Genomic DNA, 275,827 nt, shown 5'->3' on the forward strand with positions numbered 1-275,827 from the left:
AGGGATCACCTACCATGGTGAAGGATGCATCACAATGCTTTAGGCAAAGCCATTTATTTAAATTATTGCTTCATTTCCTCAGAATGTTGAGGCTTTTTTCTTGAAGTTTCATTGACATTCCCTTTATCTGGAGTTTGATGCACACATAGCTCAACTGCAATTTTTAAATCAGGCTTTTCTAAACTCCTGAAAGGGTGCTATGTTATATTAAATTGACATCCCTAGATAGCAGAGAAGACAAGAGTATTAAAAGTTAAAACAAGCCCCAGCGTATATATACTTCCTGAGGTAGCAGGGTCGGAAACAGTCCATAGTCACAAAGTTACACTCCGGTATTTGTCTACTGCTGCACATAGAGAGCGCTTTCACATTATTATTCCACCCACACAGCTAGCCTTGTGGTGCACAGGGAAGAGATTTTATACCCATTTTATAGATGAGAAAACTGAGACCAGAAATGTGAGCTCCGAAAGGCATCAGAGGCAGTTTCATTGTCTAAGGCAAGTAGGTTTCCAGATTCCAATGTGGAGTGTTTTTTTTTTAACTGTGATAAAAAAGCAAAACTTACCACCTTAACCATTTTTAAGTATATGGTGCAGTAGTGCTAACTGTGTTCACATTGTTGTCCAAGAGATCCTTAGAACTATTACATACTGAAAAACTGGAATTCTATACCCAATTAAACAACCCCCTGTTTCCCCTCCCCCAGCTCCTGGCACCCACCATTCTTTCTTGTCTCTATGAACCTGACTACTCTAGGGACCTCACATCAGTGGAGTCAAACAGCATTTATATTTTTGTGAGTGGCTTATTTTGCTCAACATAATGTCCACAGGTTCTTCCGTGTCGGAGCATGTTAGAATTTCCTCCCTTTTATGGCATTTGTATACATGCACCGCATTCTGTTTACCCATGCGTCCGTCAGTGGACATTTGGGTTGTTTCCAGTATCTTGGCTACTGTGAGTAGTGTTGTGATGAATGTGAGAGTGCAGGTATCTCTTTGAGATTCTAATTTCAATTCTTTTGGATAAATATCCAGAAGTGGGATTGCTGGATCATATGCTAACTCAACTTTTAATTTTTTGAGGAAACATAACATTGTTTTCCATAGCAGCTTCATTTTTACCTCTTACCAACAGTGCACAGGGGTTCCAGTTTCTCCACATCCTATCAATGCCTGCTATTCTCTGGTTTTTCATAGCAGCCATCCTAATGAGGTGGTATCTCTTGGGCAGATATACATGGAGATATAAAAAGCCTCAATTTATGGTATTGAAACCTGCAGCCCATGTTTTTAGATGACATTAGGAAGTTATTGCTAATTTTCTTAAGTGTGATGATGTCCTTGTGGCTATGAGGGAGAATGATCTTACGGAGATGCATGCTGAATACTCTGCGGTGAAATGTCAGGGTGTCTGAAAGCCACTATCAAATGGTTCAGAACATCCAGGTAGATAGAAAGGTATCAATAGATAGGTAGGTAGGTAGGTATGATAGATGATGATGATGATGATGATGAAGATGATAGATAGATAGATAGATAGATAGATAGATAGATAGATAGATAGATAGATAAAGATAGATGATGATGATGATAATGATGATAGATAGATAGATGATAGATGATAGATAGATAGATAGATAGATAGATAGATAGATAGATAGATAGATAGATAGATATAGATAGATGATAGATAGATATAGATAGATAGATGATAGATATCAATAAATAGATGATAGGTAGATGATAGATATCAATAAATAGATAGATAGATAGATAGATAGATAGATAGATAGATAGATAGATAGATAGATAGATATAGATAGATGATAGATAGATATAGATAGATAGATGATAGATATCAATAAATAGATGATAGGTAGATGATAGACAGATATCAATAAATAGATAGATAGATAGATAGATAGATAGATAGATAGATAGATAGATGATAGATGATGATATAGATAGATAGATAGATAGATAGATGATAGATAGATAGATAGATAGATAGATAGATAGATAGATAGATAGATAGAAGATAGATGATGATGATGATGATAATGATGATAGATGATAGATAGATAGATAGATGATAGATAGATAGATGATAGATAGATAGATAGATAGATAGATAGATAGATAGATAGATAGATAGATAGATAGATAGATAGATGATAGATAGATAGATATCACTAAATAGGTAGGTAGGTAGGTTGAAAGATACAGGATAGGGAGATGGAGAGATAAATATATAGAGAGTGAGCAGAGAGAAAACAAGTGTGGCGAAGGTTGCCGTTGAATCGAGGTGAAGGGTGTTCAGGTGTCCCCTGCTTATGTTGGAGGAGAAAGCAAGCAAGGGCAGCGCCCACGCCCACGCGCCCTCACAGCCCGTCCGCCCGCCACCCGGTGCCAGCCTGACCAGCTTGTGCAGAAGTGGCGCCTGCTCTCCCTCCCTCCTTTGCCCCTGCTGTCTCCCTGCTGGCTGGGCTCTGTTGGGCCTAGAGAGGTGGCGGGGCGAGAGGGGACCCAGGCTCAGGGGCATGTGCCACCTGCCGCCCCCAGATCTCTGTGCCACGACTCACTGCGCTCCCAGGGATCACAGGAGCTCCCTGGAGGTGAATGTGGGCACGCACCTGCCTTGCGGGTCCCACAGGGAGCTTCACGCTCCTTTCTTTCTGTTACATTTCCCCTCACTTCCTTCCTCCTGATGCCCCAGATCCTCTAACGATGGTGTGAAATGCACCCATGTCCCCTCCATCCCTCCTCTGTGCCATCAGCACAGCAGATAGGCTGGCATCTAAGTACCTGGGCACAGGTGTCACCAGCCTCTCCCAGGAGTCCGCGGCATTGCCGAAGCCCTTGTCATTTTTTACAGTGACTGGTAATCACATGCTCATTAATCTTCAGATGTAGTCTCAACCTTATCTTATTTGTGTTCAGAGGTGTTTGCACAGTCCTCTCTAAAACAGCAAGAAAAAAATTTTAGAAGTCCTTTTGTACCTCAGAAACACATATTCTTAACTGGGTGACAATTAATTGTCCCAACTCCCTTCATGTCCGCTGTGAGGTAAAGGGCACAAGGTGGGACACTGCGATGAGCTTTGTCACTTAGCTTTGCCTGGCCAGGCGGCGGAAGTCTGGGGATAGAGACGTGCCCTGTGGCTTTCTGCGCCAGGCTCGGGGCTGCCTTCCAGCGTCTCATCGCTAGATGGCAGCGACCCTCACAAATTCCTGGTCAATGAGCCACCTCGGCACCATGCGAACAGGCTGGCTGTCGTTTCCAGCAGTTTTCCTTACAAAAAACAAAACAAAAAGCCGCACAGCACCTAGTGGTTCATTGTGTCCTGGCTGCTAGAACCTCTTCATGAAGAAACTGAGGGTAAGACCCTGAATTCCGAGCAGGAAACGCAGAGAACAGGACGTCCGAGTCTCCTGGGCACTGTGGTAGGGGTTGCCGTACTGTGCCTAACAAAAGAAATGTATCATTTCAAACCATTTTCTAGCAGGACACAGTTAAGAAAGCCAAATCTACTACCGCAGAAGCCCCCTCCCTCCTACCCCCCTCGCTTTGAGAGGTACTAGGCCCTAGGAGCCAGGAAGATCCCAGGCTAATTTTACAATAGGTGTGGCCAGTGTGGAAGACAGCTACTTTTCCTCTACAATACAGAACTTAATCTCATATGTTAACCCACGATCAGTCATTAATATTTCTCCTCTTTTCTCCCTCTCTCTCTTTCACACACGCACACACACACACACACACACACACACACACCCCTCCTCCTTTCCTTCTGAAGCATCCATGAGTTATTTCACAAGGAACACAAGGAGAAAACCGAACACGGGGTGCTTTTCCTTTTATTGTTCTCTATAACTTTCTGACAGTTGCTTGTTATGTGAACTTAAGCATCTTTTTCAATAGAATTCACAAAATTTGAAAACTTTATTTGTTTGTGCCACTGTCTGTGGACAAGATAAGTAAATCTGGATTATAAAATAGCAATGATTTTTATATTCTAAGTTTATAATATTCTGTAAATAATGTTAATCCTAGAAAATAATCTATATGCCACCTCTTTTTCAATCCTCAGTGAGTCCATGGTTGTCTGGTTTGGGGTGGCTTTACAGAAGCCAGGGTGGTCAGCATGTCCTTTTTGTTCCTATCAGCTCTCTTTCCCACCCCAAATCCTCATGCAATCTACTGACTGTTAGGGGTATTTACTTGGGAGACTAAGAAAGGGTCTGCTCACTTCTGCTTTACCCACTAAGACAAACGGCGAGCCAGAGAACCGAGTGAACTGACAGTATGAAATGGAGGGAAACCCAAGCAGATCTTGTGAGCAGTTAGGTTAAGAATAGCAGTTGCTATGGATCCAGGGCATTCCCTGTAAAAGGACAGCACTCGACCTAACCAGTACTCAGTGCTCGGAATTTTATGTGCTGGATGTTCAAGATGCAGTGGTGATTTAAGTCACTACTTAGGAGCCATTAACCCAAGAAATAACAGTGTAATTAACATCAGATATTATTAATATTGGGAGAGTACTTGTGACTTTACTCAGAGTTAGTTTTTGTCTTTACTACAATACATATAAATAATCCCAAAGATATGAATCCAGTGTCTCCGCAGGGTATGCACATGTTGCTTCAAAGGAAATCATTAGAGGAAGCGTAACACATACTTTTATGGAATTGTGACCTCCGTCTTGCAAACTTCCACTGAAGAGTTATGAGCTCCCTGGGGGCACATACGACTGTGGAATTTACCAGACATTAGTGGAGAACTTTCCAGATACAGTTAACTGACTGATTTATCACATACCTCTTCGGTAAAGGGTGTGTTTCAAGGTGCACAGTGAGCAATTACAAGCTTCCTGGGAGGTTATTGGCTGTATTTTCTGGGAAGAGAAATGAAAGAGTCCTTTCCACCCAGGTTAGTTGAGGGTAGACAGATAATTTCACATAATTATGGTTGGTGGCTAAAATTCTGGCTGCAAGAGTATGATTCAAAATCATTTTAATCACAAGGATGATCATCCAAAATTAAGATCAAATTCATTAGGAATAAACATAAAATACTGATGTTATGTTTAAAAACCTACTCTATAAAGTCAGCATGGATAACATCTTACTTGATAGTAGTTCTTGTCAAAGAGATCTAGTAAGGCTAGCTGACCAAAACTCAAACATAAGTCAAGAACATGGAAAATAAATGATGTTGCGGGTTACATTAATAGAAGCATCGACGCTAAATCATGGTGATGAATAAGCCCTCTCTCCTTTACCACACCTGGAACAGTGCGTCCAGCCAAGCCCCGTATTTTAGGGGAAACGGGAGCAAGAGGGGGACATCTGAAAGCGGGTTACTGTTGAAACAATCTCGATGAATTATGTAAACAAGACTGGAAGGAGCTCCACGTGTTTAACATGGAAAGAGGGGGTTCAGGACATTTGGGGGTGGCCGCAGATATGTGTGTTCATACTGCCAGAGCGGACTGGATCTGTGAAAATCAGACAGCAACAGAAAAGCCAATGGGTGAGAGGTATAGAAAAAGAAACCTCTAGAAACACCAAAGCAGCCTCACAAAACAGTGAAGCCCCATGCAGGGGCTTCCCCATGGGCGTTATGGGAGGACGGCCTTGCTCAATGAGAAATGTACTGAGTGTCTCCTAAGCAACTTCCTGGCTCTGAGAGTCCATGGCATGAGCTCAGCAGGTAGAAGAAATATAGTTATCTGGCTTTTCTGATATTACTGGTCTTCAAGGATTTACATCAGAGTCCATAGTCATCTTAATATAAACCTTATACTCTCTGTTCCACAAACAACTTTCCCTAATCCATTAGCTCTTCCACAACAGCAAATGTGATTCGCCAAAATGATAACACAGTGATATTCTGAATTTGTTTTTTAAAACTAAAGTTAAGGACATTGTTTTCCTCATTGGAGGCTTCTTAAGGGATAGTAAGCTGAGAGTTGATGCAGCAAGAATGAGGTCTCAGAGGACCAAGAATAGGGGTGGGACCTACATACACTGAGCGCCAGCCACATGCCAGCCAAGTGCCAGCAGCGTGACCTCTTGGGAAGCAGGCTTCACCCACATCTGCCTCCTGAGCAAACAGCTGCCCGTCATGTAAACCACTAGGACTCACACAGCTGTTGGGCAGCAGAGCCCAAATTCAAATCCACGCCTGAACCCATCACCAGGGCCTCTGTCCCCGTACCTGCTTGCCCTGGGCATAAAGGAAGCCTTTGATAAAGGCTGTATAAGAGGCCCAGCATGGCAGAGAAAGGCACACAAGCTCGGATATGTGGTCCCAGGGGTAGAAATGTTCCAGTTCACCTCTGGATTCCCAGGGCCCCATACAGGGTGTGGTACAAATAGTTCCTTAACAGTCATCTGTTCGTTATGTGTGCAAGAGCGTTTGTTCAGCACACTACTGAGAACCAATATTGCCCAATGCACTATGGGGAATGCAAGACAAGACAAGACCCTTTTCCTCTGGGAATTTATAATTAGGAGGTTGAAAAGCAGAGAAAGGCCTCTATGACACTAGAAGGAAAGATAAAGGCCTTCATACAAACATCTCTGTTTGAAATGTTCATAAGAAATCTCTGAAATATTTTTTGTGGACTAATTTTGACAATATTACATACTGAGCTTCGCTGTGGTCTGGACACAACGCACTCTACATGTGTTGCTGTACTTCTCTCTCCTGACTTTGACTTGATAAAATAACCGCACAGTATCAGTGTGAGACCTAGAAGCCGGCTGGTTCAACCTCCCATCAAAGGAAGGCTTTTCCTTGTCTGGCCTGGCGTGGCTCAGTGGCTGAGCATCGACCTAGGATCCAGGAGATCACGGTTCAATTCCTGGTAAGGGCACCTGCCCAGGGTTGCGGGCTCGATCCCCAACTGGGGACGTGCAGGAGGCAGCAATCAATGACGATTCTCTCATCATTGATATTTCAATTCTCTCTCTCCCTCTCCCTTCCTTTCTCTGAAATCAACAAAGATATATTTAGAATTAATTAATTAATAAAGGAAGGCTGTCCTCTTTATAAAACACCTGGCAAACAGTTGTCCAGCCTCTACTAAAAACATCCCCAGGACTCGGCAATGGACCAGTGATAGACATCTTGCAAAATCTTACCACAGTCTTCATGCTGAGAAAGGAGCAGCAGTCTGCTGTAAAAGCCTGATTAGGTCACAGGACCAAGAACAGTGCCCCGAAATAAGAAGGGAAGAGAGAGCAGCTGTGAGGCTGGACACACTTGCTTTAACCACAGGCCTCACTGTTCTCCTGCAGGCTCTTAGGTCCCAAATCCAGCACCATGTCTAGCTCATATCAGCTCCAAAAAGATCTGCTCATTGAAACCCAGGCTGTGGTGTCTGGGGGAGGACCCATGGCTGAAGATGAGAGATTGCTTCTTTCAGAATCTGTCCTAGAACATTTCCCTGGGAAAATCCAGTCCCAGGTTCTCAGGGTCAAAATCCTACAGTTCTCAGCTACTGCACAAGGCAACTGATGTCAGGTATTGGCCTTTGGAGAAACTACTGCACATTCTAAAGATCAAAGAGGGAGTAACAGATCAGCAAAATGGCTCCTCGGCTATTGAATGCACAATTATTGCTGAGACATAAAACATTCTGGAACTGAAGCCCAGAGAAAACAAAGCCCGAGTGTGCGATGTTGGTTTTTATGCCAGAAAATACAGACTCCAAGCGACTTCTGGATCTATTGCCGGGTGTCTGCTGGCAGAAACCTTCGTTGTTTCTGATACAACAATAGGAAGAGTCCTTTCTGTTTGCACACGGCTAAGTTCATGTCTGGGATGGAGGCAGAATGCACAAAGGAAGTCTTCCGTCATTTCGAGACAAATGACTCGGATATTACCCGTGCCTGTATACTAGACACACAGAGAAATTAAATTAGTTCTTCTGGGCCTTAGAGAGCCATCCAACTATTTCAGATCCAATTCCCAGATTAACACAGAATAAAAGGGCTGGGCAGAATTCTGTGAATACACTCACACCTTCGCTAACAAAGGGGCTCCTGCTCAAAACCATTAAGGGTGCCAGCTCCTGGGCCCACCTCCCACCAACTCGGTGCATTCACCTGACCCGGCTCTCAGGGCGGCCACACAACAGGCCCAGTCTACTCACCCACTCTGAATCACCCCCTTCCTTTACCTGGATTCTGGCTCCAGCTGAACTGAAGGAATTATAGCAAAAATAACAAAGGGGACATTTTTTGAGTACTTCTTCTCAGGCACTATATGTGTGAGTGTGTGAGTGTGTGAGTGTGTGTGTGTGTGTGTGTGTGTGAGAGAGAGAGAGAGAGAGAGAGAGAGAGAGAGAGAGAGAGAGAGAGAGAGAGAACATCTGGAGATTGTGAAGAGCAGTTTTCGGTTGGAGAATGGGGATTTACTGGAGGAATGAAGACATCCTCAGGGGAGACATCCTATACAGAGGGTGAAGGCCTGAGACTCAAAGCCACATTTTCCACATGGGCAACAATGGACCTGGTTGAATCCATCCACTGCTCATTACATCTCTCCTCGAAATCTCTTCTCCGAAAGTAATGTCATTTCCAAGTTAACATGTGATGTAACAGATATGTGTCTACAATACACGGTCCAAAATTATGCAAATACATCACAAGTATCCAGGCAGTCAGGCCAGGTTCCCTCAAAGATTCCCAAATATTTTCTTAGGCTATCCAAAACATCCTCTAACTTAAAAGCCAGACACCAAACGTATGCCGTGAGCCAAGCCTGAGAGCAAGAACACCTTCCCATGTCTATGTAGTCCCAACATGGTGTTCGAGAAGTCAAGTAGAAGTAGAAGTTTGGGTTATTTTTTTTAAATTTTGACCTCAAAGCTTCTATGAGGCTGGACCACTTGAGTCATGTCTTTATAGGGCTATCAGTTGACAACAATAATCTCAGCCTCAAACCACAGATTATGTAATTAAAGGAAATATGATGAGATAAGTCAGGGAAGAGGGGCATCTGATTTAGGCAGACTCAAGATATAACATTTATTCTTTTATCAAGAAAAACTGAAATGTAAAATTAACTGCAGATATATACATGCTAAATAACAGAAGATAAAATAAATAAAGGATTTTTTCAAAGTAATAGTAAGAAAGCATAAAAGAAAACTTGTACAACAAAACAGGCCTTAGAAAGCCTTCCATCTTGCTTTATGCTCTGCAATACTTTACAGACTATCACAACTGAATGTTCCTTAAATAAAATACCTCCCTGGCAAACTCCACCCTTCCCCCCACTGTTTATGTGCCCCGGAAATCCACTCTTCTACCCAATGCAATGATACTTAAAACAGAAATAAGAATTATCCATGTTAAAAAGTGAAAATCGTATTATGATTAATATAATTATATGCTTTAAAAATTCAAGAAAATCAACATGAACAGCAACCACCACAACAAAGCCACCTTAACTAATGAGGAATTAATAAAGTACCCAGACTCAAAATAAACCAAAATTATAAGCATCCTAAAGCCACTTTGTGTCATACTTTTAATTGTCCAATGTTTCTGTGTTCTCTTGTTACCTCTTTTGAATTTCCTAATCAGCTCTATGGTGTAATGATTATGATAAATAACAGTGATAACTATCATTTATCAAGTGCTTACTATGTTCTAGGAACTGAGCCACATGACTTATTCATCACATAAACATTAATAACTTTCAATATGGCATTATCTTCAGTTTGTAGATGGGAATACTAACGTTCAGCAAAGCTGAGTGTTTCCCACCCCATTGCATTTGTCGTGAGTGGAAAACCTGGATTTTCAGCCCATCTTTCTCTGGGTACAAAGTCCGTTCCCCTTACTGCACACACCTCTCCTAGGTATGTGTACATGTGAATGTCGCATTGATGGCGACCTGGGGCTTCTGCCCAGCCTTCTCAACTTATATCAGTAATTATTAGCAGAAAGTATATTTGTGGGAAAGGGGACTTTACAAAAAGGATGCCACCTACACAAAAGATTAAATACTTACCACCTATACAGGACCCTGGGCATCTGCGGCTGCAGATGCAGGAAGCTCAGCTCCAAGTAGGGATGATGTCTTCCTCTCCCAGAATAAATTTCTCCCGCACCTGTTCTATACTTTCAAAAGCCTGAAATGCATGCTGCTGCTTCAGTGAGCTCTAATTCAATGTCTTTCTGACGATGATCAGCAGTATTTACTCAGAATGTTTTTTCCAGGCCTTTTATTTTTGTCCTAACCCAGCTGACATCCTATTTTTCACTCATTTTATTTAGTTTCTTTCACATTTTGTATTGTTCTTCTCTGAGTTCTTATTTTTATTCTAATTTTTATACTCATTTTAGCAGGGTGGAGATGTTCTTCCCTTTGCTCCTTTTAGACTCAGCTCCCTGTCCTCACGGGGTTTGGTTTAAGATTAGGTTTAATATCTACCATCACTACTGACTATGGGAATGTCAGCAGGGAGCTGTCAGTTTCCAGGCCCGAGTCCCTCATGGGCTCATGACATAAGGTCACGCAGAGAGCGGAGCTCACAGGCACAGCAGAAGATATAGGGGTGGGAAGCTCAGTAAGCAGTGCTTGGGGACCAGGGCCTTCATTTTCTCTAAATTTAAAAAAGAGAGTAGATAATCAGGGGGGAAAGTGAAGAGAAAAATCTCTAAATTTCCTCCAGGAGGTCACCTATACAGACAGCTGCACATTTTCAAGTTACTTTTAAAATAGTGATTGTGTACACCTAGAAAGTTCTGTCTACCCCCATTCATCAAAAAAGGTAAATTTATATTCTTTAAAAAGGTGTGCACATAAAAAATCTCAACACCACTAATCATTAAGGAAATGCAAATTAAAATTGCATTCACGCTCATTAGGATGGCCATGTCAAAAAAAAAACAACACACAGAAAATTACAAGTGTTGGTGATGACGTGGAGAAGCATGAACACACACATTGCAAGTGCAGCCGCTGTGAAAAACTGTATGGTGGTTCCTCAAACACTTAAACGGGATTCCCACAGGATCCAGCAAGCCCAGTTCTGAGTATATATACAAAGGAATTGAAAGCAAGGTTTCAAATAGGTATCTGCACACCCATATTCACAGCTGCATGTGCACACTAATCAAAGGTGGAAATCATCCACTTCCACTGGCAAATGAATGGGTAAACAAAATGTGGCACATTCCTACAACTGGACCTGGGACTTGCAGCCTCCACAACTGTGAGAAGTAAATGTCTGTTGTTTGTAAGCCATCCAGCCTTTGGTACTTTGTTTAAGGAGCCTGCGCTGGCTGAGACAGTGACCATTTTAAGGGTGCGGTTTCTGCTCTAAATGCAAACAGGAGGGGGGCTCTGGTGAATTTTAGGTATAGGGGAGCCGTGATCTGAGCAACATTTAAATGGATCTCTCTAGCTTTGTTGGTAATAAAAATTGCAGGAGGAAGAGGCAAGGAAGAAAGCAGAAAGAACAGTGGCTTAGGGCAGGGTGGTGGCGCTGGTGTGGAGGTGAAAAGCAGGGAGGTTCTAAATATTTCTGCAGGTGTAGCCGACAAGAATTCTTGATGGATTAGCAAGGGGTCTGAGAAGAAGCTGTCTGAGCGACTGGGAGAATGGAGTTGCCTTCAGCATAGTCAGGGAGATCTGCAGGGGGCAGTTTGGGGGAGGAAATCGGGTGTTTTGTTTGTTCAAATGGAGCTGAGATATTAAACATCCAAGCAAAGCTGACATCCAGGCAACTGGTTGTACTTGCCTTGGTTCAGGAAAGGGCAGGGCTGGAGATCCAGGTTTGTGAGCCATAGCAGGGAGGTGGTCTCTAACACTGCAGAGAGCATCCCCAAGGGAGCAAGGGCAGGTGGAGAAGCCCCAGGGCACCCAGCTGTAGGAACACCCAGTGAAGGGCAGTGCACAGGTCAGGGCGCGCAGGATGTCATAACAAACAGTGCCCAATGTTCACGGCTTAACACAGCAGCTTACGTCCCACTTACATGACCTGAGTTGTGAGATTTCTCAGCCCTCCTGGCCAGGGGGCTCCCTGGCTACAGGAATTGCTCCCTGCATCACATCTTGACATCCTTTGGCTCAGCTCTCCCACGCTGACTGTGTGCCTCAGGGCAGTCTGCAGACACCAACCTCAGGTACAGGCTGGGGCTTTGAAGACCATTCCCTGTTCCTCAACTCTCTTGTCACCTTAATGCCGTCCCCTTCCCTTCAGCCCTACTCAAGAGAGACACAGGTACCTCTCAGAGGGATCCCACCAGCCTCAATGTGTGCTACTGTCCACGGTAGGGTTCTGAAGGAAGAGAGAAGGAAGGAAACTGCCATCAATCCCCTCTGATCTCCCCAAACAAAAGGTGCCTGTCTGACTTGGGGATCTGCCTTTGTGTATGTGACTGGCGCCTCCTACAGAAGCTGGGGGGGAAAGAGGTTGCCCAGTAGATTAACTAAATTCATATATATTCTCTCCTTCAACACACTCACTGTACTGGACCCATAAGCCAAGTCAGAATGAAGGGAGGCAGCCGGGCCTCCCACCCCCGGGGCAGATGGTAGGCGAGGAAAAGTGCCTCAGAAAACCCATTCCTCACAAAACCCAGCGCCGTGCATAGTGGGCCCCAGAAAATGCCTTTTTCATAACATAAGCCAGAGCTAAGTCATGCATCTCCCCCAGGGTCCTCTTGTGAAATGTCAAATCTTCAGAAACACAGAATTGCATAATCTCTAAGCACAGGGGAAAAGAGTCAGAAATCCAGCAAAGTACCCTCCCCCAGGTGGGAAGTAGATTGAATATCAGAGGAAAGAGGAAAACAGAAATATGTGTAAAGAGAACAGTTTTCCTGAGAATAACCTCTCATGGACAGGGGAAGTACAATTTAGAGAAATATGAACAAATGGAGGATTTGTTTATAATTGGCAATTAACACAGGCTCATTATGCTAATCCAAGAGTTAGGAGAAGGCCAGGATTGCCTTTAATGACTTTTAATTTGAGGCTGCTAGCTCATTTCCCACAGAGCGCACTGCTGTTGGGGGCATATATTGCACAAATCACTCTGGGGTGGGAAAGCACTGTCCCTGTGACTTCAGCCAATGCCCCAGGCCCTCCAGAGCCTATGCTCGCCCAGGGCACAGGGGTCCATGACTCTGCTTATGGCCACAGCCCCACGGACCCCAACACAACAACACTGCATGATAGAGACAGGGAATCAAGGAGTCGGTACAGCCCGGCCGGGCGTGGCTCAGCAGTTAAGCGTCGACCTAGGATCCAGGCGATCAGGGTTCGATTCCCGGTCAGGGCACATGCCCGGGTTGCTGGCTGCAGCCGATCAATGACTCTCTCATCATTGATGTTTCTGTCTCTCTCTCTCCCTCTCCTTTCTTCTCTCTGAAATCAATTTAAAAAAAAAAGGAGTCGGTACAAACAAGACCCTGCCCAGGCTTCCTTCCACGGGGTCATGAAGCAAAAGGCACTTGAGTTTGCATGTGAACTTTGTCATTCTCTGGAAACTGCCCCTCACAGTGTCGGGTTTATTAAAATCACTTATTCAATTGACTAAAATTTGCAGGTCTCCCTAGCATGCCATTTTATCAGTATCTGCACAGGCCCATCCGCACTGAGTGGAGCGTTGCTGAAGTCAGACTCTGGGCCATCGTCTCCGCTACCACCTTACATATCCATTTTACCATCCCCACCACAGCCACATGCCAATTACCATTTGAAAGGTGAGAGAAATGCGGTTCAGCCAGTTTCAAAGCTGGTCAGTGTCTGAGCCAGGATGGTCGGCCCCCTTGGCCACTAAGCCTAGAGAGTGACCACCTTACTCCTGAGCCCTGAGAGGTTCCTGTCACCTTGTTTCCTTGACCCAGGCACTTCCTGCTTGGCCCTGATCTGTCCCCTAAATCAAGGAACTGGGAGTATGGGATGAGGCTCCAGCTGCACCCCAGAGCCATCCTGTTCCCAGAGACAGACTGGTTGCAGCAATGATAACAGGTTTTCCTTCCATGGGAAACAGGAGTGCACGGGCTTGGTGACTGGAGATACTGGGAGGAGAGAGAAGGCTGAGCAGGATTGAGGAGGGTGCATCCCAGCACCTTCTATTCATGTCTTGAGAACCGGCTTGGGAGGAACTGGAGCATCAAAGAAATGAAGGCCAGTTTGGACATGCTTAGTTTGGACTGCCCAAGTTTCAGAACCTTCAGCTGAATGCATCCAGTAGACAGCAGAAATATAGAGCTGAAGCTTAGCGAAGAGGTGAGTCTAATACTAAAGATTCAGGGTGAACTTAGGTGCAAATCATAGTTGAAGGCAGGGGAATGTAAAGCAAAAAATAAAGGCCAAGGATGGAAACTGGGGAAGGAGCCATTCAAATGTTTGCCAAACACCTGCCTTGGAAGCCAACTAGTCCCTAAATAACCTAAATAACCTAACCTTGGCCTTTGCTCTTCATTGCTAATATAGATTCTTACATTTACAGTAATAATAAGTAACATTTTTCCTACTCAAATCCCAGATTTTGAAAAGAATATTCATAGGAGCAAGGAAAATTGTCATCTTTAAAATGAGAACATTTAAAATCTGGGATTTCATTAAATAAGAAGACAATGGTATGTAATGATCATACTATCCTCTCTCAAATCCTTAGAAAAGATAAAATAAAGACTTCCAAGCAAACAGAAAGAAGGCACCAACGCCACCACCACTCTCATCTCCCACTGGAGCAGAAGCGACACCAACCTACATGCCATCTCCACATGGTAATCAGTAGTTAACATGTGCTGGGAGTTAGGGAAACAGTCTGAGTTTGAAAATGAAGTAACAGCTCCTCAGTAATAAATTTAAAAAAAGAGGAAGAACTCTAGCTTGTTAATTCCCATGCCACAAATACTAGACATTTCATAAAAGTCATGGCTAGGGTCACCAATAATCACTTTGCTTCTACATCCAGTGTCCTCTTTGCATACCCTGACCTGATTCCCAACATTTCACACAACAGACAGTCCCTCCTGCTCTCTGGGTGTCTCTTCTTTGTGACTTTGGTCAGTTTCTTCCTACCACCTACTGCCTTCATGTTGGTGTCCTCAGAGCTTTTCCCAGGTCTGCTTTTGTTTTCATACTTCCTGCTCTCCCTGGCTAAGGAAGTAATTCTTGACTCCCCCTCAATCACTCAATCTCTCCCTACACTCAATCAATCACCAGGCCCTGTCAATTATAGTTCCTAAACATTCCTCAAATTTGATCACTTCTCACCATCAAAGCTGTTGCCTTACATTAGATCACAAACACCTCATCTGTTTCTGCGGCAGACTTTTCATTCATCTTTGTCTCCAGCCTGACAGCTCCATTTCACAGCTCCTTTTCCATCCATTCATGTATGCATGTATGCATCTCTCCATTCATTCTCCTACCTAACCACCCACCTATGTACTCATTCATCCATCTACCCATTTATTTACCACCCATCCACCCATCCATTCACCCACCCATCTACCCATCCACCCATTCACTCACCCATCCACCCACTCATCACCCATCCACTCACTCATCACCCGTCCACCCACCCAACCATCCATCCACCCACCTGTCCCCACCCACCCATCCACCCACACATTCACCAATCCATTCCCCCGTCTATTCACCCATCCATCATACATACATATACCCATCTATCCACCCATCCATCTACCCACCCACCCATCTGCAAGCCAAGGGAAAACCACTGGATTAGTAATATAACTGGTTCACCTTGGGCAGTGTGGCTCAGTAGGTTGGAGCGTCATACTGTAGAAGAAAAGGTCACGGGTTTAAGGTCAAGGATTTGAACCCTGGTTAGACTGGGCACATGCAGAAGGCAACTGGTTGATGTTTTTCTCTCAAATCAATAAACATATAAAAATAATAGTAATATAACTGGGTCAATGTTAAATCTCCCAATCTTTATAACTAAACTGTACATATGTGAAAGAATGTCTTGCTTTTAGTAAACATATACTGGGGTAGAAGGACTTGACTTAATCTCAAATTAATTTTGCATGGTTTGAAACACTGTGTGCTTGTGTGTGTGTGTGTGTGTGTGTGTGAAGAGAAAAAACGATAAACAGATGGTGCAAAATGTAAATAATTGATAACTACATGGAATTTAATTAAACTATTCTCGCAGCTTTTCTTTTTTTTAATCCTCACCAGAGGATATTTTTTCCATTGCTTTTTAGAAAGAGTGGAAGGGAGGGGGAGGGAGAGAGGGAGAGAGAAAATCAGTGTGAGAGAGACACACTGATTGGTTGCCTCCTGCCCAGGGGCAGAGCCTGTAACGGAGATACGGAGATACGTGCCCTAGGCCGGAATTGAACCGGGGGCGCTTCAGTCTGCGGGTCAACACTCTAACCACTGAGCCAAACTGGCTAGGGTGCAGCTTTTCTTTAAGATTGAAATAACATCAAAATTAAAATTTGCCAAAAATATTTTTAAATAAAACATCATCCCTTCTGCAGTTCTTAGCAGTGCTGAAGCTGATTGCCATCCCACTCCACTAACATGGAATCAGATGCCTGCAAGGGAGGTAACAATTTTTTGTCTATCCCAGCACTGCAGATAAAGTGCTCCGTGAAACGTGAGAACTTCAGCAAGTCTATAAACCCTTCCATTTGTAAGCAAAATTGGGTGTGTAAATACGTTTTCCTGGAGAGAGGGACATTAGCTTTTGAATTAAGAATATACACTACAGTATATTTTTTAAAATAATAATAATTACTGAGCTACAGAAAATATATAAAGTCTTAACAAAAATAAAGCCTTCTTGCCCCCTTAACTCAGGAAGACCTGGCTGGAAAGGCTCACAATGATCTGAGAAGCTGGGGGTCCCATGCTCATTGCGGTCACCCTTTCTGGCTAGTGGGTGCCCAGGCCCTACTGGTTGCTAAATATTTAGAATACCACCCTGGCATGTAGGGTGCCAATTGTCCACCCAAGGGAAAAAGCAAAGGACTTCCTTTCCATACATAAAAGTCCAAATAGGCAAGCAAAGCTTTAGTTAATGACAAGTGTGCAAGACACGGTGAGTCTGCGGCCCGAAGTGGAGTCAGATAGCTCACAGGGTCTGAACGCAACAATGTTTGCCAAAGTCCTCTGCAGCTATCTCGGTCATTCCTTAAAAGGTACAGGAAGGGATAAACCTGTCATTAGTGCCTCTGCATTCATGTATCTTTAGGTTGATGCACAGGCCAGACTGCTCTGTAATTACCTGGGAAAGAAAGGGAATTCGACTGCCTAAAAGATTCCATTTCTCCAACAACTCCTCTAACACTCCCAGCACAGAACATTACAAAGGTGCTCGCAAAACACAAAGCATTTCTATAACCATTTAATAAAGCATATTACATATCACAATAGCCGCCTTTCCTGACGTGGTACCTGCGGGCGCCAGGCAGGCAGAGCCAGCTTGGAGAGCTCCGCTTCCATAATCAGAGGCTGCTTTGTGCCCTGAGAGCCTGGCTGTTTTAAAACAGTTGGAGGGGACACTTGGGAGTACAACTTCTTAGTCTAGAGTCAATTTCTATTTCACCTCCCTCCCCCCCAAATAATTATGTAACACCATTAATTACCCGCCCTGTTATTTTGCTGGCAATAAGTGAAAAGCAAAATCCTGCTATTTTTATATGAACAAACTACCTGGTCCCCATTCCCTGCGGTGGCGTAAATTCCACCACCTTCTCTCCACTACTGATATTACAGAGGGGCTGAGCGGCTGAGATGGCTTTTTTATTAAACGGTGGCATATTAAAAAGTTGATGTTAGCATTGGGTGGATTAAAGGATGTCGGAGAGAGTCCATGGCTGCAAGCCTGGGCCCAGATATTCAAATGCTTATCTTGTAGGGTCACTTAGCTTCCCAGGAGAGGCGTGTGTAGGGTTCCAGACATCATATCTTACTTGGCCTTCTCCATCACGAGCAACTTTGCCCTTCAACAATTTAAAGACATCGTTCAACATGTTATTTAAGCCCCATTTTTTATAACCATCCCTCACACAGCTTATATCAACTTTCAAGGTTTGGGATGAGTTAGTGGAATCCACGACACACACTAATCACAGAACACTCGCTAAGGACCAGACCTGAGAGGTCTGCACTGTCCAATATGGTAGCTGCCAGCCACATTGGGCCGATTAAATTTGAATTAATTAAAATTAAGGACTCAGTTCCTCAGACACACCAGCCACATTTTAAAGTGCTCCAGAGCCACATGTCGCTGGTGGCTGTTGCAGTGGACAGCAATGTGAGAGCATTTCCATCATCACAGAGAGTTCTATTATTGCACAGCACTGATACTGATCCACAAAATTACACAAAATAACATTTGAAACATTGCCCAGCTGGAGTGATGGGGGCCGGTAACGGATGAAGCACAGAGCTATGACAAGCAGAATAAGGGTTTATTTAGACTTTTTCTTTCTTCTTCTCCCAGTTCTTCCCTCAGTATTTAATTAGACTTTGTGCACAATTTATTTCCCAGAAAAATAAAGGACTATAAAGGAATCTTTTGAGGGTCTACTACAGATCAGATGCTTTTGTTTACAGGTGATTCTTGTTACTTGTGGTAGTTGTGTTGTATGAAGCTGCCTTGAAAACCGAATTAGTGAAGACCATTACCCCGACCCTGGGGGTCCCGGTGTTTGAACTGTGCGGCCGAAGGCCCTCACACTCCTCAAACCTTCAGCAGTGTCCACAGCCTGAGTGCAGTGTTAGCACTTTGTTTCACAGCCTTTATGGAAGTGAGCTGGTTCTCCTGCTGGGCCCACGAGCACCGGGTCTGGGACAAGGCATGAGAGGCCCTGAGAGTAACTAGACAGACCTCTGCAGGCTGGGAACCCACAGTGGAGACCTGGCAGTGGGTGGGATGGGATAACTTTGTAGTTCTGAAGGGGCAGAGACCATGCTGGCTTCTGAGTCTTAACAAAAATAAAGCCTTCTTGCCCTCTTAACTCAGGAAGACCTGGGTGGAAAGGCTCACAATGATCTGAGAAGCTGCTGGTCCCGTGCTCATTGCAGTCACCCTTTCTGGGCAGTGGGTGCCCAGGCCCTACTGGTTGCTAAATGTTTAGAATATCACCCTGGCATGTAGGGTGCCAATTGTATACCCAAGGGAAAAAGCAAAGGACTTCCTTTCCATACGTAAAAGTCCAAATAGGCATTTGAATGTGTTCAGCAGAGTTCCTAGAACAAATTAGGTAGACAACCTGTTTTATTTGGATTGACTTGAGCAAAGCAAACTCCTAGAAGATCCTCACTGCCTCCAGCTACACATGTGCCACCACAATCCAGGTCTATACTGATCCCCACTGAACTAGCTCCCTCACCAAGTAGTGCAGACCCCATCTCCAGCCCTATGCCCCCAGTCCTATTCAGGCTGTGGATACATGAAATACTGGGAGAGCACCTTTGCCAAAAGGATATGTGACAAAGTTTAATTAGTTATAAGAAAGGCCTTTGACGCACGAACCCAACAATGAGGAGTCACAGGCGTCCCTGAGAAGCAGCGCTATCTCTGGCAGTCCATACCTGCTCCCCTCCACATCCCAGGGTTTCTCTCCTTTGCCTGGGCACCTGACAACTCGGCGTGTCCAGCCTCCTGAACTTCCAAGCACTCCACCCTTGCCAGGCATCGTGGAATGCTGCCAGTGGGGCCCCCGGCTCTGCCTCAGTCTCCCCTCCTCACTGCCCGAGCAGCCACACTTGGGCACAAGGACCACAGTCCCCCCTTCCCTTGCAATTTTCCTCTTGTCTTTGTTCTTTGCCCTTGGCTTTCAGAGTCCTTTCCCCAGCACATCCCCTCCTTAATCCCTCCCTGCATCACAGAAGTATTACTCAAGGCTAAGGCCAAGTCCGGAGTCCCGAAGGGAAAGGAAGAAGGGCTAGAACTTGTCCGAAGTTCTAGAGCACCTCCCTCCGGGTGCTGCCACCCGACCCCATGCCTCACCCTCACCCTGCTTTCTCCCAGTCAGGCTGGGTCTCATGAGAAAGAATGAGGAATTCTTTACTCCACTGGCCATTGCAGAGCTCCCATTATGAAAGCTGAGTCAGAAATACAAACTACATTATACGCACCTCGAGTGAATCTCATGATGAGCCTTTGCCAAGTGGAGCTCACGGAGGTGTTTGGGCCAGGGCTGGTGGTAACTGCTGTGTGTTGTTCCCTTCGGCGTAGAGGCACACAGGAGAGTGACCACACTCACCCAGGGTCAGGCCATCACCTGGCACCACTCAGGTGCAAGGACACAGAACCCCGGGCAAGGAGTCCCTGTCCCTCCTTCCTAGTGACACTTCAGAGCAAAGGGACCGGCCCTCGGAGAAACTCACCCCCACGGAGTGCAGGGAGATGATACAACTGATCCCAGCTATTGTTTTGCAAGTACTAACGTGTAACTACACAAAAGTAACAGTACAATGGAGACAGGAAATGAAGAATCTCAGTCCCATTCACATTCCTCAGAGGACCTGAATAGGAACAGAAGCAAACTGTGACACAGACCAGGCCGCTGTTCGGACTGGCTCCAGGGGCACCGCCTAGAACACAAGCCAGCCCGCTGGTGACGTCCAGGCTCACGGAGGCCCATGCTCTCCTGTGCCTCCCTCCTCCGTCAGCGCTGGATGGCAAACCGGCCCCCATGCAAGGAGGGCAACAGGAGCCAGAAGAGGCAGGTCACTCCAGATGGGTAGGTGGCAGGTTTAATAAGCAGGGGACTCTACCTACGAGGCCTGTCAAGGGCAGCCACGAAACAAGGAGATTTCCACATCAGAATCTTAAAAGATGACAGAGAGACCTTAACTGGCTTCAGCCGTGGTGCCTTCCCGGTGGTCTCAGCAACACAATTACTCTCTCAAGGCTGAATCCTTGAACTGGCGCCCCCTGCAGGCACGGTGGGCAGAACGCACATTCCTAGGACAGAAGGGGGTGAGGAAACCGAGTGCCCAGGTCCAGCTCACGGGATGGTGGCGTCCTCTTGATGATTTCCAAAAGTCATTCGCAACATCTCTTACTTTTTCCATCCATTCACTGTGACTTCACTCTCCCCTTAGGCAGAAGCAGCTCTTCTTGCAAAGGTGTGGCATACTCGTGGCACACATGTGCAAGGGGCTGGCAAGGCTGATGCCAAGTGGCAGTGTGCCAGAGCAGTAAAGCTCAAAGGGTGGAATTTCAGTTCTCACAGAAAGGTGAGAGGGATGCTCTCCTCCTGGCTGGGGTGAGGAGGGCTTCTCCCATTCTTAAACCTGGCCACACAGGGAAGCAGTCTCTGACCCAAAAGCACACATCGGGGACAGTCAGCAGGCACGGGGCAGCTCTTTGCACTCACACACCAGGAGTTCAAAAATTCCTGGCCAAAGGTGAGCCAGGATCTGCTTATTGATATTCTGATAGATTTGGGGATTTTTCTTATTTTTCTCATGTGAAAGCAAGAAGACTTCAAGTCGAAAATTCCTTCTAGACCTGATAGGCTATATGCAGAAAGAAAAAAGACTAGAAGAGTCACTCCAGAGATTAAGAACAGTTGCCTTTGGGTAATTTTTATTATTTTGCTATTATTTTTTCATTTGCTCGAGTTTATCTTACTTTAAAAAAATAAACTTCTGAAATTTAATGATTACAGGGTGGATTTCATATGGGCTTCAAAAGAATTGTAATGGCAATTTCAAAGCATATAGAAACTGTAAGGAAATGTCTTGACTTAAAATAAAAAAGACAATAAAAGTGTGCAGATTTTATTTTTGTCTCTCGGGTTCCAACCTACATTGTTTCTTGTGCTATGTTACTAATCCCACTTGAGCAAATAAACAAATACCCTATGCTGTAGGGATAAATTAATTATATATTTGAAAAGATATGACAGGGCCTTTTCAAAATGCCATCAGCTCCACGTAACGGACTATGTCTACATTTGATTTTGGATAGAGTAGCCAGGTTTGGGGAGGGGTCTCAGAACCTTCCAAGCCCCCCCACATGTACCCCATTCTCTCTATATATCCCCCGAGTGCCCCGAGGTACAGAGAGAGAATCAGGGGCCTGGCCCTTTCTCTGCTTCCTAGGCTGACATCACGCGTGGGTTTATAGAGCCCTGAGCCTACTCTATTTGAATTCATTTCATTTCATCTTTCTTTAACTATCACGTTTGAAGGCTTTTTCCTAACGAATCCGTGCTGGGTATTCTCGGCCTGTGCCTCCCCCTGCACTCCCATCCTCTCCATCTGCCTGGGACTCGGAGCCATCACCCAGTTCTCTTGCTTCTGATTGATTATTGCCAATGGGAGACATTTGTAGAAAATAAGAGTATTCCGGCAAAGAGAGCCTGGGCTGTATTTATTAAGCTGGGCTGAGGTTTAGCAGTGTCTGCCCTCCTCCCTCTAAGATCACAGGGTCAGGAGGGCAGCACAGCTGCAGGCCTGGGGAGCAGAAGAGGCGGGGGCTTCCCCATTGCTCCAGACCCCTCATCTCTGCCTACTTCTTTTCAGAAAATTCTTTTCCTCAATCTCTCTCATTTGCCCCCCCCTTTTTTCAATCTTCTCCAGAGGACATTTTCATTGATTTTTAGAGAGTGGGGAAAGAAGAGAGAGAAACATCTATGTGAGAGAGAAACATTGATTGGTTGCCTCCCGCATGCGCCCCGACCTGGAATCAAACCTGCAGCCTGGGTATGTGCCCTGATGGGGAATTAAACCCGTGACCTTTCATTGTACAAGGACAATGCTCCTACCAACTGAGCCACACTGGCCAAGGTTCTCATTTACCCCTTTTGAAGGTGCCATGAGTTTCCTGGTGCAAACCTGTCCTGTAAATGGGCATAATCTGTTAGAACAGCAATACCGAAGCTATTTATAAGAATAAATAGACATATGTTGGGAGAGTATACAAAGCTTTTTGCATACAGAGACCACAGCTCTAGATTGCCCCTTCTCAATCGGTACTAATGTAAGTGCTCCTCTAAGGACTCCTTTCCTATCCAGGTGACCATGAAAGTGTCTAAATATTTACAGGTGAGAATTTAGAAAGGGAGCCAGATGGAGAACCTGGCACACAGGAAAGAGTTGGAGGAGATCTGGCTTCCCCGTGCCCTCCAGGTGACCTTCCCAGCATCTGAGAGACCTGGGCCTCTTCAACCTCCACCCTTCGCATCCAGCACCACCCCAGTGAGGACAAGCCCCTGCAGTCTGTCCAGCATCTCAGGCCACCCACAGAGTCTTGCTCAAAATTAATAAAGCGGAGCCATCCTCTCCTCGGGTACTGGTCACAGAGCCCCTGTTCTCGTTTTCTGCAGAAAGCATTTTTTGAAGCCCCCTCAGTCACAGAGCCTGGCGCTTCGGGGAGATGGAACCAGGTTCTCTGACGGTGCCAGGGCAGCAGGAGCAGGACCTGGGCAAGCTTTGCAAAGTGTGACCGCCCGGTGGGAAGAGTGCACAGGTCCTGAGGGCGCTGCTTTGAAGGGGTTTAGCACGTGGGTGAGTGCAGTCAGTAACACTCCAGAGCACTGTACCCTAAAATAAGACGAGGTGGACACGAGGAGCCACCCTGAGGTCTGGCTTGAGCTGTCTGTGTTTTTGGAAGTGACACAGGCCCTTTACAAAACTAAGGGGAAAGATGGTGGTTGGGAGAGAACTTGTTTTGTATGAATGCTACACCCTGAAAATCGTTGATCTCCAAGGGAAGGGCGAGAGATTTCAAGTCAGTTGCTTTCGGTTTATAAAGTCTATTCGTGCCCAGGATAAAAGACAAAATGTTCTGTCCCTTTCAAAACAGAGCAGTGTGTGTCTTCTTAAACATGAAGTGCTCCGGTGTGATTGTGCGCCTCACTGCTTCAAGATGCTATTTGTTCTCTTCTCAGTTTTAATGATTTGACCATCGTAAAGCTAAGCAGTCGCTCTATGGTTTCTCTTTTACCTTAGATTACAGGGAAATGGGTTTTGGAAGACAAATTTTCAACAATAATCAATTCAGATACCTTTCCCTTCTCAGAAATCTAACAAATTCTCAGATTAAGGAATCCATTCATTGTTGAAGAGTTAATCTGATTGATTACCGTATTTCAGCAAATCCAAGCTATTACAATAGAAACAGTCTGATTTCAAAAATATTAAAATATTAAAAAGTTCATGTTAGAATCGACGAGATACAGCAATAACAATAGTCAACATTAATTGAGAGCTTATCATGTGCTAACTGTAATTCTAAGCACTTTGGCTGTATTAGCTCATTTAAACCTCAGTACAAGCCTATGAGTTAGATCTTATGACCTTCCCCATTTCATAGATGTGTAAAGCCAGGCTCAGAGAGGGAAGATGGCAGAGCCAGGACGTACCCAGACAGTTGGACTCCAGGGTCTCGGGCCTACTGTTCCCCTGTCAATTATTCCTGGTACCAACTGAAGGGATGTCCACTCTCTATGAGCAGTGTTATGCTTAAATTCCAGCATCTAGTTAATGTTCAACAAAGTTCAATTGTTTGCTAAATGAAACAAATACCATTTCAAAGATGAATAGCCTTTAATGAGAACAGTTACTTACCAAGAGTTGCGTAAATAACCGTAATATTAAGACTTCATAGACCAAGAGAGACACAGCCAATAATTCTATAATCTGACCCATTTTCCACAGAATTGCACAGCCAGGGAGCTCACTGACTACTCTCTCCTTAGACCAAGAACAGAGGGCAGTTCCTGCTCTGGCCATCCCCTGTCAACCTGACTGCCCACCGGACAGTGGGTGACCAAGGGAACATGCTCACTCAGATTGCACCCTCATACCACACTAGGGCTGCCAGGTCCTCAGCATTCCCTGTGCAAATGCACACAAGCCCCCTTCCTAGGCCTGCATGGGCCATTTCCTCGACTCATTTTACGAAAGAGAGATTAAGACAAAGCTGCTTGTGGGGTAGACAGGGCTGAGATTTGCAGGGCAGGAATGAGGCGGTTGGCTATGGCACTGCAGCCAATTTGCCTGAACCTACTAGGTTTCTGTGTCAAGTCCACAAAGGTGTGAATTCTGCTTTCAAATGAGACCTTAGGGTTATCACAAAGGCTATTTTGCCAAGGTAGGAGGCAGAACCTACATTTGTTAGCTTTATTTGTAATTGAAACATCAAGACATGTAATATGTGGGCCTCCATTTGTACTCTAGCCCACAAGTATTAGGGCTGAGAATGCAACTCTGCATGCTTTGAAGTGTGGCTGCTTGAGTGCTGGGTATGTGTTTCCAGAAAAGTGGAATTGTGAGAATTTAAATGACCCCAGGGACCAGTACAAGTAACTCCTTTATTTTCAGCTAAAGGACTTAAGGCCCAGAAAAGTAGCTAATGTCAGGAATGGAAAAGATGGGCGGTTTCAAATAATAAACAAATCCAAAAGAAGGAAAATTATATATTTATATGCAAAGGTAATGAACTATTTTTATCTGTTTTTTAATTGATTTTAGAAAGAGAGAGAAGAAAGGAGAGGGAGAGAGTGAAACAGAGAAACATCCATTGCTGCCTCCTACATGACCCCTGTGGGGATAAAGCCTGAAGCCTGGGCATATGCCCCCACAAGGAATTGAACCATCGACCTCTCAGTGCATGGGACAACACTCACCCAACTGAGCCATCCCAGCCAAGGCAAATAAACTATTTATAAAGAATTAAAATGGCCCAGGCTGAAGGGACAATCATACTTCCAGGTTTCATACTAAATACTTAGTGTTGTTCATTGAGGGCACTGTTAGAGTTTCCTTAACTAATTATTTTTCTTTTAAAGTTATGTTTTCAAATCTTTACTTAAAATGTAGATTCCTAGCAAAAATGTTTTGTAGCAGAACTCAACTACAATTATTTAAATAAAACCAATAAATCCAATTGTATAGATGATTGATGCATGTTAAAAAATGTACTCTTATACACGTCCTTTAAAATCAAAGATGCCTGCAAGATAATACTGAGAAAAGAATAAAAATTAACTCTAATAATAACAAACATTGTCTCCAGAAATAAGCACTCTTGTAAGTGCTTAAACATCAATTGTAAAGACACCAAAACCATGATGTAGGAAATAAATGTTCATGTTGGAAATACACACTAGATATTTTTAGAGTGATTTTTTTAAGAAAAATTCTCTAACTGAATGTTTCACACCCAGCGTCAGAAATTTTGATATAACAATCACATCCTAAAACATTATTTTAGCTTTTAAAAAAAGAATATAATATTTGGAGAATTTAATCCAGTACCTACCAAAGAATCATTTATCCAATGCCTACCAAAGAGTCAATTTTTTTCACTTTTGAGATAAAACATCCCAGATATCTGTTGGATGCCACTTCTAGTGGCATCCATCAATAGATGATTATATATTTTTAGGTTTGTCTCAGTAACCTGTAATTTTTCAGAAATAGCTGGACAAAGATTCAGCCATTAGGTTCATGAAATGTGTGCTGGGGGTGAGAACACAACCTAAAGTGAGATTTGTAAATCTTATGTGTTTGCTGTGCACAGGAAGCAATCATCTGTAAATAAGCTCTTATTTTTCAATAGCACAAGGAAATCTTCCAAGTCGTGACAGGCTTTGTACCAGATCTTTGACCTTTGAAGACATGATTTGCATAAAGCAGTAGAAAAGCATTTAACCTAAGACCTCAAAGTTTTAGGAGGGGGAGGTCAAGTAGTGCAGATGAAAACATTAAAAAAAAAAATAGAAACACCGCAATGCAACTTTGACAGATAATTATCTGCAAAATGTCCTTTGAAATTGTTGACATTGACTGTTAACGTTTTGAAAGCTGCCTATTTTGTAACCAGTTTTTATATCTAACCTTTTCCTAATGATCAAAAGTCATCATTAATTTTAATCTACATTTGGATTCCTTAAAAAAATTTTTTTAATGCATTCAAACATCCCTCTTACATACTTACTACACTTCTTTGCCTTGTAGAAAAGCTAGTCCGGCCAAGGTAACCAAAAATCAGTGATAATCAAGGATTAAAAGATTTAAATGACGTTAATGGGAGAATAAAGGCCCATAATAATAAATAATGAAACGCCTTTAGAATTCATTGACATTCACCTTAATGCAAATTCACATCATTTGCCTTCACATTTACAGGCTCAGTCCACCTTATATTAGGCAACATCACTGAGATGAGATAAGTCACAGTGGAACATTTCAGTGTTTTCCTCTGTGGATTTTTACCCCTTTTTCTTTATTCCTCGCTCCTGCACCTTGATTGTCAATTCTATGTTTAAAAAAAGATCATTAGAGAAAACTAAGTCAGTCAATCTCACATCTGTCAGAAACTGTCATGATCTGATCCACTAAGTATGGTTTCACATGCCAGGGGAAGCACTTACTCAGATCCCTGGGTGCTGATCTAGGTCATCTGTGTGAGAGGTGAGTGACTGCCTGTGTTCCGTGGAGTAAGCTCACTATGGGGGGGTGGGAGTGGGGGGGTCAGCCTCCCTCTCTTCATGGAAACCAAAGAAGCTGCTGCCACCCATACTGGTCTCAACAGCAGGTGGCCCCAGAGTGTGAGACAGGAGCCTTGAGGTGGCGGTGGACACTCAGCCCTGATGGGCCTCCAGGTTGGAGACCAAAGACCTGGTGTCACCACACACGGCGAGATGAACGTGCTGTTGCTGTGATGCATGAGCTGGGGCAGTTCTAGAGGAGTTGGCAGAATCTAGAGCAGGGACCCCAACCAGCACTTGGAGGGTTTATCAAGACAGGTTCCTGTGCCTCACCTGAGAAATCTCTAGATTAGAACCCTGCCTTGTTGGTGTGTCTGTCCTCCCAAGTCCTTGAGTCACTCATTTTCCTTACCCCATCTACCCTGGGAGACCCAAATCCTCAGGGGGGAAAAAGAAGAGCTCCTCTTCCAACAGTGATGGACACTCATCTCTTGGGCGTGGGACAGCATGGGGGCCTGAGTAGGAAGGACAAGAGGTTCCTTGTCACCAGGCTGAGGCTGAAACCAGAGCAAGGATAGGACTGTGAGTGCAGCACACAGCTGGGGAGGGAAGAACTGCCCTCGGCGGTCTGTGGAGAGGGGAGAGGACGCCTTTACATTCTGCCCTCTGCTGTTACAAATTTCATAGAGAACACTATGCACCCAACTTGTCCAGTAGAAGACTCGCCCTCCATGGCGACCCCTAGTCTTTGATTCCAGTCTGAAGGCTGTGGGTGGAATGGTCACCATGCTCCTCAATGCAGCCTGTCCCTCGCGCCTGGGGCAGATGTAAGGGGCTGTGTTAGGACCAGTAGCGCATGTGGACACTATTGCCTGTAACAGCTTATGTCATGACATCATTCACTACTGAGAGGGGAAGGCAGAAAAAATGCACTCGGCCATCCAAAATAGGGGTCAATAAGTATAACCCCCTTTTCTCTTTTTTAAATAACTGGAGAGAAAATTCAGGCACAAGACCAGAGTCTCAAGCACCAACGTTCTCCTTTCCAAACACCTGCCCACTGACTGGGCTCCCCTCCTGGGATCACTGGATCTCCATAACCACCCAACAGAAGCCCTTTACCCTTCCCCTCTCTTTACCACACGTGTTGGGTGTGAAAGAGCAAAGCCACTGCATGTTACAGCAGGATTTCATTGTTAAAAGGAGAACTTTCCATCAAGACCACCAAATAGTTAAAATGAAGAAAATTATAATTTTCAGGTTGAAAACGGGCTATGATACTTGATCAGTCATTTCCATAATGAATAAACTCTATTTCTTTATCATTTCTCCCACAGTGAAAATACTCTGTGAACTTTTCTTTGTCGTTTCCTTTACTTGAAGTTGAAAGCTAATTCTTTGACAATTAGCAATCTTTTCTTTCACACCAATTCAACTTTAGCGTAACAATAAAGCCGCCAAGCAAAGCAGCTCCGTCAGTGGGAGAAAGTAAGGAACTTGTCAGGGCATTTCTGATGTATAATGAAAGCTAAAAGAATCCTGGCTTTTTTCCCCCCAAAAAGAATGAGAAATAGATCTAAAAATCAAAATTTATTAAGGTGCTCAAGATACTGAAAAGCACAGAAGACTAACTGCCGCTGAGTATAATATATACAATTAGAATCCTCATCTTGAAAGGCTTCAATGAAAGTCATATTTGTTAGAGTTGAAAACACACTGAGGTATGTTAAGTAAAGCACAAAAACATAGTCATGTAAACTAATTGGATAATGGCATATATTACCACAACTGTCAGCTTCCACTGTGCCTTTAAAAGTTCCTTTTGTTAAGCACACGATTTCATTGTTAAAACCAAAACAACACAAAAAATACCTGTTAGCCAGCATTCAACCTAGCACGCATTCTGGACACATCTGAGAGCAAATAAACACTCTGCTGTTCTCTCATTTTCTGTTTTCTGATTGTTTCCGTGGGGTAGGCTCACGGTTTATTGATTCAGCTCCTCTGAAACTGTCAAAGTTTCATAGTTTAAAACTGCACACTGTGGTATTCCTTTCAATTTCTCCATTCTCCAGGTCTGAGCCAAGAATGGACTTTGCAGAGCCCTGAGGCTAAACCAGAAAAACACCCATAATTTCGTAGGATCATCACCCAAAAAAAGATAACCCAGAGTGAAACTATCCGTGGACATAAAAGGACCATTGTCTGACAAACAATCAAAATTCAGCGAGAATGACATTATTCTGACCTGTGTTAACCTTCCCACACGACCCAGTATAATTCTCAGCATTCAAAAGGCTTTTTCCTCTCTTTCCTTTTCTGTTAGTCCATTGAACTATTTGCAGATCCAAGAAATTGGAATTTAAAAGGTGACCAAAAATGATTCCCAAACGAATAGCTAAAGCAGTCTACCAGAAGGAACCTCAATGGTCCAGTTAACGCTTCATTATTCTTACAGCTCTGTGCTAAATAAATAGTAACAGCAGATGACCTCCAAGGAACGTCCCCTTTATCTGGCTGGCCCAGTCCTCTGGACCTGGGTCCAGGAACACCATGGCTATTTTCATAGTCTAACATACACATGGGGCTGGCACTCATTTTTGCAATCCTCAGAACATAACTTTTCACCAACTTGAGAGAGAGAACAAAAGTCACTGTTGCCCAAGTAGCAACAGTCAGCGATGAATCTGTATGTGGCAGTTCCAGCCCCACCTAAATCCCAATAGCGGGTTCCTCCCGCACAGGGGCTTCCAAACTGAGTTCAGCAAACACACATCTCACCAGGAGAAACAGTGGTTCTGCCCGCGGGCCACACAGTGCCCTGCACCCAGGTTCCACCAGGTCCTCAGGGACTCCGATCCCGATGACGGTCCCAGTGGCAGCACACATGCCCCCAGGCTCCCTCAGAATGTCCTGCACCATCTCAGAAACAGAGCCTCCCTGGCTCCACCTGTGACCCAGTTGGAAGTCACCACGGTTCAGACAACCAGACACCCTCTCCCTCCACACCCCCCAACACTCAGTGAAAAGGCACAGCAAATTGTCCCCCCAACATTCACCCCTCTTCCCATGGAGCCCGAGGATGCCCTCCTCCGGCAGCCTACCTCCCGTGCCCACGTCCAGCCGCCTGCCCGGTCCCGGGCTGGGGACTCCAGTCGTCCTGCGAGCTGCGAGCGTCCGGTGGCAGCAGCCTGGGGCTCCAGCCGCCGCAGCGTGGCCGCGATGAGCACAGCTGGGGACCAATTAACCAGACATTGTATGGCAGTAACAAATCAACAACGAAAAACCTGCACGCAAATCAAGCAAAGGGCCATTTCAGAGGGATGCTGAAAGCTGAAGTCACCAAGCGCTACATCTCTTCTTCAAGATCATTCCAGCCAGCTCCTTCTGCTATTTTTACTGTACCATAATGCACTAGGTCTGGCTTTTACCCTATTGAAAGAACATGAATATATTATTATCCACACAAAAGAGCAGGTTATTGTTTATGAATTACCAGCCTTCCCAGCAACAAAGGCTATTTTCATAAGAAAACTCAATTTCATTTTAGCTCCAATTTGATTACCAGCTGAAGAAAAGAAGCTCTGCTCCTAACCCTCAAAGGATTTTTATTCATACCATTGAATGGGCTTTATTGCTTCCTTTTCAAAACTGACGTAGAAAGCTTTTAGAGTAAAACATTGACAAAAAATTATTGCGCTGCTATTTTGTGCAATAACAGAGCTGAAGAGGGCAATGATTTCTCAGCCATCCTTCACTGTACTTCAGAATAGCAAAGGCTGGAATTAATGACAGACCAGAGAGAGGAGGCAAGCTCAGGTCTCACAATGCACGTCAAATCTAAATGATCACTATACATTGAAAAGCCCCCCAAAAAGCCCACAGCTGATTGATTCATGGCTTTCACGAGAAAGACAGGCTTGAAGAGTTTATTGCACCACAATTTACTCGGAATTATCATAAAAATAAATGTAGAGGCTGAATGTCACCCTGGCACACTCCAAAAACACACACCCAGGGACAAAGTTCACGCAGGCATTATCTCGTGCACACTCTCGCAGCCAGAGCTAAGGCTGTCAGGGTGTCTGTGATCGGGGCTTAACTCGCTGTTCACATGTTGGGCCAGGCTTGACTTGGGCTCCATGGAGGAGAATTCCCCCCACACTGGAATATTTTTCCATCTTCACAATTTAAATAGAAAAAATCTGCAGCTGAGAATAATAGCCTAGTGTCCCAGAGGCCAGATCTTGCTTCACACCTGGACTGTCCTGGGGCTGCCCTGGAGGGTGTCTGTCGGCTTGTTTGTTTTCATTCCCCAAGGAAACTGTAAGTTTGCAAGGACTCAACTGCCCACAAGAACAGTTTGGGGTAAATGTTTAAATGATACAGGTAGTTGTTGATAAAATGGCTCTCTCCATATGCTCGGCACTTCCATTTTCATTAATATTTGACCAATAATGGCTAAGCTAGTGGGGGTGCCAAAGAAACCTGCACTTGAGATTATGCAAATAGAGTTTACTGTGTATTAAGCTGTGTTCCAGGTGCCCCAGCCAATCACGTAGATGCTTCAGGGAAGAAAGAACCAACCAAAACTGAAAGGATGTTCTTAAAATCTATTTATTGGCCAGGAAGGCAATCTTCCTACTTGATTATATATACGGCACAATGGGATGTAGAACTGAAGAATGTGCAGTTCGATGCTATGTTGGCAAAGCAACATTTATATTTAAAAATAAACCAACCAATGAAGGCAAACTACCCCAGGTGGCCATGACTTTCTTTTAAAGGGTGTTGAATTCAAAAGTCACATGCTGGTGTTTTGCCCTTCCCTGTCAGTCGGGTGATCTGAGCTTCACGGTTTAGTAGGAAACAGGAAGATTTCCAGTTGTCATAAGTCGTTTTCAGTGACTCCCACCACCCCACCCCTTTCATTGCTCCCTGTGGCCACTAGGTTGTAACCACTAGCACTGTATGTCCACAATGTCAAAGATGATATTTTAAAAGCCAAACTTCCATCAAGAGTTCATGTGCTTACAGATAGTTAAATGCTCAGCATTGGGTTAACAACAAATAACTAATGCACATTGCACCTTTCTTTGGGTTCCTAGGCATTCTGCATACAGAGCCTGTTCAATTAATAAAATATAATCAATTCTACAGTCAAATATTCACGGCAGTTATGTTCTTTAAAGCCAGTGTAATCACTGAATTAGCAAATACTGACCATGGCCCCTGGGGAAACAGGGTTAGGTTCCTGTGAACCTCTGGTCACAACTTATTCGTCAACCAATCACATTCTAACCTTGTTTTACATGTTTCTATTTAAAGACATTTTAATATACTGTGTTGATTCATTAACATCGAACTCACAGCCAACAGCGCTAGAACTCATGCCTGAAGGAAGCTCATCTAACACAACACATTTTCTCCAGGAGACACACCACAGCTTCTTGACTTGGGAACACCGGACAGCACTTTAGCACTGTGCTTGGGGGCCAGTTTAAACTGCAAAATCACCCATTAAAAAGCACAAACATTTGAACATGGCACTAAGACTGTGAAAATGACACATGTTTATAGTACTAGAACTGAAACAAAAAGGGAAGGTATCATCTTGCTCCACCTCAGCCGGGGACTTTCAAGGTGGTCGACTCAGCCCAGCCAGCATGGCCCAGTGGTTGAGCATCAACCTATGAACCAGGAGGCCAAGTTTTGATTCCCGGCCAAGGCACATGCCCAGGTTGCTGGATCCATCCCCTAGTAGGGGACACACAGGAGGCAGCTAATCAATGACTCTCATCGTTGATGTTTCTATCTCTCTCTCCCTCTCCCTTCCTCTCTCTGAAATCAATAAAAACTTTTTTTTTTTAAAAAAAAGATGGTCAACTCAGGTTTTTTGCCGCACACACTGTACACGTCCATGAGTGACCTCGAGGGCTCAGCAACTCTCGACACGGGTTGCAAATCAACTTTAGTAAGTAGGTGAACTTGCAGACACAGAAACCATGGATAATGAGGGTAAACTTTATTCTTTTCTTTTTCTTAAGGCCATTTGCTATTGTGTCCAGAAAGCTGCTATAAATTGAACTGTGTCCCCCAAAATGCATACGTTGAAGCCCTAACCCGCAATGTGGCTGCACTTGAAGATGGGTCCTTCAGGAGCTATTTAAGGTAAAATGAGGTCATAAGGGAAAGGCCCTGATTGGATAGAATTGGTGTTTCTATAAGAGGACGAAAAGAAAGCTCTCGTTCTCTTTGTGTGAATGTGCTGAGAAAAGGCAGTGTGAGGACACAGCAAGACAGCCATCTACAAGCAAGGAGAGAGCCCTCACTAGACACCAACCCTGCCAGCACCTTGATCTTGGAAGTCCAGCCTCCAGAATTATGATAAATAAATGTCTGTTGTTTAAGCCTCCCAGTCCATGGTATTTTGTTATGGCAGCCCTAGCTAACTAGGACAAAAGCAAAAGTGGAGAGAGATGTGGCACTATCAATCAATCAATAATCACTAGTTGAACTACTGGTTATTGTCCACAATGAGCAGGACAGGAGCTGGCTGATTGAAGGGATATAGAGACATGTAAAGTGTACCTTAGGGAACCCCGAGCCTGCATTTGGAGGAAAGGTGACACTTGAGGCTGGCATGAAGGAGTGACAGCTCTGAGAAAAGAGCATCAGTTCCCCAGGTCAGGGGGTAGGTCTGGCTAGAGCAGGGAGCTAGGAAACAAAGCTGCAGATAAGGAGCCACTGGGAGCTAGCCAGTGGCTCCTGGGTACCCACCCAACAGAGGGGCAATTTTTCCAAATATGGGCCTTTGACCCCTGACATCACAATCACCTGGGAGTTTAAGAGAAATAGAAGTTTCTGGATCTCCCTTGTTGTAGGGCCCTGGGAATCTGCTCTTCTAACTCACCATCCAGGTGATCCCTAATCCTCCTTAAATTAGAAAAGTGCCACCACCAGCTGAACAGATAAGAAGAGTCAACCTACCTGGAGAAGGTGAGTGCTATTGAACGAACCCGCACAACCTGTAAATTACAGGGTCTTGAAGTGAGCCCCATCTCAGCGTCAGCAGCTCATCCCTCACCTGACCCAGCCCCACTAACAATCTGCAAACCCTCAGCCAGGTACCCATCCTCACCTCAGGAACGTGTCCTCACATGTGCTTACTGAGGCTGAACCGAGAAGCCAGGATGTTCTTAGTCTTTCACAGGGTTAACTTCTGAGAGGCAAAGGAATACACTAAACAGATGGGCAAAACACTCCCCAATCAGTGACTTAATGCTTAAAAGAAACACTAAGGAAACACTGAAAATGGAAGGAAACTGTTTTCCAAGTTGTGGTTTCCAGAGAGCCAAAAAAAATCCGATTTTATCATCAGACAGACCTGCTTTTGCTTGTGGGCCAATTTGCTCAGCCTCTTCTTCTTAAACTATGAATTCTTCAAACATCAGGAGCCCCTCTCATTTGTCTTTGATTTGCAGAACCTGGCTCACAATTGGTGTCCAATGAAAGTATTAAAACGAAATGCCTTTAGGCAATGTGGCTCAGCTGGAGATATAATAAAGACAAAACCCTGAGCATCCCATCTTACATTGACTAAGGCCAAATGCCAAAAATTAATATAATTAGAGATGACCATGAGTAAAAATATTTTTAGTTTACCTTAAAAAAGAGAGAGATTTAAAATTATGAGGTCCCACTTACATTTTCACACAACTTAGAACTCCTTTCAGTCCCTTTGAGTTGGTTTCTTTCCTCCCTTCTCGTCATCTATACATATGTAAGTCCCATTCAACTGGAAACTTTGGTCTGACTTCTAGAATTTAGAAGCAAAGAGATAGAACCACTGATCAACAAGAAAAAGCCCTATCCTGTAAGCAGTTCAACTCTTTGAAATCAATAACCACATAATTTGGCTTCCAGAAGGGAGAGGTTCAGAATGTCCTGCTGCTCTCTATCCTAACGTTTCACCCCTTTAAGCAGTTGACTCCCCTAAGAAGGCAACCTCTGCCACAGGTTATAAGTAAGGAAGTTAAAGCAATGAAAACCATATTATCGCAAGCGATAAAGTCCCTGTGAACCGATCCCCTGAGGGGCCCCCTTCATCCTAGCTGACAGTGACATGCATTAATGGCATTATTGGGACACAGCAAATCTCACCATTTCCTCCAACCTCCAAGCTTCCTTGGGAAGACATTTCCTATCAGTCTGATGACATCATAGGAGACATTCAATAGTCAAGACGTTGAAGAAGCAGGTGACACTGTTGTAAAACTTGTTACTTACTCACTGCTTAAAAAAAAATCTAAAAATTACACCAGGATAAAATCACTTTCAATTCCTTTATTGATTGTCCAGGTTTTATGTTATTACACTTTATGTTTCAAAATTACGTTCTAGATGTTGAAGCCTGTGATGTGATTGTATACTTACCCTTATCTGCTCCTCTCTTTCTCTCTCCTCCTACTATCCAAAGATAGAGAACATGGCCTCGTGTAGTTGGCTCACGAGCTCTTACCATAAACACACCTGCAAATTAGAATCTAGATGGATATGAGCCACTTTGGCCTCTGTGTACATATATAAAACAGTAAGAAAATAAGCCAGACTCAACCCCGAATATAAATTTAGAAAATATCAATTCAAAATCCTTCTGAGTTTGGACAAGAATCTTTTGAACATAGTCCAGTGCTGTTGTTCCATTGATGGGCTAAGTAATAGGCTCCAAGGCTCCTCAGTTGGTCCTTGGGAACAGGTAAGGCCATCTTGAGATGCTCTTCCGATAAAGTACACATACTGGCTGTACATAGCTGCAACCTGAGGGGAGCACCATGCCCACAGCGTGCACTGGCTCTTTCTCAGGGGAGAGGTCTACTCAAGGTGCCCCGTGGGCCCTGCTGGGGTGGCCACCCAGGTCAGGGGGTGAGCTCGCCAACCTAGGAGGAAAAGGGTGCTTGGTCAGGAGAGAGGAAAGGAGGCCGTGATGCTGAGAGGCAAGAGAGCAGCCTAGGTCAGGTCAAGGTGTTCAGAGATGCCCATGGGCTTTGGGGGGATGAGACACAGGCCAGTAGCTGTGATTGTGGCATCTGGTTTGTGCTTCAATCCAGGGTCATCTGCTTCACCTGTGTAAACAGGCCCAGGGCTGGCCAGTCGGGGGCACTCTTCCCAGAGTGTGGTGGGTGGGGGCAGAGGCATTGGGCACGGACACAAGTGGCCTTGAATCTGGCTCAGTGGCCTTTGCATATCCGCAAGCCAGGTGTCCTCAACAATGAAATGATCTGCTGGGTCCCCTCGTGGCTCACCAGGTTTCCCTGTCCCAGGGATGGAGTCCCATGAATATTACTCAGCATGTTATCTATTTTCCTCACCTATTTCAAGAAGAGTGATTTGAGTGCAGAATCTACTCATCCTCAAGCCTTCCACATGGAAGAAGCAGTGTGTGGTCCATATTATCAGCAGAACACCCCCATCCTCCAGAAATTCAGAACGCAATAGAGGTACAAATGTGACCTCATCTTGGATACCCTGGTCACATCTGAGTTCAGATTCTCCTTATATCTGAACACAAGTTCAGTGTGAAAATAATCAGCCAGTACATCAAGAACAGCTATGGATCATTTTATTTTACTAAGAAAAATAGATAAATAAAGATCGAAAAATCTAAAGAAGGTATAAAAACCAGGGAAACAGAAGACTAAGGATTTGGAAAGAAGAGACAAAGGGTCAGATAGAATAAAACACTGGTGTGGGACAAGAACACAGGGGAAATATGTGAGGGGTGAAGGACCAGAGAAAGATTAGGGAGCTCGTGAAGACTGAGCCAAGGAGAAGGTCAGACAGAAGAGAACGCAGTATGGTGATCACTTAACGGAGATAGTATATGTATATTCCACTAAGCATAGGAGAAGGCAGCCCTTGAAAATAAAACCATCTATTTTCTTAGAGAAATAAAAATATTACTGCAGCCCTGGCCGGTGTTGCTCAGTGGTAGAGTGTCAGCCCACACACCAAAGGGTTGCAGGTTTGATTCACAGTCAAGGGCACGTACCTGGGTTGCAGGTTCAATCTTTGGCCCGGTCAGGGAGCTTTCAGGAGGTAACCAATTGATGTGTCTCTCTCACATCAATGTCTCTCTCTCTCTCCCCCCCTTCCCTCCTTTCCACTCTCTAAAAATCAATGGAAAAAATATCCTCAGGTGTAGATTAAAAAACAAAAAGCAAAATAGTAATACAAAAGTCAAAACCACCCTTGTAAGCCTGGCTTACAATAAGAAAAAAACATGATTTGGTGGTTAGCTAGTATAGAAATAACTGAACAATATGTCGATGCCAAGTTCATTTACATCACACACACACACACAGCTTAGAAAGAAAGTACTGGAATTGCTCCTGTGTATCCAAATCAAAGAAAGGAAATAAATATTGCTGAGGGTTTTTAAATGGGGTGGCAAAGCTGTTAGTGAGAGAAATGGCAGAAGCACAAAGCCTCTTCACAATGTAGAAAAAGAGTAGCTGTCAATGGGAGGAATATTCTAGAGAAAGAAAGGGGGGGAAGGCAAAGGGGCGGTTGGTTCAAAAAAGGGCCATAGTAAGTGATGGTCTGAAACAGATGTGCATTGTGGAAAGTGTCTTCAAGAATAACAGAAAAGATCTGGCTCCTACAGAGGCCTGAAGCAGAGTTAGAGAGACACATAGCTGAGCCCCACCTGCAGAGCTGTTCCAAGATAATTTGGACAAAATTGGTCATAGTGACTGGGAACCCAGTGAAAGCTGAATGAACAACAATCGAGCAACTTAAATTTCACCTGATAACCCATTGCCAAATGAACCAGCCACCTTGCCTCATTGCCTGTCCATCAACTGAGACGTTAAAGCCTGACCCCACATTCAAGGTCAGGCTTCCCTCTGTACCATTTGTTCAGTCAGCAGCAATCGAGCAGCTACTACGGGAGACTGTCACCCAATCTACAAGGCACTGAAGCGTCGGCCCTGCTTACAGGTGAGGAATCCAAGGGCTCCTACCCCAATCCAATAGCGTGATTCCAACTTGGATCTCCAAAGTGCAGGCCCTCCACATGAGACCTCCCAAAGGAGTCCTGCCCCCCACCTTCTTCTGGCCTCACTGGATTTGAGGGGCTTTCTCTAGAGCTATGGTGACCGTGTCCTTTGTCTCCCAAGTGGGACAACTTTAGAGAATATACAGGGGATACTAACGATCACACCAGGTGATAGGCTAGCGCTAGGACTGGCCTGGGAGACAGAAGGTGCAGTGACCTCACCCACAGGCCAGCTGCCTCAGCCTAAACAGAAATGAGCATTTCCCTTGCTGGCCTCTGCAAGTTCTCAGCACATGTGCCATTTTGCTTGTGGGTCAGAGTGACCAGAAACGGAAGAGATGGAGGCTTGGGAAAGAGCAGAGCTGAGGGCCAGCCCAAGCCTGGACACAGCCAGCTGCCTTGCTGACACCATCTCAGCCCAACAGTTGCTAATGGGAGGGGTGACAATCAAAATACTTAACAACCGTTGGTATGGGCACTGACCAATCAAATAAAGGAGACATTGTACAAAGACAGAGGACTGAGAGCCCTGATTTGCTAGCTATCACTCCTGCCCGGGGAGGTCCCAAGTGGTGCGGTGGCTGAGGAGTGGGTGGGGGGTGGGGGAGGCTCAGGAGGCCTGAGGGAATATCTGTCACCACCATTGTAGGGGCATTTCAATTTCTAACAACCAGTATAGCTGTACCTCAGTCACTGAACTGAAATAAACCAGAAAAACACAGAGAACAACTTGTAATGGACAGTTTTTGCTGCATAAGAAACCACCCCAAACTTAGTGGCTAACACAACACCTGTTGATTTAGATTAGATTATGGTTCAGGGAGTCAGCAACTTGGGCAAGGCTAAGCCAGGTGGCACACCTTGTCCACCTGGACTCTGTCACACAGCTGTGGTCAGCAGTCAGCAGCTAGTACTCCTGCAGGTTGGCCAGCTCGTGGCTGGGTGAGGGGTGGCTGAGCTCCACGTCCTTAGTCTCCATCAGGAGAGCCTGGGGGTGTTCACAGGGTGGGAGCTGCCTTCCTGGAGGGGAGGGAGACTCAAGACTCTGGAGGACTGGGCTCAGGACAGGGGACAGGACAATCCGAACACATTCTGTTAGCCACAGTAAACCACAGGGTCAGCTCAGATGCAAGGGATGAAGAAACAGACCCTGCTTCTGTAGCAGTAGCGTTGGCGAGGGAGGACAAGAACCATCTTTTCAATCTACCACAAAGTTCTAGAAACAAATGATGTCCCTAGACTTAGCGAGGCCACAGAGAGGGTAGCAGGCAGGGTCCGATCTAGAGAGCAATTCAATTTTCAATGTAAAACGTTAGATGGAGCTGGGAAGAGGTGGTTCTTCTGGATATTTTTGCCTGGAGACTAAGGATAAAACCTTAAGCCAGTGAAGTCAATTTTTGTTTAATGTATTTTCTTTTACTTATTTATGAAATCAACTGAGTCCAGGAGTAATTTTCCTCTGTGATTTCAAATAAGGCTTAAAAGGTTGTGTCCCAGGCTTTGCATTTCCTTGGCAGAGACGCTGAACACAGCTTTGCAGACAATTGAGGGAGGACATATTTATATTTAATGCAGTCGCATTTGATGAGTATTTGGGCGAGGGTTTTTGAAATAGGAAAAAGGACTGGGTGTACAAAAGATCAGAAAGGACACGCGTAGCAAAGGCTGAGAGAGGCCCAGAGGCGGCCTGGGACTCCGAGCTTGTTCTTCAAGTGCATTAAGTCCATTATGACAAAAGCCAGTTTTATTGCTCTCTGTCCGACCTAATGAAACCAGAAACTCTCGACAGTGGACAAAGCAATTTTTTCATAGATAAAACAAAATTCTTCTATTGATTTGTTTTGCATTTAATCTGAATAAATCAGATTTTTTAAAATGGATTCAGTATGATGAAAGATTCACCATTTCGTGTAGAAAATAGTTGCAAGCAGCTGGGATCTGGTTGGCATACCTGGGAAGCAGTTTTGTATTAGTGTTTTAATGACACTCTCCCCGCCACCACCACCCCCATCCAGTTAAAAGACCACGGCACCTCCAGATTGCAGACCAGGATGCCAAAGACCAGAGATGTCCCAAAGTCCCAGAAAATGCACCTGCTGCTGGTGGGTGCAGGCAGGGTGTGTGTGTGTGTGTGTGTGTGTGTGTGTGTGTGTGTGTGCTTTCTTCCCATCACTGCTCTGCCTGCTTCCCTAAAATGACCTCAGACTTAGGATCCATGACCACCAGCCCATGACAGTTCAGCAAAATGTCCCCAACCAGCATTTGTTTTTTCTTTCAGTTTGGTTCCGTGAAGTGATCATCAAACAACTTTTCTCCATGATGTCATCCGTTTATTCTTCAGGACTTATCACACCCTATTCAGTTTCTGCTGCACCCAGGGGACTGTGGATGACACATTGTCCACCCAGATTCTGGACACCCCGTTTCCAATTTCAGTTCTGCCACAGGGATAGGCAGAATTCATCCTCACTTCTTTATGTCCCAGATTTTCCATCTGTGAAAGAAACGTCATTCCTGCCAAATACCTGTCCTCCCAGAGATGAGGCCAGAATGAAACGTGTCTGCTCAACAGCTTGACATTTGGGAACAAAAGGAGCCACAGAAGCAGAAAGTATTGTTTGTATGTGCGATGGGTTTGGGCTTTTTGTTTTTAGCAGGATGGATGTACCCTGCAGAAGCAATGAGGACGGCAGTCTTTTCACTACCATCTCACCCCCACGGGAGCGCCCTGGTCCAATTCTAGCCTCTCTCCTCATGAACCCTCCGTGACTTGGGCTGAGGCAGGCCTTCTGTGCCACAGGCTGGACGCCGACCCTGCCAGCTACTCTCATCAGTCTTGGCCACGAGACGACACTGATGATACAAAGAATGCGGTTGAAAGTGCCTGTGCTACTGTCAGCAGTAGCTGGTGTCACCTTCACCCGTCCTTCTACAGTATGGCGACATTTCAAGACCTTACATTGTGACATCTCACACAGCGTGGGTTCCACCTGGACATTCCGAAGCTCTAACACTACTAATCTTTTCTGTTACAAGTTCAGTGCTAAGCATATTGCGTATTTCTATTCCTGACCTGGGAAAATTCGGGGTGGGTAAGTAACCTTGGCTCTGCAGAGGAGAGGAGCGGGGGCCTGACCTCACGAGCCCTGGGTCACATTCTCCACGGTCTAAAATCTACCCGCCAATCTCTCCTCTGATTGGCTGGAGGTCAGGGAAGAAACATTCAAAACCTACCTGGTTTTTTTAAGCAGTCGGCCAAAGTCATTGACTGTCACCCTGACCTCTGCCCCTGAAGAGCTCTCACACACCTATGCCTCTTCCTGTCACTTCACACTGTGAATCTAATTTTAAAAAAACAACACAGGACCCCGAAGTCTTTATTTTTCAAAAACACATTTCTGTTCCTTGGAGGGGCAGGTCTAGTTCACATAAGCAATCCCCGCTTCTGTCCGGAAAGCGTCGCGTTCTTTTAGGCCCCTGCGGGGCTCCCCGCCACACGGCTGAGTAACGGTGGGTGCCAGCCCGGGTTAATCCAGCGCCGGAAAGGGCACAGCCGCCTTCGCCCAGCGGGTGTCTGGGCTGCCGCACTTCTGCTTCTAGGACGTGAGGTGAGGTTCGGCCGACTTCAGGAGCAGAGTGAGGGGGAGGTTTGCAGTTGACGATTGTTCTAGAAATCACTTAAGAAGATAAAGCAGCACTTATGGAAAAAGCAGAGGTTTGCTCCAGCCACACCGCTCACATCGCGCAGGCATCCTCCAGTGTGTATCCGGAGTTTACACGGCTGATCTGGTTTCCCACAGACGCGTGCCCACTGGTGACCACAGAGCTGGACTGAACGGACGAGAGAAAATAATAAATGAAATGAGGAACAAAGGGGGACAAAGGAAAGGAGATACCCAGTGGGTGAAGAGTAGGAAATGGGAAGGAATGAGATGTGTATCCTCCTTTTGCTATAGCCTATAAAATGTATTCCGTCTAAGAACTTAAATCTGGGGCCCGCACTGAAATTTGAGGAGGGCCCCCGGCTCTGTGCTCGCAGCGGACAGCAGCTCTCCTGGAAGCGGCTGGGGTTCCTCGCCCCACAGTGCTTTCATGCCTACCTTTCCAGTTTCCTGTCACCCTTTTTATGCCTCTTAGTCACAAAAGCAGGCAGTTGGGTAATGGTGGAAAATAAATCTATCAATGGATTAGGAATTGAGAGGGTATTTAGTTCCAACCCTCTAAAAATCAATACAGGGAATTTAGCAATATTTATTAATGTAATCCATGGTGTATTAAGAGTAGCCAATTTTCTTTTTTTTCCCTTTTTTGGGAGGTCAGAAGCCCTGTGTTTTATGAGACCTCATTTGGGTTCCCTTACCTGCAAATTAGAGATTTATTAATTTTTTATTTTCACTTAACAGCATTCTACACGATGCTAGGGGCTGGGGGTGAGAACAAGCCGCAGTTCCTGATCCCAACCAGCTTGGAGATTAGGTGCTTGGAAGTTTAGGTCCAGGGCATATTTTTCACACATAATATTGCCCGAGAATATAGATAAACAAGAAAGAGTATGAAAGTGGAGCTGCTGTGCTGAAGCAGGGAACCCTCAACCTCCGACTCTGGCAGTGAGAGTCTCTCTTCTCTCCCTCCCCCGATCTAAGAACCCTTAGGCTTCCTAGGAGCACAATTTGCAAAACCTCCAGTCAGCTCACTACAGCGCTTCGTTAGGAAACTCAGCCCTGCCCTCACCAGGCCTGTGCTGTCAGAAACGCATTCATCCTCACTGCCCCGGTGTGTAGAATAGCGTTGGATTAAGCATTCTCCAAGATCATGTATCTTTCATTTGCAAGTGACTGAAATTCCCTGAACCCCAATACTTACACCAAGAGACCCTCACTCACCACCTTGGCCCCAATCTCAATATTAACCCTCCAGGGCAGGTCCCCAGAGGCCATCTGGGGTGAGCATATTCATGTCCAGGCACTCAGCACAGGAGTTTTTGCATAGACAACTGCCAGGCAGTACAGGACAGAAGGAAAAGCCTCACTCTGGCTGCCCACAGCCTGGCCATTGTCACCCACCCATGAGGTCAGACCCTGCTCCAGCGCTGGGGACACAGAAACAGGGAGGTCAGACCTGAGTGGCTAACCCACCCTCCTGCTAATGTGCTGTGCTCTCGGGAATTCAATCCTTTGTTAATGTGAGTCATGAATTCTTCCTTAGACAGTTGTCCTAAGGATGCGGAAGAGTGTGTGTAGTGTGTTTGGCACACATCACACTCAACACTTGATGGTACATGGGGTAAAGGAGCCCTTTCCTGCTACTTCCAGGAACATGTCTGCTGTTTTGAAACCTATCTCTACAGTGGATCTCGGCTCAGCCCAAAGTACTTCCCTAATCCAGTGGGTGCCTGGATCAGCAGCATCAGGACTACCTGGGATCCTGTTAGAAATGCAGATTCTGAGGGCCCTCCCCTGACCTGCTGAGTGGGTGGGGGCCCAGCCATCAGGTTTTAACAAGGTCAAGGCAATCTCAAGTTTGAGAACCTCTTCCCTAACCCAAGCACCCTCTTATAATTCATACAAATTTTACAATCAAAGACACCTTTCCAAAGACACCTGCTCTGCTTGTCTTTGGGCACCTGTCGTTTCTTTCTCCATCTTCCTGCAGAAACCACAGAAGGCAGCTGTTGTCACCAGGACACAAACAGGATGTACAAGGCTCCAAAAGCAAGGTTTCTTCACTTTTCATCAGCATGGACCACCCTGGGCAGGGCCTTGTATCCAAGGAAAGTTTAAACCATTCATTTACATTTATAAAGCATTCATCCCAGCAACACAATCATACTTGAACGAAAATCTATTTGTCAATGTTTTAAGCCTCCCTAGGAGCTGGGTTGGCATTATTTTATAAATACAAGATTAAAATGCTTTCCAGACACCCTCCCAAGAATAGTCACAGAGCTGAAATAAGTATACCTAGGTTTCTGGATCCACAGCGTCGGCCCTGCTGGGTGCTACATGAGGTCAGAAGTCTGCCAGGAACCTTGTCCTTCCATTAGCTTGTGCAATGCTGTCTACCAGCAAGGAACCAGTCATCTGCACTCCTGTAGGGAATGTTAAACTGCATCCCTGAACGTAATATGACAAGGGAGGGAGCAGACAGGAGAAGGCTTCTCCCTGTACCTGCAGCCGGAGGTTCTTAATCTGAGCACTGACATGTTCCCATCTCACTGCAAAGCAGCTGCTCTGTCCCCAGGAAGCTACCTGGGCTCCAACACCACCACTGAGCATTTCTGCCTGGCAGTCACAGTCCCTCAGAAGAGAGGGGCCCTCCCTGCCTTGCGAGGCCCCAGCCTGACCCCCTGGTGTGGCCACCTCAGGGAGCTCACCGCAGGGGGGCCATGATAACTGTTTCCATAGCTGTTCTGTCTGCTCATCTCCACGGGGCTGACGCCCACCCCCTTTACTGTACTAGAATTGCACCCTAACAAGGTGGCAGCATTGAGCACAGCGGCCCTCGATCAGATCCACTTCCTCTGAGAAACCGGGGGTGCTGGAGCAGCCCCCCAGAATCCCAAAGTGGCCATCTATCCTTTTTGCAGGTGCTGAGCCCCCCACCCTGTATAGACTGCTCCCACAGAGAGAACACTGCTGCTCAGGGCCCGAGGACCCCCACTCCGGGCCCCGTGACGGCCTGTCAGCCTCAGCCCGCACACCTCCGGCTCTTCAAGGAACACGTCACAGAAGATGACCCTTGCTCCCCTCCAGACAGGATGTCCCAACAGTGCCAGGACCGAGGCAGAAGACGAGAGACCAACGCCCCATGGGTTCTGGTGGCCACGATGTGCTGCAGGCCTATGACAATGCCACCTGAATGGCCCCTTGAGCACTGGGTCCCTGGTTCTCCTCATCGCTCTCCCCACGCCTCCCCTGGAAATGAGGACCGAGCACCATCGTCACCACAGATCCTTCCTCTGCTTTCCTCCAGGTTGGGAACCCGGTGCCCGGTGAGGCTGCCCGGGGTCTGGGCTGAGGCTCCCCCCAGGGCCTGGCATTAGGGTCAGCAGCACAGCAGCAGCAGACACCAGGCCTGGTCCCGCTTGCTTCGCTTCCTGAAAGTAAGTCCAGTTTTTTCATCTGGGAAAATCTTTTGAAAACAGAATAGCTCCTCTTAGCTACAGCACGCAGTGAACCGTGCCAGGGTCACTAGGTCATCCAGCTAACAGCAGGTCTCCCAACCATGCTCCCCACAACTGAACTGTAGAATCATAATGTTTGAGACATGGAACACCATCCAGCAGTGGTTTTCCACCCAATTGACCAAATGCCCCGTTTTTCATGACAATATTTGGTAACAGCCTCTTTATTGTCTTGAAATGAAAGTTAAAAATATAGTATCTTCTTACAGCTATAGTTTCAGAAATACATAATACTGTAACTATAACATAAATAAGAAATAAAAGTAATTCACAGTAATATAACATGTGTACCAGACCCGGTGTGTCACTGTGCACGCACTGACATGGCCTGGAAGCAGCTCTGCTCGAGGGGACATTCTGCGGTGCTGAGTGACTCCCAGTCAATCCCGAACAAAGTATATCTCCATTTCACTGTAGCAGCATTCTTAGGAAAGAAAATAGTGTACGCTAAAAGTGTACAAAAATGCTTTGTGTGCATGTGTAAGATGGGGCTAAGTTTTAAGTTCAGCAAACGAGCACCTGTTTCTTACCTACATGAATGCCTGGCATGATATTCAAAAGTCACGTGGGACATAGGACAAATATGTTCTTCCACACTGCTTCACGGGTTACCTGACGTCTGGCACCGCTGAACTCAACCCACTATATGCCATTACAGCTCACCCCACATCATTAGAACCCCCAAAGGGCTCCCTCCAGTAAGAACTACTAGTGTAGCCCAAGCCTGTCACTGACATGTGAGGACGTGAATGCCCAGAGAGTGATTTGTCCAGTGTCGTGCAGCTGTTCAGTGGCAGCGCTGAGACTACAACACAGATCTGCCCTCCCTCCCAGCACCTCCCGTGGACCTTCCAGTTCCTCCGTGCTGAGGTCTCCAGCGGACACATTGGGCAGCGGAGGAGCTCCCCGATGGCGGAGAGACAAATGTCAAGCACTCAAATGTATCACTGTCGAACACGATCCTGCAAATACCAAGAGTCAGGTAGATTTCACCCAGGAGAATTCGGACTCAAGATTTTTTAAAAATATGTGTTTTATTGAAGTGTTTCTCATTACAAAATAAAATGTGTTCATTGCAAAAACAATTAGAAAATGCAAATGGACAAAAAAAATATCACACGAGGTAAGCACTCTGATGTATTTTCATATGCATATTATTGTGATGGTTAATTTTATGTGTCGACTTGGCTAGGCCATGCTGCCCATGTGTTAGGTCAAAACAGTCAGATTTAGACATTTCTATGAAGGTATTTCTTAACTGTGATTAAAATTTAAATCAGTAGACTTTGAGTAAAGCAGATCACCTTCCATAATGCCAATGGCCCTCATGCAATCCGCTGAAGGTCTTCAGAGAAAAAGACTGAGGTTGGCAAGGAAAAGGGAATTCTGCCCCCAGACAGACAGGGGGACTGCAATCATGTGAGCCACTTCTGTAAAAGAAATCTGTCCCTCTGTCTAATATATGTAATATATATAATATAAAAACTGAATCTTATTGTTCCTATTGAAGTAAGACTTGTTTTATTCATTTGAGAGTAATGCAGATACATTTGTTCATCACGAAATCTTATCCTCACCTCGCTCATTTCCAACAGTTGCGTAGAATTCATTGCCCGGAGAGGCCAGAGTTCCTTAACCAAGGTTCTACTGATTTTCCCGGTGACTCCGCTTGCCTGCTTTTCTCCAGTGCTCCTTACAAACTCCCTTACAAAGGTGACAAAGGGAAAGCCATCCAGGGCCCAGTGGGAATCAGCCTCCGCCCAGGCTCCTCCCTGCCTAGTGTGGAGAGGTCTCCGAGTTTGTGGCTCTCCTGCCCTTCATTGGCTTTGGGGGTTCAGGACAGGGAGGAGTCTGAGGAGACCAGTCTCTTCCATTGGGACCCAACCTACCCTTCATGAAGCACCTGGACCTGCTGCTTGACAGGCCTTCCCAGGTAAGTGGTGAGCACCCCGACGACAGCCTACACCCAGGCTGCACCCTCATTGATAATGTAATTATCAGGAGAGTCATATTGCTGCACACACAGCATTTTCAACCATTTATCACAATGTTGATCTTTATTTTAAATATAAATCAGGCAATCATTTATGTCTTTTATGTTCTTTGTATTTATTCAAGAATATTTAACTCTAGACAAAAGGTGACTTATTCATTATTCATCCTGAACAAGGCAAGTATGGCAATTTGAAAAGGCTGACATTTGAGCTTTTTGCCAACACTAGCAAAATTATATCCTTCCCATTGTAAATCAATGAAGTAGAATCATTGTGCACAAAGGAATTAAATTGCCTTGTCACTTTAATAAGGCCACCTTGCATACAGCCTTCAACCAATGCCACTGTGCAGAGAAAGGGTGCGCCCTTGTCCTCGGCTGCCTCCCATCTCAGCTGGCTTTCCAGTTGCACAGGCCCCCTCTGAGGCCTTCTCTTTCCTAAGAGACCATGTCAGGACGTCACAGGCACAACTTGCTATCAGTGACATGCACGCACGGGAGCAAATTAGCATCCCAGCCATAGCCTTGCTTGGCATTTTGTAAACTTGTTCGTTAGGCCTCCCGCGACTTGGACCCCTGTTCTATCATTGTGTCTCTCGCTTCTCCCACCCGTGAGCACATCTCTCTCCCTCTCTCTCTCTCTTTTTTTCTCTCTCTCTCTCTCACACACATACACCTTGAAAAATAATTCTATTAACTCATTTTTGCTTTCATTGAGAAAGGTCCAAATTTTCCAGGCAGGAAGCATTTTGGTAACAAAATGGCAACCCCCCCCCCAAATTTAAACATCTTAGGTAGACAGTCCAAAAACGGGGGGTTGGTTTGAGGAGCAAGGCAAAACTATAGAAAAGAAAATTTGACAGCAGCCCAGAAAGCAGCTTCCCCTTTAAGACAGCAGCTGAACATCCTTCCTCTCCTCCACCTTAAATTCATCACAACAGAAGGGAAAGGTGGGCACAGCAAGGACAGACGGCACAGAAAAGGCCCTGATAGCAGATACACAGGGTCTATGCGTTTTTGGAAAATGGAAATCAGGTAGACAGTGGCAGCTGACACTGAAAAATAGATAACGGTGAAATCTGAGAGCCTACAGAGTGCAAAACAAAAGCTAGCTGAGTCACCCTACAGGACCCCAAAAGGCTCAGGAAATTACAAACAACTGTAACATTTAATAATATAATAGAGTTGAGATAAAAAACCCAGCCCTATATATATATATGAGACATGTCTACACAAATAGAGGAAAAGAAAGGTAAAAAGTCCGATAGAAAAATGGACAAAACACATAAACAGTTCAGAGGAAACAACATACGAAAGGTTGTTAGCAGTATGAAAAAATGCTTGACTTCATCCAGAAATACAGATTAAAACTACACTGGGATACTATGTCTCGCTTATCATGTTGGCAAGAATTCAGGAGTGTGACCATGCACCCTGTTGGCAAGACTGTGGGAGAAGCAGGTACTTGGACACATTGCTGGTGAGAATGCAAAATGGTACCTCACCCATGGAGGGGAGTTTGGCAACAACTGAGAAAACTATGCATTGACCCTTTGAAATCTCACTTGTTAGAACTAGTCCTGAAAAACACATCTTCACAAATGCATGCCCAGGCATTATTTGTAATGGCAATATTGAACAGGCTAAGTGCCTATCTATAAGCAACGAGTTACATAAAGTAAAGTATAGCCACATAATGTATAATGCAGCTCTAAACTGAAAAATATTATAAACTAATGCAGAGTGATTTCCAGGATATATTTTAAGTTAAAAAATACAAGAGCGTATATAGTATACTGCCTTTCGTGTACAAAAGAAAGTTAAATAAGAAATCTACAGGCTGGAGCAAATGTAGGCTTACAGTAGTGAGTACGCAAAACATAGTGTTTATTCTTGTATTATTATTTATTAATTAGGGTATTATTTTCTATATCAACAACTGTAAACCTACTTTTGCCCCACCCTGTATATAATACATACATATAATATGCACATATGTACATATACATACATATACACATATTTACACAGAAGGATTAACCAGAAACTAATAAAAACTATTACCCTAGAGGCTGGTGGATGGGAAATAAATGGAAGGGATCTAGATGGGAATTAGAGTTCTCTGACTACACTCTTTTATATAGTTTTGTATTTTGAGCATGTAAGAGCTTAACATGTTCAAAAAGTCAGTCAAATATGATGATAAGTGGCATACTTTAAAACTGTAAACCCATAGAAACAAATGATCTTAATGGCATATCAAACTGACAACACAAACCACACCAAAAGAAGAATTAATGCAAGTAGGTTTTCAACACAGTTCACACCTTGTGTTATATACTCCAAGGACAAAAATTATTTCAAAGAAATGTGGAATTTTTCTTTACAAGTTTGTTGTTAGTATGGTGTTGGTGTAGTAATTCTGAAATGAATTTGTGCATGCTAGAGCAAATAGGTGAAATATATTAAGCTTTCAGAAACCCAGGGTCTTAAGAGAAGGGAAATATAGATATGGAACAAGAGGCAGCCTGTGGTATTGGTCTTGAATTGGGGTGTCAGTGTAGATATAGAACTTCTAGCTCTGTCCATCTAAAGGGCCAAAAGCAATGGCATCCCAGTCCCAATTAGCATACCTAGTACTGAGGCCTTTATTTATAAAGCCACTCCCCACACAAAATAACCAAGGGTCCTTAGAAAATTAACTCATTCCAGGTCTTATGCAGAGAAAGCAAAGTGAGTTTGAATCATCTTTTATGTCAGAAAGCAAAAAAGCATTTAAAGATGAATGGGGCATGTCAAAAAGATACAAGAACCTGATTGAAGAGGCTCCTGCTGGCCAAACTTGGAACAATTTGATAAAAGAGAATAATGACTGTAATCGATTATAATACAGTGAATTTAAACAGAATAATTGAGTCTATCGTGAATTATTTTTTAAAAAAGACTAGAGAGATAAAGTTATTCTTTATAGAAGAAAGCCAGTTAATAAATGTGGGAGGAATGATAGAATTAGAATATCACCATTCTGCAACCATAATTGATATAAGCAAAAATCATTGAGTAAAAGGTTATTGGGGAACAGAATATTCATACAGCTTCAATTTATCATCCCACAAATTTCTTACCAATTACAAATAGAAATAGGTTTTTACACTAGAGCAATCTAGTAGTCATCTTAAATAAATGATTAAATTTAACAAATTGTTAGCCCCTAATGCAATGAAACAGGAAGCACACAGTATCACCTATGTAGCAGTCTTGCCACAATATTTGAACTCAATCAAATTATGAGGATACAGCCTGGCAGGCGTGGCTCAGCGGTTGAGCATCGACCTAGGACCCAGGAGATCGAAGTTCTATTCCAGGTCAGGGCACATGCCTGGGTTGCAGGCTCGATACCCAGTCAGGGGTGTACAGGAGGCAGCCGATCAATGACTTGCTTATTATTGATGTTTCTATCTCTCTCTCTCTCCCTTCCTCTCTCTGAAATCAATAAAAACATATTTTTTAAAAAACTATAAGGATACAGCCCGGCCGGGCATGGCTCAGCGGTTGAGTGTCGACCTAGTTTCCAGGCGATCAGGGTTCGATTCCCGGTCAGGGCACATGCCCGGGTTGTGGGCTGCAGCCGATCAATGACTCATCATTGATGTTTGTATCTCTCTCTCTCCCTCTCCTTTCCTCTCTCTGAAATCAATAAAGATATATTTAAAAAAAACTATAAGGATACAACCAAATAATCCATTTTGTGAATATTAATCAAGACAACTCACCTGGACTCCATGGCCTTGATGTCTTGAAAGGGAAGGGGCGTGGGTATTATTCTAGATTAAAGGAATTATAGAGACATTCATTATAAACAACTGTTATGTGTGATCTTAAATTTTACCTAGATTGAAAAAATATGTAGAAGACATTTGGGGACCAACTGGGTAAACTGGAATATGGACTGTCTATGATTTGTTGGGGATGACAATAGCACTGTCAGGTTGGAAAATATCATCGTTCCTAGGAGACATGTGCTGAAGGACTTTCAAATGATTCAAGAATTGTGTGTGTGCACCCGTGCACATGTGTGAGACACAGAGACAGAGAGAGATAGAAATACCGAGAAGGTACACGAAAATGCACCCATTGGTGTTCTCGATAGGATGGAGTGAAGGAAAAAGTATGAGCATGGAGGATATGAGAGTGATCTAGACCTCCCATGATAGTAAGTCTATTAGGATACACAACACTGATAAATCAAAAACCCTGGCACCAGAATGTCAGAGTTCAAAGCCCCACCTTCCCCTCTTACTGTGTGTTTGTGCCACCTACTTAACCTCTCTGTGCCTCAATTTTATCATGAAGCCAATGATAGTACCTGCCTAATTGGGCTATTGAGAAAATTAAGTTAGAACATGGAAAGCACTTTAGAGAGCACCTGGCACAAAGTAAGCACTGGTGAAACAGCTACTTAAGTAGATCTAAGCAGCTCTTCAAGGAGATGGCTTGGACATATGGAGACAAATACTAGAAGTCACCATTGAAACAATGAGCAGTGGCTGCCCCTGGGGAGCAGGCCCTGGGGGGAAGGAAAGAGTCAGGGGACTGCCATTTCTCATTATGAACCACATAGGAGTATTTGCCTGTTAAATTGTGCTCATGTATCAATCTGATGGAGAATAATTCTTAAGAAAGTAGCAACACAAGAGTAGAGGTGCAGCTTTCAATACCATCTGGGTAGAAATTAGGTCTGAGGCTGAGGGACCTCTGTACTTCCATTTCTTCCCCTGGGAAATAAAAGGGTGAAAGATCTGAGCACCCAGAACACAGCCTAAATGATTTTTATTCTGAGAAATAAAAACCCCACAGCCAATGAAATATTATATAAAATCTTGAGGTTAAAGGGAAAAACTACAACAAAAATATATTCTATTGTCTGACCCGCTGTGGGCTCTATTATAACGCTGAAAGTTCACTGGTCTGCCTCAGCCTCACCTATGGGTGCAGCTCTGTGGAAGTTGGCACCTCTGGAAGCCACTCTGCCTGCAGGGTCATCTTTCCCATTAATTGGCTCCAGGCACCTTTCAGGTCTGACAAGAGCAGGGAGCCTCTCTCAATCTCAACCCACACTGGGATCAAGGAAACTGCAAATGTCATTATCAAGAGCCAATAAAGCTTCCCTGCCACCACAAGACACAAAATAAGTATAGTTTTCCAAATTTAGAAACACACATACACATATGTTGTAGCATTAGAGCTCTTTCTACTCTCAATATTTAGTCCTGTTTTGAGAGTTTCCTGAAATTACATGACTCAAAACATAGTCCCACAGAAGAACAGCGTGTGGTGACAATGTTCTTAGCACTACTTACACTGCCAGTTTCAGCTGGAAAATGTTAATACCGAATGACCTTTTTCTGAAGGGTATTTTCAGGAGACAAAGCAATTTTTTGTAATACGGTTACCATAGTGATTGGCCCTTTAAAAAGGCTGGGAGAGAAATGACGTACGTCTGTAATCAACAGCCACTGAAACAACAAATGGTTTGATAAAGCAACATTTGGGGATTAATTTGAAGCAGAATAGATAAGTGGGGTTTTTAAAAGTCAACAACAACAACAAACAACAACAACAACGGACTCTGCCGTGCTGCACAAGCGGGGCTTTTGGTAGCCCGCAATGACCTCTGCTCCCGCAGAAAGGGTAACCAACTGCTCAGGGGCCCAGGAAGGGCTCACTGATGCACAGAGGCCCGTGGGTTCCCAGCGGTGACAAGTCAGCAGCTCCTCCCTGGGGAGTGAGGAAAGACCCTCCTGCCCCTCTCATAGTTGAGTTTGGCTGGAGCTGGCATCTCATGTTTTAGAATAAAGGAGGCACCACTAAAAGGAACCAGGGCTTCTTGGAGAAATAACTGACCCCAGGGCTGGGGAAGGGAAGGTATAAGAGGAGTCTGAAATATTGTGTTGTGTCAGAAAGCAGGAAAATTCTCAAGGAATGATGCCAAAGAGGCACAGGAGCCAGCTCACAGGGGCTTCCTTTGGCCAAACTTGAGAGGATTTAAGCATCAAAATAAGTAATGATAGTAACAGATTATAGTCCATTAAACCATTGCACCATGAGTCAATACAGATATGGGTGAGTGGATGAATGAATGAATGAATGAATGAATGAATATGCAAATAGGAAGTTAAATGAGGATACTTACACAATTTCAAGGTACCTGCACACAAAATACTAATTAAGAAGGAGATATGAGTAACATATAATGGATAAGCCTTGCAGATGCCATCTTGATCTAGTGATTTAAATGACAAATACCATATGATTTCACTTATATGTGGAATCTAAAGAATGATATAAATGAACAAACTAAACAGAAACTGACTCATAGATACAGAGAACAGTGATGGTTGCCAGAGGGGAGGGCTTTTGGGGGCTGGGTGAAAAAGGTAAAGGGATTGAGAAATATAGATTTGTAGATACCAAATAGTCACAGGGATATAAAGTACATCATAGGGAATATAGTAAATAATATTGTAATAATTATACATGGTGCCAGGTAGGTACTGAAAATAGCAGGGGGAAATATTGTAAAGTATATGATTGTCTAACCACTATGCTGTATACCTGAAACTAATACAAAATAATATTGAATGTAAACTGTTATTAAAAATAAAATAAAATAAAATGACCATTACCAGCAATGGAGCTATTTAAAAGTGGTACTTTATAGATGCAATGATTAGACACAGCATCTCTTCTGTGATATTCACTATGAAGATGCATCGCCTAAATGTATTCATGAGGGAAAGATCAGACAAGTCCAAAGCAAGGAGTCCTACTAAGTAATTCATCTATAATTTTCAAAAGTGACTTTTCCACAATAGTTCACAAGCCTGAGGAATGCTCCAGACTGAAGAAGACTAAAGGGTAAATGTAAGCTGTACTGAACCCAACCCTTTTGATGTAAAGGGCATTTTGATTGGGAGAATCAGCAATATTTGAATGGGGTCCAAGAATTAAATGGTAGTAAATATCAGTGTTAATTTCCTGATATTGATAGCTGAATTGTTGTTATATAAAAGAATTTCTTTGTTTGTTAGAAATACATATTAGAATATTTGGGAGAAGGATATTATTCCAGCAATTCTGAAATGGTTCAGTGGAAAAAAAGTTTTGTACTGTAACTTGCAATTTTTCTGTAAGTTTGAGAGTGTTTCAAAAAATAGATTTAAGAAAGAAGGCAAAATGCTAATATCAAAAATGAAAGGACATCATTACAGACCTCATGGACTTTGAAAGGATAATAAAGGAATAGTATTAAAAACTTTATGCCCACAAATTTAATAACTCAGATGAAATACACCAATTCCCTGAAAGAAAATCTAAAAGAATTTTCACGACCACTCTTGGAACTAATAAGCAATTATTCCAAGATTGCAGGGTACAAAGTCAATATACAAAATCCATATCTTACATATCAACAATGAACAAATGGAATTTGAAATTAAAAACATAATACCATTTCATTAGTACCTCCCAAATGAAATACTTAGGTATAAATCTAACAAAATATGTACAAAACTATATGAGGAAAACTATAAAACTCTGATGAACAAAATCAAACTAAATAAATGGAAAGCTATTCCATGTTCATGGATGAGAAGTCTCAATATTGTCAAGATGTCAGTTCTTCCCAAATTGACTTACAGATTCAGTGTAATCACAGTCCAAATCCCATTGAGTTATTTTGTGAAGATTGACAAAATGATTGTAAAGTTTATATAGAGGCAAAAGACCCAGCCTAGCCAACACAATGTTGAAGGAGAAGAGCAAAGCTGGAGGACTGACACTACCTGACTTCCGGACTTAACTATAAAACTACAGTAATCGAGACAGTGTTTTATAATGAGGGTGATCACTTTATAAGTTACATAAATGTCTAATCACTATGTTGTATACCTGAAACCAATATAATACTTATTGTATATCAACTGTAATATTTTTTTAAATTTAAAAATAGTAATTAAAAAATTTAAAAGACAGTATGGTATTGCCAAATGACTAGATAAATAGATCAATGGAACAGAATAGAAAGCCCAGAAATAGACCCACATAATGATTTGACACAGATTTTACACCCCTCACAATTAACTCAAAATGGATTACAGACCTAAATGTAAAATGCAAAACTATAAAATTATTATTTTCCAAGGTCATTTATTAGAATTTCCTTTATGCATCCTTAACCCTCCACCCCTTCCCTCCTATCACCATACTTGATTGGCTACACTACAACCCTACTTAATCTGGTTGTCCATCACATCCACACTCACATCTACAAGGCTGATTTGATACAACCTGCAACTGTTCTAATGGGTCTCACCTTAAATTCACAACCACTTGGGTGCTCAGAGGTGCTTGTAGATCCTACCTGTCTCTATCTACCCAGTCCCTACTTCCCTGGCCCAAACAGGCAGCTGCTGGGAACACTTTTAAATGCATGTTCTGACCTCATCTGTCTGGTATGGGCATGGAGGCCTGCATTTCTAACAAGCTCCCAGATGATGTTGATGCAGCTGGGCCCAGGAGCACGCTTGGTACCCAAGGTTCTAGGTGGAGACTTTGTAGTGGCCCCTCTCTCCTCAAACCTCCAACATCACTGTCTTAGTTTTCTATTGTTGCCATAACCAATTACCAAAGATTTAGTGGAACAATACAAACGTGTTATCTTACAGTTCTGCAGGTCAGGAGTCCAGTGCAGTCTCACTGAACCAAAGTCAAGGTGTGGGCATAGCTACTTTCCTTCCAAAGACTCTGGGGAGCATGCTTCTTGCCTTTCTCCAGCTTCTAGAGGTACCTGCATTCCTTGGCTCCTGGCTCTTCCTCCATACTCAAAGTCTGCAAGAAGGCATCCCTCTGCCACCCTTCCTTGGTCACTTCTCCCTCTGATCCCTGCCAGGAGAACCCTCCACTTTTCAGAACACTTGTCATTAGTTGGGTTCTACTTGGATGATCCCAGATTATCTCCCCACCTCAAGGTCACTAACCACCCTCATATCTGTGAAGTGATTCACATATTCACTGGTTCCAGGGATTAGGACGGTGTCATCTGGGGGACGGGGGGCAGTTGTTCTGCCTCTTTCCTGTCCTCTCTCCCAGCTGAGGACAATGTTTTATCCTCGGGATGTAGGCAGCTTCACTCTCACCCTTGCGTACCTGGGCATGCTCTGTGTTTTCCATGGATCTCCCCCAGAACCTGGCTCATGCAGACACTTCATCAAAGCTGGTCCCCTCATTCATTCGAAAGTGTTGATGGCAGGCTGCTCTCAGTCAAGATGGAACCCTCTACTATCAGCGACTCGGCCAGAGAAAAGGCTCCACTCCACCTTGCCCCACATCCCCCATGGCCTTGTTCACTCCCTCCTATGATGCCACAAACACCGTCCCAGACCAGGAGGTTCCACACTGAGCATCCTGACGACCCACCCTTGTCCTACAACCTCGGCCATAGGGTCTCTGTTTCTATTTAAAGATATATCCACAGACATGACACAAAATGTGCTCATCCCACATTCCAGCCACTCTCCAGAAAGAAAAAAGCGTCCAGGAGGAGGGAAGACAAAACCTGCGGAGCAGAGGGACTTCTGGTGACCTTTATTCTAAGCATCCGCGTTTAATTTGTAAACTCTATGAAGGCAAGAGACTGAGATTCATATTTTTCAATCCAAAAATTTTGCTTGTTTTGCAAGCCGAAAACAAGCAAAAAGAAAGGCTCTGGAAATCATCATGGGAGGGAAAAGAGGGTTTGGAGCCAAAGAAAATGCTCCTACTTTATTTTTCTTCTTTGTGAAGAATCAATAGTAGCCTGTGTGTGGATTAGACCCGGAAAGGGCCCTGTCCCCACAGGGTGACATGTCAATACACATGTACACACAGAGAATGGGGGAACTCGCTGAACCGCCTCAGGCAGTTAAATGCACTGGGTCCAAATTAAGACTTATCAGCAAGTTCATTATCTAAAAATAAATCAGCTTTTCTTTGCTTCATCAAAAGATCAGATTATAGTGTATGCAGCCTTACTTTCAGAATAAAATGTTTTTATTCTTAGACAAGTGAGGACAATGAAAATTATTACATAATGTGTCAGGTACTGTACAGGCCGATCCTAAAAGGGTATTGTTCCTCTGAGATGAAGGTTAGCTGGTGGTTTCTCCCATTGTAAAAGCACAACAGATTTCAACAGTTAAGAACAAAAACAATCCTCAAATTCAGCATGTAAAGCAGAAAACGTCCATTGCAACCATTTCATATGGGATGCTCTCAGCTAGGATCTCAGGTTTCCTCCAGGCACAGAGGGCCCTGGCACCCAAAGGTCAGAGTTTGGTTCTCTCCCACGTTCTGCATGATCTTGGCTAAATCTCTTTTTGTGTACATTTACAAACCTGAGATGAGTACTGAACCTGCCCCTTATAGTGTGATGAGAGTAAAGAAGAAGGTGGGTCTAATGTCCCCCACTCTGAGCACCAGAGCCCATCTTTGCAAAAACCTGTAAGTCCACCTCTCGCCCCAACCAGTGGGTGGGGCCAGGCAGCAAAATTTCTGCAGTGACAGGGGGTACAAGGGACTTTTGTCCAACTGCACAATCTGAGGTACTAATTTCCACAAGACTGCTCTTACTTCAGGTGCCAGTCACAAAGTCAGGGGGTCCTCAGACCACCTGCACACTTCAGACCAGCTGGTTGCAAATTCGGGGGCTTCATCATCACACTCAAGTTCCATAATTTGCTAGAACAACTCACAAAACTCAGGAAAGTGCTATAATTATTATTTCAGTTTTATCATAGCAAAAGGATGCAAATTGCAACCAGCAAAAGGAAGAATTAGGTGGGAGGATCCCACAGGTAAAGCTTTCATGCTCAGGACACATCTCCGGGCACATCGATGTAGGTCAGCAACCAGGGATGCTCAGTCTCAGTGTCCAGAGTGTTTACTGGGGCTTCATTCTGAGACATGATTGAGTGGATTGATGCCCATGTGGCTGAACTCAATCACCAGCCCTCTTCCTTCCCAGAGATGGGATTGATATCACCTAGTTGGTCTTTCTGGTGTGACCAGTCCCCATCCTGTGTCATCTCATTAGCATAAACTATCTAGGGACCCACTATGAGTCACAAAGATACTCCTCTCACATGGGAAAATCCAAGGGCTTACCGCCCAGACATGGGGGACAAAAGCCAAACCTCTTTTTGTGCTGAGGCCAACTTTTCTATTACACAGGGAATGTATTGGCCAGGGTTCTCCAGATCAAGAGAACCAACAGGAGACTTACTTATCTATTTACTTATTTAGTATAACAAATGGGCTCACACAACTGTGGAGGCTGCCAAGTCCCAGGGCCTGTAGTCAGCACCCTGGAGACCTAAGTAGCTGATGGTATAAGGTTCCAATCTGTAGGTTGGCAGGCTCGAGACCTAAAAAAGCCCATGTTTCAGTTCAAATCCAAAGGCAAGAAAATATTGATCACCCAGTTCAAAGGCCATCAGGCAGGAGAATTGCCCTCTTATTTGTAAGAGGGTCAGCTTTTTTGTTCTATTCAGGCCTTCAGCAGATTGACTAAGGCCCACCCACACTGAGTAGGACAATCTGCTTTACTCAGTTTACCAATTTAAATGTTAAGCTCAACCCAAAATGTCTTCATAGAAATGCCCAGAATTATGTTCAGCTAAGTTTCTGGGCACCCCCTGGACCAGTCAAGTTGACAGGTAAAACTAACTATCACAGGGGACAAAGACAAGTGCCTATTATTGTCCCAGAGGGCAGGATGGACTCAAAATACTGTGCAGTTAGGAAAAGAATGAGAAAGAAATACCTATAATCAAATATCAATTATTACAATTTGGGATCATGGGAAAAATTTATTTTTTATCTTCTTTTCTGGATTTTTCATATTACTTTTCTTCTTGAGGGCATCATGCTAAGTGAAATAAGTCAGACAGAAAAAGATAAATACCATATGGTCTCATTTATTTGTGGAATCTAAAACCAAAAAAAACAACAAGAGCTCATGAATATAGAGAACAAATTGGTGGTTGCCTGAGGCAAAAAGGGGGGGTGCAGAGGAGGTCAAAAGGTACAAATTTCCAGTTACAAAATGAATAAGTCATGGAAATGTAAAAAATATTCTTTTGTTCTCTTCCCTAGGTTATAAGTTCAAAAGGGAAAGACCTTTGTCTTCATTTTATCCTGTCCATAACGGCATTTTCCATTCACTCCATCCCACCTCCTACTGCCAACTTGAATATAAGCTTATTCAATTTTATGTAGCCTTACTAATAATTTAAACTTAATTTAAAAATTAAATTTGACTTTCAAATCATGGAAAATATTCCAAATCAAAAGACATTGCTATTTTTCTATATCAGAAACATCTTTTCCACTGAGAATATACTGGCCACACAATATTGTATAAAGTGTGAAATTGCTTTACAGACTTTGAGTTTTTTAAGGCCAACAATGTAATCCAATCCTGACACCACTCAGATCTCTGGTATTCATGCTATGGAAAGGGTATATTAAGTTCCTGGAGGTGGCCTGTAAGAGCTCACATCACATTCTAGAATTAAACCAACCTTTTTTCCATCCCTTGCATCAGAGGAAGATAAGAGGGCTAGGCTACTGTTTTCCAAAAGACTCACCCTCTTCAACAAGCCACTCCATTCTTCAGGTAGCTGTCATCTCTGTCAAGTTTATTTGAGTGCATTCCAAGCAAAGCAGTGTCACAATAAAACATTGCAAGATATTGCCCACCTTTGAGAGGAATCACTGTGGTTCCTAATCCTAGAGGAAATCGGAAACAACCCTTGGGGCTCCTGCCAACATTCAATGCTCCAGAATCCAATGTGATTATGGCCCTGGTCAATCTGGAGACCTATGAGTTCAGCTTCATAGCCATGTCGCCATCAAGAAAACATTATCTTGCCAACTTCCCTCTTCTGTTCTGAATATTTGCAAATTTTTCAGAGTCTCGCTCCCCAAACACCCAGAAACTCTGTCATGCACAGTATTTCTCTGTGGTAACTTCCTCCAATCACGGATATCTCTTAAGCATGATGAAGTTCCAATTATTTGTGACTCCTTGGAAGTGTCTTCCACTTTCTCAGGTTTTTGGGGGTAATAAGTGTGCAGGCTGCTTGCACATTTCCTTGTTAATGATTTTTTTTATCCTTACTGCATAAGTTTCCACATTGCCAGCATCTATATCAGTGTGTCCACCTGATCAAATGTAATTGCAAAATCTCTGACCTCCACATTTATCAATATTTTCTTCCCTTAAGATGACATTTTACAGACTACTTTTTTGGATAAGCAAATATGTTTTGTTTTTTTTACCATCACTTAGTTTACAAAGTTAAAATATGTAAAGCAATTTCTTCACAAAGCATTTACCATAAAAGTCTATTTATTCTGAGGAGTTTGAGAATAATTTTGGAAACTGGGAAATGTAAACCACCTGTGTGGGGTTAGAGTGAATATTGCTCTAGATGTATTAAAGAGAGAGGGTCAGTCCAGAGAGTAACCTGTTGTGATGAACTCACAGTTCACAGTCTAAGAAAAAAGAAAGAAGCAGTGTTCAATGCACAAGGCCAAATTTCATATTTTAATCAGAAACTGAGTAACAAAACAGAGTCAAGGTAAGGACACAGAGGTACATTATCACAGAGGTGACAGAGAATGAAACAGAGAAAGTATAGGCAAGATTTTTCTGTATTTGAGAGAAAATGTATGTACAGTCTGGGTTAATGGGCACATAAAAAAGAAAGACCCTGGGACAAAAGAATTTTTTACACAGGAGGTCTGAAATCTTTTATAAAATAATATTTTAAAACTTTCTCTTCTTAATCAGCCTTGTCAATATGAAAAGATGCTCTAGTATAACGTACAATAGCAGTCTAAATAGGAAAGACTTTTTACTATTTTTTCCCTTTTTTTGTGAAAAATTATATCATACTGAAAAGAAAACACAGAAGAAAAGATGCAGGATAATTAAGGAACCGTGAACTATTATTGCAGGGAGCTCAGTGTCAAAGATTCATTGTTGACTTAAAAAAATAGTAAAGGATTGCCCTAGCTGAGAAGCTCAGTTAGTGAGAGCATCATCCCAAAACACCTAGGTTGCAGGTTTAATCCTTGATAAGAGCACAATCAAGAAACAACCAATGAATGCATAAATAAGTGTTACAACAAATTGATCTCTCTCTCTCTCTCTCTCTCTCTCTCAAATTAATAAAAAACTTTTAAAAAATAAAAAATAAATCTTTAAAAAACTAAATATAAATAAATTAAGGAATTTGCAAGTAGGTAAAAATCAGAACTTGGCTCCAGGGAACACAAAAGACATATGGCAACTATCACATGTGTGTTGTGTGACTTATTAGAATTATAGTGCAGGCCTGTGTTTCATAATAGTTTAATTCTCCTCTGATTTGGATCTCTCAAACTGCACAGTAATCAGAGCTCTCTTTTGCTATTAAGATGAACATCACACCCATGTTTGCAATCTCTACAGACTAGGTTCATGCTGATTGACTTTTTAGAGCACCATGGCAATTTCACTGGCCTGTTTTCTATGTCAGAAAGACTTCTTTGAACATTTTATAACTTTTTATTTTGAAATAATCATAGCTCACAGGAAGTTTCATAAGTAGTACAGAAGGGTTCTGTGCATCCTTCACTCATATTCTCCTAATGCTTACATCTTATATGGCTACGGTACAAAGTCAGGAAAGTAATTCTGGTCCAGTGTGTGTGTGTGGAATGGAATGCCACGTTATCACATGTGCAGATTCATGGGACCACCACTAAAATCAAGACACAGGTCATTTGAGCACACAAAGACCTCCTTTGTACAGCCTCTGTACAGCACACCCACACCTTTCCGCCACCAACCCACAACATTCCTAACCATCTCTACAGTTTTGTCATTTCAATAATGTTATCATCTGAATGAAATCATACAGTATGTGACTTTTTGAGATTGGTTTCTCAACATACTGTCTTTGAGATCCATCCAAATTATTGCATGTATCATTAATTTTTCCTTTTTATTGCTGCATAGTATTCCCTGATATCGATATACTAGTTTTTTTAACTGTTCACTTGCTATAGAGCCATGTTTCTAAATTTGGGGCAGTTACAAATAAAGTTGCCAGGAACATTCATGTACAGATTTTTGTATAAACGTTACATGAAGTTTTTATTTCTCTGCAATAAATGCCCAGGAGCACACTTGCTAATTGTATGATATATGTATGTTTCAATTTTTAAGAAACTGACAAACTATTTTCCAGAGTAGCTATACTAGTTTGAGTGAGGAATAGAAACTGTATTCCCTTTTCATCACTTTGCTTTCACCCATTTATAATATGCTGGTCTTAGATCACCTACATTGAAAACCACATTATAACAGTTATAATTATTACTTCAACTATCAAACATAATTGAGAAAATTCAAGAGAAGAAAAATCTCTCTCATTTCCCTTTGTTTTACATTGTTCTTTCTTTCTCCCTGTTGTTTTAAGATTCCTTCTTTTACAACTTCCTTTCTGTTTCCAGAACTTCCTTCATCCATTCTTTTAGGGTAGGTCTGCTACAAACAAATTCTCTTTGTTTTCTTCCTCTGAGAATGTCTTACCCTTTCATTCCTGAAGGATATTCTCACTGGGTATAAAACTCTGGGATGGTTCCTTTTCTTTCGGCACTTGGAAAATGCTGTGTCCCTTCCTTATGACCACCATGGTCAGATGAATAATCTGCTGTAATTAGAATCTTCTTTCCTCTATAGGTAAGGTGGCATTTCTCACTGCTTTCAAGATGTGTTGGGTTTTTTAATCTTTCGTTTTCAGAAATATGAGGTTCACTAGGCTTCTTAAATCTCTAGGTTTATATCTTCTGCTGAACTTAGGAAATTTTAAAGCATTATTTTTTCAATTGCTTTTCAATCTCACTCTCTTTCTCCTCTCTTTGTGGGACATCAATGGCATGGGTGTTAGATCTTTTGTTATGTCTTACAGGTTGCTGATTTTTTTTACTCTATTTTCTCACTCTTGTTCATGTTGGATCATTTCTATCTTCAAGTTCACTGATTCTTTTCTCTGTCCTTTCCATTCAGATGCTGAGCGTATCCATTGAATGTTTCATTTTGGTTATTATATTTTTCAGTTCTAAACTCTTTACTGAGATTTTCTATCTTTCATGTGTTTTGACACATAATTTCTTATTAAAGGGTTTTGCATGATGGATGCTTTTAATCCTTGACCGACAGTTCCAGTATCTGTATCATGTCCACAATGGTATCCATTGATTGTCTTTTCTCATTCAAGGGGAGATTTTCCTGGTTCTTGGTATGATGAGTGATTTTCAATTGAACCTTGAATGTCTTGGCTATTATGTTATGAGACTCTGGATTTTATTTAAGTCATATGTTTTAGCACCTTCCTCTGACACTGTGCTGGTGGGAGTTGGGGGGCATCACCTTGTCATTGCCAGATGGGGGTAGAAATCCAGCTTCCTGTCTCAATTTCCATGACACCGTGAAATGGGAGATCTTGGGGGCTTGTTATTATTGGCCTAGAGTAGAAATCCAGTTTCCCTTCTTAATCTCTGTTGATACTACACTGGCTGGGAGGGAGAGAGGTGCCTTGTCACTGCTCCTCATGTGGCCTCCACTGACTCTGTGTGTGTGGGGTGTGTGTGTGTGTGTGTGTGTGGTGGGAAGCACTGTGTGGCAGTGAAAGTCCAGCCAAATGGGGTAGAAATGGGGCTTTCCATGTGATCTCCATTGACACCACAGTGGTAGGAGAGGAGCTCATGACTTCCCAAGGGGCTGAAAGTCCTGATTCCCCACTTGGCCTTCTCCAAACCATCCCCCAGCCCCCAGCCCCCAGCCCCCAGCAAGGGCACCTTGTTAAGGCCTGGTGGGGTGGAAGTCAACTTTGTTCATCATTATTGCTCATGGTGAAATAGTAGATAAAAGAGAAATAGTTGAAATAAAAAGCTAAAATGCTCTGTGGAAATCTCTGAGAGTATTAATTATATATACTAATGGTTTTCAGGAGTTAGAGTGGGAAGTGACTTTGATATGTACCTAGTGGGCGGTCTGGTATACTCCTCAACTGTTGTACAAATACAGACAGAAGCTACATCCAGCCTACGTTACCACGGCAAAATAATAATATGCAGTATTAATTAGCTTTTGGTACTTAAGAGAATTTTTGTGCCTGTATAGTAAAAATAAGTAATATTTAAAGTACTACTTCTGAATTCTGATAGTTTTTCCTCAAGAATCTTAAATCATTCTCTAAGCATTATCGCTGCACTTCAGCTCACAATGACATGAAACATGACGTAAGGATCAAATATTTGGTTGAAAATAGAAAACATGAGTGAAGAAAGTAAAAGACTTGGACAATACAGCAGTGGGTTGTACTGAGCCGTATGCCTGGGAACTAGAAGTGGTCATCATTCTCTTCTTCCCTGATGGTCCCAAACAACACCAGGCCCATGACTAACCATCCTCCGAGATGAGCCCCATCCCAGGAATCAGCTCAGCTCCTCTCCAGTGAAAACTGAGTTCACTTAAGGCATTTTGTTTACAGTTCCTCCATTGAAGAGGAGAGCTGAAACCACAGGCTGGATCAGAATGGTGTGAGAAATGATGCTTGAGGTTACCATTCATCTGAAATCCTACTCCTATCCCTTTCTCAACTATGGGCAGTCCAGAATATTTCCCCCCTCTTCTTCTCTGTATGTACCCTAGGTGACGTGCCTGGCTAGAAATAATAACTGATTCAAACATTAAAAACATGTGTTTAGATATTTTGACTTTTTAAAAGTGTAACTACTCTTTATAAAAATATTGCTTTTGTTACCTAAATACCTGTCAGATCACTATACAACATTAAAACAGCTGGATAATTCTCTGTTGTGGGCTGTCTTGTGCACTGTAGGGTGTTTAGCACCTACTAGATGCCAGCAGTACCTTCCCCCAGTTTTGACAACCAAAAATGACACCAGACATTGCCAAATATCCACTTGGAGCAAAATTGCTCAGGGTCGAGATCCACTGGTATAGAGGAAGGTGAACAAAAATGGGGATGCTGATGGATCTTTTATGAGCCACCGGTTCAACCATACCTCTGGAGGAGAGCCAAGGGCACACTCCATTCACACCAGCATGAAAAATGCATCCTTGTAAAGCCATCTGAAGGCTGCCCTGTGCAGGATGTAGATGAATTAATGACACCTGATCTTAGAATAATGGGATTCGAGCATGGGAAAGCAGGTATTGGCTGTTAACAGAGTCAGTTTGGGCACAATTACAATAAGCTATAGGAATAAATTGAGCATCAGAGGTTCTTGATCTATAGGGGTCACAGAAATGGCCAATTGTGGAATCCCTAGAAAAAGATGGGCAAAAAAATAGGGGTTCACTAACCACAGCTTGCAGGCCAAATCCAGCCCATCACTTGATTTTATACAGTGGTACCTCGGTTTTCTAAGGTAATGTGTTCCGGAAGACCATTCAAATTCTGAAACGTTCCAAAACTGAGGGATCAACAGCCAACAGCTAGGCCTCAGGATCTTGCCCTCAGTGGAAGCCATGTGGCATGTTCAACTTCCGAGGCATGTTCGAAAACCAAAGCATTTACTTCCATGTTTATGGCGTTTGTAAACCAAAATATTCGTCAACAGAGACGTTCGAAAACAGAGGTACCACTGTATAAAGTTTTATTGGAACCTGCCACATCCATGCATTTCCATTGTCTGTGGCCACCTTAGTGCTACACCAGCAGAGTTGAAGAACTGTCAGAGCTTATGGTCCATGGAGCCTAAAATAGTTGTTGCCTGGTCCCTTACAAAAGTGTGCTGGTGCCTGATCCAGACCAACATAAGGGCCAATGACCAAGGTCAGCAGGACTATGAGAAGAAAAGGGCTGGCCTCTGTCCTTCTTCCTCCTTCATCTTCCCTTCTCCAAGAAGCCTGGGCAGTGAGACCTTGACCAAACCTCTGTTGCTCACATGCATAGAATTTACCAGCTAGAAAGTAAATGAGGGCTTCTGGGGCTCCTACATATATATATACACACACACGTACACATATACACATATACACATTACACATGTACACACATACACATACACATATACATAATGCCTGCAATGTATGGATACATAAATCACAGCTGCTCTGGAGAATGCACGTTTCCAAGGTGAAAGCCAGATTCTCCCTGGGCTGGCTTGCGTCACCCACGGTCAGCACTGTCAGTCTCTCTGGAACATACGTGCATCCTGCCCTGGATGAGGCTTTGAGGAAGCTGCACTGAATGGCTCTGGGCCTCTCAGAAACTGATGCTGCTCTTCTCGTTAGCACAGCTTACTGCTGGGCAAGTCCAGAATGTCGTGCAAGTCCAAGTGACAATTCCACCCTGCGGAAGTGTAGCCTGTCTTCTGAAAAGGGGGCCTCAGTGGCATCGCCTTGTATCAATGCGATAAGCTGCCTTGATTTTGGTATCAGTAACAAATAGCGTCACTTAAAAAATCAAAGTTTCTGGTAATGTTCTCAGCTTCCAAAGGCTTTCTCTCTCCTAAGAGAAAACTACAGCACTGACTAAGATAACATGGAGCAAAAGCATTTAAAATACCTTTATTTTCTTTCCAAAATGGGTGGTCATTCCATCACGTGTTTTAACAGTGGTTCACCAGCAGTACCATTTCATTTGTACATTTCTGCCAATCTTCACATAAGCTTCATCATGATATCAATCCTCAGTTTCTTCATTATTCATTATCGTCACTGTTGCTGAATTTAAAACAAAAATAAGTGGTTTTTGTTTTTTTAAGAATGATTTTTAAATTGATTTGAAAGAGAGAGAAGAAGGGAGAGGGAGGGGGTGAAACATCTGTGTGAAAGTAAAACATGGATCTGCTGACTCCTGCATGCACCCTACTGGGGATCGAGCCAGCAACCTGGGCATGTGCCCTGACCGGGAATTGAACCTGCAGTGTCTTAGTCTATGCGACTATGCTCAACCACCCAAGCCACACCAGCCAGGGCTAAGTGTTTTTTTAAAAATGGGGTAGTCAGCAATGCCAAGGAAATTTCATCAAGGTCTGTGAACACATCTATATGGCCCACAGTTGGCCGTGGTGTACTCAGTTATGTTTGGTTGGTGGGTTTCTGTTGCCCTGTCTCTCCACTTATTCCTGGTCTCCAGATTATAGCCTCCACCTCTCGCGGCCTCACTCTGCAGAAAGCACCGAGGAGGCGACGTCACACCCTGTGCACAGACACAGCCGTGGTTAGGGGCGAGCATCGGGATCCTCGGAGACGTTTGGGCAGGCTACTTCTTCCTTTTCCCATTTGCTCCAGTAAAAACAAGACTTTGTGACTAATGGATAAAAAGACACCCAGACAGTGTTCCCATACAAACATCACCTAAGATTGAGCTGATCATTTGTGATGTTTCTTTATCTACCTGGAAAGTTGCTGACTGTGAAAAGCATCCAGCAACTGCCAAGGCCTCCTAAGAGCTAATAGCATACAAGCAACTTTGCTTCCTGAAAGACTTAGCTGTTGGTAGACTTAGCTGTTGGTAGACTTAGCTGTTGGTAGACTTAGCTGTTGGTAGACTTAGCTGTTGGTAGACTTAGCTGTTGCTCACATCTCTTCAGCCAGGACCACCAAGCTGCTGGGAGCCACAGAAGAAGCAGTGCTGTCAGGCACTACTGCCAGGAAGCACCCTGATTAAATCTGCCAGGGTCACAGGTACACCCCAACACCACCCCTGCCCCTGACCCACTGCCCACCCAAGCAGCTGGCCCAGCTAAAGGGGATAGGGTGGCAGAGAGAGAGAGGAAAGAAAAGGTCAGAGGCAATATTGAGGGAAGGAGACGCGCCTTTACAGCAGGAAACCCATGCTCAGGGCAGACTCCACCTTACAAACTAGACCCTCCTCATTAGAAAAGGTAGATTACAATTAGTCCAAACTAAAAAACAAGCACAACTTTTGTTGAAGGGCCAATATAGCTACTGTCTTTCACAGATAAGATCCCTTGAGGGAATAAAGCTATGCCCTGTGCCTGACACCTTACCACCTACCATCCTTCGCTGTACATCCATCACACTGCGATGCTTTGCCAGCCTGAGCCTTCAGTGGTGCCCACTTAACGGAGGGGGCTGCCTCCGCTTTATCTCGGAACTCCAGTGACAAAGGTAATTCTATAGAGACTTCCTTTTCTCTCTTCTCTTGAATAACTCTGAAGGGAAGAGAGTTTTTATCACAATCAGAGAAATTAAAGACGGAAAACTATGGGCTGCCATCCAGTCCTCCACCAGGATATCCCCCTAAAAATATAGGGTTCATGATTATGCATGTAGAACATGTGTCAAGGTAAATGCTTTGCTTTAATAGTTCTGGTTTTAGTTTCTTATACCTGCCTCAAACAGATGGTCTGTAAATGGCATCCAGACTCCCAAAGACAAAAGCAGGAGTGGGGAAGGTGTGTGTTGTGTGCAATTTACAGCCAGGTCAGTTACTCAAGACACCACCTAGCACCACTCAGGGTGGGAAAACAGTTCTCCTTGTTACTGGACAAAGTGACTCAACTAATCTCCAGGGCTTTTGCTCAGTCACAGGGAGAGACTTGTGGTGGAAGTCCCCGGAGTGAGAAAGTCCTGCCTGGGGCAGCATCCAGCTTGACCACCCTCACCACTGAAACGAGAGGGGGTGAGTCTTGTTTGAGAGCATGGCCACGACATGTCTCTGTCACAGGATGAAGGGACATGGTCAGCCTGGGCTGGGAACAGCAGCCAGCCAGGGCTCTGCAGACACAGCCGGGGCAGGAGCCCCCACCTGCTGGTTGTAGGAGGCTGTGGGATGACATGTGAGGTGCTCATTAAATGCTGGCTGGTATTATTATCAAGTTCTGGAAAGAAAGGTGGATCTTTAGGCTTCACATCCATGGCAAGCTGTTCACGTGGCTCCAACAGCACTGAGCCAAGAAGGGGAGTCCCCCCTTAACCAGCCCCTCTCCCACCAAAGTTCTACGTGTGAGTCTGAAAGAACAAAGTGACTGACCTGTAAACAGTGGTGATGATAAAGGCCCCGGCAATGATCAAGATCAAGGCAAAAAACACTTGCACATAAACTGAAAAACAATTTCCGTCGATCATCATTTGGGTTAATTGCAAAAAGGCATCTTCCTCCCCCGAGTTGGGCCGCGGCCTCCACCCTGCCGCCCTTCTCAGCCCAGCTCAGCCCTGACCACTGGCCTCTCCACTATCACTCCCCTCCTGAAACACCACCAAAGGGTCAAGGTCACCCACTGACATATGAAGGCTCCACATGAGAGGTACTCAGGGTGGCGGCCGGTGGCTCCCCCGACAACAACGGAGGGCAGTCCACCGAGGGAGCAATGCCTAGATGGCTCCCTTGTCTGTTCCCTAGGAAACAGTGGCATTGGGCCCCCTGCGATCTAGCACCTCTACCCTGCCCCCAACTCCCTAAAAAAGATTCCTCTGTACTCAGGTAGTTATCCTCAAAGTGAATGTAAGGAAAATAAACACTTTTTGGATGATAAATTCCACTGGTCTGATTTCAAATTTTATTAACTGAGTTTTTCTGTATTAACAAGGGGCAATTGCTCACAGCTTCTCTAATGCCACCCTCAAGAGAAGAACCAGAGCCTTCAAAGTGACTCTTAGGGGGTGGCCTCTATTCCCATGTTCCCCTGTGTAGGAGCATTATTTGGTCTAAATTATCTGCCCCTCTCCACTCCCAGGGAAGGAGAACTGGGCATGGCCCATCCACCTGAGCTTTCTCTAGGGGTGTAGCATAGGGCACAGAGAAAGTGCACTTTAAACAATGTTGAATGAAATAAACTGAAATGAACTAATAAAGTTCATTTTATTTGAAAGAATGAAATGAGAGGCTTTTACAGGACAACAAGGTAAACCTCAAATTCTTGAATTCCAGGGAATGTGTATGCCTTAGTGTGATCTCATGTCTTGGTTCATGCAATAAATTCAGAATTAATATGTGAGTGAAGTCCTGTTAGAAGAGACACATATTAAGACGATGTTTCAGCATTCGATCGTCGGCATATCTTCTATATCTTTATATGCGCAAGTATTTGTGGTCCTTGAGGTCAAGCTCCTGGAGGCAGAGACTGAGCCTCTGTGACTGCATCTGAACAGTGTCTGGCCAGCACACTATTTGTTATAGACAATATGTATGGTTTTTAATAAACTATATACAATAATTGATCATTCAGAAATAGCAGCCATTGAAGAAAGCATTATTTTCTTTAAGAAATATCTTGGGAAGTTCTGCCCCATATACAGTTAGTTAAACAAAAGTTTTTAAATCATCTCGGCAAGTGTCATGAAGAAACTGAAGTCAGACACTTCGGAGAAACGACACGTTACATAATGTGCCCTAAGTCGAGACTGAAGCGTGAAGGCAAGTCACTCTCTTTGAATCCCTGATTCTTTCTCAAAGATCTAATGCTAATTCCCCAAGTTCATATTCTTAATAATACAGATTATGCCATAACACAATGTGCACTTCAAACCAGCCAATTTAAGAAGTGGGTGAAGCTTTTCATAACATGGAATTATGTGCACAAAGAACTCCTAATAGCGTCACCGAATACTACAACTTACACAGCACAAAGGTTCACCGCCGTCCCGAAGGAGGAGACGTCAAAGAAATGAAAAGGAATTTGGGGGCACAGTGAGAACCCACATGTAGGGCTCACTGCCCGGACCCTTCTCACAGATGGCCCAACCCCTCAAACTTGAAAGAAGTCAGAAGGTAAGAAAGAGCCTAGCCCACACAACTCAGTTATTAAAATTGAAAGGATGCAAAAGGATTAATACAGGGCTCCGTGCAAAAACGACAGGCCCACTTGCAAAACAGTGGGCTCTCTTCAAGTAGAAAAAAGTTATTGAGAGTTTGTGGGAGTCAGGAGGGGGAGGCAGTCCTTAGAGACACTGATAATTAAGGTGCTGTAAGGAATAAGTCTCCTATGTCAAATGAATGACAGGCCCAAGGTGGTTATACTGATTTAAACAGTGTTTGCAATACATACTAACATTTAGGAAAGGGCCAACTCCCACAGGAAATTCGGATGGGAAGATGCTCAGGGGGTGGGCAGCTGGGGAACGAATGCAGCAGCAGCTTGGATTTTGCTCCCGGCTAGCTGCAGCCCTCCTTGAATGACCGCTTACACCACTTCAAGCTGTTGAGGCTCTGTTTCACTGGGGTATGAGAAAACTGGGATAATTAATGGCCAAAGACGATGACCAGTTCTGTGGCTTGACTGGGACTTGAATGTCTTCTACACCTTTATAAGTTAAAGAGTGAAAGAACAAACTCAAATACCCTTTGGCTGGGAATGCTTCCTGCTTTTAGGAGCCCAATGGTAAAAGTCTCTGAAAAACTAAGTTGCATAAGCGCCTAGGACATGGGAGTCCTCTACGAAGCAAAACCCTGTGATGGAAATTAAGTGAGCTGTGTCCTCAACTCCAGCCTTTTATATCCCCCAGCTCTTCCAAGGAGGCGGGATCTCAATCATTCTTCTTCCATAGCAAGTCTACCCATCTGGGAGTGGACTTTCTCTGGTGGCCTAAGTCCCAGTCGCAGACCCTCAAAGCCTTCTGTTCTCACTACTGCAGAGAGATGCGACCAGGGAACAAGACAAGAGGCTTGTCCAGCACTGGAGACCTGGGGAAGGAAAGCAGCCCCCTCCTGGGCCTCCGGGGCTTTGTCCATGTGGAGTGGGCCTGGCCCGGATACTTACTGGAAACTGATTTTTCATAGCAGACGCCTTTATGAAAGCAGCACCCGAGGCCCTTACACCAATCTCTGCTGACATTGTAGTCATTTATGTGGTCCAGAGGAATGTCACACACTGCAGAGCACAGACACACAGACCGGTTATCGCCCAGAACATGGCCACCACTCGCAATTCTAAACACCACGGGGCTTGGAGGGGAAACTTAGGGGTTTGTACAGTGGGTTTTGTTATGTTTTTAATTATGCATCATACAAATCTCACTTTGAAACTAAGATCTGGAATAAATTGGATTGCTGAACAAAATAATGTCAAAGTTAATTACACAGAATAATGCAGGGTCCTCTAATGATGGAGATAATACATCTCCGCGGAGCACTCGCCAGGCTCTGCGCGCCACAAAGAAAACGGGAAACAAAGATCTAATACAAAGGATATTTCGGAGCTCGGGTTATAATGTGTAATTACTTCGCTTGTAAGCAGACGGTGAATTAAAATTATTACTATGGGCTGAGGATTATTTCAGAATTTAAAAGTTGAATCAAAAGGACAGAAAGTTTAATGCCAGTTTTGACAAAAAAGAAAAAAAAGATAATGACTGTGGCCAGTTTCAGCCCAACTCAGCTCCCCAACACCTAACACACTTCCAGCTTTGAGGACACGTGGTTCCTCTAACTGGCAGCAAGTAACGTCTGTCCCAACCCTGCCGGGGGTGTGTGTCACAAGGGGAAGGGGAGGCGGGGAGCCCAGCCACCTCTTGGCTTTCTGGTGAACTAGAAGCATTTTCCTAGGGTTCATTTAGACTTTCAGGCTAAGGGATTCCAGAGAAACCGCCGGCCCTCCGGCCCTTCCCTCCCTTTCCCATGACAACCCCCACTCCAGGTTTACTAAAGACTGTCACCGTGGCCGCCCACGCCTGGCAGAGATGGGATGGGATGGTGATGGCCCTCTGAATGCCACTGCAGCCACAGGGGCACACAGCTGGACGCTCCCGCATGGTCGGAGGATGCGAGAAATCCAGCTGCTAACCTCCCGCAGCGCCCTCTCCTAAAGCTGGGTCCCGGTGGCCAGTGCACAGCTTGCTGACCAGGATGGGTAGAGGGAGCCCGGGCAGCCAGAAGGGCCTGTCCTTGGTACAGCTGGACTAGAGCGGCTAAGAGGCTGTCCCAGGAGGGCCATGGTCTGCTGGCCTCCCCTGGTGCCCTGTGGTCACTGAGCTCTCAGTCGCTCTGCAGAGTGGCCATCAGTTTAAGGGAATGAGAGCTGTGCTGGGTTTCGCTTCCAGGGTGGTCCGGGCTGCAGGGAGCCCCACCTAAGGCCCTCGGGGCAGTGATGACCCGGGGACACAGCACAGGGAGCACCACCGCGCCTGCCTGAGGCTCCCACAGGGTTTAGCTGGAGCTGTTGACAGTCTGGTGGCAGCAATCACTGGCTCCTGTGTGCTTAGGGTCCTCGACCTCATCCAGAAATATCCTGGAGGCCCAAGACCACACAGCTGGTGGGAAAGCTGGGTTCCCTGTCACCTCCACTCCCCCCCCATGGGGCGGAAACACCTCATACAGTCCCTCCACTCATAGCCAAAGGGACAAGGGTTCCAGGCTTGCTCCAGGTGACAGCGGATGTTTATTCCAGTGAACACCACCGGCAGGAGAAAATCACTGACTGAAGCATAATTTGTGTTCATACTGATTGTTCTCCTGTCATCACCACACAGGTGAGAGTGGCCTGGTACCTATTCCCCATTTTGGTGCCTTAATGGACTATTTTGGAATAGCAGCTGTTCCCTAGGCCCCAGCTTGATGAAAGCTCAGCCTCCCCATCACATCTGAGACCCCTGGGGCCTCCCTTGCCTTCCCCCTTCCCCTCCTCCTCCCGGCAGTGTTTTATCTGCCTGGACCCCCCATGATGTCTCAATGCATTTCTTTAAAGTCCCCACACAGGAGCCTCTCGCATCGCCATCCCTGGCCATCCCAGAACCTCCCTAGTCAATCCCTTTTCCAAGCCAAACAAGCCAAAAAGGAAAACCAAACTTCTTCTCCTTCTGTTTCTTTCTCTCTTATTACTATAGACATGCATGAAGAAAAGCTCAGCTGAGAAAAAAATTCAAAAAACACATGCACAGTGGAGGTGACACTTCCCTCTTCTCACCCATGCCCCAGTGGTCTCACTTCCAGAATTTTCCTCCGGTAATTTTAAGTGACCCGATCACTGTATATACACACCAACCATGTGCCTTGGAGAAAGTCACATTTACATAAAGTTTCCTTCAACACCCAGGCACAAGTGTCCAACTTCACATCCTAGGCACCCAGGATGGGGGTGGGGAAGGTGAACTGTACTGTTAAGAAACATTGATTCTTTAAAAAATCACTCTTGCCATAAAAATTATGAAGTAGCTTTAGTACGTTTGGCACAGCATACAAAAACATCTTTAACCCTTTAGACCCCGGGGGAATAGTTAAATATATTTCTTATGCTGAAAACCTCAGGTTCAGGGGTTTTTGCAATGAAATTTTAAGAAAATGAAAACTTGACAGTATTTTCCTACATTACTTTAAAAAGCAAGTTTCTTTGCCTTCCCTTCTCAACCTGGTGACTAACCATCAACACCTTGGGTTGAAACCGGCCCCAGAGTGGTCTTTTCTCATTACCTGCAAAATTCTTCAGGAGATGCGAGGGGGGCTTGTTGAATTCTGACACGTATCTCATTGTAACAGCTGAAGGATGGGTGAGGGTTCAAGGGGACCTGGGGGAGAGAGAAGTCAGCACAGGCCAGACAGCAACGCAGCCAGGCTGGCGTGGGTCCGGGTCTCACCTGCCCATCATGTCCCAGTTGAGCCCCCAAGCCACGCGTCTCCCAGTTACACTCCAAGGGGACTTGTGAATCCAACAGGAAACTGGCCACCTCCTCCCTCCCGCTGCTACTGCTGAGTCAAGTGTGGAGTGAGTGGCTGGCCCGCCGCTTGCTGTGATGTCACACAGCCCCATGACATCACAGAGAGGGCAGGACTATGACGCTGGCCACTATAGGGCAGACAGGACACTGAGGAGGGCGGGCGAGCCTTAAGGGCAGGCATGGCATCAGAAACCCTGCCCTCCTCCAGACCCTGCACCTGGCTCTTTTCTGTGGGACACCCGCCCCCATTGCCCAACTAGACCTGGCTTTGGAACCAGTGTTTGAGTCCTGCCATGTCCACCCTCACTTCACTGTTCTCCTTCCCTGCTGGGACACAACAGTGAGCAAAACAGACAAAAGTCCCCACCCTTAGGGACGTGTATTCCCGTGGAAGGAGACAGACAGACATGTCAGGTCAGACACATGCTGTGGAGAACAGGAAAGCAGAGCACACAGATTAGGCAGCTCCCGGAGCGGGGAGTGGCTGTTTTACAGGGGTGAGCAGGCAGCTCTGAACTAAATGGCACCTGAGCAGGTTTGGAAGGCAGTGAGGAAAGGCACTATGTGGGCAGCCTAGCACGTGCAAGGCTGAAAGGAGCAAGTGCAAAGGCCCTGGGGTGAGGCAGGCCTGGTGAACCTGAGAAGCAGGGAGGCCAGTCCGGCTTGAATGAAGTCAGAGACAGCAGAGGGACTGAATCATAAGGTGGGGGTTACTATTCAAACTTCGGCCTTCACACTAAGTGAAATAGGGCGCTAAGACAGGATTTTGTGCAGAGGAGAAAGTGGGTTGTATTTTAACAGCATCACTCTGGCTGTGCTGAAAATAGTAAGGAGGCCAGAGTGGGGAATGACAGAATCATCCGGGAGAAAAATAAGGGTGGGACCGGGGTAGCAACTGCTTGAATTTTTTTGTGTGTTGTTTTAGAGTCAACGAGATTGGCTGACAGATTTGTGAGAGGGAACAGATCCTGATGAACCCAAGGATTTTGCCTGAGAGGCTGGAGCGGCAGGCCTGCCACGTGTAAGATGGACATGAGAATCCAAGAGGGGGGGCCAAGCAGATACTGTGCCCGCGTCTGGTCAGGGCTGCAGTCCCGGGGGGCCTGCGCGGTGGGCAGCTGGCATGGAGAGCCATCTGCACCGGGAGAGCACCCTGGGCTGGTGGGGCAGAGAACCTGCAAACTGGAAGAAGTGGCAGGGAGCCTAGGTGGTGGGAGGCACAGCGTGGCATGGTGTTGAGACGAGAGAAGAAAGTGTTAATCTGCAGAAGAGGAGGGAAGAGCACCCCCGGACCAGATGAGAGCGAGGCAGCTAGGCGAAGAGGCGCCATCCCCACCCAGGGGACCAGCCTGGCCGCTGGACCGTGTGTCCCCCTCGCCAGGTGGCGCGGTGAGGAGCGGGGGACACTGCACTCCGCCAGGGTTGAGGTTTCTGCAGGACGGGGTGGCTGTACTGGCAGGAATGATGCAGGGAAGGAGACGTGAGGGCGAAACCAGAGGGGAAGGTGTCTGGGAAGGGCCGCAGGGGGAGGAGAAACTACCCAGCCCCCCTCACCATCCAACCATCCGAAGGGGCTGCACCCTCTCCGGTTCCCAAACTGAGGCAGGCAGGCTCTCCCTCCTGGGACAAACCCTGGCACGTTGGTTCAGGTTCATTTCTTGACAAGCTTCCAGGGAATTCATGGAGATACTGAGTGTGGTCATTTAAGGCTGAGGTTCACACTGGGAGCTGAGGAAGCTCTTGGCTGCAAGGAGGATGCTCACAGGATTCCAGAAAGAGGCGAAAGAGGGCCTGAATCCCAGAGGATTTATTCAACTGCAGACAGACAAGACATGGCAGCTCGTGGACAGGGTGCAGCCTGCACTGGGCACGGGCAGGCAGCCTTCCAGCGCAGGACACAGCTCCAGCGGTGTGGGTAGGACCGAGAGAAGAAACAGGATCCACTTGGGGGGCACAGGACAAGGAGATGCCACTTCATCCCCACCTGGGCGGCCAGGATCTGCAGAGTGCCACTGTTCGGGAAGACCCACCCCCTACCCCAGGCATGTCAGAGGGATGGCCGGCACCGCCAGAAGCCGCTGTCCACTTTGCTGACTGGCCAGGCCAGGCCTACGGAGGACAGGAAGGGGAGCCAGAGCGGCCAAGGTTCGTCTCCGCCTTTATTAGCCCTGAGTCCTGTTCCCCTGTCACAACCAGCGACTGCACTTGACTTAATTTCAGCTGAGAGCAGACCATTGCTGTCCCTGGCTGTGCCATCTTCCCAGGGGCGAGTGCAGGCACTGTTGTGGGTTTCCTGAAATAGGAAAAGTACCCTTGGGATCCTTTACAACCTCTGCAGACTCCCAACTACTAACCCTTTATTAACACTGTAATAGGGTTTAAATAACAACTGTAGCAACACTCGGCCTAACTTCTGGAAGGGCAGGTACTGGGTTCAAGTCAGGGGTTCAGGCCAATGCCTAGATATGAGTCCACTTTCCCTATTGTTACGGGTTGAATTATGTGTGTCCCCCCCCCCATAAAGGCATGTTGAAGTCCCAATCCCCAATACCTGTGCACATGACCTTAACTGGAAATAGGGCCTTTGCAGATACAATCAAGTCAAGATGAGATCATACTCAGGGTGGACCCTAATCCAATGACTGGTGTCCTACTGGGAAGAAAAAATGGACACATACAGGAGATGGCCTTGTGAAGACACACACAGACGGAAGATGACCATTTGTGACAGAGGCAGAAACTGGAGCCATGAGGCCACAGGTAGGGACCACCAGGGACCGCTGTAACCACCAGAAGTCCTCCCCTGGAGCCTTCAGAGGGAGCGCGGCCCTGCCAAGGCCTTGGTCTCAGACTTCGGGCCTCGGAACTGTGAAAGAATGAAGGTGGGCTGTTAGAGCCCACCCAGTTCGTGGTACTCCTCACAGCAGCCTTGGGACACTCATACACCCCCGCTAATGGCAATAACCAGAGAAGAAAGTCTCTTGAAAATCGTAAGAAGCACCTGTGTAATATGGCTCTTAGAAAAGACAAGCAGCCCAACCCATGTGGATTCAAGGTGGGCCTGGGCCCAGGTCAGACCTGGGTCTTTCATTCCTGGGCTCCCTTGGCACTATGGGCACCTCAGACCAGCTCCCACAGGCCAGGGTGGTCTTAGGCCCAGTTACCCCCACTCTCCGCCCCCCACCCCAGTGCCTCTGTCAACTACACAGTCCAATCCATCAGCTGTACAGTGACAGCTGGTCACCACGCACCATCACAGAGCAGACTCCCTGAATAATTAATTCCCTCATGTTATGCAGCCGCCAGCTTTTAGTTTTGCAGTTGCAATATTCAGAAGAGCTGCCACTTGCCTACCTCCTTTCAGTTATTAAATATCAACCCCTCTTGTTTACAAATAAAATCTTTAAATATTGCATCTAAGGAAGAAATTAAAACAGCATCCATTTCATCCAGGCAGAACCCAGATGATCAGCATCTGGCACTGTTACGGAAAAGGCGTCCCTACGTAATCATGTAGAAGGTAACATTTTAGAGGGGCAACATGTTTTGTTCCGTGCCACCATCAGAGCAGTGTTCAGAGACGGTGTAGTGGGGCAGCATTTGGCTCCTCAGACAGCTGTAAGGCTGACAAGCTGGGCCTGGCTTAGGAGCTGCCATCCCACAGATTTGCTAACCCCCCTCCCTGATGTGGACAGAGCCACGTGGGCTTCCTGGCCAGCCTGCCATCTGCCAGTTGGAGCCCCTGCCCTCACGGGAAGGACAACAGCCCTGCTCATTCTATGTGTGCACATTCCAGCATCACAGAGATGACAATTGTAAAGACAAAAAAAGCTCAAACGAGAAGAATGAACCCTATGGCAACAGAGAATGTGCGCGTTTGCAGGTACGTAGATTCTCCCGGGGACCTGCCTTTAGCTCACTCAGTCATCAGGCAGCTGCAAAGCAACCACCGAGGCATGGCAAGCAGGGGATGGGGCTACAATGGGGAGAGAAGCAGATGCCACCCGCACTTCAGGGGTAAGGGGAATCCTTGGAGTCACAGGCAGGTGTATGTAACCACATGGAAGGAGGGAGAGGAGGACTGAGCTGGGATATAAAGGAACTCGAGTCCACCAGGCATCGGGGACTTCCAGACTGTCCCAAGGGCAGGGAGGAGCCAGGCAGGCTCAGGGACCGCACTAGGAGCAGCTGGAGCAGTTGGGCGGCAGAGCCAACCAGGAAGAGGGAGGAGTGGCTGCGTACACAAATCTGTGCCTTTCCTAAGCACAAGCAAGGCCACCTGGTGAGCACCAGACATCAGCATGTCTTCTCAGGCAGGTGGGGGGGGCAGGAGCTGGAAAGTGTACACAACTCTTCTGAGAGGTCTAGCTATAGAGGGGAAAGAAGTAATTTGGTGGCCAAGGGAAAAATGTGAAATTTAAGCAGCTTTGTAAAAACATGTTTAAAAGCCAGTAGATGCAACTTGTTTACAAAAAGACCACCAGCCTGCAGTAACAGGGCCAGGACTGCAACGTAAACCACTTCTTCTAGGACAGACCTGGAGGCGGCCTGGATGTTGACTCTTGCAGAGTAATGACCATTATTACATTTTTATATATGCTTAGTATTAATCATACAGCTACACTCAATGGCTGCACAGTCATAGACTAGCATATGCAGTGGAGCATTTCTGCAATAGGAATGGCCCTTCTGCCAAATACCTAAGTGACCAAAATAAACTGTCATCCATTCAATCAACAAGTATCTATGTAGCTGTCAAAACAATGGGTCAACCTACATGTGCTTATATGGAAAGAAAGCTAAGACATATTAAAAACAAAAAGCAATCTTAGCAAAAGGTCATAAAAATTCTGTATCTTCTAAGATTTTCAAGTTTTGTTTTTCATATGTAGGTCTTTGATATACCTGGAATTTTTGTTTTTTGATGTAGTATAGGGATCTACTATTTTTCCCACATGGGTTTTTTAAAAAGGCAAGTTTGAGAAGTAGACCTCATTTGTGGGGAATGATATTGTAGACACAAATACATATATTTGCATTTGCCCAAATGAACAAAGAATAGATAAGACACATCACACTGGTTACTTTTGTGGAAGGAGAGGATATTGGGAGGGAAATACCGCTTTTCACTTCATATCCTTGTGTAACTTGTATCTTCCCTATGAGCAGGTTATCTTATAACTAAAGGCTAGCAAAAAAAAATGAATGCCTAAACTGCTCCCCATAAGACAAACAATTCAAATTAGAGGTGTCCAATGTACCATGAATTCTATTCACAATGCAATTCAACACAAGTGATTTTTTTAATGCCTACTCATTTTAGCTGGAAATGGGAATCCTCTAAACTCTGGATACCAGCTGCATTTGGGTTCTCGGCAGCCAGGCACGCCCCTCGGCCTACAGTCACTCTACCCTGTATGGCTGAGAGCAGAGCCAGGTGCATGGACATACTGGGCAGAGGCTGCTTCATCTTGAACTCAGAAAGCCCTTCCAGAGACACCCCATCACCCCACACCCAGCGGGGACCCAGGCTTCCAGCCTCAGGCTCCCTTGTCCCAGGCAGAGCTCTCAACTGGGAAGCACTGTCCTTCACAGCTGCAGGGTGGCCTGGCTATCCGTCCTCACCACCTTGGCAGGCCTGCCTTCTGGAGGGTTAGAGGGAATATTAGAGGGCTGTGAAAAATGTGAACCACCACACAGATGCAAGTTATACCAGCATGAGGACAGACCGGCTTTTCTGCAAGATACACAAACCATTTACCTCCTGAAAACCTGGTACAAAGAGGACAGACAGTGGTTACTAAGTTATCTGACGGAAACCACAGTGGCTGAGATGGCAGTGCTACAGCTCCACTCCCGAGGCTGAAGGGCAGAAACTCTGAGAGGGAAGGAGAACTTTCTACGCACTCCCAGCTTGGCAGTTTAACTCGTGGCTGTTTCCTTCCCTGACCACTGTTTTCCAGTCCTCCTAGCTGGCCAGGGAGGCCCTGCCTGGAGGGTGTCGGAAAAGGCTGGTAACAGACAAGCAACTTTCTGTTGTCACGACATTCCTGTAAGGGCCTCCGAAATCTTGAAAAATGCTGTCACTCGTTCAACCCCACAACATGGTTTACTGAGCATCTCCCCAGACGAAAGTCATTATTCTACTACAAAGTGGAGGCCACACCTAACAGTGTCAGTTCAATTTCCTAATCTTGTATCTTCAAATACTCCCAAACTCTAGATTTTAAAGGCAAACGTCATATTTTCCAATGTCAAAAATTCACCCCAGAATTTAAAAATATAAAAAACTGTCAAAAAAGTGTAAAGGCCACACGTGCGCGCACACACCCACACACAAAACACCTCACAGAAAATAAAGTGACATATTTGTAACATAAGAAAAATAATCAGTTTAATAATTACAACAATGTAGCGTGAGTAGTCAGCGCCAGGACAGTCTGCGGCATTTGTGTGAAGTGTCCCCACTGCTGTAAACGGGGACCCCATGTGTCCTGGAGAAATGAAGTGAGGGACAGCAGGAAGTCCACACAAAGCCGGGAGGTTTTCGACGCTCGGATGCCCTGGCACACTTCGACAGGCACACTCCACAAGCACAGTGGACAGAGCTTCCGATGCCACATCTCAGTATCGTGGGGAAATAAAAGTGCTTCACATGTCAGGACAGGAATGGCTTCGTCTCCTTGACCATGAAAGGTGAGAGTGGAGAAGTAACCCTTCGGGTAAACAGTGCCACTTTCTACCGTTCCCATCAACTCCCAGCCCCTCAGAAGGTCACATGGAGAAACGTATCAGTCTGTTTATAAAATAGGGCAGGTTTGTAGAAAGAATTGCTCTCAGATGCATTTTCTCTGCTCCCTAAAATGTTTGGTAAAATATTGGATCCTAGGGAAGAAAGGTAATGCATCACACGGGCATTTCAACCATCACCCCATCAGGGGAAAAGACAGGGAAAACACAAGTGGTCGCAACACAAGTGGTCGCACTTGTCGCTTTAATCAACAGTTAAGGCAGGTTCTGTAAGAGACCCATCCGGGATGCTGACAGCAATGTTGCTCATCGCGAAGTGGTAGAGAGATCAGGTGATGAATGTTGTTCCTGAGTTAAAATTTGCTTAAAGACAGCAAACTCCGGTACACTCAAATTTAATTATTTTTCACTGCAATGTCTTATGCATCACCAAAAAAATACTACTGTAAAAATAGGGCTTGCAAAAAAAAAAAAAAAGACAATCTTTTCTAGTCCTAGCACTAATGAACAAATGCTAAGTACAGAAAATTGGCAATTCTAGTTGAAAGGTCAAGTGTGGGCAGGTCAATGCTGGGCCCAGGACACACCTGCTGAGCTTGCAGCCCGGAGGGGGCCGGCTCAAGTAACTGCCCTCCAGGGGAAGACGGGCGGGCATAGGGACTGATTAGCAAGGGCATGGAACAAGAACCATGGACAACCAGAAAACCAACTAGTTCCAAAGTTGCCCGGTTCACAGGCATCAAAGATTCTGATGCAATTACAGGGTCGCTTGACCAATAAATAGATAGAAAATCACAAAAGGTCACAGCTGATGCCCAATGGGTATTTCTGAGAAGTCTCAATGCACAGTGCTGTGATTTTGCTTTTTAAAGATTAACACTTGTTCCATGAAGAAGTCATCTCACTTTAAAACAACCTCTTTAGAAGAAGGAAACGGAAAGCACGGTCCCTGTGACACTGTGATCCTATCTCCAAGGCTGGGGCTTCCTGCCCAGGGGCTGCTGAGGCTCCGAGAGGCCCTGGCCCAGATGTCAGTGGAGCCAGGCGAGGACCGGCTTCCCCCTCCATCTGCTCTGCAGTCTGGAGACGGAAGGAATGGGCCCACACCAAAACTGTCATTCCTCAGGTGGAATTTAAGGTGGATATTGCTTATTCCTCTCCCAGTGAGCACTGCCGTAATGCTTGCTGCACCCTGATGGTAGCACAGAGCTCAGGGCGCACGCTGGCCTGACACAGAAATCCTGCCCATCCACGGCAGCCCCCAGCACCACCTCGACTCGCCCTCACGGCTGCAGATACATAACAAGACATTTTATTTACAGGTTCTAGGGAAGCTGTCTCTTGAGGGAGAATGAAACAGTGCACTTTGTCAAGTTATTAAACTAGCCCACATATAAGTCTGAATGATGTCGCCAGGTCAGTGAAGACTGATGATCACAGGATTCACACGAAGCAGAAAAGAGGGTGCGCCTGCAGCTGGACGTGGTGGTGCGTGTGGGATTTCCTTGGAGTCCTGGCTGAGGCCAGACCCTCAATCAGCCAGAGTGTGGCATCGGAGCCACCCATGTTGGTGACATCAATACTGCTTTAACAGAAGACTTTCAAATGGCATTCAAGTGTCTTTGCAGCTATAAATAAGGTTAAATTATTAGGCAACCAAAGTGGGAAGTACTTTCAGAGCACTGTGGAGACTACGGTGGTGGAGAAACAGGCATCTACCAAAAGCCGCCCTGGCCCCTCTGGGTCTCTGTTTTCCTGCGAGCCGAAACACGACTTCTAGGTCAGGGGACCAGAAAGGTTAGTGGGAAGAAGTCCTAGCACAGGTGTCAGCCCAGAAACAACAATCATGGGTATGCATTCAAAATGGGGTATTTACAAGGAACACGTATATATACTTATATAGATTCAACAAGGGCCTAAAAGACCAGGATTTGTAGTGAGTCACTGCACTTATTGCAAAATGAGGTAATTGAGATGTTACCAGAGTAAGATTAATGCAGTATGCCCTCAGTGTCTATACCTCATGTTTGGATTCTTCAGAAACAATGTGACTGTTGCTATTCTCGTAAACTCCAGCTTTTGTATGCACAGGAAGCAAGAGGATCTCCATCAGCCCTCCCCCTGGTCCTGAATGTCACATCGGCTGGGTCATGGGGTTCCTAGCTTGGTCTCGTAACTGGTCTTCAAGATAGAGCCAAGGACATTCCTTAGAGGTTGGTCTCATCCCAGGCAGGGTCGTTCATGTTCTTTAGAACTCTTCTCACCAGCTTTTCCAGGTCTTTGCGGGCTCTCTGCTCTTCCTCCAGAGATTTCTTCATCTTCTTGTTATCCTGTAAATGAAGCAGACAGGATACTAACTGTGCAGAGCTCTGGAGAGGACTTTATTCTACCCAGGAGACTTGCGGGCCTCGCCAACTGAAATCCTGGGCTAGCCCTGGCAGGCGTGGCTCAATTAGTTGAGTGTAGTCCCATGAACCAAAAGGCTGCCAGTTGAATTCCCGGTCAGGGCACATATCCGGGTTGTGGGCACGATCCCCAGCAGGAGGTGTGCAGGAGGCAGCTGATCGATGTTCTGCTCTTACATTGATGTTTCTCTTTCTCTCTCCCTATCCCTTTCTCTCTCTCTAAAAATCAATCAAAATATTTTTTTTTAAAAGAAAAATCCCAGGCCGAAATCTGCCCTGTGCTGTGGTCATGGGAGTATTCAAGAGGACTGCCCAAATGTGCAAATAGACACTTGGGGCTCCTTACCACACAGGTGCTCCTGGGGGCCAAGACAAATCACAAATGAAGATAACAGTCCCATTGTCTCCTACAATTTAAGTTCCTACTATTGGAGAGAATCTCTATGATATAACTCTAAGAAAAAGGCTGGAAATAGCAAAAGCAACAACTCGCATCCCCCCTACTTTTCACATCTTGTAAAGATCTTAGAGAGTTATGTAGGGATGGAAGTAACAGCAACCAAATGAATATAAGCACCTACTTCCATCCAGTTTGCACCCAGTCACACCTCTGCACAGGGAAGGTGCACACACAAAGATACATCCCACTGCCAAGGGTGAGGCACAAATCCAAAGCCCTCAGAGGAAGAAAAGGACTTGGAAGCTGCCTGAGACACTGCTGATGGTGGCTGAGAGGCAGCTCTGAGCACGTGCCCAACCCCAGACCACACTGCGCTCCCACTTCTCCTCGGCCTCCCCTCTAACCTCCTGGCTTGTGAGGCAACACTTACTACTCCCTCCTTGGAGACCGAAGCCATTTATATAAATAATATACATACACAAAATATGCTTCGTCTAACTGACTTGTTTTGGTTTCTCAAGAACAAGATCCATGTGTTACACTAAAAAGAGAATAGTCACAGTAGTTAATAAAACTTTTAATTAGATGGTATTTTAGATATTTGAAACGATGAGGATACCCTTACGGAGAGGAATGGCGGGGGGGGGAGCACATCGATGTGAGAGAGAAATATTTATCAGTTGCCTTCTGTATGTGCCCCAAACAAGGGATTGAACCAACAACCTTTAGGTGCATGGGATGACACTCAACCATTCAGGCCAGGATCTTTTCTGTATTATTTTGCTTAAGGACAACTGGCTTCATTTTCGATATAGTGTTTTCCTCTTTTCCCCCATTAAAAAAAAAAAAGATTAAAAAACTGATTATGCCTGGGTTGGCTCGACCCCCAGCAGGGGGCGCACAGGAGGCAGCTGGTGGACGATTCTCTCATCATTGATGTTTCTCTCTCTCTCTCCCCCCCTCAAGTTCCTTTATCTGAAATCAATAAAAACATATTTAAAAGAAACAGAAACTGATGATGACTCACCTGTCTTAATTCTTGGACTTCGTCCTTCAATGCATAGACAGTGTCAACAAGACTCCTAGAAGAGAGAAAGGAATGAAGCACTCCGCCCGGAGACAGGGCGGCGGCAGGCGAAATACACGGCTGCTCGGCCGCCCTCTCGAGCACCTAAACTCACAGACCTCAGAGCACGCAACTCCTTCCGACGGGAAGTCGGAGCCTAGTCAATGTTAACTCCGGTCCATGAGGACACAAAGCAGTAGCTTCTGAAGTCATACCCAGCCCTCCTGGCATTTCCTGAGGCCAAGACTCCACTCTTCCCCTCCCCACCGACCCTCACCCTCTGCTCCACACAACCATCCACGCCCCTCCACACCCCCCCTCCTGCGCACACCCGCATGCCTGCTTTAAGATACTGGAATACGTCTTACTTTTCTTCTATCACTGTCTGACCATTGCTTTTAGTTTCTTCAACTATAATTTTTTCTTCTTCTGGAAGCAAAACTTGTGGTGCAGATTCTTTACGTGAACCTATCATCGTTAAAAAAACACAAAAAAATCCCACAGGTTAATACCACAGCAAAACTAAAAAGAATCTCACTATACAACACTATTTAAATATTAACATTAAATTCCAGAGATTATACATTAAAAAAATTAGTTTCTGGATAAAAGAGGGAAAGGCAACTTTTGCCAGTTTTCTTTACCTCAGTCTACTGAACCCAGTCTTCTTCATGCCTAAAGCATTATAGACGAAAGGAAACAGCCTTTTTCTAATTTATTCAGCTTCAGTTTCTAAATCTGCATTATGGATCAATTAAACCCGGTAGTAAGTTAAAGGTTTTGCCCATAGTGTCCTGGGTATTTTGGAATAAATATCCCAATCAACAAAACCTTGAGACATATTCCAGGAATCTCAGAAAGATGTGTCAGTCTATATAGTACATAATGCTGAGTGTTTATGAATGTTTAAAAAACTGGCAATTAAAACACTTAACTCTACAGTGGCAGTTAAAGATAAAAGATATTATGGCACATAACTTAGAAAAAGTGAAATTTATCACTTGGTTCTTTTATGAAAACTTTATTCTACATTCCCTGGAATATACACATTTTTTCCAAATGGAGTTAAACGGTTCATAATGTCAGAGAAGTTTATGCCATTTAACCAACTCCCAAGCACAACAGGGTGCCTAGGACAGTATCTCAATGAATGTTTGCCACAAAATAGGTACTTTAAAAATTAAATGAGAAACCCAAATATTTATTTTAAAAGATGAGAAAGGAAAATCAAATCTTACTTAAGGATACAAGGGGAAAAAATCTTAAAGAAAATATTAAAGGCTATCTAACACTATAACACATATCGTTTATATTTTTGAAAAATTACATGAGATGCAAATTTGAGGAAGGATATAGTCTACAAGAGAACAAATACCTGCAAGTGGTACTGTGATAAAGTAAACATTTCTCCATTAAAAAACACACTTGATGTTGATATATGCTAATTACACAGATGGTGGTTTAACTTGCTTGATTTTGTTTTTTCTGGTTTATCTTTAACTTGCCTTCCTAAAAGTTCAACAAATTATAAGATGGCACTTATTGTACATCCTTGTATCCTGGGAACGTTCAGAACAAGACCAATGCTTTAACAGCTTGATTTTAAAGAACAGTTTCACCAGCATTGTGCTGTAAGCTTTTACTCCTCTGAATGGAACATGATTAACAATCGCTATCAAGGCTGGATGAGAGGGGGGCTCATAAAACGTTACTGACATCCAGAGAGTATCTCTATCATTCCCACGGCGGCACACCACGGGTAAAAGGACTCAGGGCTTTGGCCAAGTCTCTCCCTGCTGCCATCTGTACATCTGCAAAGCTTTCTCTGTCCCAGTCTCACAGATTGGGAGGGGTATCAAATACAAGCACGCTGGGAAACTGTAACGTTCAGAACAGAACAAAATCGAGATGCTGGCCTCCTCCTTTGTTATCTCAAGTATAAGAAAACTAAGCTCTGGGTAAGCAAATACAATTTTATGTTACACAGCACAAGCTTCTATGCATGTATTTTTTTACACCAATAAAGGGAAGGGTCTTTATGTGTACTAAGAATATCTTTACTATTACAATCAAATGCAGTACTTAGAATTTTGTCACAAGCCTTAAAAAGCTGGTATATGGGAGTATGTCTGTACATAGGTTGTCAAATACTATTTCAAAGGCATTCCCACCACGCTGCAAATCCTGGACCAGCAGATCTTGTCGCTGTCAGGCAGTGGGAGGCGTGGCTTCGCTCATACCCCTCAAGGCCACACTCTACCCTTCACACAGTGACCTGCACAGCCAGGAAATTACTTTTTAGACAGAGTGTAATGTCCTTCAAGACATGGTCTCAGAAAGGAACACATCTCTAAAGACATTATGATGCTGGCAATAACCCGCCTCCCGGGGTACTGACTGCTGCAGGTGCCATGACGCCATGAAAGGCTGTGGCCTCTCTTCTCCTTCGCCTTCTGGATTAATGGGGAATGCTGTTGGGACATCTGGGCTACTTGGGGAAATACTGCTTAAGAAGGAAACCGGTATGTGAGACAAATTACTGAGAAAATACAGGAATACCAGCCAGCTTAAAAATTCTGAAGGCTGAGGAAAATCCTGCGCTTCTGATACAAATGTAAATGTTACCCGCGTTTTTATAAGGAAGTTAATTCATGTGCTATTTTCCTAGAAAAAGAGAAAAGGATTCATAGATTCAGATATGTAGAAAATAAATTTAATTTGCACTGTGGAGAGAAGCAAACTGATGACATCAGACAATTTAAATGGCTCATAAATTTTTCAACTGGTACCTGCTTTGAGTCCAAACAGTTGTTGACTGTGTTACAGTCAAATCAAAAAAGTTATCAATTATGTATCTGTCACATTCAGTTTGTAATACAACATTTCTTCAAATGGATTAAGGAGACAAGAGGTTGAAAATGTTCTGTATAACAGCACTTGAGGGAATATTAAATTCTACACATTTCAATTATTTTTGCACCTTCTAGCTTCCTAGGCAACCTATTTACACTATATTTGCAGTATTAAAATGTTCAAATAACATAAAATAGAATCACAAGGGGTATCCACTTTGTAAAGAGGGTCAGACAGCAGTCATCTGTCCTGCAGAGGGGTCGGGATTACCTGAACTCACACTCACACCCCATCTGTGGGAGTCGTCAATAAACTCAGGCCCCTCAACCACTGAGCTGCAATTCCATTATTGGTAAAATACAAGAACAAAACTAACCACCTCTATACAGCTGTTCTGAGGATTAATTTAAAAATTACATTTTATAAATATTTTGCCAGATGAATCTATAAAGATAAAAGCCTTAAATTCTGTTATGTAACATAACTAAATCAGAGAAACTAAAATCTGTAAGAACTGGTATAACAGTTGTATACATGCGTGACATGGTTCTTATTTTAAATACACTTAAAAGCACACAAGAAGAATTCAACTATTACAAAAATGTTAAGTCTGAGCCCTGACCAGCGTACTTCAGTTGGTTGGCATCATCCTGTGCATCAAAAGGTTGCCAGTTCGATTCCCCGCTGGGGCACATGCCTGGTTTATGGGCTTGATTCCCGGTGTGGGGTGTGCAGGAGGCAGCCAATCAATGTTCCCCTCTCACTCACATCAATGTTTTTCTCTCTCCCTCTCCTTTCCTCTCTCTCTAAAAGGCAATAAAAAATATCTAAGAAAGACAAAAGAAAGTTAAGTTGAAAATACTATAGACAGATGTACTAAACTGCTTGATTCCTGAGATGTGCCAATATAAAAAAATGTCATTTATGGATTTGATGGTGAGCTAGAAGGCTTGTTAATGAAGATTATTTATTTCCGGCATAGAAACCCATAGGAGCCTAATAACCTGCCTAGTTACAATATAACATATTTTTTAAAAATGACTGAAAAAATGTTAGGTCTTTCAACAAAACCACTAAGCGATAGATATTCTCCAGCCAGGTTTATAAGGTGACTATTTCTTTAAGAACAAAGTTTTAGAAAGTAAACAGATTTAACACGTTACCTCAAAGATTACTGAAGTATTTTCAGAGGTATCATCGCAGCATGTTTTGCCTGAATTACTTAGGTTGGAAAAACAATTTAACAGCAAAACTACCAAAAATGTTCTATCGCTTTATTTAAAAATCCTCTAAAAGGTCTGAGACACAGATGAACAAGTTCATGATGGTTCTAGTACACTCAAGATCTGTGTTTCCCAAAATCTGTGTTTTACAGGAGATAATGGGTTTCTGCAACACATCATTTTGGAAAATGCTGAATGCTATACAGCCACTTCTTAGAGATTCACAGGGCACATGTAACATTGTTAAGGTTTTCAGGAGGTTTGCAGTAGAAATACCTGTTGAAGTTTAATTCAGCAATTCCTAAATCTGTCTGAGTGCTGAACTCTTTTTCTTCAGCATTAACGTTTTGCGGTTTTCTGGGTAACAATCTGACGAGTCCTCGACTAACCTCAAATCCTGTCTATAAACACACACACACACAAATGCTGGTTGGTTTTGTTGTTCAATATGGGAGTAAATGTAAAGAAACAATAATTTATACTTAGCACCAATCCAGCTTTTCCCAAACTTGAGGACTGCAAGAACAGGTCTGTACATGCTTGGGATCCAGCCGCCAATGGCTGCAAACAGGTAATGACAGTTCCCCACAGTCACCAGCAGGGGTCACTCTGCACCACACAGCTGGAGAGACAGTAGGCACTGGGGCCCCTGGGGGGAACTCAGAGGTGTGATCCAGAAGCTGGAGACACACTTAGAACCCTGCTCTCTAAAGTTGTCACAGAACCCTAGAGCTTAAAAACCTGCCCCCTAAAACATTCAGAGAACCCCAGAGAACTATGGGTTTTTATTTGAGAAACACAGATTGATTGAATACTTCCATTTTATAGGCAGATGACTTGCCCCAGGCACGCTTGTCTTGGTTGTCAGAACACTACTTTGGTGCCTGATCTGACTTAGTTGTTAGAACACAATTTCTGTGTCTAATCTAACAACACACGACTGTGAAATCCAAGGCATGAGCACGGTGTGTGTGTGTGTACAAATGAGAGTTGGCCTCCACCAAAAGCCTAGAAATAGTTTATCAGAAAAGACCATCTGCCTATCTGGCCAGCAATCTAGTATATTTGTAGCAAAACTCACTTCTTAAACTCTTAGTATTTCTAATATCTGCATCTATTTACACTCAATTGAAATTGAGATAAATTTCAGAATGAAGCAAAATATTACACTTTAAAAAATCTACTTAATAAAATCTCTCCAAAAGGCTGCTTTGCTATTTATGGCTATAAGTCTAATTTATTTTTCTTAGGAAATGGAAATACGAGGATTCTCTTTAGAGAATGATTTGCGTTTGTTCATAGTTTGCGCCTTGTCCTAGCGCCACGCTGGCACAGGTATTTCTTTTCCTTTTCTCTTATTCTGCTTTTCCTAGTAAACTGGGCATGCACTTTAAAAAAACAAAAATAAAAACTGACCTTAGTCTAAATAAGAAAACATTAAAGTTGGGTTTTTTATCTATTTATGTGCGCGCGCACACACCCCCCCCAAAAAACAAAAACGAGATGCTTCATTCTGAAGACATACCTTCTAGTGATTGAAAGCTTGTTAAAAAAAATTAAAGGAAAATAGATGAAATAAAAATGTACAAGGAGTAACCTTGTATTGTTTAGAACATATTTAACCTAAGAAAGTGCAAGCTTCTCTATCAAGGCAGATAGAAAGTGTTCTATTGCCTGGCCTGCCTTCAGGAGAACAGCCAAATCATATTAAACTGCAAACTATGCTACTCCCCCTCCCCCCGTAACAAATATTAAAAGCCACAGGCTAGCAAATGCAAAATTTATTTCAACTGTACATAACAGATGTCTTTTTTTATAAAACAAACACTTCATTGCCATATGCAACCACAAACAATAATATGATACTGTACAATACAATGCAACATTCAGGTATACATCCAACTGAGTCTTCAAAGGGCAGTCACCCACTAAAAATGGCTTTCCCATTCACAGATAAAAAGCACAATATATAAATTTTTCCAGTTCTTATACCACTATATACACATTACTGTGTTTTGGCAATTTTATGCAAAACACAATTAATATAGCTTATATATTTGTGGCAAGTGTTAATTCAATGGGAACACCATTTAGGCCATTTGCAAAGGGCCTGATAATGGCTTAAACCTACCTTCTAGTTCAGATTCTTCATCCTTTCATTATAATACTAACTGTACACATAGATATTACAGAATTGTATAAACATAAAATACTATTTCAGCATGACTAAAGTTCCACAGAAGTAGAAACACGGCCCTTTGGACGCCTTATCACCACTGCCACACAAGAACTGTTTTCAGGTCTGTGGCACTAATACTTCCAACCAGATCACAAGAGCTAATGGTGCCAGACATTCCAAACAAATCCAAACAAACAAAAAGCCAGGTTGTTATTGTGCAATGATCTTAGCATCAACAAAAATCATCGTCAAAATGGCTTTAAACTAGTACAAAAGGAATGATGGGAAAGTGTCAAAACTTCGGTGTATAGAAAATGAAAATGTCTCATTAAGACAACCCAAATGATACTTAGTGTTGCAGAAAAATCCAAGTGCAGCAACTGTACTTCAATGCTGTGGTATATTCAGCACATGACATAGGCAACCCAAGTTTACTAAGGCATGGCAAAGGCATTGAGGCCAATGCACCAATTATTATAGTCTCAAAGCAAACAAAGAGATGTTCTATTAATATCAGAAAAGGTGACTACTCTATGTAATATAAAACAAAATTGCTTCTAAACTCCTTGCATGATATTGAGTGAGCATATGAACTTTGTAGTATAGCTTTCCAAAAATTCCATTTGCTATTTGGCCTAACATATATAAACCCCATCTCTATTGTGGGTTAATACTGGGCTTTAATTTTAAAAGATTGCTCCTCAAATTTCTCATTTATATTAATTGATATAAAAATATGAACTCTCCAGATGTCATAAGCTTGAAAACAGACAGATATGTGGAATTATCAGTTTTCCCAATGACCCCATTGCATGCAGTACTGAAGCTGTCCGACTTTCTAAGCAATATGCTACTGCCGGGAGTTCACTAGCACCTCTGGGCTTGTGAGCAACAGGACCCAGCTCCCAGGAAACAATGACATAGTGCATCAGAGTTGTCTCTGTGCAAACAAGATCAGAACACTGAATACATGGGTTGGGGAAGGAGGTATGGTGAGGGAAGAGAGAATTCACAGCCACCTGGAATTACAGCCACCCTGAAGAAAGGAAAACATGTTATTCCCAGTTTGTTATGGCATCTTGTTTTCTGAAGCTGGTTTCAATGAGTACTTAAAACACAACCTTAAGGTTCCATTTTAACATCAGATATAGCGTGCATGCATAGGAAAGAACACAGTTCTTCCCCTCTAGCCATGACCAGATGTGGATTTGGATGCTACAACTGAATGCAACATGTCACATTCAGTTCTTTTTGAAGCAGAAATTAGTCTTGAGTGAGGCCAGTGAAATCTCCTTACAACAAATCCCAGGAAAGTGGGGGAGTCCTCCCCAAACTGAGATTTCCTAGTAAGTGAGTTACATGGCAACTCGTAAGTCTTCAACAGACTCAGATACCCCATTACAATCAAGGATGAGGGTTACATAGGACAGGGTTGCTGTAAATGGAGTTTCACTGAAGCTAAGTGCTGAAAACAAACAATGTGTCCATCACAGGCAGTATAAGTATGGATGTCAGGGTGAAGCCAGGCTGTGACTGAAGCCAAAGCACTAGCCTTTTTAAGTATACAAAATGCCTCTCTGAAAGCAGTCTAATCTACACTTTCAGAGGCTCAATGCTTCAGAGTTTGGACTTTAAACCTTCGGTAGAGTGGTACAGGCTTGCTAAGTGCCATTTAAGAGAAATTACTCCAATTAAGGAAAGTTTGGTGTGATAATGACAGTGTCTGAACTCTGGCAATAATTTGGCCTTTGGAGAGGAAAACTCCCACCCACGGGCAAATGAGGAGCACAGAGAAGAGCATATGTGGCACACTGACAAGCACAGAGCTGGGTGTGCGGACAAGCTCTTCTGTGCTTCCAAGGCCCAAAGACCACACCAACACATGGCTCTTCATGGTTACCAAGTGCCCTGAGGAGTCCTCAGAACACACTGTCTGAGCTGCACTCAGAGTAATTGTGTTGCATGCTTTTTTCTTCTTCCCTCTCCACAATGACTTGATCAGTGTGTCTATTGTACATAAAAAATTTAGATCACTATATATAAGGCCAGAGTCTCCTCCATGTTACTGGCACTTAGATCACAAACCTGTATGGTTTCAGTATAAAATATAAAAGTGTTCATATAGCTGTATCCAAAAAGAAATGAGACAGTTGCTACACTGAGAATTAAAAAAAACAAACCGTTTAGGGCTATAAAACCACCACTACCCACTGAGAAAGGAACCTTAGGTATATTGGCTGTGTGAATTCACCATCTCCTTCAACAGTGAGTAACTTCAAATGGATACTCGAATTGGCAATTAAGCCTCCACAAAGTACAATGGGAAATATCAGAAATGCTCTCAAAAGTTGTTAAAATATCACATAAAAGAGACAAGGAACAGCAAGAAAACATCTAAGAAAAGCAGGCTGCGATACAACAAGCATTTGTTAAGAAAGCTCAGAAGTGCATTAGTTCTGGTGAGAGATATATGAGCAACAGCTCTTACGAGATGTAGAACCCATTCTGTAACTATGGGCTGTCCATATACTGTCATAGTCAGAGTCTTCCGAGAGGTCTGAAGGCTCCAAACGAGAAAGGCTACTGCGACGACCCAAGGAGTCTAGACTTGATTGGTCATCATCAGCCAAGACGTGATTATGCATCAGGTCAGTGCCTTGCCATGCTAAGACGGGGGTGGGATGGAGTGACAGGTGTGACAGGCAAAGGTGGGATGAGGAGGACGGACAGGAAGAGCCACAACCAAAAACATGAGAACAAAAGCAAAAGGTGATGGGAAAGAAGGAAGAGAGAAAATATTGTTAAAAAATGGCAACAATGTTCATTTCTCCTTATTTATGGCTGGATTTTAATAACAAAGTTAGCACAGCCTTTAGAATAAAACAGATCAATTATTATTTAAATAAACCTAAAGCACAATATTGTTTCCAAATTGTTCCTTTATAAAAATACTGCTATTAAGTCCTCAGTTAAATCTTTTTCAAATTAAGCCCAGGTCCACAAATGCTTCCATAGGCATTTAACAAGTAACCAATTCTATTCCACATTCTTTTAACAAATAATCTCATTTAGGACATTATTTGTAAAAGGAACCATTTATGTAGTTAAAAACTGTTTCCTGTTCATTAAGTGGATATTGATGCAAAATAGTTTCAAAGGATTTTTGACTTACTTCTTCAGCTATCTCTTTCCCAGACTATAAATCACCAGAAGTCATCTTAATGATGGGGGTCTAAAACTTACCTTATCAACTATAACCTCTGTAAAAATTTCAGAATGGAGAAAGGAATTAAATAGGGTCCAGTTCCCACTCAAGGCCCCTTCCCATCGCCCCACATCTCTACCCAAGAGCACGCAGCCAGTGGATATGGGAAGCCATGTTGGCTCAAATGTTTCAACCCCAATGCAGACCCTTTTGCTGGCAGGAAGAGCAATGTGAACTGGTAGTGCCATTATATTAAAAGGAGGACAACAGAAGAGGGAACAAAATGGGAAGATAGAAATAAGCCCATGAGTGGTTGGCATCCATGAGTGATGATACTGGGCAGGCGGCTGTGCGTGAGACATGCAGGCTGGAATGGGCCAGGGACCAAGGGTGCTGGAAGGACACACTCAGTGGGAACTAGAGGCCCCTCCGTTACAGGAAATGTCACAGACAGCCACTACTGGCCCCATCCAGTTCCTGCTTCTGATCAAAGTAATTCCATTACCAAATCCATAACAAACAAGCAGTGGCCTAGTTTGGATTTCTTCAACTAAATCTCTACAGGCTATGAAGGTCATTAACTCCTTGAGACAGAAAATCAATACTAAAGATGTTTGGTTTGTAAAGTCTTATTGGCATCTAAATGTATACTGAACTGAGCTGAATTTTAGGTAAGATATATTATCCTGTCTTCACTAAACATTTTATGAGAAGAGCTGCTTTCACTCTGATCCCATTTCCAAATGTATTAAGGATATCATCTTTCCAGCATAAAGGATCAATTTCCCCTATCCGACCTGTTCTTAAGAATGTTCAGGTTAAGGACATATATGATTGTATATATGAGACCACAGAGTGATTAGCTCATAATATTAAAAATAAAAATCAATGTATTGTCCAATGCTTTTCTTGCAGAGGAGAAATAGAAACACATAATAAAGGCAATGACATAAGAAAAGATCTGCACAAACTACGGGCCATTCCTTTCAGGCAGCCAGAAGCAGCAAGGCCATAGGCACATCACAGGGCACTGTCTCTTGGATGAAGAAATGCAGCTCACACAAAAACATACATGAAGCTCTTTTATTTCAAATAACTGAAGTTGAGATGAGTAATTCTTTAGCATCTCAAATTCAAAATCCAAAAAACTATGGCCACATTTTATAGCCTATTAACTTAAAACACAATCTCATCAAATGTATGAAACTGTATGTAATATCTTAAATGACAGTAATCTGTAATTATAAATGATTGCTTGATTTTATGCACACGCAGTCCATTCAGGCCTTTCCATTTCTCTCCTTCTCTGGTGACTGGTCACTATGAAAGGCATGTTCACCAGTGAGAATATGGGTAAAAAGTCTTAATGTCATAGGTGGGATATGTAATGTCCTGGGCACAAGGAAGTTTCTAGATTATCTGTAGATGCCGCTTGAGGTTTAGACCTATTAGCCCTATCTTCACCTTCAACAAACCTAAAGCAGTTGAAATTTCTTTTCCCACTTTTTCTTTTTCTCATCATTAGTTTAAAAACAGGACAGGACACTGATTCCAATCACCATACTGCGGGTAGTGAAAATGAAGGTGAGATAAGTGATTTGCCAAATGTCAGGGCGGAAAGGTAACCAAAAATACAAATAATAGACATCAATTTTTATGCCAGAGTAATATATAAACCACCCAGTTCTAAAAAAAAAAAAAAAAGTCCACCTAAGAAACAACAGTTCAAAAGGATACCCCTGTGATGCCTGTGGCCCCAGCATCAGCAAAGTGTAAACTTGGCCCCTTTCTTCTGAACAAACCACATGTACTATCCCATCTGCCCCACTGTGCTGCACTCCACTCTCAAGTACTAGGGAAGTTTAAAAAAAAAAAAAAAGGAGGCCCCTTTTAATCGTTCTCACAGTAGATTCATTTTTTTCACTTTAGACATCAAGCATAAAATGCAGGTAACTTCAGTGGCACTGAAATCCAATAAACTGATTGGTGTCTACTTCCAAAAATTTTTAAATATAATCATTTTCAAAAGGGCATAGACTAAAAGAAGCCTTGCTCTTTTATAAACAAGAAGGCTTGCTTATATTTTTAACAACAATTTTAAGAAGCTAATAAATAAATAAAATAAATAAAATCCCACTACCACACCAACAGTTTAAATAGCTTAAATAACTGAACTGAATGAATCTTCTGCTGATGTCTGAATACATCTTTTCTAAGCAAAAGAAAGCTTTATAAATTCTGGCAGTACCTTATACTTAAAGGTTTTCCAGTAGAATCTTCTCTAGAAATCAGTTATCTTACTGACAGTTCAGACCCTTTCACTGATCTGGGGATGTCAGGCTAGACCACAGAAGCATCACTCACTAAGGACCGTTGAGGCAGCACACTGAGGAGCCGTGCACAGGCCCCCGGAGCTCAGTTTCCTTCTAATTGTGATTTTAAACAAAATGAACCACCACAATTCCTAGTACACTGCTGTAAAACTTACTTGAGTTGAGTGTTTGCCGTGTTTTGGCGCTTGTGCAGTAAGCTTCGATGACTTTCAGAATCTGCGCGTCTTCTTCCAAAGCAGCTGTGCCTGTCAAGAGATACACAACATATCACAATCGAATTAAAAAAGACAAGTACAACATGCCACAATCTAAAAATAACTAGTACAATTAAGTGGAGGAATTCGAAATCAACTCAACCCAAATGATGACAATCAAGACAATCTCTCCTCTTATTTTCTTGTCAAACTGTTTTCCAATATTTACAAAATAATAACATCAAAAAAATTTTTAGTTTTCTGAAGTATTTTTTGTCTGCAACATATCTGACAAAGGGTTAATATACCCAAAATACATAAAAGTTATCTTAGTAATCCATAAGAAAAACAGTACCGCATATCCTGAAATTTAAAAAAGGGCAAGAGCTAGAAACAAGCAGTTCACAAAAATAGTCGGTAACAAAAAATATTCAACTCACTAAGAAAAGAAGTGAAAATTAAAACAAAGCATCAGTTTTCCACATGCCAGGCAAAAAACGAAAAAACCTGACAATTCTCAATGTTGATGTGGATAGCGGAAAGAAAAAGTCTTCCCTCCACCCACAGCTAGTAGGAATGGAGACAAGCAAAACTCTCCAGAGAGGCGTTCTGACCACATTTATCAGAGGCTTTAAAAAGAACATTTCCTGACGAATTCCTACTAGAGATTTGATCTAAGAAATTTATAAGCACAATCTAAAGCTTGAAGGTGTCATCCCAGAGCTCTTCCTTAAACTTTGGATTATTCCAGACACTGGCTTCACACTCAGAAATCAGACACAGAGAATAAAATCTTCCACACTTAACAGCATCTAATAGTATTAGTACTGCGCACAGAGCCTCACACCCAGCATACTTCACATGATACTATGGTTAAATTGTTTCTCTAGTTTGTTTTCCTAGATTTTCTAAAATATTACTTGGGTGTATTTTTTAAAAGGTTCACCTACTGTAATAAAAATGTGTAAAGAACAGAATGCTGAAATATTTATAAGTTGCACAATAAAGCCTCGACATCGCTTTATGATAGTAAGATAGATATACAGGGGTACCTCGGTTTTTTAATGTCTCCATTGAAGGACATTTCGGTTTACAAATGCCATAATCCCGGAAGTAAATGCTTTGGTTTTCGAACATGCCTCATAAGTTGAACATGCCACACGGCTTCCGCTGAGGGCAAGATCTGGAGGCCTAGCTGTCAGCTGTTGATCCCTTGGTTTTCGAACATTTCAGAACTCGAACAGTCTTCCGGAACTCCAGATTATATTTGAAAACCGAGGTACCACTGTATACAGAGCAAGTCAAACATTCCCTACTAAAAGATAAACCCCAGTACCAAGAGTTTAAGACCAACTGAGAAACTGACTTAAATTCACTAACTGGGACCAATCATTTAATAGGTTTCCCATAATAAGCTCCTCTCTTAGGAGTAAGAAAGATAATGTTTAACTAGTTTAATTTCAGGAGATGTTGCAAGGTAACTTCCAGGGGCAAGCCGTTCCCTCTGTGCAGCTGGTGTAACTGGATTATTGTCTTCAGACACAGAGAAGGACAGACAGTAGCCACCTCCTCAGTGCCAAGAAAGCATTATGAAGTCAGAGGGGGCACCGGCTTCCCGGGAAGGTTAAAGGAGGAAAACGAATGAGAGGACAGCACATTTTCTATGTGGCACAGACTATTCTACAAACTAGAAAAATTTCTACGATTCTGAATGTAACAAATTATTAAAATAAGTTACAAAACTAAGATTTGACTTTAAAGGAGCCAGGTTTACTAAGCACAGGCACTAGTTAACACAGTGTTCCACACAGATGAAGTTTTCTCCACACAAAAACCCTTGGTTTTCTTATGACCTCCTGGTCCTTCTTCTGCTAGCTCCTTACCTCCCCCACCTCCTAAGATTCAGGTCCTTTCTCTTTTCTGATGATTCAATTTCATAGCTTGAGAAACAATCTAAGCACAGGGAACAACTCTGAAATTCTCACCACCAGCTCAGACCTTCCCCCGGACCTCAGAGTCCTGTTAACTCTGCTGTATCACAGTGCCTACAGACGAAAGCCTCACTTTCACACTCCCTGAGTCCAATCCAACAGCATCCCATGGGCCTGTTTCTCAACTATAGATGGCACTACTGATGTTTGGGGTCAGATACTGTAAGTCTTCTCATCAATAGGTTCTGCAACTTTAAGCGAAATGACATATAATGAAACCAACTTCACCACACGCTAGTTGATATAAACAAGAGTTAAGTTCCTATGACATCTCATCAATGCTATAACAAAACATTATTCAAGGCCCTGCTGTAATTCTTTGCTGTGGAGCTGTCTTGTGTACTGTAGGGTGTTTAGTAGCATCCCTGACTTTCACCTGCCAGATGCCAGCAGCACCCTCACCCACTAGTGACACCAAAAATGTCTCCAGGCATTACTAAATGTCCCTTGGGGGGCAAAGTCATCCCCAGTAGAGAACCACTGCTGGAGGTTCCATCTTCAAAAAAATCTGAACTCTGCCCACAACTCACTTGTACGTTGTAATCACCTTGCCCAGGCTGTCATGTCATCCTCCCTGGACTACTGCACAGTCTCCTACCTGGTCTCCCTGTTCCCAACTCTGCCCATGTGTTCAACACAGAGGTCAGTAGTCCTATTAAAACCCAAGTCCCATCAAGACCTCTGTTCATAACTGGACTGTTGCTGCAAGTTTGCCCTTTAGCATCTTTGGGAACCATCTCTCACTATCTCCCTGTCACTGCCCACCACCCGAATCCCAGGCCAGGGGCTCCTTACTGTCCCCTGAATACACCACAGAGGTTCCTGGCTTAGGGATGTGGAGCCAGTGTCTAGAAAGCTCTTCCCCAGAGAGCTGCTTGGCTGGTTTCCTCAACCCCTTCACGCTGCTTATTCAGAAATTCCCCCTCACCCAGGCCTCCCAACAACCATTTAAAATGGCCCAACCACATCACCCTCCCCTGCACTTCACATCAACACCCTATCATTCATTTGCCTATTTGGTCTCCCATCTGTACCCTTCTACTAAAACAGAGCTCCATGGGGACAGGGGCTTTCATTTCTTTACTGCTGTGCACCTAGCACACAGAGGCACTGAATTAATCTGCCAAGGGAATGGCATCTCATCTGCAGCCTGTCCCAATGCCTAGCACAGAGCCTTCACACTAAAGGGGTCCAGCAAATGCCTGTTAACAAAGGGATCCACCAAACACTCCCCAGTCACCGCTGGTAAGTGCAGAGCAGGTGTTCAGTTCCAGGTCTGGCCCTCCTCACTCCATTTCATTAGCTGCCCTGGAGTGCCCACTGATCTACACTGTCAAAATCTGAGGAAAACGACCATCACGATGGCAGGCAAACATGTGGTGCCCACTGCAGTGTCCATCACCTGTCAGGGGCAGTGAGAGAGCTCATGTTCACGGAGCAGCCTCTAGGCTGTTACTGCATTTACTTCTCCCAACTTATTATCACCCCCGTTCTAAGAACAAGGAGGTCTCACAGTGACTAGTGGCAGAGCAGGCTCAAACTCAGGCTACCAAGCCTCCGGGACCACCTATAGCTACTGCACCCTTCCTCCAGGTGATGTTGGCCAAACGTTCTGACCAGAAACACCTCTCCCAGGAGCCTTCTTTTGGAAATGAATCCCTGAAGGGTCCCAAATGGTTATGGCGAAAATGAGGAGCAATGCTCCAAAAAGTCAGGAAGACCTGTGACAAACCATGATGCAGGCAGGCTGAGCAGGGACAGAGGAGCAGGGAGACAGAGTCCTTTCAGATAGATCCCACAACTTCCCTGAGGTTCCCACCAGGCAGGGCTACCTCCCACCAAGGTTCTCCTGCAGTGCCAGATAGCTCCACCACCATCTATTCACATGGAACCCTTCCTGCCTGTCACACTGGGAAATGGGCTCAATATGGGGAGGGAGTGGGCAGTGTATGCTGGAACTCTCCAATTGCTTGCTTCTAAACAGCTCTACTTATTCACACGCTGTCCACTGAGCATCTCCTGTGTGTGAAATACTCCCTGTGAAAGGCTGAGAAATCCAGAGCTGAATTCGATACTATACTGGGCATGTCGTAAGTTTACACTTGAGCAGTGAAGGGTGTACAAGCACATAGGTCTGGGGAAAATGAGCCCTACAGTGATAGACCAGTGTGGGGTTGCAACCCTGACACGTAGAAACCACAGGACATAGGGGGACAGAAAGAGCAGGTGGTCCCAGGTCACCCTGCACCCCTGGCCTGGGTTCCCAGACAAAGTGATCAACACAGGTTAAGAGACAGCCAACAGTTCCAGCAAGGGGACAACCACACGCATGCTTCATCACTAGTGTCTCTCTCCTGCTTGCAAGTGTCTACACTGCAGTGGTTTGCTGCTATCGCTGCTCCAACAATTTCCTTTAGAAGTGACAATAAAGCTCAGACCCTGACTTATGTCTGAAGTCCTTGAAAAGTCACCGCTATATCCCATGAACACTGTGCTGTGCCTGTGTGAGGCAGACCCATGTCTTCATGCACACATACTCACTTTTCCTCAGCGCAAACTCTTCATCAGAAGGCTTCCGCTCAGGTTTACGCTTAGGTAGCAGCTTTTTCATGGTCTTAGGACTCTTACTAAGATCCTAGGGAAAGAAAAAAAGAAAAAAATGCTGACAATTTCCAAAGGCAGTAATTTTTACTGGTGTATCACTAAGGGTCACTGTGAAGGTGTAAAATATTAAATCACTACAGCCATTCACTCTTAAGAGTTTCCTACTTTTCTCATATTTTGATTTTTTGCCAGCTGCTGAGAATTTAAAATCAACAATACAGCGATGACTCTGATAAAAACCCTCATGTTACTTGGATCCATCAGCCCTGTCACAACACACAGCAGAGGTGTTGCAGGCTTGCAGGGAGGCTGGCAGCTTCTGGAGAGGAAAGAGAGGACAGCTGGCTGGCGCGGGCACAGAGATCCACGCATGCTGCTAATTCTGGAGCAGACCCATCTGCTGATGATGACTAGAAAGAAATGAGGAAACTAAAGCTATTTTTAAAAAATTTTTATTTATTGATTTGGGGGGGGGGGGGGACATCAATTTGTTGTTCCACCTATTTATGCATTCATTGGCTGATTCCTGTATGTGCCCTGGCCAGGAATAGAGCCTGAAACCCTAGCGTATGGGGACAATGCTCTAATCGACTGAGCTACCCCAGCCAGGGCCCAAGGCTATTTTTAAAGGAAAAGTAAGTAAAGAACTAGTCCCTTAGGAAAATATTTGAGGCCTTGAAGGAGAAGAAAAGGGAGTATAGATCAGCCTATTGGCTCTGAGTGCAGACGCACAGAGAAGACGAGGCGCTGTCTCTACGATGCACTCATGCCAATTCAGAGCTGCTGACAGCGTAACGGTCTGCCTCTTATCCTATAACACAGATGCTAAAAACTGTGCAGGAGATGAAGGTGAGAAACTGAGCGCAGGACAAAGTCCAATAGAGTGGGTGATGTTTCAACTGTCAAGCATGTATTAAATATCAATATCAAAAGGGATTAATTTCTGCATCACTTCAATTACATAAACCATTTCTGAATCTTACAATGAGAAACCAAGGCTCAGAAGGTGACATGTGCTATGGGATGAATCAGACTGAAGGCACAGAAGGAACAAAGCTTGATGTTTAAAGGTATCCCTTCAAAATATTTTCCGTAAAAATAAATATTTAAAAAGCTCTTAAGAGATGCAGCAGAAATCAGTTCACAAAGAAATAAACACAGTGTGTGTTCTGTGGCTTCCCTAATTCAAAGCACACAGGGAGAGGCTCCTGCCAAAGCACCAGACAAGGCTCACACATGCAGAAGGCACAAATCCACGCACATCCCGACTGACTCCTTGACCCAGGCAAGGCTGGCCACTTCATTTTTTGCCATACTCTGTAAGGTTACTTTTCACTAAGTGTTTTGCGGTGCTCAGTAATACTGTACAATAACTATGGCATGAAGCTTTTTCTCTAGCGTGGGGTCCAGCAAAGCAACTGGAGCCAGACTTACCAAAACGAGATGCTCATGTTCACTGCCACACATCTTCCCTTGCCTTTCTGTTCCTCTGCTTAACACTTTTACCCCAATTTTCCTCCCCAGTAATGACATCTCCACTAGTGCTTGCCTGTGCTATCTGTAAACACTAAACTAGGTAAGAAAAAATATCTACATTCTTTAAGGAACTTCCCACAATAAAGAAATTCTGACTTGGGCATATAACCATCAGCAACACATATATCAAAAAATTAAAATTCATTAAGAACAAAAAAATGTAAAGAATTGATAATAATGTATGTAGTACTTTTTTAGGTGTTTAAGACTCTTAGAACTGCTAGCAAGGATTAAGGGAGAGTCTGCTCCAGATTCTTTGACAAATTTGGCCCTTGACTGGATGTGGAGACTCACTCCAGGCAATAGTGCTTCACCACGGTCACACTCACACTCAGAATAATCACAATCATAACCACATTCACGCACAATAAGCAGTTACATGCTCACACAACATACACTCACGAGAACCACATGCATTCTCACACTCATAACTACATTCATACTCATGCTAATATAGTGACCACACTCACACAATAAACATACTCACTCCCCTGCTCACCATCCTCACCCATACTCACTCATTATAACCACAGTAACCACACTCTCACCCACACTCATGCTCAATCACATCCACAGTAACAATATTCATTTCATAATGACCACACTCCCAACTTATACTCAGGCTCATACTCATGATTTCAATTATCAAGCTTCCTCAAGTGCTAAGTTTGACTCTTGCAGAAGTGTTCATTTTCATCAAATGACTGCACATGTCAACTTTCCCCTCTCAAATGGGCATTTTTAAAAATACAAGATCAAAATAGATTTTAAAAAATATATCATTTCTGATGCCTGTGTTAGTAACTATATTTTGACTCACTAATTATAACCATATAACGTAGTTCCCAAGACACTTCCTTTCTAAATCAAAGTAGGTTTGGTATATAAAACCTGGTGTGAGAGTGTAGGAAACTGTTAACACTTATTTATGGATGAGAATTATATTTTACCTACATATAATACACATAAAAACTCTGGATTAGAATGGAAAAGAGCAAAGTGCACAAAGAGAAGAGCTGTCATAATTTTCTTTCATTTTTTATTTGTAAATGTAGAGTTCCTGGGCAAGATCTCAAACTTGAAAAAGGGTAATAAGGCACAGCAGAATAGCATGCAAAAGTAAAGTGAGACCCATCATGACTGGAAGCTGAAAATAATTTCAGACTCAGCAAGAGGCCCAGATGAAGCCCATGTGAAGCTTCTGATTCCTCAAGGCAGGGCCATGGTGAACACAAAAAAGACCCTTCCATAAAAGGCACATAGAAGGTCCAATGCTGCACTAGCTGCCCCCATGAAGGTCTCCATAGCCCTCTCAGGCCCCCAAACAGCAGAAGGAAATGACACACAAAAAAGGGCAGGAAGACCTTTCATAGTTCAAAGAAGCTGATCTGTATTTTTTATGCCATGGATAGAAATTCGTGATTTTCCATTACTTCTGAATTTACTGGAATGAAGCACAGAACGACCAACCTAATAAGTCCAGATGTCAAGTCACACTTTGCTCAAATCTCACCTCCTTGTAGCAGAGAGCAGCTGACGGCCGAAGGGGAGGTGCGGGTCGCAGACAGCTCAGACTCCATGGCTTCGGGGTCTTTGGAGGCTCCAGGGGCCCCCAGTTGATGGTCGTATGTGGGGTGCCATGGTGGGAGGGGTGGGGCAGCGTGTGGTAGGCAGGCGTCAGTGGCACCGGCTTGCTGTCTGCATGCTTGCTAGATGGGGTGATCGAATGGGAGGGGAGCTGCCCATGGAAAAGAACAAGGAAGAACAGAAAGAGAACATTCACCATCAAAAATACCTCAATCAAGTACATTTAGTGCCACTAAGTTTTAAAAAAAGCATCCAGTGAAAAGCACCCGGTTATCATTTCTCTTGCATCTCTGACTCCAAGCAGTCGGATTCTCGGATGCCCCTAAGGTTCTGCTCAGGCCACGGCCAAGCCTAGGTTAGGAGGCAGCAGGATGCAATATCTTAAGCAAAAAACACCAATAAAGAGAAGTTTTAAATGACACTTTGGTACTGATCTTTTTTGAAATGTTTAAGTATCTAAAAAGCCAATGAGCTGAGCTGTTGAGCTTTTCTAATAGAAATGGATTTCTTAAAATCAAAATACTGAGTCGAAAATTAAATTGTAATGCCTTTAACACGAATCTGGTCCTTTTCATCATCATAAGTACTTGTTTTTGTTTTGTTTTTTGATGAAACATAATACAGTTAAACTTCTCAGAAGAAGCATGCTCTTGAAGTTTCTGTTGAAAACCCCCAGTACGTTAGTCTCTGAGGCCCTCTGAGCACAGAAGCAAACTCCTGCCCAAGTGCCACTGAACTGCATGTGACAAAGCACAACTTAGTGCTGTTTCACAAGAGTGCTCACTGTGAAGCTATCCACTATTCAATGGAGATAAATAAATATTTGCAGAGAAATACAAGGCAAGTATTGTGCGTTATTGATCCAGATATCGATAATGCTTTAAATTACTTGGTCACTTGCTGACAACTCAAGCAAAAGCTGACCCTGGAGTTTGGAGGCAAGAGAAGTACAGGGTCCTTACAGTATGAGACGGCACAGAATGAGGCTTAATGGGGGGGTTGCTGACAGATGTGACTTTCGTTTGCTTCTGTAGATGGTCCACCCATTCATGGAGATCCTGCTGGTTGTTGCATGACACTAATATCCGCTCAATCATGCTCCCTAGAAGAGATGAGAAAAACAGGCTGAAATGGAAAAATAGGTAGAAAGCACACACATGCACATACACACACCCAGAGTATAATTCAACAACGTTAAACATCAGCCCTCTGAAATAGTCAAGCAAGATCTACACACAAATGGTAAGCTGCCTCTCATCATCACGACAGATAGCATCCACAAAGTTTTTGCCTATCACCTGATATTTCAAATGCATTTCTATGATTTTCACTGTCCTCAAGCTTTGTGATTGTCATTCCTGTCGTTGGTAGCTTTCCCTAAAAAAGACCCCCCCCAAAAAAAAAAACAATTAGTGCTTTTCTAGTAAAGAAGGTACCGTTATTAAAGTAAATACTAAATAGTTTTAGAAATGGCAGAGGAACTGCATTTGTAAACCACGAAAGCTGTTGTTTGTACCAGGATGCACGTACAGTACAAAAAAACCTCTATCTCAAATAATCATACTACTATAATCAACAAATTGAGCCATCAAAAAGATACAGAGCAGCAAACTAGAATACAAATAAATCCCAACTGGTGAGTTACTCTAAATATAAACATGAGGACACAAAAACATTACACATTATAAATAAGTAAATAAACTAGAGTCTATGGTAGCTATTTTAAATGACATGTTTATGAAAAGCACAGATTTGCTTCATAAAGAAATGCAGAGAAAGTTCCATGTCTGAAGGCAAAATAAGGAGGAAATTGGAGCAAGAGGAATTGTACAAGTTATACTTGGTTGCCTACCAGACAGGAAGTCAGTAGTTGTGCTGGGCACTGCACAAAATGCAGAACATAGCAGCCAACCTGTCCATTCTGAAAACAGAAGACTTGGGAACTGAAACAGGAAATGTCACTGGAGAGATACCAGAAAATGATTGCCAACAGCCTTGCAGGACATTTGGTCCTATCCAAAACACCCACTGAGACATTTGGTTGACACCAAAAGGTCCGTGAAATTTTGTTCTGTCAAAAACGTCCACCCTTACAAAGACATCCCTGAGTTCAAACAGCCCATAACATTTATTTTTCCTTTTGGTTTACAGGATTAATACATAAAAAGTTATAATGTTTTATTGGTCCAGTGATTGTGTTGTGGCTATATGGCGGATAACCTTTCCTGCCTCGGTAGCCTAGCTGGTTCATGGCACAAGGGAGTTAGGTAGATGGGTCGGTGTGGACCAACTGTCTCCATGGTACCTGGTGACCACCCAAGTATTTAGGAAAAGTCTATCAGTGTTTAGGGCCAAGCTGTCTGCGAAGAAGGACTCTCTCAACACCTCTGAAAACAGCAGTTCTCAGCAAGGTAAGGGGGAAGGGCTGTCTTGCAGAGGACACTGGCAAAGTCACAGAGATGTGGGTGCTCCTGATACCTATAGGGAAGAAGGCCAGAGGTGCTGCTGAACATCCATCCTACAGTGCATGGGACTAGAATGATCCAGTTCACCACATCAACAGTGTCCAGGCTGAGAAAGCCTGTCCTGACGTTCGGTAGGTGAAACAGCCAGTGCTTGGAACTTCTGTGGTCAGATGCACTTGAAAAAATGCTGTATAATGCACACTCCTTTCCAAGATTTATAACACACAGAAGTGTATTAGTAGCTTTGAGAAGTTCTACGGAAATAAAGCTGTGTGGCTGCATTTAACCTAATAAATCAACATCAAGGGATAGAACATTCCGGCTATTGCTAGATTCAATGCTTTTTAATGTCCCTCAAAGCCAGAAATAAATATTCACAATACATAGGTCACAGCACTCAGAGATTGACACATCCCAGGAAATTGTGCCGAGCAGGAAAACAGGTCCTACTGATGGGATGAGGTCTCCCAGGTGCATCAATGCCAACATCCAGCAAACGCACCAGCCTGGCCAGTAGGGGCCTGACCTGACCCAAAGGGCAGCCTCTGCTTCCTCAGCCAGAGCAGGGTACCATCACAGCCTCTTCAGGTATAAAACATGAAGCCAGAGAGAGCGGACGAAAAAAGACTCAGCTTTATGTTTATCAGGGTGATTTAACAAAGCAGGAGCTGCCAGTTTAGGGGAACCTAAGTAGCTGCTATATCAGCCACAGACATCTGCTCAGAAGCAGCGTTACAAATCAAGAGGCATTATTTTTCTGGGTTTGTTCATATATATTTGCTTTATCTATTTTGAAGTGCCCCTTTTGGAATAACTGTGTGATGCCAACTCCTCTTTGAATGGCAGACAAAGCTTTCTGGAGATACAAACAAGCTGTAGACACTTTTGACTCAGGATTCACTAGTGTTCTTGTTGAGTACAATACAAAACAACACACTCTTCTGAAGAAATGCAACTCAGAGGAAACAAAATGGTGACTTCTATTGAAGCAGTACCTGGTGATTGGCTAGGTCTTTGCATACTGATGGGAAAGGCATTAGCTTCTATAACTACATAGAAAAAAGGCAATAAAACTTTACCAGAAGCACCTACTAGACATACAGGGAAAATATAATCTACCCAATAGCAGCACTGTAAATTACAGCTGGACCTCTGCATCCATGTTTCATGTCCACAGATTCAACCAACTGCAGATCAAAAACAGTATTTTCTACCCATGACTGAGAATCCGAGGATGGAGAAGGCCAACTGTATGCATTGTTCTATGCCACTTTATGAGAGACTTGAGCAGCATCTGTGGATTTTGGTATCTGAGAGGGAGTCCCTTGCAGATACCAAGGAATGACTGTGTTAAAAAAAAAAAAAAAAAATGATATTCCCTTACATTTTCTTCTTAAATCAGCTCTCACATCTTCTCAAAGAAAATCAGTGAAATTATGAAATATAAAGAGGTTAAATGATCATTCACTACTACTTATATCGCCTGACATCTGCCAACATCTCTTACAGTGTTACACCACTTATGAAACATCTCAGCCTGAAACACTGTCTCACACCCAGCCCACAGCGGCATCCACGATGGCACAATGACCACGAAAAAAGTGGCAACTGCAAGACATGACTTCAGGGGGTGATACAGCTGGCCTTGCACCTCAGTATTTGTGCCCTTAGGAGAAAGCTCTAATAAATTTATGAATAAATGAATAAATTTAATTCGTTTCCTTCCTTTTCTGCTTAGGATTAATACAAGGATGTCTGTACAGTGACATCAAAATAGACAGGAGATGTGTGTACATATTTGAATGTATAATACTATAAACGTAACACTACATACAACACATAAATAGGTACAGGGAACATTTAATGCAAAAATTCAAAATATGCCTGGAAATGATTCTTAGATCCACAATAAAATATAAATTTAAAATGTGTTTTACCTGATATATAAAACCACTCATCCTGGGACTGGCAGACAACATTAGCAAAATATTTGGGAAGAGCAGAAGGTATCTTTCATTCTTTTCCTAATGTAAAGAACAAACAAACCCAAGTAATTTTTTAAAAAAAAACATATTTACAGATGTGAGAACAAATATTTAAATTAAGTCTTATGAAACATTATACTATATTTCCTGCTAAGGTATTTCTCTCTATCAAATTATATTAGCTAAATTAAATGGAAACAAAATTAGAACGAATTCCTAGACTCACAAGTAGCCCATGTAATGTCTTTTTTAAAAACCTGGTTAAGGGGTTCAATTCCTCCATTAATTCTTTTCAATTAATCTAAAATTTTCTTTTTGTGATCGGAAGAAAACAGAACAAAAGAACTTGTAAAACTTTAGTGGGGGCAGGGGTAAACAGGTGGACCCTTCATGCTAAAAAATGGGTAGAATAAAATGTTAAAATCAATTCTGGTCTATTAATAATTCCTGGCACTTCCATAAAACTCCCGATTTGTCAATTTAATGTTGTTTGCATCCATCCCGTAAACTTAATCTAGTTCACATGAAAGACTTAAAAGCATATTTATGTATTAAAAATCATTCACTTCCATAAGATAAGTAAAGCCCAAAGACCACAACTAAGGGACAGAAATTCCCAGGACCTAAAAGGAGACACAGAAAGTGAAACGCAGACAGCCCTTGTCACAAGTTGCCATTTAACATCTGCCCACAGAAGTGAAATATTAGGAATGAGTGTCCCCAAGCAGACTCCAGAACACCAGCCATGTGCAAAGTGCCTTGAAAAAGACATTCTATACTCTAAGTTGTTGAAAACTACTTATATTCCCCTCTTAAAGATGTACAATATACATTGTTAGGCTCTGAGAAGCCCTGTCAAAAAGAAATCTTTACAACTAATTATAATATTTTCACTCGTGATCATAACAATTTTGAGTAATTTTTGGGTGACTGTTTTGTAGATCTAATATTACAAAGAAAACACTTTGGGAAATGTTTCTATAGATTTTTAAATAAAATTTTAAAGTGCATAACTAAAAAACAATCTGGAAAGATTTGGGTTTTTTTTTTTAACCAATGTAGCCTATTAGAAAGTTGTGATTTCTTATGATATCCAAATTAGTACCTAAAGGGCTGATAATCATTTTTTAATTTCATAGGCAGGAAGAAATATGCATTGTGAGGATAAGTTTCAGTTTTCTTACTGTCCTGAAAGTTTCATGTTTGAAATGGTTCATTCGTATATTTTGATCATGTTCATTATTTTTTATAAAAATAGAATAAAATTCAAAAAGAGGTAATCGCACAGCAGTATGTCACTTCTGGCACACCCAATGGACATATAACTCGTGAATACTGAAACACAAATTGCTAATTTTCACTGTGTGGGGATATCACAAGAATCTCATTTCATCTCTCACTTAAACAGAACCTGTAAGACAACTATGATTCCCATAAGCCAGGGGTGGGGAACGTCTGGCCTGCAGGCCAAAATCATTTGGTCTGGCTCTGCTATGCCAACTGCTGGCAGGACTAGAAATTCAATAAATCTAGGAGCTTTTCTCATAGTTAATTTATTTTATATAATATATAATATATCTCGATTGATTTCAGGGATGGAGGGAGGGGGAGAGGGGGGGAGGGGGAGGGAGAGGGGGAGGGGGAGGGAGAGGGAGAGGGGGAGGGAGAGGGAGAGGGAGGGGAGAGAGAAAGAGAGAGAGAGAGAGAAACATCAATGATGAGAGAGTCATCAGTGATTGGCTGCCTCCTGCACACCCCCGACTGGGGATCGAGCCCGCAACCCTGGCATGTGCCCTGACCGGGAATTGAACCGAGATCTCCTGGATCCTAGGTTGATGCTCAACCACTGAGCCACTCCCAGCTGGGCTCATAGTTAATTTTTAAGTTGATAATTTTGAATGGCTCAAGAATGATGTTATAAATATCCAAATGGCCCTTGGCAGAAAAAAGGTTCCCCACCCCTGCCATAAGCAAATACCAATTAGTATACATAATAGAAAAGTATAATGATCTAACTATCGAAAACAGTAGATTTCCTAGAATGATAGTGTTGGTAAGAAGCCCATGGCCAGAGGCACATACTACTGTGGCAGACATTTGTAAAACTGAACTCCTAATGAGGGATCTAAAATCAAAATCCCATCTGGATACCATCTCTTAGTTGATATTGATACAGACTTTGACAATAACTGTTCTTGGCTGCATCTCTAAGCTGATCAAGTAGTACACAGTCAGCTAAGCCTCTAACATACCAGAAACCAAAAGGTAGACAACAAATTTTAAGATAGGAGTCCTATTAAAATGTTCTCATCATTTGATAGTCCTTTAAAATCTTGTATTACACAATCATAAAAACATAACATTCTAAAGTATTTATAATTTTGACTGTCAAAAAGCATTGATAAAACATAAATAACATTTAATGCAAATTATGTTCAGCTCTTAATTTTCATTCAAGGCCTTTTAATGGTTTCGGGGAAACCAATGAGAGACTGGAATAATAAATTCCAACAGCACATGGCTGGTGTCATTTCCATGTGTTTCTTCCACTGCTGTTCCCACCTACTCTTCTCTGCACAGTGGGGCAGAAACCTTCACAGCACACACTCACACAGCAGTACCTCACTTCCGGCACACTGAATCATGACCTGGGACATGTAAATGACGTTGCCCAGGGTCTTAATGTCATCTCCTTCCCAGCTCCGGATGGCTTCCGTCAGGATCTGCAACTCTAGCTCTTTCCTTTTCCGTACATCTTGACACTGGGCCTGAAAGACACAGAAGAATACTATTAAAAGAGAAAAACATCCAGGATTGTAAGTTTTGGCCACATTGCTTTTTATCTTACTTCTTCTTAAGACAAGTAATTTACTGAATGATGTGTCTAATTGACAAGTATGGAATCAATGCAAGAAGCAAACCTGCTCCAGAATAAGAAAACTGTTTTAGAAAAATATAGCAGGTTTTGCCACCTTTAGAAGAAAGAATGTAGACTGGACAAGAAAAATATTTTGACTTTATTAATATCTGCCAACATAGAAGACTGAGAAGAGAAGGGAAAAAAGTATCATTTGTGCTATAAGGTGCGTATCTCAGAAACATACAAAAAATAAAAAGGAACCACTAGTATTCCATTTCACATTCTATCACTATAGACACTGGATGGAGGTTAAAAACAAGTTTAAATCATTTTCAGGTAGCTATAGCATCAATTATGTGGTGCCTTTTAAAAATTTAAGCAATTATTATTTCATTGTTCTAGTGTCCAAAGCCTAGCAAAGCATGAGAATCCATCAGCCATGGAATAACTACATACTATATGTATGCTTATTTTTATTTCATCAGAGTAAATTATACATCACAGGTAATTTTTTTTATCATCTAACTTTTTTAGCTGATAAACAATTTTTCTACATTCACTTGCCATGATACTGAGAAAAACACTCCATAATATACTTAATCACTTACTGAAAGGTTTTTGAAGGCAGTCATGGATTTTTGAATATCTTGTCTATCTGGATGATAATCCTTTGAATAAAAGAAACACCCCATTAGCTTTCATAATGAAAAGCTTTTTCTTAAAAAGGAACTCTCTACAGACTATCTTGAATCGTCCAATGCCTTTTAACCAGTAATGCATCCTCTTTTTCTCAGCATTAAAGTACCACCTCTTATTCTTTAAGGGAATCATGGAGCCAGCGGCCTTAGGAGAAACAATTAATTTGGAAGAGAGAAGCCAAGAACTGGAGTAAGGAAAACAACATCTGCTGTGGTGAATGCAGATAGCACACACCACACCCACTCCTTACACATGGCCTCTGCTGCCCTTTACAGAAAAAGTTTACGAAATCCTAACCAATAGCTTGAACCCAAATTTCTGCAAGGCCCACAGCCTGTTATTGGGAAATAAGATAAATACATATCTCTAATCAAATGATGCTTTTTACATTATATTACTTTACAACGTATACATTTAATATTTGTAGCTAAATGCTCCTGAGAGGACTCCTCAATGTTATTAACATTTTCTACCTTTTAGAACTTTTTCTATCAGCAGCAATGGGTGAAAGAAGAGATAAAGGAGCTGGGATAGGAGAAAAAACTTAATATTTAACAAAATCATTGGAAAATCCACTGAATTAAAAAACCTTGGTAAACTTTTTGTTGGTTCTGGCATCTAAAATTAATCAATAATAATAATAATTTCTTTCACAGTGGATAACAGATTCCAAGTGACAGACACGTGATAAGCAGTACCTCCATGTGTCTCTCGAGTTCCTTGAGCAGAGTGGGGTACTTATCCAGGCGCATGAATGGTTTGCTGAGGCCAGTTGTCAACACGAGAATCCCCGGACTGTTGGCACCTTTCATCTCCATGAACTCTCCCAACTCCTCACTGAGCAACAAGCAGCCAGCAATGAAAGAATAAGACACCGCTGTTAAAGTTCAGCTTGATGACACTCCCTTATCCCCACTAGCAATCACCAAAAATATAACAGGGTATCATTAATATTGTTAAAACCACACTAGCCGAACATGTGTTGGTTATTTCAAAACACCAAAGGGGAACCTCAGAAAGTTCATGTTATTTCTCTCATTATGAGCAAAAACAATTGTGCATAATATAGAATACATATGGTTTCTATGCAATTGCACTCATGCAAGGTCATTTCGGCAAATCAATTTCATAGACGTCTTCAAATATAAGTGTGTATTCTTAGAGCTAGAATAGACTTCAATTATCTGGGAACTTCAAGATGGTAAAAAATGAAAGAGGGAAAAGATGCTTTAAAACAACAATAACCTGAATCAGAGCATTAACACTCCAGATGCTTATCAGTCCACCAAACAGCCTTTGAACATCGACTGTACCCTAGAGCATTTGTGAGGGAAACAAGCATTTCCCAACCTTCAGAGTGCACAACATGGCACAACAAAATAATTAATACTTACTTAGGCTTCAGAATTTCAAAAGTATTTTCACATCACCATTTCATTTAATTCTTACAATATGCAAAGAAGAAAATTATCCCCATTTAGTGTTGAGGAAACTGATTATATATTCAGAAATTTTAAAAGCTTGAAAAAGAAGTTTTTAATATTTTTACTACTCCTCTTTCACCATCAACTTCACTATTATTCATGTTCCTTTCACAACCAACAATGCCGTCCTGATGCCTGTACTATCGTGTACACTATTTGCCTCGATAGTTACAATTCAGCAGCCACGGCATTGAGAATGACCCCAGGATGGCCAGAAGTGCAGTGGGAGTCAACCTCTGTCACTGCCCATTTATGACTCATATCAGTGACTGGAACTCTTCGTTTCTGTCTCTCCACCGAAGGACAGATGATGTTTAGGGTCCATGTGAGGACCTGGGTCTGTGTTCCTCACTGTTGCTGCATGTGTCATTCCAGACATGGGACACTAGCGGACAGACAGGCTGGGAGGAAAGGAAGCACCAGCTCAGGCCACCCACTAGGAAGAGAACACAGTGAACTCTGAGTCTCCGTGTCATCTACTGGGAAGAGCATTTAAGTGATGTCATAAAATAAATAACCTGGAGTATAACTGAACACATCGGACCTCAGTGTAGGTTACCTGACTCTGAGCACAGGGACCAGCTGCTGCCTCGCTTCCTCCATCCCTCCTCCACACAGCTATACTTGGCCCTCTGCCCAAGCTTCTTGGGAACACCAGCCACACTAAGGGCTCCTTACCATATTTAGGCTAAACCATTTGAAACTGCCAGCTCAAAAGTGGTTAACATAACAGCTTCCTATGGTTCAACCCAAAATGACTTCATGTGGGGAGGTGTGAGAACAAGAGTTGGTGCTGGCACTCCCCACCTCTTACTCCATCCTCAACTGATCATACTGATTCTGCTAATGTACCTAAAGGAGAAATCATCTTACTTAACTAAACCAACTTAGAAATATAAGATTTCAAATATCAGGTTGAAAACAAATTAATGAATCACTAGGAATTAGCTTTACATTGCTTAAGCATGTAAGACCTCTTTAGAAGACTACTTCTATCTAAACTCAGGTTTGTGAAAACTCAGGTGGTGTAGTTAAACAAGCAAGGTGCATTGCATTTAAAATCAGAATGCATTCCTGGGCTACATATAAAATACAGTAATAATGTTAATAGTACCTGCTATCTAACTACCAATCTATCTGTACATACAGATTTTTAATATCACTTTTTTAATAAATATACACACATTTAGGAGATATTATCAAAATCAAAGTAAAGTCTAAAAAAAAAGTGCAAACATAATCCTAGTTATAAAAAAACACACCACATATAATAAAGTTTCTCATTTCTGTAAGAAATAAGGCTTCATGTAAGATAGGCATCATGGTGATGCAATTTAAAATGTCACCACAGAAGCTGTCAAACTACTTCTACGGTTGTGTGTGTGCCTGCTTTCATAACCAACACACAATTCAGTATCTCTGAGTATATAACTTTGTGCTTTCTAAGAATGGTTTTCTCAGGAAAACCACAGCAGGGCTGGGATTACGGAAAGCAGGAATAGTGATATTTCAGAACCTTGTTGTGGATTAGTTTAGCGTTTATCCCAGAGGTCACGGTCATTTAAAAGCCATGAGCAGTCTCCTGGAGTACCTGTTTGCATAGTTTTATCATTATTTCGCCTTTTCCTTTCTTTAGCATTGACTTCTTCCCATAAGAGATGGGTAAGTGAAGAGTGCTCCAAGACTGACTCTCACCTGTACCTCCTCTCCCACTTCTCCCCAGCCCTCTGCTGAGCTCAGGCAGAAGTGAGAGCTGCAGACAGAACAGTCAGAGAGAAGGGAGTGACACTAGGGGACAAGCACTCTGTGCTGGGCATCAGAGCAAATGCATCTGTACATGATTCCTGTAAACATCACTCTGGGCCTGTGCCACAAGTGTTGTTATGCATGTTTACAGATGAGGATGCCCAGTGAAGGCCACTGCCTCTGTTCTCACTACTAGCAGGACAGCTGAACTCGAGTGGGGCCCCCCGAGCCTGAGTAGACACACTGTGTCTATCTGGCCTGGCCCCTCTGACTACACCATACTGCTTTGTCTTTCACATTCACAATGCCCTCCCCATGCTCCTCATAAATCCTTACTCAGAAATGCTCCTTTTCAAATTACAAACTCTGTCAATCCCTAAAGCATGAGTAGAGTAAAATGATGGATTTAAGAAGGAGCAATTTATATCTTATATGCATTTCTCTAAGTATTGAACAACTGACCAAGCACAGTCTCATAAAAATGAAAGTTTATGGTACTACAACTATATTTCAGCTCCCTTAAATATAATCCACGCAGGGCTTTTCTATCAAGAAAATCACAGAGGAGTCTATTCATGTCATTTTTGATATTTCAGGGTTATATTTTAAACTCTAGAACTATAGTTATAGCAGAGAAAAATTAACAAAACTAGGCAAGTTATCCTTATCACCCCTCTCCACAAAAAAACCCTACAACTAAAAATGTAAGTGAACTTATACAAGCAAAAGTAGCTTCTTTTAATATATATGACATTTGTGTAAAGCCAGAACATGTACAGTTAAGAAACAGAACTTTATAAATCTTTATAAATCAGTTTCATTTTTTTAATTTTAAAAAAAAAATTTAGTACAATAAAACAAAACAGTTGGTTACAGCTATTTTGACAAAACAATGGCTCTTTCAGCTTAATTTCTACTGATGTGAGCAATCCTTATACAACATTATCTCCTCTGTATTTACTGAAATGACACTGTGGGCTGCAAGAAGGCAACAAAAGGAACACAAATAAGGAGAACTACCATGTAGCCAAGCAAAAAGTAACAATTAAAGTGCTGGGGGGGGAAAAAACTCATTTCACAGACTAAATTATGAAACCCATAATTCATTCAAAATAGGCAGGCATGAACACATGATGTCTATTATCATATGATAATGCAAAAGGTACATATCAGTTATAATGCTAGAACTGGTGGTTCTGTAAATGCATTTACAAGATTCACACTCAGAATTTAAACTAATCCAGTAAGACTGCAAATAAGTCTTTAAAACTTCAAAACACTACACTTAAATCAATCCTTAAAAAACATATTCAAGCATAAACATAGATGAATCTACCCGTAAGTGTGACAGCTTTAAGACTTCAACAAACGTAGGGAAGAAGGAAAGTGGTTACAAGTTAAGATCCCAGAATGAAAAGTGGTGAACGCTAACAGAAGCTACTAGCCAAATGCGATCCTAGTCTCCATTCATGGACTTACGCTTCAGAAGTGGGGTTTGACCTGTGAACAGAGTGGGGACTCTCACTGCTCAGGGACCTCAGGAGGGCACACAGGCAGCGCATCCTGCCTCACCCAAGTCTTCTCTCAAGGCTCACGCTCTCGGAGCATGAACTTTCCACCCACCTCCTGACTTTGGGACAAGCCACATGGAGGAGGCAGTTTCCTCACTCTGAAACTTATCTGTATTCTTTCTGTTATTCTGAGAAAATGCTACACTTACATTTCAGCTATGACACAGTCGTTAAAGTAACAGTACAGAAGAGAGGACAAACAGCACATACTGGCAAGCATTTCCCTTTCAAGTGTTATTTTAGGAAACTTTAACAGTCTGAATTTGCTTTAAATGTCATCTTCAGGGCAGATCCTCACTTCAATGGGAAAAATACTTAGAATCTTTCCCTAAAATTGTTCAGCCCCCTCCATACTTCTAACCCAATCCCACAGAATCAATCCCCCCAAAAAGAGGGAGAGCAAAGATAAAAAAGATTATAATTTTGTCCTAACATTCTGTTTACTTTCTGTTTATCTCCCCCATCACTTCATCAACAATTCCTTTACAATTTTTCAGAAACATAAACGTAATCCTTGCATTCCACTTCTGGAGAAATTTCATTTAATTTATAACTCCCAGGAGTAGACAGAAGAGAGCATAACTGAATGCATGTTTCATGGTTTCAGAAAGATGCACGCTAACATAGCCCACCCTCCTGGAAAGGTGGGGGGATGATGAGGGAGGGGAAGTCCTTTGGGTTTTTTGTTTCAGTTGGACCCAGTATAACCTAATCTCCCCTCTCTTTATCACCATGTCAAAGACTGCTGCTTCACTTCAGGACATTTATCATGTTCACTCACTTCTGACCAGTTTATACATGTTTTGCTTAATGCTTACAATAACCCTATGAAATAGGCATTCTTAGAGATGTGAGGTGACCCAGGCCCACCAGCTTAAAAAGGGTAGTAAGGGCTCAAACCAAGTCTAACTGATCCAGAAGCCCTGCCACCACTTACATACTCACAGGGACACGACACTTGAAACCCCAACTCAGTCTCTAAGCAGCTCAGCAACGCTTGCTTACCAAAAGAGTTCCTAAGTTTTAAGGTGAAATATTTAGAGTAAGAGGAAGTTAAATATTAGAACTAGAAGCATAGTGGCATTTATCTTGATGCTAAGTATTTTTCCATTTATGGTTTAAAAAATTTTTGAAATGTTTTCGAAAGAAACCAGAAACATTTTTCTAAAACACTTTTTAATAAATGTGTGTCTCTTGTACTCTAACATCTGCTAATGACTGCAGCGGTTTCTAAGTCTTACAATTCTCAGGAAACAGACTTGTCTTAACAAACTAGCAGAAAATCTGTATATTCTGTTTCACGTGTTTTAATTTTGTTTCAGGTTAAAACATTAAAACTAATGGTCGCCAATTTAAGGTTGAATATATCTATAAAACCCAGCCCTAATTTTAAATGGGACATTTTCTTTTACAGCAAATCTAACTCAGACTCATGTACTTCCAGTTTTATGATCTGAGAGAAATGTGATTCTGGTACCCTGATTTAGCTTGCAGCTACATTCCAGAATACTTACCAGCTCCTTCAACTCACTGTCCAAAGGGCTCTAGAATGAAGGGGAGACATCAAAAAACATCCTTTTCTATTACAAAAATGCTAATATGCATTTCAAAGACTTCTTACCAGTACTTTTCAGGCACTACTTGTAAGGGGTAATTAAAATTTTCATTGTTCAATAATCAAGTGAATATTATCATTGTTTTTTGGAGGGTACCCCAAGAAGTCCTTTCCTTTCAGGTAAGATGTCTAAGTGAACGCACCTGTGCTCCGTGAGAACATTCACTGCAGATGGGTGATTGGCACAATATGAAAGGTACAAGGTTTTCATTTGTGGCATCAGATTTAAAAAGCAGCCTCCAACTCTCTGCTGAGCTTCAGGCAACCTGGAGATATGCAATAAAAAGGAAATAATCCTAAATTTTACAGACAGAAGGAAAATTGCTAAGTAACAAACATAGACTATTTTGAGCAAGAAAGACCTCCTTGTGTACCACCTCTATGAAAACAAAATATACAAATCATAGCACGCATAGAGCAGGGAGAAGTACCTACCTTCAAAGATGCTCTCTACAAAACAGTGAACTAATCCTCAACCTTTTCTCCAGCATCCAGATGCCAGGACCTGTGCAGAGCAGAGCTACAAACCCCAGTCCAAGCTTTTTTGGGTGGTGAGGAAAATAGATATCACAAAGCCTTACATTTTGCATAAAATGAGAATTATAAAATGTGGCTATATGGTAAGGTTTTCTACCAAAGTAGCATCAAGGTAGGCACAAGCAAAAATACAAAAGCCACCTTTCCCTTCAGGTGAAGATTGGGCATTGAGCACATCAAGCCCTCTCCTTCCCAAATCCACACTATAATGACGGTTACCTTGATTCTTTAGGAGCCATAAACTCACAAGAACAGAAAGAACAGAAAAAGAGATGATTAGAGCCAACTATGGAAGCTGAAAAGCAGATGATGAACGGTCAAAACTGGGCAGGGAAATCCAACTCCAAGACCACACCTGTGCCCCTAGCTATCAGGCCGCCCTAAGGCAGTGGGGCCACAAACATAGCTGGGTAAACGTCTGTGAGGCAGCAAGACACTCACCTCTGAGGACCAGGTCACTGGTTGAGCACACGAGCAGTGACTCAGAGCAGGGTTCCTTAAAAAACAGGAAGCATAAAAGGACACTGACCCACCCTCCCTCACCCCAAGTCTCCCTTGCCCACCAGAAGCCTAAAGCACAGACAGGAAGGATTATAACCTTCAAAGCAGGAAAGCCAAGAGAGACTTCTCTTCTTCTGAGAGAATCTGACCCAGAGAAACAGTGACCAAAACACAGTAACACCAGGGGTTCCCCAACAAAACAGTGAACGAGGTACAACCCATGGTCAACACTTTCACTCAAGTGTTTTAGTGCACCAATCTTAATTTTAAGAAGACACAGAAATATGACCAAACACTTTTTGGGGGGAAAAATCTAACAAGAACAACAAAGGACAGAAGGCAGGCGAATATGAAGGGGGCAAAACATTATAGTTACTCTTCAGGGAGCAGAAAAATATTCCAAAGAATTGTAATTAATCCTAAAAGAAATTACACAAGATCTACAAAAAAGAAAAGGATGCTTTTGTGGGAGGGAAAAAGGGGTTCTACAGAAAGTAACCTCACAGGGTGATCTGATCATAAATTCCTAACTGGGCAGGTCATGGTGGGCAGTCATGGCCCATACACATTTTTTAGTAAAAGGTTTTTCTTCTCTTAACTATCCTGTAATCCAATCCCCACCTTGCTTTCTCCCATCTCTATGTAATCTTCCTTAGTTCCCTCCTTAATTTCAAATGCACAGAAAGAAACTGTTATTCCCAAACGCATTTATCTCAGTCTGTTGACAGGATATTGCTTCCAAGTATATCCTCAGTTTGGCTCAAATAAAATATTACAGAAATTCTCTACAGGTTTGGACATTCTTACATTGACACCTTGAAAATAAAAACATTCAGGACAAAAATAAAGCTTTTGAAAATTAAAATGAAATAGCAATTAAGAAGTCAATAGGAAACCTGGAAAATGAAATTCTGAAATCTCCCAGATTAATGGGAAAAAGATTAGAAAACCAGGGTCAGGATAAAAATTCCAGATACAGGAAACAACCAAAAGAAACAAGTAAATTGAAGAAATGATCATAAAACTTAGCAGACTAAAAGACATGAATCTCCGGGAGGAAAGAACCCAAAGTGCGAGCAGGAGGGATGCAAAATGACCCAAACCAAATGCATCAGCATCGAAGTTCAAGGTCCTAGAAACAAAGACACTAAAGGATTTGAGGGAGAAACACAAGTTTCAAACAAAGAATCAGGAATTAGAACGGCCTGGGACTTCTCAACAACACTGAACCTTAAAACAGTGGACGGAAATAACTTCTGACAACTCTTCTCCATGCATCAGAATCAGTCTATGAACATGGACTAAGAGTGTACGCCTTCCATACACTCTTTCCTCAGAATGTTCTAGAAAATGAGAAACTGCAGCAAAAACAGAGGAAGCCACCAGCATCCAACACAGAGGTGAAAGGCAGCGGGAAGGCAGTCAAGGGAAGCTCTGAGACCATGCAGCAGGGCTAGAGATGAAAACCAGAAGGCTCCAGAGTGACTTCTAGAATATATCATTAATAAGTAGCTAATATATATGAATATGTTGTAAGAAATGAACATAAGCCAGGAATAAATTAGTGGTAGGTATAGAAAAAAACCCACAAGCAAACAAAACATGAAGGCAATTATCATCATTACTATTATGAGAGAAAGAGCGGGAAAGGCAGTTATTCTGGCCTAGAACATGACTCAGCTGTCAATAGCATTTACATAATGCAGTAACCGGCTTATCTGGGGTTTTACGGTTTAGTTCATTTATCCCTATCTTAAGTCAAAGGAAACTAGCATCTGCACTGCTAGCAGACTCTTTTCCAAGTGTGAACTCCTAAATGAGGTTTTTAATAGTCTTCAGGAATTAGCCACAGTTCTATCTCCAAGATAAACAGTCACTGACCTAACAACTAAACTTCAACTATTTATTCAGACACTAGGAACAGATTAAAAAAGATTAAGAAGTCTTCTCTACCTTAAAAGTGACTGCAGTCTTTTTGGGTAATATGAAACAAGTAGAAAAGTAGAGGGACTATAAGACAGCCGATGATGCCTCAATTTTATGTTACAAACTGCTGCCAGACCACAGAGGAGGAAACCACACGCCCTCCAGGAGAAGGCGCAAAGGCCAGCATCCTTTCTAAGTCACCAAAGACCAGTTATCACACACTGCAATGATGCTGCACCAGCTTTCTACCAGGATCTAGACACCTAAGACACATCCATTTTCAGACTACTATACAGACATTTGAGCAGGTGATGTTCAGGGACACAGTGCAATAGAACCTGGCTTCTAGAATGTGAGAGCTCTAGCAGGGAAACCCAACTGCCGAGCTGAGGGGATTGAAGGTAACTGCAATGAAGGGATGATAAAGTTTTATGAGTAAGAAAAGAGCATGGTCAGAGATGTGCACATGAAAATGGTTAAGTTATAATGATTGCATAATACTGCTCAGTGCTGTGCCATATACTATGTTATGATTTCACTTCCCACCAGGTCCAATACCAAAGCCCCTGATATATTCAAAGGAGAATGTACCTAAAATCTAGATCAATGGATTTTCATTTTTTATATTTCATCAATTAATTAAAATTAAACTGTATTTTAGTATGGCTTATATATGAACAATTACTTCATTATATAAGGTTTTGTTTCTTTCTTTGGCCCCACTGAGCCTGGCCCTAGAGTTTCATTGCCTCTCTCAAGCCAATTCTGTAAGAATTCACTATACTTGCCACCACCATATAAATACAGCTTTACAGTTTATAAGCCATAGTAATCCATACTCCCTAGATGGCACCAGCAGACAGAACTCAGAAAGATTACATGAGTCATCCTAAGACTGGAGCCTAGGTCATGTGCTAACATGTCTCACACATAACACCATCTAAAATCACTAAATTAACAGAACAAGCAAGCAAAACTTACAAAGATGATCAATGCAGAATATGACAAGTATTAAAATTGAGGATTTTTATTTTGTTTCTCTCTTGTGCTTCGAGAGGTTGTTTTGCAGAGTATGATAATACGTAGGCAGGGCGTGCAACATGGTGTTGACGCCAGGTGCGAAGGAGCAAAGGGTGCACTGGGCTGTTAATGTCAGCCACTTCCGAGGCCTTCAGGTAGTGCTAACACCAAAATCTGATAATGGAAGTGGTGTTATCAATGATCTGAGAACAATAACAATTATTATTTTAAAAATATACCTTTATTGATTTCAGAGAGAGGAAGGGAGAGGGAGAGATAGAAACATCAATGATGAGTCACTAATCCACTGCCTTCTGCACACCCCCTACTAGGGATCAAGCCCGCTACCTGGGCATGTGCCCTGACCGGTAATCAAACCGTGACCTCCTGGTTCATAGGTCGACACTCAACCACTGAGTCACACTGGCCAGGCATGAAGAACTTCTAAGATTTCATTTTCTACAGATTTTAATCTACTTTCCATCATAAAATACAAGTAAACCCAGAAAATACAAATGAGTTTATCTGAAAGCTTGTTTTGAAGTCATTGTTAGATTCTCAAGTCTCATTAAATAAAAATGTAATAGGATTTATAGTAAATCATTACATTATAGGGATCACTCTATCATTTAAAATAGTTATTTCAAAGGAAAACTGCATTTCAAAAACTATTTTGTAGAGCACTAGCCATCTCATCTCCCAGAGTCCTGAAGGCAAGGCAGGGGACTGTTGCACCAGAGCAGGGGCTGCTCCACGTAAATAGAGGGCAGGGGTGAGAAGAATTGGCCCTGGGAAGAACCCACTGGCTGCTGACAAAGAAGCAAAACTATAAATCAGAGACTCTCACCAGGGAAAAGAGTCCTGGGAATCAATCTGTCTTTCAGACTATAGTGACTGGAGCTAGGATGGGGTGATGGGGCCTGGGGGCTCTGGATTTAGTGACCTTGGGAAAGTCACTCAACCTCTTTGTGCCCTGTCTTTCTCATCTTTTTAAAATGTTAATACAGCAAATTGCATGAGGATGTTAAAAGGAAGCCTATAGTTTGTTTTGAATTGTGAGCATGATTACTACAGAAAACATGCTTCCAAGGAGCCTACAACACAGAGAATCATGATTTGAGAAACAGGAAAAAGACTGGGTTTTATATACATCTAGGAGGTTCCATTTCTGGTTATAACTAAGTTACTCGTATCAAACTTACTACCTGAAGGCACCAGAGAGCAATCAGTGGTACAAAGATTCTGAAGGAGGTCTGGCTTTGGAGAAGAAAAGGGCAGTGGACATGTCTGTTTTCTCTGCTTTTAGGCCAATGGTGGTTAACTCTGTGTTATGTGGGACAGTTAAACCCCTGAGCTGCTGGGAACTCAGGGGGAAAATCCAGGAATGAGAGTTAGAGAGAATGCAACCCTGAATTTTGTCTCTGAATTCTGCCCAGATCTCTGAAAATTTTCAGAATATTCATGATTAACAAGAGAGAGACAGAGAGAGAGAGAGAAGGGAAATGGTTGATAAGGAAAGCTAGTCTCAAACATCTATTTCATCATGGGAAATCTAATACTTCATATCTATGTACCATAACCTCGAGGAACTTGACCAAAATAATACCTAAGTCAGGCCAAATTCAGAGACCATATAAGGACTGAAGCCTGATTAGATATATTGATATAGTAGGCACTTCGACAGACATGAGCAGACTAGGAATGATAGGCCAGGTATACAAGGTCACCAGGGTGGAAAGCCCCGGGTGCCTAGTGTGGACGAAAAGGGGCCATATGCTAACCTAACTCAGGGAAGGCCCGCATGGCGGCCTTGCAAACTCAGAGACCTAAAGTAACCACGAAGAATGGTCTAAAATTAAAACTTTTTTAACTAAAAGCTGTTTATGGTGGGTAGTCATGTGCTAGGCCAGTACCTTCCCTGACAAAGGTCAATCTTTACCTTAACTGAGCCTGTCTATTGTCTTTTGCATCTATGATAACATTCCTTTGGAATGTCAGGGTAACACCCCTTTTTCCAGACCCCACAGGTCACAACCAGTGCACTAGGGCAGAGACCATAAATCCTCATTGTTTCATCATGTTAACTGTTGACTGTTAACTATCCTGTACCCACCTATGTAAAAGATGTATGTGTCTACCATTTTACTTTTCATTCAATCCCAGAGGTCCCCCGACCCCCACTTTGCTTTCTCCCACCTCTCTATCACCAATGGATTTCACGTAACCCACTTGTGTCATCTCTTTTGATTGCAATGTATAAAATAAGGTGCAAAACTGCCTTTCTCTGGAGCATTAACTCAATCCGTTGAGATTTTGCTTCCCGGAGAATGTCGACAGGCTCAAATAAACTCACAAAATTTCTTTGCAGGTTTGAATGTTTCTTATGTTGACACTAGCAAAGGGCAAAACTGGGAAAACAAGTATTACAGGGTGGGATCTCACCCCCGGGGTGACCTTTCTTCTCCTAGCACGCTGCTACAAGATGTGGTAGACCGCTTTAGAGGAGGAACAAGGGGGCAAGAGAACTGCCTCGTTCAACTCCCATACAAGCCCCCGCATGACCACTCCCTTAAGCATTAAGCCCTAAGGACAGGGAGGTTCTGATCCACATCAAATATTCTTAGGAACAAAGCTTTAAGCCTGCTGACCACAGTGACAGTTTTGGTCAACTAAAGATAACATTTAAGCCTCAGTTCTGTTTCAGCTTCAGGCCCAGGAAAGAGGAAGTGACACAGTGGCTGACATCAGGACCAGCTGCATAACTAATGACCCCCTATCCTAGGGCCAATCAACCAGTAGAGACCAGGACCAGGAAAGGAAACACCTGGGAAGCTGATGAATATTCTATTGAGATCCTCCCAAGGCCTCCCCTAAAATCCGTCTTTGCAAAACAGATAAAACCCCTTAAGAGGAAGGACCCAGTGTGCACTCTCCCACTCTTGAGCACACTGATGCCTTTCCCACTTCCCTTTACTCCCCCCAGGCACATATCTTTGCTTTCTTTCTCCTAAGCTCCAAAGGCCATTCTTTTGCCTCTGTAACTTGCTTCCTGAGTCCATGCAGCCCAGCTGGCTCACTTCTACCTCTGTGACTTTTTAAATAAACTTTCCCTTATATCTGAGTTCTTGGCTCTGAACTCTTTCTTATCTAAACTAAAGGACTGAGGTCTGACATCTGGTGTCGTTCACCATTAACATTCCTTTACTACCCTGAATTTGTTTTTAAATCTATACTGTGAAGATAGTAGTATCTGCCCTATTTCATAGGGCTGACATGAGGCTCACAAGAGATACTGTAAAATGTACTAAGTAAGTATTAATTTATTTAGTCTACATTACCTATGCTAGCAGGAAAGGGGAAACAAAAATTTACTTCCATTTTGCACACAATAGGCCTAGCCTCTTGCAAAGACCCCAAATGCTGCCAAACGATCTTCATTCACCAAAAGGAAAGCAAAGCGATTCTCAAACTACTCTTTTTATGATTATGTAAGTAATCTCATTTTATGCAAACCAAAATACTGCAAACAAACAAAAATGTGAATTTCTGTTTGAGAACAGAATTTGGTGACATTGAGCTTTCCTTGCCCCACTTTCCAATATGAAGCTCCTCTATGAAACCTTGAAGCCAAAGCTGAGAGAGCAAACCTACTTTCAGCACGGCAAACTGTTACCAATTTAAAGAACTGCTGGCACAGAGAGCAAGCCACCCTTCACCATTTCCAAGATTGAGAAAGACACGTGCAAAAAGCTGAAAGGAAAACCAGAGACCAACTAGAGAGAAAAAAGTTTTCTGGTCCTTCTGGTGGCTACAAAAATAAAGATAATGCAAAAATAAAAGGTGTTACCTTCCTTTATCAAGCCCACAAATAAACAAACATCAAATATCACCTGGTAGCCTAAAATCTCAAAATTTTTCACGTGCATTATGACTTTAAGTCATCCAACACCCAGTGGATATTAATATCCTGTAACTTCTGATGTTAACAAAGAATATAAAATAGTTGTCACACAGAAAAAAATCTCATGTCCAATCATCCAAAACATATCTGTCCCCTACCCCTGAAAAAAATCTTGGACAAGTGACAAAACCAAGTCCTTAATACATCCAAACAGCACATTCTGTATGTAGTGCTTTACAATTCCTCAGCTTCCTGATGGCTAGGAACAACACATTCTGGAAGATGGTGCTGGGAAGACTTGGCCTGCAAGGGTATGTACACACATACCTCCTCATGTAGCACATGGGTGGCAACTGGTGCCTCCACCCCCTTTCACATGCCATCCTCTCCTCTTCAGGGGTTATTCATCCCCTACTTTCCCCTGAACATCTTAAAAATCATCACTAACGTGAAATCCTCCTCCTTTCTCTGACCAGTCAGTAGATCCCTCCTTCAGAGATCACTACTATAAAATTTAGATAATCTAATAAACAGCTTTTGCTATAGAATATACCTAAAAAATTCAAAACAACCTAGTTTCCATCTTTGAAAATATAAATTCTAAAATTATGTTAAACTTGATCCTTGAAATACCAGTTATACCAATTTGAATTTTATAAATTTTAGCATCTTACTTACTTGGTGCATTCTTCTAAAGACTGTACGAGCATTTGCTGGAAAGAACATATTTCTTCTAGATTTCCCATTAAATATGAAGTGTTTGCTGAACTTAACCTAGAGCCAAGAAAAATAACAGTAAAAAATATGTAAACAGTTTTACTCATATTCCTCTCCCATCCCAATGCCCTATTAAAGTCTTAACCTAATGAACAAACTACTTAGGTCTAAGGCAAACTGGCACACTAAATTCTGTCCTAGTACTTCACCCTCTATTCTCTGAAAATACAAGAGAACAACCTAAGGTAACAACTATTCTACAGTTAACACAATTTATCATCTAACTTACTTTTCACTGGTCTGCAGTGGCCGTAGATAGGTTGAAAGCACAGTCTGAAGTTCTTTAGAATATTCATTTTCTGTTTCCAAAATATTCTGTAGCACCTACAATAAATGATGAGTATTATTAGACATTAAGATATTTATAAGTTTTTAAAAGTTCATCACCATTGTTCACATTGTTGCTTCTGTACAGTACTAATGTGTTTAATATCATAGACCCCTATGATTACTAAATCCATGTAATTACTATTACCACGGCTACACCAATGATTTCATCTTACTATCAAGCACATCTGACACAGGTATACCTAGAATGAGACTAGAATGAATTCCTTCATCATATAAGAATGCCAAATCTATAGATAAAAAGGAAAAACCACTGATAATCACAAAAGCACAGATGCATGAATGAATCTCTAAACACTGTTGTGCAAAAGAAGCCATTCACAAACCACGCATCCTGCATATTCCATTTATAGTAAGTTCAAGAACAGGCAAAACTAATCTGCAATGGCAGAAATCAAAAGGGGGGGGGGAGTATAACAAGGGGGAAAGGGACATGACATAAATTACTAGGGTAATGGACATGTTCTATATCATGATTTGGGTAGTTGTTACACAGACATAAACACTTGTCAAAGCTCACAGAATTGTATCCTTAAAATCTATGCATTTTAATATATATAAAGTATATTTCAACTAAAAAAAACATGATGTTTACTCTTTAGATTGCATCTAGGAAATCTAAATCAATTTCTGGGAACCAAAGACCTTCATTAGATAATATGATAGTCTCAGATCATCCTATACACATTTATTAAAAATTAAAGATCTAGCAGTATAAAACCACCTTTAAAAAGCCACTACAGGCATACCTCATTTTACTGCACTTCTCTTTATTGCACTTCACAAATGCGTTTACTTAACAAAATGAAGGTAAGACCCTCCTCCACTAGTAAAAACATTACAACTCACTCACAACTGCAATACTCACTTTATTGCAGTGGTCTGGAACTGAACCCACAATACCTCTGAGGTATGCCTATACTTTATTTAAAGATACCAGATTAACTGTAAATCAATTAATGTAAATCAGTTAAAATGTTTCCTGGTATCCTAATATTAGTGTAGCAAATTTAGCCAAAAACCACTTAACTCCTAAAAATATAATATAAAAATTAAAATATAAAAAATAAATATAAATTGCAAAACAGCTGAACTGAAGCATGAGCCTCTTTCCATCAGTAATCGCCAAGAGCAAAGGCTCCTCACAGGATAAGGCAAGAAAACGCCAAGGTCTGCAAGCGGAGCCAGGATGGGCAAGCAAGCCTAAGACTAATTACCGATGCTTACTACATTCCCCCCACAAAGCAGGGGGCTTGCAGTCTGAAGTTCTTTAGAATATCTCAAAACCTTTTCCTTTTACAGAGGAAAAGACCGAAGTGTAGAGAGATTAAGTTACTCATCCAAAGTCAAACAGCTAGTGAACAGCAGGGCCAGAACGTGAGCCTAGATATCCCTGACACTACACTGCCCACCACTGCCTTCCCCAGATACCAGACTTTAGGGTATGAGTCAGGGCTCCTATGGGACCTGACATGAGTAAAGAAAGTGAAATCCCTTCTTCAACTATCTTTTTCATCCCCAGCATCATCTTTAATGAGGAAATCACATTACATGTACTTTCTGAGAATCTACTACATGCACTAACATGTGCTATATCTTCCAAGACTAACAAATCATCCTAAATTAATGCTACAAAAGAAACTGCAGAGAATAAAGCTATTAAATATACTCAGTTTTCTCCCCCTGGTTTCTGATAATCAAAATGTATCTTTAAACATTTAAGAAAAAAAGTAAATCATTAAGCTAAAAACTTAGATTACAGCATTAATAAGTGCACCATGGATTGTTATTCTGTTCACAACTGTTTTCTGTGTACTCTGAGGAGAGACTACAGTCACTCATAAGTAAATGCAAACCTGATTAAATAACTTACATACTACACTATTTAATTTGAAGAGAATCAGAGGTTCTTTCACTGTGACACTGAACACTAGTTTTGCCGCTGAATGGGCCTATTCATGGAAGACTGGTGGAGTGAGCCAGAGGGAGGAGGGGCTGCTCCAGAGTTCATTCCTTTGTGGAGGAATCTGGGTGCTGATCCTATGATTATAATGTCATCCTTCGAAGAAATACTCATTAGACACAAATGTCAAAGAACCAGTGGACAGAGAACACAGTGTGACACCAGCCACTGCATCATCAGAGAATTATACTCAAACCTGATTTTCTCCTTCAAAAATAACATGAAGTAAGCCAAGTATAATGGGTCATGGAAGTAAAAATAAAAATGTCACAGATATGTACAATGAAAAGTCCTTTTTCAATGTTAAAACGAAGGTTAAATTATATGATTTCATGTCTTAATTACAAATATTAGGAATTATTAGCAACACTGGTTAGAGTATGCTTGAAAACCTAAATATCTATTTTATAAATAGAAAACAGTTCCTAGGAGACAGAAAAGGAAAACTGCGAGAAAACATTACTAGTGTGAGTGAAAGAATAAAACGACGTTTCCTCAATGGTAGCATTAAGCACAGCAGGCAGCTGTAAAAGCTTTCATAAAAAATGTAGTACCAAAAACAATCCTCTGCCAAAAAAGCTACATTTATTAAGGCAGTTTAGTTCGTTCATTTCTACTACTAGTCATAAACATTATCTTCAAATCGGTGCTAAAAACAAGTTCCATAATACTGCCATTCAAACAATCCAAGTTACACTTAGCTTTTCCAGAAAAGGAGGACCAAGACTTGGCTAACTGAGTCATGCTGACGCTGACTGTCCACTCTGCCAGGCGGCCACGAGTCCCTCCTTCCTAAGCTCATCAGCACATCTGTACTCCAGTCATCACCTTTCTTCCCTTTCTTGACTTCTGCACACTTTGGCTGCTGCAGGACCCCATGAGACCTAACAGCCAGGTTGCCAAAGTTCCATCGCACGAAGACAGGATGCCAGTGAACGTGTGCAGTTTTCACAGAAAGCAGTCTTTACTCCACAGCCGTGAAGAACGACCCAGCCTGAGCTCAGCCTGCGTGAGCTCTCCCTGAGGCAGAAGGCGTGGAGAACCAAGTCCAGCCAAACAATGGTGCCACACAGAAGGAGGACATCAGGGAAACCACACAGACAATCCCTGGACTATCAGCCATTACAGTAAAGCAAAACAAAGGACAACTGATGTCAGTAACTTGCAGACACATCGAAACTCATTTTATTATTACTATCATTAAAGTAGTGCGTAGTATTGCTGCTTTTACAAATCAGTTACAACTTTCATTGTAAATCTTGGTGTCAGATGTTTTATTTTATATGGCAGTGATAGTCCTTTAAAAATGAATAAATGATATACATATAAGAAATGAAACAAGTAACATTAGATAATTTTTTAAGATTTGATCCAAATAAAAAATTATCATAAACTAAAAACAAATTTCAAAAACATAATCCCGTATCATAAGCACAATGGGAAAAACTAAAGAATGGCACAATTGTTCTAACCCCTCTCCCACCCACCTAAACAGACCCTCCCCACACAAGGAAAAATAATCACTGCGCATTCTCTTTCGATCCAGTCTATTTAAACTGTATTTAGTACTTAAATTTTCAAACAGTAAATTATAAGATAGGACCTGAGCTGCAAATAAACTATCAGTCTCTAGGGAAAGGAGAGGAAGGAAGGGAAGGGCAGTGCTGCTGGAGGAAGCAATTCCTACAGCTCCTCCCAGCTCCACAAATCCAGAGGCCAAAAGGACACAGAGAAGCAACCCCACTCCCACACCCACTGGCAATTACTGATTTAATGTAGTCTGTTGATCTCTGCATGTTAATACTTAACAACATTAACTCTCAAAAAGACTTTGGAGGTGCCACATAAAATATTTTATGTTACTGTACCTATTGAAAGAAGTTATGTTATTATAGTATTTCTAAATCTGGGGAGTCACAAGGTCTTGGGATGTATTTCTTCCAAACACTAATACAATAGCTACAGCAAAGGCTGCAGGTTCACAATGATGTATGTCACCAGAGAAAGCTGGCCTTAGCAAACAAGCTGATGGGCACGACTGCACCACGATATGTGAGGAGCTGGTCTTGGGAGCCTGGCAGACATGGTGCTGCTGCATCCTACCTGGTACTGTAGTTGTCTATAGGTCTATCTCCTTTTTTTACAAAAAGGGGTATCTTTCTCAAGAGCGTCAGCTCCTTACTTAAGGTAGAAAGGAATCTTACAAACCACCTAATACAGCCTTCCAACCCAAACATGCAACCCTATTTGGAGCTACTTCTTACGTAACTCTATTAGTCAGGAGGTAATTATTTTACAAGACGGCCTTTTCCATGTTTAAATAACTCAGTTCTTTATTCGTTTAGCAAATGCTTAGCTCTACCCTGTGCCAGATTACTGCTATAACCTGAAAACCTTCATGTAGATCCTGATCTATATAAAACAAGGAAAGTATATAAAACAATGGGAGCAAAATTTGTCAAAGACATCAGCAGGCCCTCGCTGTAGATATGAAATGTGAGTGGGATATAAGAAAGGAGGGCAACAGTTCTCTAGGAAAGCCACAGGGGACAAAGCTGCATATCCTCCTATAATACCCACGGCATGTGAGATAACGGACTTTATCCATACACAGGCCCAAGCAGACACATCAGACTTTAAAGAACTGAAAGCAATCTTGATAAAGTTGGAGAGAAGCCAAGGGATAAGATATAGCAGCAAAATCAGGGCTGAGGTCAGGCTGCTCAATGTACACATATGATGTCAGGTCAGAGGCTCAGGCGCTCTCCCCAGCCCAGCATGTAGAGGTTCCAGGCAACTGAAGGAACAAAGGGGAAAAGGAAGGGGTACTATTTCTCTGGAGCACAGAAAAGGTCCATGGAAATTTGCTACAGTATTTTATGAAAGATGCATGTCTATTTTTTACATTTATTAAAACTAGTGATTGCTACCTATTATATCATATTTACATGTTTCAAAGGCAAAAGCTGCCCCATCTTTTCATATTTGGCATGATGGAAAGAGAGTCTGCTCTTCTCATACACAAAGGATACTGACATAACACTTTTAAGACTCAGTGTTTCTTCAATAAAACCTGGAAAATAAAACCACAATGTACCACTGAACATGTAAGGTCCTAAGAACCTGTAACTCCCCAGACGGACATATTTAAGAAAGATGATTCTCTAATGATGACTGAGGAGACTCCTGACCCCTTAAAAGAGGTGACTCAAGACCTTTCACTCTCTAGGGATGGGTACAACAGAAAAGCTTTCTCTCATCTCTATCAGGAAAGATGTCTATTACCATCCTGCAGGTGCAGTCAATGTTCCTTCATTGTCAAAATCCATCAAGCTCAGCCCTGGCCAGTGTGGCTCAGTTGGTTGAGCATCATCTCATGCACTGAAAGGTTGCCAGTTCAATTCCCAGTCAGGGCACATGCCCAGGTTGCAGGCTAGATCCCCAGTCGGGGTGCATTTGGGAGGCAGCCAATCGCTGTTTCTCTCCCCACCCCCTTCTTCTCGCGAGGAAAAAAATACAAAAACACATATCCTCAAGTGAGAATTAAAAATTATTAATTTTAAAAAAAAATTTTTAAAAAATAGCCCGGCCAGGCGTGGTTCAGCGGTTGAGTGTCGACCTGGGATCCAGGCAATCAGGGTTCGATTCCTGGTCAGGGCACATGCCCAGGTTGTGGGCTCGATCAATGACTTTCTCATCATTGATGTTTCTACCTCTCTCTCCCCCTCTCCTTTCCTCTGTTTGAAATCAATAAAGATATATTAAAAAAAAAAAAAAAATGAACAACACCTCAGAGACCTGTGGGATGCCACCATGCTTACCAACATGTGTATAATGGGAGTTCCAAATGTAGAGGAGAGAGAAGCAGATAATGAATCCTGCCATAATAATAGTCATAAATCACTAAGAATCACTTTTTACTTCCCAGTGTTTTTTGGTTTGTCTTGAACATTATACACCAGCAAAAAGATACATATCCACCAGCAGAGAGATACATTCATGCTTATCTCCTCTGTGTCTTACTTTCAAAATGTTTGTACCTCCACCTAGAACACTCTCCTTACCACTTTCCATTGATTCCCAACTTGAGACTTTAGTCTTTCATGTAACTGTATTTAGTAACATCAGCCCACAACGGTCATATCTCTTAGAGAGCTTTCTTATCTTTCAGTGGAGTTAAAAATGTCTATACCTCAGTAGTTTTCTCTGAAAACAAAACTGCAAAAGGAAGTATAAAAATAACATATTATCTACTATATTTTATTCTGTGTGTTATATATTCTGTCCTATATGCATTTTACCTTTTTATATAATTATAAATACAGAATTCAAGAAAGCTAAAACTGATTCCTGAATTAGTCGCTAATCACTGTGTCACCTTGGGCGAGTCCTTTCACCTCTAGAGCTTACTGTTTTCTCTACTGTAAAATGAGAGTGCTATACCAAAAGATGATTTCCCATGAATTCCATGAGTTTATGTCCCTAACTGCAATTTTAACATTCGCTATTTACTAATGTAGCCTATCTGAATTGCCAGCATCACTACTTTTGCACTTTGGGGCCATTATTAAGTAAAATAAGGGCTACTTGCACACAAGCACTTTGATATCACAACAGTCAAAATGAAAACTGAGAAGATTACTAAGTGACTGACTAACGGGTAGCATATACAGCATGCATATGCTGGACAAAGGGATGATTGCTGTCCTGAGCAGCACAGAGAGGGACCACAGGAGATTTCATCATGATACTCAGAACAGGGCACCATTTAAAACTTATAAAGTGTTTATTTCTGAAACTTTCCATGTAGTATTTTCACACCGCGGTTGAACTCAGTTAACTAGAACTGCAGAAAATGAGATCACAGAAAAGAAGGGACTATTTTAAACTCCAGCAGAAAATAACTAGTTCCCTCTTTGGACATCACTGTGGATTACGACTGCATCATTTACCACAGGAAGCCCTCCCCAGGAAAGAAAGCATATGTCTCACTTAAGAAAGCAAGAGGAAAAAGGAAGTTCCACCAGTTAAAGTTAAGTTTTTCTACTAAGAAATCCTGAAAAACCATAAAAAGACTTTATCTTTTTTTGGCTATGTGTACAAAACCACACATATACCATATTACATACTAAGAAGCAAAGTTGTTAGTGGAATCACATCCCAGGAACAAACACCCCACAGGCACAGGACTGAAGAGGAAGTGGAGGGCTGAGCATAATCAGGAAAGGAAGGTGCCCCTTGGAGTCGGGATACAGGATGTGCTTAGGAATCCAATGTGCTGATAGTTGACAAAGTTGAGATGGAAGTCAGAGTTCAGATGAAACAGATGAGATTGGTAAAAAGAAAAAGAAACCAGGAAAGGAGAAGGTGAGACTCCAGTGAAGGACTTCTCAGGAACAGAAGATCTGGAGTTGACCAATACAAGGAAAAGAAGTCAAAGACTGCTAATGGCATGTGTCCAGGACATCCCACGCAGAGACTAGTGAATGAGAAGTGGTAAGGTGAATTTATGAAATGGACACAGGAGGTGAGAAAAAACAATTAACTGTATCGATGCACTAGAACATATGCTGACAAGGGAGAAATTTCTGCCATTTCTATTCACTGCTAAAATGCCCAGTGCCTTTAACAGGGCCTGGCACAGACTGGGCACCTATTAACGATTTGTTAAGTGAATGAATTTTCTCTAAGACCAAACTGTTCTGTAAGATTTGGGGGCAAATGGGAGGTAAGTGCTTAGAAAGCTGAATATGCATCCACAGTAAAGACTGTGGCAATAGGTCAGTGTGCCAGAATTGACTCGTGTTCAAATCTATCACAACTGTCCAGGCCAGTGTGGCTCAGTTGGTTGGAGCATCATCCAGCACACCAAAAGGTCACGGGTTCAACTCCTGGTCAGGACACATACCTAAGTTGCAGGCTCTATCCCCAGTCCCAGTTGGGGTGCATGTGGGAGGCAACCAATTGATGTCTCTCTCTCCCTCTCTGAAGTGCAATGGAAAAAATATCCCCTGGTGAGAATTAAAAAAAATTATTATAAAAAAAATCTGTCACACCTTTTCACCATTTCTTAATAAAAGTACAGAAAATGATACACTCATGGTAAAAGCGTTGCTGCAAAGAACACTAATCAGTTGTTATTTCACTTCAAAAATTCTCATGGTCTTATATTTATATATCTCCTGGTCAAGAAAATAAAAGATTGGAAGTAGGGGTAAAAATAAGTAAGTGCACACTTTGCACAGAATTCAAAACATAACCATATTTTAAAAGTTTACTTTGCTTGTTTATCATACCAAGTAGATACATAATAGCAATGTAAAATTTCATCCAAATAAAGATTATCATTTTCTATTTTCTGTACAATATGCAATTGTGTAGGGACAAAGATGGTTTGGATTAGATAACAGATTTTAATACCACAGATATTTTTAAGCTCACAAATTGCTCATGCTAAGTTTCAAAATGCAGTCAAGTTTTAAGATTCTGAAACACTTGTCTTTACTAGATATGTTTAGGCACTCTCCTCTAACTTCATGCTATTTGATATTTGTACATACATATATATGTATACACACACACACACCCCAATCCCAGGAAAGACCATGTTAAGATACACTCAACTATATTGATCTAAAATACAATCTACTCCAAATGTAACCGTAATAGCATTCAATGCAAAATAGAGTCAATGCACATAAAATCTTTAAAACACATTATACATCTTTTTAAACTCTCACTTTTGAAGACTTGGAATGGTATGGGGATATAATCACAATACCAAGTTACGTGACAAGAACAAGGTACAACTGCATATATAATACTTAAAAGTATATATAAGATTATAAAATAGAGAGATTAGAAGGAAATATACCAAAACATTAATGGTGATTGCATGTGTGGTTACATGATGATGATTTTTATTTTTATAAACACATCATACTCTCGGTAGTTTACCTATATTCTATATTACTGAGTTTCTGAGACATTCAAAAAACAAGGTATTCTTAAAAAACATTTGGCAATTACTCACCACATTATAATAGCTTTTGTTAATGGCAGTCGTATCGAATCCTTTGGGAGGGCTTTTCAATGTTCCAGATTTGGGAGACACAGGCTTTTCTGAAATAGAAATGTAATGTAGTTTTACTGATCAAAACTAGGCACAACCAAATGCACCAGCCTCCCACACAGCTGAACATGACTGGTCGAGCAACCTTAACTGGAATAAACCATAAAGGGGAAGCTGAACAGAAGGCTGCACACATCTGGGAGGTACCACAGTGCCTTCACCCTCTTCTCATGCTCAGCAACCTTAGGTCAGGGAGCTGAGGAAGAGGTAAAATATTACCCAAACAGAATTAGAGAAAATGTTGGCGGATATGTGACAAAATTAAAATACCAAGACCCATGGTCTGTGCTATATTTCAGGGATTCTGATCACTCAGAATGCAAAAGTCTCTCAAAATAATATGGTCCGCCTCAAGGCAATAGACAAAAGAGAAGGAAGGCCATCCAAATGGGCAAAAATCAGAAAAAAAAACCTCTACCATAAGAACTTCCACACAAGTGACAACAACGAAAGCAGTCATAAATAGTGCAAGGATTCAAATATTTGTAAATTGCACGGCTTTCATTTCAACATCTATTCAAGAGATATTAAGCATAATCAGTACTGACGAAGTGCTTGCTGATAAATGGCTGTGTGTGTGTGTGTGTGTGTGTGTGTGTGTGTGTGTGTGTCACTGGTTCCATGGGGCTGGGTCTATCACTGGTTCTGTAGGGAGAAGTACGTCCCTCTACCATGAGTCCTAGGTGTGGGTTTGTCTATCACTGGTTCTATGGAATGGGTGTATCTATCTATCTCTGGTTCTGTGGGGTGGGTGTCTGATAGCTAAAAAGTGGTAACTATTCGCTATTACTAAGGAGTGGGGAAATGGTGAGAACATAATTTAGTGCTACCTTTCTGGAGGCCAAATGAAGAAACAGGTCTTCCCTTTCTTGCAATAAACTCCAAGAATGCTGAAAACAACAGAATTTAAACTCAGATGTTCTTAAAAAAAAAAAAAAAAAAAAGTGCGAGGGTCTCCTAGGTGCCAAAAGTAAAGGGGATGAAAACACTGGCAATGACAGGAAGGGGCCTGTGGGGGGTGAGCGATGGAGGCCCCAGGGACTGCAGTGCAAACCAATGCAGGAATAAGACACAGCCCTGGTGCAATCTGGGCAGAGTAAAATGGGATCATCTCTTGGTGACCTGTATGACTGATGAAAAGAAGCCTAGAAACTTCTGTCCAAGCCTCTTATCTGCTGGTCCAGAGGAAAAGCAAAAAAGTGTGCTGGCTACTCAGAGATTGGGTTCACAACCATTCAAAAATGAAAACTCAGAGTCAGACCCTGCCAAGGTACATCCCAAATCTACACACCATGCTCCTGCAGGACCACCAGGATTTGCCTAGTGCAAGAAAACCTCTAGGGAAGCAAATGTTACTCCTCTCTGCAGGAATACTTCTGCAACCAAAGCTACAAGGGTATCCCACTGAACCACCAGAACCACCACCCATTCCACACCAAAGAAGAGTGAGGGCTAGACAACATGCTTATTTCTAGCAATACCAAAAAACAAACAAAACAAAAACAAAACACCAAGATTCTGTTACCTTTATCCCTTTCCCTGCAGAGAAAACATTTATATCAAACACTGTTCTCACTGTTCTTTCACAGCTAAATTAATAACTGTCACTTTTAGCATTTTATGTCACTTTTTGATGTCAAAAATAAACAGAAAATATTAAGTGACAAACTTAGGAAGTGGCAGTGTGACTGCTCATTAAAGATCTGTGTTAGCAAATGACAGTCATATTTAAGTTCTCAAATCACTGCCAAGCATAGCTTATTACTCATCTCAAGTTAACTAGCACCTAAAGTAAGGGTTTAAAAAAAAAAAAAAAAAAAGCCTTTACTGTACAGATAATGAGCTACTTAGAAATGGGAGAGATTAACTCAATGCATCAGAAAAAATCCTCAGAAAAAACCTGGTGGATGCGTATGCACGTATGAAACTGTACGTGTGAGGATACAGAACATGACTTGTTCACCCAGCCAGCTTAGCCTCCAATGGGATTCATTTCCCAAATGCATTCACCTCACCACACTGCCCACTAATGACTGAGAGCGTCCATGTTTATAATGACAGCAGCAACCAATGTCACTCACTCCCAGAACCAGCCCTGTTGTTTTCTGTCCTTCCATCTCCCTTGAATTTAAGAAATTCTCTATTTTGTGTGTAAAACACATGTCTGTGTGTATAAAACGCAGTAGCTATCCATGGGTTTTACATAGCAAAAAAATGTGTACAGAAACCAAATGCTAAGTAACAATGATGTATCCCCCATAAAATAGTACAGATTCAGAGAAAATAATAGCAGGTTTGCAGCAAGCATTAGAAATATCCTTATGCTGACTCTGAATATATTTGTCTTTAAAGAGGAACAATTTCAAAAAATTACATACAGGTCAAAGGTACAAATACATGAAACTTGACCAGAACACTGCCCTCTCTCACCACAAGAGGGCAAACAATCAGAGCTCCAAATGCTTCCCCAAGAAGTGGGAGAAATTGGACAGGCTTGAGAACTTTTCTGGAGTATGCAGCCCTAAAGACATCCTTTAAAGGTAGATCTCAGTTTTGTTTATTCACCAAAATATTTGTAAATCAAATCAAAGGAAAACCTCACAATTTAAAGGAAGTCAGTGTTTCTGCTTCACAAGGAAAGAATCCTGACAAGATCACCAGTTAGAGGAGCCTATATGTTTAAGACCTGGCATATTTTACTTACAAAAAAATGAAGCATTAAGTACACTGTAAATTACAATGCTTACATTATACACACTTTCCAAAAAACATCCTATTCTAAAATCAGAAAACCACATAAATTACTAAAAAGATGCAATACTGAAATGTCACTGTGATACTAGCATTTTATTCTCAGTTATAAAGTAATATAATAAAATATGTGCTTTTGCATATTTCTCTCTCAAATGCTGACATTTAAAATCAGACAGGGATAACTTTCCTTAGAATATACTCAGGTAATTTGAAAACACTAGGGATGAGAAGTTATTCCTAAAAGAAATTATCCCTTTGGTTCAACTGTGACATAAAGAATAATTAGCAATCCAGCCAGAGTGGCTCAGCAATTGAGCATCGACCTATGATCCAGGAGATCTCAGTTCAATTCCCCACCAGGGCACATGCCCAGGTTGCAGGCGCTATCCCCAGTAGGGGGGGTGCAGGAGGCAGCTGATCAATGACCCTCTCATCATTGATGTTTCTCTCTCCCTCTCCCTCTCCCTTCCTCTCTCTGAAATCAATACTTTTTTTTTTTTAATTAGCATAATAGATCACTAATATGAGCCAATGCTACTCCTTATACCTTAAAAAATAAAGAGAAAAAAAAGTCTCCAGAGTTACCTGAATATGCAAACTAGGGAGTCCATGTGACACCCACCAAGAGCTCTTGAACAACAAATGGATTCATGTACCCTTATTTAAAGGGTCTGGGTGTCACTGTCTCTTTGTCTCTGTGTCTCTCTGCCACACACACACGGAAACTCAGGGTAAGATGAGAATTGCAGGCAAAACAAAGTGATGCAGTCATTCCTGCCATGAGTAAACACTTATAAATATGTAACGGCTGGTTCTTCTTAGAGCTGCATCTGTCCCCATGCCTCACATCCTACTCCAAAAATGGGACCTGAGAGCAAGATATGCACGCTACATTGCTGAACTTTAAAAGGGTAACAGTGTGCTATGAAACCAACTACAGTTGATTCTTACACAACAGGGGTTTGAAATGCACGAATCCACTTTTGTTTGGGTTTTTTCCCAAAAAAATACTGGAAATATATATTTTCTTAATAACATTTTATTTTCTCTAGCTTACTTTATTGTAAGAATACAGTATATAATACATATAACATACAAAATGTGTGTTAATCGACTGCTTATGTTATTGGTAAGGCTTCCTCACTTGGATTTTTGGCTGGGCAGAAGGTGGCACCCCTAAGCCCTATGTTGTTCAAGGGTGAATTGTATTACCAGAAGGTGATGTTGATGACATTCAAATCCATTTGAAAATAACTCCCAGAAGTCGCCTGAAGAGAACTTTGAGACCCACAAACTCTTATCTTTCCAGTCTAATTTCCAATGGTTAACTTTGAAAACTCCAAGAAGAGAAATACATGAAAAGTACAAATTCATTCATTTGTATTCTTACTATCAGACCAGAATTCCCATTTAAATGAGTCATTCACAGCAGAATTCAAGAAAGCTCAGATTCAACAGACATCTGCCCAGTGGGTTCCACTCCTGATGATGTACCCATTACAAGCTCTGTGACCTCCTGATGGTGTGCCAATTACGTTCTGTGACCTCCTGATGGTATGCCCATTACCAGCTCTGTGACCTCCTAATGGTGTGCCCATTACTAGCTCTGACCTCCTGATGGTGTGCCCCATTACCAATTCAGTGACCTCCTGGGTGTGCCCATTATCAGCTTTGAGACCTCCTGATGGTGTGCCTCATTATCATTATTGTGCCCTCCCAATGGTGTGCCCATTACCAGTTCTGTACCCACTTCATCCTCACTGGTAAAGGGAAAGACCACCTCATCCCTCCCCTCCCTCCTTGACTCCAGCATCCTCCTGGAAAAGGCCCAAGTGCTCTTCTCTTGTCCCCAAGAGAAAAATGAATCACTGAAATGTGAGACTAGCCAAAGAGCTGCTGTTCTCAGAGCCTGTACTCAGCCTGCCCCAACGCTCAAGCTCGAGGGTCAGCGCTGGGGCAGTCCAGCTGTCCCATGGACTGACCAGGTCCAACCAAGTTACAGACTAAGCCACATTTCCCAAAAGCTGTGTCTATCAAGTCAAAATGACATTTCCATCCCAATCAACCTGATAATTACTGTGCTCTCAGCTGGTACTACACTTGGGTAGATTCAAAGAATATTTATTTGTACTATATGCCCTGGATATCCCAGCAATACTTGCCTTCTGGGGTTGCGGTGAGGACTGAATGAGGTCACAAATAAAAAACACTTTATACAATAACCAGAACACAATAAGCCATTACAAAATCTTCACTATTGTTAATTTTATTATAATAATGATGAAAAAATAGTTTTTATTATAAACCACCACAGAAAAACAGAAACAATGAGAAATTACTTCACACCCATTAGGATGGCTATTATAAAAAGAAAAAAGAAAAAAAGAAACAAAACAAGTGTTGGCAAGGATGTGGAGAAATTAGAACCCTTTTGTATTGCTGGTGGGACTATAAAATGGTACAGCTGCTGTGGAAATAGCATGGCTGCTCCTCAAAATTTAACATAGAATTACCATATAAGCTGCAATTCCACTCCTAGGTATGTACCCAAGAGAACTAAAAGCAAGAACTCAAACAGATAACTGCATACCCATGTTCACAGCAACACTATTCATAATAGCCAATAGGTGGAAACCCAAATGTCCAGCAATAGATGAATAGATAAACAAAATGTGGTTGTGAAACAGAAAATATACGTATTTGTCTCTGCCTCTGGTTCATAGCACAGAGCTAAAACCCTTATAATTTCCTAAGTGGTAAGAGCACTAGGAGCATCTTTTGTTCTACTGAGGTGACTCTCTGGGTTAGCTCCCAGATGAGGGCTGGTCACCAGAAATGCCCAGCCATGATTAGAAGCTTGGAATTCCTAGCCGAATTCCCTGCCCTCAGGAAGGGGAGAGGGGCTGGAGATTTCAGTTAATGATCAATGATGCCTATGTGATGAAGTCTCCATAAAAACCCCAACAGTATGAGGATCAGGAAGCTTCCACGATGGTGAACACATGTTCTTGCCAGGAGGATGGCACACCCTAACTCCACAGGGACAGAAGGTTCTGTGCACAGGAACCTTCAGGACCTCACCCTTTGTGCCTCTTCATCTATATCCTTTATTATATAATAAACCAGTAAATGTAACTAACATTTCCCTGAGCTCTGTAAGCCACTCTGTAGCATACTATCAAACCCAAGGAGGGGGTCATGGGGACCCTGATTTACTGCCAGTTGGTCAGAAGTCATTATACCCTCAATGTGGGAGTAAAGTAAAAAATTATTTCCATTGAACAAAAAAGAATAGGGAAGAATTTCAATACTCAGCCCAAGGTCATTTACTCATTTACACAAGTTCAACTGAATAAAAGCACTTAGTATATACGTGGTGAACACATTCCTTTCTTTCTGTTTCTTCTCCCCTAAAGGAAAAGCATCAGTCCATTCTGCCAACACTCCACTTACCACTGGGCTTGATCTCTCGCACGTAGTTGCTGGGGAACCAGCCAGTCCTGCCGTTGTGTGTGCCCTCCCACCAGCCCCCTTCTTCCACTCGAGTGACATGGATGACATCTCCTTTCGTAAAGGAAAGCTCATCTTCATTTGTCTGCTGGAAGTTAAACTTTGCTCTTACTACCAGCTGACTGTTGCTATTATCGGTCATGTCCTAAAAAAGGGAGAGAAGAACAAAAATTTCATGAAATATAGTCTAAGTCATAAAATATTTAGATATTTTACTATTATAAATGTAGTATGATTGCCCTAAACAGCAGAGGAAGGTTTAAATTTGAAAAATTTAGGTTCTCCCACAGTGCACCTTGACCATCCCACCACCCCCATTTCCAGTCCAGGAGGAAACTCTATTAATGGCTTGAAAGGTCTTTCTTATTCCTGTCATTGTTATGCCTATATATACACATTTTCACATACATTTTTATGGAATTATATTATAATACTTCTCTACAATTTATAAAAATTTAATACACTATAGTCATTTTTTCAGCAGTACCTATAATTACTTTAGTCTTAACTAATTTTATGGCTATGTCATTAATTACATAATTACTATGCCACCAATTCTCCATTACTGGATTTAAGGCTATTTCTAGTATTTTTCTACTGCAAAGCAAGGCGGCATTAAAACTATACGCACATCTATCTTTGAACATATCTGTAAATAAGCCTATTATATTAAACTCAGGTCAGAAAATATGTTTGACATATTTTAGATTTTAATACCCACTTATTAATTGCCCTCCAAAAACATTCTACAAACTTACACCAAGCTACATTCCAACCAACAGTATCTAACCAATACTGAATATTGTCAAGTATTTTTGTTTTTGTCAATTGTTGGGAAGAAATGGTACCTCATTTTAGTTTGCATTTTTCTCACAGATTAAGCATATTTGCAGATCTCTGAAGTGTGGGAAGAGGAAGGCAGACTGCCTAGGGTTTCTTTTTATCTCCATCTATATCCCAAAGTGGGTTTTAGGGAGTCTTGCAGCCCAAAACCCGTAAGAGTAAACAAAGCAAAAAATCCCCAAGAAAATTGACTCCTCCCTGGCCAAAGGAGCAGCAGGCACTGACAGTGGGTGCTGGCACTCAGCTTGCACCTGGGTGTCCATGTGGACTGAGTAGCAAATCCCACACCCCACAGAACACCAGCACTCTACCTTCTGAAGTGAATTAGCAAAAACCAGACAGAGATTCCCAGCCTCCACCCCCACCAGGTGGTAGCAGGCTATCACATCTGCCAACAAGGCAACCTCCCCTGTCCCCCTGCATTCCACCTAGCCTCAGGGGACAATCCAGGCCCAGAATCTCCCCACATTCCATTCAGCCTCAGGAGAGGACCAAGGCAAACTAAGCTGTCACTGGAATCATAGCCTATCAGCTTAGGCCAGGACCACACACTAAACCCACTCAGGACCAGGGGCTACTAAGGTACAAGATTTAAGTAGGATCCTGCATCTCCTACCTAACACCCTCTCCAAAGTGTCCAGGATACAATCGAAAACACTCCTTATTCCAAAAACCTGGAAAGTCACAGCTTGAATGAGAAAAGACACTGATATCAACAGTGAGATGAAGCAGATGCTGGGATCACCAGAAAGGGTTTTCATCATCAAAAGGCCTCAAAAAGCAATTACAAATTTTCTCAATATAGAATAAAATAGAAAATCTCAGAAAAGAAACAGAAATAAAATTTACTCAAACTGACAGAGTGGGGGGAAAAAATGAGAGCTCTAAGGGCTTGTGGGAAATAACAAAGATCTGAGCCTGGTACTATCAGAGTCTTAGAGAAGAAATAGAACAATGCTGAAAGTGGTATAAGGAATATGGCTGGAAATGTAAAAATTTGGGAAAAGACACAAACATATGTATTCAAAAAGAGTGAAACCCAAACAGCATTAGCCTAAAGAAATCTAGACCAAACCACAACATAATTAAACTTTAGAAAACTAAAGACAAAAAAAAATCTTAGTATCAGGATAAAAACATCTGCAGGTATGCGAGATCTCAAAAACTTTACCTCCCATGTACCCTTTCTCAAGAAATTAGTAAAAGATGTGCTCCTTCAAAACAGGGGAAATATCCAAGAAAAAAATGATAATAGAGAGAAAGAAAAGAGGCAGAGAAGTTTAGGTCACAAGAAGTCTACAGGATGAAGAAAACCTCAGGGGGGGCTGCTGGCAACAACCTGGCTGACAACCAAGAGGCTCAAGTGGGCCAGAAGACCTCAAGTTCCTCAAGAAGAGGAAAGTGAAAAATCCTAACATGTCTGAATGTACAAGAAGAGATTTAAAAAAGGCAATAGAATAGGACTGCAATCTGCAAAAGGTACAGAGAGAACTAAACAAACAGGCAACAATTATTAAATCCAGAAAACAAAATGTTGCCATGAAAGGAAGAACAGTCACAGCACAGATCATGGCTCCATTATGAGTCTAAGTCTAATAATATTATGCTAAACACTGACCCAACAGAAGCCACAATGGAACTGTGGCTTCTGTTGGAAGAAGAGCCAGGAAGCATTTATGCAGGTAAGGAGCTCAAGAGCAGTGGAAGAGCCCTAATCCCCTTCTTACACTGTGGGAAGTCCACACTGATAACACCTCAAGTTAAAAAAAAAAAAAAAAAAATCAAGCTTAATATAGACATTTTATTCAGAGACACACAGGCAAATACCTAAAGAATCAAGAGGGGGGGAAAGGAAAGTTGTTGTCTCTACTGATTTTTCCCTAATAGCAAGTCTTGCAGAATTAATTTCTTGTGTGTGTAAGCACCCAGATCAAGAGACAGAAATTGACTGGCACCGCCTGCCTTTGTTGTGTCTGCCTTTCCCAAGGGCATCTGCTGTCCTGATTTCCAATAGTAAAGATGAGTTTTACCTGTTTTGTATTTACATAAATGGAATTCCACAACATATACTCATTTTATAACCGGCCTCTTCTGCTCAGCTCATTATGTTTTAGATTGTTGTGGAGTGTCATACTGAGCCCAGATAGATGACAAGGTATAGTTTCAGAACTTTTAAAAAAGAGAAGGAAAAAAATTCCAAAGTAATAAATAGTGATTAAATACATCCTTTCCAGATTCCTGTGACACTAGTGACAGTGACGGGAGCACTCCTGACTCAGCCGTTGTGATGTTAGTCTGAAATTGGTAGAGAGATACTGTAGTACAGCTCTTTGTAGTGCACCCTCCTTTCAACCTGTCTTTGGCATCTTGCCCTCTAATCAGCACTCTTTAGAGCAACACTGCAAAAATCTATATATCCTTTGGTGTAGTAAGTGCTGAATGGATGGAAATTTGTGGAATCAGAAATTTTAAATGGATCTAGACTGGCTGCCTATACTCTATGCCTTTTTTCCACCTCCTCTCTCAGACATCTCCCTGTTTTTTCCTTAGTGGAGTGTCCGTTTCTGAAGTAGAGAAGGTGCCAGTGGTGTTTGCCTAACTCATGCCTTGAGTGTAGAGAATTCATAAGTGTAGGGACAATGTAATTTACCTCGTTTATAAGGTCCTGACAAGATACCCCCATGCTCGACTTACACTGAGGCCAAAGCTGTATGCAGAGAGGGCCTCAGTGCCAGTCGCTGAGCTGAGGTGGATGGGCAGTAGGGTCATCCAGGGGCAGTTTGACCTCCTTAGGGGCCTGCTCTGAGAGTTTATTCGTTGTGTTGTATTCTGTTGTGGGGATTTATCACCAGAATCGACTGGTGTGCTTTTACACAAAGTCAGGATAAGCCACAAGAAAGGAGAATAATGCAGATCACAGCAGACAACTGATGAGTGAGGACAATGATTTGCAGAAAAAGAGAACCTGATACAGCATAGTAAGCCAATAATGTTTCACTGAACTAGAACAAGGAAAAATGTGCCATTTTTCCAAGTGTAAGCTTCACATGGACAAGTGAGCTTTATCCCACCCATAACCATTCAAGTGCGCCAGCAAGTATTATGTTTGAGGTGACAGTTGTCAGCCAGAGCTTTCATTGCCGAATGTCAAAGACATATTTCTTAAGTATTAAATATTAAGTATGCATTAAGTGTTAAATTACAGGAATATTTAATGTGTAAACTTGAATTATTAAATATTTATCTATAACAGTTACTATTATGTATTTATAATGTATAATAGATATGTAAAATAATATATACATATTTATAATAATATCTACAGTATAAAATAGTTGAATAGTTAATATTTAAATAAACAAGCATTAAATAAGTATTTTAGGAATTCTTTCAGCTCCTCTTGAAGATCTGCCTTAACACTGTGTTTGTGCTTCATCTTTATCTTTTTGCCCTCCCGTCATTAACTTTCATTGACATGTAACATACATATGGAAGTGTGTATCCTAAGCAGAAAAACAGTCAAAGATAAACAGCAATCAGAGTTAGCTTGAATTCCAAAGTTCAGGAACATGTAACAACTATATTCCTTCTAACATTTCACTTTTTAACACGGCTTCGTGAACTAAACTCAAATTTCTTTCACTCTACAAAATACACCTCTAACTACACTACATTTTATTTCTTTAGGATCACCATTAGCTTACTTATTTCCTTCTGTGTTAAAGTAGATAGAAAGCTATGGTCCCCAAAAAACTCTACAAGAATCAGCCTCTCTTCAGATTCAGGTTATAATATCATTTATGTCTCTAACACAAAATAATTTACTAAAACACTGCATGAAAGCAAAGTCACATCACTTGCTAATCAAACTAAATGCCAATCACCCATTAGCTCAAAAGAGGGCTCAGTGTGTTTTCACAATGACAAGAGAGAGAAGCCTCATCCTGGTCAGCTGATGTGATGGCCTCTTTCCACACTTTCTCCATTCAGCACTATATTTAATTTTTCCCCAGTTTCTCAGTAACAATTTCACTGTTAACCCTGTGTTCTTTGCTCAGAGCCTGTATCCTGACAATTTATAAATGGATTTTTCTTCACTTTCCAAGATGACTGTTAGTCTAAGTTCTGTACCCATCTCACTACCAGCCATTAAAAGGGAATCCCTCCTTCATATATAATGTACCCTGACTCAGTAAATCACTCTAAGTCAAGCCTTTATTAAGAGAAAAACCACCCTTAGATCTTTTTAGCTTTCAGCCATTTCTTCTTTATAGCTAAGTATTTTACCAATATAAATTTCTTATTCCTACAGTTCTGTACATTTGTGCATAGCAGGTGAGAAAATACTATGCAAGTGATCAGGGAAATATCTTAAAGCTCACATCTCTCTAGATAAACTGATCATGCATCTTAAGATATAACACCCAAAATACAGAAGTTTCTCAAAAGCAGTAACTTAGTATTATATTTGGATAATTTGGTGATGAGCAAACACCAAAGCCAAGTAAAGGAACAATGGGGACAAAGTCAAACCACCCCTTACTCTGCCACTCTGTTAATGGAGGCATGTGCATCATTCCAGATACACCTACACACGCACTCGCTTCCCCACATATTCCAATTTCAATAACCACCTCTCTCAAACTTACCAAACTTCGATACTGGCCCTGGAACAATTTTGAAGTCCGACTGTGTGAAGGCTGGGATCCCACGGAGTCAAAAGACTTTATCCGATGAGATGAGGGCCGGGCACACACAGAGTCACTTCCCAGTCCAATGTCTGAAAAGGTCGTGAACGGAGAAAAGAGTGAGCTGAGACGCCTGACACCATGCACCCTCACTGCACACCAGATTCTAAACTGGGGCAGCCCCCAAGGGACTCACCGCAGACCTCAACAAAGCAGGCCATTTATGCATTAAACAAAGCACAGATTCTGTCTGCCACAGAAATGACTTGCACTCATTCTCCAATCACCTTTCCAGAAATTAATTGGAGATAACTATTTATCAGTTTTTTCACTAGTACAATTTTCAAATTTGTGAAATGTTCTATAACCTGTTTTTAATACTTTCCCTTCATCTGGAAAAAGAACCACCTCTCAAATTCAATTACTTAGCAGAGCACCACCCAGTACTCATTCCCAACACATCGCCACCACAGGCCCACTTCTCCAGGATCACGGTTGAGATAATAAGCAGCAACAATTATTTGGCAACAAAAGAAAAAGACTTACCTAAAACCATCAGAAAACCCCCTTGCATTTTTCAGCCAAAGACCCTTCTGAGGGTTATTTCCTTAAAATGAAGGCAGCCCAAATTTTATCTCACAATGTTGGTGAAAGAATCAAAGTGAACAGCTATTAAAGGGCTTAGTTTTCTCTCTGGAGTTTCTTCATGATTAGACACTCCACTTAGGCCAACCAATAAGTAAATGTTAGCAACACACTTCTTCAAAGTTATTTGGTTTTTTTAAAAAGGAGGCCATGAGTCGTTTTCTAAGGAAATCACTGTTCTGAGATGCACATGCCTAGCAATTTCTTAAAGCTGCATGGGGAGCCTTCTGTAAAAATATCCTTAAACTGATGGTCTCCAGGTATATTTTCCTGGCAGATGTTTGGATTGGCTTACAGTGTCTTGTAAAATTTTCAGTTAGTTCTCAACAACTAAAAGTCTGAAGATATCACAGGAAAATCCAAATTTCCAGTTGCTCTTGAAGCACAGGCAGCCCCTGGACAGTCACCTCAGCAAACAAGTGCTGTGAGGGGGCACCAGGGATGGTTCCTGAGTGCAGAGGACCTCCAAGCCAGGACTGTAGCCCCAAGTGTTCTCAGTTCCTCCCAGACACAAAGAGGTGAGTATACCCCATATGAAGTGCCAGGACAAAAAATGGGAAGAAACTGGGACAAAATAAACTTAAGGGGTCTCTGATCAAAAGAGACATATCAAAGTCTAACTTCCCCTCAGAAATCTGAAACTAAAATCTGTAAATAGAAAAATAAAAATGGCCTTAAAACAAAAGAGCCACTAAGTCCTTCTTTTAGATCCACAAAAACTTCTTGGGGCTCATGTGACGGGCGTAGCCTCCCTCAGAGGAATTTGCACAGAACTTCTCCTTGTCCTCACTTCGGTCTGGGAGGCCAGAGAGGTATACTGTGTCCAACCTCTACTCACCCCTCTCCATGAGATATGACTGGGGCTCAGAACACTGTAAACCAAGTACCCTGAGTATGTATCCTCATAGCCCTCAGGAAACCTGGCCCAGGTAGGTGTTTACTTCAGAGGCCAATTCACTGGCTACTCCATTGTCATGATAACACTTCAAAAACAGTCACTAGATCTGCTAATAAATGTGAGTTTTAATCAGCCTAATAAAAATCTAGAGAAAGTGCTTCTAGCTCCAAGACAGCCCATGAGTGTAGCCACATGAACAAGACATTTCTCCTCTGCTATATTTTCAAGCAGTAACAGCTCTGCCCACAGAAAGGAAAACACCTGATACACCTGAGGACCTAAAAAGGATGATTCTGTTCTAATAAGAAAAAAATATTACAGCAAAAGTGACAACCAAAAAATTTAATGCAACAGAAGCTAATTTTTTGAATTTGATAATGCTCATATGTACTACGAAAAGGTTTTTGCCCTTTTGTCTTCACACCCCCTCAAGTTCAATTAAAAAAAGGTCTTACCTGCTGTTACTTTATTTAGAGTCACTAAGGAACTGAGAACCTTGTTAAAATTCTGCCCTTGGTACAAATCATTTGCATCAAATGTCTGAAAGGAAAAATTAAACAAAATTAATAGTCTTGTTTTAGGTGCAGGATAAATGAAGTTTTCCCAATAAAGAGAGAACCACATGTAGGATTTCCAGATGAAATCCTAAAGATGCAGCACAACCTGAAAAAGCAGGGCCAGTGAGCTCAGCTTCCAGTCTTGGGGTGGGAGGTCTAGCAGAATTCCCTTAAGTGTACCTTAATCCTGGGCCTGAGAAGAACTCCCCACCCTCCTTTATAGCCTGGAGTGGGAGCCCTTCTCAGGTTAGGGAGCCGCTCTGCCAGCACTCAGTGAATGCTGGGATGGCTTCCCAAGCCTTTTTTCAGATTAAGGCAGAGGCCGCAGGGCAGTCATACTACATCCTCTCCTAGCCACAGTCAATTCCAAAGCTAACAGCAGCAGAAGAGAAACACAGGCAACAGAATGGATGAGAATAAGAGGGGAAGACAAAGGCTGCAGATTCCAGAATGGGGGGGGGGGGGGGGCAAGGAGGTCCTTGACCCTCAGGGCAGAGGGCTGAGGTAGGGCTGAGGTCAGGCCAGAGCTGTCTAATCTGAATTTCTTTCACTCTGAGCAGCCTAAAGACAAGGGGAAGGATGAGTCAGCCCCAACGCATAGACATGTTAAAACAAATACAGAGCTCATTACCAAATACTATCTGAAGACTACATATAGCTTTTCATCACCCAATAAACCCCCCACAAAAAAATTTTAATAGTCAAATCATCCACAATTCTGCCAGAAAAATTACAAAAAAATTTCTTTCAAAGATGCAAATAACAGAAAGACATAATAGTATTTAGATTCCAAAATATAAATTGTGTTTACATACTTCAAAGCTTCTCTCAGTGGAACAAAAACGAACAAACATGACTAGACATACAAAATGAGTATCAGCACAGGAGGGCACTGACTTCCTCTCCAGTTGACTGCCACCTCTCCCCTCGTTTGGTCAGTTCCTCTATCTCACAGGTCCTGCCAGGAACCCCCCCACACACACATACACTTCCTGCTTCCCCACTCCCGCCCCCTTTCCTGGCTAACTCTTACTCATCCGACTTCTCCCAGACTCACTTCCTTCACAAGACTTAGTCAGGTCCCCTAACCAGGCTCTACCAGCACATTCATCACAAAGACAACTTTACATTCAATGTTTATATACCGACCTAGACTGTAAAGTCTACAAAAGCGGATTTTATAACACTTAACAGCTAGCAAAATAGCAGGCACACAGTAAAAACTCAAATTATTTGCTGAACGAATAAATGCACCAATCCATCCACCCCTCCACCATATAGCCAACTGCACTAAATGTCACTGTGAGTGACATTCACATAAAGAGCAGCTAAGAAGAGCTATTCCAAATCTAAATATTTATCGCTCTTTCTCAAAAATCATCTTCAGTTAATGATCTTCTGCCTTTAGTTTCTGGAATAATGAGTAAAAATCGTCATGAGGTATGTTTAAAAATGAACAAACAACAACAACAAAAGAAAATCCAGAACTTGAAAAACTTCAAGAAAGGAGGCCATCAAATCAGACTCAAGAGAGAAGCTGAAACACAGCTCACTTTCTAAAAGCTGAAGAGGAAACTAATGGAGCCACAAGACTTAGAAGATGTGAATACATCTAAGCATTCTGTATACAATTATTGATGCCATATTTCATATAGTTGAAATACAAAATAAGGCTAATTTCATGATGCCAGATCCTTCCTGTAAAAAGAGGTAACCCTTAGGAAAGTCTTAAAAATCATCTTATATAATTTAACTCATTTATTCTGATACCTATTTTTTAAGAAATTCCAATTAGAATCAAAGCATTATCTAGGCTGACATATCCATCTGCTTTTTTTAATGGGTTACTTCTTTTTTTCAAGAATTAAAAGCATTAATCTCAGTAGAATTCAGTTTCCTTATAAGAACAACATGAAAATTCCCCTACTTGTAAAATGCTGGAGTAGGTGATCTGCATGTCTTTCGGCTCTGAAGTTCTAATTCTAGAGCCTGGAAAATTAAAACTGTGTTATTCTACAAAAAAATATAAATAAAATGTCTACTAACCTTCATTGTGGTGAGGCAGCGAGTCAGTCACAAAATCCAGAAAAACAGGATGTTGAAAAGTGAAGTTTCCTGTTATTCCAGAACTATATAGCTTTCTTACTTGGATACCAGGAAGCATCTGGTTGGCTAAAACTGCCCACCAGTGAGGTTCAATGTGACGTCAGAATGTAAGTGAATTCACATATATCCCACATTTCTTAACAGGAAACTACACAATGAAATGAGAAAAATGGTTGCCACTAAGAGGGAAGAAATGCATATTCTGAGTCAATAAAATGTTTTGACTAGAGTGCTTCTCCAGAGAAAGGTAACAGACTATTTCCTCAAACAGAAATCTATTCAACAAAAAGCAAGCCAGAAAAATCTTAGGGCACTGAGAAAGCTGGTACTATGAGAACAAGAGGAAAGTCTCATTAGAACTTTTACAGAAATATTTCTGCAAAGATAAATCAGCCTGTACCTGAGAATGACCAGGACATTTAGCACACTAAACTGTCCCCTGGGTCACTCGGTACTTACAAGGAGATAAAAGCCCTGGGAGCCTGCCCCATCTCGTGGGCTAACCACTGATGCTGTAAGAGCAGCACACTCTCACTGCTAGCTGGAATATGAAGCAGGAAGGAGGGAGGCAAACACAGTGGTCCCTTTTCTTCAACTGGTATTAGGAGACTGATTATCAGGAGGAGCTGTACATTAGGATCTTCCAGAATTTTATAAAACCAAGATTACTTTACAAAATCAAGCCATATCTCAGAACAAGTTATTACAATGTCTATGGAAGGGACCCAGAATCAACATGTTAATGCTCTCCAGTTGATTCTGAGTGACCAAGTGTGAGAAGCACCTCCCTGGAGAAATATAGAAAGTGACCTGAGTCCACTCCCTATGCAGGCTCACCCCTCACACCCATCCCTTATAAGCACAGTAAGGAGGGAATACTCAATACCCCACAGATCTTAGAATCTATCCAGTTGAAAAAGTATATTACCCAAAACTCACCCTTTTACATTTAAGTGAACTAAATGTGCAGTAGAATAATCCAATATTCTCAACAACAAAAATTATCCTACTAGTATTCCACCAAAAACTCACAATATTAAATACATTAGAGTTTATTTTTAGTATTTTACTTTTAATAGAAACAATACTACATAATGAAATGCAACAAATACAAACCATATAGAAAACAGGATAGAAGAGGCCCAGAGTATTAAAAGTGGAACATAAAAATACCTTCTAAGAACACTCTCTAGTCTGTCATGGTGGAAAGAGAAGTAGGCTGAACTAATGCGATGAGTTATGTAGTGGGAAGGAGGCAATACTGTTCTGTGTGGACAGTTAACTTTTCTGAACTTGAAGGCTGCCCCCTGCTGGTTATAGCCTTACACAACTTACTGAAGCCCTCTGTCCATCCCTAAAATGGGAATGAGGTACTGAGATGATGATGATAGGAAGGAGCAATGTGCGAATGCCTCACATGTGTAAAAAGGGTCAAGATTTAAAACTACTCTGAATCTTGCACACCAAGCCTTAAGGTCCTTGTAAAAATGAACCCATCAATAATTATGTTCTAACAAGAAAAATTTTCTAAAATACAAACTACCAAGGGGAAAAAATCTTCCTTGATTGCTGTAGGTGCTCAAGAACACCTTAAAGACCATCTAGAGAAGGGATCACAAGTCTCCACACCACATGTTGCACACAACACAAACACACACTGCTTCTGTAACACACACCATACACTGCACACGCTGCACATGCACAATGCTTCTGCAGTACAGCCCGTACACTGCACACACTGCCCATGCATGCTGCTTCTGCAGCACACACACCACACACTCTACACACTGCACATGCACACTGGTTCTGCAGCACACACACTGCACACGCAGCACATACACCACACATTGTACACACTGCACATGCAGCACATGCACACTGCTTTTGCACCACACACCATACAGCACAGCACACATACTCTCTGGCACCCGCCTCTACTAATGGACATCAACATCAGCAAGATCCCAGCTTATACTCTAACAGGATATTGCCTTATTCCATTATCAAAATGCTAAGGTTCCCATCCAGAATTCTCACCCACGCTGCTGCTTCTGACACAAACCCCTGCCCCCACACTCACCTTTCAGTCTCAAAAGTGTTGGACTCTTTTGCCAGCCCAAGGCTCATGAGGGGAAATACAGACACCAGCACTAAAAAGGAAGGATATCCCTGCCTGCACTCCAGGTCTGCTCAACACTGTGGATGTAATGAGCTGTGCCTGCTGCCCATCACCAAAACAGCTGTCCCCATTTGGGAACACTGCTGTAGAACTATTACTCCCCTCACTGTCTCACTGTCTGCCCAACACTGAATTATCCAATGCCTTTTCCCACTATTAACTCTCAGAATGGGAATCATGGCTGACCTCACCTGAGCCCATTTTTATAAGAGCCCATTTTAAATACAATGTGAATAATGCACAATCATAAAATCCAAGCAGCACTATCAGCAAAGGTGCGGGTGTCAGGAGAAGGTTGTGGCTTTCTCTACCAACCAAAAGAAAGCAGGAAATGAACTATTTTAAAGGAAAAAGTTCTAAAATCCAGGTTAATGAAAGTGTTTTTCCACAAGATTAATTACAGAGATATTTTCAAAAAAACATGAAGTGCAGACATGGCAGAATCACCCCAAAATTAACTTCCTTTAACAAGGAAAAGTTCCAAATACCAAAAAGATTCTAGCCAAGAAAGTATCATTCTCCTTGAATCAATCAAAGCAGGGCACTGTTATAATCTTCCTAAAAGTATCAGCATAAATACTATTTGTTTCTGCAGAGGCTTATCTAACTTCCCCACAGCAGGCAGGGAGCACAGGGAGTCACTAACAGTCCCTGCTTACAAAACTCAACTTAATGGCCAAAAAATGTCCTCAGAGCAAAAAGAAAGGAGAAGCTCTTAGGCATGGCTTCTACTTTTTTATCCAGTTTTTCTCACAAGCATATATATCCCGTTCCTCTACTGGAGGAAAACCCAGAATCATATAACCCCAACAGAGGGTTACAATTATCTACATAAACAAAAAAGAGCACATCACTAACCCAGCTGATACCAAACCTAATAATGAAGACTCCAAGCTGGTTTTTCCAACACAAGCTAGTCCTAGATATCATCTTACACAAGGTACAATTTGAAAAGAAACTTGCAAGAAAATTAAAAGGACAAACTGATGCAAGAGAACTCAGAACACAGGAGCAGTACAAAGACGACAAGTTGAGACTAGATGGGAAATGAGCCAACTGGACATGGTAGTCACTGCAGGACACACTGGACTCACCAGCCACACCGAGTCACTTTGAAAGAAAGAGAGCTCTATCAGAAAATAGTCCAGGACAGCAGGCATAAACCAGGGCCATGCCAGACAAACCAGGCTCTATAGCCTCCAGAAGTCTCTGATTTCCCAATTCAAACCCAGAAGGGTGGGAAGGGATGACAAGTAAGTACAGGCCTTCCAAAGGCGAGCCTGCCTCTGAGCACTGGCCCCTGTGGACAGGTCACTGCATGGCCTGGGTACCATTGTTCTCACCTGGGAAGGAAGAGACATTCAACTGGCTGACCTATCCAAGGCACCTCTGACACAGTGCACTTTTTAAAGAACCACCACCGACTTGGAGCAAGGAAGAACCAGGGTCAAGAGACCTGGCCAAAGGGAAAATGTAAAGGGTGGGAAATTCAGGAGCTGGCTTTTCTGACATGCCTTTGTAAAGGCTGAGGCAGGGAAAAAAAATGTAGATATATGGGGAAAATGACTTGCAACTCCACAAAAGGTAAGGCATGCCTCTGTACTAGAGCTGCATCCCCTATGACTAGGTTCCAGAGAAGAGAGGCTCCAGGCTCCAGAGGACTGGAAGAGGGACAAAAGAAACTGCTGCTGGGCCTGGAGAGGCGAGGAGGTCACCAGGCTCATGTCGGTCAGCATTCTCCCAGAGAGGACACTTGTGAAGGCCTGACAGGACCCCCTTCCCACCTAGCAGGCAAGACAGGTGCTCACTGAAGCTGTGGCCTGCCTCAGAAGAGACAGGGCTGCTGAGAGCCCCAGTTCACTGGCACTGTGCCAGACACTACAACTGCAGGAAGGTTCAGCCTTGGCCTCGAGGAAGAAAGTACCTGCTGTAAGACTTCAGAAAGGGCTTCCAAAAGAAGCTGGCAACTGTGTGTGATCTTAGCAGATGTGCAGACACTCAGCTACAGACAAAAAGGAGAAAAAAGTTGCACCATCTCTATCAGAAGGACACTGTCTGGCCTGAGAGGCTCTCAACCCTACCCAGTGTTCCTCCCCGATCTGTCCAGAGCACGCCCACCCTGACCACTAATCCCCCATAAAACACTGTCAGTGAGACACCACTGAAAGGGCTAAAACTGACCATCGGAGACTTGGCGATGTGGCCTGGCCTTAACTTTTGCTACTCCTCTAAAAATATCCTATTTGACATACTCCTTTTTTATATGGTCACATTTAATATCAAGTTTGGTTCCTAAACTAATACCTGAAATAAGAAGGGCTCACCTATACATAAATAAGATGGGGCTGTGTAACACACATCGACCAACTGTCACCAGTGCCCATCTGGCAGGGTGACTCACTATGTGCACTTGTGAGAACTCTCACATGCATAAGCCTCTAGCTACGTAGAAGATGACCTCGATTTAGAAGAAACAGCTATCACGGTTTTCAGGAAAGCCTTGTAACCAATAGAATATTGTTGAAATATAGAGGTTTCAAAGGCACAAGTTATAAGAGCTGATGCTGATCCAATGTAGAATTTTTACATTCATCTCACTATTTTCAGCTTCCTTTGTTTCTAATTCAAGGCCCTGCAGCTCACTATGTCACTGCTTTCTTCCATTCACACCCCTCTCTGGAAGAGAGTTGTGCATCCCCAACTGCCACATCTTCCCATGGGCTCCAGCCAAGATGTGAATGCACATGATACGCATCAGCTCTGAGCAGGACGATGCAAGAGCTTTAGGAGGCTCTGAGTGTTTCTGCCAACCTCTCTGTTCTTTTCCTTTAAATGACTACCATACCATATTGTTAGTGAGAAAGGAGCCATCAGTGCAGCCCAAGGAAGGGGGCCACAGCCCTGCCTTTAGGAGGGAGGAGTATCCAAAAATGTGAGGACAGTGTTTGAAAACCACCAGCTTGCCCACCCACTGTGGGAGACATGCCTTCATCCGCCATGCTTTTCTCTTTAAATTGAGTTACCACACCTTTTAATTGGATAAATCAGATATCAAATCCATTCTGCAGAGCGCTGACACACCTAACAAAGAAGTACAACAGGGTTCTCAAGGGTAACTAGAAGATGCCTGAATCTAAACGAGACTTGAAAGGCTCCTCATTATCACCGAGTTTGCCTCACCTTGGTTTCCAAATTCATCAATGATATTAGGTATCAGGGGTATCTTCAACATAATAAAATAGAAAAGCAAACTTTATATCACTAAATAGACTGTGTTATGCATCATATAATGAAGATCTTGTTAGCCAGGAATGTTTCAACTGCAAGCAAGTGAAACTCAACTCAAACTGGCTTAAACAAACAAAGAAGTATCAGTTCACATAACTAACAAGTCAAGAATGGCAAAAGTCACACACAGCACAGACATGGAAAGCATAAGGCCATCTCTTTCCTTTGCTCTCCTCAGTGTGGGCTGCAGCTTCAGGAATATTCCTCTTTGTAAGGTACCATCACTGCCAGCAGCCCCAGACAGCCAACAAGTCCACTACTTCAGCAGCACCTGGCTGTACCTGCCTGACTCCAACTGCACAGCTGCTATGGCAGAGCACCAAGGAGAGTTGTGCAAGTCAATCACGTGCACAGCCTTCTGGCAAACCTGCACATGTGTGTGACTCACAGTGTGCCCATATGGTACCAGGACTAACCAGAGGCAGATCGATGGGATGGATACAGGATGACACAACAGTAATGAGCTCTATTACAACTGCTTTCTCACACATCCCTCTCAGAGTCTCATCAACAATCACAGCAACCTGGACTGATCACAGAAACCCAGACATCAGCAACCAAAACAGATTCTGACCCACCTGGCCATACTGATATGAAAGCAAAAATAGATGACTCCCACCTAAATGATGTCACTGGCTGATAACACCCATAGGTATGCCTAAAGAGAAAATATCAAGGAATGTGGAGAGAAAAAGTCCTTTCCACTATCTCTGTACTAATGGAAAGACCCCTACAACGTAAGGCCAACTAACCATTTTCTCAATCACACAGTTTGAACATTCCAAACGCAACGAGCCAGGTTAGCTCTTCCAATGAGTTTATGAGGAAGCTATTTTTGACACAAGAAATTGTTACTTTTGGCATAGTTCTAGAGTGTGGTTCCCGAAGTTTAAAAATATAATTTTGTTCTATCACATTGTCAAACGGAATTTGGGATTTTAGAACAAGATGAGTAAAAATGAATCTTAAGTAAGTTGTGCTATTTGAGTTTAATGCAAATGGTCCCTATTGTTGGGATATGTGAAAACCAGAGAGCCAGCAGTGAATTTTCGCCTTCTCGGCTTCCAAAGACTTTGTACTTAATTCCACCTACTCCCACACCCCAGGGGTAAAATTAAAGTTTGATGATGAATTCTACATATAGCACTTGCACCCAACATGCTCCCCAAACAATTTCTTCCAGTGTAAAATGAGAATTAAATCATATTCAGTTTTGTGGATTCTACTGTATTAACACCCAAACCACGAGAACAGGGACAAATACCAGGCAAATATTTTAGGTACATTTTCCAAAAAGGGCTGAGGGAAGCGGAGATTAAAGTCCTGAGAAGAGAGGCAAGACAAATGAGCAATGAAAGCATTGGGAAGTCTTGGTCACAAACAGAAATCACCAGGGAGGCTAAAGCACAGGCAGCAGAAAAGAGGAGGGATGTAGCATCCACCGGGAACAAGGCCCCTGGGGGCCCTGCTGGAGACTTCATGCCAATCTTATTTTACAAACAGGGGTGGAGAGGAGAGGCAGACTGGTTAAAGGCTTCGGGACCCAGGAAACAACATGGCAGTAGGTTCTCTGGATTTTCTTTTTGCTTCAAATGCCCCAGACTAGGTGCTAGAGAAAACTGCACCCAAGACACACCAAAGGGTGCAGAAAAAATACAGCCTGGAGAAAAGCCCGCCTTATCTGGCCAGATCATCAGGAAAAAGGCAGCCCAACAGACAAAAAACTTCTAGATAGTAACACCAGGGGAAACGTGCCCCACCCTCCACCCTGCCCACCACCACCATGTCTTGTGGAGTTTCTCATTTTTCATAAAGGAGTAAACTTAAAGATGATAAATCAAGAAATGCAGGTTTCTGCCTGGCCAGGCGTGGCTCAGCGGTTGAGCGTCGACCTGGGATCCAGGCGATCAGGGTTCGATTCCCGGTCAGGGCACATGCCCAGTTGTGGGCTTGATCAATGATTCTCTCATCATTGATGTTTCTGTCTCTCTCTCTCCCTCTCCTTTCCTCTCTCTGAAATCAATAAAGATATATAAAAAAAAAAAAAAAAGAAAGAAATGCAGGTTTCTGGTACATTATTTAAATTTATTAAACTACTGGAAAATTAAGAACCACCGAACAGTGCAATTAAAAAACTGGGATACAGAGGGGTTGTGAGGGAGGCAGGAGGCAGGGCAAGTATACTAAATCCTTCCCTTTCATGCTGATCCAAATGACAGAAGCACAGTGGGAAACAGAGGAAGTGGATTAGAAGAGGATTTCACAGGTAAAAATGTAAAGGGCTTTGTAACGATTAGTTGTTACAATGATAACATAAGAAAGTAGAAGTACTTTATAAACTATTCCATGCTATACAAATACAACTTTCACCATGCAACATGAAAAGTTCAAAGAAAGTTTTGAGTGATCAGAAGACAACAGTAGATGGTGCTTGACATGAGACTTGAGGGTAGATGCCATCAAAACATCCAGAAACTCAGACACTCTCAGAGAGAAAGAAAAACATAAACTAAGATCAAGTATTTTCTCTTTAAGAACAATCTTATATTTTAAAAAATTAGGGCCAAATACTTCTAAATGCTATAAAATGCTATCTCTTTGCCTTTCTCAACGTAATTTCTGTTTCCAGTGCATGTACATTGTGTTATTTCAAAATAAGCACCATTTAATAAAGCTTGCTAGCATGAGCACAATGACACAATGTGACTGCTGGCATGCTGCATCCCCAGACCTCTTCACCATTTACTGGTCTTAGTTCTACCTTGTAGGGCTCTATTTGAGTCCCTAGTGCTGAGCCCAATCTTTATTAACTTTAAAAAAAGGCTTTCTAAAATGTTTGGCACCTGTCTAGGCTAGGTATTCCCCTTCCATGACTATTATAATCTCCAAGATCACTAAAATTTCCCCCAAGTTACGAGGTTATCACATACCCCAGGCAGTTAAGGCCCCAGAATACCACAATTCAGGTTCCCCTTTAATTCCTATTTAGGACAGTTCATCAAATCCAGGATGTTTTGTTGGTTCAGCCCAACAAATCAACTTGAGAAGCATGAAGGCCAACCAGAAAGGAGTGGCAGGCTTTGCCCCCACCCAGGTGTTTTATCCATCCATTCTTTCAAGCCTGGCCATCTGAAAGGTCTCTAAATCCCAACCCGGTGTCACTGTCCCTCTTGCAGGCCCTACGGGAGCTGCCTGTATCCCAGTTATGTGTATTCATTTTGTTTGCTACAAAGACTCTTCAATGCTTCCAGAAGAGACATCTTGTGCATCTGTGTGTTCCTTCAGGGCAGGGCACAGGTGCAAGGAATGTCCTCATAAGTTGTATGCAGACTGACTAACATCACCAGAAGAAGCACTTCCCTGTTCTCCACTAGCAATGAAACACAAACTTGCTCTTCGCTGTCACATTTTTCAGAACACATTCTATCCAATAAACGTTCTGGTCAAAAAAATCTCATTGTGAATGATGTAGCAATCTTCCTAAGAACATTTCTAGTCACATATGAAATTACCTTCTCTTCCATGGGCCAGTTCTAAACTAAGACTCCAACAAGTTGCTGAAAATCAGGAAGAAGGTAAGTTCCCAGGCCTTGTTTTGGCAAAGAGATTTTAAATTTAAAGTTGGGACAACATGAAACTTACTACACAAATTTCCAGTCCCCTAAGCTACCTTGTCCGGTTTCTTCAAACATCTCCATTTGATTGATGTTCTTCAAACTCCTGACCATGATCCATAATAAAAAGTGCATTTTACATTATAACCAATACACACACACAAAATCCAAAGTTGTTGTGCAATCTGAATTTTTAATAAATTCACCCCTAAGAGATCATAATTAGCAAATGCAACAAGGATAAAATTTACTCAAGCTTTTGATAAAGTTGCTAATGATCCATTAACTCTAATTTCTTTATTCTCCAGGTTATAAATCCTTCACTATACTGAGTGGCTTTAACTGAGTTATCCACCACACCCAAAATGATGGGGGATATGTAGAAAACTAACAGTTTACAATTAAACATCCTAAATGTTAAGTAAATTCTTTGTCAGTAGCATGGTGCAAATTAGTTAACACATTAAGAATTCAAAAGCATGACTGTTACGGACACTGGCCTGCCTAGTTTTCTGAAAAGATCAAATGTCCGAGGGTCCATGATTTTCCCTCTGTCCCCTCCCCTTTCACAGAGCTCCCACCAACTGCCACCATCCCCTTGTTTCAGTTGATCTTCAATTCTAAATTTAGAAGTCCTAGAATCTCCATAATCCTGATTCAAATACAAACTCTGCCACTTGGTAAATGTCACATATCAGGCATATTTCTTACCTCTCTAGATCTCAGTTTTCCCCCAGTGTACACCAAGGCTAACTGCATCTAACTTACAGCATTACAGGACTTAGGAGCCACTCAGTAAGCAGTTGCTATTACTATTAAGCTGCTGGTATGAAGTTTTTAAAGTTAGTATTACATTTCTATCTCTTCTGCATTTTTATCAGTTCTTCTGATTAGTACAATGGAAATGCCCTGCTTGTTCCTTCCTCTTCAATTAACTTTTTTACTATTCACATCTAAAGTCCACATAGATAAAACTGAGTTCATGGCTTCAGCATGAGTCAGAGACTGATTGGTTGCTCGCTGATGGAAAGCTTGTACAAAGGCAATACAGAGCTCAAAAGTAAATAACTGGGTTTACAAAACACAATCTTCAGATTCTTGAAAGCAGAAGTAGTAACATCTTCTCTTTCACATGCCAAAATGCATACAACTTTCTGGCTTAGACGCCCACCACCACCCTCAACAGAGCCTGAGGTCACAAAAGCAGCCTCATACCATCTGGCTAACACCATGAGTAACTAATTCAGGAAGGATGATCAGGTGAAAGGTTTCTGGGGGGACCACCCACAGATTACATACTAAGTACAAAGGGAAAGGGCAACTTTACAACGGAGAGGTCTGGTGAATGTCACCTTAGCTAAGTGAGGGAACTTAGCACTGGCAATATGGAGTGTGTTGACAGTAAGCTCGTTTTGATATGACCCATGGGAATACAGAACATCACTTGTGTAGAATTCTTACCTAAAACATTTAACCTAGATCAGATCCTGTCCAGACTGTGGGATATTTACATAACAACCCTGTATGCCTCAAAACCATCAGTCATAAATGATAAAGGTGGAGGAACTCTTCTGGAAATGAGAGAGACTAACAAGACATGACAAACCAAACGCAATGCATGATCCTTGTTTGGAGACTACATTAAAGAAAAAAAGCTACAATGGTCACTTGGAGACCACTGGGCAAGTGTGAATCTGGACTATATCTGACATAGTATTACTAAGACAACAAAAAAGTTCTTAGATGTGCCAACAGTACCTTGGTTTATGTAGGAGAATGTTCTCATTTTAAAAATATACATGCTAAGTATTCAAAGGCAAGCATCATGAGGTCTACCACGTGGTTTAAATGGTTAACAAAATACAAATGTGTCACAACACTCAGAGAACAAAGGGGCAAAAGTGTCTATACGGTGATCTAAGTGAAGGAACAGGGGGTTTACACTAGTTTTCCAAACTTTGTTAATTATAAATTTTTCAAAATACGATAAAGGGTGGGGGGCATATTATGAGGCTCTCTCTAGCATCCCCTCACCACCCCAGCCCCTCTTTTAAGTAGAAAATAAAAGCGTTTCACTCATCATCCATAGACCTTTCCTATAAAAGAGGATTCAGATGAACAATTCTAATAGGCCCAACATCACTTCTTCAAGATCTCAATCACTGCCACGTGGATTTCCCTCAAATTCCCACCACAGATAGGCTGGCCTAGTTTTGCCATGAATAGGCTAGAGGAAAGTGTGCTTTCCTCTCTGCCTTGCCTAAGCTGGATTCTTGGCTCTTCAAGCATGGGAAAGTCATGCTGTTCCCTCTCCCAGCCAGATCTCTCCTGACCTCACCACACCCTAATTTTAATGACCCAGCTGGGTCAGCTTAAACACCAAACTAATTAAATAAGAAACTCTCCAAGGGGACCCTGGAATCAGTATATTAGAAGCTCCATGCTCTGCAATCCAAGAGGATACTATCCATTCTAACCTATAAATCTTCCCTGAAGAGCAAGTGTACACACTCCATTAGCGTCAAAGTGGGAAATACTAATGGTCACAGGAAGTAACATCATATCATTTCTCAACTCAAGGACCAGTTAATTACTCTAAGCTAACAGAGAAAACACCCAATATAGACTAATAAAATTAGATCAAAATATTCTGGTTAGAAATATTTTTTAAAACATACTCAATGCAGACTTCACATCTAAATAAGACCTGAAAAGCCTTGGATTTTGTTTTGTAGTTATTCACGGGAACCTGTCCTTCCTGGTTCCTAGGACTTAAAGGAATTCTTAAGGGATACAAACTGCTTCAGGACAACTACCTTTCAGGAAAAAGAGGGGTGAGGGAGAATTTATCCTTCCCACAAGACCAACTGGGATTTTCTTGATTTGTTTTTAAGTGAAAATAAAAAAGGGATGACTTAAAGATATTCAAAGAAGCCTGTTTTACTAGACTTTTTTAAAGTGATAAATAGGAAGTAGAGGGAAAATGAGGTCAAAAGGCAAAACACCAAGTGACTAGAATTTTCTGTAGACAGAGGAACAGGCAGTCATGACCGCACATGCGCACGAGTTCCAGATTCATACTGTTCTCTCTCATCAGTCATGACTGACATTATTTCATTTTTCACAAGTCCTTATTGGAATATAAGAACATGGACCCTTAATAAAGAATTTTCCCCACCAACTGGCCAACACTAGACATCCTTGTCTAATTGCAAAATGAAAAATGCACGTGATATAATAATCCTCAAAATAATGCATGTTTCATACACAAACACACACTTCTTTCCCTCACTCTGATGATGCATCTGAGGTCAGTGAGAGACCTTCCCATGCACACCCAGACATCCCCATGTGGTCAGCTGAGCCAGCCCAGACAAGCCAGCACAGAGCAGCAGCAGTGCCTAAAGTGACAATTGCAAGCACACCACTGGCTGTAGAGTCTAGCACAGGCAGGCCCTCCCTTCTCCTCAGTGAACGTGACCCTCCTTGCACTCCACACCCATGCAGAATTAATCATATCCAACACCTGACGTAGCTCACCTGGATCAAATACCTCTACCTGAGCTGTTTCCAAAACCACCAACAGGCTGTGACCCACTTGTAACAGAAGAAAGATTCTGGGCCCCTTCCCGCATAGAGAGACAACAGGTTGATAACAGTCACACATGGATTTCTTCAGTGTACACATGCTGCCCTCCTTCCCCCAGATTCTCCTACGGTCTCCCACATTGGAGACTCCAGAAATTTCCTGTCCCTGTGTAAGGAATCCAAGGAAGCTCTGGACATTTTGCAGCACATCACCCCCAAGGAGGCCTGAGGGAAAGAGGCTGCACAGAGCTTCTGTTCCACTGCTGCTCTCTATAGGACATCCTCAGTTTCTCTTGTACCAGAACTAGAGAAATTTGCCAAAATCAGTTTTCTAACCAGGCTCAAGGTCCTTCCTCATTCTAAAACTGGAACTGCCAGGCCCTGAGGCTGTCTCCCACTGTGCTCTGCCAAAGGTAGGCCATCACCAAGAAGAGTCAGGACCCATAACAACTTCTCAACTACAGTCAGGCTACACAGCACAACTAGCTGCCCCGCCTCTCAAGCTAACCCTTGTTTATTAGGATCAGCAGACACCTACTTCATAAAATGAGAAAAGGCTACTTTTTCAGTTATATTTTAGCTAGAAGTAGTTCATGAAGGAAGGCCATGAAAGAATAAGACAAAAGTTTAAGGAGTGATGAGAAAGAAGAGTAAAAATGTGAATGGAGGTGGGAGGTGGGGAGAAAAGGCTGAATTGTTAAGAGAACGGATGGGACTCTCTACAGACATGCTGAGCGCCTTTACCAATGGTCTAGATGGGGCACCCCACAGAGCTGTTACCAATTCAACACATATCTATTTAGTGCCTGTTAACTGAGACACTAAAAACTCAAATATTAAACAAAAACACAGAATCTGCCCTCAAGGAGCAGACCAGGGAGACACAGGTACAAGTAATGATGCTGTGTTGAAGGTGCCACAGGCAGAGGCAAACAGCAAAATCCGTCTGAAAAACCTTGGGAGTGGCAGCAGAGACGAGGTTAGCCAGCTTGAAAGAGAAAAACCATGCATCTGGCCACCTCAAGAAGGGGCTCCTGGCACAGAGACAGGATGGGAATCAGGAATGGCCCCCATGGTAGATGCAGGCACAGCCCGACTCCCTGTTTGAACCTGGCCTCACCACTCAGTAGCTGAGTAACTAACCGTCGCTCTGTTCCTAAGCCTCTCTAGCTCAGTTTCTCTTCTAAAGTGAAAGTCATTACAAGGTTTAAACAAGTTAATACACGTGAAGCCACCAGAACAGCAGCTGGCATAGACCACAAGCCACTATTTATAAAATTAAACAATTAACAAATACTACTGGGCACCTCAAATAGCCTGACATACATGGAATAGAAAGTCCAAGAAAGAGCACAGGGGAGGGCCAGAAGAAGTGGACAGGGTTCAAGTCATGAGAAGTCCCACCCACTATGGTAAGGCTCCTGGGCACAACCCCTGAATGATGGGGATCAGGGACAGGCAGGATGGCAAGACAATGGGCTGGAGGCCACATGGGCTACCCCACAGGTGGCAGCACTACATGAGATACACAGCAGGTGGAATTATTACCAAAGTAAAGACCAAGAGAAAGAGCCAAATGTTAAGTTTGCTTCTAGTGTAGGACAGGTAGAAGCTGTTTCCTTCTAAGCCTTGGAGTATGCTACATACACAACTTACTTGAATAAAAGAAGTTTTCAAATGCAACCTGATGACATGTCCTTGATGTCCTCCTCTAAGTCCTATGCCTCTAGCCCAAAGGTCGTCTTCTCATGGTGACAAAATAGCCTCACTATTTTACTGGGTGTGTTAAATAATGCCAGAACTTGCTGAATAACTAATTGAGATTCGAGTTATACAGCTCTTAGGTGAGCCTGACCAGCTGCATTGAAACGACTTACAATGGTTACCCAAGGAGGCCTGACCTGAAGTATCTGAGTCCCACATCAAGGGCCTTAATAAGGAAAATTAGAATCATGGGCTAGGTCCTGTTACTAAACCAGTAGCTAGTGGAGGAGGTAGGCAGGAGTTTCATTCAATACTACAATCCTGGTTTTGCAGAAACCATACAAATATCTGGCCTGATGCTCAGCTCTAGCTGAGTCCCCTTTGTGGAGGCACTGGGGAGTTAGACACAGAGGAGAAGATGCTCTCCAATTCTTCCAAGAGCCTCTTTCTCCCCTGAAACCTGAAGTTCTCCCACTGGGAAATGCACACTGGCTCCTACTTCCCACCCTCTTTTCATCCCAACACCAGATGGCTTTCTCAAAAGGATCCTTTATAAAAACAAAACCCTGAGTCTGTATTATCTCCTGTCATTACTACTGACAGGCAGATGGAATGGTAGCGGCCTGGGGAGCTTTCAGAATTTTTAGTACACAAAAGATACTATCTTGGTTCCTAGCAGAGGAAGCGCTCTCACAGGGGCATGGGTGTGGACTGAGACACTGTATCATGTGTTATTCTTGTTCCTCCACCTCCTCTTGCCTGGGATCAGGAACACAGTTTATTAGGCTTACCCAGCCTGCCTGGGCTTTAGCCTTATTAACACAACAGATGATAGGAGCTTAAAATATGTGAGCCATCTTCACTTTTCCGTTTTTTACACTTAATTCCAAATTACTCTATTCCTGTGCCTCTTCAGAAAGTTTCTCAGGGTCTTCACTGTTCAGGAGTCCTCTGGTGAGGTGGGACAGTGGGATGTTCTCGATCTTGGGCAGGTGCCCTACTTCCTAGTGCCTTAGTTTTCTAATCACAGCTTGGGGATAATAATGATACAACCTAATAGAGCTGCTTAAAACTGCATTTAATACACATTTAAAACAGGATCCAGGACATAATGAGCACTCAGAAAATGCTGTTTATTCTTGTTATCTATTATACACCTCTAAGTAAAATGCCACCAGGCTGAACCAACTACACAATTTGCATGGTCCAGCACAAACGGAAAATGCAGAGCTCCTTGTTCAGTAAGTCTTAAGAATTTCAGACGGGGACAGCAGAGCATTAAACCAAGTGCAGGGCCCTGTGAGACTGACTACAAGGGTCACACACTCCCAAGGCCAGCCCTGCCACCAGCTGAATTCTCCTGAGAACTTACCTATGGTTCTTGTTAGGAGTCAGGCTAACAGTACTGCCTTACAATCATTAAATAGTTCAACTACCTCAACTCCAGGTGGCAGCATGCTTGGAAGAGCCCAGTCTGTGGAGCCACGGGATCCAAGTTCAAATCCTGACTCTTAGTATCTCGGCTAAGAGCTGGGACCTCTTAACCAGCTAAAGTTTCAATCACAACTGCAAAATGGGAAAAGCGACATCTTCTTTACAGGGTATTTGGGAGAATTAAACAAAACAGTACATATGAAATGCCTAGGAACATAATTTGTACTCAACAAATATTACTCCCATTTAATTTTAAAGATGACTGTATTTCTCCAGCCTCTTCAATGATCTACACTTTCACTGTCCAATGTTGGGCAACTTGCCACATGAGCTGTTGAGCACTTGAAATGTTGCTAATCCACAGTTGAGATACGCTGTGAGTGTGACAAATACATACCAGATTTTAGAAACTTAATGTGAAAAAACAAAGTAATAAGCTCATTAAAACTTTTATATTAACTACACATTGAAAGAACATCATTATGGATAGATACAGTAGGTTAAAGAGAATGCATTATTAAAATTAACTTGTTTCTTTTTACTTTTTAAGTTATTGGAAATTTTTAAATTACAAATGTGGCTTGCATTATATTTCTATTGAATAGTGTTGATCTAGACAATGAGGCACCCAAAGATCTGAAATGGAGGGGAAGGTCTAGTTATCTACACTTGGAAAAGCAGACTAGAGACAGAAGTGACCAAATGCTCACCCTACAAGACAGTTTGATAAAGAAATAAAGAAGATATAAGACAGAATCAACTTAGACACTTTTTGCCAGGAAAAATTAAAATACAATTACAGTATCTGAGCAGAATTTGGCTTTCTTTGCTTTTAAGTACCTACAAAATGTTCAGAGAATACCCTTTTCACCTCTCAAATGACCCTTTCTAAATTATATAACTTATCTCAACTTCTTTAAAAGGCAAGTTCTGGTAAAGGCACAAATAAACTGACTTCAAAAGTTTATTCAATAAGTCAATCGATAAATACTATGCCATTACCTAGCATTTCCAGCTTACCACTGAATCAATACAGAAGATGACTAGCTAAGAAGCAAGACTGCTGTGTGGCCTCAAACACCCTCGATGCAAAGCTGCAGTATACAGTTTATCTATCTAAATCTAAAATGAAGGTAACACTTGGGTGGGGCATCCCATCCCTAGGGAAAAGACCATAGATACACTTTTGTCTTTATTAAAATTCTTTGCCCTAGCCAATGTGGCTCAGTTGGTTGAGCATTGTCCATGCACCAAGAGGTCTCTGGTTCAATTCCAGATCATGGCACATGCCCAGAATGTAGGCTCCATCCCCAGTAAGAGGCATGCAGGAGGCAGCCTCTCTCACTGATGTTTCTCTCTCTCCCTCTCCCTTCCTCACTCTAAAATTAATAAAAACATATTTTTAACAATTAATTCTTAAGCCTGTGTCAACAAGTTTTAATTTTCTACACAAGCATGTGTTAATTACTATATTTTTTATTTTTTTGTTATCCTCACCCAAGGATATTTTTTCCATTGATTTTTAGAGAGTGGGGGTGGGAGGGAGAAAGAGGGAGGGAGAGAGAAAGGGAAGGGGAGGGGAAAAGGAGGAGGGGGAGGGGAAAAGGAGGAGGGGGAGGGGGTGGGAGAGGGGGAGAGGAGGAGAGAAGGAGGGGGACATCAATGTGAAAGAGACACATCAATTGGTTGCCTTATAGAACCTATAACCCAGGTACTTGCCCTTGACAGAATCAGTGTGCAGGCTGACGCTCTAACCACTGAGCAACGCCACCCAGGGCTAAGCTTTATCAATAGTATTTTAAAATATTTTTTTGGCCCAGCCAGGCGTGGCTCAGCAGTTGAGCATCAACCTAGGATCCAGGAGATTGGGGTTCAATTCCTGGTCAGGGCACATGCCCAGGTTGCGGGCTGCAGCCGATCAATGACTCTATCATCATTGATTGTTTCAATCTCTCTCTCTCCCTCTCCCTTCCTCTCTCTGAAATCAATAAAGACATATTTTAAAAATAATAATAATATTCTTTTGGATGAAATCTCAGTCATCACCTTGGCTAAAAATCTAGAAGAGAATTGAACATTAGCACAAATAAGTATCATAAATAAAAGAGTTTGTCCTTCAGAAATACACAGCGAAGAAGTGTTTTAGGAACACATAAGGGAATTTCTTTCCCAAAACCTCACCCTAAATCACTAAATCAGCCCAGCTGATTACAATACTGGAGAGTCCACCTGAACACCCTTCCATACTCTCTCAACTTAAAGTGAAAATATTATCACTCTCACACAAAGAGAAATCATCACCTTTGCAGTCTCAAGAAGCACTTCTAGCCAGAGTTCCCACTTGTACAGAACAGCCGCAGAACACCTCCGGCCAGCACCAAACTAGAGGTTACTTGTGAGAAAGCTGGACGATAATTGCAAACGTCTGAGGTTTTCAACTTTTATTTTCTATTCTAGCAGCTTTTCTTTCACATCCTCTTTCAAAAGTCCAATGCAGGAAATCTTGAGTGCCTCACATTTGCCTTAGTTTACCATGTTCCTAGGAATACAGGCACTGTCAATACAAAGAAAAAAAAACAAAATGTTTATCCAAAGAGGCTTCCACCTTCCTGGATGAACGAGAAAACATACCAGGTACAGCCAGTCACAGGACTGGAAAGGAGTGCTCTCATATACTGGTACTGAGCAAAGGCACATTGATAAAAATGTCTCTGGAAACAATTTGGCAGGAGGTGTTCAAAACCTTTAAAAGCTCCTACTTTTGACCTAGCAGTGCCCTATCAGGGAATTTCTTCTTAAAAGGTAATCAATGATGAAGGATTTTTTACAGAAATGTCCATCGCACAGTTCAATGTTTACACTAGTGAAAAATCAGAAATAACTTCTATATCCAAAAATGAGAATTACCACTAGGAACTATGAAACACCCTTTTAAAAATAAGTAGACAAATATCTAACATTCACACTACATTAAGCTAAAGCATTTACAAAAACATTATGTGTGCTATGTTGTCATGGTTAATTTAAAATATATTTACATATATGTAAAGGGAGAAAAAAAGACTGAAACCATAATTTTAACACCGGTTATCTCTAGATGTAGCATTATAAAACTTTTTTTTTTAAATATATCTGTATTGATTTCAGAGAGAGGAAAGGAGAGAGGGGGAGGGGGAGAGGGAGGGAGGGAGGGAGAGGGAGAAAGAGAGAAAGAGAGAAAGAGAGAGAGAGAGAGAGAGAGAGAGAGAGAGAGAGAGAGAGAGAGAGAGAGAGAGAGAGAGAAACGTCAATGATGAGAGAGTCATTGATCGGCTGCCTTCTGCACACCCCCGACTGGGGATCAAGCCCGCAACCCGGGCATGTGCCCTGACGGGGAATCAAATCCTGATTACCTGGATCCTAGGTCAAAGCTGAACGGCTGAGCCACGCCTGGCCGGGCAAAAACTTTGTTTTTTTCTTACATTTCTCTCTTTCCTGCACTGTCCTAACAATAAACACAAACTGTACAATATTCCTTTAAAATTAAAACTCCTTTGATAATAAGAACAACTCATTGGGGGATAATACCTGATTTTCTACAGCTAATTAAGATGTGTATGCAATGAATTAACTAATAAAGTAATCATGATGCTCAGTTCCTCTTTTCCTTTAAAAAAATCTTAGGATAGTTTAAAATGGTGGTAAACAAGCAAATGCACATACCAAAAACAGACAGTCTGTTACAAAGAAGTCAGTCTAAACAAACTCCTGGAAAAAAGCACCTTGACACTCATAACTATACAAAAACTAATCTACAATTCATGTGGTCAGTTTTAAGTTTTGTGTAATTTCAAAAGGTTTCTTGTCTTCCAGAATTGTGTGAAAATATGTGTAAAACCTAGAATGCATTTCAAAAGTGTCAAGGTCCTTCCCTCCTCACTCCCTTTCAACATATTTTTCTTTAAAATCACTAGGGGTAGGGGGTGGAGGTGGAAGAGGGTATGGAGGGGTAAACGGTGATAGAAAAAAATTAAATAAATGACCAAAAAAGATGTGAAGGAAAATAAAATCACTGGGAAACTGCTGCACTGTGGTCCAAGTGCAAGGCCATCTTCTAGGAACAGGCCTGTCCCTTCAAACCACAGATGAGAACAAGCCTAGATACCTGTTTGATCCATACAAACTCCTCTTTCAGGGTAAGTTCATAAAAATCTGAGTGACAAACAATTTATGAGGTTTTTTATTGCTTTTTTATTTTTATTATCTCTAATGTAATTAGGACTTTTAAAAGTGTGACTTACAAATGACCCTTGATAGAATGCTAACAAAATATGCTTCTATTTTAAGTTTAATGAAAGTAGTATTTACTCTTTAAAAACAGCATGAAATAATTCATCATTTCCCTTTACCTTAAAAAATAAAAATTTGCTATCAACTAAACTTCAAGCTACTCAATCAATTACAAATATTCATTGAAGGTCTACTATGTGCCAAGCACTGTTTAGATGCTTAGGATATGTTAGTAAACAAACTCTTTTCTAAAATATCTTTAAATAAACTCTCAGTTATAAAAAAGAGTCACTACATGACATTTCAACAGCAACCTTTGGAAAACTAAGGATAAGGGGTTTTAACACTTACCTTTTTTTAAAACTCATTTCTTAAAACATCTTTCACTAAAGTTATCAGATTATAACCTTAATGTGCAAACTGAGTTTCAAATTTACTATAAACAAAACTCATTAGTTTAAAGAGGATAATAAAATTCCACAACAAAGGTTAAGAAAAAGCAAAAATTGCTACAAGCAAAACAGATCATGACAGCCCAATAAGGAAATTCAATGATAAAACAATAAAGCCCATCCAGAGGAGGAAAAGGCCCTTCTGAAACAACAGCCCATGTCTTTAGAATCTCCACTAAGCATCCTCACTTATCTGTACATGATTTCCTCGCAGTCATCAAACACTCCCAACAATAAAATATCTCCGTTTACAATCATTCATAAAAACAATATTTTGATCTCTATGAATCCCTACGTGTGTGATTTCAAATAACAGATAAGCTTTCCTTATAACCTCCCCTCATAGTGAATGACTTCTAGCTTTTTTCCCCAAGAAACCTACACTAAGAGTTTGTCCTTCACTAAGAAAATCTTTATGGGTGCATCTTACATAACAGGTTCTGTCAGAGATGCTTTCACAGTTATCTAAGAGTTCAGTATCACACTCACTTTTCAGATAAGGAAACAAAGGCTAAGCGTGTGGTAGAGAAGGCAGAAAATATAAGATTTAAGCACAGAACTAACTACAGTCACATCAGTCTTTAATTCTGAAGTAAAAAGCTAGATTTCTGGATCTAAAGCACTACCTCAAGATTAAGACAAATCACATGTTAAAATAAGATGAAAAAGAGAAGTTTGCAGCTTCCCCTGAAAAGCTGTATTTAGTGAAAAAACCTTAAGCAACATGAAAAAGACACACCGTCCAGTGTGCTAACCAAGACATAAGTTAGTATGTCTCTAATCTAAACACCAAATGTGAGAGTACAAACCACCTAATTTCTGGAAAGAAAACACACAAGAAGTTGGGGCCCATTTTATTTCTGCCTGGCTTTGCCTCATTACCTCCTGGGGATTCTGGCGCGCTGACCCAGGCCTGGATGCGGTCGTCGGAGAAGCCCTAAAAGCAGCAAAGCTGAGGCAAGCGCCAAGGCATCAGCTCGCACCGTGACACGCAGTTGTCGAAAATGTGTATCACCTGCACCACAAGCTACTGGAACCACTTTTCCTCATTGCAGACAGAGAGCAAAGTTTCGGGCTCCGTACAGTGGCTCCTCCCCGCCCTGGGACCGCGTTCACACCCCCGAGCAGCCCGCGCGCCGGGTCTCCGGGTGCCCTGGCTCCGGGCCGTGACCCCGGCAGCCTCTCGCCGACCCAGGGGTCCCCCGAGCCCCTGCCAACGCCCGCGACACCTGCTCCGCCAGCCGCGCGTCCCCACCCGCTCACCTCCAGGCGCAGGGAGGCCCCGCAGCCTCGCAGAAACTCGCGGATGTTGCTCAGGCACTCGCTCTCGCTCCGGGGCTCCGGGTAAACCTGCAATACAGAGCACAGACGCTGAGCAAAGCGGGGAGGCCGCGGGCGCGCCCCGAGGCGAACCCGCGGCGGCCCCGGCGGGAGGCTCCGGAGGGCGAATCCGGGCGGGCGAACCCGGCGGCCCGCAGCGCCCCCGGCCGCCCCCGGCGCTCACCGCTCAGGCACTGCCGCTCCTCACCCTCTTTCCTTCCTCCGGGCTGCACCAATCTCAGGCCCCTGCCCTCACCAGGAACTGCACGGGAGCCGGAAGTGACGTCTTCAGACCGAGCGCCGGACGGGCCCCCGCGCGCCCTCTTCCGGTCCTGCACCTGGACCTCGCACACGCGGCCCACCTGGCCCCACGCGCGGCCTCCTCTTCTCGGTACCTGGTCCTCATCCTCCGACTGGGCCCACCTGGCCCAGCCCCCGCGCAGCCACCTCCTCCCGGCGCCCGGTGCCCGGTGCCCATCCACAGACTCGGCCCACCTGGCCCGGCCCACGCGCGCCCTCCAAACACCTGGTGCTGCACTTCAGACGCAGCCCCTGGGACGCAGCCCGCCAGGCCCGGAGCAGCCCGGGTGAGCTCGGCCTCGGCGGCTTGAGCAACCCCAACGGGCTGGGAAGAACCTTGTGTTTCTTCAGTTCTTCCCCGCCCGGGACTCGGGGGAGAGTGGAGCTAGCATTCTAACGCATGGTTTAAAATAATTTGCAACATACATTATGCAGGTTGGAATTACAGCGCAATGTTTCTTTTCCCAAATACAGACCATGTGCTTCATGAACGATTAACCAAAATAGCCTGGGGAGAAATAGTGGCGAATGCAGCCTCCACCACAGGTGAAGAGCAGCGAGGCGGGCTCCTGCGGACTGCCTGATCCTTGGTCCTAGGTAGAACTGTGAGGGCCACCAGGCACACATGTAAGTAATTACTGACAGTCTCCCAAGGCAAGAAACATGAAGGAAACCAGGAACAGCACCAGTTACACAAAACAGTCAAGGGAGAAGCCAGAGACATCAGAAGAGCTTTTTGTTGTGGTGTTCTGAACTGTATATGAAGACTTTAAGTTTTGGTAGTTACACTAAATCATCATCCAAATTTCTAGCATTTTTTGAGGACACTCAAGGCCTTTTTGTACTGTCTTCTAGGGGGAAATCAGGACATCCCATTAGGTATCTCTGTGGTTTCAACTCAAAGTGCTCAGGTCTTTTACAATTACAAATCAAAACAAAACCAGCACACTGAGAGGTGTGAAATGAGAGGAAATGAGATTTTTCTTCCCCTACAATTTAAAAATTCTTTGAAGAAAGTGCCAATATATTTCCCTCCAAAATGAACATTTGTTTTTGTAGACTGTAGAATAGAACAGCAAAATCAAAGCTGCCTCTTAATTCATTTTGCTCCTCTCCCTAAAAGAATTTTGAAAATCTATGTACCAAATGTGTAGTTAACATCCAAAGTCTTCTTAATGTTAAATAGTTGCAAAGTATTAATTTCTGACACCCTGATGACATTTTAAAACTAAACAAACATTTTTAAAAAACATATCCAATAGAAAATACAATAGCTATAATACCCATTCTCCATCTAGAAAAAAACTTACGCACATGTTCTTCTTTAAAAGTCAAAAATTTCACATTAATTTCTTTCTCCTTTAATTCATTTCCTTTCCACTTCCCCCACAAAAATTGTATTCTAAAGTGATATATATTGCCCTAGCCGGTTTGGCTCAGTGGTTACAGCATCCGCCTGCGGACTGAAGGGTCTTGGGTTTGATTCCAGCCAAGGGCACATACCTTGGTTGCAGGCTTGATTCCCGGCCCTGGTTGGGGCAAGTGCAGGAGGCATGTGTCTTTCTCACATTGATGTTTCTCTTTCTCTCTCTCTCCCTTCCACTCTCTCTGAAAAGCAATGGAAAAAATATCCTCAGGTGAAGATTTAAAAATCAAACAAAAATAAAGTGATACATATTTATGCTTGAAAATGTTACTGATCACAGTTTTTGCAAGAGACCCATACAAATACAGTTAATCCTCATTCACTAATTCTTTATTTGCAACTTGGCCTACTAGATAAAATGTATGTGTTAACCCCAAAATCAGTACCTATGATACTTTCTCAGTCATTTACGGACGTGTGCATAACAGCAAAAAATTTGAATTGCTTTATGCACATATTCCCAGCTGAACAAGGCCATGCTCTGCACCATCTTGTTTTAGCTCATAATATAAGCAGATGTCCTTTCCACAGTCTACTAGTGTCACATTTTTCACATTTTTGTGCTTTATGTTGATTTTACTGTTTTAAATGGCCCCCAAACGTAGTAGTACTAAAGCACTGCCTACTGTTCCTACTCGCATGAAGTCTGTAATGTGCCTTACAGAGAAAATACTTGTTAGATAAGCTTCATTCAGGCCTGAGTTATAATACTGTTGGCTATGAATTCAATGTTAATGAATCAACAGTACGTTATATCCATGAAAAGGAAGAGGAGATTCACTAACCTGTATATGAGGCTGCTCTGGAAAGTGCTAAATTAACATCCATAGTGCATGATGCAGCTATGGAAAAGATGGAAAAGCAGCTAAATTTGTGGATTCATGAGATGACAACCAATAAAAAGAGTATAGTGGATAGTGTTGTTGTGAGGCTAAAGGCCAAAGAAATATACAATCATGTTACCCAGGATCAAGAAAATGTTAAACCTTTCTCAGCTAGTGCAGGCTGGCTCACAAAAGGTGATACCACATGAAAAATACTAAATTTGCAAGCAAAGCAGGTCCTTCAGATCAGGAGGCTGCAGAAGAATTTTCAAAATATCTGCTGAGCATTATACATGAAAAGGGAGGTTTTCAATGCTGATGAGACAGGCTTGTTTTATAAAAATGTTGGGAAACGAACCTATGTAATACAAATGGCTTCCAAAGCCCCTGGCTTTAAATCATGCAAACACCTGGCAATCTTGCTATTATGTGCCAATGCCAGGGGCGACTTTAAGTGCAAACCCCTAATGGTACACAGCACAAAACCCACAAGCGCTGGCAAAGAAAAAACTTGAACCATATGCCAGTCAGTTCATTGGAGGTGAAACAAAAAAGCATGGATGGAGTCTGAAATATTTTGGGATTGGTTCCACAACTGCTTCATCCCAGTTTGCCTTCAGGGTTTTGTTAATTTTGGATAATGTTCCAGTTTATTGTCATGAAGAATTCTAAAATGCCCACCCCGACACAGAATTTCTCTTCATGCCCTCAAATACTACATCTCTCATCCATTCCCTTACTTAGGGCACAATAAAAGCTCTCAAGGCTCACAATACCAGGGAGCTTTATAGCAGTGTTTTTGAGGTTCTTGATGCCAATGAGGAGACCACCATAATGGACTACTGGAAGTCCATCACTACTCACAATGTTATTGATTATATTGGGACAGCATCAAGCAAGCTACTATCAATAACTGTTGGGAAGCCCAGCCGGGCATGGCTCAGCAGTTGAGCATTGACCTAGGATCCAGGAGATCGCAGTTCGATTCCCAGTAAAGGCACATGCCCAGGTTGCAGGTTCAATCCCCATTCAAGGGCTTGCAGGAGGCAGCCAATCAATCATGACCCTCTCATCATTGATGTATCTCTCTCTCTCTTTTTCTCTCTCTTTCCCCCTCATCTCTCTGAAATCAACAAAGACGTATTTAAAAATTAAAATTAAAAAAAAATAACTGTTGGGGAAATGTTAGGCCAGACTGCATGAAAACTTTTGAAGGCTTTGAAGGTGTTACAGAAAATGTAAAGTGCAGTGTCAAAAGCATAATGCATATTGCACAGCAAATAAGTGGAGAAGGTTTCAATGACATGAATGAAAAAGATGTGGAGGAAATCTTGAAAAAAAAATAGAACCCACCAACAGAGACCTGGAAGAAATAGTAAAACATGGCACTGGATTCAGCAATGATGAGGATGGTGATAAAAGTCAGCCTAAAACTCCAAGAATCATCCCTCTCACAGCAGCCAAAATAGCAGAATGAAATTCTGCTCTGGAAAAAATTTTCAATGACATGGAAGAATGTGACCCTATGCTTGAACACGGCCTCACATTTAAGCCCCTAAAGTCCACTGCATTTGTCCCTTCTGCCAAGACACTTAAAGATTTGAGGTGAAAAGCCAAGCAGACAGGGCTGAAGCAAATTTTCAATCCAGTTTGGGAGGGACTGTTGCTGATACCATCAAGTTGTGGAAACCAAACTGAGGTAGAACTGCCAGATCTCACATCCTACCCTCATGGATGCCTTTCCTGTCTGCCAAGTAAGTTCCCCCACTCTCCCTCCGTTTTCATTGGGCAAGTCAAGGTCAAGAGGTTTAACCCACTGTGTACTGCCCCATCACACATCCCACATCTCCATCAACAGCAAGGTTTTAGTTAATGTGTTCATAAAATTTTAAATGTTTAAACTTTGCTTAATGCTTTTTTCAGGGCTTTCTTGCATTACTATACTATACAGCACACATATTTACTGTGTGTGTGTATGTGAGCACTATATATGTGTACTGTGTATTACTGAGCAAGAAAGTTAAACTAGGACCATTACAGTAGACTATGTTATATAATGCTGTGACTGAAATAGTGTTTTATTGTAAAGAAATACTGCATGTCATTATTTGTAAGAAATATCTGTCATTAAATAGAAATATAACTAAAACAAGATTATTTATTGATTGGTTGATGAAATGTTGGGACCAGAGTCTCAAAGAAACTAACCCTGTATTTTCCCAGGAACAATGGCTCAGTAGTTACTAATTTAGTATTTGCAGTGACTCTGCAGAAATAACTACCACAAGTAATAAGAATTGACTCTAAGATTATTAAGCCATAAAGATCTAATTGTTACTTTTCTTCTAAATTGAGTTAACACAACTATGATGATTACACAAACAATGGAAACATTATAGTTTTTAATGAAAATTATTAAATATAAAATACAAATTTTTATCTGGGCATGTATATCTTAATGAGATGTATAAGGGTTTTTTAATTAGTTCATTTATCCATGAATGACTATTACATATTGCTAGAAAGTGATATGGTCCAGCATCAATTCTATTCCTATCTTGGGGTTTTTTTAATTCCAATACTGAGTAACCTTTTATGTAAAAGTAAGTACAGGTTTCCCCCACTTTTCAAAAATTTGCTTTACACTACTTTGCTTTACGAAACACCTACCTTAGTACCTGTTTTTACTAACTGAAAGAAATCCCAAGAGGGTTTTCGCTTTTACAAAAAGAAGCAAAAATATCATCAGCATTTGTTCTGTAGCAAGCTCTTGTACAAGCAGCTCGCACCCAGAGCAGCAAGAGTGGAAATGCCAAGCTCCTTCCCTGGAACTACTCTCAACATCTCAGCAGCATGCCACCATAGCTTTGAACTGTGTCTGTGAGCATCTGTGCTTTATCTTGATTTATTTTGTGCATCCATTAGCAAGATGTGTTCTAGGGTAATCATTTCTTCACTTGATGCATTTCAGCTGACCAAAGGTTTCACAGGAATGCTCTACTTTTGGACAGCAGAGGAAACTTGTATGTTGAAATGGAAGGAGTTTTATGATGTAACTTGATTCTTTGAAATCTGAGTTACACAGCCAAAGTCCAGATATAATCCATCATAAATTTTAAAAATTTTAAATCATCAGTTAACCGTTTGATTAGGGTCCCCTGCAATTTTGTGAAAGCTAAGAAGTAGAAATCCCTAAGTTTATTCATTTCTCAACACCATGGATATTTCTAATTGTTCCTTTGTTACAAGGCCTGGAGGTTTTCTGTGTTACAGCAGTGTACCTCAGGAAAGACAACAAATGGGTGAATGGTCTGCCCTTTTATGTGCAGTGGGAGAAAGGCCATTGTGAAAGGGGAGGTGGGACAGCTGAACCAGCATGATGCCCTCCTTGATCATAGGCTAGTCAATTTTAGGTAAGTGATTATGCAAGTTGATCTGGAAATGGATTGCCTTAAACTGTCCTATGCCTTCAAAAGTCATCATGTACATAGGTACATGCAGCTAGCTAGTTCAATGAACATTGTACCTCAAAACAACATACCTGTTTGGAAAACTGTAATGTAAAATAAAAAACTCAAAACTTCACAGTAAATCGTCCTTGACTCTGTAACATACATGCTGACCTTCGACAAGTAACTGACCCCTCTGGGTCCATGCCCTGATCCCCAGTTTAAGGCTGGCATGTTAGCCTTTCTCACAGAGCTGCTGGGAGGACCAAATGAATAATAAATTAAGTCACAATGTTGGGCAGAGACTCCATGCCAGCTCATGTCATAAGCACAGTGAATGAGAAAAAGAGGGAGGCAAGGTCCCTGCCCTCAGTGAGGCAGGGAAGAACTGCACACAACATGGCAAATACAACCACAAAGATGTGCACTTAGCACCGTGGAAGCACAAAGAAAAGAAATTCTAGAGACATAGGGCAAGGGCAGAGGCTTACCCAACCCAAAAGGTGACATCGAAGTTGGGGCCAAAATGGTGAAGAGGCAGATGGCAACTGCATTTTCAAAGGTGTGACATTCAAGAAGTCCATGGTGTTTTAAAGGGTGGTGAGCAATTAAGGGCAACTGAGATCATGGGTGAAACTACAGGAGGAAAAAAATACATGTGGGATACGACAGTACAAAAGAAGATATTTAAAACTCCCCCTTATTTCGCTAAAGAAGCTATATGAACAGTAAGTGAGCACATGAAAAAGGTGTTCAACATCACTAGTCATCAGGGAAATGCAAATTAAAACCACAGATAACACTACACACCCACCAGAATGGATAAGATGGAAAAAGCTGACAATATCAAGTGTTGGCAAGGAAGGAGAGCAACTGGAATCCCCATACATGACTGGTGGGAATATAAAATGGTACATTTGGAAAACTGCAAATTTCCTGCAAAGTGAAACATACCTACTAAGCCCCAGCAATTCCTCTCCTAGGTATTTACCCAAGAGAGATGAAAACATGTCCACAAGAAAGCATATACAAGAACATTCATAGCTTTATTTGTAATCACCAAAAGTGGTCTCTCCTCAGTGCACTCTCCATGGTATTTAGAGAAGAACTCGCCTCAAATGATCAACAACTGCCCCGTTCACTTTCCAGAAATCCTGTCCCAAGTTCTCCACTAATAAACTCTAGGCTTTTCCATCAAGAACTCTAATCAGGCAGAGGAATAGGCAGTCCCAAAATCATTGTAATTGTCCTTTCAAATATGGCTTTTGTACTTAATATTTGATAAAGGGTGTGTCTAATGTTGAAAATTTGCTACAAACTAAATCATGAAGCAATATAAGGTCGGACTTCAGAGACCTCCACAGCTGTCCAATTTCCTTCCACCCTCAGTCCACACAAAGTGCCAACTAAGGCAACTGCCTTCTCTCTGACTCTGAAAGTGTTTAGAGAGCCTGAGGGTAGAGAGAGAAAGTGCATGAGAAAGAGAACTGGCAGTTCTCTGAGGTTACAAGTTCAGTGTTACCACAACAACTAAGATCAAGAGTATAGAAAACTTATAACACAGCTTATACTATCTGGGAAACACTTAACTCCCCAGGACCCTAGTTAGCCCAGAAGTCTCTCTCGTGTGTGTGTGTGTGTGTGTGTGTGTGTGTGTGTGTGTGTGTGTGTGAGAGAGAGAGAGAGAGAGAGAGAGAGAGAGAGAGAGAGAGAGAGAGAGAAGAGAGAGAAAGAGAGAGAGAGAGAGAGAGAGAAATTCCCCACCTGACTGATTTTCAGCCAGGTTTGGAACCACCGATACGGTATAACTCACTGTTTCTCAAATGGACACACACATCAGATCACCAGGAGTAATATTACTAGGACTTGCCACAGAGTTTGAACATTAGGTTTGGGGTGGAACCCAACAATTTGGATTTCTGACAATGTCCCAAAGATGCTGATGGTACTTAGGAAACCAGTGGTATAAGTAGACTGTGCTATTCAAGAAATGTTCCGTTTTGCCCTAGCAGGTTTTGCTCAGTGGTTAGAGCACTGACCTGTGGACGGAAGGGTCCCAGGTTCGATTCTGGCCAAGGGCATGTACCTCCGTTGCAGGCTCGATCCCCGGGTACGTGTGGGAGGCAACCAATCGATGTCTCTCACACCAATGTTTCTCTCTCCCTCCCACTCTCCGGAAAGCAATGGAAACAATATCCTCAGGTGAGGATTAAAAAAAAAAAAATTGTTCCATTTTTCCCCCCATTGGAAAAACAAATGCCCAAATACAGAACAAAAGTCTCCCCACATCTCTGCCATTAACAACAGTCTCATCATCCCAACTACAAAGAGTCACTTCCTCTGAGCACCTGGTTCTGTCAGCAGCCCCCACCACATAGCGGGCCCTTCTGGGCATGCCTTATCTTACCCTGTTAGACATAAACTCCCTAAGTGCAGGCGCCCATAGCATCTCCTTCTGCTAAACAGTCAGCAAGTATAACTAAATGACCTACCCACTTAGGTCACTGAATTCACTAATCACAGAGACTTGAGAGAGCCTTAGTGCAGAAAGGGTCTATATTCAAGGCAGATCTGTTCTTCTACAGATGAAGACACAGGGACTTAGGATAGATGACCTCCCCAAAATTATGCAGCTTGGCACTTCATCAACCTGCTCTGTGCTCCAGGATGCTGACCTATGAGGACTGTAGCAACTGGCTCCCTCACCAGTACACTGGCTTCTGGTGGGATTCAGCCAATTGGTGGCCCTCGTAGGAACCAGGCCAGCGGCGGCTCTGCTGAGCAGCTGCCTGACACAGCCACAGTGATGTGCTGGAGCTGCTCACAGAGCTGGCTATATGCTTCCCACCCCAACTCTGCATTCAGTAACGTCACCTTGGGAACTTGGAATCGGGCACAGTATAAGTGTTTACACCGCAGAAACTGGCAAACATGACAAATCAGGGATCCTCACCACAGGGAGCCTGTTGGTAAGCCTTTACCAACAAACTACTGGCTGTATTCCTCAACTGAAGACCACAGCTCCTGTCAGGAGCCTTCTGTGGCTAAAACTCTCACTGGCTCCAGGGACCCACTCCTCACACTTTCCCCTTCAGGCCCAGGCAAAGCAGTGGCTTCCCAGGACAATTCCACATCATCACAGGGTGTCCTTATTCCCGCCCCCGCTTTGTGAATAGCCTCATCATTAAACTCTCCCAACCACCTCTGTTTAGCATGCTGTTTTCTGCTGGGGCCCAAACCTAGTGAGCTTCCTGGTGGTACAGTTAAAAATAGAACACAGGGTCACAGCAGAAGATGGTACATAATTTAGAGAAAGGATTAAGTAAATTATAGTACTTCCACAAAACAGAGCATTACCCACCACACGGCCTTTTAAGAAGAGGCAGTTTTACATACTGATATGTTACAATCTCCTAGTTACAGTAAGTAGGGGAAAGGAACAGGGAAGAGTATATATAATATGCTACCTTTTGTGTTTAAAAAAAAAAAAAAAAGGAAAAGACAAGAAGATGTGTGTGGGTGTTCAGAAATGCATGGAATAGCTCTGGAAGCACATGTCAGATACTTTTAACAAGGGTTTCTTGCCTCCGGGGAAAGAAAATGGGGTCTAGAGGACAGGGGAAGAAGTAAACTTGCTCTTTATTTTTTTGTACCCCTTCAATTTTGTACCACATGTAAGTATTATTAAGTAAATATGTTTTAAAAAGAAGAACACTCCAATCTAATGTTCTCCTCAAGCCAAGTGCCTTCTCAGTCCTTAGCAAGCTGGCTGTCAGTGTTGGGGTACTTGTAGGGACAATCTCCACCACTCCAGGCCACGTTGCAATGCCTTTTAAAAACCTTGAGCTTATCTTCTAAAAGTCTAATTAGCACTTACTGATTCATCTAATTTTTAATTACCTGGGAACCACTGCTTTATTCTAATTAGACTGAGGCTCTCTCCTGGTCAGGAATTGAGCTCTTCCATAGCACTCTGTGTTCATTCAACAGTTAGTGATGTTCAATGGGGTGAAAATGTAGGTCAATAGCACTCACTTGGCAGTCTATTGGGCAGCCCTTCCTCCAAATCTATTGGGAAACAAATGAAGCACCCAGCAGAAATTTCAAGAATTCTGTTGCTAAATATCTCCCCAAAATGCACAGGCTAGGATTACAAGTAGTTTACCGAAAGAAACTTAAGCTTTTAATAAAGTATATTTTTCCTTTGCTCCCTTTCTCCCAACTTATCCCAAAGCCCAATGCTGCAATCATCTGGGGAAAAATAAACCATGTCCCATCAGTGTGGAACTAGCCAAATTACAAAGGGGAATAAGAAATATGAATGTACAAAATCTCCAGTTCTCAAACTAAATTCAGATAACCAAGCAAGACTACACAGCTTAAATTAACTCATGTGTCCCCTGAGGTTTGGTTCCCACAAACTCCAAAAGCACATTTTAAGTCCTTCAGAAATGGTCACAACCATCCAAATTCATACCATTGCCAAAAATGGACTTTTTAAATGTAAGCATAAAATATGCATCAGACAACCTAGAATAAACTTCTCCACTAAAGTTATATTTGCTCCCCCAATAATGTTATATGGAAACAGGCGGGTGTGTATTAATCAAGCGCGTGCGCTCTGGCAAACAGCACAGACCCTGTCTGGCTGTGATCCGGACACCAGGGAAGCAGAAGTGCAGGGGATGGGCCGTTGTTAATGTCTCGTTACGTTCCTTAAGCAGATGCCATTTCTTATGCCTTTGAAGGATCTTGATACAAGAAAATAGAAGAGTACAAATTCATAAGACAACTCAAATTGGGCCTGTGGTCAGATTTTTCTTACCTGAAGTTGTCACCTGTTCATATGGACTAATCATCTTTTTTCCTCTCATTCTCATGCTTGTGCCTAATGAAAATAGCCCACATATTATGGCAGAGCATTCTGTAAATCTGAGCCACTGCTTACTTTCTTCTTAAGCTCCACTCCTATGCTGTTTCTGACCCTTTGACATCCATTTCCTCTCCTGCTGAACACATTTCAGGATGGTTGGTGGTATCTTCTTGTCGTCCACTGGTGGAAAAGCCTGTGGAGAAGGCCTGTGGTCTGGTGGGAAGGTGCTAAACTATCTAAAGCAGGAGCTGCTGTGTATTCTTATAGCATCAACATGGCAAGTAGGGCTGAGAGCCCTCTGCGAGGGGACAAATGCCTACACTCTGAATGGGATGCTGGTGGTGACTTGGTCTCATGGGTCCCTCAACCTGATGATCTTACCTTTGATCAAGACACCTCAGGTTAAAATGTGAACTCCTGCCCTAAAGCCACTGAGTATATTCCACTGTTTAAATGTGTGTTTTCTGATATCTCAGAGGGTTTTGTGCCTGCCCTGCCAGGCCCTATTTGTTTTACCCTAGCTATCCATGCTTGCTTTTCACGCCCCCACCCAATGCCCTTCCCACACACAATGAAACTGCAGGGCCACAGTGGGACACAGAGCAGCACATTGCCTTGTGCATGACCCTCCTACCTGGGAAGCTGCATTTAAGGAAAGTTAGAGCCTCAGAGCCGGAAGATTGGACATTGCCCACCTAGGAAAAAATTCCATTTTAATCCACATGATAGCGCGTGGGAGGTTTGAAGGCATGCAAAGAGGGCTGGCTGACTTTGGAGAGAGACTGGGGAGCAAAAGGGAGCCTTCGTTTGAGGAAGAAACCTGAATGAGGAGAGAGAAAACAGCTGAGGACAGTCACTGGCAAGCCTGCCTCTATAAATAGCAGCCGAGACCCTCCCTAGAGGGAAAGGCAAGGGAAAGGAGCCACCACAGCCTGGAATACTCATGCTGTAAAAGCCTCTTCATGAAAGAACTCAGCAGCCAATTGAGACTTCCATCATAACTGTAATGAAAAGGTGATAAAAAGGGCATTATCTCTCAAAACTCTAAGTATCAGCAGAGTATGGGATGAAACAAATAGGGCTGTAGCTGTGAAGATGTGTAGCTGTCCGTATTTGGGAAATATGTTTTCAAAAATCACTTAGAAAAACCGACCTTCATTACTTAAAGAGAAGGCTGCCAGTGTATACTCAGGAATTATATTTCTTCCATATTACTATAACTGGAATATCTCACTTCATATTTATAATTTGCCTGTCAAATCACCCCTGCGCTCAAAACCCTCAAAAGGGCCCCATTTCACTCAGCAAAAGTCAAAGTCCTTTAAGAGAATGAAAAGACAAGCCACAGACTGGGAGAAGGTATTTGCAAAACACACATCCAATCAAGGACTTGTATCCGAAACATACAAAGAACTCCTAAAACTCAACAATAAGAAAACAAACAACCCCATTCAAAAGTGAGCAAAAGACCTGAACAGACACCTCACCAAAGAAGATATACAGATGGCAACTAAGCTCATGAAAAGGTGCTCCACATTTTATGTCATCAGGGAAATGCAAATTAAAACAATGGGATACCACTACGCACCATTAGAATGACACCAGTCCAACACTGACAACACCAATGCTGGTGAGGATGTGGGCCAGCTGGAACTCTCATTCGTTGTTGATGGGAATGCAAAATGGTGCAGCCACTTTGGAAGACAGTTGAGCTGTTTCTTACACAACTAAACATCCTCTCACCATATGATCCAGCAATCACACTCCTTGGATAAATTTGCTTTACCAAAATGAGTTGAAAACTTATGTCCATGCAAAAACCTGCACACAGATGTTTATAGCAGCTTTATTCATAAGTGCCAAAACCTGGAAGTAATCAAGATGTGTTCCATAGGTTAATGGATAAACTGTGGTGCATCCAGACAACAGAAGACCATTCAGTGCTAAAAAAAAATGAGCTATTAAGCCACAAAAAGACATGGATGAACTTTAACTACATATTACTAAATGAAAAAGCCAACCTGAAAATGCTATATGCTACATGATTCCAATTCTATGACATTCTGGATAAGACAAAAACTATGGAGGCAATAAAAAGATCAGGGGTTGGCAGAGCTCAGGAGGAGTGTGGGATGATCAGGCAGAGCACAGAGGATTTGGGGGGCAGTGAGCCTATCCTGTATGATGCTGTAATGGTTAACCCATGTCGTTATGCATTTGTCCAAACCCACAGAACATACAACACAAGGTACACTATGGACTTTAGTTAATAACATATCAATATGGGTTCATCAGTTATAACAAGAGTACCACACTAATGCAAAATATTAACAGGGTAAAGTTTGGGGGTGGAGAAGGGGTATATGGGAATTCTCTGTATGTTCTTCTCAGTTTTTCTGGAAACCTAAAACTTCTCTAAACAATAATGTCTTAATTTTTTTTTTTAAGTCAAAGTCCTTATGATGGCTGCCAGGGCTGCCCCCTTGTTCCCTCTGTGACCTCATCAATCAGCTACTATCAGTTCCCCCACTCACGCTGGCCTCTGCTGTCCCAGACCTTCCCGGCTGGCTCCTACCTCATGACCTTTGCACAGGCACCCCCTCTGCCTGAAATCCTCCTCTCCCAGTCAAGTCACGCCTTTCCTCCCATTCAGAAAGTCTTTGTTCTAATGTCACTTCTGTTGTAAAACTGCAACATCGCCCTGATTGCTGGTCTTCCCCAACCTCCTCACTATCCCCTGTTTCTCTCCATAACACTTATCACTGTCTAACATACAATGTAACCTACTTATATACTATGTATGTTTACAGGACATCTCCCTGCGCTATGAAATATACGCTCCATATGCAAGTATTTGGTTTATTGGATGGGTGCTATATCTCACACCTGGCACATACTAGCACTTATTATTTGTTCAGTGAATTAATGAATTCATTAAGGACCTACACCTACAACACTAATGACCATAAATTACTTGATTATAGTTACCGAAAGTGAAGTTGAGTGATAACGACATAGCACCTAGAACCAAAAGGAATATAATTGGTTTAATATGAGAATTGAATATTTGAAACAGGAACTATCCTGCAAAAAAACTTGGACATATAATCACCACAGGCAAAATGATACAGAGAAAAGATGCTCTTGGGTTTTACCGTAAACCCTCATCCCTTTCTGTCATGACTGACAGATGCATCTTATTACCACGGGCTCTGCCTGAGGCCGGCTGGCTGCCCAGCTGCTGCCCAGCTCTCTCAGCGCTGCCCACACGCGGTGTCCAGGGCTCCGTTTTCTCTCTGTGTGTATCAGGGCATCGGTTCGCCCTGTGCTGTCAAGAGCCAGCACTCTGGTTTCAGCTCTCATCTCTCTATCACTAAGGAAAATCGCTGGCTCTGAGCTGGTTTCCCCCTAACCAGCTGCTCTGCTCCCTCAGGCCTCCTGGAGCTCCTGCTCGCCAACACTTTATGCAGCCGTCCCCGGGCCTGCATGTTTAATAAGGTGGCCTTCTGTTTCCTAAGTTTCACAAAGGGGCTGAAACAAACGGATGAAGACCTCAGGTGATTCTGACATTTCAGAGGTGAGAGCCAGACGGAGACCCGGAACACCAAGCAGAGGGAAGGGAAAAAGTTAAGGGCAACGACCAAACTGCAGTTACGCTATTTTTGTTACTGTGTTGTCATCTGTTTTGTCTCACGATGGCCTCAGGGAGAGTGTGCACCTCTCCTCGTTTTCCTTCAGGCTGTTTTCTCTCTGTTCAGACTGAGCAAATTCCAGCAATGGGTCCTCAGGTTCACTGGTTCTAACTTCTGTCACCTCTACTTTTGAGCTCATCCAGAGTTTTTTGTTTTGTTTTTTTGGAAATGTTTTTATTGATTTGAGAGAAAGAGGAAGGGGGGTGGAGAGAGAAACATCAATCGGCTGCTTCCCATACGCACCCCAACCAGAGGTCGAACCCACAACCTAGGTATGTGTCCTGATGGGAATCGAACCTGCAACCTTTTGGTGCACAGGATGACACTCCAACTAACTGAACCACCTGGCCAGGGCCCATCCACTGAGTTTTATTTCAGTTATTCTATTTTTCAGTTCTATCATTTCTATTTGTTTCTTTTTTATAAGACCTGTTTCTTTGCTGAGATGTCCTACTTTTTCACGTTTTGAGAAAATTTGTATTGCTTTTTGAAGCCTCCTTAAAAACCCTTGTCAGGTCATTCCAACATCATTCTCTGGAAGAAGTAGTAGTCACTAAAGATCATCTCAGCGATGACATTTAGAAAAGCAATCATCTAGAAAAGGAGTTTACTGTGACCAGGCTTGGGGTGGCGGAGGTTGTAAAAAATTGTCACCATTTTCTCCATATTTGGTAACAAAATGAATTCTTAATTGGCTACTGAATTGAAAAGCATAAACTGGAATGAAATCAAGGTGCTTGTCCTCAGTGTTGGTGGAAAGCTGGTGTGAGCCTCACAGATTCCTCCAGACTTTCAGAGAACAAGGAGTCCCCAGTTTAAGGGTCACAGACCCACCACCCCTTCGAAGCAGCATTAGAATGTATCCTACAGCTCAGCGAAACTCCGCCAACTAAAGAGCAGCAGAGCAGCTGCCAAGTTATGTTTTGACACAGCATTCCAGACTCCTCCTCCCAGAGGCAACTCCCTCACTCCACAACCCAGGATGGGTGATTTACTTTTCCCTTAAAAGCACTGTGTTAAAGGAGAACCCTTACCTAAAAGTGTCTCCATATCTCTGGGTAGCTTTTAGTGACTCATAGTCTTATTTAGCCACAGTTCTCCCAATTTTTTCAATATTTCAAGGATCTGTCCTTAAGTAACTCAATATAATACATTCATCAAATCTCATACAAACCTCCTGAGCTGATCTCGTAATGGAGATGGGTTTCTCTTCTGTTTTATACAAGAATTTTCTGGATGCACAGAGACAGGTGAGGAATCCCATTTTTCAGGTGTATTCTGAGTGTCCCTTCCAACCCAAGGCAGGACTTCTTTCCAATCTACCTCCACATGTAATGCTCCAGAAGTCCACAGGGCGGCAGCATGGGGTCTGCTCCGTCTTGAACTGAAAGGCTCTAGTTAGGAAACCTCTCAAGCCTGAGGGGGTAACCCAGGTAGGCAAGCAGCCAGTGCTCCCCCGTGGGAAAGCCCCCGGCTGGTCACAGCTCATTCTCCTGTCTTCCTAAAGGGCCACGCATGCATTTGGGCTGGTTAGGGCACTGCTGGGCTGATGAGTTCAGTGGGTGGTCCGTGGTTCTCAGATGCGGTCCCCTGGACCAGCAGCAGCAGCATGACCTGAGAACTTGCTAGAAATGCAAATCCTCCACCCTCACCCAAACCTACTGAATCAGGAACTCTGGGGTGGGGTCCAGCAGTCTGTATTTTCACAAGCCACCAGGTAAATGTACACACATAAATCTAAGACCCACACAACCAACCTAAAATCAAAGGTATAAAATGACGGAAAGCCCATCATTACTCGAAAACAACATGAAATGCATATACTACTAATTCTGATGTCAGTAATAGGGCTGACATTTTATATATAATGGACAAAAATTAATGTTGGGAAGCTACGCCACATCCAGCTACAAGAGAAGGAAAACCAAACCAGCCTAGAAATTTTCAGTCTGTAAGCTCTTCAATGAGTGTGTTTCTCACATTTCCTTCCCTCAACACCCTTACCCCTACTCCCAGTAACACTGGCCCCACCATCCCCTCAAAGGGAAAGGAATGGAAAAAGAACTGGTGGGCTCACATCTCCTACACATGGAGATAGAACTGAACAGTCCAATTTTATTGCTCTGAATTGGAAAAGTAACACCCGAAGTTAAACAGTGCTTTATTGTGGTTATTTAGGAACAATATTTCTAATAACCACCACTTGATTTACTTTTACTTCCCTTCATTTGTTATGATATAACAAATCATTAGCAAATTCCAGGCACATGTATGTTCATAAAATTATAATACAAATAGTCGATTCAAACCTGCACTTTCTAAAAATTATATTTGCATCCTGATAATGCCTTATCATATGTCAGATCTGGGCTTTCAAATGTCAAGTGCAAAATAGAGACACAGCAAAGAGCAGTTAGTTTTCAGCAGTGTCACCAAGTTTACCTCAAAAGCCATTTATTGTAAAATGAATCAAAGGAGGAAGATTAAACATCTGACATGAATACATTTAAGATAAGATGGAAATCTCAGAAGTGCTCAGAGTGGCAACTGTTCAGCCTCAACACAACACTCATTGGACTTAGACAAACATGTTAAAACATATAGGAAATGAAAGAAAAAAAATGTGATAGCTATACTTATCTCCCTGAAGCTACTGAAAGGAATACAGTTTAGTTCTAGAGTCTCCTTTATCAAGGAAAAAACAGCTGAAGATCAATTTCCTCTTAAAATTTTCAAGAAAGTTGATAAGCATCATAATGTCCTGCTCAGTCCCCTGCAGAATCACTAGGACTTCATACCCTTACATTCGACAGGCTCTCCATGGGCTCCCAGCCATCCAGCCACTCTCACCGAATCAACCCGCTCACACTCCATACTCCATTGCCAACATTTTCTACTCCCCTCAAACCTGAGCTCAAAACTCCCCCCACCATCTTAACAAACCTCCCTCCTCACCCCCCCTCTGTCCTGAACCCACCCTCGCCCTAACCGGGCGCCCACCCTCAGTACTTCACACAGGCGCCCTTGCTAAGGTCCCTAGTGACTGGGGAGACCACCCAGCCAGGCTTGCCCAGGACAGTCCAGTGTGTTCCTGTTGGCCTAGAACAATCAATAATAGTGGCCTCTTTCCCTCCAAGCTGGTTGCCAAAGCTTTTCTGGGTTTGGAAGCACTGTCTTGGCCACCCTCTTGCACTGGTCACCACCCTCTCCTCTGACTTAACCACCCTTCAACCAACGTCCTTGGCCTCTTCAGGCTCGTCAGCACTGCCTGCCGTCAATTTCCAAGTTCCTCGAGGCTTTCTCCAGTTCCCACACTATAGTTTCCCCATGAGAAATCTCACCACTCCTACACTTCAGTCCACATCGCATATTCATGTTCCAGGTGGGTGTCCTCTCTGAGCTCCAATTCAACACACTCTGCAGTGAATCCACCCATGACCTTCTTGTAGCAAACCTATGCCCCGCCCTGCCTGGCCCATATGTGTCCCTGCAGACTAATCACAGCCTACTCACATTAGAGCTCGGCTGAAGCACCACTTCCAGAGGAGAGCCTTCCCTAAAGCAACACCTGTCCCCATCGGCCAAGTGTAAGTCAGGTTCCTCTGCTACACACTTTTAGAAATCTGGTCCTTGCCTTCAGAGCACGTATCTCAATTTGTAAAACAGTTAAGTTCATAGAATTATTTTAATGTTATTCTCCACCACTAAGAGAGTGTGCGAGTTTATTTTTGATAATCATTACATCTCCAGTGTCTAGCACAATTCTTAAAATATAGTAGATACCCAATAAAAATGTGATGAGAAAATAAACTAATAAATGAGCTCTCTGGCAATCAACCTAAGTATTCTATTTACTTTTATGCGTTAAAACTCTACACACATGCTCAATCCCCAGTCGGGGACCTGCAGGTGGCAGCCAATCAGTGACTCTCTCATCACTGATGTTTCTTTCTCTCTCTCTCTCCCTTTGTTTTCTCTCTCTGAAATCAATAAAGATATATTTAAAAACAAAAACAAAAACTCTATACACGTTTTCTGCATTCACAATTAGGTTCAAAAGTAGGGTACTGGCAGTAAAATGAATTAGAGCTCCATTACACACAACAAAAATTTAATTATACCCACAGCGAATACTGTCATACAGCACATATTGAGATATAATTGACATACAATAAAGTGCTCGTATTTAAAGTATACAATTTGATAAGTTTTGACATGTGTGCACTTTTGAAACCATCACCAGAATCATGATAATAAACATACCCATTACTCCCCAAGGTCTCCTTGTGCCCCTGAAGTGTCCCTAATCAAACAGATCTACTTTCTGTCACTATAGATTACACTGCATTTTCTAGAATTTTTTGTAAGTGGAATCATACAGTATGTATGTTTTTGTCTGGCTTCTTTTACTCTACATAATTTTCCTCCATTCCCTTTTATTGCTGAGTAGTATTCCATGGATATATCATACTTCATTTATCCATTTACCAGTTGAAAATCATCTAGATTGTGTCCAGTTTGTGGCTATTAAAACAAAGTTGCTACGAACATTTGTGCACAAGACTTGGTACGGGCATGTCATTTCCATTTTCTTGGGTAAATACATAGAAATGGAATGACTAAATCGTTTGGCAAATGTATGTTTAATATTTAAGAAACTGAAAAACTGATTTCTAAAGCAGTTGTATAATGTTACATTGCCATAAGCAGTTCCTCCATGTCCTTACCAATACTTGATATGATCAGTCCTTACATTTTAATCATTCTAATAGGTGTGTAGTGGCATCTCATTGTGGTTTTCATTTCTATTTCCCTAATGACCAATAATGTTGAACATCCTTTCATGTGAATGTATATCTTCTTTGGTGAAGTGTCTGCTCAAACCATTTGTCCATTTTTTGAACTGGGTTGTTTGTTTCCTTACTTCTGAGTCTTGAGAGTTCCTTACGTATTCCTTAATAGTTTGGTAGAATTCACCAGTGAGGCCATCTGACCTGGAGTTTTCTTTATGAGAAGCCTTTGTAACTGCAAGTTTAAATTCTGTAATAGATCTAGGGCAATTAAGGTTATCTATTTCTTCTTGAATGAGCTTTGATAGTCTGTGTCCTCCATGGAAATTGTAGGACATTTCATCTAAATTGTAGAATTTATTGGCACATAAATATTCATAATATCCAATTATTATCCTTTCAATATGTGGTGTCTTCTCTCCTTTTTTCCTGATCAGTCTAAGAGGTTTGTCAATTTCACTGATTTTTCTCAAAGAACCAGCTTTTGGTTTTGTTGATTTTCTTTAGTAATTCTCTGTGTTCTGTTTCACTGATGCCTATTCTGTTATATATTATTCTCTCTTGTCTATTACTTGCGTTGGGTTTAATTTGCCCTTATTTTTCTAGCTTAAGGTAGGAGCTCCAAAACAACAAAAGACTTAATTGTGTGCCCGGTGAGTACTCTCTCACTCCCAGAATATTGTTTTAACAATTCATGAACAGTATGCATAAGACTAACACCAAAAAAATATGACTGCAGTTATTTATTTGAAGAGCCAACCCTGGATTGCTGACATAACAGTTACTCGGATTCAACCTCAGTAAATGTGCTTTGTTGGAGGTAAAATGAATGAATTCTTATTTGTCTCCATTTATCATCAGTTGATCAAGTCTGCAAGATACTCAATTCCAGTCTCTTGTCACTTAAAAATCTGGCTTCTGTGGTACTTTCTAGAAGTTTAACCTTTGCCACAAGTCTGTCAAGATTTTGACCACACTCTATTTATAGAGCTTGTTTTCAAAAGAAACAAAAATGCACAAATAGGAGAACTATGACCAGAAAATGTCATTGTTTACATGAGAAGAAATCTGTTACCAGCACCCATGTTTTACGAGTCATTATACAAACACAGGTCTTGAACAAGGCAATTCTTCAGCACCACAGAAAGATCACAAAAGGTTATTCAAGAAATAAAGACCCAGAATAACATGCCATATGTTCTGATGGTCTCTTCCTCCTCCTGGAGAGCCAACAACAGAGATGAACAGCGGCAGGACGATCCCTCTAAAACTGAATTTTCTATCAAAAGCACTATAACATTCTTCCTTAAAGCCAATGACAAAGTCATAATCTTTGTGCATATGTTCAGAAAGCAACAGGCTTTTTCAGAAAATCTGTACTCCTCACAAAAGACTTCTGAATAAATTTGCTAGCTGCAGTTGGATACTTAAAAGTCTCTTATGAATTTAAATCTCTTTTAAGGACAGGAAATAGGTGGGAAAGTGTCTTCTTGGCATAGGAACTTAGTAGTGAGGCACTCGTAATTGAGGAAGAGAGGCCATTCCAGGTCAGGGTATTTATAAATAATCCCAAACTTGACCATTTTAAAGAAGGCGTTACTAACAAAAATCATACTGCCAGAGCAAGACGTCACTGCAAGAAACTGCAAATTCAAAGCAAACTTGAAACTGTGGATTCCCATTCTAGACTAAAGCAATTTAATATAAACTGGAAGAAGCTTAAATTGCTTTTGTGTACCCTTTTGGAGTTCTGAATTACATACAGCTTCTTTGGAGAAAAGACAGGAACATTATGAGCCCCTTTTGAAAAAGCTTCTCCAAATGTAATTATAACAAAGCTATGCACAAAATTCCACTTCCACTCTCCATCACTGTACCCATTACCTATTGCCACAGTAAGGCTGAGTAACAAGCAGCCACAAAACCTCAGTGGCAGGCTGAAATAAGAGTGTTTTTGTTCTTGAGGCTACAGGTCACGTGGGCAGTCCTGCTCTCTACTGGGCTTGCTTGTGTGGCACTGGTCAACTCTGGTTCAGGTGGTGGCTCTGCTGATCTTGGCTGGGCTCTCTCCAGTATTTAGAGTTGGTGGGCTGTAGGTGCATACAAGAGGCCTCAGCAGGGACAACTGAGCTCTCTGCCATGTGGTCTCGAATCCTTCAATATCTAGGCCCTGGGCTTGTCCTCGGGGTGGAGGCAGAGTCTGAGAGAGCTGGAAAAGATGCAAAGCCTCCTGAGCCCTTGGCTAGGAATGAGCACCTGTCACTTCTGCCACATTTCACTGGACAGCTCAGATTCAAGAAGTGAGAAAGTGGGCTCTACCTCTGGATGAGAGGAGCTGCAGTGTCACTCTACAAGGAGCATGGCTGCAGGGAGGGGTGGCCGATTCAGGCCACTTCTGTAATCTACCACAACCTTTTAATTTTCTTTGTGCCCTAGGAGGCTGGCCTCTATGGAGGCTCACCTCTCTGTATCACTGCCCAGAGCCCTGCCCCAGCACAGTCCTGAAGACACCATTCATTTAGACTGCAGTGTGATGATGCTCCCAGACTGTATACAACTTACACAACCATATACAACTGCCCTCAGTTAACCCATCTGTAAAATTATGAGTTTGGACTAGATGACCTCTTGAGAATTTTTTCACACTGAGAATTCACAAATGCTTTACACTTAAGACTCTATGGCTTCTCTTATGACTTGCCTGAAAAGGTGGAACAGAAAACACGCATGTGTGTGCATGTGCTTCTGTGTGTATGATATAATACACTAGCAGCGTGCACATAATATGAACCCAAAAAATATGTGTGTGTTCCTGTGCTTCTGATGTGTACACTAGCATACACACGTAGGAATCCAATAAATACATTAATTAGATTTAAATAATTTAAATGTGTTGGAAATGTATCTTCACACATCCAATGTAAACATCCTTACTCTCTCCCCCTGGCCTTTAGACTACAGCACACACAGCATTAGCCTACGAAACAGTGCTAAGAACTACCAGTGTGGTCCATGAAACTAAAAATTCAGCCTGGCCGGGCACGGCACAACGGCTGAACATTGATCTAGGATCCAGGAGATAGCAGTTCGATTCCCGGTCCGGGCTCATGTCTTGGGTTGCGGCTCAATCTCCAGTCGGGGGCGTGCAGGAGGCAGCCGATCAATGACTCTCTCCCATCATTGATGTTTCTCTCTCCCTCCCTCTCCCTTTCTCTCTCTGAAATCAACATATATTTTGAAGAAGAAGAAAAAAACAAAACCTAAAAATTCAGAGCTAAAGTTAGAAATACAAAAAACATTAGGAAATAAATTCTCCTAACCTAACTTGGTAGAACTGATGGAGGGAAATGTCAGAAGTCGGACAGGGGACACAGGGCCAAGGGACAGCCCCAACACCCTCCTCCCGCTGCAGACACAGGGCGGGCTGTCCCGGCCTCACTGTCCATCTGTGACTCCTGGCCCTTCTCAAGCATGAAACTCTATATATGTGAAACCTGAGCCCCCAGCCTGCCCTCTGGCCGCTCCGAGCCAGCAGCTGTGTACACTCAGCAGCTGCGCAGGGACCCAGTGCTAACCAGAGGGCCCTGGAAACCAAATTCAGTGGTGCCACCAACCCACACAATGGTGGTCTGTCAGGGTTGGAAGGGAGGGTCACCAGTTCCCTAAAGCTGCAAGAATCTGCCCTGCTGTCAGAATAAAGAAGTATTCGTGGGTTTTGATGGCCTTGAAGTTCAAATCCTGGCTTAAGAGTTTTCCTGGACATAGCAGAGAAAGTTTCAGTGTCGGTCCATAAAATAATAATAACTACTGTGTACTGAGGACCTACTTCACCCAGCACTACACAAAACCCCTCACAACTACTCATTTATCATTCCCTCCAGGCATATATCATTAATCTCATTTTTAGGAGGAAGAAATCGAGACTCAGAGAAGTTAGACAGGTTGCCCAAGGTCACACAGCAAATGGATGACTCTAGAGTACATACTGAGACCACCCATCTTACAGTGGCTCCAAGAGGGACCTGGAGGTCTTGGGAACCACTGAACCCTCCAGCCCCTGCTGTTGCCCATAGCAGAGTTGAGTCCCAAAGGGATGGTGTGCCTTTGCTGCCTTTCGCCAACAAGTGACCGAGGCAAGGGCAACTCCAGCTCCCATGTGACTCCAATCCAAAAGGCCAGAGATGCCCCCACCAAATAAGAACTAACAGCTCTTCCCACCACCCCTCCTGTGGCCCCCCAGGCCCCTCTAATTGTTATTTTTTTTTACAGTGAGCAGCTTCCTCTAAAGGGAGAAGAAATTCATTACATATGTGCATATACAGTGCTTTCATTTTAAGTTTATTATATACATATGCATGTCATAGGTGTGCAAATTTATATTATACTGTATTATATTAGTATATCTAGGTATAGGTGGCTACCCAGTAAACTCAGAGTCAGACAGCCCAGGAACCACTGTGAGGGTTATTAGATGCCAGGGCTAGAGCTTAACGGAAGTCCTGGGGGTGTCCTCCCATGGAATCAATGAGAAGGCTCAAAGTGAGCTTTCCGAGGCCATACCCCAAGGACAGCACTCTTTCCAGTTGCCTCTGGGTTCCTGTCCAGCCAGGGAGGAGCACTGGTCTCACCAACAGCTGCCTACCCGAACCTCCTGAGCGTCCCCACTGTGCCCCCTTCCTCCTTGGGAGCCCTGCCGACTGGCAGCCTATGCTGCATGACCTAGCCCTGGACTTTGTCCGCTGTAGTCCCTCAGGCTTTCTGACCAGCCTTGTGATTCCTGAAGGCATAACTACCTATCTTCCCCTAATTTAGCACAGGTTGGGCAGCCAGCAGGTGCTCAACTAGCAGCAGTATTGTCATCGCTATGGGGCTCTGGCAGCAGGCTGACCTGGGTTGGAATGTTCTGCTTCCATATGCCAGCTGGGTGCCCTGGGCACAGCAAACTGCTGGGCCTCAGTGTTCTCATCTGTGAAATGGATGTGCCAAGAGATGACATTGGATCAGCCCTTTAGCACGGTGCCTGCAACTCAGGGCGCACATTTTTTCTTTAAAAGAGACCTATATAAAGACAAGGAGGGCAGTGCTTAAAGAAAAGAGAAGGCCATTATAGGTGTTATTTCTATTAATAGAATGAAGTCCTGGGATAGCACAAACTGAATTCCTCCAGAGAGTTCACGGAGGCTGCCCCTGATGAAGGCCATCTCGTGATCCTTTCCCCTGGTATCCTCCAAACCCAAGTCAGATGTGTGTGTGTGTGTATGAGAACACAAACGTGTGAGTGTGCACATGTGTGATGCCAACAGAAACACTATAGCGTGTCTGGTGTGGCTCTCAGGAAATCACTTTAGGCATTTCCAATTTAAATTGAATTCAGGTTTGTTTGCTTTATGTTGAATGAGCCAGCAAATGCAGTTACAGCTGCCCTCTTCGCAGGGCCTAACACCCAAAACAGGAATCACTCTGGCTTAGGTACTTTAAAGTCACTTGTTTCAAAAGCAGATGTTGATTATTGAAAAGTTAACTATTCTGAAACTTTAAGTAGTTTCGGTAGAAGCAACTTGATATAACCAATAACTCAATCTGCAAGGTTTAAAGAAATCTCCATAAAAACGCAATAGGAGATAACATGTTTTTTAACTAGAACTTTCCCTGTGAATGCTTTACCAGCCTATCAACAAGTATTATGAACAGCTATAGGCACAGGCCTTCCAAATCAAAGCGAGACTCTCACCACCACAGCACGCTGCCATCACTGACCACCACATCCTGAGGGCAAAGGGGCCTAGGAAAAGGTAAATGTCTCACAGTGGGCACTTAGAACTGCTGCCCAGCAGCTACTGAGACTTCATTTCTTTCCCTACCCCATCCCCAACCAACCCCAGAACCCTAGGGCTGATCAGAAAGCCAGTCAAGTATCAGTTAAGAAACAGCATTGTCTTTTTCCTCTGTTGTATCAGAATTCACTGATTTTCTGTGCTGTGGAAGATCTAGGGCTGCCAGGTCACAGTTTGGGGAAATACAAACCATATACTAATCCATGGGTCAAAAAAATCATCAGAGGCTGGACAGCTCAAATACAGTCTCCTTGGATTTCTTAATTCTTCTGTTTTTTTCATCTACACCTAACTTTATGACTTTTGATTTCCTTCTGTCTCATATGGTTCTTGTACGTATAGCTGTTTTCTCCTGTAACAAAACCCCCAAGAACCCGTTGTATAGTTTTTTAGCTCCCGTAGCTCCTGGCACCTGCAGGTAGACAAGTACTCAATAAATGGAATTGGTTCAAGTTTATTATGCAACCTGTTACAGAGTGAATTGTGTCCCCCAAAAAGATGTGTTCTAGTCCTAACTATGCAATACTTCAGAACATGATCTTATTTGAAAATGAGGTCATTGTAGATGTGATTAGTTAAGATGAGGTCATACTGGGGTAGGGTGGTCCTATTCCAATGACTGGTGTCCTTATGAAAAGGGGAGGTGTGGACACAGAGAAGAGACCACAGGGGGAGCACCTTGGGAAGACTGAAGTTGTGCTGCCACAAGCCAAGAACCACCAGAAACTTTGACAAGGCCTGGACAGATCCTCCCCTAGCGCTTGCAGGGAGGGTGCGGCCCTGCCCACGCCTGGATCTGGGACTTCTGCCTCCAGGACTGTGAGAGAATAAGTTCTGTTGTTTAAGCTGCAGGGTGTGTTACGGTACTTTGTTACAGCAGCCCCAGGACACTCATACACAGCCCAACAGTTTAGACACATGCACACCTGCACACCCAGGACATCTAGCAAGACCAGAAAGGTAGCATCCGACTTTCAATTATATTCTGCAAATATTAATAGGGTGTCAATAAATATTCATAGGGTGTCTCCTGGGCAGCACTGTATGGATTACTGTGTGTTCTGAGCACAGAGAGAAAGAACCGGGTTCCTTGAGTGTTTCTTGGTGAATCAAGCAAATGCATCTGCCAATTTACAGGTAAAATTAAAGCAGCGTTTCCTGATTTTCACTGTTTTAGTGTGTTTTACTGATCTTATATTAATGTTCCATCTCCTAAAACTTCCGTATCCTAATTTCACCCCCTGTGACTAAGTAGTCTAGGGATGTTTAAAGTGTTAACTCATGAGCTCAATGCTAACAGGGCTTGCTGGATTCTGTGGTCTTTGTGTGTTTCTCATCACAAGAGGAATGAGGGAAGCAAATAGTGTGGGTAGGTCAGCAAAGCACCCTGGCCATTACTAGAAAATCAAAATGCAAGGTCCTCATACACAAAGACGTGGGGAACCATGTAATCCCCACTTTTTGCTCCCCTACAACAGAGAACCAATCGTCAGCCATCATGAAACATGTCTCTTTTCTGAACTGCTCTTGCAAAGTTTATAATCCCCTCTTTTCCCTGTCGAACCTCCCACCTTAAAGAACTGCATAAAGAACCTGAACAAAAAACTTTTTTAAAGTGAGCAGAGCAATCTGAACCAAATGAATGTCCTCTGGGTTCTCCACCCTTTTACTGGCTCTAAAATAGAAAGAACCAATGAGCATAATGCAAGAAACATATTAGGGTGTGTTTTCTTAATAAAAGGCACATGGGAAATCTGAGCCGCCCCAAAACTTTTAATTATGCACTATCCACAGTCTAATGGTTTAAAGTTTTAAATGATGAATTTCCAAATGCTAAGCTGTGGGCTGCTGACATCCCATTAACCAGTTGTCAGTATGTTCATGTGGAAAAAAGGGGTAAAGTTAAGATCCTTTCAATTCCATGTGAATATTCAGTTCAGTTTCCAAATGTTCCTTTTTAAGGGGAAAAAAAAAGTCCTCAGTCTAACATTCCCACATTCCAGGGAAAGCTGTTCAGCATGTGTGCTTTGTGGCATATATTATTTGGTGTGCACACAAACAACCGAAAGTTCAAATAAATAACTCTTCTCAGAAAATGGAAAAGGCTCATGAAACTTCTAAAACCCAAGGTTTTCAGGGCCAGAGAATAGCTAATATTTTACTCCAAAAACCTACCTTTGAACCACAGAAAATCAGAAGCTCTGTCTATAATTGGCTACTTTGCTGTTAAACTTTCATTGTAATAGTGTCAGTCTAAAATAAACCAATTGGGGCCTGGGGTAATAAAAGGATAGTTTTAATATAAGAACCTTCCAAATGACCATAGTTTTAGAATATGTTGGGTTGTTTCAATTTGGCTGCAGCAAGCTAAACATTTTATTCATTCCTCTCTTTCTTGTGTTAGAGATGAAAGGCATGCTACAGTGTTCTAAGAAAACCTCTCCAGAATGTAAAAGAAAATGATTACTGAACTTTGCCAATCAATATTAATGCAGTTAAGATGCATTGATAGTGATATGTTTTTATCTAGATGGCATATGAAGTTTCTTAAAGCTTCACTCTTTGAGATGGAACAGTATTTCATATAAGCCTATTTTGGTAAACTTAGCATGCATGCATTTCCAATTCTTTTCAACATCTGTCTTTTATTACCAGAGGTTCTGATATCCAGATGACAACAAAGTATTTTGAGTGCCTTGAAAGTTAGATCCTGCTCCTTAGTCCTGTCTTAAATCATAATTTTATCGTGACATCAGATTCATTTACAAGCAACATTTTTCTTTCCTGGACAGGAAGGTAGTTATTCACTCTAAAATGTAGATTCTGTTTTCATAAATACCTCCCAAGTAAGAAAAACACCTAAAACCAATATGCATTCAAAATTCAAATGAAATAAAATCTTTCCTGACCTTTAAAATGTAGCATCAGGACATGCACAAACTTCTAAGACTAAAACATCTTACTTTTCAAAAGTCACCGAAAACTTTTATTAGCAAATTGTTATTGTGCGTTGGGGCCAATAAACCCATTTTAAAAATTAAATAGTTTTTCCTATTCATGGCGTACTTCAATTTCTACATTTAACACCTTTTAAGTAGTTGTTGGTTTTAAGATTAGGTATTGGCCAAAAAAAAATGGAGTAAGATGGCAATGTTTCTGAAATACAGGGAACGCATCAGTTTTAAAAGCGCTTCCCTCCCCTCACCTCACCCCTGCTTTGTCAGCTGTGGGAGAGGAAAGCAAACTTTAATCACTCACAGGGATGCGGGTCAAGGTTCACACTCCAGCCCCGAGGAAACCACCAGTCACGAAAAAGAGAAGTAGGACCTGTAGGGCTAGGGATTCTGCCCAAAATCAGGTAGGAACCTGAAAACGAAATCTAGAATATTAAGCCAGCCTTGAAATGGCTTTTCCAACCCCGTGCTTGCTATCCTCTGGGCTTGGAGACAGGAGGAATTCTTCCACGGGAAGGGCAATAAATCATTTCACAGCCTGGCCCTCAGCTATTGATGAATGCATCTTTTAAAAATGCACAGCAATCGGTGAATTAAAAGGGGGATGAAACTCTCATACAATACCACCAACAAAAGCTGTTCAAACAAAGCCTGTGAGGCAGCAGCGCGCGCCGCTGGAGCACGGTTTTCTGGTGGGGTCACGGCGAGGGGCGACCCTACCTTAGGGCGGAGCACGGCGCGCCCCGTGGCTCCCGGCCTCCCCCGGGTCGATCCCCCGGAGCGCGCCCCGGCCCCCTCCCCAGCCCACGCCGCACACAATGGCGCCCCGAGCTCCCGCCACTGGGTCCTCGCGCCGCCAGCGCGCCCCCCGCGCGGGCCGCGCTCCCGGGTCCGCGCACAAAGGAGACGCGTGGGCTCCACCGAGCCCGGCCCTCTCCCAGCCCCGCGCGGTCCCCAGGTGCGGACGCGAGCGACCCTACGCCCGCGCGTCTCCGCGCATCCCCGGCGGCCGCGCGGGTAGGGCGGGGCGCGGGGCCTCCCACCGCCCCGGGCTCCCACCGCCGGGGCCTGTCCGCCGCGGGGGAGCGGGCCCGCGGACACTCACTTTCTCGATGGTCCCGGGCAGCAGGCGCTCCAACAGCCTGCAGAGGACCACTCCATCCTTCAGAGACGCCTGCAGGAAGCCCTCCGGGTCCGAGATGGTTTTCTTGGGCGACTCGAGCACCCCCAAGGTAATGAGCCACGTAACGGTCTGCTCGGCGGAATTCATAGCGGCGGCGCGCCCGGCCTCCCCGCGCCGCGAGCCGGTCTCCGCGCCGTTCACCTCGGAGCGGCGGCGGCCCGGCGGCTTGCGCTCACCGCCCCCTCCTCCTGCTCGCCCATGGAGAGGCCGACGACGGCGATTGGCTCGGGCGGCGCCGCGGTCCGGCCGGCTCGCGCTCCCTCGCGTGCGTCCTGGCCGACTGTCAAGTGCCTTTTCATTACACGCACATGAACCTGCGGCGGCCGCCCGGCGCCGCCCCCGCCGCCGCCTCCCGGCTCCCAGCCGCTGCTGTCGATGACATCACTGCGAGGAGAAGAAAAGACGCCGCGCCGGAGCGGCCCGGTGCCCGGCCCCCCGGCCGCACACGCACTCCGCGCTCGGGCCGCGCCGCCCTGCCCCTGCCAGCCCCGGGCCGGGCCGTGCGCGCGCGGCCGCACCTGCGCGCCGGGCGGTGGGCCCCCGCCCCAAGGGCCCGGTGACCTCCAGGATGCCACAGCCTGCCAGCCGGAGAGGGCTCGCCGGGACTCCCAGTCCGCGGGCGGCGCGCGCCCTTAACCGTTTGCACCCCGCGGGGCTCATGCGCAGCACCCTCCGGACCCGAGAGCCCAGCCAGGGCCCTCTCATTGCCCTGTCCCTTCCGCCGCCCTCCCCCCTCCATGAAGGACTGGGAACCATTTGTTTATAGTCTTAATTTATGAATGTTTAAATTATTAAATGCCTCCCAGAATGCTCTTTCTATTTTTGCCAGCTTTATTTCAAGAGGTTGGGGGGGGGGTGCTCGAAACGAGACGTTTGCTTCCCCCCCCCCAACCTTGCAAGCCAATAATTAGAGAACACAAATGATAATTGAATCTTAACCAGATGGGTCTAATTTGGGGAGGAATTGATTTTCAGGACGCTGCTGCGATCCTTGGGGAAGGAGAGGCGTGGACACCCCCCTCCCCAGCTGCGCCGCGGGTGTCAGGGGTGTCACGCATGCCCCCTGCTGGGGGGCCCACTCCTGCGCTCTTGTGACCTCACTGGCCAGGATGCGGCTGGCTGGCTCTCCGGGACCGGAAAGAAACCTTGGAGCTACTCCACTTTAAATTGATGGCAACGTTTCAAACACTGTGGGAGAAAGGTCAAGAAAACAGCAGAGCCTAAACTGTGTCTGCAGATAATCTGGAAGGAAGGACTGTGGCAACAGCTCAGCGCAAACAGGCCAATTGGCTACGCGCTTGGACGAGATGCTGTGAACCTGTTCAGGCTGGACCTGAAGAACTCGAAGTCAAATGACGCTCAATGAACGAGTTTCTTCAAACAGCCGAAGACACTGACACATGTATATGCTAACCGAGGAAGAGAGCCTCTTGCCAAAAGGAGCAGTGTGAAGGTGTTGGTGCATGTCCATTTTCTCCATCCAGTCCCTGAGTGCTTTCCTTATTTGCATGCTGTGAATGCCCATGGCGATTTAAAACAGCATTAGCACTCACCTACAGAGAGCTTGCTATGTGCCAGGCACATATATTAATAGAGTTAGTGACAAAAACTCAGAAACCATATACAGATTTTAAAAAACACCAGAGGCTTAAGTCTCATCTTCCTCTGCCTTCTTCCAGAGTACTTCTATTGTAATCATGAGTTGCATTTATTTCCAGCTTCAAGTTAAGTGGAAAATTTTCTTTCCAAATGCAAAGTAATTAAGAGAGCAGTATGAATTCTGAAGCATGAGGGCTGAATATTGGGTGGTAACATCTACCACTCCCTAACCACCCTGTGTCTCTGCCCAGTGCTCTCTCCCTGCATTGTCACCATCATTACTACAGCCCAAGGAAGTTTCTCTCACCATCCTCATTTCAAGGTCACACATCCACCAAGTGGTAGAGATGCATTCAAACCTGGGCTCTGACTCTAGGACACACAACTCACCTGTTTTCTAGACCACTTCTCTATACACTTTCTAGGAAGCAAAGCAAGTAACACCTTCATCAAGTTTTGTGACCAAAGACTCTTTATCAACAGAAGGGTGTTGACCCAAGAATAGTTGTCCACTTAGGCTCCTGTTTGCTCTCATTGCTGCTGAATTGGAGACATAGTTTAGAATACAGTCATTATAATTTCAAATTTCATTAAATTAGATCAGGTGCTTATAACCTGGTAAACAAGAGTAAGATTCAACTTGGCTCAATTAAATGGCCCTACAGAAAGACAGCTCTAGGCAGTAGCCTTCAGTGACCAATGAACCTGGCAGCCAATTATTGTCAGAACGGAGACCACAAGCCACCTCCTATAACTGGTCGTAGAAGTCCCTTGGCATTTAAATACTTTATAGCTACTAGTGTCACTCTTTTACCTTGGGTGTACATTCATTTCAAAAAAGTTTATTTGGAAGGGATTCTGGAAAGTAACATTATTCAAAACTAGGTATTTTAGGTGTTTAGTTGAGCTGTTTTAGTATCTACAGTGGGCATTTGGTTAAACTTAACTTTTTTCCAAGTTCCTGTTACAGAGGACATGCGCTATGAAGAACTCAGTGTTGTATTGGGTTGGAGCCAATTGAGATTGTTGTCAACGTCAATGCAAGCATGCATTCTTCAGTTTTCTAGTCTCTCAAGAGAGAACTTCAGCCTCATGTCCCAGTTCAGCTGCCCATTAATGCCTGATCCCAGGCATTGTTAGGGGTACACCCACAAACAGCAGCAAACCAATAGCCAGCCACCCAAAGTTCAGCTGAACTGTGCTAAATTGATTTGTTAGCTTGTTGGTGTTTTGATGATAGTATTACAAAAATGTTAAAATCTACCCCAACCTGAAGCCAGAAGGGCAAATGGCTGTTTACCTGGCAATGTGTAGCAGTCACTCCCTGTAGAATTCATTTTATTGACTTGGACCATTATCTAGATTGAAAAAATGCAGTGAGAAGCGGTTCTATGCAGCTCATTCTATCTATTGTAAATATGTTATCAGAGGCACTCACTTTGTCAAACAGTGTCCTATTTATTTGGCATAAATATGGTCAAATGCTAAAAATTAAAGATGCAAGGAAGGAAAAATAGCTTACAAACATATATGGCTGAAAAATTACTCAGAATTGGAAGACCTTTTACAAATATAGTATATTATGAAACATGTTATTGAGGCATTTATTCTAGTTTGGGTTCCCCCAGAAGCAGCTCCTGGGCCAAAAATGGGTGCAAGTAGTTTTTTTGGGAAGTGACCCTAGGAAGGACAAATGAAGAAAGGAAGAAAGTGAAACAGGAGGGAGAAGAGTGGATGAAAGGTGTGTAAATGAGTAACTGGGGCTCAGTTCCCCTAGGGACCCTTGAGAAGCACTGGAGCAGGTCACAGAATCTTCTGACCAGAGGACGAGCAGGCTAAGATTTATCCCTCAGCTCCCATCTCCCGTGATTGAGGATCTCCCCCCAGGTCAATGACCTCTAATTCAGCAGAGCCTAAAGTTGCAGAGCAGAAGGCACAAATTCCCTAAATGGACCGCTGAAGTGACTGTGGCACTTCAAGCCGGTGTGGCACAGCAGTTGAGCATCGACCTATGATCCAGAAGATCGCGGTTCAGTTCCTGGTCACAATGTGCACAAGGCAGCCGATCAATGACTCTCTCATCACTAATGTTTCTGTATCTCTCTCTCCCTCTCCCTTCCTCTCTCTGAAACCAATAAATACATATTTAAAAACAAACAAACATTGGTTCAATGTATATGCCACATCTTAAAGAATCGGTCCCTTAACCCTGCAGGAAGTCATCCTCAAACTGGCTCCCTGCAATTATCCACCTAGTGAGATAATCGCTTCTCCCTCCAGGACTGCAGGTTAGAATCAGCCCTGCTGTAGGTGGCTGGGTTGGTCTTGGTGAGAGGGAATTCACAGTGTGGGTCTCCTGCACACCTCCATCCCGCCACCATGACTGGGCTGTCCATGGCCCCCTGTACAGGGACAGGGCTGGGACACAAAACCGGGGCTGGCTGCACTTGGCTACTGACACCATTATGTGCCTGGTTGCTGGGTGCCCCTTCCTCAGTGATGCTCTCTGGACATTGATGTGGGACTCAAGATCTACAGGTCTCTCCACACACCTCCCTGCAGCCACTCATTCCATCTTGCCCCCTCCAGGCACCCAGACAGGAGCCCAGCTGCATCTGTGCACAAAGGAGATGACCTGTGAACCTCTCAAAGCTTCGCCTGTCAGAGTGCTTCTCCTCACATTGTCCTTTAGCGCCACCCTGGAGTTGGGCTGTGGCATGGCAGTCACTGTATTTGGTTCACACCAAATTTATCAACCAAACCTATTTCTAAATCAGGCCAGCTCTCTATCGGCCAGTCATAGTCAACATTCAACGTCACAAATACGAGCTAAGGAGTACTGGGAGTCCATCCGATGGAGGCAAGTGACATGGACGTCTGGACCATTTGTGTCAATAGCTTACTACACCCTCAGAACATGCCCATGCCCGGTCCCAAATGTACACGGTCCCCAATGGGATGACTGGCTGCTGTGCCAGCTCCTCCTGATCACCTGGTGCTCCTCCCTGACTGCTGACTTTCAACTTTTCTTCACCATTTTGTTGTAAGTTGGGTTGTGTAAAGAGCATGAGCTGTGGTTTATTTTTATGCCTGTTTGACAGTGGCTTTTTTAAAATAAGAAAATAAGTTCATTCAGATGTCATGTATGGCATGATATACTTTATTTTTTCCTATTACTTCAAATAAAGTATTATTTATTTTACATAGTTGTAAACCTACTTTTAAAAAAGCAACAGACATTTGAAGATTAAACTATTCCAATAATTTTGGGGGTGTATAAATTCTAATGATGCTGTAACAGACAAGGTTTGTTGGAAAGCAAAATGTTTTACGAGTCTGTGTTCTCCTCCATGTGAATTTACCTCGGGGATACCAGTGACTGTCATTCTCAGTGCCCTTGACTGGATACTATATAAAATAGTGGAGATAGGAATAGACAACTCTTGATCTCTCGTAAAGTCTGAAATAAACATTGGTCTTAAAAGTGGGTGGTGCTTTGAGTTTTCTTTTAAAATACCCACTGATATTTTTATATATATTCCATGTAAAACGTAAAAAAAAAATTCTGTTGGGAAGTACTTTTTGAAAAGGAAAGAAGCAGATACCAACAAATATTTGATGATATAATTAGTTGCCTGCCATATTTTATAGTAGGGCAGCAAAAGCAATCTTACATGAAAATTTTTGCTTTCTAAATGGCTTCACCCATTTGAATGTGATGTCAATTTCCAAAGGGAAACATTTTTAATTGCCCATTTTCTGTTCTTTTGATTTATTGCAGAAAAAGATACATCAAACAAATTATGGGTTCGATCCATTGAAACCCAATTTTTAGAAGCCACTAATTATTGAAAATAGAGAGGTCCCCTAGGGAACAGGGCCTTGTGTGCTTGTTCCAGTACCAAGTTGCATTAAGATCCAGCCTGGACAGTGAGCAAATTAGCCTGGGGCAAAGAAGCCTCACTTGCCACAGAACAGTTTCTGATGGAGATGGTTCTCTTAGCTCAAGGAAACCGAGTAGCGTTGAAGGTGTCCAAGTGAAATATAAAGTTTTTAAAGAGTTAAGAAAATAAGGGCTGCAATGACAAGCCCAGTAGAAAAGTAATTAAGCAAAGGGGTTAAGAGAGAAGGTGGAAAGAATGGAAAGCTGGAGAAGCTGGGCTGAGCAGAGATGGTTCTAATAAGATGTGGAATACCAAATAATTTCAGAGTAAGGTAGAATGACACAGAAGGAAAATGTGAGGATAAGGAATACATCCAATAAAAATTTAATATATACACGTTTTCATAACAGCATTATCTATTAATGTGGGAAACTGAAAAATATTCATGTCATTGGGAAAGAGCTTGGTAAATTAGTAACTTTATGGCTCATCTTGAAATAAGTGAGATGGTAAGTATGATGAGTGTGAATTAAGTAGATATAAAATAAAGCCAGAATTATTTATGCGATGACTATCACTGAACACCAGCAAAAGTGCAGAAGGGACCATGACTGAGGTGCTGAGAATAGTGAGGAATTTTGATTCTTAACACTGTGCAGGTGCATCTTAATTATTTCCGAGGTTGGAAGAAAATGCAGTGTTTCCTGCAGTGGGATGGTAACTACCTAGAATATGAGAATACAGAGCTGAATTGCATCCCTACCTGAAAAGGAATCCGACCTGTATGTCTCTGGTCTCCCTCATCGGCCGCCCCTGGGTAAGTCTCCCAGGGGTGGGCACACACAGAAGGACTGAAAGGTGGCAGGCAGGAAGGCGAGATGCCTTCCTGTTTGCTTGTTGCTCCTGCCACCCCTCCACCTGGCATGGGCTGTTTGTGGTGGTCTCCAGCCTAACCCCACACTCCTAGAAGCAAGCCCTCTGCAGATGTCTGGAGGCTCCAGCACCACGGGAAGACCCCTCTCCAGAGGGCTGCGCCCCAACCTCTTGGCAGCATCCTCTGAGCCTCCGAGCTCAGAATTTATCTTAACGTGATATACTTTTATATTTAAATGACTTTTATTAATCACTCTAGCAATACTTCCTGCAGGAAAAAATACATATATAAATAGTAATATATATTTTTTAATGTGATCAGTAAAACTCTAGCTGTCAAAAATATGTATTCTAGATTGTGTTACCATTATAACTTTTATCAGTTCACAATTGATCAAAAATTTATCAGTTCACAATACAGCATATCAATTTTTATAATGGATTATTAAATATTAAAAAAATGACTGTTTTAATGAGATGGATGGGCTAGTGTACTTTTTAATTAGTTCACAGATGTGTTCTTTGTAAAAAATTTTCCAGCTGCATTTTTTTTTTAAATACATTTTTATTGATTTCAGAGAGAGGAAGGGAGAGGCAGAGAGAGAGAGAAACATCAATGATGAGAGAGTCATTGATCGGCTGCCTCCTGCATATCCCCCACCAGGGACTGAGGCCACAACCCGGGCATGTGCCCTGACTGGGAATCGAACAGTGATCTCCTGCATCCTAGGTCGATGCTCAACCGCTGAGCCATGCCGGCCGGGCTCCAGCTGCATATTTATGATTTGTAAACTTTTCCAAACATATGCTGTTTCGGTTTAAATGTTAACTTAAAAATATATCTATATCCTTTAAAGTTTATTTGTAGACATTTTGGAACATTAGTTTTGAGACTGAAGAATACATAAGTGAAATTAGTGAGTGGTAAAAATTCTATCAAATTCAAGGAGTTAAATAAATATTTATTTTTAAAAAATGAGTCAAAATTTGTGATCTTACAATTTAAGATATGAGCAGAATAGTAATAAAGCTGTTGATCAACGCCCCCTATTGGCCATCAAAGTAAGTGCAGGGTAGAATCGGCAAAGGAAATTAGATCAAGGATTGCTAGCTCTAACAGCATCTTTGCTCAGAGGAGTTACAAACCGGCATTAAAGTTTAGTAGACAAAGTGAAAAAGAGGTTGGGATTGTAATAATTGTATTGGTAATTAGACAGAGCTGTAACAATTGCAGCTTTATTTCAGAACATTTAGGTATCTCATTAGACATTTAACCATCTGGGTGCTCACAGGATCAAACCCCTCTGCCCCCCATGCTGGAGCACAGTGCAGAATCATCTGAGAGGGAAGCAGCGTGAACAAGAGCCAGTGGCTTTACTCCACTTTATTCCACAATCTGCTGCTGCATGGTGCTCAAAGCAATAATGCAATGTTCAATGCAAAACAGATGCTCCCGAGAAAGTGCAGCCATCTGACTGCAGCCAGTTGTCAGAGGGAATTAAGGATATCTCCAGAACAAATATGGATTCTCCCACATCACATCTTTCTGTTTTGATTGGTTTTGTTTGTTTGTTTGTTTATTTATTTATATCCTCACCCAAGGATACTTTTTCCATTACTTTTCAGAAAGAGTGGAAGGGGGGGAGGGGAGAGAGAGAGAGAGAGAGAGAGAGAGAGAGAAACATCAATGTGAGAGAGACACTTGGATTGGTTGCCTCCTGCATGTGCCCCGATAGGACCTGGAATCAAGCCTGCAACCGAGGTAAGTGTCCTTGGCTGGACTCGAACCCAGGACCCTTCAGTTCATGGGCCAATGCTCTAACCACTGAGCCAAACTGGCCAGGGTATTTTTTTAGAGAGAAAGAGGGAGGGAGAGAGAGAAACATCGATGTGAGAGGGGAACATCAATCAACTGCCTCCTGCACACCCACTACTGGGGATAAAGCTCTGTTGGGCATGTGCTCAGATCAGGAATCCAATTGGCAACCTTTCAGTGCACAGATGTCCAAGCAACTGAGCCACACTGGCCAGGGCCCATATCACATTTTGTTAAAAGGCCCAGATGCAGGCTTGATGTTGTTTTTCCAACATCTGGATTCTGGTAAACATCCGGGGGGCGGGGGTGCTAATTACCTCCAGCACCTCCTAACCATTGGGACAGTATATAGATCTTTAACACAGTTCCACACGAGGGCTTGATACTAGGGACAGCTTTCACCCGATGAAATGAATGGATTCCTTCGTATCGACAAGTTGGCACTCTGGCTTAAAGCAGCTATTTGCTTTTTTTCTCTGTGGCACACACTGCCCAATGCCCATGAAGGAGTGTGAAGGTGCCATCCCAGGAGCCTTTCCTGGAGCTTCTAGAGGAATCTGTCTGTCCCAGTGTGCACTCTGCACCTAGCCCATGGTTCCCCCAGTATAATTTCTAATATGTGACACAGAAAATAAAGCATTAAATAAGAATGAATACTAGAAAGATAAAGAGATGAAAGGCAAATAAGTGGTTTATATGTTAAAGTGAAGAACATGGTATCCATTTATTTTTTAATTTTTGCAACTGTTATAAAATATACAAAAATTCACTATCTTAGCCATTTTTAGTGTGCAGTTTGATAGTGTTAAATGTATTCACAGTCTTGTGCAAACAACTTTTTCATCTTGCAAAACTGAAACCCCGCCCCATTAAAGAACCCTCCGCTCCCCTCCCCCAGCCCCCCACCCCACCCCTGCACCCACATTTGAGGGGAGATGAATGGGACTCCTTTCTGGCTCTGAACCTGACCACTCTAGGACCTCCTATAAGTGGGATCACACAGGATTTGTCTTTTTTGACTGGCTTATTGTTATATATTTATTTTAAACAAGAAAGACTTAATAGACTTTTTAATAAACCCTGGCTATTTCTGTGTCACCTGTTCCATAAGCTCCTCTTTCTGTGACAGGTTTTCCCTTCCTCTCTGTTTCGATCCTTTATTCTCCTGCTTCTACCTGCCTCTTGCCTTTGGTGCATGTCATGCTCCCTTTCCAGTTTGTTCCTCTTCGGTCCCGTTTTCCATAGCACAGCTGGAAGGAAATGGTGAGGAATAAATGTGTAGCAGGATGATTTGTTGAGGTCCGCGAGGCAGGGTGTCCTGGTGAGAAGCATCCGAGCTGTCACCCAGCCGCACACCCGGAATCACCGAGAAGCGCTTCCCTTACCCCAAGGGGGCAGTCATCGCTCGCCTGTCGCCGGCAGAGGCCTGCAAGCTGAGCTGCCGAGAGAAAAAACGAAAAAGGCTCCCCACGGCCACTACATATTTTCTTTTCCGAGAAGGCAAGACAAACGTGACTAGGTTTCAGGGGCCATCTGGGGACTGGGAAGGAGGAGAGGGTCCTGGGTCAACACTTGGCCAAGTGAGAAAGAGAAAGATTCCAGAAGGGAGACGACAAGTGGGCCCTCTCAGAAGAGGGGCCAGAGGCCAACCTGACCCCGAGGGAAGGCGGGGGCTGCCCGAGGGGAGGCCTCTGCTTGCGAGGTCGGCTCGGTGACAGGGCTGGGCCACCTAGTCACCTGACGGAGGGCAGAGAGCCAGAGGCCGGTGGTGTTACTGACTTTTCTGGTCAGCTGGATTCATGTCTCGTGGAGTGGAAGGATGAAATCACAGACGATTCGAGAGGTAAGCAAAAGCAGAAGTTTTTTGAAAGAGAGACAGAAGCTCCCGCAGCAGCGAGAGGGGTCCCCGAACGAGGAGCCTCAGGAGCTTCTTTGTCTAGGGGCTGTATCTACCTGAGTGTCCTTCTATTGGCTATTTTGAAAGAGCCTGCCCTGGCCACATCCAATTCATTTAAACCTTTGCTCCCGCCTTTGCTCCCAGCCCGAGCTGCACCAGCCCCAAGCTGCCTGCCAGATGTCACACAGCCTACTTCCCGGTCATGCCTTTCTTTGTTCTTCCCTGACCCCATGTCCCTTATGTGCCTGTTCATACGCTTAACTCCTCAGTGGAGTCTGCGGTCTAGAGATACCGTGAAACCCCAGGGCCCGCATCCAAAGGAGGGACAAGGAGCCTCCCATGATATATGTTGAGGCTGAATTGTGTCCCCCCAAAAGATAGTTCATGTTCTAACCCCCAATACCTGTGAATGTGACCTTATTTGAAGAGCGTCTTTGCAGATATAATTCGCTAAGATGAGGTCATATTGGAATAGAGACTTTAATCCATATGACTGGTATAGAAATGAGTTCGGTTTCCCCCATCTTGGATGTATTTTGAGATTTAAATTCTTTTCCCAACAAAGAGATAAAGCTAACTACTTTTTAGAAACATATTTTAAATAGCAAAGTAGAGAAGATACACACAAAGAGCTTTAGGTTTGTCTTGCCATACTTTACATTTCCTCACCTCATAATTCAATTCTATATAATCGAGTTATAACAATGAATTGGCATTTTCTTGTGGAAGACAACCATGATTTTCTATTTTATGGAGTCAAGTCTTTTATGAGCAAAAGCAGCTGACATGGTGATAGAGCTATTTCTCTTGTCTGTTTTTAAGTAACAATTTAACAAATCTTCTGTGAGCACCTACTGTTTGTCAGGCAGTGTACCAGGAGCTGGGAACCTAATGATCAGTGAGATCGATGTGATCTGTGCCCTCCCAGAGCTCAAGTTGTACTCATATCATAGCCTATACTTCCCCTTTCCAAGGCTCTTTTGTCTTCGCTTATTCTCTATACAGACTGAGTGCTTTAAAAATCAATGAGATTAAATCATATCCTGTAATCATGGACAAGTTACTACTTCTCTGATTTTCCATTTATTTTAATACAAAAGTTGGCCACATGCTTCCCGATTTTGACTGCAGAATTGAGAGCATCGTGGACATGTTATTACCTCTAAACATGTGTTTCATATTTATTTATAGGTGATTGGAAAAGTATGCCTATACTATGTAAACAGCTAAAATGTGATGGTTTCCATTTCACGGAACAAGAAAGATTGAATAAACTGTAACACTTGCCATCTTTTGTTTAAAATTTCTATTTATAATTTGAAAGGCAATAGGATGAAACAAGAGAACATGAACTCAGTCTAGCCCCACATTGCAAGAGTTCAACACAGGGTGAGTCATTGTCATGTAGACTACATCCTAAAAATATGGAGTGACAGCCCCACATCAAGACAGAGAGAGCCAGGAAATAAGGAAAATGGAATCCCAGGTGAAGTCAAATCCTCAGAATCTTTTCTCAACAAGTAGTTGAGAAAGAGCACCCATGTTCTAAGATGACTAATGTAACCAGGGATGGTTTGGGGACTTGCTAAAGAATCCTAAAACATGAATGAGAAGGTAGTGAGCCAAAGGCTTGGGAGGATGGGCCACAGCTGCAACAATGGCAGCTTGTGAAAAGAAAGCTGGCCTCATCCGAGACCTGGGCCGTGGGCCCTGGTAGTCGCTTCCATTGCAAGTGGCTTCATTGAGCATCGACACCAAGACTAGACAAAATGAGGCAGAACCAAAGCCAGGACAAATGGTCAGAGCCAAACTACCAGCAGCAAGTAAAACAGCCACAGCAGATTCCTGTGCTCTTAACATTATCAAAAGTATAACTCTTTGGATTATCTTATATTTTACAATACACGTGTGGCATTGTGCTGGGTACACCCAGTTGGAGACTCTGTCAGTTGCCGAGGATGTTTATAGCCAATGATGCACCCCAGAGCTGGGGAGATAACTAGGATGGATTTGGGAATCCAGCCAAATTAATCTTCCCTAAAAATCTCTAAAGTACAGGATTCAGAGAGAGTGTTTCCAGGTGAAGGTGCTAGGAGGGTGTGGCACGAGAGGGCATGGAAGCTCTGTGCCCTTTCCCTCATAAATATAAAGCTCAGCCTCCAAAACTGTGAGGCAGTAAAATTATGTTGTCTTAAACTACCCAGTGTGTGGTACTTTGCTAGTGCGCCTCAGAAAATGAATACTCTATTTATTATGGCCATTATTTATTGAGTGCTTCTTTGCTGGTTATCCTATCGACTGCATTATCCTCTCTGCTGAAATACCCTCTCTCCTGGATTATCCTTCTCCTGGATTACCCTCTCTCCTGGATTACCCTCTCTCCTGGATTATCCTTTCTCCTGGATTACACTCTCTCCAGGAGGGAGGTTAATCCAGGAGAGAGGGTAATCTAGGAGAGAGGGTAATCCAGCAAAGAGGCTAACCCAGCAGAGAGGATAACCCAGGAGAGAGCGTAATCCAGGAGACCATGTGATCCAGGAGAGAGGAAATTCCATGAAAGAGTGTAATGCAGGAAGAGTGTGTTCCAGGAGAGAGTGTATTCCAGGAGACAGGGTAATTTAGCAGAGATGAGAATCCAGGAGAAGGTGTAATTGAGGAGAGAGGATAATCCAAAAGAGAAGATAATCCAGCAGAAAGGAGAGTCCAGAAGAGAGGATAATCCTCAAATGAGAGAAATCCACCAGAGAGGATAATCCAAGAGAGAGTAAACCAGGAGAGAGTGTAATCCAGCAGCTAGGCTAATTCTGTTAGAGTGTAATCCAGGAGCGTGGGTGATCCAGGAGGTGGGGTTATACAGCAGAGAGTCTAATGTAGGAGAGAGGGTATCCCAGAAGAGAATATAATTGAGGAGAAAGGTTAATTCAGCATAGAGGATAATCCTAGAGAGAGTGAAATCCAGGAGAGAATTTAATCCAGAACAGAGGATATTCCAGGAGAGAGTGTAATCCAAGAGAGAGGGTAAACCAGAGAGGGGGTAATCCATCAACTAGAATAATTCTGTTAGAGTGTAATCCAGGAGAGAGGCTTGTCCAGCAGAGAGACTAATGCTGGAGAGAGGGTATCCCAGGACAGAATATAATAGAGGAGAAATGGTAACTCAGCAGAGAGGATAATCCTAGAGAGAGTGAAATCTAGGAGAGAGTTTAATCCAGAACAGAGGATATTCTAGGAGAGAGTGTGATCCAGGAGAAAGAGTAATCCAGCAGGGATATAATCCAGGAGAGAATGTATTTCAGAGAGAGGGTAATCCAGAGAACAGAATAATCCATCAGAGAGTGTTATCCATGAGAGAATGTAATCCAGGAGAGTGTGTAATCCAGGAGAGAATAATCCAGAAGGGTGTTATCTAGGAGAGTGGGTAACATAGCAGATAATATTCCAGGAGAGAGGGTAATCCAGACAAAAGGGTAATCCAGCAGAGAGTGTCTCCTGGAGAGAGGGTATTCCAGGAGTGTGTGTAATCCTGAGGAATGGGTAATCCAGCAGAGAGGTTAACTTAGCAGAGTGTATCATCCAGGAGAGAGTGTAATCCAGGAGAGTGTGTAAACCAGGAAAGATGGTATTCCAGCAGAGAATATTGTCCATGAGAGAATGTAACGCTGCAGAGTGTGGAATCCAGGAGAGTGTGATTCAGAAGAGTAATCCAGCAGAGATATAATCCCAGAGAGAATGTATTCCAGAGAGAGGGTACTCCAAGCAAAAGGTTAATTTAGCAAGAGTGTCATCCAAGAGAAAGGTTATTTCAGGAGAGAGTGTAATACAGGAGAGAAGATAATCCAGCAGTGGTTGTAATCTCAGAGAGATGGTATTTCAGGATAGTATGTAATCCGGGGGAATGGGTAATCTAGCAGAGAGGTCAATACAGCAGAGAGTGTCATTCATGAAAGAGTGTAATTCTGGAGAGGTGTGATCCAGCAGAAAATATTCCAGGAGAGAGTGTAATCCCAGAGAAAGAGTAATCCAGTAGAGATATTATATAGGAGAGAATGTATTCTGTACAGAGGGTAATCCAGTCAACAGGGTAATCCAGCAAAGAGTGTCATCCAGGAGAGAGGGTATTCCAGGAGAGAATGTAGTCCAGGAGAGAAGATAATCCATCAGAGTGTGTACTCCTGGAGAGAGGGTATTCCAGGAGGGTATGTAATCCGGGGTAATAAGTTATCCAGCTAACAGGTAAATCCAGTAGTGTGTCAAACTTGAGTGTAATCCAGGAGAATGTGTAATCCAGGAGAGAGGGTATTCCAGGAGAGAGGGTATTCCAGAGAGTAATCCAGGGGAATGGGTAATCCAGCAGAGATTGATCCAGCAATATGCATCATCCATAAGAGAGTGTAATCCAGGGGAGTGTGTAAACCAGGAGAGATGGTATTCCAGCAGAGAGTGTAATACGTGAGAGAGAGTATTCCAGGAGTGTGTGGTCCAGGAAGGAGGATAATCCAGCAGACAATATTCCAGTAGATATTATAATCCAGGAGAAAGAGTAATCCAGCAGAGTGTGTCGTCCATGAGAGAGTATAACCCAGGAGAGTGTGTAAACCAGGAGGGCATTCCAGCAGAGAGTATCATACATGAGAGAGTGTAATTCTGGAGGAGTAATCCACCAAGTAATATTCCAGGAGAGAATGTAATCCTGGGAAAAGTGTAATCCAGCAGAGATATAATCCAGGAGAGAATGTATTCCGCAGAGATGGCAATACAGGAGACAGGGTAATCCAGCAGAGAGTGTCATCCAGGAGAGAGGGGATTCCAGGAGAGAATGTAATCCAGAACAGAGGTACTTCCAGGAGAAAGTGTAATCCACGAGAGAGTGTGATACAGGAGAGTGGGTAATCTAGGGGAAAGGGTAATCCAGCAGAAACTGTTATCCAGGAGAAGGAGTAATCCAGCAGAGATATAATCCAGAGGAGAGTATGTATTCCAGAGAGAGGGTAATCCATGTGCAGAATAATCCAGGGGAGAGTTATCTATGATAGAGTGTAATCCAGGAGGGAGTAGTCCAGAATAGTGTGATCCAGAGAGAGTGTAATCCCGAAGATAATATTCCAAGAGAGAGTGTAATCCAGTAGAAAGGGTAATCCCACAGATACAATCCAGGAGAGAATGTATTCCAGAGAAAGTGTAATCCAGTCAGCAGGATAATTCAGCAGAGGGTGTCATCCAGGAGAGAGGGGATTCCAGGAGAGAGTGTAATCGAGAAGAGAGATTATCCCAGGAGAAAGTGTAATTGATGAGAGCATGTAATCCAGCAGAGTGGGTAATCCAGGGGAAATGGTAATCCAGCAGAGAGTGTCATCAGGAGAAGGGGTATTTCAGGAAAGAGTATTATCCAGGAGAAAGAGTAATCCAGCAGAGATATAATCCAGGAGAGTAAGTATTCCAGAGAGAGGGTAATCCATGTGCAAAATAATCAAGAGTGTCCTCCATGAGAGACTGTAATCCAGGAGAGTGTGTAATCCACCGGGTAATACTGCAGGAGAGAGTGTAATTTAGGAGAAAGAGTAATCAAGCAGAGATATAATCCAGGAGAGAATGTATTCCATAGAGAAGGTAATCCAAGCAACAGGGCAATCCTGCAGTGAGAGTCATCCGGGAGAGAAGGTATTCCAGGGAAGAGTGTAATCCAGGAGAGCAAGTAATCTAGCAGGGAGGATAGTGCAGCAGAGAGGATAATCCAGGACAGTTTTTAACCTATTAAAGATGGTAATCCAGCAGAGAGACTAATTCAGCAGTGATGATAATCTAGGAAAGTGCCTGATTTAGCAGAGAGGATAATCCAGGAGAGAGTGTAATTCAGTAGAGAGGATAATCTAGAAAGAGGTTAATATTGGAGAGAGGGTAATCCAGGTTTTTGTTGAGAGGAAGTGGGAGAGATACAGAGTAAAAAATACAAGTTTATTAATGAGAAGAAAAATGAGATGAGCCATATACCCACACAGGTGATTTTGTGATTCAATGTAAACATTTATGGAATTTTTCATTTATATAAAATGCTCATGGCTTTAAATTATTTTAAAATTTCATGTTTCCCATTTCTGGATGCTGGAATGTCCCTTCATCAGTTGGGTCCTCTCTCATTCCTGGGCACCTCTTTTAGGGCAATATGTCCATAGTGCTTCCTACACTAGCACTTCAGCTGGCATCTTTCTTTCTACCGGTTCAGCGTAAGGGAAAGATTTGATAGAAATCAGGAAACGCTTCCAAAAATTGTTGTTCTGCCCAGGTTTTTTCTTTTCTTTACCAAAATGAATTACCTTCAGGATGCCAATAACATAGTATTGGAGCTAGACTCTTAAGTTGGACAAAACCCTAAATCAACTCTAAGAGTGGATTTATAAACAAAATAAACAAATATTTTGGATTCAGCTATCATAACTTTAATAAAAATTGTGAGTCAATATAATGACTCACTATTCTCAGGGAAACAGTTTCATGGAACAGATTGTTGGAAGTGATTCTGAAACCACAGCACCCCCTGCATATTGGTTAATGAGGGCCCTCACATGGGGTTGCTGAGTGTGGGGTGCACCCTCCCTTTTCCCCCTCCACTGAGAAGAGAGCGGAATCCAGGCTGCAGGCTGAGCAGTGACCTGCCTCGGGCTGCTGCAAGGCAAGACTTTGCAGAGGGGCAGTGTGAGCACTAGACCCAACCTCCCACCAAGGTCACATGATGTGTGTTCATAGGTCCTTGAAGTTTTACAGGGAGAACAATTTCTCCCCTCCCCTCCGCTCTCCTCCCCTCCCCTCTGTTCCCCTCTCTTCTCCTCTCCTTCCTCCTCATATCTGCTTATAGCTGCCTTAGCTTGTATATTAGTTTTCCAAGGTTACCATAACAAAGTACCACAAACTGAATGGCTTAAATCAAAAGAAATTCATTCTCTCTCAGTTTGGAGGTCAGAAGTCTAAAATCAAGGTGTCGGCAGGGCCACACTCCCTAGAGGCTCTGGGGAAGGACCCTTCCGCACCTCTCAAGCTCCTCAGAGCCCCAGGCATTCCTTGATTTCTGGCAGCATCAACCCTGGCCTCTGCCTTCCCCTCCATGTGGTCGTCTTCTCTCTGTGTCTCTCCGTGTCCTCTCCTCTTCTTATAAGGACACCAGGCATTGGATTTTGAGTCCAGTTTGAATCCAGATGCTTTTATCTGAAGATCTTTTGCAAAAACTCAACTTCCAAATAAGGGTACATTCTGAGGTTGTGCGTGCATGTGAATTGAGGAGGTACTATAGCTTCAATGCACTATAGCTTATAAAATAGAAACTATTGCCTTTGTACGATGTTAGGGGGAAAATTCTGCTTTCTCTCCCCACTGTATTCCTTCTGGTAAGAGGAGGAATAAGGTTGAATATTCCCAGATCATGGATGTTCTAGACTCTCTTAGTCTGAGAAACCTCCTTTCTTCAGACACACGCGCTCACATCTCCCTCATCCAAAAACCGATCAGGCTGACTCTGTGGTTGTCCCGCCTGTGACTCAATGGGCAATTTCAATCTGGGGCAGGGGGATATTGTAGAAAGCCTAGATTGGGGCTCAGGTCCAAGCTCTGGTCTCAAGTCCATCTTGACCAGCAATACAATTCTCATCTGTCAGACTTCTGAGCACACTCCTCAAGTAGTTTGGAACCCAGAGGGGGAAGGGTGTGACTGAGAAGCACAGGGGTCCCTGTCAGCAGCCCCTATCAGCTATTCACAACTGTCCCAGCAGACAGGAGGCTGTAGCACCAAAGAGAGAATTCCTGAAGCCCAGCAGGCCTGCGCTTGCATTTCAGATGATTTCCCTGGGAGCAAGGCCCTTAAGGATCAGACTGGGCTCCAGATTAAAATGTCAGTGCCCAGGCCTGGGGACCACGCTCTTTATAGGAGGACAGGAGGGTGGGGGTGAAAGCAGATTATGGAAAGGAGAGTTTGGGAGGGGAGCCAGGACAGAAGCCCAGTCCTGTCACTATTTTTCTGATGGTTCCCAGGTTGTTCTCTCCCAAGTCCCATTGAGGAGGTGGGGGTGGGGCAAGGTTGAGTAGGGATCAGTTAGGCCCAGTTGGGGCACAGCTTGTGGATGGAGGTGCGGGGCAAAGGGCAGCTACCAGTTATCCCTTTACATTCTCTAGGCCTCCCCTCTGCCCCTCAGGCTGAGGCCTGTGATGTAGAACCAATCCCTCTTCAGGCCTACTGGGAGCTAATCCTCCTGAGAGAAGCATTTAGTCATTCACTGTTTTTTGTTGTTGTTTTGTTTTGTTATTGATATTTCTCCATTGACATAGAGAGAGTGGAAGAGAGGGAGGGAAGAGAGAGAGAGTGACATGGATGTGAAAGAGACATCTATTAGTTGCCTCCCACACATGCCCCGACCAGGGCCGAGGATCGAACCTGCAACCCAGGTACATGCCCTTGACCAGGAATCAAACCTGTGACCCTTTGGTGTGCGGGCCGACGCTCTAACCACTGAGCAACACTGGCCAGGGCAATCATCATCCACTGGTTTTGATAAAAAGTAAAAGTCACAGGAAAATCTAGGTCCTTAAGCAATCGGGGCTTTTCCGCCCATCTGACCATGGCATGAGTGCTGAGAGCACAGGACTCTGCAAGCTGAGCCAGAGTTTTAAAATAAAAATAACATGTGACAGGACATTTCAGCTGGTTGGGAGAAAAACTCTGGGTTCGAGGTCACTGCTTCAGATCAGGACCGGGAACAGCTGGGCCTGTGATGCAGGGCCATCTGAGACCTGAGTTCACACATCAGTTAGCTAGAATTTCTGTCTGCTTCCTGTTGGACAGGTGTCTCCATCACAACTCACTGGTCACAACAGAAAGGCCAAAACTGGAATGGGCCTCGAGAAAGAGCCATCTCACCCTTTCAAACAGGGCCAGCGCCTGGCATTATCCAGCATGAAGTGGCATTACTGTGGGATTTGTCATTCAGCAAACAGACTTTCATCAGAGAAACAACTGTTAATAGCGAACAAATCTATTTTAAGAGTGCCAGAATGAATGGGGGATGACAACAGCATTTATAGTAAAAGTAGCTCCCTAAACCATCATTCTATTAAAGTAGCCAGTATTTGAGAGGTATGACTTCATTACAAGACAATTAAGACTTAGTCACACGCTGGCCGGATAGCTCAGCTGGTCAGAGCATCTTCCCTATACACCAAGGTTTCCCCAGTCAAGGCACATACAAGAATCAACCAGCCTACCTTCCTCTCTCTCTAAAATAAACTTTTTAGAAGAGAGTCACAACATAGCCAATTCTGAGAAAGCCATGCAAGGTGCAGAGACCTGGCAAGGACACATAAGCTCTTGATAAATGTTTAGCTGTGACATTGGTGAAGGGTGAGCACTGGCCCGGGAAGCGTAACAGCAGCTGGTGTGTCTCTGGCGAGCCTTTGATGATTTCATAGCAGCGACTGTGCATGTTCACCTGCATTCCCGAAGCACACACTGATAGTCTAGGGAAGGTGGCCTGGAGCATTCTGTGTTCATTCTGGATTAAAATTTTGATGCACAGAACTGAAAGACTGAGCAATCAGAAGATGACTAGAGACATAAAAGTAAACGCTGTTTAAAAATTAAGAAAGGTGATTGATTTAAATTCATGTGGTCTATTCAATGATTCATCCTATACTTCTAATTTCTGTTAGTTTTCAGATGCCAGAAGCAGTGCTCTCCTAACGGGCAGGACTTTATGTCTTCCCACCACAGTTGCCATCCGTGTACAGGGAGAGGGAGACAAGGTGCGAAGGATTTAGGAGCAGCATCTGCAAACAGGTCTCGATTTTACAGCAGCAACATTAGAGGTCACTTTAGAAATCCCTTTGAGGCTGGGGGTTGAGATCTCAAAGTAGTCCAGATGGGTGTGAGATCATTTCATTTTTCTACCCTGCAACAAACAGGAGAAAAGAAAGGGTAAGGATGGCCTTAACGACCATACCTAGCAATACTGTCTGACCCAAACACCACTGCCTTAACTGTCCTGGCTGCTCGGGGTCCCTGGCATGTGTCGAGAGGGCACAGTGCCCACAGAAATCTTGACCAACCCTGTGGTCCGAGAGCCAGGCAAGGAAGAAGGCCTCCACGGGCAACTGAGAACCATTTCAGTGGCATCTGTTCAGCTGGATATGGCTTCTCTGCACACTGAGCAGTGGAGGCCATTCTTTCCCAGTCATACCCATTGCAATTTGATTTCCCAAAGCAGGTGGGTCCACAGAGACCTTGACCAAGAACACATGGAGATTTCTCCCGGAAAAGGTAGTGGGAGACCTGGGGGCAGCCTAGAATGACTGTCTCAACAGCAGAACACAGCTGACCCTCAAGAAGCAGCTGCACTGGACTTACATGCCAAGGGGACACGCTGAGAAGTTGGCAGCAGGAATCCAAAGTTGCCATCATGGAAATATGGGCCAGAGGCACAGAGACTGAATGTAGGTGTGCACCTCCAAACCTCAGAGCACAGGAGGAGTCGGAAACACACTGGGGCTCAGCCAGAATCTCACGTAGAAAAATACATGCTAAGCTGGTGTGATGGGCATGGAATGGAAAGCAATTATTTTCTAGGCCAGGGCAGGGTAGGAGCCAGCAGAGTGGGGTTGAAAGCATTTTGTCAAAGAAAATGAAGAGCCGGGATGAGAAGCAGTAGGACAAACAGAAGCACTGGAGGGAGGGAGAATGCATACAGGACCAATGAAAAGAGGGAAACAGGAATCGGTGGGTGCTAACAGAATACAAATCTCACAGAAAATACATAGTGAGATTAAACTATGTACTGCCATTTTATGTGGGGGGTTTTTAAACACATAAACTTAATGGTATTACAGAAATGTTCTGCAATGTCCCTTATTTATTTTTAACTGCACACTCTAACCCCCTACCATCCACAGGACTTTCACTGCTTTCAGAGCACTTCCTCCTATTTAGAGGGTTAGGGTTTTAAATGTCTTCATATTTTATGTGATGGAGTTTGCATTTGTCTTGTTCTTCTTTCAGCTCTGGGGCCATTTTTGTGTGGTTAGGAGGAAATACTTAACTTTATGATATTTCCACGAAACTGAACATCTTTTGTATATTTTCTGTTGGGTGTGTTAGGGTTATATCCCTCATATAGTATAGTTTTTGCTATAACATGAAGAATATTTTTTTCACATCTTATAGCTGGTCATTACTAACATAGAAAAACTATTTACTTGATTCTATTAATCTTATATCCATCATCTTGCTAAACTTGGGGTTAAGGGTTAATGCTAAAAGGGATTTGAGGATTAGTTAGTAATTAGTTAGGAGGTAATCTATGGAATGTATTATTATATAATGTGTAATGCATCAATGTTATTTTCCTGATTTCGAAAAGTATTTTGTAGTTGTTTGGGGTGATGGAGTATCATGATCATAATTTATTCTCAAATGGTTTAGGGAAAAAAAGTGTCATTGTACTGTTACTTGCAATTTTATTGTAGGTTTGAGATTTTTTTTTTTTTTTTTTTTTAATTTGTTGGAAAAAATACTTGGAGATGCCTGCTGCTAAGGAAGTGAAAACTTAAACAGAAGAAAGGAATGAAAGTGTTTAGCCAGGAGGTTTTTGAATACATGTAGCTGTGATATCTTCCAATTCAGAAAAGTGGAAACATCTGGCGAGGAGGCCATTAGCTGATTTAACTCAGTCTACGCAACGCCCGTCGAAGTCAGGTAGTATGGTACCAGGACAGCCGTGTACCAGATGTGTGCTCATCCCCGAAACGACTCAGATGAAGTTGTCAGCCCCAACAGGCACGGCTTCTCATCTCATTCTTTCGTGACTGCCTTTTCCACTTGACTTTTCTGGAAGTTTTAATCCCATAATCAGCTGCCAGGTATGACCTTCGTGTCTTGGTCTCAGTTGAACTTGTAAAAAAAAAAAATACGAATGCTTTTCCAGGGCAGGGGCTGGACAAGTCACATTTAAACCCCTTCCAATTCTGTGATTCTGGATATAAAAAATCGGTCATGAGCAGAGAGCAGCTTGGGGATATTAATTCTCTTCAGCTACTTCCCCTCCCCCCTCCACCTGCTCTGAGCCAGATCTGCAAAGGGAACTTCACACTTAAACCAACTCAGCTTTCCGGGCAGTAGATTTAAAGGAAATCTTTAAATAGTAGCAGCTGTTGCTTTCTCAGGGAAGTTTCTGGGAATATGTCTACTTAGTTCAAGTAATATTTTGGGATTTTCTTTAAGAATATTCTATTAATAAAAATGAATATTAGTCTCAAAAATCAGTTTAGTCGTATATTCAGAATTTTATGTTATACACATTGAGAAACTGAATATACCAATGGACAACAGCCAGAACATATATAAAGTTAGAACTTTGACCCACAACCTGCCTCAGCCTGCCCAGGAAACCAACCCATAATCTGCAATAAACACCCAGGAAGCAGCCTGCTGTAAGCCAGGTTCCAAGGAGCCAGGTGGCTATCTCTAGAAATGATCTAGGAAGCTAAAGCATAACTTCTGGAACAATCAGCCCCAAATGGCCAGGACTTGATCAATAGCTCACAGCTACCCTAACTTTTGTCCCTGCTTACAGTTTAGGACCGACCAGAGAAAGCCAAATGTGCGCCCCTACCCAGTCACATGAGATATCTGCTTCTGGTTAGTGTCTCCAGTTTCTGCTCAGAAGCATCTGTTAACGTAAGAAACATTCAAACCTGTGAAAAATTTTTATGAGTTTAGTTGAGCCAAACTGTCAGCACATGCAGGGGAGCAAAATCTCAACAGATTGAAATAATGCTCTGGAGAATGGCAATTTTGCACCTTGTTTTATAGGTTACAATCAAAGGAGGAGCCGTAAGTGGGCTACCTGAAATCCATTGGATATTTGATTAGGGAGGCGGGAGAAAGCAAAGCAGGAGAAACCTCTGGGACTGGAGAAAAAGTAAAATGATAGACATGTGCTTCTTTCACACAGGCAGGTACAGGATAGTTGGCAGTCCACAGTTAACAAAATAACACTAACAACCAGAGGATTCCTGGTCTCTGCCTTGGTGCTTGGGGGGGGGGGGGGGGAATTGGAATTTGTTTTGCAAAGGCGTGTGTTATCTCAGATGCAAAAGACAACAGACTGGCTTAGTTAAGGTGAAAATTAACCTTTGTTAGGGAAAAGTACTGCCTCAGGACATGGCTACCAACCATAAACTGCTTTTGTTTAAAAAGCTTTAATTTCAGACCATCCCTTGTGGTCATTTTAGGTCTCTGAGTTTGCAAGGCCGCTACACAGGCCTTCCCTGAGCTTTTCAGGTTTAGTATGTGGCCCCTTTTCATCCACACATCCATCAGGGCACACCTGAGAGTCACTCTTGTCCAAGATAAGTTTTCCCCTTCTCTGCCGGCTTTGTGTCTGTCAGACCTCTCGTTGTTGTTTTCTTGTTAACTGTTGACTGTTAACTATCCTGTACCTGCCTATGTAAAAGAAGCATATTTATTGTGACTTCCTACTCTAAGTGAGCTCTGATTAAACAGACTTTGCTTTTCGAACTTAGGTAGTGTTCATTCCTTTCCCAATATTTTGAAATATTTTAATACATATTATCCCACTTGACCCTCACACAACCAAGCAAGAAGGGTGGAGCAGGCATCCCACTGTGTCATTAAAGACACAAAACTTCAAAGGACCCACCTGAAGTTGCTCAAGGGCAGGGTCAACACCAGAATTAGGTCATCTGATTTTTCATCCTGGGCTCTTCCCGAGGCACTCCTTAAAGAATGTTATCACTTACTATTGTAACCTTGCATCTGAGGCTACACTGAGTCAAGATTCTTAAAGATAATTTAACAGGTTTTTTTGGTGTTTTCTTTTTAAGTTTTTTATTGAATTTTGTACAGGGTATCCAACTCCAAAATTCTTTCCAACCAAAAATTTGGTTTGGTCTCCAACCAAAAATTCCACCCAGACACTGTGCCAGTAGAATAACCCAGTTTCCTCCATCTCTCTGAGCAAATGGGAAACATGAGTCTACCCAGAAACGCAGAGAAGGACATTCCTAATAAGACTCCCTTTAGTGAGTCTTGCCCCAGTGTGTCCCCACCTTTCACTGAGCTCTGAGGTTCACCAAGACACTTTCACAGTGCAGCCTGCTCCGCTCTCCAACCTAGGCACTGATCTCCACCATCCAAGCATGAGCTGAAGGTCTTCCTCTCTCCAAAGAAAGCTCTCCTGTGAATTCAGTAGAGTGAACTTGCTGAATGCATACTCTGCCCTAACTGAATGTATAGACTGTCCTTCCAGCGTTAAACTCAGTCTCATGGGTGAAAAACATAAATAATAATTAGATCAAGGCATCTTGACCTGCCTTTGGGGAATTCTTAGGGTTTCGCTGATGCACTTTAAGGGCTGTAGATGCCTAAATTGTAGGTGATATTTGATGTGAATGTACATTTTCTTGGAAGAGGTTCCATTGTTTTTGTTAAAAGACAATTTTTTTATAAAAGCAAAATCATGGCTCTCATATAAAACATAAAATGAACACATGTCAAAGATTCTGACCAATAGGATGTTGAAGAAGACTTTAAAGAAAATTTCAAAGAAAATTTCAAAATACCACACATTTATAACCATAAAGGAATACTAAAAAGCATTTACAAATAGATGCAAAACTGGCCAATATCTACAGGGCAATAGTAAATTGCATCCCGCCTAACAGAATGTGCATTTCTGTAGATAGGAATTATCTGCTATCAGTTTTTTATGTTATTAGTTTTCTACAAATTATGGAGTTGTAAAATAGCTCAAAGCCAGTAAAAGGTGGAGATAACCTGGATGGGTAAGCTAGATATAACACCCACAAGTCCTGTTTTAATTTTTTCTCCATTTCAAAGCCTTCCAAAATCTTTTCTTAGAATCTCCCTTGTGACCATAATAATTTCAAGGATTATTTCTAATCACAGTATAAGGCCTGACTATGTAGGGGAAGCAGGAGTATTATTTTACCTTGTCACTACAATAGGCCTTGGTAAGATTAATAACCTTCCACAAAAGAAAGCACCAGAGCCAAATGATTTCACTGGTGAAATGTATCAGACTCTTTAGGAGGAAATGATGTCATTTCTGCACAATGTCTTCCAGAAAATAGAAGCAGAGGGAATACTTCCTAACCTATTCTGTGAAGCCAGCATCACCCTAATACCAAAATCAGGCAAAGACATTACACAAGATGGAAACCATAGATCAGTGTTTTTCATGAACATAGATGCAAAAATCCCCAACATAATATTGGCAAATAGAATCTAACAATACATCGATAGAGTTATATGCCATGGTCAAGTAGGATTTATTCCAGGTATGCAAGCTTGGATCAACATTTAAAAATCAATTAATATAATGTCACATCAACAGGCTAATTAAAAGTAATCATATAACCATATCTATTAATGCAGTAAAAACTCTATTGGTAAGTCTGATGTGCATCCCCCACTGAAAGCCATTGGTTTAGAAAATGTTAGATTCAAATTAAACACTGTGACCAATCAATATTCTAAATAATGACTGAAATGTGACCGATAACAGTAGGCTGTTTTGCCTGATACCCTAGGCCTCTAACAAAGGTGGGCAGCACTATGTCATGAGTTTTAATCAGTGTCCCCTGAGATTAAACACACCATGGGTAGCAAGGGCATTGACAAATCTTCAGGGACTTCCCAAGCCTACAATTTCTGAACATCTCTTCAGATCTGACAGTTTTCTCCATGAAACTTTACAGTGAAGCATGTCAAACTGAATGATGACTCTGAGCCCTTCTCTGAAGAATCAGAGAATTTTTTTTTTCACTTATCCTCAGTGATGTTTAGGTATAAAAGGTATCCTGAAAGTTTTATCTTATTTTTTCCACATTTTATGATCTGACTTGGGGAAGGCAAATATCAAAGTTGTTAGACTTGCACACTCGGTTAAGATAGCATCACGGGTGCCTGAGGTCCCTTGGTTACCTATTTAATCAAAGTGACAATAAAACATTTAAAATAAACATAGAATATATGTCACTGTTTTAAAGCCTCATTTGTTCATAAGTAAGGAAACCCTTCTATTCCTCCTTAAATAATTAAGAACATGAAGTCAACACATAGTACTGAAAATGATTTCGGTAAGACACAGACTCTCTGCTGTCTAGGGATATTACACAGGAAGAGAAGAACAACCCTTTGTATTGTAGCAATGTCATTAATCAGTAAACCAAGGAGACAAGCCCAATGACATTTTGTGAACCCTGCCAAGATTTCACACATTTCATAGTTGTTGTTTTTTTTGTTTTTTGTTTTTTTGGTTTTTTTTTTTTTCAGATTCAGGTATTCTAAACCCAGGCAAACACAGTTTGCTTTCCAGTTTTTTGTTTTTGTTTTTCCCCCTCCATTATGTTCCTAATATTCTGAAACAGATGTTGGGGCCCAAGAGGTGAAAGTTGATTTTATAATAATTCTGAGATTTTATTTATGTTATGAGGAGGAAAAGTAAACTCTTTCCTCTTCCCACTTTAGGCTCTCCAGCTGGGGCCCTGTAAATTAGGCCGACAAGAGGCAGATTCCCAAAGGAAAAACAAACAGAGGTTTTGCTCACTAGTGCATCCTGCATACAGGTGGGAGTACTCAGCAATGAGCAGCTCGGAGGGGTGGTTAGAACGTGGGCTTTTATAGTATCTTAATTAAAGAACAACACATGTTTAGAGAAGTGACAAGACAAAGGAAATGGACTTTCAGCTTCTAAGGAAGACAAATTGTGGTGAGGCAAATACATGGGAAAACTAATGGTAGACAACGGCTAATTTGGGCAAGATTTGTTATGTGGCTTCCTCCGGTGCCATCTCTGGGCTGGTAAGGATCAAGAGTTGTCTCTGTCCTTCCCAGGAGAGAGAGGAGACACCTTTACAAATGTATGACTATTTTTAGGCAAATGGGGGAGGGCAGAGCTTTTCTTATAACAGCTTCTCAATTGCTTTCAGCTCAAAATCATCCTTATACCAAAATGGCATCTTTGGGGGTGGCATGTCCTGCCACCCTTTAACATGCAATGCGTTTATCGTTGCCATCTCAAATGAAACAATAAATGTGTATTTTTAAATGTCCCAATATCCGTTTTTAACATAGTAAATGGGAATACTTACAACTGGCATAAACAAAAATTAAGGTCCTCATTAAGTCCCAAGGGTGTTAAAGGGCCCAGTGACCAAAAAAAGTCTGGAACCACTACTTGAGGGCAAAACTATCTTTTCCATGCAAGAAAAATCAAAGGAACACACAAATGCACTTCTCCATCACTGTTGCTGCTAGTGTGGCTTAATTACTCATATTTTATAAAGAAAATTAAGGAGTGAGATTGGTTAAAAACTATCTGTCATGCATGAGCACTTTAGCAGACTAGCAAAGCTTATCATACAACTTCCTAAAGCCACACACATTCCTATTTAATGTGGCAAAATAGAATGCATTCATTAACTTGAGCCAAAGATATAGCCTTTCTAGCACATAAAAATAAACAGAAGCATGAAAAATTATGCTTAATGATTGAAGAACAGAGTGAAGAAATAAAATGGAGTCACTATAGTCAAGCTGCTAAATTACTAAAATCATAGTAGGTTGAGGCATGAGGAAACGATTCTGTTTTTGTTTTAAGTAGCCTGGGAACTTGAACTTTTGAACTTTCCAGTCCTGTGTCAATGCCTGGATATACATCAAATCTCCAGATAACCTTCTGATTATTATCTGAAGGACTAAGGAAAGAATGTTCACATATCCAGACCCCTCGACGTCTATTACATACACTATGGTTATCTAGAGGATTACTATCTAGGACCAATTCTAGGCTAAGAATGCAGGACTGATTCTTCTCAAGAATGTACTATTCACTATAAGAACTCAACTTTTCTTTCATTTAGGAACATTTCTGGGTTTTTGCCTATCTGTAGTTTCAGTTTATAAACTCTAAGACCCTTGAATAATACTTATCATTTATTGCTAGCCAAAGCTCCAGATTCTTTTAGAGATCATTTGACATGATCAATGTCTCAATATATCTTACTTAAAAAGTATCTAGGTCTCCAGAAATTATCCATTAATTAATGGAATTTGAAATTATTACATAATTTTATTACCTAACAATCTTGGAAATTATCATCAAGCTGACAATATGAAACATAATTACTGTTGAAATAAAAATATCATCACCATACTGCCTCAATTTACTTAAATACAAACTTATATTTTTCATAATCTGAAAAGTTACAGAAGGGTACCATTAGCATGCTTGATCAGTAAACGTGTTTTAGTTTAAGTATTTCAAGATGGAAGCAAGTTGAGGGGAACTGACATTCTCCCAGAACCAAACTGGAACTACAACTAAAATATAGAAAAACCATCCTGAATAATCAACTGAACACTAGCTGGAGAGCACCCTCATAACCAAGGACCTAAAGCAGAGATCACGTAGAGCCTGGTAGGAAGTGCAGAGGCGCAAGAGGGCTGCCTGGGCTCCCACAGGCAGCAGCTGAAGATCCTGAGGGATATCTCAGCTGTGGGGGTTCCCACTGAGGACTCTAGGGTCTAAATCCCAGGCTGGGCTACACAGCCCAGAGCACCAGAACTCCGAGGGGTGCCCACATAACATCTGGCTGTGAAAAGCAGCAGGGTTTCTGCTGGAAATGCAGGCACCCTCTTAAAGGGTCAATGCACAAAGTTTCATGTGCAGCCACTCACCTTGGGCTTCAGCAGAGGGAGAGCAGAGCGGACTAGAGCTGTGTGAGAAAAATCCAGGGGTGCTGGCAGGGGGGTAGAGCTCAGAGGGCAGCCATCTGGATTGTGCTGAATCAGTCCTCCATACTGTAGAGGACACCTTTCAAAGGCAGATATTTACCTTCCAAGCAGTTTTTACCTAGAGGGGAAGCAATTGCCTCACCCATTGAAAACCTCTCATCCTTCCCTGTGGAGTTTCTATAGCCTGAAGCTCATTAAGAGACTGCATAACAGTCAGCCTCTGGGTGCTTTGAGTCTTTGCCTGATTTGCTTCTGGACCCAGGGCTTGGAAAAGCAGTCCTTGGTGGGCATCTTGGACCTTTCCAAACACACCCAGCCCCAACAGAGGGAACTGTGAGGACCCACCAAGACAGACGCAGGCCCCTAGGCCCCGGGGCAGGACAAAAGGCATACATGAGTGACTCAGTAAACTGCAGAGGGTGGAGGCAGTTCCAGGAATTAACTTAAATCGGTGGGTTTGACAAATCAGGTGCACTCAAGCTTCTGGCGCCTGTGAAACATCCAGAGCCCACCCTTCCTAAAGAATTTATAACCCTTGTAAGGACAATGATTGCTTGCTCACTGTAACCCTATATAAGCTTGTTGTAAATTTAGATCAGGGTTCGAGTCAGAATTCCACTGCGTTGGATACGACCAAACCCCAGCTAGCTGGAATAAAAGTCCCTTTTGCTGTTACATTATCAGCTCTGGAGTGATTGTCTTTCCGCCACATAGGGGATCTGATTCTCGGACATAACAGAACCACAAGCTTCAAACAGGGTACTCAAGGCCAGTCACAAACAGAGTCTGACATTGGCCTGCACCAGGACCATCCAAAAGACTGGGAGTCCTAGCAGATCTACCTAATGCATGGAAACAAATCCAAACAGGCAGCCAAAATGGGGAGACAAAAAAAAAGCCCCAACTGAAAGAACAGGAGAATTCCCCAGAAGAAGAGCTAAATGAAATGGAGATAAACAATCTATCAGATATATAGTTTAGAGTACTGATTACAAGGGTGCTCAACAGCATGAGGAAAGATATGGAAACTATGAAGGAAATTAACAATGACATAGTAGAAATAAAAAAACAAAAACACTGGAAGGAATAAACAGCAGATTAGGGGAAGCAGAGCATTGGATCAGCGAATTAGAAGACAGGGTAGAAAAAATCAATCAATCAGAGAACCAAAAATAAAAAATTAAAAAACAGGAGGATGGTATAACGGAGCTGTGGGACAACATGAAATGTAACAACATTTGCATCATAGGAGTGCCTGAAAATATAGAAAGTAGGCAAGGGGTAGAGAACCTGTTTGAAGAAATAATGGCAGAAAACTTCCCTAACCTGGTGAAGGAAAAAGTCACACAAGTTCAGGAGACACAGACAGTCCCTAGCAAGAAGAACCCAAAGAGGCCCATGCCCAGACATATCATAATTAAAATGCCAAAAATTCAAGACAAAGAGAGAATCTTAAATGCAGCAAGAGACAAGCAATCTGTCACCTAAAAAGGAGCTCCCATAAGGCTGTCAGCTGATTTCTCATCAGAAACTCTACAGGCCTGAAGGGAATGGCATGAAGTATTCAAGGTAATGAAAAGCAAGGATCTGAAACCAAGGCTATATCCAGCAAGGCTATCATTCAAAATAGATGGTGTAATAAAGAGCTTCCTAGACAAAAAAGGCTAAAGGAGTTTAAACACCAAACCAGCATTGCAAGAAAAGTCAAAGGGACTGCTCTAATAAGAAGTTGAAATAGAACTAGCATCATAGGCATAAAGAATTAAAATGGCAATAGATAACCCAGCCGGCATGGCTCAGTGGTTGAGCCTCAACCTAAGATCCAGGAGATTGAGGTTCAATTCCAGGTCAGGGCACATACCTGGGTTGCAGGCTTGCTCTCCATTAGGGGACATGCAGGTGACAGCTAGTCAATGACTCTCTCATCATTGATGTTTCTCTCTCTCTCTCCTTCTCTTTTCCTTTCTCTGAAATCAAAACAGACATATTAAAAAAAAAACAATGGCAGTAGGTAAGTACCTATCAATAATAACCTTATATATAAATGCATTAAATGCTTTAATCAAAACATAGTGTAGCTGAATGGATAAGAAAACGAGACCCAAATATATACTGTCTACAAGAGACCCACATCAGAACAAAAGACTCACACAGGCTGAAGAAAAGAAAACAAAAAAAAATTCTGGAGGACTTTAAAGGAGAGATCAACAGCAACACACTCATAGCAGGGGATTTTAACACCCCACTGACTTTACTGGATAGGTCTTCCAGACAAAAATCAACAAAAAAACAGTGATTCTAAATGACACACTAGATCAGATGGATTTAATTGACATTTACAGAACATTTCACCCCAAAGCTGCAGAATATACAACTCCTCAAGTGCATATGGGACATTCTCAAAGATAGGCCACATGTTAGGACACAAAACAAGTCTCTATAAGTTCAAGAAAATTGAAATCATAGCAAGCATCTTCTCAGACATTTACACAATGGAATACTATGCAGCTGTTAAAAAGAAGGACCCCTTACCCTTTGAGATGGTGTGGTGGGACCTGGAGAGTGTTATGCTAAGCAAAATAAGCCAGTCAGAGAAAGATAAATATCACATAATCTTACTCATATGTGGGATCTAATGAACAAAATAAACCTTTGAACAAAATAGATTCAGAGACATAGAAGCATGGAACAGACTGAGGGAAGGCAGGGGGTCGGTGGGGGTGAGAATAACCTAAGAAATTATATGCATATATGCATAACTCATGGACACAGACAGTAGTGTGGTGAAGGCTTGGAGGAGGGATTGCGGGGTGGAGGGAATCAATGGGGGGAAAAGGAGGACATTTGTAATACTTTCAACAACACAGATAACTTTTAAAAAATAAAAATAACAATAAATAAAAATTTTAAAAAGGAAAATAAGCTTAAGTAGTTAAGCATTTTACTTAACATCAATAAATCAGGGACAGCTATTTTTTAAAATGAATTTTTAGGTTAAATTAGTCTCAGTTGCTAAGGATTTGCCTAATCTGTCTACTTGGACTCTTAAAGTATTTGAGTTAGATTTTATTTATTATTATTATTATTATTATTATTATTATTATTATTATTATGGTTAACACCAGTACAGATATCTCCCTCTTCCCCCACCTTTACCCGCTTCCACCCAACCCCTGCCCCCCTCTCCCTATGGCCATCACCACACTGTCTGTATCCATGAGGTTATATGAATAATATTTTTTAAAATAGGACATTTAAGAATATTTTAAATTTAAATTTGATTTTCTCAAAATTTTAGAAATATTCAACTTATATAAGTGCTTTTTTATCTCTGAAAACCAATCAGACAGTGCTTCTTTAACAGACTTTGTAATCTGATTTATTAATACTCTCCAGAGATAGGCAAACACACACTCCCTCAGAAATGAAGTCCTTTGTGAATTATGGACAAATCATCCCAGAGATTCATAAAGAACTGAGCGCACAGGTTCAGACATGAGGAGCTGTGAAGAATTTAAAATTCTATAGTCATTTAAGAAATGACTCCAGTCACATTTTAAAGTCATTTGTGACAGTAAATTGCTATCACATTTATAGCCATAAAATGCTGAAATGAATTTATAAATAGATGCAAAACTGGAAGCACTGGCCACTATCCCCAGGGTGATAATTGACTGTATTATGCTGGATACAGTCTACATGTCTATGGCTAAGAAATATTTGCATTTTTATTAGTTTTTGACAATTTACAGAGTTGTAAAGTTTTTCGTTTGGGTTTTTTTTCCCCATTTCAAAATCCTTTACAATTTTCCCCTACAGTCTTATCAGAATCTGAAATGTGCCAAGTGGTCTAATCCGTCCTCTAGGTCTCAGTTTAAGCGCCGCATCCTGGAGCACAGCTTCCCAGAGCAAACAGTCTCAAATACGTTTGGCCTCAGGTTCTCACCCACAGTTGTATTTTTTCTCTTTGCAGCACTTATCATAATTTGCAATCATATTTTTAGTGGAGTCTTATTTAAAGACTGTGCATCTCATAGGGTAGAGATAATTTCTATTTCACTCACCACTCTACCCCCAGTATCTAGCATAATGTCTGGTTACTCACGAATATTTGTTGAATTAATACATAAAAGAGAGAGAACCAGAGAAGCGGTGGACAGCTTTCTGAAAGCTGGCTCACTCCAGGTTCTTTATGAAACAGTCGTGAGGGCCAGAACAGGTGCCACAGGAGGCTTCCTTTGTATCTCCCACCTTAAATTAGATCCCAGAGTCCTCACAATGCCCTCCAGAGCGAGGAGGCTGACCACCTGTCCTAAAACTCCTTTCGGGTGGCGTTCAGGGCCACTGAGGGTGTTGGTGGGAGAGCAGGTCTAATGATCCACCTTAGCGTCCTAAGGCAGGTGCAAGCGCAGGCCCCACCGGGGCTCTGCATGTGTGCTCAGCATGGCAGTCTTCACAGAGCCTTCTCTTGAGCCTCACAGCTACCTTAAAGATGAGAAAAGTGAGGGTTCAGAGACTCAGAAACCAGGCCTTTTTGTTACAACAGGAGTTACTCTGGAAGGTTTAACCCCAGCCAGGCATTTGACACTCATCATCTCACTTAAGTCTCCCAAAGGCTCTACAAGGCAGGAAATGTCATTTTACAGACAAGAAAATTTAGGCAAAGGGAAGTTCCCAATCAGCGGGGAGAAGAGGTAGGATATGGAACCACGGTGGGAAATAAATTCCACGGCCTGTGCCTTTGGCCGCTGTATTTTGAGTTTCTTCCCATTGCACTTGCACTTCCAACTTTTGTTGCTCCACACTACCAGGTCTCCGTCCAGGAGCCAGAGATGCACTAGAAATCAAGACCCTGGTAGAAAGGACAGTTATGTTTGCTGGACGGCGGCTACTTCAGAAGCTTAGCTTCTAACACCCTCTGCTTACACAGCCAGGAAACCAACAGGGAGAATTCGGTGATATGCAGAGCTATGCAGGCCTGTGACTTCACAGCCAATTATGCACCTGTCCTCAGAGGTGAGAAGAGGGGTGAAAGAGTGACAAATAGAGAAGCTCTCCACCTTCCTCCCAAGCTCTTGATAGGACACAGCCTCAGGAGAACACACCTCTATGGAGGACCGACCTAGAGGAAACAGCAGAGGATGAACCCTGGGACCCTGGGCACTCAGGACAACCTGGCCGTTCTTACAGACAAGCGGCTATAAGTGGATTAGACCAGAAGGAAAGTGCAATATTTTTTTCCTCCCAAATATTACTAGACATTTGGAATTAATAATAGGTATAGAATGGATTGGATAGAAAGAATATAAAAGCAGGAATTCTAAGTTTAATTTTTTAAAAGGTGTGTAAAACTGTATATCTTTTTAAATGTATTCATTCTTCATCCTTCAAATCACAGCTTTAAAAAAATGATGGTAATAGCTTTATAGGATTTTTTAAAGCCTAGGAGTAGAGTTTTCAAGAAGCAATTTTGTTCAAATGTTTTATAATCTACTTAATAGCTCTCTTTAAATTTTCTATTCTGTTTATTATTTCTAGTTAATGGCCTAAGCGTTAAATTTAGTTATGAATTTTTTATTTTAAAAAATCTCAATTCATCAGAGGCAAGAAAAAAAGACTATAATCCTTCTCATGAATCTATTTAAAAGACTAGCTTGTCATGCTAGCTAATTACCCATATATTCCTACTCATGAATTGTCATCCTGGCTAATTCATTCAACCAGGAAATATTATGGAGTTACCTGCTGCATTGGTATCATCTTCTGGATAAGAAAGTGACGCTCCCAGGGCCACACTAGGGGTATCTGCCTCCAGAGCCAGTTCAACCCCTGCGGTGGGGTCTCTGATCTCAACCACCCCAGTGTGGGCACCCTTGCCCCTCCCCCACTCATCAAAGACTGCTGATCTTGGTTGATGGAACCCTGCTCTGTGACAGGCTTGCCTGTCCGTTAGTGACTTCTCCAGTGGGTCTGAAATGAGTTCTCCCACGGCCTCATCTAACCATCACCCCTGGACTGTACTGACCCTATGTGGTCCACACCTCTATCTGCCAGACCCACAGTTGTGTTCTGAGTGAGATCTGCATCCTGGCCCTGCCAGGATTGTTGTGGTTCCATGCAGGGGGCTCCCATCTCAGAAGTTTCTCCATAACCCACAAATCTGTTCTAATCACTTGATGGGTCCTAAGTTCAGATGGAGTTTTATTCCCCAAAGTAGAATTTTCTGGAGTGGTTTCTACTAAGGATAAATCTATGGAGAAAGTCTCAAATAAAAAACAGGCTCCAAGGTCAAAATACTTTGAGAAATTTCCCTTGGAGATCACAATACACCATCATTTCTGGAAAGCTTTGCGTAGAGAAACCTGCTTCAAATTTCTGATTTTATGAATTTTTAAACTAAAATTTATATCCTAAGAAGTTATGACATTTATCATGGATTCATTCTGCATTGCCAGGACTCCTAATATCCCCTTTTATTTTAAAGGGGCTCTACACCCAAAGGAATCAAGTGTAGTTATCAGATAGCTAAAAGGCTATATTGTGCAAGCATTGAGTAGTGGTACTCCCTTCAGCTCTATGTTGAAAGTTGCAGATGGTCTGATTTCTTGGTTTCACTGATAAGGTAATTCATATACTGAAGCACATTAAATCCAACTCTGTCAACCCTTGTCCCCCAAGTCTGGCAAGTGGGCTGTGTCCCCATAGACTACTCAAGAAAGAACCAATATGTGTGAAAGATAATTGCTTTTAATTTTCTAAGTTTTCATTTATGCAACATAACAAACGCAGATTTATGTGACTTGATATGACAGTTTTACAAAAACATTTTCCTCCAACATCTGTTCATTAGCATGTAAATATTTACAATGAAAAAATAGTCAAGGAAAAAGGAAATCTCCATTCTTCAAGTCAATTTCTTTCCAGAATATTAACAATAATATTGTTCTGTACCCACTGCGAGATACAGCATTGAGCAATTCAGAAACTGTCTCTATCTGGTGAAGCTTCTATCAAGTAGGGCAAGAGATAGCACATAAACAAAGAGGTGAAAGGATGCACTCAGCACTACCCGTGATAAACTGAGCAGGGTGCAGATAACACTGAGGCGGGGGGAGTCCTTTCAGACTGAGGAATTCATCTAGTCAATCTCCTTATAAGGAGGCAGAAATAAATGTCAAAACATTATGATTACAGGGAAGAGATTTCTACATTTATTTTCTATTTACATATTTAATCTTTGAAGAGGAATTTAAATTATTAAATTATTAATTGACTTTCTTTTAAAAAATTTTTTATTTGATTTACATTTATTTGTTTATTTTTACTCCTCATTCAAGGATACGTTATGATATGCTTGTTATTGATTTTAGAGAGAGAGGAAGGGAGAGGGTGAGAGAGAGAGAGAAACATCGATGTGAGAAAGAAACATTGATTGATTGGTTGCCTCCCCTACGTGCCCCGACCGTGGATTGAACCCAAAATCTGGGTATGTGCCCTGACCAGGAGCCAAACCCACAGCCTTTCGGTGCATGGGACGACACTCCAACTGGCTGCACCACACCAGCCAGGGTTGGCTTGGTTTACATCTATTTATTTAACATATAATTAACAACAGCTTTGAGGAATAAAAAAACGTACTGCAATGAGGCTATCATCACTTTAGCGTATAATTTAATGATTTCTGATAGAAAACAAAACACTTTATAAATACAGCATGAGTAATCTAAAAGGCTATTCAACACCATGCTAAACCTCATTGTTCGAAAATTTGCCAATGAACAGGTTAAATTAATTTCCCGTACAGTTTTTATCTGCTCGTCACTTAGGCCGAAGAGCTAGTTTCTACAGACAACACACTAATTTATTCTGAGAGTTGGAGTGCAGCCATATTGTTATCAATATGAACAATAAGAAAATTTAATGTTTAAAAGCTAAAAAAAAACCTCAGACAATTCTGCCTTCTTTAGAAGTTATGAAAGCATCACTTCATCTGAGGGCAAAGTAGCATGCAATTGCTCTACTAGCAAACGTCTAGGAGCAAACACTGAGAGGAATAGGTACATCTTAGAATTTAATTAATCCTGTGAAAAATATACTGTTATAGAGGAAAAATCAAGGTCAGAATATAATTGCAATATGCTCTTATTTTATTGATGCATTTTCCACTCGAGATTCTTTAATTTTCAGCTTTATGTCAAACACAGAAAGAACTGAGGGGAAAAATAAAACATAATTGTACCACGATTTCTCATTAACTGTTGGACAAATGCCAAGGCCTCCCGACTAAACACAGAAGTGAAGAGGGTAATTTTCTTAGCAAGCAACTTAGTTTCTAAGAACCAGATCCATTAATACAGACCACAAAAGACCCAACTTCAACATGTCAATCCTGCAGGCAAATACCAAGAGATCCACACCTAGAGAAGCTAAAATGGCTCTGAACCAGAGGAAGGGGTGAAAAGGGAACTGACAAGGTAAACTGATAAATTATGCTAGTTCCGTGGTGGGGCGTAAAAGAACCAAACAATAAAAATCTTATACGGGAAACTTTTAAATTTCAGTAATTCCCAGCAAAAGTATAAAAGGAACAAAATAATGAGTACTGAATATATCCACAGAGATAGACAACCCCAAAAGCAGTCACTGCATTATCTACAATTCAATGGCCTTCCAACTTAAGAATAGAGATTTTTAGGACATTATTAGAGCATTTAAGTAAACATTTGAAGCAAGTCTGAAATTTTTCTAATTTTGAAAGCAACAGTGCCTCATTCTTACTTTCCCCCTTTTCTGCCCCAGTTTGAAGCCCTGGTCCTTTACAGCTCTGACAAGTTCACCCTGAAGCCTCTTCTTCCCGCCCATCTACTAAACACTGAGCTGACTCCTCGCCCACAGCAGGCTTGGTTTGTTTACTGCAGTCAGTTTACGGGGTGAGAAGCATTTAGCCACAAAAGGCATAAGGATATGGTTTCTCCAGATATTTTAGTAACAAGTGAAATTTCCTTGTATAATATTGCTTTTCCTTACAAAAATTATTAGAAGCTTTCTCCCAACAATTGAAAATGCTTTCTACACTAATAATTCAGAATATCTGTAAATTATTATAGTACTTTATTTTCTCCTGTCTTCCCATTTCATTACAATAAAAGATAAACAAAAGTTGGACACCAGTCCCTGCACCACTGGGCTAGGGGATCATGTCTTTTTTTTTTTTTTAACCCTCACCCAAGGATATTTTTTCCATTGCTTTTCAGAGAGAGAGAGAGAAACATCAACGTGAGAGAGACACATTGATTGGTTGCTTCCCACATGAGCCTAGACCAGGGCCAGGATCGAGCCTGCAACTGAGGGACGTGCTCTTGGCTGGAACCGAACCTGGGACCCTTCCGTCCATAGGCCGATGCTTTAACCACTGAGCAAAGCAGCTAGGGCTCTTATCGTTTTTATAGCTAAAAGTAAAATGCCAACCAGTGGACAGCCAGAGGCCCATTTTAATGACGCCACACCAAAAATAGCAAAGCTCAGATGCCACCTAGAAGTTTTTATTTCAGATGAAAAGTAAAAACTCAGTCTTGGGTTGCAAATCAGCCAAACCCAGAGGCAGTTAAGGCAGGACACTAAGCATTATCCAGCAGCAGGAAGGGAAGAGAAAACCTTTCCTGGAAACAGGTAACCTTGGGCATTTGAAAGAGCTTCCCAGAGGGACAACAGCAGCAAAGCTACTGCACCTGAAGTGAGCTCTGAAAAGCCATCACAGAGAGCCTACTGCAGGAAAGTTACTGAGGAGGCGCACACAGCTGGGTCATGGAGAGGAAGGTCCAAGAAGCCCAACAAAAACAAACAAGGACAGAGATGGTTCCCAATCCCACGTGACTGGAATTCCAGCAGTTCCAAGGCAGAAAACCTAGGCATGGATGTTCACATTCACACCTCTGATAACTCTGCAGAAAACTAGCTCCAAATTCGTAACTTTTCCTGTAAGTTTTGTTCTAAATGAGGGTTTCTTGACTTGGAGTCCACAAGCACAGAATGGAAAGGGGTCTGTGAACTGAGAAGGAAGGAAATTACACCTTTATTTGCACTATTCTCTATCTGAAATTTAGCCTTTTCTTTTATTATAAATGCAAATAACAAACCAGTTTCTGTGACTCTGTCAAATAAAATCCTGTATTTTCACATCGCATGTTAAGTTGTTGTACATACCTCGAAATAGCTGCTAATTCTTATTATTTCATATATTAATAAAAATACACATATATTACTATAACACCAATTTGATGTTAAGTTTTGAAAACACTGAATAGAGTAAGGTTAGACAGACTTCTGGACTACAGAATTTCTCAGAGTCTGATATTGCAAAGAGGAATGTGAATATTTGAAGGGGAGATTTGGTATGCAAAGCTGGTGTGGAATAAGGAGGCACTCTGAATTCATCTCCCTTTCATCACTCTCAACCTTTAGGACAAACTCTGCAGATGTCCCACACAAGTCTGGTTGGTGCTGCAGGGGATCAGAGGGTGAGCATACCAGCTGCTGCACATCAGAAACAATGCAGAGCTTTGGAAACCCTCAAGTCAATGTCACAGTCATGTTAAAATACCCTGCAAGGTTCCCAAGTGCAGTCAAAGGGACATGCAGACTGAGAACCACCACACTTTACTTGGACATGGTGACTATGTGGATAAAGAAGATGTGGTATGTATAATGGAATATCACTTAGCAATAAAAACATGGATAGACCCAGGGGGTATTATGCTAAGTGTAGTAAGTCAGACAGAGAAAGATAAATACTGTATGGTTTTATTTACATGTGGAACCTAAAAAAAACACAAAAATAAATGAATAAACTGACACATAGATATAGAGAGCAAGTTGATGGTTGCAGAAAGGGAGGGGGGTGGAAGCATGAGTAAAATTTGAAAAATAAAAAACAAAGAAGATGTGGCACTTGCCCTAAAAAAAAAAAAAAAAAAGTAGTTGGTGTCCCCAAGGGTGGGTGGAAACAGCCACTAGCTACCATCTCATGATGACTTCCATACTAGACCTAGAACCCTTCCCATCTTTTAAAACATCAGCAAAACAAGATCCTGTAATTAATCTGTAAAGCACCAGAACTTTGTAATATGACACAGTTAGTCATTCCTAGTTACTCTACTTAAGGTTTTCTGAAGACAAAGGTAAGAAGACAATAATACAGACTGCAGAGACCAGAGAAAGAGGAGTAAGAGAAAGAGAAGCTCAGATACCTAACAACAATATAACATAAACAGCTCTGCAGATAATAGTATAAAGTCCCAGCTAATAGACCAGTTTAACATCTGAATGGATTCACAGGCTTGATTAAACACTGACAACATATGCCATAAAAGAAGATCATAAGTTGTAATATGTCTTTGTAAGAAGCAGCTTATTAATCAGTTTGTATACTTCTCCAATTACATTCCTTTAATTCTTTCATTTACAAAACAATTTGCAAGATTCCAAGATGACAGCAGATTGAGAGGAAGCTACACTGACACTCCCAGAACCAAACTGGAATTACAACTAAAATATAGAAAAACCATCCTGAATAATCAACTGAACACTAGTTGGAGACCACTATCATAACCAAGGACCTAAAGCAAAGAACATATAGAGACTGGTAGGAAGTACAGAAGCACAAGAAGGCTGGCCTGGCTCCCACAGGCAGCAGCTGAAGGTCCGGACAGATATCTCAGCTGTGGAGGGTTCCCACTGAGAACTCTAGGGCCTAACCCCCAAGCCAGGCTTCCCAGTCAAGAGCAACAGAACTGAGAAAGGTGCCCACATAATGCCTGGCTATGAAAAGCAGTGGGGTTTCTGTCTGCCAGGGAGAGATAGATAGAAATTCAGGCACCCTATTAAAGAGCCAACACACAAAGTCTTGTGTGTAGCCACTCACCTTGGGCTTCAGCAGAGGGAGGGAAGAGTAGATCAGAGATGTATGGGGAGAATCTAGGGATGCTGGCTTGGGGGATGGAGCTCAGAGGGCAGCCATCTGGATTCCTGTGCTGAGTCAGTCCCCCATATGGCAGAGGACATCTTTCTCAGGCAGACATCTACCATCCAAGCAGCTTTTGCCTAGAAGGGAAACAATTGCCTCACCCACTGAAAACCTCTCATGCTACCCTCTGGAGTTTCTATAGCCTGAGGCTCATTAAGAGACTGAATAACAATCAGCCTCTGGGTGCTTTGAGTCTTTGCCTGATTTGCTTCTGGACCCAGGGCTTGGAAAAGCAGACCTTGGTGGGCATCTTGGACCTTTCCAAACACACCCAGCCCCAACAGAGGGAACCACAAGCTGTGAAGTACAGAAAGCTTCAAACAGGGTACTCAAGGCCAGTCACAAACAGAGTCTGACATTGGCCTGCAACAGAGACCATCCAAAAGACTAGGAGTCCTAGCAGATCTACCTAATGCATAGAAACAAATCCAAACAGAAACAAATCAAAATGGGGAGACAAAAAAAAAAAAAAAAAGCCTCAAGTGAAAGAACAAAAGAATTCCCCAGAAGAAGAGCTAAATGAAATGGAGATAAGCAACCTATCAGATATAGAGTTTCGAGTACTGATTACAAGGGTGCTCAACAGCATGAGAAAAGATATGGAAACTATGAAGGAAATTAACAATGACATAGTAGAAATAAAAAAACCAAAAACACCAGAAGGAATAAACAGCAGATTAGGGGAAGCTGAGCATTGGATCAGCGAATTAGAAGACAGGGTAGAAAAAAATCAGAGAACCAAAAGTAAAAAACAATTAAAAAACAGGAGGACAGTCTAAGGAAGCTGTGGAACAACATGAAATGCAACAATATTTGCATCATAGGACTTCCAGAAGGTATAGAAAGTAAGCAAGGGGTAGAGAATCTGTTTGAAGAAATAATGGCAGAAAACTTCCCTAACCTAGTGAAGGAAAAAGTCACACAAGTTCAGGAGACACAGAGAGTCCCTAGCAAGAAGAACCCAAAGAGGCCCATGCCCAGACACATTATAATAAAAATGCTAAAAATTCAAGACAAAGAGAGAATCTTAAAGGCAATAAGAGACAAGCAATCTGTCACCTAAAAAGGAGCTCCCATAAGGCTGTGAGTTGATTTCTCATCAGAAACTCTACAGGCCTGAAGGGAGTGGCATGAAGTATTCAAGGTAATGCAAAACAAGGATCTGAAACCAATAGTGCTCTCTCTATCCAGCAAAGCTATCATTCAAAATAGATAATGAATAAAGAGATTCCTAGACAAAAAAGGCTAAATGAGTTTATCACCAAACCAGCATTATCACCATACCAGACAAAAAATGTCAAAGGGACTATGGAAATAAGAAGTTGAAATAGAGAGAAAGAGAAACATAGGTATAAAGAACTAAAATGCCAATAGATAATTACCTATCAATAATAACCTTAAGTATAAATGGATTAAATGCTCCAGTAAAAACATAGGGTAGCTGAATGAATAAGAAAACATGACCCAAGTATTTGATGTCTACAAGAATCCCACCTCAGAACAAAAGACACAGGTTGCAAACAAAGAAACAAACTTCTGGAGGACTTTAAAGGAGAGATCAACAGCAACACACTCATAGCAGGGGGCTTTAACACCCCACTGACTTTACTGGATAGATCTTCCAGTCAAAATAAGCAACAAGGAAACAGTGACTCTAAATGACACACTAGATCAGATGGATTTAATTGACATTTACAGAACAGTTCATCCCAAAGCTGCAGAATATACAACCTCCTCAAGTGCACATGGGACATTCTCAAAGATAGGCCACATGTTAGGACACAAAACAAATCTCTATAAGTTCAAGAAGATTGAAATCATATCAAGCATCTTCTCAAATATTTACACCATGGAATACTATGCAGCTCTAAAAAAGGGATCTCTTACCCTCTAAGACAGTATGGTAGGACCTGGGGAGTATTATGCTAAGAAAAATAAACCAGGCAGAGAAAGCCAAGTGTTGCATGATCTTACTCATATGTGGAATCTAAAAACAAAATAAACGAAATAGGTTCAGAGACATAGAAGCTTGGAACAGACAGGAATCTCAGAGGGAAGGCAGAGATGGGTAGGTGGGGAGAGGTCAACATAAAAACGTATATGCATATATGCGTAACCCACGGACATAGACACAGTGTAGTGAAGGCCTGGAGAAGGAATACAGGGTGGAGGGGATCAATGGCGGGGAAAGGGGGACATTTGTAATACTTTTGACAATAAAGATTAATTTTTAAAAATAAAAAAATAAAGAAAACAGTTTGCATTAAAATAGCCAGCATCACTTCCATTTTTGAAACAATTGATTATATGTATATTGCCAAATTAGGGGTCCACAGCACATTTTCATAAGAGAAAATGTTAGTGTAGGTAGCTAGGTATTAATAAAGGAAGGAATCAAAAGGAATCAGACATTAAGCATAATAAACCAGGGAGCTGGATCAAATATTGGATGTGCTTCACTAGGAAGCTATAGTGTTCACGGTCTCATTCACACACTCATGGAGACCACCGCATCCTTGGGAATTAATCCTTGGGCAATCTTCAAGCAATCCCCTAAAGGGCACGAAGAGTCTCCCCCTCAAACTTTCTGCTGGTACTGGTACCGGATTATGGGTTTGGGGGGGATTCCTCTGCTGGGCACTTTCGCAGTAGAGGCCAAGATGGTGCAGGGGTGAGGTAAGCACATGCGCAATAGGAGCCAACATGGTGACCATATAGGCCTGTCTGTCTTGCCTGGGAAAAGGTATGGATTGGATAAGGGCCACAAGCCTGGGAATGATTGGAAAGTTGATTGGTTATTTTGAAAAAGCGCCTGGCACTTCCCAAGCCCCAGATAATACAATCCAAGTTAACAAAGTGCCCTCTCTCGCTCTCCATAGCGGCCATGCAGGCCTAGCAGCTGCCTGAGGTCTAGCAGCCACGCAGACTGTGCTTTGAAAACGACCTTTAATTGGGAAATTTAGTGATATAAGGACAAACTGGGTTTTTTGTGTTTTTTGTGTTTATTTTTGTTTGAAATATTACAGATGTCCCTTTTTCTCCCCAATGACCCACTCTACCCCTTCCCTACCCCCTCCCCAGTCCCTCTCCACACCATTGTCCGTGTCCTTGGGTTGTGCATATATATGTATGAATTCTTTGGTTACTCTCTCCTCCTTCACCCACCCGCCCTCCTCCATCCCTGACATTCGTCAGTCTCATCTATGCTTCCATTGAATCTATTCTGTTCATGAGTTTATTAAGTTCTTTAGATTCCACATATAAGCGAGATCATGTGAGGTTTGTCTTTCTCTGCCTGGCTTATTTCGCTTAGCATAGTATTCTCCATGTCCACCCATACTGTCCCAAAGGGTACAAGGTCCTTCCTCTTTACAGCTGCGCAGTAAAAAATATGGAATACTTCACGAATTTGAGTGTCATCCTTGCACAGGGGCCATGCTAATCTCTGTATCGTTCCAGTTTTAGTATATGTGCTGCCGAAGCGAGCGCAGGACAAACTGTTTAATGGCTGAAGGGTAGCAGAATATGTCACCCCAAAAATATGCCACTTAGGATTATTTTGAGCTGAAGGCAATCAAGAATCACAGATACAGGGCAAGCTGTGTGCCCTCTCCTTAAAAGCCTAAGAGCAAGAGCATACATCTTCCTTCGTGAAGGTGGAGCCCTCCCCATACCAGGAAAAGGGAGCACTCTTGGCAGCTGAGATGAAGAGTCCATGCTGAGCATTTACAGACACAGACCTTACTAAATTGCCCCCACTCTTCCATTAGTTCCCCCATGTATTTCTAATCACTTCCCCATCATTCTTCATCCCCTGAGGTCCAAACCCCCTTTTTTCTTTGTTAAAATTGTACCTAAGCCTCCAAATCTAAGTACTCTTTGAGTTTCGCTTCTTTTCTGTGAACTCCCATGCGTGTAAATATTGATAAAAATTGCATACCTCTCCTCCTGTTAATCTCCCTTTGACACTTCAGTTTGCAGGCCTCAGAACCTAAGGGGGTAGAGGAAAAGTTTTTCCTCCTTGACAGTTTTGGCAGCAAAGATGGTCTGGGATCGGAGGGGACCTGCCACTCACTCCGGAGGCTGTAGCTGGGGTCTTGGCACCCCTGAAAAAGCTGTGTAGGTAAGAGTATGAATCCAAGTCAACCTTCTGGATTTCTGCTCAGAGTCTGCTCAAGTGAGGGTGCTAAGAGCCTCTCCTGTCTTTTCCTTTCCAAATCTGGATTCAGAGAAGAACACATTGTAATAATTAGTTCTTTGAATATTACGACTCTTAGGAATTTGAGTTTGAGTGCCCTTGTTACTGAGCTTTTCCCTTCCAGGCGTAGCCATTGTTTTCCTTTGTCTCTGTCCTTGATGTCATTTGTCATAAAAAGGAGAATCAAAGAGAAGAACATAGGCATCGGTCCTATAAAGCTGTTCAAGGCAGCCTTATAGACTGATGTGTTTACAGTTCTCACAGGATCGCCATCCATTTGGATAAACTTTTCTGTGAGTCACCAATAAAAATGATGGATGAGAGTCTCCTTCCATCTTGTTTTGTGTCCTGAGAGCTTGGCTTGGGTCTCCCAAGACAAAGAGACGCCAAGGAGAATCCTAACAAACAAGCTTTGCTGAGTTTCCCTGAATTTACTATACTTACTTCCTACCCTTTGACTTTTCAGAGTCCTCCTAGAACAGCTGGTCCAACTGTTTCTTCAGATCTCCATCTCCTTATGAAGGCTTCTGTTTCACTGCCCAGTCGGGCTCCACTCTCCTTCCCAGTCCCGGACCCTGACTGTCTCCCACCCCACACACGGCGCAGGGCCCAGCTCACTTCCTGCCGTGATGTCACAGGTCCCTGGACATTCCACAGTATCCCGGAGACTAAGGCGAGGGGAGCTGAGGGGCCTTCAGGAGGAGGTCTTCCTCCTTCAGCTGGAGGGAACATGGCAGTGAACAGAGGAGTGACCTTCTTTGTCCTGCTGCTGTATTGCTGTCACAAGGCTGAGCTCAAGCCGATTAACACGACTTCAGGTACTGTCACAGTGGACGGTTGTGGCAGGTAGAAAACATGCTCTTCCCTGGGCCTGAATCAGGCGGGTGGTGGCCTTCTGCCACAGGCCCCTCTTCTTCCCCATCTCCCTGGGGGAATGGAGCAAGTTGAAGTCTTTTTTAAAAGCTGGAACTCCATGGGAGAGTAGCATATGTCATGTATTTTAACTATTTATTAACTGAAATTTTCTAACTTACCCAAAAGTAGAGGAATAGTATAAAGAACCTCCATCACCTGGTTTCAATTATATACATTTTTCCACCTTGTTTTTTCTACACACACACACACACACACACACACACACACACACACACACTTGTTGTTACTGGGAGTATTTTAGCACTGTCCAAAATGTCTTATCATTTTATGAAAACATTTTCTTGCTAAGATAAGGCCCATATATATATATATATACACACACACACACACATATATATACATATACATATACATATACATATACATATATAATGTCATTAAACACTGACAAGAGTAACAAAAATCCTGTAAACAATTGAATATGGGTTCATACCCATGGTCTCAGAATGACCTTTTGGAGGTGGTTGGTTCCATTCACACACAAGCAGCACCCATGTGCCTTTGGCCCTGGTTCTTTTGTCCTGAGCACTTACGCATTGAGAAGTGGAACAGTGGAAGGGGTCACCACCTTGCCCACCACTTTCCAGATGAGAACCCAGATCCAGGAACTCCGTGCAGGGCTCTGCAAAACCAAATCTATTTAGAGAGAACTCAGTGCAAATTCAATGAGTATTGTTCAACTATTATGGTTTTTATTATCCCATTAGGTCCAGTTACTGAAAAGTTATTCAAATCAAAAATTCAGAAGGATATGCCTGAAGTATTTGGTAAGGGGCTCCTCTTATCAGACATGTGGTCTGTATTTGGATGGGCTTGGGTGATTGTCAGTGGGTGTTTTCCAAATAACCAGATGCAAAGTGCACAAGGTGGAGGTGATTTGGTTTGAGGCTAAAATCATGTTCCCATGGCCCCGCAGCTTATAGCCTTTAGTGGCTCCAGGAGACCGCCCCCTGCTTCGTGCATGGAGCAGACTGATTCCAGGAGCACCCACTGCTTTGCTCTAGTCAGTCAAGCTCCTGTCCCCTGCCCGTCCCTACTTGCCCCCAGCCCCTGTGGGTTCTCTGTTATAGCTGAAGCACTGTGTGTGGTCACATCTGTAGAGTCTTGCCCTTCACACACAGCTGGCTTGCTCAGGACATAGACCAGGGACCAGGGCTGGGTCATCCTTGACCCTTCAGTTTGTGGTCCACAGTAGGTGCTCAATAAATGCTTGTGGTTCCCATCAATATCTATTCTTCTTCATGACCTAGAAGCTAACTAGACATCATGATTTTTGAGGGTCTTAAAATTGGTTTTTCTGTATATTAGCTGGCCCAGAAAGTGGCCAAGGTTTTCTCAAGGTTGAAGCAGGTATTGCCAGAGCAGCTGCACAAGGTAAGAATGAGACTGGCTACATGAACAGAACCTGAGTGGCAGTGGCTCAACTACGCAGGGGTTGTGATCCTGTGTCATCAGCAGCTCAATGACATGAGGCCATATTCCTGTGGTCACTTGGCCATTCCTCGAGCTTGTGCCCCATGGTCAAGCATGGATTCCACAGCCGCAGACATCATGGCCACTTCCAGGGCAGGAAAACTCAGGGGCGTACAGATCCAAACACCATTTCCCTTTTATCAAGAAAAATTAAATTCTTCTCAGAGTCCATAGATTCCTGCTTACCTTTGCATGTCCCATAGTGTCGTCCCCCCCCCCCCGCCCCCCGCAGGGCTCTCAAAGTTTCCCACTGGGTGCATACACTGCCCTGGCCAAGTTCAGGTTCTGTGGTGGAGGAAGGAGGAGAGTGTGGCTGTTGAATGGGAATGTGACAGAACTGTGGAAGAGTGTTTGCCCAACTATGTTTGTGACACCTTAGTTTTCAGTGATATGTAATTCTTCACCCCTTTACGCGTGTATTTCACATGAGCGGGACCTAGGGTGACCGGCATCTGCTTTGCCTGGGATGTGGAGTTCCCAAGATGTGGGACATTCATGCTAAACCAGGAAAATCAGGGCAAACCAGGGCAGGTTGGTCACCCCCACCCCACCCTAGCATGTGGACTGGCTGGTCAGGGTGTCCATTGTGCTGCAGATATGGGGGTGCTGGTCAGCATAAGCATTGTATTGCACAGATAAAGGGTGCTGGTCAGCATAGCATGATCTCTGTGTTGCAGAAATGGAGGGCTGGTCAGGGTGACCACTGTGTTACAGATATAGAGGGACTCACAGCTGCCATCATCGCAGGCTAGATTAATGCTTATATACACTGCTTTATTTTAACCTCATAAAAGTCCAGTGTAATACAGACCCCATTTTACAGAAGACAAACCCAAAAGTCAGAGAGGAACTTGTCAGGATCATGTTCCCATGAGAGCAGAACCAGAATGTGTGTCAAGTCTGTCCAACACAAATCCCTGCCTAGACTGTTAAGTTATAATCTTCCTAAGAGAGGTCAGAAGGATGTAAAAGGAAGAACATGTCACATTATGTAGCAACTAGGAAAGACTTTTGTGCATACACAAGGATAGCTTGGGGAAAGTCTCAGGAAGGGGACAAGAATGACAGCAGGGGCAGGAAGGAAAATTACAAGTATGTCTGAGGCCACACTTCCAGCCTCATATCTTAGGGGAGCCAATGTTCATTATCTAGAGAATCCGGATAGGTTCAGGTTTTCAGGAATTAGTTAGGGAGGTCCTCTCACTCCAGACAAGTTTCTTTAGAAAGCCAACTCCCTCCCCTGCTTGTTAGCTCAGTTGTTTGGAGCATTGTTCTGTGCACCAAAAGCTTGCAGGTTCGATTCCCAGTCAGGACACATACCTAGGTTGCGGTTTGATCCCTGATCTGGGTGAATATAGGAGGCGGCCAACCAATGTTTCTCTCTCACATTGATGTTTCTCTCTCTCTCTCTAAAAAAAAAAATCAATAAACGTATCCTCAGGTGAGGATGAAAAAGAAAACAAACTACTATAGAAAGCCAACCCCCCTATGAGTTCCTGTTTCCAGTCACGGAATTCACAGTCTGCCTTAGGTCCGTGTAGAGCAAAAAGGTGTGGGTTCTGCATCATTGGCTTTAACATGTCCTTGTGTGCTTTTCCCAAGATGAAATTCTAGTCCAAGAGTTTTTAGATCCAAATAAATCAACATTGTTTGAAACACAAAGACCACAAGAAGAATCAATGAAGAGTACCAAGGATAAAAGCAAGTATACATTTTTTAACCCCATAATTGCATGTATTCCCGGGGGTCTATGGCATTAAAGGCACAATTCCATCATTTTAGCATTCTTAAGGCCAGCTACTTCTGGGAAGAAAGCAAATGGAGATTTGAAAGAAGCAGTTGTCCCAAACTGTTTCTATAACCTGCCTGAGATTGAGGAGGTCAAACCCAGACTGGCAGAGACAAGTTCCCTTCATTTTGGGGTGGTCATTTTGGGATCCATGTGCAAGCAAGGTCTTGGGCTTGGAATGCAACTGGGGTTCAGCCACTACAGGAACATGGGGCACAGGAATTTTGTATCCAGGTGTAAATTCCAAGCCCTTAAATTAACTCACCCACATCTGCCGAGACCCAAACTGCTGGGTTCAAGGCAGTCAGATGATGCCTGACTCCCTGTTTACATATTAACTTTCCAACGCACATTTCCAATGGGACTTGAAAACTCTTATTAGCATTCCACCCTAATGTTTTAAAATAAAGTATGGACCAAAATGAGAGTATATACATTTATGTTTTTTTCCATTTTCCCCCCATGCTCTTCATCAAAAAAGCTTGTAATAAAATGAATGATCAGACTGATATAGAAGAGAGTGATGAAAAGAAACCCTCTTTCGAGGATGAAGACAGAATTTTCTCAAATGGTAAATGCAACCTGGTAATTCCCCTGAGTTCAGAGGGTAGTGGGGAGCACAGAGAGGCCAGACAGGTGCAGGTGGAGACAGCTCTTTGGTAGAGTATGTAAAGCGTGGTTGGAGAGTATGGCCATTTCACCAGGTTAGGCTGATTTCTCATCATTTTCACGGCTGAGGGGCAGCCAGCCCCTACCCCTGCCCATGGGTCTGACCCTGGAAAACTAGAGCCAAGAGTAGTGGGCAGGTGGATGCCAGAAGGGCAAGGAAGGCACTGTCACACTGCCCATCCCCTCCCACACTTTCAGTTAAGTCACTGCTCCTTCCCTATGGTGGGCGGGATGGTGAGATCCCAGAGCGTCCCCCAGGATACCCACAGGAGTGAGGGAAAACATCCTTCCAACAGACAAGTTTGCTGAAATGAAAGTCAGTGTGCCAAAGCTCCAAGGCTGAGGAGCCAGCATCCCATGGGTGACAGGTCTTTTCTTTACCCTGAAGACTAAACAAAAGAAGGGACACCTGTGCAGCTCCTGGGACACCCCTATGAGACCCCGTGGTGGACCTAGTGGTGGGACCAGGTCACAGCTCCCAAGCCTGATGGTACAGGAGGCACAGGGAGGGGAGCTGACTCAAATACATATCTGTGGGCCCCACCCAGTGGCTCTGCAGGTGGGCCCAAGGACCTGCATTTCAGTCCATTCCTCCAAATAGCCTTCTCCAGTGAGCCAGCCTCTCAGGGTCATAAGGACTGAACAAGAATAGGATTCGAGTTAAATTTAATATTTCTAACATCTCTGAACGTGTCTCACTCATTGATGTCTGCAAATTGCCTGATGGTTATCAATTTTAAAAGGCTGGACATCTTTTTGGCAGTGGGCCCATAATAGGAGAGATGACAAGGTGGGTCTCTACTGAATGGACTGCCCAGGAGCTGGAGTGGTCTCAAGAACACAATCCCTCTGCATTGTATCCACTGCATTCCCTGAAGGAGCAGGAGAAAATGAGAATGGACTAGAAATTCTGAGGCAGGCTGAGAATGAGTCCAGGAGGAAGAGTCTGAATTAGGGGTAGGAGGTGAGGGGAAAGAAACTGAAGAAGGCAAACCACTGCCAGAGGAGCCACCAATCCACGAGAGTCTTCACAGGAACCATGAAATGCCCCAACCTGCCATGTGTGCATGAATTAAAAGCACACAGGCAGCGCTGGTCACTCTCTGGCTCCCAGGCAGGCCTGTCTCTTAAGCAGTGTTCTGCCATTCCCCCTCACACTGCAGGACACAAAGAATGGCACGAACTGAAGCTGCCTTGGGGTGGGCAGACCAGAGGAGCGCCGAGGTTGACCGCAACTATAAAACATTGTGTTATGGCTGTGTGATTTTTCCTTTTAATCATTTAGACTATTTGAGTATAACTCAGCTAGCGAAGGACTCCTAGGCTGGCAACAGCTTCAGTGTGACAAAACTGGACTGTGCTCCACCTAGCTAGAGAAGAAAATTCTTCTAGTCCTACTCCTGTGTTTTTTCAGATGGAAAAACTGAGGCACTCCGAGGTTAAGGGATTGCCCTGTATTCCATAGCAGGCTATAGGTACATTGGGTACTGGCATCCAGGCAGGCCCGATCACCATGGTATGAAGAGGTAGTTCGACTTTTGCTAGAGACAAAAGCCTTAGCATTTTTGTTCGGTCACAATAGAAGCCTGAATGGAGAGCTCCAAGAAGGGTGGGGTGGCCCATGGGCAGGAAGTCTAATTCGCCAGTGAACCAGGGAATGAATGAACCAGGGATGGTGCCACTTGGATGCAGATAAAGTCACCCAGATCCATGGAAGAGCACCTTCACTTGCTGGGAAGGGAAACCAAGGCTGGCCTGTCCCTTTCTCACTCTCTGATGTAATGCCTCCAAGCTGCAAAGGGGACAGGAAAGGAATTGCTGAGCAGGATGGAGAATTACCATTCTCAGCAGAGGTTATGATGATTCATCTTCATAAAGATATCTATTTGCAAAATGTTGTTGTAGAGAGGCAGGTTGTCTCTGGCTACTTATTAATGGAAGTGCGTTGCTGCTGTGTGTGCCCGCTCATAATCCCAAGTGTATAGGTATGAGTGTTGGCATGTCTGGGAAACAGGTAACAGGAAAAAGGATGGGTAAAACAAAGACAATGCTAGCATTTAAAACAGTTTCTACCCTAAAATAATTTTAGACTTACAAAACATCTGTGAAAGCAGTACAAAGCACTTCCTGTGTTCCCTTTACCTAGTAGTCCCTGGTGTTAATATCTTACATGACTGAGTACCATTCCTAAAACCAGGACATTGACAGTGGTGCAATACTGTCAAATGGCCTACAGACCTGATTCTAATTTTGCCAATTACCTTTTTATTTTTTTCCCTGTGGCTCTAGGATTCATCCAGGATTCCACTTTGCATTTAACTGTCATGTCATTTTAGTCTCCTCCAACCGGGGAGGTTCTCTGGTGTGTCTTTGTCTCTTATGACCTTGAAGAGTACTGGCTAGTTACTTTGTAGAATCTCAATATGAGTTTGTCTGTGAATGATTAGACTCCAGTTATATATTTTCAACAAGAATGTTAAAGAAGTGATATTGTGCTTTTCTTTATACAGCACATGAGGATGTGTTTGACATAGACATATCTCATTACCTTGGTCAGTTATTCAAGGTGGTGTCTACTAGGTTTCTCCATAATTAATTTCATATATTTTTCATTTTTAAATAATTAGTACCTTGCGGGGAGATACTTTCAGACTATGAAAATATTCTATTTCTCATCATATTTTCACCTATTAATTTAGCTTTCATTGCTTTTTACTTTCAAAAATTAGGACTGTAGTAGTTGTCAAAAAGTGATTTTCTATTTCTATTATTCCTTCTATATTGACTAGTTAGAATTCTACTGTATGGAAGAGCTGTAACTTCTTCTCAATTGTTTATTCTGGGAAAGGGAAAAAGGAAACCTTCTACCTCAGAGAGAGGAGTAGCAGATGCTCATGCTCTCTGGACTCAGTCAGATCTGCTGCTCTCTATCTCAAAAAAATGAAGTAGGTATTGTATTTGGCCCAGTACTCTTCACTGATACTATAGAACTTGTTTTATAGGTTCCCTAAGATTTTCCTATGTAAACAATCACATTTACAAATAAGAATATATGTCTCTCTGATATTTATGCCTTTTGTTTCTTTTTCTTGCCTTGTTGCACTGGCCAGAACCTCTAGTAAAGTTTAAATAGAAGTGGTGAAAGTGAGCATCATTGGTTCCTTCTAGACCTGAATGGGAAATAGTTCAGTCTTTTGTCAGTAAGTGTGATGTTGGCTGTAGGTTTCTCATAGATTTAACTTATCAGTTTTGAAAAAGTTCTTTACTGTTCTTATTTTTCTGAGCAGGGGAACCTCTTGGAAACTCACTCTATTTCCTGGGCTAAAATTGTTCTCTTACACTAGTAAGAGGCATGATGGCACTTACAGTGGAATTTCTCCTTTTCCCAATATTTGATTTTTTGGCATATTCTTTTATATTTGGCTTCTTAATGATGCCTGTCATACTCTAATGGATGTCTCATGACATGGGGGTGGAAGATAAAGGAAAAAGAGGCAAACACATAGCCTGTTATATACTTGTCAATGAATAGGTAGAGTATGTGTTGACAAAGGAAATCCAGCTGATGCTTCTAGCACCTTTCTGAACTGATGGGGTGGAGAATGAAAGTCTTATAGTGGGACATAGGAGCTTGGGAGACAGTGCAGGGGAGAAGCTAAGAACTTGGGGCTGAGAGCCAGATGGCCTGGTTGAAAGGAAAAACTTGAGTTTGGAACTAAACCATAATAGTCAAATTTTGACCATTGTGCTTAATTTTTCCCACAGGAGAGGAGAAAGAAATAACTTATCAGATTAAAAGCCTAACAAGCCTGGAAGATATCATTGACAGTCTTCGAAGAGCTTTAGGTAAATGAAACTTGGGACCATCTTAGTGATAGGTAAACGTGGAGGATGACCCCTCATTCTGGGCCTTTGCTTTTTTTTTGGTATGAAATGAAGTAAAATGTCTACTCACAGGACATGTATGCTTGTGAACAGCACTCTGAAAAAGCAGGTGACTCAGTCCCTGGGTAGACCAGCTGTGAGCCCCACAGGAGTTTCCTGGTAGCTGTCAATGTAGGGACACATGGCCCATTCAAGTCAAAATTTGAGGAGTCATGGGCTTTGTATGGGTGTCCTCTCTCCCTTCTCAGCCAAACTTATTGAGGAGCCATTTCACTCTCTCAGGAATAACTGTGATGCATGAGGCCACTGTTACACACCCACATTGTGATGGTTGCCTGCTCCTTTGACCAGGCCCAGGAAGGTCCCCAAACCACCTGTCACACCCACCTCTCAATAAATGTGGCCTCCCACTTGGGATTGAGTCTCACATCAGTGGGGACCCCTTACCTCCCACCCTTTCCCACTGCCTTTTCTGATACGACTTCCTAACTGCTGAAGTCAGTCCACTCATTTCCCCCACGGCATCTGTCCCTGGCTCGATGCTTCGCCCCAGAACTTTTCAGAAAACCTCTGAGCCTCTTCTCCTCCTCCTGTTCTCCCAACCTCTCTGAGTTAGACTTTATAGTCACATTGATGGTTCAATATCTTCAGTATTCTACATCCCACACATCTGTCCACATACCCTAAGACTGCATTGGTTCTGGGGACACATCACACCATTAATTTCAAGCTAATGCTAATGAAAACTTCTAAGGATTTGGTAAATGTGCTATTGCTAAGTCACATGCAGTTGGCTTTTTGTAGATCCAAGTGCAGGACCAAACATTTAAACTTGGTCACCTTAATCCAACCTTTAATGCTTATTGAGCATCTACCATGCACCAGGCACTGTTCTAAGTTCTCAGGATTCATCACCATAGATACAGAGACCTCTCGCCTTGTGGAGCTCACAGTCTAAGAGAAGGTCAGCTGTGTCTCATCATTCCAGCCTGTTTGAAAATTCCTGGGTTCTGACTCTTCCTATCAGCTTCTCCTCCATGACCCTAACCATCCTGCACGTGACAAGCCTGCCATCTTGTCCTTTAAATGTCAACAAGGATGGAGTCTCGTGCATAATACTAGACACCTCTCAGTTGTACAAGTTGTCATCAGGCACAGGCCAGGAGCTGCTCTGAAGTGGGACTCTCCCCATCTCAGACTTTACAGAGCCAGAGCCAGTCTTGGGGCCACAAAATCTCAGGCCCCATGGTCTGTACCCCCACCCTTAGCAGGACCAGTCCCATACAATCAGAGGTAGAAAGGGATGGTAGTGGTGGCTCGACCTGCTGCAGATTTACCAACTGTACTGTCATCCAGCAAATTTCTACTGCTTTGATGCAGATTTCAGAAGAGACTGACAAATTCCCTGTTCCCTGGGATTTGAGTGTTCTGACATGAGAATAATAAACTCTCCTGTAACCCAAGAAACTAAAGACAGGGGCAGGGGCCTCTCTACTTAAACCCTTCTGTAAGTCACCCCAGCACCTGTACATTTCGGGGGCAGGCAATAGAAGCTCCTTGAATGACAGTGGGGTGTACAGAGCTTGGGGCTTCAGCAATGCTGGGACAGGAAAGACCAAAAGTCCTTGACCTCCCTAATATAACATCACAGGAATGGTTCCCCAGCAAGCTGCCCCTGAAGGAAGAAGCCAGCAAAGCTTAGAGAAGGCCCCCACTGGGTTTTGAGGCTGAATGCAATGGAAATGAGATATTAAACCAAACAGACTGGCTAGGGCAAGCAGATTGCAGCCTGGCCTGCCGGATTCTCCTCTCCCCACTGTCCTCCTCTCCCTCCTCTTACACCTCTGCTGATTCCTCCTCCATCTGGGCTTCTTAACTCCCCCAAGAACCTGCCAGTTCTCTCTCCTCCACCTCACTCACTGCCAACCTCACCTAGGCCCACACTGCCACTTTCCCTCCATGCAAATAATGCCATGTGAGCCCTGACTGCTCTGGAGTTTCTGTCTTGCCCTTTAACATCCTCTCAGCATATCCAGGGTGAGGTTTGCACCTTAAACTTGGAATGCCCTGTATCAGTCTCATTCTCCCACCCAGGACTTCTCTTCTTACATCTCTTTCCAGTCACCCAGCTCCTCTGGGGAAACTGAAAAGGAGACTGCCACTCACTGAACTGCCCGTCTACGTGTAGAACCAGAGGATCTGACTCAGTGCTGGTAGGAGCTAGGTAGTGGCTCAGACTGCAGGATTTGTACTGACCTGGTTTCAAATCTCTACCCAGACCCAAAAGAGTTGTGTGACATTGGGGTGACCTTGGGCAAGTGACAGCAAGCACCTCTTAAGCTTCAGCTTCTTCATCTTCAAAGCCGGATACTCAGAGCACCTGCCTCATAGGGGCACAGGGGGTTGAATAACGTTTGATGAGAGCTTAGCAAGGTGCCTGCACACATACACACCCACCTGGACCTATGGGAGGGCCACACCTGTAGTGACCAGAGGAAAGTGTTTGCTATGGGTCAGGGACAACAAAGGAGGGAATCTAAAGCAGCTCCCAGCCCCATACTCCTCAGTCTCACAGCCCCATCAGTGTTCATTAATATGAGTGAACCACAGGAGGGTCTGAAATGCAGGCTCATAGGAACAGTTAAAATTTATTAAGAAAATCTCTTCTTTTCAAACAGTAAACACTCTCAAGCAAAGAAGGAAGAAAAATAAGAACTTGTTCAAAGGAGCCAAACGCCAGAGTGTGAAAGAAAGCCTAAACCAAGAAACCAAGACTGCCTAAGGGACTGACCACTCACTCCCACCCTGTGGAATAAAAATAAAACAGAATTATTGATTATACAGAATAAAGAAGAATCATTTTATTCAAGGAGTGCCAAATAAAATGAACATATTTAAATATTAAGTTAAAGGGCCCTGGCCGATGTGACTCAGTTGGTTGCGTGTCATCTCGAGCACCAAAAGGTTGCCGGTTCGCACATGCCTGGGTTGTGGGCTCAGTCCCCAGTGGGGGTCATGCAAGAGGCAGCCTATCAATGTTGCATTCTCACATCGATGTTTTTCCCTCTCTCCTTCTCTCTTCCTTTCTATCTAAAAATAAATTTAAAATATTAAAAAAAAAATATTAAGTTAAAGGTAATGTGTGTTTTTTCTTAAAAAAAGAAAATCTAATTGAACCTAAAAAAATTAGAGTGCTCAAAGCTTGCTATTCTCCAACAGAATGAGTTTTAAAAAAATATAACCTCAGAGCCTGTACAGTATAGTCATTAAGGTCTTTCAAAGAAACAGAACTAACAGGATGTATACAAAAATATAGAAATTTATTGTGAAAAATTGGCTTAAGCAATTATGGAGGCTGACAAGTCCCAAGATCTGCAGTCAGCAAGCTGGAGACTCAGGAGAGCCATTGGTGTCTTTTCAGGAAGAGTTGTTTCAGTTCATTTGGATACAGGAAATGGCTGATGTCCCCAGCTGGAAGGCCATTTGGGAGGAGAAATTCCTTCTTATTCTGGGGAAGGTAGGCCTTTTGTTCTAGTGAGGCCTTCAACTGATCAGATGAGGCCCACTCACATCAGGGAGAGCAATCTACTTTACTCAGTCTACTCATTACAATGTTAATCTCATCCAGAAACAACCTCATAGAAATATCTAGAATAATGTTTGGCCAAGTATCTGGGCACTCAGTGGTCAAGTTGACACACAAAATTAACCATTACATCCTGTGAATAATTCTATCCAGGAAGAGCCAGAGTTTATGAAGGCCTGATAGTCAGCCCTCCCATGTCTCCCTCCTGCTGTGACACCAGCAAAGTGCACACACACATATAAAGTATACATGCACACACAGAGTAAATTTCATTGCCCCATGAAGCTCAGAACGTGCACATTGGGTTTCTGGGATGTGGAGATAAAGTAGCATTCCAGGGAGCACATGCTGCTAACTTGAATGGAAAGCCAGGGCTGACATTGCCCTTCAGTGTGACTAGGCTATTTACAGCCAGTGTTCAACCTTGAGGGTGGTTAAATATTTTGAATGTTATCCCTGACTGAAACCAAGATCTCTACAGAGAAAAAAATATATGTTTTCCAATCCCTAGGAAATGACCAAATTTCAAGTAATTTTCAAGGCATTGAAATTCTGGTTTAACAAAATTAAATAGGCTATGGCTCAGAGACAATGGGGAGTGCTTTGAGAGCCAACCCAGCCCTGTACTAGTGAATCTTGTTACCATCAGTATTTTAGGTGCAAAGGATTTAGCCTACCAACATTTTTAGGGGGTGATAATAACATTTCTTTGACTAAAGTTTCTTCCAAGTTTTCATACCCAAGGTAGTTCTGGCTGTGGACACACCCTACCTCTTGAGGTGACCAGTCTGAAAAATGTTATTCAGGTTAAAATGTGAAATTGTCCCATTTCTCCAGAAAGGCAGGTTTGGGGAAGTTTATGAATCTTGTCTTAGGAACAATCCTGGATAGAGAACTTCTATTTCCTTTGTGTGATTTTAGCAATGGATTGGTATTCTTTCTAAAATATTATTTTAAAAGGCAAGTGGAGATTGTATTAAACTACACCATTTTATTTTAATTACTGGCTTTATGCTTTTCTCAAAGACAAAAAAGTCCTATACTCTCTTTCCTTGATGTCAGCAAATCACCTGTAAAATACAGGACTGGAGCCTGGGAGTCAGAGGGTGTTTGTACTGGAATGGCCTTTTGAGGCCTTTCATCCAACCCTGCGATCCCAAGAAACTGAGGCAGAGAGAGGACTCACAACTCAGTAATAACCAAGTAAGTCAGTGGAGGAGTGAGATGCAAAAATCTCTGATTCCCAGTCCCTCCCCATTCCTATGAAGCCATTCTGCAGTCTATCAATAAATGGATATTTTAGTGTTGTTATTTTCTATTTTTGTTTCCTACTTCTCTCTGTATTAGTTTGCTCAAATTGCCTTAACAATGTACCACTTATTGGATGGCTTAACCAACAGAAATTTATTGTCTCACGGTTCTGGAGTCTAAGATCATGGGCAGGGTTGGTTTCTTATGAGGCCTTTCTTCCTGGCCTGCAGATGGCCATCTCCTCCCTGCCTCATATGGTCTTTCCTCTGTACATGCATCCCCGGTATTTCTGTGTGTGTCCAAATCTCCTCTTCTTATGAGGACATTGGTTAGAATGGATTAGGGCCCACCATAATGGACTCATTTTAACTTAATCACCTATTTAAGACCATATCTCCAAATACAGTCACATGCTGAATTACAGGGGGGGTTAGGTTTCAACATATGAATTTTGAGGAGACACAATTCAGCCCAGAATGCCTCTCAAGTACTTTGTGACTTGTAAATTGTTTTCATGCACATAATACCATTGAACTCTCACCATAGTGCTGGGAGGGAGGTATCACTTCCACTTTGTCTTTGCTCAGAGATATTAAGTAACTTTCTCATTGTCACACCATAGCATGGTCTGTGGTGAACCCAATACTCCAGCAGGCTTTCTAATTCAGAGGTCAGGGTCTTCTCACTAAATGTTTTTTGTTTTGTTTTTTTAATATGTCTTTTATTGATTTCAGAGAAAGGAAGGGAGAGGGAGAGAAAGAGATAGAAACATCAATGATGAGAGAGTCACTGATCAGCTGCCTCCTGCAAGCCCTGCACTGGGGATTCAGCCCGCAACCCTGGCATGTGCCCTGACTGGGAATCGAACCGCGGTCTCCAATCCCAGATCGATGCTCAAGCACTGAGCCATGCCAGCCAGGCTCACTAAATGTTTTAAAATCATGACCATCACTGTTGGTGAATCAAGATATACTGATATAATCAATTTACATAGCAGTACTGCCCTTAGATAAGACAAAATATTTAAAAATTTATTTCATTACCTTGCTGTAGGTTGAACAGATATGTTTGAACTTTTCCTTCCCTTGTTTGGCCTTTGAACCTTATAGCATCTCTCATCACAGCAATTTTCAAAACCTGAAATTGTAATGATCTAATATTTTGACCACATCAAAATGTTTCCAATCTGACAGCATCCAAAACAGCCGAATGTATGTATTGGGTCCCTGGAAGATAGTTGAACTTCCACTCTCTGTTGTACAACAATGTAAATACACTACCGAAATGTGCATTTAAAAATGGTTAAGATGAGCCAAGCTGGTGTGGTTCAGTGGTTGAGTGTAAATCTCTGAACCAGGAGGTCACAGTTCAATTCCTGGTCAAGCTAGATCCCTAGCAGGGGGCGTATGGGGGGCAGCCAATCAATGACTCTCTCATCATTGATGTTTCTATCTCTCCCTCTCCCTTCCTCTTTCTGAAATCAATAAAAACATATTTTTAAAAAGTGGTTAAAATGATAAATTCAGTATTATCAGAAGAAATTTTCTGCAATAATATATCTGATAAGGCACTTGTATCTAGAATATTAAAAGTTCTGTTACAACTCAATAACAAATAACTTAATAAAAACGGGCAAAGGATCTGAATAGATGGTTTTCCAAAGAAGATATACCAATGGCCAATTAGCACATGAGAAGATGCTCAACATTATTAGCTATGAGAGAAATTCAAATCAAAATAAGATACTACTTCACACCCACTAGAATGGCTATAATAAAAAAGACAGGTGATAGGTAATAACAAATGTTGGGGAGAATGTGGGGACATTGGAGGCCTTGTACACTGCAAGTGGGATGTGAAATGAGGCAGCTGCTTTGAAAAGCAGCCTGATGGTTCCTCAGACGGTTTAACATAGTTACCATATGACTCAGGGTTTCTACCCGTAGGTTTATAACCAAGAGAAATGAAAGCATATCTCCACACAGAAATTTGTACACTTATGTTAATAGGGGCATTATTCATAGTAGCTGAAAAGTGAAAGCAATCTAAATGCCCATCAACTGATGACTGCACAGACGGGTGTGCTATGACCAGGCAATGGAATGTTATTCAGCCATAAAAACGAATGAAGCACTGGCCCACACTACAACATGGATGAACCTTGAAGATACTATGTAAGTGAAATAAGCCAGACTTGAAAGACCGCGTATTATATGACTCCATTTACATAATATGTCTACAATAGGGAAATCTAAAGAGACAGTAGATTAATGGTACCTAAGCAGGAAGTATTGGGACATTGAGGGACAGCAGGTAAGCCGCATGGCATTTCTTTTGGGGTAAGTAAAATGTTCTAAAATTGATTGTGGTGATGGTTGCACAACTCTGAATATACTAAAAGCCATTGAATTGTACACATTAAATATGTGAATTGTATGGTATGTGGATAACCTCAAGACAGTTTGGTATTGGCGGATAGACACATGCAGAAATGGAACAGAATAGAGAACCCAGATATAGACTCACAGAAATATTTTTTGACAGATACAGTATGCAAAAGCAATTCAGGGAAGGAAAGAGAACTTTTTCAACAAACGGTGCTGGAACAATTGGACATCCACACATAAAAACTGAAGCTTGACCTAAATCTCATAGAGTATAAAACATTACTTCAAAGTGAATCATGAATTTAATTACAAAAAAAGAGAAAACCCTAAATCTTTCGAAAGAAAACACAGAAGAAAAATTTCAAAACCTAAAAGTGGGTGAGGAGTTATTAAACATGACATCAAAAGCAAAAGGAAAGATAAATTGTACTTCCTCAAATTTTTTTTGTACTGAATCAAAAGCTTTGGGGCTGTGATGTACCCTGTTAGAGTAATGAAAAGAAAGCCTACAGACTAGGAGAAAATAGTTTCAAACTATATATTTGAGAAAAGTCTTAAATCTGGTAGTTACACATTCTTTTAATATTCTTTTAATGCTTAACTTCGCTATGCCTCTCTTACTAGAATCTAAGACACATCAGTATTTTACCACTGTATCGACAAGGCAAAGGCAATAGGATAGTCGACTCTTATTTCTGCATTCTCCATCTTTTTGCATCTTTGGGCTCTAATCCGAAAGTGGCAAATTGGTAAAAGGAACCCCTGCTCCTGGTGGCTGCCCCTCGCCTGGTACATGACATGACAAACAGGCCGAGCTGGGTTTCAGCCCCCGGCTGCGCCCTTGGGCAGGTGCTCCTTGGGTATGAGCCCCAGATCGAGAGTCCAGTGAGGACTGGTTGGTCCTGGTAAGGAGAAGAAGACATTTCATCTTCTGAGTAATTAGTAAAGGGGAGAGAATGAAGATACAAGGCTCTTGAGGTGAAGGAGGGTTTAGGGTCTTATGTGGAATTCCAGGGACATGGCTTCTGCTACTCTGTCCCTGAGCCTGTTCCCTGCACAACAGAGGGAGAGGCTCCTCTAATTCCAAATCAGACTTAGTGGATATCATGGTTTGAAGCTGCATTTTGCATCTTAATCCTGCAAATTAAAATATGTAACCCATGACATTATTATGTGTTGGCTTCCGGTTATAAGAGGCATAGTTTGGGAAGATGTGCAACACCTCATAGGTTTTTACACAGCATGTTCTTGGCGATAATCCTAACTACTAGGTAATTTCAGTTATTTCCTTTTTGCTTCTAAAACAAGTTAGAATTTTTAATTTTCCAAGAGGTTACTTTTGTTTATTGTTATTTTTAATTTTTATTATGGACATAGATCACCTAATATTTGGGGGAAAGGGAGTTACTGGTGATTGTTGAGATTCCCTTTTGGCAAACTGTATTTTAAAGTGTGTTATAAAGCTACAGGGTATAAAACTGTGTGGCACAGGAATAGACAGAATATCAGTGGAATGGAGTAAAGTGTCCAGAAATTTTGATAGCATGATGTTTAATATATGACAAAGAATCATTTCAGATCTATATGGGAGGTTTGGGGACAATGGGTAAGCTATTGGGAAAACACTAAGTTCAAGCTTTAATGCATCCACACAGGAAAACAAACTGAGATGAGTCAAATATTTAAATACCTGACAGCAAGGGCAAGAAAGAGAACAAGCACAGCACTCCCGGACCAGGACGGAAAAGTGCCACCCTCCTGCCATGTTCCTCCAGCATCTCCTACTATTGAAGTTCCACACGGTGCCTACTGCAAAGGAGAAATGCTTAGAGTCTCTGATCCATTCTGGTAAGGCGGATACCAAAGCTGAAACTAAGAGCCAATAAATTGATAACGAGCACAGAAATATTTTTATCATTTCAGTGTACTTTTCTCTTTAAAAAAAAAAAAAATCTTTATTGATTTCCGAGAGAGGAAAGGAGAGGGAGAGAGAGACAGAAACATCAATGATGAGAGAGTCATTGATCGAGCCCACAACCCAGGCACGTGCCCTGACCGGGAATCGAACCCCGATCGCCTGGATCCTAGGTTGACGCTCAACCGCTGAGCCACGCCCGGCCGGGCTCAGTGTACTTTTCTTAGCATGACTCCAAGGACAGAAACTATAAAGAAAAATACGATGTCACACTTGACTACATAAAATAGACAACCTTGGCAAAGTAAAAGGATCCACTAAAATAGTTAAGACAACTCTTTGTGAAATAACAGAGTTGATATTCTTAAATATGAATGGCTCTTATAAATTAACATTTACAAATAATCAAAGCCTACCAGTTGGCAACTCAGTAGTAATACACAACATATGGAAACATAAACACATAGAAAGATGCTCAGTATCAATCTCATTATTTTACAAGGGCACGTTAAAAAGGGCATGTGGCAGGTGCTTGACAAATACTTGTTGAATGAATCATTTTTGCATAACAAACTTCCTAAGTTTAAAAATATGACTAATGCCCAGTACTGACTAGGGTGTGTGGAAATAGACACTCTCAAACATTGTTGATGGGAGTCTAAATTAGCCCAGATTTTCTGAATGGTAAGTTGGAAATGTATGAAAAGCCATTAAAATGTGCATAAAATTAACCTAGAGATTCTACCTTAGAAAATTGGGCAAGTGCACCAAGGACTACATGTAAGTGTATTCATTGCACCATTGCTTATAATTGCAAAATGCACTCACCAATAAAGAATAGGTAAATAAATGCTGCCACAGACACGCATTGGGGTGCACAGCTATTAAAAAGAACAGTAGCGGTTTCCATTACCAGCGTGGAAAGCTGCCTAAGCTTTAGTGAGTAACGACTCTGCTGCAGACAGTATGTAATATGATTCCATTTTACCTGAAAAATCGCGGGTAGGTTAATGTATAACTATGCTTATATTTGTGTGTGTGGGCATGAAAATATATACAACAAATGTGATAGTCTCTGGTGTGGATTACCAGGGGTCGCCCTATATTTGGGATGAAAAAGTCAAGGGAGGGCAGTGCCTTCTGGGCACAGGTCAGCATGCTGTCACCAGCAGCCCTGTGGACACCAGTGCCCCGGAGGGGCCATTGGTCCCAGGAACAGGGCAGGGTCCAGGGGACGCTCACAGCAGCTGGCATGCACTGAGTGGTGCCGCTCTCTGACAACAAGGCCCCTGGAGGTCTCAGCTGCTGAAATTTAGCCTTCAAGAGAAAGAAAACACCTAACAGCAATATTTCATTCCAGGAAAAACTGGTAACTGAAATTATTATAAATTGCTTGGTCAAAACAAAAGGTACTTTGCAGAACATTTAATAACCTGTATCTTCACAATCTAAAATCCCTTACACATCCACAGTCTCTTCTGACCATGACAACGATCATTGGGCTGGAAGTGGCTGATTTTTGTCTTCTTGTAGTGAGTGAGGAGACTAAGTTAGAGAGGCTGAGATGCTCCCTCCAGCAAGGGAGGTCCAGGAATCTTCTTTCCTAATAATTCATCCAGCCCCCAGAAATGGAGAAAGGGGGAGAAGCTGTCATAACGAGAGCTGAAAGTACCCAGCCACAGTGCCCCAGGGCCACGGCTGCAGGATGTTGCTGTGTTTCCATCCCTCACTCTGACTGCTCCACCTCATGTTCCACAGTCACCTACAAAGATCACGCCCAAGTTTGAAAGAACCAGGGGTGCAGGATTCTAGTGGAGTGGGGTAAAAAGACAAATGCTCATTGGTTTGTATTCCAAGTAGAGACCATCTTGGGACCCAGGTGCCTGGGTCTGGTCCAGGGAGCATGGTTAGCTGCCTCTGCCCGAGGACTGTGGCTCTGTCTGGAGGGAAGTCATCCTCAGAGTGGCAATGTGGGATTTTCTGGCCAGCTCTGTGGAGGGAGGTCGCCAATTCCGCCCACTGGGACCACTGAAGCATATTTTAATAATAGCGATGATGACACACTAGGGAATTTTTCTCCAGTAATAACATTGGGAAATTAAGGAATAGGCTGAACCATTTGAAAGGATTCCGTGGTTGCCAAGTTAAAGGTCAAGGGGTCATGAGACCACATGTGGTCATCCTCAGTGGTCGGCAGGACCCTCCTCAGGAGCAGCCCCAACCCTGGCTACCTCTGTCTATACAATGGCAAGTACCAGACCAGCCAGCTGTTTCCTTTTTGTTCTTCAGACCTTTCACCCCTCCATCCCCAAGTATTCTGCTATTGCAAGTCTGCTTCTGAGTGGAGCATAGGTCCTTTTGGTTTTAAGGACATTTGTGCTTGCGAAATTATAAGAAATATATATTGGCCTCTGTCCCCAGTTCCTGGCAGAGCTCCTAAAACCCTTGTAATTTCCTAAGTGATAAGACACTAGGAGCATCTCTTATTCTAAATCTCTACACACTTGGTGACCAGAAGTGTCTAAAGTGAATGTTCTGTATGAAGGTAAAGGAGACAGATGTGGAAGAAACACACAGTAGGAAAGAACTGGGGGTTTTGCCTATGTGAAAGGAAAAAAAATTGAGTTTTTTTCCTTTATAGTGCTAATCACTTTTTAAACAAGTAAGATATAGGACAATAAGTAAGATTCCAGAATCTTCATGTTCTTTATAACCAAGATCCCTGGTCCGTAGCAGTTCTCCCCTTTCTGAAAAGGAGCTACCAGCTGATCTGAGTTTCAGCCTGCAATTTCATGTCAGCCAACAAATTTGCACTGAGGACTTAATATAGATGGGGTACTGTCCTGGTGCAAGGGATACGGTGATAATGGAGAGAGATAGAGGCAGAGACCAAGAGATGGAGAGGGGACAGAGACAGAGAGGAAGAAATAGACAGAGACAGAGAGGGAGAGATGGAGAGAGAGAAAGAGAGAAAGACAGAGATAAACAAAGACAGAGAGGCAGAGATGGAGAAAGAGAGAGACAGAGAGAGAAAAACAGATGAAAAGAGAGATAGAGGAAGAAACAGAGATAGTAACAGAGAGAGATGGAGAGTCAGAGACAGATGGAGAGGGAGAAACAGAGAGATGGAGACAGGGAGAGACTGAGATGGAGAGAGACAGACTGAAATGGAGAGACGGAGGTAGGGACACCTATCTATTATTTTATTCAACAGAATACCTGATATGAAGTGGAAAGCACGGTATTTCAGAGCAAGCTCTCTGAACTGCCTGGGGGCCTCCCTTGCAGAGCAGAGGCAACGTCTGAAGACAAACATCTGTTTTGACACTTAGAGCCGCCAGAAGCAAACTTCTGGCATGCTTCCAATCATCAAGAGATACAGGAATGTGGAAAGGCAGTCTCAGGGCACACCTACCTCTTCACTATGAAGATTTCATTTACTTCATTTTTTTTTTTTTTTTAGATTTTAAAAGTTATTTCATAATTAAAATGAGTAATATTTACTTGTTGAGTTTTTCAATTTTTTCATTGGGGGTGACAGGAAACTAAAATTCCAGACATCTGGAAACTCTCCTCCTAGAAGTCTGGAGGGAACAAAGCTGCTGTTGTTACCAGGGTCATGGCTTTTGAAAGCAGTTCAAGGAGCCAGGTGCATTCAAAGGTGTCTGGGCAGGGCAGTGAGGGAGCCTCCCCAGCCTTTAGTGTCTCTGGACTGAACCAGGACAGGAGGGTGTGTTCGTGTCCTGGTGCTGCCAAAACAAAGTACCACAAACAGGCAGCTTGAACAATAGGAATGTACCTCTCACAGTCTGGAGACCAGAAGTCCAATATGAAGATGTCCACAGGTTGGTTCCTCCCGAGCTGGGAGATTCCACCCCAGGCTTTCCCCAGCTTCTGGTGGTTGCTGGCGTTCCTCGGCTTCTGCTGCATCACCCTGATCTCTGACTTCATCATCCTGTGGTGTTCTCCCTGTGTGAATCTGTGCCTAACTTTCCTTTTTCATGAAGACACCAGACACATCATTACTATAGTTAGCTAGTTATTGATGGGAAAGGAAGCAAAGGGAGAGTCAGACAGTGCTGAGCATACTCCCCTGGAAAGCAGAGGCTTATTCGCTTCACCAGGAAGCTTCAGCCTCACACCCCAAGAAACTGCAGTGTTGTCCCTCCAAGGGGATTAACACCCCTCCCTTCCCTCTGTTGGTACTGGATTGTGTTTGTGTTTGGGGGGAGCAGGGGCAGATAGGGACATACGCAATAAAGTAAAAATGGCACAGGGGGAGGTACTTAACCATAGGGGCTTTTCAGTCTAACCTGCAAAAGGGACCATTAGTCATGGTGTGGACCCCAGTGCAAGCCCGAGAAAACTTGGGAATATGATTTGTTATTTTTAAAAAGCACCTGGTTATAATCTCAGGAGACAAAGACCGCCCCCTCATCTTCCCCTTCCCCCATGGTGACTCTCTCCCTCCCCCTCCATGACCAGCACTCACCCCTTTCCTTGGTGTTCAAGTTGCCATCTGCCCTGGGAGCATTCTGATGCATATTGAGTGGCCAACTGGGGCCCACACTGCGCAGGCTCCCTAAGACTATGAACCTTTGGCCACTGGCTTTTATTTTGGCCCTGCTGAAGACACAGTTAGACTTTTTCCATGGCAGTATGGAGGGAGATGGGACATTGGAGCCTAGGGGCAACCATCACAAATCGTCTTGCCACATCCACATCACAGTCTCCCCTGAAAGGATCCTTGAAATGCTTTTCTTGCGATCCTGTGAAAGACCCTAATTTCTACCAACAACTTTGTGTTAGAGGCCTTTGCTCCACTATGGCCTCATCTTAACTAGTTACACCTGCAAAAACCCCATTTCCAAATAAAGTCACACTCAGAGATACCGGGGGTTAAGACATCAACACATGAATTTTGGGCGAACACAGCTCAAACCAAAACAGAGAGTGTACTGGGGACGGAGTGGGAAAAGCCTCTAGGGGAGGCAACCTTTATTTCAAGAGCTGAGTGGACAGCCTTTTAGGGGGAAGAGGTGGGCAGGCCTCAGCTGTAGGTACACATTTTATTACCTGAGGAGTAATTTCCAAAGCAAGGTGTGAGAACCACTAATGGTGGACCAGATTTGGAAAGCACTTGAACAAACTTTATTTTGTCGCGTATTTGTTTAGATGGGTAGAGAAGAAAATGTAACTAGCCTGTAACTCATGGATCTTTTGTCAATGAAGAGGATGTGAATAAAGTTGGTAAGTTTTATATATATATATATGTATGTATGTATGTATGTATATGTATATATATGTATATGTATATTTTATATATATATTTATATTTATATATTTTTTAATCCTCACCCAAGGATATTTTTTTCCATTGCTTTTCAGAGAGAGTGGGAGACACAGAGAGAGAAACTGACTTGAGAGACACACATCGATTGGTTGCCTCCTGCATGCACCCAACTGGGGGCTGGGGATGGAGCCTGAAACTGAGATATGTGCCCTTGACCAGAATCGAACCTGAGTCCCTTCAATCCTTAGGCGAGTGCTCTAATCACTGAACCAAACTGGCTAGGGCAAAAAGTAAACATATTTTAAGAAAAATATGAATAGCACCAATCTTACATAGATAAAAATCCACGTAGATGTGGTAAAAATTCACATAGAAGTGGTATCTGAATGACCAAAGTTTGGGAAATTGTTGCTATGGACTGAATATTTGTGTGTCCCCAAAACTCATAACAATGTGATGCTACTTGGAGGTGGGCCTTTTGGAGGTGATTAGGGTTAGATGAGGTCAGGAGGGTGAAGCCCCCATGATAGAACTAGTGGCCTTATAAGAAGAGATATGAGAGAGATCTCTCCCTTTCCACCAAGTGAGGACACAGCAAAAATGTACCATCTGTGAATCAGGAAGAGGCTTCTCACCAAAACTCAACTGTACTGGCACCCTGATCTCAGACTTTCAGACTCCAGAACTGTGAGAAATACATCTCTGTTGTTTAAGCTACCCAGTCTATGGTATTTTGTTATGGCAGCCCAAACAGACCAAGACACTGTCCTTATGTACAATTTTAAGCAGATTTGCCTTCTTAAAAGATGGATCTGGGACCATAGTGGGAGATGGATGGGAGAAGAGAAAAGGCAGATGAGAGAACAGTAAGACTTTGGTCCCACTTTTAGGCCAGTGTGAAGGCACCATCACAGTGGGATCTCCCACTTCCCAGAATCAGGTGTAAGTTGGGTCTGGTTCTTCCTCAGAGCCCTACACCCTCGCCTTACCTAACGCCACAGCAAAGCCCCTCACTAGTCCAACATTTTCAGGAATTAAAGACAGCTCCTTAGTTTGGTGTATAACCTGGGGCCCTGGCCTTCTCTCCAATCTCATCTTCCACAACACTGTTCACTATGTCCAAGTGTAATAACAGCGTTCAGAAGAGGCCCACCAATGTCTACCAAGTATGTGGATACTTCTATGCATTTCTGACTGGGAAATTTCCTTCAACTGAGCTCTGCCCCACTTGAGCAATTCCTCACACAACATGATCCTTTTTTGGAAAACCACAGCGCTAATCCTAAACACAGGGTTTTGGGGTTTGGTTTTGATATGTTGAGTCGAGTCTTCCTGTTTTCTTTCATGTATATGAATCCTATCTTCAAGTACCCAAATTTGCTAGCTTAAAGAAAAAATTATTATTCGAACAATTAAAGAAGAGAATTGTTCAATGACACTTGTTAAGGCATGGTAAAGTAGATTTTATTCAAGTGGGGCCATAACGATGGGTACAGGGACCACTGCAATGGGTAAGACCCCATTATTTCTTGTAGTGGGGAGAGAGATCAAACTCAATTCTCAATAAAGCATGGACAAGTTGGAATGTATAGCCACAACACAAGGTGGGTGTCCATGGATGGAAAATGGTTAAGAGGAAACATCAGCTAAACATCAGGGATTCTGACTAAACCAACCTAACAGGATTCTTGCTGAAGGCAGGCCAGCATGAGCAGATACCACCTGAGGGGTGTGGGTAATGAGGAACCTGATTGGACAGATCATATATGGGGGATGGGGGAATTCTAGCTAAACCAACTTAGTATTCTTGCTAAAATTGGACAATGCAGAGACAAACTCACAAGTCCATAAATCAAGGCCTAGCTGAAATTCAGGGGAGCAGAATAGAGTTTAGTCAAGGAGAGAATCTTTGTCACTTATTTATGGTTTCTTTGTCAAATAAAATCAAAGGATGTGAGTTATGAATCTACTTTTTAAAAAAATTTTTACTAGAACTTTTTAGAAACAAGAGTCCTAAAGAAAATCAAAAATTGGTAAAAATTATAAGAGTTGGGCAAAGCTTGGGACCAACCATTATGAACATTAGCACTTGGGAGCACTCAATT

The 275,827-nt window shown here is 42.7% G+C and overlaps 1 protein-coding gene and 1 non-coding gene across 5 annotated transcripts; both read right to left on the reverse strand.

Annotated features, from left to right (window-relative positions):
- Window positions 1-81,776: 81,776 nt before the first annotated feature.
- Window positions 81,777-205,540, reverse strand: ARHGEF7 (Rho guanine nucleotide exchange factor 7). Of its 4 annotated transcripts, XM_087814224.1 has the most exons (22): window positions 205,361-205,540; window positions 176,057-176,143; window positions 152,058-152,142; window positions 150,021-150,151; window positions 144,472-144,673; window positions 138,166-138,254; window positions 129,051-129,145; window positions 128,723-128,818; window positions 120,303-120,425; window positions 114,442-114,580; window positions 113,653-113,712; window positions 112,806-112,952; window positions 110,137-110,223; window positions 107,033-107,111; window positions 106,697-106,836; window positions 105,661-105,885; window positions 102,549-102,642; window positions 97,978-98,067; window positions 94,773-94,949; window positions 86,398-86,497; window positions 85,991-86,045; window positions 81,777-84,488 (listed from the first exon to the last, which is right to left on the reverse strand). In XM_087814224.1, exons 1-22 carry the CDS (start codon window positions 205,523-205,525, stop codon window positions 84,366-84,368), a joined length of 2,589 nt encoding a protein of 862 aa, XP_087670350.1. In that variant the 5' UTR covers window positions 205,526-205,540; the 3' UTR covers window positions 81,777-84,365. The 4 variants fall into 4 exon arrangements, with proteins under 4 accessions (XP_087670350.1, XP_087670351.1, XP_087670352.1 ...); XM_087814225.1 differs by lacking the exon at window positions 176,057-176,143; XM_087814226.1 differs by lacking the exon at window positions 94,773-94,949.
- Window positions 205,541-249,725: 44,185 nt separating this feature from the next.
- On the reverse strand, window positions 249,726-249,829 carry LOC148093662 (U6 spliceosomal RNA). Its single transcript, XR_015714181.1, has one exon. It is a non-coding gene; the product is annotated as a U6 spliceosomal RNA (small nuclear RNA).
- Window positions 249,830-275,827: the final 25,998 nt, after the last annotated feature.

This window comes from Miniopterus natalensis, chromosome 2 (genome assembly GCF_054644295.1).
Source record: "Miniopterus natalensis isolate mMinNat1 chromosome 2, mMinNat1.hap1, whole genome shotgun sequence".
Lineage (NCBI taxonomy): Eukaryota > Metazoa > Chordata > Mammalia > Chiroptera > Miniopteridae > Miniopterus > Miniopterus natalensis.

Bases quoted from the DNA above. Each gene is read 5' to 3' on its own strand.
- ARHGEF7 (XM_087814224.1), bottom strand. From the start codon at position 205,525: ATGAATTCCGCCGAGCAGACCGTTACGTGGCTCATTACCTTGGGGGTG. The intron at 128,819-129,050 runs GTAAGTTAGATG...TCTTGGCTCTAG, and splicing joins CCACTGCAGACCAGTGAAAA to GTTAAGTTCAGCAAACACTT. The intron at 86,046-86,397 runs GTAAGACGTATT...TCTCTCTTCTAG, and splicing joins CAGACAGTGATAGAAGAAAA to GAGTCTTGTTGACACTGTCT.